At 42.3% G+C, this 218,925-nt stretch overlaps 7 protein-coding genes, 1 long non-coding RNA gene and 1 pseudogene across 10 annotated transcripts; 1 reads left to right on the forward strand and 8 right to left on the reverse strand.

The window, feature by feature from the left end:
• Positions 1-1,817: 1,817 nt before the first annotated feature.
• On the reverse strand, positions 1,818-8,845 carry LOC139435932 (PHD finger protein 11-like). The gene is made up of 6 exons (XM_071207008.1): positions 8,811-8,845; positions 8,660-8,721; positions 7,786-7,923; positions 6,574-6,888; positions 6,426-6,497; positions 1,818-1,912 (listed from the first exon to the last, which is right to left on the reverse strand). Exons 4-6 carry the CDS (start codon positions 6,875-6,877, stop codon positions 1,818-1,820), a joined length of 471 nt encoding a protein of 156 aa, XP_071063109.1. The 5' UTR covers positions 6,878-6,888; positions 7,786-7,923; positions 8,660-8,721; positions 8,811-8,845.
• Positions 8,846-15,090: 6,245 nt separating this feature from the next.
• Positions 15,091-21,905, forward strand: LOC117466433 (RCC1 and BTB domain-containing protein 1-like; annotated as a pseudogene).
• Positions 21,906-23,499: 1,594 nt separating this feature from the next.
• LOC139432867 (PHD finger protein 11-like) lies at positions 23,500-31,675 on the reverse strand. Its single transcript, XM_034109285.2, has 7 exons — positions 31,603-31,675; positions 30,729-30,763; positions 30,578-30,639; positions 29,705-29,843; positions 28,494-28,808; positions 28,344-28,415; positions 23,500-23,808 (listed from the first exon to the last, which is right to left on the reverse strand). The coding sequence occupies exons 1-7, from the start codon at positions 31,650-31,652 to the stop codon at positions 23,714-23,716; spliced, it is 768 nt and encodes a 255-aa protein (XP_033965176.2). The 5' UTR covers positions 31,653-31,675; the 3' UTR covers positions 23,500-23,713.
• On the reverse strand, positions 31,666-42,663 carry LOC117466168 (uncharacterized). The gene is made up of 12 exons (XM_034109284.2): positions 42,646-42,663; positions 41,049-41,120; positions 37,019-37,123; positions 34,771-34,904; positions 34,618-34,652; positions 34,441-34,526; positions 33,567-33,637; positions 33,404-33,453; positions 33,251-33,318; positions 33,128-33,150; positions 31,888-31,961; positions 31,666-31,805 (listed from the first exon to the last, which is right to left on the reverse strand). The coding sequence occupies exons 1-12, from the start codon at positions 42,652-42,654 to the stop codon at positions 31,666-31,668; spliced, it is 867 nt and encodes a 288-aa protein (XP_033965175.2). The 5' UTR covers positions 42,655-42,663.
• A 6,143-nt stretch (positions 42,664-48,806) lies between these two features.
• On the reverse strand, positions 48,807-64,795 carry LOC117466379 (uncharacterized). The gene is made up of 15 exons (XM_071207022.1): positions 64,603-64,795; positions 63,211-63,315; positions 61,708-61,841; positions 61,555-61,589; positions 61,378-61,463; positions 61,086-61,156; positions 60,922-60,971; positions 60,756-60,835; positions 60,633-60,655; positions 53,943-54,016; positions 53,781-53,860; positions 53,658-53,662; positions 50,934-51,079; positions 49,755-49,894; positions 48,807-48,884 (listed from the first exon to the last, which is right to left on the reverse strand). Exons 1-15 carry the CDS (start codon positions 64,711-64,713, stop codon positions 48,807-48,809), a joined length of 1,218 nt encoding a protein of 405 aa, XP_071063123.1. The 5' UTR covers positions 64,714-64,795.
• Positions 56,770-58,026, reverse strand: LOC139435989 (uncharacterized). Its single transcript, XR_011645197.1, has 3 exons — positions 57,823-58,026; positions 57,400-57,564; positions 56,770-57,038 (listed from the first exon to the last, which is right to left on the reverse strand). It is a non-coding gene; the product is annotated as an uncharacterized lncRNA (long non-coding RNA).
• A 1,963-nt stretch (positions 64,796-66,758) lies between the features above and the next one.
• LOC117466447 (guanine nucleotide exchange factor DBS-like) lies at positions 66,759-152,643 on the reverse strand. Of its 2 annotated transcripts, XM_034109671.2 has the most exons (34): positions 152,567-152,643; positions 150,810-151,399; positions 132,087-132,170; positions 130,461-130,575; positions 126,419-126,509; positions 121,322-121,441; positions 121,000-121,116; positions 120,545-120,694; positions 120,317-120,441; positions 119,633-119,747; positions 119,417-119,536; positions 118,008-118,199; positions 117,729-117,920; positions 117,004-117,163; positions 115,825-115,886; positions 115,646-115,731; positions 115,414-115,480; positions 95,338-95,453; positions 94,919-94,988; positions 94,739-94,831; positions 94,555-94,647; positions 93,636-93,761; positions 92,740-92,961; positions 92,527-92,619; positions 91,455-91,533; positions 91,179-91,245; positions 90,643-90,749; positions 90,291-90,383; positions 89,104-89,169; positions 76,521-76,598; positions 75,467-75,576; positions 67,981-68,093; positions 67,786-67,889; positions 66,759-67,701 (listed from the first exon to the last, which is right to left on the reverse strand). In XM_034109671.2, exons 2-34 carry the CDS (start codon positions 151,216-151,218, stop codon positions 67,622-67,624), a joined length of 3,915 nt encoding a protein of 1,304 aa, XP_033965562.1. In that variant the 5' UTR covers positions 151,219-151,399; positions 152,567-152,643; the 3' UTR covers positions 66,759-67,621. The 2 variants fall into 2 exon arrangements, with proteins under 2 accessions (XP_033965562.1, XP_033965563.1); XM_034109672.2 differs by lacking the exons at positions 75,467-75,576; positions 76,521-76,598; positions 150,810-151,399; positions 152,567-152,643 and adding exons at positions 87,851-87,960; positions 89,630-89,686; positions 144,147-144,457.
• Positions 82,183-83,057, reverse strand: LOC139436003 (guanine nucleotide exchange factor DBS-like). The gene is made up of 4 exons (XM_071207130.1): positions 82,942-83,057; positions 82,525-82,594; positions 82,345-82,437; positions 82,183-82,254 (listed from the first exon to the last, which is right to left on the reverse strand). Exons 1-4 carry the CDS (start codon positions 83,040-83,042, stop codon positions 82,219-82,221), a joined length of 300 nt encoding a protein of 99 aa, XP_071063231.1. The 5' UTR covers positions 83,043-83,057; the 3' UTR covers positions 82,183-82,218.
• Positions 152,644-153,229: 586 nt separating the features above from the next.
• Positions 153,230-196,843, reverse strand: LOC117467021 (phospholipid-transporting ATPase IH-like). 2 transcript variants are annotated; one of them, XM_034110574.2, is made up of 30 exons: positions 196,404-196,843; positions 182,049-182,171; positions 181,716-181,805; positions 180,317-180,397; positions 179,192-179,299; positions 174,316-174,444; positions 173,023-173,126; positions 172,673-172,723; positions 172,465-172,529; positions 172,292-172,373; positions 172,051-172,201; positions 171,458-171,655; positions 171,195-171,368; positions 169,457-169,623; positions 169,113-169,184; positions 167,580-167,653; positions 167,374-167,477; positions 166,103-166,284; positions 165,454-165,687; positions 164,895-165,072; positions 164,716-164,818; positions 163,863-164,008; positions 163,430-163,489; positions 162,398-162,525; positions 162,158-162,293; positions 161,343-161,366; positions 160,005-160,070; positions 159,652-159,755; positions 159,390-159,555; positions 153,230-156,187 (listed from the first exon to the last, which is right to left on the reverse strand). In XM_034110574.2, the coding sequence occupies exons 1-30, from the start codon at positions 196,440-196,442 to the stop codon at positions 155,915-155,917; spliced, it is 3,612 nt and encodes a 1,203-aa protein (XP_033966465.1). In that variant the 5' UTR covers positions 196,443-196,843; the 3' UTR covers positions 153,230-155,914. The 2 variants fall into 2 exon arrangements, with proteins under 2 accessions (XP_033966465.1, XP_071063166.1); XM_071207065.1 differs by lacking the exon at positions 196,404-196,843 and adding an exon at positions 182,827-182,915.
• Positions 196,844-218,925: the final 22,082 nt, after the last annotated feature.

Below are 218,925 nucleotides of genomic sequence, written 5' to 3' on the forward strand. Positions count from 1 at the left end.
TGCATCATAGCTTGTATGTGCCATCTTATGTTGTGGTTTTCAGAATGAAGTTTGAGGCTGATTGCACTTTTAGATGTCGGGACAGAGGAAGTGTTTTGAAGACTGGACACATATAAATCAATTCAAGGGAAAATGTACCACCTTTTTAACGTCTTTAATGTCCCAATTCATTGAGGCAATGAATCCCTCAGTGTGAGCTATATTGACCCAGGAAGCTGAATCCTCCAGAAAGCAGTTTATTTTCTTATACAACACACGTTTTGATTAAGAAACATTTAGTTCTCCCTTACTTCCAACAACTGCGCTGGGTTAAGAAACAGCAGACTTTTCAGATTTGTAACTTATCTTCTCTGTCAAAACAGTTCCCCATTGTTTTAATTAACCAACTTAACAATTCCTCCTTCGCGTCGAAGGGAGCCAGTTGAGGTGGTTCGGGCACCTAGTTAGGATGCCACCTGGGCGCCTCCCTAGGGAGGTGTTCCAGGCACGTCCAGCTGGGAAGAGACCAAGGGGTAGACCTAGGACCAGGTGGAGGGATTATATCTCTTCGCTGGCCTGGGAGCGCCTTGGGACCCCCCAGTCAGAGCTGGTTGATGTCGCCAGGGAAAAGACAGTTTGGGGCTCTCTGCTGGAACTGCTACCCCCGCGACCCGACCACGGATACGCGGGAGAAGATGGATGGATGGAACTTAATTACCAATGATGCAACATCCACAAAAAGGTGGCACATTTTCTCTTTTAGTGTGATTAGGTCAAACTCCAGAGAGATCCTTAGTGCTGCTGGTTGAGGCGTGATTTTGTTTTGGTTTTGAATTGATATTTATACTTAAACTGTTACATGTGTGAAATGACAGATACCACATCTTAGACGGTCTTATTTTGTGCAGCTACAACTTCATACCATTCAATAAAGCTTCTCTATTTGGTCCATGATTAGCACACAGAAGAACAATTCGTTTTCTCAAGAAGTATGTGAACATTTAAAATCTGTTTACACGAGGCCTTGCAGAAGCTTGAGTCGACTTGTCTTGGTGGATGAAAACGTTTCTGTATGTGAAAAGCACTATTTTACAGTGTTAACACTAAGCTAAACGACATGCTGTGCGAATGTGAAAGAAAATGTTTGCTCATTTCTATGCAGGACATTTTGTCTTCAAAATCAGAAACTATAATTTGATACTGCGTATTATGAAATACCATTAAAATGTTGTGACCTTTTTCCAAACAAATGACTACAAAAAAGTTGATTTCCTGTAAACAAGTATTTTTTAATATTAATAAATATATTGCAATAAACCAAAAGGAAACGCATGTTTTTTTATGTATCATAGTGCGTTAGAGAATTGAGATTGAGTTAGACATTTGATTTTTAAGGAACAAATCTCTTTTGTTCATTGATAAACCAGAGAGATGCAGTTTTTTTGTTTTCAATAACTGTAAGAAAAGTTGATGCAGTTTTGTAGTTCCACATCCAGCCCTTTACCATTGTCTACAGCAGTGGTTCTCAACCTTTTTACACCAAGTACCACCTGAGAAAATAGTTGGCTCTCCAAGTACCACCATATGACCAATGTTAAAAAAAACAGTCTATGCAAAGTTCATGCAGGACTCGGAGGCAAATGTATTCATAACATTATTTATGTCCGTCAGCATTATAAATGAGATTTTGTCTACATTTTTATAAATAAATTGTAAAGGAATAAATATTTTTTTAATTTCAGATTCCTCCGTGTACCACTAGCGAGAGCTGGTGTACCACCAGTGGTACCCGTACCACAGGTTGAGAACCACTGGTCTTCAGTAAACTGTGATGCGTTTTACAGCAGCTGCTCCTCATCTCTCTTCAGCGCTGAGACGGCCTCCTCCATCGCTGCCGCTGCCTCCTGAAGCTCCCTCTGCTTCCCTTGTAACTCTGGAAAAACAACATGTTATCTTTTCATATTATGCCACAGAAAAAGGTGATCTACGCCATCAGAAAGTCCTTGGGAAGTGCCTTCTTACAGACTGAAGGCACCCGCTTATCCGTGGTCGGGTTGCGGGGGTAGCAGTTCCAGCAGAGAGCCCCAAACTTCCTTTCCCTGGCCACATCAACCAGCTCTGACTGGGGGATCCCAAGGCGCTCCCAGGCCAGCGAAGAGATATAATCCCTCCACCTGGTCCTAGGTCTACCCCTTTGCTCTTCTGGAACACCTCCCTAGGGAGGCGCTCAGGTGGCATCCTTACTAGGTGCCCGAACCACCTCAACTGGCTAATTTCTACGCGAAGGAGAAGCGGTTCAACTCAGAGTCCCTCCCGGATGACTGAACTTCTCACCTTATCCGATTCTCCGGCCCATCTCACGCTTCATTGTTTCCTCAATCGAAAACAAGACCCCGAGATACTTGAACTCCTTCACTTGGGGTAAGGACTCATTCCCTACTTGGAGTGGACAGTCCATCGGTTTCCTGCTGAGAACCATGGCCTCAGATTTGGAGGTGCTGATCCTCATCCCAGCCGCTTCACACTCGGTTGCGAACCGATCCAGTGAGTGCTGAAGGTCGCAGACCGATGAAGCCATCAGAACCACATCATCTGCAAAAAGCAGTGGTGCAATCCTTAGTCCACCGAACTGCAGACCCCCCTCCCCCGACTACGCCGCGAAATCCGATCCATGTATATTACAAACAGGATTGGTGACAAAGCGCAGCCCTGGCGGAAGACAACCCTCACCGGAAAAGGGTCCGACTTACTGCAGAGGACCCGGACACAGCCAGGATCCTTGCGAGAGTAAAAAGCTGATCCGTCGTTCCACGACCAGGACAGCATCTGCCTTGTTCCTCCTCAATCTGAGGTTTGACAATCGGCCTGACCCTCCTTTTGAGTACCTTAGAGTAAACTTTCCCGGGGAGGCTGAGTAGTGTGATGCCTCTGTAATTGGCACACACCCTCTGATCCCCCTTTTTGAAAAGGGGAACCACCACCCCGGTCTGCCACTCCTTCGGTACTGTTTCCGACTTCCACGCAACGTTGATGAGACGTGTCAACCATGACAGTCCCTCAACACCCAGAGCCTTCAGCATTTCTGGGCGGATCTCATCCACCCCCGGAGCTTTGCCACTGTGGAGTTGTTTGACAACCTCAGTGACCTCCCCCCGGAGATTGGTGCTGATCCCCGTCATACTCCAGCTCTGCCTCTAACATAGAGGGCGGAGTTGTCGGGTTCAGGAGTTCCTCAAAGTGTTCCTTCCAACGCCCCAACACTCCATCAGTTGAGGTCAACAACGTCCCATCCTTACTGTACACAGCTTGGATGGTCCCCTGCTTCCCCCTCCTGAGGTGTCGGACAGTTTTCCAGAACAACTTTGGTGCCGCCCGAAAGTCCTTCTCCATGTCTTCTCCGAACTTCTCCCACACCTGCTGCTTTGCCTCGGCCACGGATGAGGCTGCTGCCCTTCGGGCCTGTCGGTACCTTGCAACTGCCTCGGGAGTCCCCCGATAACAAATCCCTGAAGGCCTCCTTCTTCAGTCGGACGGCTTCCCTGACCACCGGTGTCCACCAGGAGGTTCGAGGGTTACCGCCCCTTGAGGCACCTAGGACCTTGAGACCACAGCGCCCCGCCGCGGCTTCGGCAGTAGAGGCTTTGAACACCGACCACTCTGGTTCAATGTCCCCAACCTCCACAGGAATGCCCGAAAAGCTCCACCGGAGGTGTGAGTTGAAGGCCTCCTGAACTTGGGCCTCCTCCAGACGTTCCCAGTTCCCCCGAACTACACGTTTGGGCTTACCAGGTCTATCCAGAGGCTTCCCCCGCCACTCGACCCAACTCACCACCAGATGGTGATCAGTTGACAACTCCGCCCCTCTCTTTACCCGAGTGTCCAAAACATACGGCCTCAGGTCCGATGATACGATAACGAAATCGATCATGGACCTTCTGCCTAGGGTGCTCTGGTACCACGTACACTTATGAGCATCCTTATGTTCGAACATGGTGTTTGTTATGGCCAATCCATGACTAGCACAGACGTCCAGTAACAAACCACCACTCCGGTTCAGATCAGGGGGGCCGTTCCTCCCAATCACGCCCCTCCAAGTGTCTCCATCATTGCCCACATGTGCGTTGAAGTCTCCCAGCAAGATTAAGGAGTCCCCTTCAGGACTCTTTCCAGGGTCTCCAAGAAGGCCGTATACTCTGAACTGCTGTTGGGTGCATAAGCACACACAACAGTCAGAGTTTTCCCCCCCATAACCCGCAGGCGTAGGGAGGCGACCCTCTCGTCCACTGGGGTAAACTCCAACAACGAAGCACCCAACCGGGGATTTGTGAGTATCCCCACACCCGCCCGGCGCCTCACACCTTGAGCAACTCCGGAGAAGAATAGAGTCCAACCCCTATCCAGAAGTAAGGTTCCAGAGCCGACGCTGTGCGTAGAGGCGAGCCCAACCAGATCCAACTGGTAACGCTCCACCTCCCGCACAAGCTCCGGCTCCTTCCCCCCCAGAGAGGTGATGTTCCACATCCCCAAAGCCAGCTTATGTCACCCGGGTCTGGTCTGTCGAGACCCTCTGCTTTCACTGCCATCCTTCTGGCAGCGCACCCGACCCCATCGATGTTTCCCGTAGGTGGTGGGCCCGCGGGACAGAGAAGCGGAGGTGTTGCCCACGTTGCCTTTTCGGGCTGGGTCCGGCCGGGCTCCGTAGCAAGCCCGGCCACCAGACGCTCGCCGACGAGTCCTCCTTCTGGGCCTGGCTCCAGAAGGGGACCCCGGGCTTCCTCAGGGCCGGGTATCCTCACTTCCTGGTTTTTCTTTCATGAGGTCTTTTGAACCAATCTTAGTCTGGCCCCTTGCCTGAGACCAATTTGCCATGGGAGACCCTACCAGGAACACAAGGTTCCAGACAACACAGCCCCCAGGTTCATCAGGGCACACAAACCTCTCTACCACGGTAAGGTGCTGGTTCTTCAGAGAGGCTTAAGCGCTTCGTCCTATAATTACATTTTAAAGTTTTCGCCCTCTAGTGCTCCCGTTGAATGCAAACGTGACAGATGGTCGTTTATTCACAAATAACCCTCTCTGTAAAATCCTAAATTGTAGGATAGTTTGGCCATTAAAACGCTTTTTGATTAGATTTCTAGCGAGAAGTGTAGATTGTACTTTTAGAATCCACGTCCAGTCGATATGTAGGATCTATAGTTTGATATATATTATAGAAAAAAGTTTTACATATGTATTTTTGATCCTCACATATTTGTTTTCCGTTTAAATCCCCTGAACCTGCAAACACAAACCGCTTTCTGTGCACGGATCGCTGTGCATTCGTGTGTGGGTTTTTTGAGACTCCCCTGACGGTCACCCGATTCGTACTTGTAATTTTTTTCTATAGCCAATCAGATGTCTCCTTCATTCTAAGCCAATCACATCACATGAGCGCGCCCCCACGAGGGTATGATTTCTTGCGTTCATGACACTTCATATACTTATTTTGCGCTGTCCGGTCAGTTCGCTAAACAGAGGGCTTCAGGTGATCATGCAGAGATGCGTGTCTCCGTCAGACTCAGCAGCTGATCTAATCTCTCTCTCGCGTCCGGTTATACTTCACTCGCATTTATGTCCATATCGATCAGATCCAGCTCTTCTGATCGGCCTTTATAGAGAGCACCGATCAAACTATTAAGAGTCAATATCGGCCGATAATGGCCGGCGGGGCTCCCCCCGTTGAGAGTTCACTGTCTAGCACTGGCTTCGTAGTGCACTGATCGATTAGGCTAAGCTAACCTGTAGCTGCTCCCTCCACACTCACAACAACTTCATACAGACAGATAAAGCAGCTGTATTCGCCATACAGGAAACACACATTTAAAACGGTTTTACCTGCCGTTTTTGTGTACACAAGCAATCATCAATGGTTCGGAAAGTGGCGCTGTACCTTAATAATATAAAGGCTTGTATTTGCGTGCATTTCCTGTTCGGAAAGTGGCAATGTACTGAGAGTGGAGGTGTCCTGAGATTAGCGCCTGCAGGCAGGCTCCATGGACCTGTCAGCTCCGGACTTTTTTCTGTATCTGGATTTTATTTACATGTATATGAAACGGAACACATTTGTGTGTGCATTGAAAACACAAGTGTGGATCCGGAAATACAAGTGTGAATCCTTCTGTGTGTATTATGAGACTGTTCTGAGCCCATACAATCGGCCTATATGGTCATTTTTGTAGGAGGACAGGCTGAAAAAAACGCAAAAGTAAAGTATGTAGAAAAAAAAGTTATAGTGTAGTATTTAAAAGAATGTCATAGTATAGCATGTTAAAAACATATTAGCATAAATAAAGTTTGTCTAAAAAGTAATATGTGTATGTCTAAAATACCAGAAGAAAAGTATAGAATGTTAAAAAAAATACACATAAAAGTTATAGTATAGTATTTAAGTAAGGTTAGTACTTCACCTTCCTGCTGATTGACCACAAGCTCCAACAGTTTCCCAGAAGCCCTCATCACTGTTAACGCCAGATCATAATCTGTAGGAAGAAGAGAGATCTTAATAAAAGTGTTTGAGACATAAACAACACCTGCAGAGTGTCCCGTGTCTCTCACCCTCCTGGCTGGCCTGCTCTGCCTGAATCCTGTCGGAGACGTCGCTCATCTCCTTATAGAAACCTCTGAAGATGTTCTGCGTGCAGCCGGCAGCGTTACAGCTCCTCCAGAACCTGCTGGAGGCCCCACTGGGGGAGGGGTCTGGGGGCGGGGCCACGTGAGGGGGAGGGGCCACTGGAGAGGGAGGGGCCACGGGAGAGGAACAGGAAGTGGAGGGAGAGATGGCCCAGGGTCCAGCGCTGTGTGGATCAGATGGACTGTGGACAGGACTCCCCTCAGGACACAACTCCTGTTCTTGATTCATGTGCAGACTTCCTGCAACAACAGCACCTTTCTCCGGTCACTAGACATGTCCTATACTGTTTTACACATAGTATTAACCCAAAAAAAAAAAGTCTCATTGACTCTTTGACCTGCAAGCAGTATAACACTTGACATTAACAAACTAAATCTAGTGCGAGAGGTTAGCCTCATACATTTGGATGTCTGCTTTGTAAAGTTGAAAGCTTATAAACATGTATTCTATCACACAAGTCTGCTACATTCGGCATTCAATGCAAGTGTTAACAGCCATGTTCCGGGTAATTATAATCAATATTCTAATATTAAAGCTTTTTGCTGCAAAATATGCATTTAATTTGTAAATGGAAAAAGGATAAAATGGACAAATGCACCATTTGTTCACGATTTTTTTGGGCCAGATAGGGCTCTATTAGAGATTCTATAGTTGAAAGGGGGAGATGGAGGGGAGGACATTGCCTGAATGTTAGGCCGGCTTACTAGGCAGCAGTTTACACATAACGGGCACTAACCATTGATCTATCTGGTGGCCGCTGGCTAGTGTTTTTAATCTTGTAGGGATGTGAACAATATTTAATTTGCTTTACTGCTGCCGTGGGGAAAAAATCTATTAAATACTAGGACAAAATTCATAGCCAAATTCATATTTAAGTGCCATTAATTCAGGCCTAGGTCTCCTAACTTAGGCAGCATTAACCATAGAAGAAGAAACTTGTCTCATGTCAGCCAGTAGCAGTGCTCCCAAGCAAAGAATTAAGCGCTTTGTGTATTGTAGTTAAAAATCGCACTTTATAAACTCAATGAATATGTGAAGACTTTATTCTGGTTGTGTTTACATCCTGAATTTGAATGTATTTTCAAACGTACAACTACCTAACACTAAGTTCATCTCATCATGGTGTGAAAATGTACCTCCATCGTCTGTCTGTGTCTCCGTCTTACACCGAACTTCACTGGGAGGGAACACCGGAGACGTCTGAGTGGAGAAGTCAGCCTGAGAGGCAGGAAGTGGCTGAGCGAAGGAGGCAGCAGACTCTCTGACTCAGCCTCCTGACAGGATCAAACCCAAATCATGTCAGATGAAGAACCCTCAATATACCATTTATGGATCCAATATTTAAAAAGGATATAGGTTCTGGGATTAAATATCAGATTCTCTTTAAAGGTCACCTATTATGCAAAATCCACTTGTTCATGTCTTTTCTACATCAACATGTGTCCCCTCTGTGGAAAGAGACTCTGAAAGATTCAGGAACAAAAATGCTCTCACTTTTTGCCCTGATCCATTTCTATAAAAGCTGATCAGATTTTGGCCACTTTGTGATGTCATAACGATGTGTTGTCTTGTGTAACCATTAGCCAATCACCAACCAAGGTAACCCCCCCCCACACCTTGTCACCTGAATCTCCTCCTAGAGCACCATTGAGTTATTTTTAACCAAATGTCTCTCAGAGGGGCGTGGGGAGGGGCTCCTTATTTTCATCTAAAGTAACAGACAGAGAATCAGCACTTTGGAAACAGGGCTGAAACAGAGGGGATTATGGGTAATGATCTGTTTGGTGTTTGGAGCCAAACACTTCAGAGACATGTTTTGTATATATCTGAGACCTGTAATATATTGATGAAAAACAGTATAATAGGGGAGCTTTAAGAAACCACGAGTTAACATCACCAATTCTACTACAGGACTGAATGAGATTGAGAACACAATAAATAGAGTTTATGAAATATTGCTAAAAGCAGAAATGTATAGTTTAGACTTTGATCTAATATGTAATGACTCACTGAATTGATGGTTTCATCTCCATCTGAAGCTCCGTCTCTGCTCTCTCCCTCCAGATTATCTTCTGTAGCAGACGGCAGCAGTTTGCAAAACCATTTTTAATGATGTCTTTTTCACATATTTAATGTAATCTGAGTCTGCTGTGCCGCCTACCTGAGGTGGATCGGCGATGACTCCCGTTGTGTTTCCTGTGAACAGAGAACACAACACACTGACTGATCATGCAAAGAGAAACCACAACATCCTGTGTAATAAAAACTATTATTTACATGTTTGACACTGTGTGAGCTGATCATTATCATTGTGTTGATGCTAGAGGCGGTATGGGATGTTTTGTTGACGTCACATTAAAGACTGCATCTGTGATAAAGTGCAGCAGATTTCTTAATAAAGTCTTCACTCTATAAAATGTAAAAAAAGAAAGATAAATTAAACACCTTTCATAGCTTCTAACGGCATATTACATTTATGGATTGCTTGTTTTTTCTAAATAATATTACAAATTATACATTTTATTTATTTCACTCTATCTTTATTGTTTTACTATTATTACACTGGTTATTGTTTGGCTAATATTACAGTTCATGTAGACAATACATTAATTCAAATGGTCTGATGTCTATTATTATTACCAGTGAAGATGTTATATCTTAATAATGTCCACAAGAAACATAAATCCCAAAGACACCCAATTTACAACAACATTATCAAAAAGAAATGGAATTTAACAATTAATTTGACTATTAATGTAATAATGATTGTATCACTTGTGAGGTGTCTAGTGATATTGTTGTTCCTTCTTGCATGTACAATAAATGAGTTTAACAAATTATATAATGCAATTCAACACTAAATGACTACAAACTACAAGACAGATATGAGTCTCCCTAATAATACAAATAAAACAGTAGCTTCAACAAGTTCCCACAATGCACAGCACGATGCAAAAATGGTTGTACATTTCACATTGTAAGTATCATAAAATGAAATAAAGTTATTTTCAGTGAATCACAGAGACTTGAGCCTACCTCGTCTGATGAACAGCCAACAGGGTGAATACATGAAAGAGAAGGAACATAAATATGAGATTATTAATCTTCTTCAACCACTATTGATGATGTTTCTGTTACTGAATCAAATAAGAGACTTACGAGAGGCTCACGAACCAGGTGTTCACTATCATCTATATCAGTATCTAAAGGGGCCGTTATTGAATCCGGTTCATTATCGCCTGTAAGAGAAGGGGAAACACATTAAACCTTTGTTCAGTGTTCAAGAGGTTATTTTCTCTCATGCGTTGTAAGTGTGTTAACCTGAATTTGAAGAATCATCCATCAGTGAAGCCCATGAGACTTTGGATCTACGTTTAGAAGGGGTCCCGTTCTGTCTGTGAGGAGAGAGTCAGTTATTATACACACTGTCACTGTAAAGTGTACGGATAAACAAGTAGCTTGATTTGAAGTCAAAATAAAAGCAAGTGACTTTAAACATGAACATATTTCACACTGTGTCCCTCAGACCTTCATCAGGCAAAGGTAGACAAAACCCATTTTGTTTAATATTAAAAATTGAACTCCTATTTAAGTTATTTGTGTTTTTTTTTTTTAATACATATTATAGGTAAATTACTAAGAGTCTATAAATATGCTTTTTTGTAGTTTATGTTACTTGTCTGGATTCGTTTTTTAAGAATAGAGCAGATTTAACTGGTGAACATCTGATATTAAGTTTGGTAGTTTGTTTGGTTGGTAGCACGGTGATTTTGTCCACCCTCAATCGGTAACCATCATGCCAGCTACCTTGACAAAAACCTGAAACCTAAACACCCCAGTATTCTGGTCTTAAGTAAGTTCACATCTCATATCAACTTAAGCTTCATAAATACACAATAGATACAGAACAAGTCGCTGATGTTAGTCTTGGTGTTGATGGCTCGGTGCATTAAAGGTGATCTTTTTCCTTTTTTTATATAAAGTGCATTCAAAGTATGCTTTTTGCACTGATATGCATTGTCAGCTACTTGAGTCTTGATTTTCCCACAGGTCCCCTTTAACACCGCATATACAGCATTTCATTAATTTGGTGTATTGTGATTATTAGACCTGTTTGATTTTAAATAACTGTACAGTGGGTTTCTATATTTTGTCTAATATGACGCTGTTTGTAACATAAATAAGTTCTTACTTAATGCTTAACCTTAAATTGAATGTATGTTGCTGTCATACTCTGATTGGTGGATTTCCCCCTGGGGAGTCTTTTAGCCTTTATATGCATGGTCATGGTTATATATATTTACTTTGCCTGATAAAAGTCTTTGAACCCACCGTGAGGACGAGTGGGCAGGATCATTGTTTGATGAAGTCAGAGTTTTTGACCCTACACATCTCATAAAGCTTTATTGTGCAAGAAGTGTTTTGAAATTGTTAACAGAAGGAGCTATAATAGATTTTTAAATACAAATAATAAGGGTTGATATGCTACAAACTTTCCAAATTTTTTTCAAGACTTTTAGGGAACAACTTTAAACATGAAAATAATTACACACTTACTTGTCTCCGAAACTCAACCGTCTCTGTTTCAAAAGCAAAATCAGAACAATTAAAATCACCATAACGTGGTGGGATTAAAGTATTGAAAAGCTGTATGTATGTGATCATGAACAGTATGTGTACCTTGATAGATGAAGTGGATGAGTTTGAGTCACTGCTGTACACAGTCGGCCGCTGGTCAGGAGAGTCACCTGTCGAGAAGAATAATCACTTTATCTGTAACATTAAGAATAAAACGATTTAAAACACAAGACAGAGTTGCTGTGATCGACATACCACTGGCATTCTTCTTGTGTGAACCAGGAGCATGTTTGTCACAAAATGACCTAAAAACACACGAGTGGATGTTAGAAAGGGATCAGATATCAATGTTCAGACATAAAAAGGTTTAGTTTTAGCCTTATAAAGAAAGAGCTTTGCCAAATGTGAACATACTTACATAACAACGCTATAAGACAAACTTTCCAAGCTGATGTTTCCTTCTGACTTCTCACAGGTAAGGCAATAAACCTCATGAAATAAAAACAAATGTGTGTCGATAAATATGATTGCACTTATAGACATTAATACAGACATTTGAACTGCATTTATTTTATTTTAAGTCATCTTGCAGCTGCAAAATAAATGGTATTACTCAGCCCCTGAAACTAGTCCCCAAATGATGCACACATTTCTCCTGCTCGAGTGGCTTTTGTTTAAATCTACAGAGCCCAACTCTTTAAAGTGGACCTATCATGCTATATTTGAATAATATATTGCAGGGCCATACCTATATAAAACATGTCTGTGAAGTTTTTTTTTAAAATACCAAACAGATCATGCATTTTAGCCATGCCTCATTTCGCTCTATTTGCTCTATTCCAGCCCTGTCTTCACAAGGGCTGATTCTGTGGCAAATGAGCTGCAGCTGACCACGCCCCCCTGCAAAGGAGGGGGGTGAGGCACGAGCGTCATGTTACCATGCTGCTACCATGCTGCTACCATGCCACGCAACCTCTCATTCCCCTGATAGGTGGAGAGTTGCCCATATAGGCGGAGCACCCCTTTTCAAACATCAGAAAATTCAAATCTGTATCAGCTCCGTTGCAGCCCCGTTTTTAGAGATGTGGGTATGGAGGAAAAGAGAGAGGGTTGTGTTTTCTAACACTTGGTGAGTTCCCTGACACACCGGGGACACATATTCATGTATAAAAGACGTACAAAAGTGCATTTTGCATGATAGGTCCCCTTTAAGGTAATTATTTATTAAAGACATGCACAGTTTTAAGTGGTTTGCTAGACATTTAGGTAGAAGACAGTTTCATAAATCAAACCTTAGATGTTCCAGCTTCTTCAGGATTTCTGTAAGCTCTGGACTTTGAGGATGAAGAGAGACGTCCATTTTCGGAGGGGTTCTTTTCTGATCTAATATTGCGCACCCCAATATCACGTGCGGGCTGGCTTGACTGTGTTTTCCCAAGTGGAGGCTGGCTTGACCGCAGTCAGAGACAGTGGGTGAAACTGGTAGGTTTTCGCCTGTTTGGGGAGTTTATATATATATATATATATATTGCTCCCATAAAATCCCCGGGGTTTTTGGCTTTGTATGTCGGGGGCGGGAGATTCATGTGATTGGTTGTTGGTTGTGTTGCTTGAATAAAATCCCCAAGCTCCGGACACTCCCAGCTCCAAGCTTTTTTTGAAGCTGTAGTGTGAACGCTCCGTTATGGTACGTCCACACAGCAGCTTTGAAAAAATCTTGAAAATCTTGGAGCTGGGCGTGTCTGAAAGCTTGGGGATTTTTTGCGACCAACAACCAATCACATGAATCTCCCGCCCCCGACATACAAAGCAAAAACCCCCGGGGATTTTATGCGAAAAACCCCAAACAGGCGAAAACCTACCAGTTTCACCCACCTCTGCCACCTCCCTCCATGCCTGGTTCCTCCGGTTTGTATCCCGTTAATAGTTCTGGTCGTAAAGAACCGGGTGATTTGCTACCGTAATTTCTCGTTTGGAATATGAGGAAATGAACTGCGTTCTGGTTCTCCCTGCTTACACGCGGTTTGATTGGCTAGCGCTTCTACTGTCAGATTTGCATAAACGCGGTTTGATTGGCTTGCGCTTCTACTGTCAGATTTGCATAAACGTGATTTGATTGGCTGACGCTTCCAGCTCAGATTCAAAAGTTGAACATTGCTCAACTTTTGAATCCTGGAAATCTTCGCTTCGCTCCCCCACAATGCAGTTCGGCGAAAAGCGAGGCAAGTGACGTCATCCCCATTCAAAGTCAATGGGCAGAGAAGCGGTGGAAGATTCGTCAAAAGCTGCTGTGTGGACGTACCGTTATCGATCAGGAAACGACAGCGAAGCATCTGAGTGTGTTTTCTGGCATTTATTCTGAGAACTAACACAACATTTCCTTTACATCCGCGTTGCACATCCTCAGCAGTGATCACTTCAGTGTCTCTAGTATTTATTTATTTATACATACTATTATACAATTTGAGAAATTATGAAATGAAGAAGAAAATCTTATTTTTAAGTAATCACATAACATTCAAACATACCTCTGAAAAACACAGCATTTCCTTTACATCCGCGCTGCACATCTTTACAAAAGGAAGAAAAGTCAGAAAGTGTTGACATATAAACAAAGAAAATGACGCAGATCGCGTCTATTTCCCGCCAAAACCACACCGTAAAATCACTCAATATACAATTTCTTACGGTGGAAACTTAACAAAAAACGGGTTAATAATGTACCCAAATTGACACTTAACAACATACATCACTTTCATCAACTTAAATAGCCGGTTTACCACACAACATTGTAATAAACTGTAACACAATTCCTAGCACGGCCTGCCCTCAGCAGTGCTGCTCACTTCAGTGTGAGGGGAAAGCGGAAATGACATACATGAAGTAGAAAACAATGTGCAACGGGAATGTGTTCCCACTAGAAACATTACTCAAAGATATTAAAAGGAAACAATGTCATAAAGATAAAATTCACAACCTATTGTAAATCGTAATTTATAAACTAATAATTATGTATACACATTTTTAACTAAGTTACGCATGCACGATTGGGATATTATTTTGTTGCAGCAGCAACATCTTTAAACGTGGAACAAAATATAAATACAATACAATTAACTAAAATAACAATTACAGCAGCAAGTCTATGTACATATCTACAGTATAAAGGACATGAACCACAAGAGTACTCAATACAAAAAGTGTCGAAAGTAACACAAGAGTAACCAGAAAACTTTCAAAACAAAATGTGGCCATTCTTGTCAATACCAATATAGTAAATAGTCAAAAGAAAAAACACAAATAAGAAGGTAAAGTGGTAAAAGGCAAACATAATCAGTAGACACGGTGCAGCAAGAGGCAGCCACCTAACATCTAGCTAGTTAATGATCTAAGGATCCTCTCATTGTACTATGATTTAAAAGGAAAATGGGTTTGCAAAAATATGTATTATTATCTCCAAGTCTGTTTCCTTTATCTCTGTACATGTCACTGTAACTGAGCCATCTGCTGGTGAGGCCTGTCAGGATTAGGACATTTCTAGATCACTGAAATGATTTGTGAGCTGATACCAAAAGTCGGACAGTGCGTTGGATTTTGGGGCATGTACATGTTTCACGATATCACTCTTAGAACATTTACACACTTAATACAAACATATTACTACATTTTGTTGAACATCTCTGTATCTTTCACGCCTATCTGTCCCAAAGTATTCAAACCTTGAAGATAGAATTCATGACTTTTGTTTAAATGAAAAATGCTTATACTGTAAAGTTTGTCAGATGTCCTTGATGCTCCCTGACTTTGCATTTTATTTTAACACCAGCTCACTGCATCGCTGGCAGCTCTGCCCCCCCCACACCTCCTCCTGCTGATGCCCGCCCCCCCCAGCCCTTGCACTGAGGTTCACCCCGAGTCCACAGAGATAGCATCATGGTGGATGTTACCAAATGGCCCATTTTCAGCATGATGGGGCCCCAGGAGCTCTCCTCGATACGGAAAGCCTGCGTGTTTGGGACGTCTGCTAATGAGGCCGTCTTCATCACCAAAGATGATGAGGTGAGGCGTCGGGGGGGAACAGGGCTGTGGAGTTAATCAGCCATCGTTACTGGTGCGTAATAGTTGGAGGATCTTGGACTACAAGTTTCACATTACTTTAATTTTACCCAGCATATTGGGTTTTTTAGATTTATATTTTCATTTGTATAGCAAATAGTTTTCCCTCTTTAAGATTCTTTTTTTTAAGCCTTTACTGTGAACAAAGAATCCAAATGTGATGCAAAACATGATTTGTTTAACTTGAATGGGGGTTCGTCAAAACTAGTGTTTTTGCAAAAGACCCAATTATTACTACTACTATACAAACCTTCATAGGCCTGGACTTCCTGATTCCAAATACGTTTTATTCAGTGTGTTTGTTGTATTCTTCACGATAAAGACTTTATAAGAATACATACATATATGAATACATATGTCATAATATAGTGTTGCCTGCAGAGAAACATGCTCTTTAATTGGTAAGTTACCCAGACATACGGGTTTCGTCTTTAAAGTGAAGCTTTCCCTAAAGAAAGATCAAAATCAGCAGCAAAATGTTGCTAGTTATCTTAGAGAATGTTATGGATCTTTCAATGATTATTCTTAAAGTAAATATCAAAACAAGCTGGAGGCCTGTGCTCATGACCTTGTGTTGTCCTCTCTGTGTCGTGCTGTTTTGAGTTTGCTCTTATCAGCACCGCCTGATGTTTGTGTTTCTGGAATGTGACCTGGTACCTACTCGGCTCACAATAACTTCCTCTGCTCAGCCCCGCTGATCACTGTTACTCGCTCTCTCTTTTGTCCCTCCTCTCCCCTCTCTCAGGTGTATGTGATTGGGTTTTTAAACTGCAGCAGCTGCCTGGGGACAGGAGACAGTCAGAAGCTCCATTATTCCCAAGAAGCTGGACTCCTAGCGGGAAGAAAGGTGTGGTCAGCGTGAGCTACGGCAGCGGACCCCACATCTGATGGCCACAGAGGGTTAGCTGCACAGGACGTCCAATCCTCCTCTTGGATTAGAGAGTGCTGCAGAATGACTCAGCGTTTTGTGGTTTCAGATGGAGAGCGTTCGCCTGGGGTCACAACGGCTACAGCCAGCTGGGGAACGGGACGACCAACCAAGGAGCCGCTCCGCTGCTCGTGTCGGCTAACCTGCTGAATAAGAAGGTCGCAGAGGGTGGCCTGTGGCTCGCACCACTCCATGGCCCTCACTGACTCAGGAGAAGTGAGTGTGTTGCAGCAGAAACCTGTGTGAAACCTTCTGATGATGCATGTGATTCAGATTTGGCCACCTGAGCACGAGCTGATCCCTCAGAGCTGAGAACGTAGAAAACTAAGCCCAAAGTACAATATTGTGCAACAAAATATTTCAAATATTGTCGGATTCATATTGTAGCGTGCTGTAAACATGTTGGTTCCCAGATACAACAACAATGTTTTATATACTGTGCTTCATATTTGTAAAGGATGAGATTAAAAAGTTTAGTTGAGAGTGATCAAAAGTTTGATATTCTAGGACACTCGTTTGTTTTGGGGCCAATAGTGAAGTAGTGACTGGTATACATTTTCTCTTCTCTAAGCAAAAAGGAAAACAATATCAACAAAGTGTTGAAGTCGCTTTAGAACCTTTTCAACGTTTTCTGCGGACACAAAAGCGATCAGATCTTCTTTCTGTTTTTTGGAGCTTAGCAAGATTTAGGATTTATTCAGGCCATCAGGGAAAAAGCAAGAAATGTATATAACACGTTTACTGTAGTTAACTCCCAATCTTCAGCCCATCATTACTCTGGGAGTATATATTTAAAAAATCTTCATAATAAAGTACATTCATTACAGTCACATCGTTTAAATACTCTGTTTGTTGCAAGTCCCTCTTAAGGGATATCAAGTGTGCATTTACAGCATAGGATTGTGTGGATGGATAATATTTTGTGTCATGTCATAATAACTGTCTACCTTCTTCTTCTCCAGGTGTATGCGTGGGGCTACAACAACTGTGGTCAGGTGGGTTCGGGCTCCACAGCGAAACCAGCCGACCCCCCGCAGAGTGTCCAGCTGTCTGCAGAACAAAGTGGCCGTCAGCATCGTGTGCGGGCAGACCTCGTCTCTGGCAGTGTTGGACAACGGAGAGGTGACTGTTTGATTTAAACGTTAATGTAACACAGTGTTGCCATCTCCTCCGCAGCACTGATGCTCTCTGTGTGTCTGCAGGTCTACGGCTGGGGCTACAACGGGAACGGACAGCTGGGACTCGGGAAACAGCGGGGGAACCAGCTTGACCCCCTGCCGCCTCGCCGCGCTGCAGGGCTTATGTGTGCAGCAGGTATGGGGTCGGGAACTCACAAAACCGTATATTTGGGTGTCTCACCCAGTGCCACTCTTGATTTGTTCAGATGAGTATTAGGGCACTATAGATTTATAGTGGAGTGGGGTAATATTCAGAGAAAAAACGTTTGTGTTAAAAGTCATAACTAAGAGAAACATTTTTATAAAAATCACAAATGTATGTCAATTGAATTTGGTCATCCACTGAATAAATACTATACTACTTATTATATCTTCTCTCTGTGATTAACGACCTGCTCATTAAGAGTTGCTAAATCAATTTACTCTTATCTTAAAGGACCTGAAAACGAATTCCTAAACACTTCTTAAACTTTCAATAACACTCAAAAACAAGTATGAACTGTCACCTTTTCTGAATGCATTTAAAACAAGTGAGACGATAGCAGAAGAAAACAGCACGTTTGCAAGTACACTTTGTTTGTTCTTCAGTAAAATAATAAATAAATGCTCCTATGTTAGGATTCTTCAAGACCTCAAAACAGGCTTTCAAATCCCACCTCCTTAACCCTATCAGTAGGCTACAGGTAATAGACTATTATTTTAAATGTAACCAGAGCCGAAAGTGATACCTTCCTTTCTCTTACCAAGAACACAAGAAGGTATACAATTCATAATATATGAAACAGAGCAAGTCTTCATATTTAAAAAGTTGCACAAGCAAAGAGAATGGAGACCCTTTTGAAGTAAGCAACAGGACAACTTTATTGTTCACCATGAAGCTTGTTTTGCTTTCAAATCTGTACACTTCTTTTCTGTAATGGACATGTTTACATTCTTACGCTGTTCACAGTCTTACACTTGGAGTGTCTGTCTCTCTCCAGATTGTCTCGGGCTACGCCCACTCTCTGGCCCTCACAGACGAGGGGCTGCTGTTCGCCTGGGGGGCCAACACCTACGGACAGCTGGGCACCGGAAACAAGAGCAACCAGCTGAGCCCGCTGCTCATCATGACGGAGAAGGAGAGGTGAGCGTCACCACAGATACTACAGACTGCTCTCCCCCCTGCCTTTCCCTCCCTCACTCTCTCCTCTCCCCCTGCCTTTCCCTCCCTCACTCCCCCCTCTCCCCCCTGCAGGATAGTGGAGGTCGCCGCCTGCCACTCCACACACACCTCAGCCTGTAAGACCCAGAGCGGCCAGGTGTACATGTGGGGTCAGTGCAGGGGCCAGTCCATCATGCTGCCCCTCCTCACACACTTCACCTGCACCGACGATGTGTTCGCCTGCTTCGCCACGCCCTCAGTCATGTGGAAGCTTCTCTCTATGGGTGAGGCAAAGGGTTAATGTGCACAGGTTCAGCTAATCTGAAATGTTTTAGCATTTCATGTTTGAATTATTTCCACCATTATCTTTATTGGTTTTGTAACATAACAGGCACAGGCCTTAATAGAAACACAAGCTATAAGAAAGCTACCAATAGATGCCAGATCAAAGAGAAATTACAAAAGTACAGTAAATAGGGAAATATTTTTGTACCCAATAAATAGTTCCAATTTAAAAGGGAACTCATAAAATCGCATTGTACTGCTTGGGCAGACTTTGTCATGTAATTAGTACCAAAGTACATAATTATTTGCAGGAAACTGACTTAAAAAACATTATAAACAAATAAAAAAAATCATCATGAAAATTACAGAACAAATCTATGATCCTTGAGTCTCAGTTAGTTTAATATATAAGAGATATGCTGTTGTTTTATCTTCCTAAAGCTGTGTGTGTGTGCGTGTGTGTGTGTTTCCTCCCTGCAGAGCACGATGACTTCTTGACCGTGGCTCAATCTCTGAAGAAAGAGTTTGACAACCCGGAGACAGCCGACCTCAAGTTCTGCGTTGACGGCAAACATATCTGCGTCCACAAAGCCATCCTCAAAATCAGGTCAGGGACTCCATCTCGGAGCTGTCAGTCAAAGTCCTGAAACTTTACTGGACTATTAGAAATAACTTGAGTTTCTCTCCTGCTACACGCTGCTGTGCAGGTGTGAACACTTCAGGACCATGTTCCAGTCGCACTGGAACGAAGACATGAAGGAGGTGATAGAGATCGATCAGTTCTCCTATCCGGTGTACCGCTCCTTCCTGGAGTTCCTCTACACCGACGCTGTGGAGCTGCCTCCGGAGGACGCTATCGGTCAGAACCACACACACACTGACTGACTGACTGACTTCAGTTTGAATGTTGGTTGTTTGAAAGGGGACATATTATGATTGTTGGGGTTTCCCATTCATGTAGTGTGTTATACAGGTTAATGTATTCACACCCACATCCCGCCTGAAACGCCTCCATTGGACTCCTTTGTTTACTTCCGGATCATAGTGACAATATGTTACACTCACGCTTCTATTAGCTAGCACATATGTACCTGATAGGCTAAGGGGCGGGACTTCTCTAAGCAGTTGACCAATCACAACAGAGCCGTCCAGTTAACCAATCAGAGCAGACTGGGCTCTGGTTTCAGACAGAGGGTGAAAAGAGGTGCTGCAGCACAGGCAGTGAGAAAAATAAAGCGCTTTTTGAACATTAAAGCGTGGAGACAAGTCACAGGAGAGGCACAAGATACTAATATGAATCTGAACATGAACACAACAGGCCCCTTTAACTCACCATGTTATTATCTCTGATCTCTTAGGGCTGCTGGATTTGGCCACGTCGTACTGTGAGAACCGTCTGAAGCGCCTCTGTCAACACATCATAAAGAGAGGCATCACCGTGGAGAACGCCTTCTCACTGCTGGCGGCTGCCGTGCGCTACGATGCAGAGGTCAGAGGTCACGACAGTCTACCAACAATCACCTGTTTGTATCAGTTCCCCTGCCATCCCATAGTTATAGGGAGAACATCTACTTAGTTTTGAGTATCAGAAATCCTTTATTCATGCATTTACAGCATTACTGCATTAAAGGTCCATGCAGATAAAAAGCACGAATAATATAGGGAGGCTAACATATTGCAGAAAGTCTGTTACATAAGGAAATGTATGAGAAGAAATTCAGTGGTGAGTAGGAGATGCTGTGACATGTTGCCACTCAAGCAGTGCCTCAGACGTGTTACGTTGCCAATCTGGCTAGGGGGACCAAAAGGACACGGCACGACCAGATTGGAATTGGTATACGTTACCGGTGGTTTATTTGTTACTGTAAGTAAGTAAAATGATGTACACAAACAGCTTGGCCCAACAACGGGTCAAGCTGTCACCATCCAACAAAAGGGGTCTCCAAAAGAGAGTTGCCCAGATATACAAACGGAAAGAAATCTCACTTCTAAAGTGGAAACAAAACAATAAACAAAACGGACTGTGGAAGAACACAGCTGGTGCGGGTCTACAGGCGCTACTCACCTGGGTCTACGCAATACACACAAGAATGCTACAACACACTGCTAAGCAGTCTAACGAGCCACAGAAAACACACTGCTAAATGAAGGCTTTGTCACAAGGAGGGGGTTGAGGCGTCTGTCATCTGTGATAGCAGGGGAACTGCACAGCTCATTTACATCTACACACACGACCAGAGTTAAGGGCACAAGGTAGCAGCGGCTGTAACACTTGGTTATAATAATTACATGTTTTTAGTCAAATAAAACCTGTGAACCATTGAGAAACTGCATTGTTTTTAGGATGCTTGAGACTTTGCTTTGGTATTTTGCTGAGCTGAAGATGTGAACAAACGAGAAGGATATTGTGCTAGGGCCCTAACTCTCCAAATAAGTGGTTAATTTGAAAGAACATGGACCAACATGAAGAGGCCTTTGCTAATCCGTGCTCTTATCTTTGTTTTTCAGGACCTGGAGGAGTTCTGCTTTAAGTTCTGTGTGAACCACCTGACGGAGGTGACCCAGACCGCCGCCTTCTGGCAGATTAACGGCGACCTGCTCAAAAATTTCATTTGTCGAGCCAGCCGCTGTGGAGCCTTTAAAAACTGACCAATCATAGCTCATTATAGCCTCTGAGGCGGAGGCCCTGGGAGTGACTTCTAATGGACTCTGTCTCTCCTCTGACGGGTGTTACACAAACTTTACATAGGTTATCATCACTGTCAGATTATTCCTTTCATTCCAGACATGACCGGACATCACACAGTGAAGTTACAGCAGTATATTGTGTCTGACTTCTTCTTACTTTACACACATTGTGTAAACACAGGGTTTATTTGCATTGCGAGACTTACTATCGCTTGATCGAGTTGTTTCAACTTGAAATATTCTTGCCAGTTGCCTGATATCACTTTACCTTATTATTGACCAAGTTACTTCTTTAGTGTTTGCACTTGTTTGAATATGATTTTGTTTCTTTTATTAGAAGACTGCATCATAGCTTGTATGTGCCATCTTATGTTGTGGTTTTCAGAATGAAGTTGAGGGCTGATTGCACTTTTAGATGTCGGGACAGAGGAAGTGTTTTGAAGACTGGACACATATAAATCAATTCAAGGGAAAATGTACCACCTTTTTAACGTCTTTAATGTCCCAATTCATTGAGGCAATGAATCCCTCAGTGTGAGCTATATTGACCCAGGAAGCTGAATCCTCCAGAAAGCAGTTTATTTTCTTATACAACACACGTTTGATTAAGAAACATTTAGTTCTCCCTTACTTCCAACAACTGCGCTGGGTTAAGAAACAGCAGACTTTTCAGATTGTAACTTATCTTCTCTGTCAAACAGTTCCCCATTGTTTTAATTAACCAACTTAACAATTCCTCCTTCGCGTCGAAGGGAGCCAGTTGAGGTGGTTCGGGCACCTAGTTAGGATCCACCTGGGCGCCTCCCTAGGGAGGTGTTCCAGGCACGTCCAGCTGGGAAGAGACCAGGGGTAGACCTAGGACAGGTGGAGGGATTATATCTCTTCGCTGGCCTGGGAGCGCCTTGGGACCCCCCAGTCAGAGCTGGTTGATGTCGCCAGGGAAAAGACAGTTTGGGGCTCTCTGCTGGAACTGCTACCCCCGCGACCCGACCACGGATACGCGGGAGAAGAAGATGGATGGATGGAACTTAATTACCAATGATGCAACATCCACAAAAAGGTGGCACATTTTCTCTTTAGTGTGATTAGGTCAAACTCCAGAGAGATCCTTAGTGCTGCTGGTTGAGGCGTGATTTTGTTTTGGTTTGAATTGATATTTATACTTAAACTGTTACATGTGTGAAATGACAGATACCACATCTTAGACGGTCTTATTTTGTGCAGCTACAACTTCATACCATTCAATAAAGCTTCTCTATTTGGTCCATGATTAGCACACAGAAGAACAATTCGTTTCTCAAGAAGTATGTGAACATTTAAAATCTGTTTACACGAGGCCTTGCAGAAGCTTGAGTCGACTTGTCTTGGTGGATGAAAACGTTTCTGTATGTGAAAAGCACTATTTTACAGTGTTAACACTAAGCTAAACGACATGCTGTGCGAATGTGAAAGAAAATGTTTGCTCATTTCTATGCAGGACATTTTGTCTTCAAATCAGAAACTATAATTTGATACTGCGTATTATGAAATACCATTAAAATGTTGTGACCTTTTTCCAAAACAAATGACTACAAAAAAGTTGATTTCCTGTAAACAAGTATTTTTTTAATATTAATAAATATATTGCAATAAACCAAAAGGAAACGCATGTTTTTTTATGTATCATAGTGCGTTAGAGAATTGAGATTGAGTTAGACATTTGATTTTTAAGGAACAAATCTCTTTTGTTCATTGATAAACCAGAGAGATGCAGTTTTTTGTTTTCAATACTGTAAGAAAAGTTGATGCCAGTTTGTAGTTCCACATCCAGCCCTTTACATTGTCTACAAGCAGTGGTTCTCAACCTTTTACACCAAGTACCACCTGAGAAAATAGTTGGCTCTCCAAGTACCACCATATGACCAATGTTAAAAAAACAGTCTATGCAAGTTCATGCAGGACTCGGAGGCAAATGTATTCATAACATTATTTATGTCCGTCAGCATTATAAATGAGATTTTGTCTACATTTTTATAAATAAATTGTAAAGGAATAAATATTTTTTTAATTTCAGATTCCTCCGTGTACCACTAGCGAGAGCTGGTGTACCACCAGTGGTACCCGTACCACAGGTTGAGAACCACTGGTTCTTCAGTAAACTGTGATGCGTTTTACAGCAGCTGCTCCTCATCTCTCTTCAGCGCTGAGACGGCCTCCTCCATCGCTGCCGCTGCCTCCTGAAGCTCCCTCTGCTTCCCTTGTAACTCTGGAAAAAAACAACATGTTATCTTTTCATATTATGCCACAGAAAAAGGTGATCTACGCCATCAGAAAGTCCTTGGGAAGTGCCTTCTTACAGACTGAAGGCACCCGCTTATCCGTGGTCGGGTTTGCGGGGGGTAGCAGTTCCAGCAGAGAGCCCCAAACTTTCCTTTCCCTGGCCACATCAACCAGCTCTGACTGGGGGATCCCAAGGCGCTCCCAGGCCAGCGAAGAGATATAATCCCTCCACCTGGTCCTAGGTCTACCCCTTTGCTCTTTCTGGAACACCTCCCTAGGGAGGCGCTCAGGTGGCATCCTTACTAGGTGCCCGAACCACCTCCAACTGGCTAATTTCTACGCGAAGGAGAAGCGGTTCAACTCAGAGTCCCTCCCGGATGACTGAACTTCTCACCTTATCCGATTTCTCCGGCCCATCTCACGCTTCATTGTTTCCTCAATCGAAAACAAGACCCCGAGATACTTGAACTCCTTCACTTGGGGTAAGGACTCATTCCCTACTTGGAGTGGACAGTCCATCGGTTTCCTGCTGAGAAACCATGGCCTCAGATTTGGAGGTGCTGATCCTCATCCCAGCCGCTTCACACTCGGTTGCGAAACCGATCCAGTGAGTGCTGAAGGTCGCAGGACCGATGAAGCCATCAGAACCACATCATCTGCAAAAAGCAGTGGTGCAATCCTTAGTCCACCGAACTGCAGACCCCCCTCCCCACGACTACGCCGCGAAATCCGATCCATGTATATTACAAACAGGATTGGTGACAAAGCGCAGCCCTGGCGGAAGACAACCCTCACCGGAAAAGGGTCCGACTTACTGCAGAGGACCCGGACACAGCCAGGATCCTTGCGAGAGTAAAAAGCTGATCCGTCGTTCCACGACCAGGACAGCATCTGCCTTGTTCTCCTCAATCTGAGGTTTGACAATCGGCCTGACCCTCCTTTTGAGTACCTTAGAGTAAACTTTCCCGGGGAGGCTGAGTAGTGTGATGCCTCTGTAATTGGCACACACCCTCTGATCCCCCTTTTTGAAAAGGGGAACCACCACCCCGGTCTGCCCACTCCTTCGGTACTGTTTCCGACTTCCACGCAACGTTGATGAGACGTGTCAACCATGACAGTCCCTCAACACCCAGAGCCTTCAGCATTTCTGGGCGGATCTCATCCACCCCCGGAGCTTTGCCACTGTGGAGTTGTTTGACAACCTCAGTGACCTCCCCCCGGGAGATTGGTGCTGATCCCCCGTCATACTCCAGCTCTGCCTCTAACATAGAGGGCGGAGTTGTCGGGTTCAGGAGTTCCTCAAAGTGTTCCTTCCAACGCCCCAACACTCCATCAGTTGAGGTCAACAACGTCCCATCCTTACTGTACACAGCTTGGATGGTCCCCTGCTTCCCCCTCCTGAGGTGTCGGACAGTTTTCCAGAACAACTTTGGTGCCGCCCGAAAGTCCTTCTCCATGTCTTCTCCGAACTTCTCCCACACCTGCTGCTTTGCCTCGGCCACGGATGAGGCTGCTGCCCTTCGGGCCTGTCGGTACCTTGCAACTGCCTCGGGAGTCCCCCGGGATAACAAATCCCTGAAGGCCTCCTTCTTCAGTCGGACGGCTTCCCTGACCACCGGTGTCCACCAGGAGGTTCGAGGGTTACCGCCCCTTGAGGCACCTAGGACCTTGAGACCACAGCGCCCCGCCGCGGCTTCGGCAGTAGAGGCTTTGAACACCGACCACTCTGGTTCAATGTCCCCAACCTCCACAGGAATGCCCGAAAAGCTCCACCGGAGGTGTGAGTTGAAGGCCTCCTGAACTTGGGCCTCCTCCAGACGTTCCCCAGTTCCCCCGAACTACACGTTTGGGCTTACCAGGTCTATCCAGAGGCTTCCCCCGCCACTCGACCCAACTCACCACCAGATGGTGATCAGTTGACAACTCCGCCCCTCTCTTTACCCGAGTGTCCAAAACATACGGCCTCAGGTCCGATGATACGATAACGAAATCGATCATGGACCTTCTGCCTAGGGTGCTCTGGTACCACGTACACTTATGAGCATCCTTATGTTCGAACATGGTGTTTGTTATGGCCAATCCATGACTAGCACAGACGTCCAGTAACAAACCACCACTCCGGTTCAGATCAGGGGGGCCGTTCCTCCCAATCACGCCCCTCAAGTGTCTCCATCATTGCCCACATGTGCGTTGAAGTCTCCCAGCAAGATTAAGGAGTCCCCTTCAGGACTCTTTCCAGGGTCTCCAAGAAGGCCGTATACTCTGAACTGCTGTTGGGTGCATAAGCACACACAACAGTCAGAGTTTTCCCCCCCATAACCCGCAGGCATAGGGAGGCGACCCTCTCATCCACTGGGGTAAACTCCAACAACGAAGCACCCAACCGTGGATTTGTGAGTATTCCCACACCCGCCCGGCGCCTCACAACTTGAGCAACTCCGGAGAAGAATAGAGTCCAACCCCTATCCAGAAGTAAGGTTCCAGAGCCGACGCTGTGCGTAGAGGCGAGCCCAACCAGATCCAACTGGTAACGCTCCACCTCCCGCACAAGCTCCGGCTCCTTCCCCCCCAGAGAGGTGATGTTCCACATCCCCAAAGCCAGCTTATGTCACCCGGGTCTGGTCTGTCGAGACCCTCTGCTTTCACTGCCATCCTTCTGGCAGCGCACCCGACCCCATCGATGTTTCCCGTAGGTGGTGGGCCCGCGGGACAGAGAAGCGGAGGTGTTGCCCACGTTGCCTTTCGGGCTGGGTCCGGCCGGGCTCCGTAGCAAGCCCGGCCACCAGACGCTCGCCGACGAGTCCTCCTTCTGGGCCTGGCTCCAGAAGGGGACCCCGGGCTTCCTCAGGGCCGGGTATCCTCACTTCCTGGTTTTTTCTTTCATGAGGTCTTTTGAACCAATCTTAGTCTGGCCCCTTGCCTGAGACCAATTTGCCATGGGAGACCCTACCAGGAACACAAGGTTCCAGACAACACAGCCCCCAGGTTCATCAGGGCACACAAACCTCTCTACCACGGTAAGGTGCTGGTTCTTCAGAGAGGCTTAAGCGCTTCGTCCTATAATTACATTTTAAAGTTTTCGCCCTCTAGTGCTCCCGTTGAATGCAAACGTGACAGATGGTCGTTTATTCACAAATAACCCTCTCTGTAAAATCCTAAATTGTAGGATAGTTTGGCCATTAAAACGCTTTTTGATTAGATTTCTAGCGAGAAGTGTAGATTGTACTTTTAGAATCCACGTCCAGTCGATATGTAGGATCTATAGTTTGATATATATTATAGAAAAAAGTTTTACATATGTATTTTTGATCCTCACATATTTGTTTTCCGTTTAAATCCCCTGAACCTGCAAACACAAACCGCTTTCTGTGCACGGATCGCTGTGCATTCGTGTGTGGGTTTTTTGAGACTCCCCTGACGGTCACCCGATTCGTACTTGTAATTTTTTCTATCTATAGCCAATCAGATGTCTCCTTCATTCTAAGCCAATCACATCACATGAGCGCGCCCCCACGAGGGTATGATTTCTTGCGTTCATGACACTTCATATACTTATTTTGCGCTGTCCGGTCAGTTCGCTAAACAGAGGGCTTCAGGTGATCATGCAGAGATGCGTGTCTCCGTCAGACTCAGCAGCTGATCTAATCTCTCTCTCGCGTTCCGGTTATACTTCACTCGCATTTATGTCCATATCGATCAGATCCAGCTCTTCTGATCGGCCTTTATAGAGAGCACCGATCAAACTATTAAGAGTCAATATCGGCCGATAATGGCCGGCGGGGCTCCCCCCGTTGAGAGTTCACTGTCTAGCACTGGCTTCGTAGTGCACTGATCGATTAGGCTAAGCTAACCTGTAGCTGCTCCCTCCACACTCACAACAACTTCATACAGACAGATAAAGCAGCTGTATTCGCCATACAGGAAACACACATTTTAAAACGGTTTTACCTGCCGTTTTTGTGTACACAAGCAATCATCAATGGTTCGGAAAGTGGCGCTGTACCTTAATAATATAAAGGCTTGTATTTGCGTGCATTTCCTGTTCGGAAAGTGGCAATGTACTGAGAGTGGAGGTGTCCTGAGATTAGCGCCTGCAGGCAGGCTCCATGGACCTGTCAGCTCCGGACTTTTTTCTGTATCTGGATTTTATTTACATGTATATGAAACGGAACACATTTGTGTGTGCATTGAAAACACAAGTGTGGATCCGGAAATACAAGTGTGAATCCTTCTGTGTGTATTATGAGACTGTTCTGAGCCCATACAATCGGCCTATATGGTCATTTTTTGTAGGAGGACAGGCTGAAAAAAACGCAAAAGTAAAGTATGTAGAAAAAAAAGTTATAGTGTAGTATTTAAAAGAATGTCATAGTATAGCATGTTAAAAACATATTAGCATAAATAAAGTTTGTCTAAAAAGTAATATGTGTATGTCTAAAATACCAGAAGAAAAGTATAGAATGTTAAAAAAAATACACATAAAAGTTATAGTATAGTATTTAAGTAAGGTTAGTACTTCACCTTCCTGCTGATTGACCACAAGCTCCAACAGTTTCCCAGAAGCCCTCATCACTGTTAACGCCAGATCATAATCTGTAGGAAGAAGAGAGAGATCTTAATAAAAGTGTTTGAGACATAAACAACACCTGCAGAGTGTCCCGTGTCTCTCACCCTCCTGGCTGGCCTGCTCTGCCTGAATCCTGTCGGAGACGTTGCTCATCTCCTTATAGAAACCTCTGAAGATGTTCTGCGTGCAGCCGGCAGCGTTACAGCTCCTCCAGAACCTGCTGGAGGCCCCACTGGGGGAGGGGTCTGGGGGCGGGGCCACGTGAGGGGGAGGGGCCACTGGAGAGGGAGGGGCCACGGGAGAGGAACAGGAAGTGGAGGGAGAGATGGCCCAGGGTCCAGCGCTGTGTGGATCAGATGGACTGTGGACAGGACTCCCCTCAGGACACAACTCCTGTTCTTGATTCATGTGCAGACTTCCTGCAACAACAGCACCTTTCTCCGGTCACTAGACATGTCCTATACTGTTTTACACATAGTATTAACCCAAAAAAAAAAGTCTCATTGACTCTTTGACCTGCAAGCAGTATAACACTTGACATTAACAAACTAAATCTAGTGCGAGAGGTTAGCCTCATACATTTGGATGTCTGCTTTGTAAAGTTGAAAGCTTATAAACATGTATTCTATCACACAAGTCTGCTACATTCGGCATTCAATGCAAGTGTTAACAGCCATGTTCCGGGTAATTATAATCAATATTCTAATATTAAAGCTTTTTGCTGCAAAATATGCATTTAATTTGTAAATGGAAAAAGGATAAAATGGACAAATGCACCATTTGTTCACGATTTTTTTGGGCCAGATAGGGCTCTATTAGAGATTCTATAGTTGAAAGGGGGAGATGGAGGGGAGGACATTGCCTGAATGTTAGGCCGGCTTACTAGGCAGCAGTTTACACATAACGGGCACTAACCATTGATCTATCTGGTGGCCGCTGGCTAGTGTTTTTAATCTTGTAGGGATGTGAACAATATTTAATTTGCTTTACTGCTGCCGTGGGGAAAAAATCTATTAAATACTAGGACAAAATTCATAGCCAAATTCATATTTAAGTGCCATTAATTCAGGCCTAGGTCTCCTAACTTAGGCAGCATTAACCATAGAAGAAGAAACTTGTCTCATGTCAGCCAGTAGCAGTGCTCCCAAGCAAAGAATTAAGCGCTTTGTGTATTGTAGTTAAAAATCGCACTTTATAAACTCAATGAATATGTGAAGACTTTATTCTGGTTGTGTTTACATCCTGAATTTGAATGTATTTTCAAACGTACAACTACCTAACACTAAGTTCATCTCATCATGGTGTGAAAATGTACCTCCATCGTCTGTCTGTGTCTCCGTCTTACACCGAACTTCACTGGGAGGGAACACCGGAGACGTCTGAGTGGAGAAGTCAGCCTGAGAGGCAGGAAGTGGCTGAGCGAAAGGAGGCAGCAGACTCTCTGACTCAGCCTCCTGACAGGATCAAACCCAAATCATGTCAGATGAAGAACCCTCAATATACCATTTATGGATCCAATATTTAAAAAGGATATAGGTTCTGGGATTAAATATCAGATTCTCTTTAAAGGTCACCTATTATGCAAAATCCACTTGTTCATGTCTTTTCTACATCAACATGTGTCCCCTCTGTGGAAAGAGACTCTGAAAGATTCAGGAACAAAAATGCTCTCACTTTTTGCCCTGATCCATTTCTATAAAGCTGATCAGATTTTGGCCACTTTGTGATGTCATAACGATGTGTTGTCTTGTGTAACCATTAGCCAATCACCAACCAAGGTAACCCCCCCCCCACACCTTGTCACCTGAATCTCCTCCTAGAGCACCATTGAGTTATTTTTAACCAAATGTCTCTCAGAGGGGCGTGGGGAGGGGCTCCTTATTTTCATCTAAGTAACAGACAGAGAATCAGCACTTTGGAAACAGGGCTGAAACAGAGGGGATTATGGGTAATGATCTGTTTGGTGTTTGGAGCCAAACACTTCAGAGACATGTTTTGTATATATCTGAGACCTGTAATATATTGATGAAAAACAGTATAATAGGGGAGCTTTAAGAAACCACGAGTTAACATCACCAATTCTACTACAGGACTGAATGAGATTGAGAACACAATAAATAGAGTTATGAAATATTGCTAAAAGCAGAAATGTATAGTTTAGACTTTGATCTAATATGTAATGACTCACTGAATTGATGGTTTCATCTCCATCTGAAGCTCCGTCTCTGCTCTCTCCCTCCAGATTATCTTCTGTAGCAGACGGCAGCAGTTTGCAAAACCATTTTTAATGATGTCTTTTTCACATATTTAATGTAATCTGAGTCTGCTGTGCCGCCTACCTGAGGTGGATCGGCGATGACTCCCGTTGTGTTTCCTGTGAACAGAGAACACAACACACTGACTGATCATGCAAAGAGAAACCACAACATCCTGTGTAATAAAAACTATTATTTACATGTTTGACACTGTGTGAGCTGATCATTATCATTGTGTTGATGCTAGAGGCGGTATGGGATGTTTTGTTGACGTCACATTAAAGACTGCATCTGTGATAAAGTGCAGCAGATTTCTTAATAAAGTCTTCACTCTATAAAATGTAAAAAAAGAAAGATAAATTAAACACCTTTCATAGCTTCTAACGGCATATTACATTTATGGATTGCTTGTTTTTTCTAAATAATATTACAAATTATACATTTGATTTATTTCACTCTATCTTTATTGTTTTACTATTATTACACTGGTTATTGTTTGGCTAATATTACAGTTCATGTAGACAATACATTAATTCAAATGGTCTGATGTCTATTATTATTACCAGTGAAGATGTTATATCTTAATAATGTCCACAAGAAACATAAATCCCAAAGACATCCAATTTACAACAACATTATCAAAAAGAAATGGAATTTAACAATTAATTGACTATTAATGTAATAATGATTGTATCACTTGTGAGGTGTCTAGTGATATTGTTGTTCCTTCTTGCATGTACAATAAATGAGTTTAACAAATTATATAATGCAATTCAACACTAAATGACTACAAACTACAAGACAGATATGAGTCTCCCTAATAATACAAATAAAACAGTAGCTTCAACAAGTTCCCACAATGCACAGCACGATGCAAAAATGGTTGTACATTTCACATTGTAAGTATCATAAAATGAAATAAAGTTATTTTCAGTGAATCACAGAGACTTGAGCCTACCTCGTCTGATGAACAGCCAACAGGGTGAATACATGAAAGAGAAGGAACATAAATATGAGATTATTAATCTTCTTCAACCACTATTGATGATGTTTCTGTTACTGAATCAAATAAGAGACTTACGAGAGGCTCACGAACCAGGTGTTCACTATCATCTATATCAGTATCTAAAGGGGCCGTTATTGAATCCGGTTCATTATCGCCTGTAAGAGAAGGGGAAACACATTAAACCTTTGTTCAGTGTTCAAGAGGTTATTTTCTCTCATGCGTTGTAAGTGTGTTAACCTGAATTTGAAGAATCATCCTTCAGTGAAGCCCATGAGACTTTGGATCTACGTTTAGAAGGGGTCCCGTTCTGTCTGTGAGGAGAGAGTCAGTTATTATACACACTGTCACTGTAAAGTGTACGGATAAACAAGTAGCTTGATTTGAAGTCAAAATAAAAGCAAGTGACTTTAAACATGAACATATTTCACACTGTGTCCCTCAGACCTTCATCAGGCAAAGGTAGACAAAACCCATTTTGTTTAATATTAAAAATTGAACTCCTATTTAAGTTATTTGTGTTTTTTTTTTTTAATACATATTATAGGTAAATTACTAAGAGTCTATAAATATGCTTTTTTGTAGTTTATGTTACTTGTCTGGATTCGTTTTTTAAGAATAGAGCAGATTTAACTGGTGAACATCTGATATTAAGTTTGGTAGTTTGTGTTTGGTTGGTAGCACGGTGATTTTGTCCACCCTCAATCGGTAACCATCATGCCAGCTACCTTGACAAAAACCTGAAACCTAAACACCCCAGTATTCTGGTCTTAAGTAAGTTCACATCTCATATCAACTTAAGCTTCATAAATACACAATAGATACAGAACAAGTCGCTGATGTTAGTCTTGGTGTTGATGGCTCGGTGCATTAAAGGTGATCTTTTTCCTTTTTTTATATAAAGTGCATTCAAAGTATGCTTTTTGCACTGATATGCATTGTCAGCTACTTGAGTCTTGATTTTCCCACAGGTCCCCTTTAACACCGCATATACAGCATTTCATTAATTTGGTGTATTGTGATTATTAGACCTGTTTGATTTTAAATAACTGTACAGTGGGTTTCTATATTTTGTCTAATATGACGCTGTTTGTAACATAAATAAGTTCTTACTTAATGCTTAACCTTAAATTGAATGTATGTTGCTGTCATACTCTGATTGGTGGATTTCCCCCTGGGGAGTCTTTTAGCCTTTATATGCATGGTCATGGTTATATATATTTACTTTGCCTGATAAAAGTCTTTGAACCCACCGTGAGGACGAGTGGGCAGGATCATTGTTTGATGAAGTCAGAGTTTTTGACCCTACACATCTCTCATAAAGCTTTATTGTGCAAGAAGTGTTTTGAAATTGTTAACAGAAGGAGCTATAATAGATTTTTAAATACAAATAATAAGGGTTGATATGCTACAAACTTTCCAAATTTTTTTCAAGACTTTTAGGGAACAACTTTAAACATGAAAATAATTACACACTTACTTGTCTCCGAAACTCAACCGTCTCTGTTTCAAAAGCAAAATCAGAACAATTAAAATCACCATAACGTGGTGGGATTAAAGTATTGAAAAGCTGTATGTATGTGATCATGAACAGTATGTGTACCTTGATAGATGAAGTGGATGAGTTTGAGTCACTGCTGTACACAGTCGGCCGCTGGTCAGGAGAGTCACCTGTCGAGAAGAATAATCACTTTATCTGTAACATTAAGAATAAAACGATTTAAAACACAAGACAGAGTTGCTGTGATCGACATACCACTGGCATTCTTCTTGTGTGAACCAGGAGCATGTTTGTCACAAAATGACCTAAAAACACACGAGTGGATGTTAGAAAGGGATCAGATATCAATGTTCAGACATAAAAAGGTTTAGTTTTAGCCTTATAAAGAAAGAGCTTTGCCAAATGTGAACATACTTACATAACAACGCTATAAGACAAACTTTCCAAGCTGATGTTTCCTTCTGACTTCTCACAGGTAAGGCAATAAACCTCATGAAATAAAAACAAATGTGTGTCGATAAATATGATTGCACTTATAGACATTAATACAGACATTTGAACTGCATTTATTTTATTTTAAGTCATCTTGCAGCTGCAAAATAAATGGTATTACTCAGCCCCTGAAACTAGTCCCCAAATGATGCACACATTTCTCCTGCTCGAGTGGCTTTTGTTTAAATCTACAGAGCCCAACTCTTTAAAGTGGACCTATCATGCTATATTTGAATAATATATTGCAGGGCCATACCTATATAAAACATGTCTGTGAAGTTTTTTTTTAAAATACCAAACAGATCATGCATTTTAGCCATGCCTCATTTCGCTCTATTTGCTCTATTCCAGCCCTGTCTTCACAAGGGCTGATTCTGTGGCAAATGAGCTGCAGCTGACCACGCCCCCCTGCAAAGGAGGGGGGTGAGGCACGAGCGTCATGTTACCATGCTGCTACCATGCTGCTACCATGCCACGCAACCTCTCATTCCCCTGATAGGTGGAGAGTTGCCCATATAGGCGGAGCACCCCTTTTCAAACATCAGAAAATTCAAATCTGTATCAGCTCCGTTGCAGCCCCGTTTTTAGAGATGTGGGTATGGAGGAAAAGAGAGAGGGTTGTGTTTTCTAACACTTGGTGAGTTCCCTGACACACCGGGGACACATATTCATGTATAAAAGACGTACAAAAGTGCATTTTGCATGATAGGTCCCCTTTAAGGTAATTATTTATTAAAGACATGCACAGTTTTAAGTGGTTTGCTAGACATTTAGGTAGAAGACAGTTTCATAAATCAAACCTTAGATGTTCCAGCTTCTTCAGGATTTCTGTAAGCTCTGGACTTTGAGGATGAAGAGAGACGTCCATTTTCGGAGGGGTTCTTTTCTGGAAACGGGAAATACATTTTTAACACATAATATGTCATAAACTGAAAATATGTTTTGACAGGAAGAAGGTAAAAAAAAGCCACACCTACCTTGTGTTTTTGGATAGTGTTTGTAGCAGTACAGCCTGAAGCAGAACACAACGTTGTTTGACATCAAAACCAATTTACACTTCACTTTGTTCATACTGCAGGACAGGGTCATTTATAACCCAGACACACAGAAAACGTTGATATTGGACTTACACATATTCCTCCTTGGTTACATCCTCAACGATCTTGGCTCTTTCTTCCACAGCACACGGGTAGTGGTAGGACTTCTTGCAGCGTCCGACTTCACACCCAACCGTGGCTCCCCTCGTCTTACATTTGTTACAGATCTTACACAAACAAATGAGTTAAAGGTCACCTATTATGCAAAATCCACTTTTTCATGTATTTTATACATTAAAATATAGTTAATTTAAGACGTTGACATACACATTAAAATATAGCATGTGTCCCCTCTGCGTAAAGAGATTCTGAAAGTTTCAGGAAGAAAGATTAGCTCACTTTTTGTCCTGATCCATTTATATAAAAACCTGTCTGGAAATCAGCTGATCAGATTTTGGCCACTTTGTGATGTCATAACGATTTTTTGGTTTGTGTAACTATTAGCAACCAACCAAGGTGACCCCCCCACCTTATCACCTGAATCTCCTCCTAGAGCACCATTGTGTTCAGGGGTGCGGGAAGGGGGGTGCTGAGGGCACTGCAGCACATAGCGGCAGGCAGGCGGAGTTCCTCTGCCTGCACATTTTATTTTTTTATATAATATTTTTATTTCATTTCATTGTGCCTGAGATATATTTTATATAATATATTATTATTCAAATGATCATTTTAAACTATATAATACATTATTTAGCTCCCATCAGCAACAACAATGGAGCTAAAGGTGAGCGGGGCACTGACCCCTGGAGCAGACACCAACTACGCAGTGTGGAAATGTCTAAACAGAATAAGATCTGGTGTGGGACGTGCAAAAGCCACTCTCGCCAAATGGGGATATTGTTGTTATGCACTGTGTGTGTGTGGTTTGCTCGGTGTATGTCAACGTCTGAAAGCAGAAGTCTGGGGCAAATAATTGCAAGTCTTTTCAGTGAGAATGTCACAATGATTTAAAAAGAAAAGCCAAATTCTGGATAAAAAGTATAAATTAAAAAAAAAGTGACATTTAAAAAAAAGTAACATTTTGAAAAGAAAGTAACATTTTAAAAAAGAGTCAAATTATGAGAAAAGGGCACATTCTAAGAAAAAAGACATTTAGAAGAAAAAAAGTCAAATTCTGAGAAAAAATGCATATTTCGAAGAAAAAAAAGTCAAATTTGAGATGCATTGTGGGACATGTAGTTTTTGGGCAACGTGCTTCTGTAAATCATCATGTAACCGTATAATAAACATATAATATTCTTTGCAAGCTCTTGTGGGGCTACAGAAAATGAACGTTTCTTTTACAGAAATAAGTCCTGTTTCTCGCTTGAGGCCAGGAAAAGGCTCTGTGACCTTTTGACCTGTGCTGGACTATGGTGATTTGTTATATACGAATGCACCTGCCAATTACCTGAGCAAGTTAGATGCTACGTATCACAGTGGACTGAGATTTTTGACAAATTGTAAAGCACTTACGCATCACTGTACCGGGTACCCTGTATACCAAGGTGGTTTTGCCATCACTTACTGTACGGAGGCTCAGTCATTGGTACTTTTTCATTTACAAAGCCATGTTGGATAAGCTACCATCTTATATCTGCTCCCTGATCTCTCGGCGAATTGAAAGTACTTATTGCCTGAGATCGCATGCTGTGGTTTTATTAAATGTGCCAAGTGCTAGGACTGTCTTAGGGAAGAAAGCTTGTAGATGTGCAGCTCCACTAACATGGAACGGTCTGCAAAAAGAATGGAAAATTACCAAGCTAGTACCACTACATGTTTTTAAAGCTCGGTTGGATGCTACAAAATCAGATGCTGTTGGTACCTGTACATGTGGTTAGATATGTACATTGTAATCCCTGTACATTTTGCTGTATGATGTCCTTTTGTTGTTCTGTTGTTTATATTTTTATGTCTTCTTGTGGAACCTGCTGCTGCAGGTGTCCCTTGAAAAAGAGATCATTGATCTCAATGGGATTTTACCTGGATAAATAAAGGTTTTGAATTGAATTGAAGTCACGGGCCGGATTTGGCCCCCGGGCCTTGAGTTTGACACCCCTGATCTAAAGTAACAGACAGAGAATCAGCACTTTTGAAACAGGGCTGAAACAGAGGGGATTATGGGTAATGCTGCAATGATCTGTTTGGTATTTCGAGCCAAACACTTCAGAGACATGTTTGTATATATCTGAGACCTATAATATATTGATGAAAAACAGTATGATAGGGGACCGTTAAACAACTAAACACACAAACATTGGATTAGGCCAATTCATGACAGAAAACAATCAAGAATCTTTACCAGTTGTCGTCCTCGTTTCACCTCGCTCAACACATCATCCACAGAGAAACCAAACAGATCGTCGAACTGCGGAGTGTTGCGACAAAAGAGTGCAGAGGAAAACAACTGGAGAAAAACAAAGAAACAGCACGAGTGAGAACACATGTTTAATAGAGAGGCGAAGTCACGCCCACCTACTTCCGGTCCATGGGACCTTATTTCGTAAAAATAATGTATTGAAGTCAATGGAGAGAGAAAACGTATCTTTCGATCCCGTTCGAATTGTGCCACGAATTACACATATGATGTTCCTCAATCTTAAAAAATAATTTCCATGTCAAAAAAGTCACAGTTTGTTGTAAAACTGTTATGCTATCTGCACAAATGGTTGACATTAAACATTAAAGGAAGGCTTCAGTCATTAGATAGTTAATAAAAACTTCAGTATTTAGTGAAACATTATGTTTAAACCATACCCTGAAGAAATCAGCGATATTCCAAGGTAAATAATGATTTTATAGCTCTTTTTTATCAAAACCTGTATATTCCGTCAGGCAGCTGCCATTTTGGCCATTTTCAGTAGTCACATGATCCGAAAAACTAGGTTGTGACGTCATCTATGCGTTCACTTTGTAAACACACGAACAGCTCATTCGACAAAAACATGGCGGAGTATTTGAGTTCGGACTCGTCAGCCGAGGAAGAAGTTTTGAGCAATGTGGAGAGATTGGATGGGGGAATTCAGCCATACAGCAAGCAATATGCTGCGCCTCTCCCCATGTAGGGATGGGTACCGACTACCGAGCCCCGGTATTAAACGGGCCCCTGGCCGGAATTATTAAAGACCGTGGTAACGTTAATCTCTAACGTTATCGGACTTTTTATCGGTACTGGAGACATTTAAAAAAGATATGTCATATGTATTATTGCTACATAGACATTATATCGCAGTTTAAGTTTCGCATTAAGACTACAACATGCGTCTATGATGTATTTTCGAGCTTTCCAATCCAGGCGAAATCTCTCTCTCCCATCTGTGTGCGAGGGGGCGGGGCAGTTTGTAAAGGTCTCCTGACTGTGTTACAGACTGTCATCCTGGTTAGTGGTTACTCTGGGTTCTGTCTTCAGGACAGTGTTGGATTTTTTTGTTAATTGGATGGGACTTGATTGGATTCAATATTAGAGCAATCTTCTGGTTTGTGTGTTTGTTTAAATATATTTGGCCTTTGTTTATGTGATTGTTGTGTTGTTTATTGATTTACTCAAATAAAAAGGTTGATGAATTATCATCTAATGATTTGTATGATGTTTTATTTATGTTAAAGGTCACTTTGAATGATTTTAACTAATGATAATGTAGAAAAACTAACATTTTAAATTTGGGACGGTCCACATTAATTTCGGGACGGCTTAGATTGTATTTCGGGACGATTCCGGGAGGATGGTGAAAAAAGTTAGTCGAGAGCCCTGGGATGAACAGCACGGTGATCTTGCTGGAGACGATCCCTTTACTTGTGCAATTGATTTTCGGGGGGCGAGTAGGGAGATCTGTACATGAATGGTGTACTTGCGATCGGTGTGTAGCCATGGACAATCCTCTTATGAACATATGTTCATACTTGCCAACCCTCCCGATTTTCGCGGGAGACTCCCGATTTCATTGGGATTTCATTCCGGTAGTCCACCAGCAGATGAAAAACACCCACCTCTCTGCCTCTTCCAAGGGACGAGGGGACCGTGCAGCAGAGTTTCAGTTAGATTTTTTTTCGCCGGTCAACATGCCCATTAAAGTTTAAATCTTCCAGACAAAATTAGACAAGTGCCGGTCAAAGGTCTTCTTTGTTATTTATTGAGCTTTAAAACAAATGAATAACGACTCTATATAAGAATAAAAAAAGGAGCCTCTCTTTTCCTCCCCCTCTTCTGACAGCCCAGCAGCTGATCTCTGAGCAGGAGAGGTGGGGAGAGGCGGGGCTATTGCGTCATCGTTATCATCGTTGGGGCGGTGGTGGCGAAGTCAGATAGGGACTTGGCTTGCCAACTGGAAGGTCACCAGTTCAAGTCCCAGCAAGACCAAGTGCTACCGAGGTGTCCCTGAGCAAGGCACCGTTCCCTACACTGCTCGCCGGGCGCCGTTCAAAACGGCAGCACACTGCTCCTAACACAGGATGGATCCAATGCAGAGAAACAATTTCCCCACAGGGATTAATAAAGTATATCAAAATCCCCCAAAAAAATCAAACATGATCGTATAGGCGTAAACACGGAGCCGTTTGCCCCCCCCCCCCCCCCCCGTTTTGTTTGCAGATCTACCCACCTAGAGACCCGTTATCGTTATCTGCGTTTCCATGTCGGCCTCGTGTGGCCGAACCGTCTATCTGATAGTGAACTGTAGCAGATACGACCGTTATCGTCCTCGTGTGGTCGGGGCTAAAGGGAGGGAGGAGAGGAGCGGGTCAAATTTCACTGATCTGTCAGAGGTCTCAGAGAACAGAGGAGAAAGCTCAGAATATGTTGAGGAGTCCAGATGAGAAGAGGACATTAATAATGTTAACAGGATGACATTTTGATTACTAGGTGCAGCAAGTAAAGTCATGGGCGTAATTTCCACTGGGGACAGGGGGGATATGTCCCCCCCACTTGTCAAAATCCCATTTGTGTTTATTATTATTTTACTCAAGCGGTCATCGTCACGGAGGAGCGTCTGTGTGTGTGTGTGGCACGAGCGCGTCTTGTAAGAGAGAGATAGAAAGAGAGAGAGACAGAGAGAGACAGAGAGAGTGAGACATAGAGCTGTTGTTAGCCTTTGGTGCTAGCTCGGAGCTAACAGAGATTAGTAACCGTTTCAACCATAGATATATAAACACTAGATGACTCACCCGTGCTGCTGACCAATGGAGACCGACGTTGCCACATGGCGGCCATCTTGCCACAGGCAGCTCGCTCATTCATAACATTATGTCTATGGTGCACTATTGAAATAACCATAGCTTGCTCAATTTTCAACCAATTTTCAAACGGTTTGGTTTGTTATAAACATCAAAAAATAAATATTTCCATCTATTAGTTGTATATAAAATAAGTTAAGAAATCGGTCCAATGTGTACTATAGGTCAGTACAAAATAAAAAACACAGATTGAAAGGGGAGTGATTAGTCCAATATGCATAAATAAAAAGAAAGAATGCAGACTATGATAAAGATAGGAGAGAGGAGTTGATCAAATATTTGTTATTGGTGATGAGCATATTCTAATGGTTTTTGATTATTTAAATACAGTTCTGTTTTATATGAGTGTTGAGAACTGTATTCATAAATCTCTTAATGTTGCCCTCAAAGTGCACCAGATTGATGCATTTCGCTTCAATTTAAAGAAAAAAAAATCTTCTCGGGGTGCATGCCCCCGGACCCCCCTACAGGGTGTGAGGTCATCACAGATAAAACAGGTTCACATGGATAGGATACTCGATAAGTGTGCACACTCATTATACACTACACATTTTTCTTGGATTTGTTAACACTATAGTCCCTGATATATTTGTAGAAAGGCAGGAAATGGAATTAAATTCAGAAAAAGTTTCATTGCGGAGGCCCCCGCCCCCCCCCCCCCCACTTCTCAAACCAAAGTTACACCCTTGAGTAAAGCTATAAGACGTGACTCCTGGACTAAATTCACAAGCTACCCTGCAGCATACAAAGCCAATATACTAGCTGTACATTTGCCAGCTTTGAGAACACTTTAATGCTTCAATAATTAAAATCAAAACATATAATATATCTAATTCAGAAATGGACCAAGTTGCAGAATGACTAGTTTTGTACGTTTACTTGAGTAACATTTTGATTGCAGGACATTTACTTGTAACAGAGAATTCCTACACTTTGGTACTTGTACTTTTACTCAAATACAAGATCTGAGTACTTCTCCCACCTCTGCTTCCTGCCTGTTTCTCCTGTTAGCATCTCCATAAAGGCCATTTATTAAACCCATAACATAGATTACTACTTTTACCTCTCTAGCTACCATTTACAATTAAAGCATAAATATTTACCAAACAGTTCTGGTGGGCCGTGACGTCCTCTTTGGTGGATAACGGTCCTGTGATCTTCGTCTGTTCGGACCGCTGGCAAAGTACACAGAGCAGCCTGTCATCCTCGTGCATGTCTCCAGACTCACTTCTAATAAAGTCGTTGTTTGTTTAAAGTAAATGTTTATTAATGTTTAGGCAGGTTTTAAGGTTTTAACCATAGACTGTATATATAAAGGTTTTAAACACACGTTAGTTCACAACCGTTGCTCAAAGCTACTTCCTCTCCTCTGTCGCCCGCCCGTCTCTGTAGTAGTGGGTTGCCAGGTTTTGTTCGAAATATCCCCCTCATCGATGTGCCTATAGTTCGCAGTTCAGTTCAATCTCTTAAAATATTAGTTAGAAATAATGAGATAGTACGTCTAAATAGTGATATAGAAAGTATAATAAATGAGATAGAAAGCCTAATTAATTAAATAGTAAATCTATACAATGAGATGGTAAGTCTAAATAATGATATAGTCAGTCATAATAAGGAAATAGTAAGTCATAATAATGAAATTAAGTCTAAATGTTATAGTAAGTCCAAATAATGATATAGACTTCATGATAATGAAATACTAAGTCATAATAATTAGATATAAGTTAGTCTAATTAATGAGATAGCAAGGCAAGGCTATTTATATAGCACCTTTCAACACAAGGCAATTCAAAGTGCTTTACAAAAAATGAAAGACATTAAGAAAATGGCATTTAAAATCAGTCATTAAAAAGAAAATATAATAAAATAAACATTAAAAGAAAAAATACATGGATAAAAGTTACAGTGCAGAGAAGAAAAGTCTTTAGTCTGCATTTAAAAGTAGTCAGAGTTGCAGCGGACCTGCAGGTTTCTGGGAGTTTGTTCCAGATATTTGGAGCATGATAACTAAACGCTGCTTCTCCATGTTTAGTTCTGACTCTGTGGACAGAAAGCTGACCAGTCCCTGAAGACCTGAGAGATATGGATGGTTCATAATTTAGCAGTAGGTCAGAAATGTATTTTGGGCCTAAACCATTCAAAGCTTTATAAACCAGCAGCAGTATTTTGAAATCTATTCTTTGACACACAGGAAGCCAGTGTAAAGACTTCAGAACAGGAGTGATGTGATCCACTTTCTTAGTGTTAGTGAGGACTGGAGCAGCAGCGTTCTGAATTAGCTGCAGCTTTCTAATAGATTTTTTTAGTGAGACCTGTAAAGACACCATTACAGTAGTCCAGTCTACTGAAGATAAAAGCATGGACAAGTTTTTTCCAAATCCTGCTGTGACATTAGTCTTTTTCCTAGATATATTCTTTAGGTGATAGTAGGCTGATTTAGTAACTGTGTTAATGTGACTGTTGAAACTCAAGTCAGAGTCTGTGATGGCCACAGCCACACAGGGTAAACCAACTACACTGCATCCTCATCTTCAGTAGTTTTGCTTCAGTGCAGCTACAATAAAACATGCCAATTAACACCACACATTTGCTCTAGATGGTAAACTCTTTATTTGATTGTAATCTGACTTCAAACATTTTAGCACAGCTAATACACAAGTATTTGTTTGTATTAATTACATTCTTTGTCTCTTGAGTTACCATGTCCATTGGGGGAGGTTACTTCTTGGTTCAGAAAAGGGCGTGGCCGAGCGCTGAGGGCTCATAAATACTGCAAGGAGCCAATTGGGACAGATTGGGACAAACCACCTGCTTCCATGTCAAAGGGGAGATTTGGGTTTTGTCAGTGTCCTTTGTGTATGATGTGACTATTAATTATCCTTTGGGTTCAACTGGGTTTGGCCAAGCCCCTATATAGGTTCCTTGGTTTTTCATTGTAGGGGGGTCAGTTTTGTTGAGTTAACACCTGTTATATGCCTTTGAGGTATTTTCTGTTGACCTCTTTTATAGGCCTAGTTATTATATGATGTTCTTGTGGACTTTTGGGGTAAATAAAAACCCTAGTTTATTTAAACCACTCCTGTGTCCTGTTGCCTTACTGCTTGGTCCCTGACAGAGTCCATGACTACACCTAGATGTCTGGCTTTATCTGTTGTTTTAAACATTGCAGACTGAAGCTCAGCGCTAACTTTTATACGTTCTGCCTTGGCTCCAAAAACCATTACCTCAGTTTTATCTTTGTTTAATTGGAGAAAATTCTGACACATCCAGTCATTGATTTGTTCAATGCACTTACTCAGTGTTTGAATTGGAGCATAGTCTCCTGGTGAAATTGTTACGTAAATGTGTGTGTCATCCGCATAGCTATGGTAACTTATTTTGTTGTTTTTCATTATCTGAGCCAGTGGTAGCATGTAGATGTCAAAGAGAAGAGGCCCCAAGATGGAGCCTTGAGGTACCCCACATGTCATATTTCAAGAAAGTCTAATGGACAGTCCCCACAGGAGCAATTTGGGGTGAAGTGTCTTGCCCAGGGACACAACGACATGCTGACTGCAGTCGGACTCGAATCTGCTACCCCCTGATTTGATGTCCAGCACACTATCCACTGAGCCAGAGCCACAATCTCCCAATGAGATAGTAAGTCTAAATAATGATATAGTAATTCTAAATAATGATATGTTATGACATCATAACTGCAATAGATGTATGTATTAAAATTATGTCTATTGTAAATGAAGACTATTGTTATAGATACATAGATAGATAAATAGATGGGCTTATTAAGCCTACATTATTTTGTGTGACTCCAGTTCCTCCCTGACTTCCCTCTCTCTCTCTCTCTCTCTCTCTCTCTCTCTCTCTCTCTCTCTCTTACCAAAGCTGAGCATCGACTGACGTAGTCTTTTCATTATATCTGAGTCAATGTAAAAAGAAAACAATACAATGTTATATCTTCAATGTTTTACTCAAATTGAAATTAAAGAAAAGCATTACAACGTTTGTTAAAAGGTAATCCTTCTGACATTGGATGAACGTAATTAACTTTAGCTCTCTAGCTAGTTTATTCACCCAATTTAAACCAAAGTATAGCCTATAGCTGCAATATAAGTTAGTGTGCATGTTGTCGGACGTCCACTGACTAACGTAGTGCGTTCACACAGGATCTGCTGGTCATATGATGTCCTGATTAACAGAAACACAAGCAGCCCGCTGGACTCAGATCTCGAGATACTTCATCACTCCTCCGCTGCTCCGATACAGGGCTAGGGAGGTTTGTTGATACATGTCGTCTTCTTCTTTGCTTTAATCGAGGCTACGTAGTTATGCAGCGCCCCCATGGTCAGTAAATGGAAGTACTACAAAGAACCCCGTTTAGTGCAATTATTTCACGTTTTGTTATGCACACCTCAATGGTAGATACGGCCATGCTTGAGTGGACTCGAGAGGTGACTGGAAAGGAGGCTTGAGAGGGAACTCGAGAGGAGACTTGAGAGGGAACTCGAGAGGTGACTTGAGAGGGGACTCGAGGGGGGACTTGAGAGGGGACTCGAGGGGGGACTCGAGAGGGAGCTGGAGATGTGGCTTGAGAGAGAGGGGACCTGAGAAGGGACTTGAGAGGAGACTTGAGACGATCGGTTCGCCAACGGAACATAGGGGGCTGGAGTCGGCCCGAATGCCGACAGGGCACGGGGAGCTGGCGTCGGCCGGTACGCCGACAGGACACGGGGAGCTGGCGTCGGCCGGAGACGAGGGGCTGGAGTCAAAACCATGGCTGCTGGGGCCAGAACTGGGGCCGGAACCATGGCTGCTGGGGCCAGAACTGGGGCCGGAACCAATGGCTGCTGGGGCCAGAACTGGGGCCGGAAACCATGGCTTCTGTGGCTAGGGCTGCTAGCCTGGACCTGCGACTCCTTCTGGAGGCTCCGTGGACCTCCAAAAACCAGACGAGTTCCAGAGAACGGCTCTTGGACAGGAGCAGGAACTGGAGCAGAAGCAAGGGTTGACTCCAGACGGAACACACCGAGGCGTATGGTGTCAGGTTGGGAATTGGGAGGCAGGGAGCTAGCATGCCTGGGGTTAGTAGGCCGGGAATCACACACCGAGAGGAAGTCCAAAATCCAGCCAGGTAAGAATTGAACTAAACCTGGTTTCTCCTCAGCCAGAGCAGCCTCTCGCTGCTGAACTCCGGACGCTAGTGATGTTACGTAATGCGCCGAGGCTTCGGAGCGTGTGTCGAGTAATCCCCGAAGCTTTTTGTGAAGCATGTATCGTCGATGACAAACGAAGCCTCGCTGTCTGTCGATACCACGTGACTGCTTTAGGAAGCGATTCAGATCGGTTGAACCCCGGTTGAACCACAATGCTCATATTACCCATGGGTGTATAATAAGAACCATATTACCCCTCCTGTACCCGGGCCCGGTGACACGATGGAGTTAAGAGAGCTCAGACCCTCACTTATATAGAGGTCAGAACATGTCATAAGTATAAATGAATAAAAGCATAAATAAAAGTAGGAACAAAAAGATGAATAAATAAATGAATAAATACAGGAATAAATATGGTCCAGTGTTTTCAGTCAGAATCAGTGTGTGTGCTGTGGCTCAGCTGGAAAGCAGTTGACTGGTTCAACGACTGACCAATACTTTTTTTATTGTTTATAAAAGCTACAGCTAAATGAGATAATGTAGTTAATAAATGTAATATTTGATATGGTTTAGCCTTTCTCAGGCTACAACATGGTTAAGTTTATGAATATTATTAAAGAATACAAATCCCTCTTTGCAATGTGTACCAGCCTCCTTAGGCTTTTCAATCACAATCATTAAACTGGAATAAATACAATATTGTTGACATGAAAATATGATTTAATGTTCGTTGTTTAGAGTTATTCTAAGGCTTTACTCAATGGGAACTCGGTATGAGAGACACACTGTTGAGATGTCCAATCTGCCTGTTTTACACACTTTGACCAACAGGGGGGTTTGTGTTCAAATGAAGCCCATGATGAAGCCTCATGAGATGAACCCTTTTGCGAACAAATTGGCTGGAAAGCTTCATAAGGCTTCATCTCGCCATCACCGGACGCTCCCCTCCATCGATCAGAGCAGTAAGCCAGACAAAGGGAAACATCCAATCATTCCTGCTCAAATGAATCTGCTGGGCCCATCCTTGGTTGGTTCGTACTGTTACGGTGAGTGAAGCAAGCAGGACCCAAATGCAGATAACGCTGAAAAATGCCTTTATATCAAGGATAAATAAAAATAACTTGGAAAAAACAGAACTCTCACCGGTGAACTCATTCACAAACAAAAGACGAACCAACACTGAACACAGGACGAGACAAGACTAAATACAGGGAGGGGTAATTACAAGACGAGAAACAGCCGGCCAGGGGAGGAGACACACATGGGTGACAGGTGAACACAATCAGACACACCAGGGAAACTAACGACAGGGGGAAAACACAGGAAATACCCATAACCAGACATACAAAACTACAAACGTGACAAACAGGAGAATCCTGACAAAAATACTACATTTTATTAATGTAGGGTATTTCATTACATGGAACCACAGATTACAGCTTTAATACTCAGGTTACAAACAAGTAAAACGATCAAACTTGGCAACCCTGTTGAACAGTTTCAGTTTCATTTCTGGTCCTAAAGACATCCTTCCTTTGTGAGTCATAATTAACTTGAGCCAGAGAACAGGATAACTGTTCTGCTATGAGGAGCAATAATGAGACATGGTGGTGGAATTTAGATTTTCTCCTCCCATTTCAGTAAAAGTAAGTGCTACCAGATGAAGATAGAAGTGAAAGTCCTGCATTTAGGTTCTAAGTATAATCAGGAAAATATGCTTAACGTTTTAAAAGTAATCAATGGGGGAAATGGCCTTTGTGATACTTAATGTACAATATAGCATCCAGTGCCGTAACAAGGTTATGATTGGCCCCGGTGCAAATATTGTTTTGGGCACACCCCCCCCAACCCATCGCCCCAAAAATAAGCGCACACTGATGCGCTCACACACGCACGGATATACACAACCACCCAGAAGCGATTACACCTGTTTCCTTGATGTTTGTCTCTGGGGAATGGGCCGGCCTACATGGACCGGTTGCTATAATATAGCTTTTGATCTTGGCGTCGGGGGTCTCAATAGCGCCATAGAGTCCCCTATCGGTTGGGGCCCTTGGGGGAACTGTTGGACCACCGCTGGGCACAGCCAAATGCAGCCTCTCCTCCTGGCTGGCTGGAGAAGAAGGTTGCACGGCCACGGATACAGCTTCACTTGTGGAGCTAGATGGCAATGATGGTGGTGAGGCAGGTGAGCTATCGTTAGCCTCTGGCTGCCGCTGCATGTCAACATTGCTAACGTTATTGCTCGATTTCGAGGATGATGTATGACAAAAAAAAACGGTCTAATTTCTTAGCTTTGAGCACCTGTAAAAGCGCTTACAAAATAAATCTATTATTATTATATTATTGACAAACCAGAGATGCAACTATCTTCACAGAAAGATCCAGTACAGTGAGTTTTTTGTTTTAAACTAAAGGGCCATATTTAATCAATAACTGTAAGAAAAGTTAACAATGGAACAATTTACTTAATGTTGAAAATATCATAAAAACATGTTGAAAAGTTATCAATATGTTGTATTTGTTTTACATGTAATTAAGTGTGCACCATAGCCTGTGTGTGTATATATATATATATATATATATATATATATATATATATGTGCACTCAAGGTAGCAACCATCACTTCCCTCCCTGAGCCACACAAGAGTTTACATCCTGCTGCCCGGCCTCAAGTTTCCCAGAAGCCCTCATTTACTGCCATCACTTTCAGTCATAGGTAGTATAAAAGCTCATAATATAGGATGTCAAAAGAAATTCATAGTATAGTATGTAGAAAATACGTCAAAAATATATTTTTCTTAAACATGATAGTGTTAGTATGTTGAATGATATGATCAGAAAAAGTCTTGGTGTAGTATGTCGATTAATAGCAGAAAGAAACGTCTCTACTCGGGTCATGAGTTATTTAACTATAATGTTGACTTGAGCAAACTTTCTCAAAAGGGTTTATAAAAAAGAAATACTCAACACGTGTCATGAAGACGATCAGCTTTACTCTGCAAAACAGTTGATGAATGTAACCCTGAACAAGACGACTGGATTGAAACATCAATAATGTAAACATGTCTGACTCCACAAGTACTCAACCTCTAACTGTAGAACTATTTCAGCTCTTCTGTGTTTGAGTACCAGTTTGAACAATATCTAATCTAAAATAAATGCATCCATCCTTTTCACAGCAATGACATTATTAGAGGTAAAAACTCCAAAACTTACACATAGAGTTATATAAAAAACATCTTTGGACTACTTCTCTTCTTCTTGTACCTTTTGAGAAGCAACTTCTTATTAACATTCAACAACCTCGGACATTCACATAAGGTATAATATACATTTTAAACATTGGACACATGTGTATAATATCGTATGTCTAATATATGTCGGCTTCACGTCATAAAAAGGATGAAACTTAAATGCACATTTCTTTGCAAAATAGTTATTTTTACAATTTCAAAACTCTTGCAAACTTGGGTCAGTTGCTCGTGTTGGATGTGGAACTTCAAGATAATTTTTCTTTCCATTTTAATAAAAGGTTTTAAAATGAAACCCATTATTTGGTTCAATAAAAATGTATTTGGGTCGAATTTGTTACTATTTTGTGAATTTATCGATGCTTATATTGATGCAGTTTTGTAGTTCCACATCCAGCCCTTACCATTGTCTACGGTTTTAACTGTGATGTGTGTGTGACTACGACAGCTGCCTCCTCATCTCTCCTCAGCGCTGAGACGGCTTCCTCCATCGCTGCCGCTGCCTCTGAAGCTCCCTTTGCTTCCCTTGTAACTCTGGAAAAATGTAAAAATGTAATCTTTTCATATTATGCCACAGAAAAAGGTGATCTACGCCATCAGAAAGTCCTTGGGAAGTGCCTTCTTACAGACTGAATGACTGACAGACAGCTCATGGTCCGTCTCATGGTGAGGTATAACTGTGATTATTGTCCCTCTGCTTTACGGGATGTCCTAAGGGTCTAAACAGTATATTTTCAATTAAGTTATTTCTAAATAAGCAGTGTGCGTTTATTCTCTCTTCATTTCCTCCCACACACCGGTCTACAAGAAATTAGAGGTCAGTATGTTGGAAAAAAGCCCAGTGTAGTATAATGTCAAAAGAAATCATAGCATGGTATGACGAAAATATAATTATTATAATTATATATATAAAAAAAATTGTTATAGTATGGTATGTTGAAGGAAATGTTATAATATACTATGTGGGAAATATCAGGAAAAAAGGCACAAAAAGTCATAGTACACTATTTCCAAAAAATGTCATAGTATGAAAAAAAACGCCAAAGTAAAGTATGTAGAAAAAAAAGTTATAGTGTAGTATTTAAAAGAATGTCATAGTATAGCATGTTAAAAATGTATGAAAACACGTAGCATAAATAAAGTTTGTCTAAAAAGTAATATGTGTATGTCTAAAATACCGGAAGAAAAGTATAGAATGTTAAAAAAATACACATAAAAGTTCTGGAATAGTATTTTCAAGTAAGGTTAGTACTTCACCTTCCTGCTGATTGACCACAAGCTCTAACAGTTTCCCAGAAGCCCTCATCACTGTTAACGCCAGATCATAATCTGTAGGAAGAAGAGAGAGATCTTAATAAAAGTGTTTGAGATAACAACACCTGCAGAGTGTCCCGTGTCTCTCACCCTCCTGCTGGCCTGCTCTGCCTGAATCCTGGTCGGAGACGCGCTCATCTCCTTATAGAAACCTCTGAAGATGTTCTGCGTGCAGCCGGCAGCGTTACAGCTCCTCCAGAACCGACTGGAGGCCGCGCTGGGGGAGCGTTCTGGGGGTGGGGCCACGTGAGGGGTGAGGGGCATCCAGAGGGGGAGGGGCCACAGGAGGGGAACAGGAAGTGGGGGAGGGTCACACAGGCTGAGCTGCCAGCATCAGTGAGAGCAGAGGGAGAGGGGTCCAGCGGTGTGTGGGATCAGATGGACTGTCGACAGGATTCCCTCAGGACTGACAGCACACATTACACAGCAACACAGCTCCAGTTCCTTATTCATGTGCAGGCTTCCTGCGAAAACATCACCTTCCTCCGGTCACTAGACATGTCCTATACTGTTTTACACATAGCATTAACCAAAAAAAAAGTCTCATTGACTCTTTCTGCACTTTGACATTAACAAACTAAATCTAGTGCGAGAGGTTAATCTCATTCATTTGGATGTCTGCTTTGTAAAGTTGAAAGCTTATCAAGCATGTATTATATCACACAAGAAATAATAATAATAATTCGACATTCAATGCAAGTGTTAACAAAAGTGTGAACTGCCATATTCTGGGATGCCATTCTGGCCAACTTTCTTTGCAAATATTTTATGCAAGTAATTATACACAATATTCTAATATTAAAGATTTTTGCTGCAAATATGCATTTCATTTGTAAGTGGAAAAAGGTCTAAATGGACAATGCACCACTTGGTTCACGATGAGTTCTTTTGCTCATTAACTGACTGGTTAGTGTTTTTTTAAAAGGTTTTTTTTGGGGCCATAGAGGGCTCTATTAGAGATTCTATAGAGTTGAAAGGGGGAGATGGAGGGGAGGACATGTTAGGCCGGCCTTACTAGGCAGCAGTTTACGCATAACGGGCACCAGCACTAACCACTGATCTATATGGCGGCCCCTGGCTAGTGTTTTTAATCTTGTAGGGATGTGAACAATATTTAAAAAAAACTTCGCCCCATTACTTGCTCACTTTATAAACTCAATGAATGTTAAGACTTTATTCTGGTATTATGTTAATATGGGGAATTTGACTGTATTTTCAAGGTAAAATTACCTAACACTAAGTTCATCTCATCATGGTGTGAAAATGTACCTCCATCGTCTGCTGTTTTCTGTGTCTCCGTCTTACACCGAACTTCACTGGGGAGGGAACACCGGAGGCGTCTGAGTGGAGAAGTCAGCCTGAGAGGCAGGAAGTGGCTGAGCGATAGGAGGCAGCCCGACCTCTGACTCAGCCTCCTGACAGGATCAAACCCAAATCATGTCAGATGAAGAACCCTCAATATACCATTTATGGATCCAATATTTAAAAAGGATATAGGTTTCTGGATTAAATATCAGATTCTCTTTAAAGGTCACCTATTATGCAAAATCCACTTGTTCATGTCTTCTACATCAACATGTGTCTCCTCGTGGAAAGAGGACTCTGAAAGATTCAGGAACAAAAATGCTCTCACTTTTGTCCTGATCCATTTCTATAAAAGCTGATCAGATTTTTGGCCACTTTGTGATGTCATAACGATTTTTGGCTTGTGTGACCATTAGCCAATCAGCAACCAAGGTAACCCCCCCCCCCCCCCCCCACACCTATCACCTGAATCTCCTCCTAGAGCACCATGTGTTCTTTTTAACCAAATATCTCTCAGAGGGGCATGGGGAGGGGCTCCTTATTTTCATCTAAAGCAGTGCTTCTCAAAGTGTGGAACCACTGGTGGTCCGTGATTGCCCCCTAGTGGTCGGTGAGTATATTGGTAAACATTTCACATTTGAATTTAAAAAAAAAAAAGTTTTCCACACTCGCGGAATATCTCCGCAATGGAGCGAGCTTAAGTTTCACTTTCGATTGCATGATATAGCCCAGATAAACACCTTCATCACACATGTTGCCACTTGTTTGTACCATTTTCAGGCGATTTGTAGAAAACGATTGTGTTTTTGGATATTTGTGGAGTTAGGTGGTCCGCGAGTGTTTTTTTATTGGTTAAGTGGTCCTTGGTATGAAAAAGTTTGAGAAACACTGATCTAAAGTAACAGACACAGAATCAGCACTTTTGAACAGGGCTGAAACAGAGGGGATTATGGGTAATGCTGCAATGATCTGTTTGGTGTTTGGAGCACTTCAGAGACATGTTTTGTATCTATAATATATTGATGGGAAAAACAGTATAATAGGGGACCTTTAAGAAAAGTTAACATCACCAATTCTACTACAGGACTGAATGAGATTGAGAACATATAAATAGAGTTTATGAAATGTTGCTAAAAGGAGAAATGTAGCTTAGACTTTGATCTAATATGTAATGACTCACTGAATCGATTGTTATATCTCACACAGGCTCCGCCCTCTACTGAACTCTATGGGTACTACCTCTCAACCATACAATGCGAGCATTCATCAACTGAAATATCTATAACCGTAGCTGCCCCCCTGGGACGGGCTTACCTGTTATCCTCCACATTGTACGCATACAATTCCATATGTTAACTGTAAAACAGTTGTTGGGACTGGTGCAGCCAGGCGATAGGTTGACAACCATCGACCTGAAGGACACTTACTTTCATGTCAAAATTGCTCCAAAGCACAGAGAGTATTTGCGTTTTGCCTTCCAGGGTGTAGCCTACGAGTACCACAGACTACCGTTCGGCTACTCCCTATCCCCACGTACGTTCAGCAAATGTGTGGCCACAGCGCTTCAGCCGCTGCGCGACCGTGGCATGAGGGTGTTCTTTTATCTAGACGACCTCATAGTCATGGCCAGGTCCCAGTTGAATGGGGAATGTTTCACACAGCCCAATTGATCCTACACCTAACCAAGTTGGGTTTTGCGTTCAATTGGAAGAAGAGCTCCCCCATACCTCACCAGCAGGTGCAGTATCATGGGATGTTGCTCGATGCAGGCAGACTACGTGCCACCCTGTCAGAGAGCAGACAGGCATCCTTGCTTCATTCTCATTCTCCCCCTCCTGGAGAGGGTGAGACGAGAGCATCTGTCAGTCATCCTAGTGGCCCCAGATCGCCGCTTGGCGCCGTGGTTCGCAGAGGTGACACAGATGATGGTGGGTCAGCCCTGGGCGATTCCTCAGTTCTGGGGGGCGATCTCTCAGGAAGCAGGTGCAATAGGGGCGTTACCCACTCTGGGCCAACCTCTCCAGGCTTGGCTCCTGAGAGGGACAGGCTGAGACAGGGGGGACTGTCTGACAAGGTTATTCAGACTATCCAGGCAGCGAGAGCAGAATCCACCACAGCCTGTTACAGGCCAAAGTGGTTGGCATTCCAGCGATGGTGTGAAGAGGGGAGTCTAGAGCCCCCATCGTGTACGTGGAGCCTGTGTGAGATATAACGTGGTTACGTATTGTAACCCTAGTAATATGAGCACAGGCGGAGCCCTCTACTCGGGGCCCTGTCTGTACTATGCTGCTCGCTGAAGAGAAGTGTAGGATGACAGCCAGGAGGCGAGGCCGCCTTATATACGGTGGGCTTGCTCGCGCATTCAGGTAGGCCCGCCCCAGGGGGGCGGCTACGGTTATAGATATTTCAGTTGATGAATGCTCGCATAGTATGGTTGAGAGGTAGTACCCATAGAGTCCAGTAGAGTCCTAGGGTTACAATACGTAACCCACCGTTTCATCTTCATCTGGAGCTCTGCTCTCTTCCTCCAGACAGATATGAGTCTCCCTAATAATACAAATAAAACAGTAGCTTCAACAAGTTCCCACAATGCACAGCACGATGCAAAAATGGTTGTACATTTCACATTGTAAATATCATAAAATGAAATAAAGTTATTTTCAGTGAATCACAGAGACTTGAGCCTACCTCGTCTGACGAACAGCCAACAGGGTGAATAAATGAAAGAGAAGGAACATAAATATGAGATTATTAATCTTCTTCAACCACTATTGATGATGTTTCTGTTACTGAATCAAATAAGAGACTTACGAGAGGCTCACGAACCAGGTGTTCACTATCATCTATATCAGTATCTAAAGGGGCCGTTATTGAATCCGGTTCATTATCGCCTGAAAGAGAAGGGGAAACACATTAAACCTTTGTTCAGTGTTCAAGAGGTTATTTTCTCTCATGCGTTGTAAGTGTGTTAACCTGAATTTGAAGAATCATCCTTCAGTGAAGCCCATGAGACTTTGGATCTACGTTTAGAAGGGGTCCCGTTCTGTCTGCGAGGAGAGAGTCATATTTCACACTGTGTCCCTCATACCTTCATCAGGAAAAGGTAGACAAAACCCCATGTTGTCTAATATTATTTTGAAGATCATTTTTCTTTATTTTAAAAGAGTTGAATTAGTTTTTTTTTCACAGAGTAATACATATTATAGGTAAATTGAGTCTATACATTTTTTTTGCAGTTTAAAGTACTTAGAGAATAGAGCAGAATTAACTAGTGAACATCTGATATTAAGTTTGGTAGTTTATGTTTGTTTGGTAGCACGGTGATTTTGTCCACCCTCAATCAGTAATCGACAAAAACCTGAAACCTAAACACCCCAGTATTCTGGTCTTAAGTAAGTTCACATCTCATATCAACTTAAGCTTCATAAATACACAATAGATACAGAACAAGTCGCTGATGTTAGTCTTGGTGTTGATGGCTCGGTGCATTAAAGGTGATCTTTTTCCTTTTTTTATATAAAGTGCATTCAAAGTATGCTTTTTGCACTGATATCATTGTCAGCTATGAGCCTTCATGTAGACAGGAACGGGATTTGAGTCTTGAATTTCCCACAGGTCCCCTTTAACACCGCATATACAGTATTTCATTAATTTGGTTTATTGTGATTATTAGACCTGTTTGATTTTATATAACCGTTAGTGGATGTTTCTATATTTTGTCAAATATGATGCTGTTTGTAACATAAATAAGTTCTTCCTTAATGTTAAACCTTAAATCAGGGATTCAAACTCATCAGGTATGAAAAAGGTGACAAGGATCCGAGCCCCCAACCCCACGGAATATCGGCTTTAAAATGAGGAATAACAGAGGATTTTAGCAGTCAGAACAACTAAAGCAGCAGTGTCAATAATAACAGAAACGCTAAAGAGTCACATCTAATAGAAATATATAAAAGCATTTATTTTAATTGTGTAGCAGTCAGTTTATAATTTTGGCAGCACTGTTGAGCATTTTGAAAATGTATTTTCATGCCTCTGTGCAAGGCTTATGGCGCATTTCCACTGCAGCGGGTAGCCCCGTTTAAGCGTCCTTAATCGTCCTCAAGCGGCCAGGCCAGTTTTTGGTGGCCTTTAAATATAGCGTAGCACCGGCTAGCGGGTACTTTTTCCGGCCCCATAAAATTGTGGTTCTATCAGGCCAGGGCCAGGGCTGAACTAGTGACGTCAACACTCTCGACTGCTGATTGGTCAGAGAGAATCGTCACAAGATCACGCGCGAGATCATCCCTAGCGTCTCATATATATCTAGAAGCAAGCTTGCAGCATTTTTATACACAGCATTTTTTGACGTTCTCATTGGGGATGATCAAATCCAGCGGGAGCTTGACGGAACAACTCGAAATGTGAAAGCGTTCCAGGATGTCTCTGCACAGATGCCCTGCCTACACTGCGTTGCTACCCCAGGTCCTAAACTGTAATGGAAATGCGCCACGGCCCCGGACGGCCAGCGAGGCAGCCCGAGGCCTGAGCGAGGACGCTTATGGTGCATTTCCACTGCAGCGGGGTAGCCCTGTTTAAGCGCCCCTAAGTGTCCTCGCTCAGGCCTCGGGCTGCCTCGCTCAGGCCTCGGGCTGCCTCGCTGGCCGGCCGAGGCCGTGGCGCATTTCCATTACAGTTTAGGACCTGGGGGTAGCAACGCAGTGTAGGCGGGACGATCGGCTTTTTGGGCGGAGCGACGCTGGGTAAAACTGCAGTGGCGTCATTTTCAATGCGACACAACTCACAAAACACACACAACAATGGAGGATGTGGAAGCGATCGTTTTCTTGTTTATTGTGAAATCCATGGTGCTGACATGCTGTGCTCTGCATAACGTCTGCGAGAGTCATGAGAGGACTATGATGATGGGTGGAATGCACCAGCAGCAGAGCCTGGGGTGGCAGTGGCTCAAGGTGCAGAGGAGGAGGGCACTGACATCAGAGAGGGTTTGATGCGCTACCTGAATACCTACATATGCATTGTATTGCATTCATTGTATTGAACATAAATAAATCCTTTTTTTTTCATATACATGTGTTTGTCAAATTTTTTAAACAAATGTTATCTGAATTGAATATTTAGTAAATATTTGAATTTCAAGCACCAGTAAGTACTGCCCCATAATAAGAACATTTGAGGAAATATCAGATCATGAAAAGAAAATCTTTCTAATAAATTAAGCGAATATCAAAGCTAACTATAAACATAAATACTAAAGTGTAAAACACAGCAAAACTATATTCATAAATGCAAGTGTAAAATAGTGTGGACAATTGTAAACATGGATGGAGACTAAAGTATCCACAACATAAAATAATATATTAAATATAACCTCAATCTTTCTTCTAGACATGTTAAAAGCTTGCTTGAATGGGTTATAGGTTTATTTTGTTCTCTCGTCTTTGAAATATATAAGGAATGTGTTGTTTGAGTCTAGTAGAACGAGGGTATTACAATTGAGCAATTTCTACATGTATTATGTATTTATCATGTATTCTTAATACCATTACAAAATAAACATGTAATAATGTTTTAGAGGAGGACCTCAAGCTAGCAAACTCAATTTCTTGCTTTAAATCTCTTAAAAGTAAGGGGCTTTTTCCTAACTGTTGGTGTTTGTTATTGCTTTATAAATTCATGTATGTTTATGATTTTTTTATGTTGGGTGCCATTGATTATCAACAAGAGATAAGATAAGTCAAAGAAGTACTTTATTGATGGCAGTATAAAAATACAAATGTTGTATCAAAAAGGCATGCCATTAAACAATACAAATAAAAAATGTAAAACTGTATTGCAGCCAGCATAAATATACATGGCATTGTAAATATAAAATGAACATTTTAAAGAAAATAAATAAACAAGGAAGTATAAATGTTGCATTTAAAAATTAACTAGATAAAAAATATATAATATGTACAATAACTATTAAGGTTTTTTGAAGTATCAGGGAGGAGACGGGCCAGTCGGCTGCCCAGTCATGGTGCCGTTCCTGCTGGGCCCGATCCTCTCCTCCTCGTTTCCTCTTGCCTGGGTGACAATAAGATAATAATTAGCAATAAGGAAAAAACACAGGACAGGTACAGGTCACACAAGGATATAAGAATAACATGTATAAACAGAACAACAGTAAGGTGAACTAAAGAAAGTTCTGGCCCTAGATGTTTACAATGATTGTGAAAGTGCATTACATTATGTCCAGCCTGTTGATAATGAATATAAATATATGTATATGATAGGATGTCACACACAACTGTACTAGCTAAGACTTTACTTGTAACAGAGCATTTCCATACAGTGGTATAGCTTATTTTAATTACTGACGATGGATGATCCAAGGTTTAAAAAAACAAAACACAATTCCAGTCGTTTTGCCATTTCTATTTCTTACCTAGAACCACACGCTGCGGTGTCGTGATGGCACTCGGTGTTGGTGGTTGAGTCGGGTTAGGGTCTTCGGCTGGGGTCCGTTCTGGATTCAATGACGATGTGGACGGAACACTGCCATCAACCGTTGTTCGGGAATGTTCCTCCTCACGAGTCCCAATGTAATCATCTAGAACAGCAACATGACTTGTTAATTCCACAAACTACTGCAGCACAATACTAAATAGCAACAACAACTATAGTAAAGAAAAACTGAACGTAAACAATGGCACATATGGTGTTAGCAAACAATAGCTCTAGCTAAGGCTATCTGCCTAGGCGATCTGCCTTAGCTAGCTATGTAGCTCTTCGGGGCTCCATAAAAGCATGGGGTTGTCGAACATTAATGTAAGAATAAAATAGACTTCTTTGTTAGAAGTGAGCGTACCTTGCAGGGACTCCAGTAAAGCCGTTGCCGTTTTCCCTACATCGCAGGAAAGTCCTCGATAATCCGCGTTCGGACATCTGTGCAGAGACATCCTGGAACACTTTCACATTTCGCGTTGTTCCGTCGAGCTCCCGCTGGATTTTATCATCCCCAATGAGATGTAGGAACGTCGTCACCTCCTCGGTCGACCACGGTGTGCTTTTCTTCGACATTGCCATTTTTGTAGCTCCTCCGTTTACAAAATGCTGCAAGCTTGCTTCTTGATATATATGTGACGCGAGGGATGATCTCGCGCGCGATCTTGTGACGATTCTCTCTGACCAATCAGCAGTCGAGTGTTGACGTCACAGCCCTGGCCTGGTCTGATAGAACCACGATTTTATGGGGCCGGAAAAAGAGGGAAAAAGTACCCGCTAGCCGGTACTAGGCTATATGGAAATGCCACCAAAAACTAGCCTGGCCGCTTGAGGACGGTTCAGGACGCTTAAACGGGGCTACCCGCTGCAGTGGAAATGCGCCAGGGACGCTTAAACGGGGCTACCCCGCTGCAGTGGAAATGTGCCATTAGTCTTTCTATCTGTATAGCCAGTGGGGTTAAGTAACTAAGTTCATAAACTCAACAAGTACTATACGTGGGTACAATTTTGAAATACTTGTACTTTATTTAAGTATTTCAATGTTTTGATACTTTGTTCTTCTACTCCTCTACAGTTCAGGGGTAAATGGTGTACTTTTATGCCACTACATGTATTTAATACCTTTAGTTACTTTACAGATGTGGATGAATGATGTGAAATATAATCAAGTGTTAAATCAGACTTTAGTTCCACCTGGAGTAAATCCACAAGCTACCCTGCAGTATACAAAGTCATTCAAACTAGCTGCACCTTCACCAGCTTTGAGAACACTTTCATGATCAATCATTATAAAACATATCATATATATTATTCTGAATTGGACCAATCTGCACAACGACTACTTTTACTGTCGCTACTTTCACTATATTTTGATGATAATACTTTTATACTTTTACTTGAGGAACATTTTGAATGCAGGACTTTTACAGTAACAGAGTATTCCTACACTCTGGTACTTCTACTTTTACTCAAGTACAAGATCTGAGTACTTCTACTTTTACTGTCGCTACTTTAACTATATTTTGATGATAATACTTTTGTACTTTTATTTGAGGAACATTTTGATTGCAGGATTGTTCCTACACTCTGGTACTTCTACTTTGACTCAAACCTGAGTACTTCTACTTTTACTCAAGTACAAGATTTGAGTATTTATACTTTTACTAAAGTACAAGATCTGAGTACTTCTACTTTTACTCAAGAACAAGATCTGAGTACTTCTACTTGTACTCAAGTACAAGATCTGAGTACTTCTACTTTTACTCTAGTACAATGTCTGAGTACTTCTACTTTTAATCAAGTACAAGATCTGAGTACTTCTACTTTTACTCTAGTACAAGATCTGAGTGCTTCTACTTTTACTAAAGTACAAGATCTGAGTACTTCTACTTTTACTCTAGTACAATGTCTGAGTACTTCTACTTGTAATCAAGTACAAGATCTGAGTACTTCTACTTTTACTCAAGCACAAGATCTATACTTATACCACCTCTGTTTATCGCCTATGAAAAAAACTATTAGAAAACGAAGGCTAAAGCTAATGTTAGCAGATAGTGATGCTAGTTTGCTAGCTAGCCAGCTCAACGATAATATTGCGACAGAAACACTTTTCAGTGCACATCACGCTCTGCCGCTCCGACAGGGAGCTCTGCTCTGAACACCCCGTTCTAACAGCTGTTCACCAGCGGTCCAGTCTGTGCCACAGTGACTCCGGACCACACAGTTAATATTAATGAACGCACCCGTAGCTAATGTAGCTGCTGAAGCTAGACCATCATCGCGGCCGCAGATTACTCCGGGTCCCAGACCACCCCCCCCAAAAAATATTTGTATTGCAGATCTACATGAATCACACACACACGACCTATTTTGGATTCAAAACAGCGAATTTCGCCGAAAGGTGACAAGTTTGCATCTCTGTTAAATGTAATGCATGTTACTGTCATGCCCCTGGGAAGTCTGTTAGCCTTTATACGCATTGTAGGAGCCATGACACGAATAAAGTAATGCCTTTTGTTTGAATACAAATTAGTTTTGTACTGGGTTGGTTGGTTTGGGTCACATGGATATGGGCGGCACTCATGGGAATTATAATCCTGTTCAACTGCGTGAGGGGTGTGTGTGTGTGTGTGTGTGTGTGTGTGTGTGTGTGTGTGGTGTGTGTGGAAGAGAGGGTGACACAGGGTCGTTGTATTTTTTGTTGGTCGCAAGCTTTAGGATTGCTTTGATCATTATTACAATGTCTAAGTCTATGTAAAATAAGTTGATCATCTCATTTTTAATTAAACTACATTCACTTCAATCTTGTTCGCAGCAAGTACTTTTTTGATAGTGTGTCATACAATAGCAAACTGGCCCGGCCTCAGCCTCTCAGCAACTTTGTTCTTCCTGCTGTCGCTATACGCATGGTCATGGTTATATATATATTTACTTTGCCTGATAAAAGTATTTGAACCCACAGTGAGGACGAGTGGGCAGGATCGAGTTTTTGATCCTACACATCTCTCATAAAGCTTTATTTTGCAAGAAGTGTTTCGTAATTGTGACCGGAAGGAGCTATATAATACATTTTAAAATACAAATCTTAAGTGTTGATATGCAACCAACTTTACAAGATTTTTTCAAGACTTTTAAGGAAAAACAGCAAAGCATGAAAAATAATCACACACTTACTTGTCTCTGAAACTCAACTGTCTCTGTTTCAAAAGCAAAATCAGAATGATTAAAATCACCATAACATGGTGGGATTAAAGTATTAAAAAGCTGTATGTATGTGATCATGAACAGTATGTGTACCTTGATATATGAAGGCTTCCTACTGCTGGATGAGTTTGAGTCACTGCTGTACACAGTCGGCCGCTGGTCAGGAGAGTCACCTGTCGAGAAGAATAATCACTTTATCTGTAACATTAAGAATAAAAACGATTTAAAACACAAGACAGAGTTGCTGTGATCGACATACCACTGGCATTCTTCTCCTGTGAACCAAGAGCATGTTTGTCACAATATGACCTAAAAACACACGAGTGGATGTTAGAAAGGGATCAGATATCAATGTTCAGAGCATACAAAGGTTTAGTTTTAGCCTTATAAAGAAAGAGCTTTGCCAAATGTGAACATACTTACATAACAACGCTATAAGACAAACTTTCCAAGCTGATGTTCCCTTCTGACTTCTCACAGGTAAGGCAATAAACCTCATGAAATAAAAACAAATGTGTGTCGATAAATATGATTGCACTTATAGCCATTAATACAGACATTTGAACAAAATAACTGCATCAGTTTATTTTATTTTAAGTGGCATTTGTTTAATTCTACAGATCCCAACTCTTTAAGGTAATTATTTATTAAAGACATGCACAGTTTTAAGTGGTTTGCTATACATTTAGGTAGAAGAAAGTTTCATAAATAAAACCTTAGATATTCCAGCTTCTTCAGGATTTCTGTAAGCTCTGGACTTTGAGGATGAAGAGAGACGTCCATTTTCGGAGGGGTTCTTTTCTGGAAACGGGAAATACATTTTTAACACATAATATGTCATAAACTGAAAATATGTTTTGACAGGAAGAAGGTAAAAAAAAGCCACACCTACCTTGTGTTTTTGGATAGTGTTTGTAGCAGTACAGCCTGAAGCAGGACACAACGTTGTTTGACATCAAAACCAATTTACACTTCACTTTGTTCATACTGCAGGACAGGGTCATTTATAACCCAGACACACAGAAAACGTTGATATTGGACTTACACATATTCCTCCTTGGTTACATCCTCAACGATCTTGGCTCTTTCTTCCACAGCACACGGGTAGTGGTAGGACTTCTTGCAGCGTCCGACTTCACACCCAACCGTGGCTCCCCTCGTCTTACATTTGTTACAGATCTTACACAAACAAATGAGTTAAAGGTCACCTATTATGCAAAATCCACTTTGTCATGTCTCTTCTACATCAACATGTGTCCCCTCTTCTTCATGTCTCTTCTACATCAACATGTGTCCCCTCTTCTTCATGTCTCTTCTACATCAACATGTGTCCCCTCTTCTTCATGTCTCTTCTACATCAACATGTGTCCTCTCTTCTTCATGTCTCTTCTACATCAACATGTGTCCCCTCTTCCTCATGTCTCTTCTACATCAACATGTGTCCCCTCTTCTTCATGTCTCTTCTACATCAACATGTGTCCCCTCTTCTTCATGTTTCTTCTACATCAACATGTGTCCCCTCTTCTTCATGTCTCTTCTACATCAACATGTGTCCTCTCTTCTTCATGTCTCTTCTACATCAACATGTGTCCTCTCTTCTTCATGTCTCTTCTACATCAACATGTGTCCTCTCTTCTTCATGTCTCTTCTACATCAACATGTGTCCCCTCTTCTTCATGTCTCTTCTACATCAACATGTGTCCCCTCTTCTTCATCTCTCTTCTACATCAACATGTGTCCCCTCTTCTTCATGTCTCTTCTACATCAACATGTGTCCCCTCTTCTTCATGTTTCTTCTACATCAACATGTGTCCCCTCTTCTTCATGTCTCTTCTACATCAACATGTGTCCTCTCTTCTTCATGTCTCTTCTACATCAACATGTGTCCTCTCTTCTTCATGTCTCTTCTACATCAACATGTGTCCTCTCTTCTTCATGTCTCTTCTACATCAACATGTGTCCCCTCTTCTTCATGTCTCTTCTACATCAACATGTGTCCCCTCTTCTTCATCTCTCTTCTACATCAACATGTGTCCCCTCTGCGTAAAGAGACTCTGAAAGTTTTAGGAAAAAGATTCTCTCTCTTTTTGTCCTGATCCATTTCTATAACAACCTGTCTGAAAATGAGCTGATCAGATTTTGGCCACTTTATGATGTCATAACGATGTTTTGTCTTGTGTGACCATTAGCCAATCACCAACCAAGGTAACCCCCCCCCCTTCCCCCTTATCACCTGAATCTCCTCCTAGAGCACCTTTGTGTTCTTTTTAACCAAATCTCTCTCAGAGGGGCGTGGGGAGGGGCTCCTTATTTTCATCTAAAGTAACAGACAGAGAATCAGCACTTTGGAAACAGGGCTGAAACAGAGGGGATTATGGGTAATGATCTGTTTGGTGTTTGGAGCCAAACACTTCAGAGACATGTTTGTATATATCTGAGACGTGTAATATATTGATGAAAAACAGTATGATAGGGGACCTTTAAACAACTAAACACACAAACATTGGATTAGGCCAATTCATGACAGAAAACAATCAAGAATCTTTACCAGTTGTCGTCCTCGTTTCACCTCGCTCAACACATCATCCACAGAGAAACCAAACAGATCGTCGAACTGCGGAGTGTTGCGACAAAAGAGTGCAGAGGAAAACAACTGGAGAAAAACAAAGAAACAGCACGAGTGAGAACACATGTTTAATAGAGAGGCGAAGTCACGCCCACCTACTTCCGGTCCATGGGACCTTATTTCGTAAAAATAATGTATTGAAGTCAATGGAGAGAGAAAACGTATCTTTCGATCCCGTTCGAATTGTGCCACGAATTACACATATGATGTTCCTCAATCTTAAAAAATAATTTCCATGTCAAAAAAGTCACAGTTTGTTGTAAAACTGTTATGCTATCTGCACAAATGGTTGACATTAAACATTAAAGGAAGGCTTCAGTCATTAGATAGTTAATAAAAACTTCAGTATTTAGTGAAACATTATGTTTAAACCATACCCTGAAGAACAGAAACAGCACGAGTGAGAACACATGTTTAATACAGTGAAACTGTAAATCATGGAAACATAAGGGTTTCACTGGAGGAGCAGAATTAAACATCAGCTGTACGCAAAGGCCTTACTGGAGAATTATACATTTAAAGCATGCATGCAAACTGAATACTGGATGGACAAAGTTCAACACATATACTGTACAAGAGACTATCATGTGCATCACTTCAATTGTTTTTTTTTTATTGTACTATATTTATTACATTTTATACATTTGTAATTAATTCCATAATTGTAATATTAGTAGATTAAAATGTTTACGTTTGTGTTTTTTTATTCATATTGTTAGGAGCTTTGTTGCAGGGAGTCTGAGAACAAACAACTAATTCATTGTGCAAATAAAAAACATGAGACTTTGAAGAGTAATCTTGACTTTCAAAATTAAACTGAACAAATATAATCAACACTTAAATAAGACTTAAGTGACTCCTGGACAAAATGTACAAGCTACCCTGCAGTATACAAAGTCATTAAAACTAGCTGCACCTTTACCAGCTTTGTTAACACTTTAATGATCAATCATTCAAATCAAAACATATAATATATCTAATTCAGAAATGAACCAAATTGCAGAATGAGTATTTTTACTTTTGGTACTTAAAGTATATTATGATGCTAATACTTTTGTACTTGTACTTGAGTAACATTTTGAATGCATGACTTGTACTTGTAACAGAGTATTCCTACACTCTGGTACTTGTACTTTTACAAGATCTGAGTACTTTTCCCACCTCTGCTTCCTGCCTGTTTATCCTTTTAGCATCTCCATAATGGCCGTATATTAAACCTATAACATAGCTTACCACTTTTACCTCTCTAGCTAACATAAATCTCTTTAGAAGTAGTAAAAGACAATTAAAGCATACATATTTTTGAATATTTACCAAACAGTTCTGGTGGGCCGTTACATCCTCTTTGGTGGATAACGCTCCTGTGAACTTCGTCTGTTCGGACCGCTGACAAAGTACACAGAGCAGCCTGTCATCCTCGTGCATGTCTCCAGATTCACTGATAATAAACTCGTTGATTGTTTAAAGTAAGTGTTTATTAATGTTTAGGCAGGTGTTAACACACGTTAGTTCACAACCGTTGCTCAAAGCTACTTCTTCTCCTCTGCCCGTCGCCCGCCAGTCAAATCAAATGTAGTAGAGGGTTGCCAGGTATTGTTCGAAATATCCCTCTCAACGATGTGCCTAAAGCCCCCAAGTTCAATCTCTTTATATGTCAGTTAGAAATAACGAGATAGTAGGTCTAATGAATGAGATAGAACGTCTAATTAAAGTCTAAATAGTAAGCCTATACAATGAGATGGTAAGTCTAAATAAGTCAAAATCAAAGTCAACATTGTGGTGATTGATAGTGATGGCAAAATGAAGCTTTGAATGAAGCATCGAACCACTTGGACAATTGTGTCGGAAATAGGTTCATTTCTCGAAGCTTCAGTTACAGCGACCTCTCCTGGCGAAGTGCAAGGCTGCAGTGGGTTTGAAAAATATTCGATGCACACACACACTACAGCGTAACCTGAGACCAGGGCCGGCCCGTCGCACTGGCGTAATAGATGTTCGCCTCGGGCACCAGATCTGTGGAGGCGCTGCGCTGACAGCTCTGGGAGGAAAACAATTTTTTTTGACCGTTGGGGCTCATCCTAATGTTCCGCCTTGATGTAACAACATTCATAATTAAGTAAATGTAACACCCTTTTCATCCCGGTTACACTTTTCATTTGCCCTGTACGATGGGCGCTGTAAGTGATGAAAATGGGGATGTTGGTTTATCTGGCACCCGCAGCTCACAGCCAAAGTGCGAGTGAGCGTGGGAGCGAGCGAGGGAGAGAGGGAGGGTGCACCGGTACGCGCTGTTGTTATTAGCATCTGGTGCTAGCTGCTCTAACGGAAGAAGAAGATGTTTCTACAATAATGTGGAGGGAGAGTCCTCTCCAGTCAGACTGAGAGGCTGATAACTACAGCTCAGTGAGGTAAAGGACTCTGTGTTTAGATAGTTCACTTTAGTCTAAGTTATCTCAGTGGGTCTCAAACGTTTTGATCACAATTTATGTAAACATATTGCCAAGGCACTCCTTTATAATTATTGGGATAAAACAGGTTTGAAATAATTTCAATGTATACTATAGGACAGCAAACCAGACATATCGTTTTAAACTGGAGAGATAAAAAAATATGCATAAATAAAATAGTAAAATAAGATATGAATGAACAACAAAAATAAAACATGTTACTTGTTATTGGCTATGGTAGGTTATTGGTTATGTTCACATACTTATTTAATTATTAAAATGTAAACCGATCTTTTTCATATGTGTGTTTAGAGTTGTACCCCCTAGATATAGTCTCTAGTAATTCTGCTTAAAGTGCACCAGATTGAAGCATTTTACTTTAAAATGTTCAAACATTTCTTCCCGGTATGCCTGAGAAGGCAGATATGCTTGTTTTTCTCAACAAGAACTGTTCTTTAAAAGTTGGACTGTTGCACTGTTGTAGCTTCAGTGGTTCTCAGGTTACAGTTACAAAGCAGTGAATATAAACAGACTGATTAATGTTGTGACGAAAGTAACTTCGTCACTGTGAAGTGTGAACTGACGCCTTCGGGCCTCGTAACTCAGCACTTTAGTGAACAGTTTTGCAGGAGGATTAGGATTAGTATTATTATTATTATTGAGGCTGTGTGTGTAATGTGTTCATGTTTTAATAAATGCCCACACCGGGTTGTATTTTTGGACGTTCTGCCTCTGCCTCCTTGGTCGGGCCGCTCAATTGTCAGCTTCACAAATGTGAATATTACTGTAAACTAACCTGTGTAAAAGTTTCTCGAATACATTTAATTTTTTTGGTGGAAGAAGCATGTATCATTTTTTTACCCTGCCCCTCAAAGAACCGGAATCGAAAAGTAGAATCAGGATTGTGGAAATTCAAACGATACCCAACCCTACTGTTGGGTAGTTTAATTTATAAGAAAACGTGACATTCAACATGCTCTTTGTATGAAAATAAAAGACTGAAAGGAAGTCCAAGAGACAGTGACTGATTCATCATAAGTCGTTTATGTAAAAAAAAAAATGGACAAGTCACAAAGTAGTGACGCACCATACTTAATGTACAATATAGCATCTCAAATAACAAACATTTCATGACAGACGGAAAGTAATGAACAATATCTACATTCAGAACGTGATCCCTCCACAGGGAATAAGTTAGCGCTTTACAGTGACCTCTGATTATCCACATGGAGAAGCTTTTTTAAACTGTAGCGTACATGAAAACTCACAGAGTTAGACCATGAGGCCGTAAGAGACCCCAAAAACACAAAGTCTGGGCAGCTGGTGGCAGAACAGGTTTCTAATGACAACAGAGTAAAAAGACAGTAAGAGAAGCAGGAAAATTATAAAGTGACTAAATACAAGTGGGCTTTGTTGTTTCGTAAAAATAAATAAACATATATTAAAGGGCAAAGCAGAGGAGAGGGTGAGTAGACACTGAGAAAACATCCATTCAAGCTAAACCAGCTGCATTTATCTCTCTCCTGTTTTATTTATAAACTCCTGCCTGGGTCAATCGTCTTCAAGCGGCCAGGCCAGTTTTTGGTGGCCTTTCCATATAGCGTAGGACGCTTAGGGATGCTTAAACGGGGCTACCCCGCTGCAGTGGAAATGTGCCATTACTATGTCTGTGATGTTTTGATATATTCAGTTTCTTCACCACACAATTCACGTCCCTAACATGTGCACATGTATAACATTATCTTAAGAATTGGTGTGTGCATGCTGTTTAAAAAAAATATACAGCTTTCTGTGGAACAAAATTACAAGAATTCTTCTGATGTTGGCAACACAGCACAGATGCAAGCATTCACGAGGGCAGTCTGGTGAGGAGGAAGTGCAGGAGTTCAGGGTTTGATGTCTGGGAAGTTTGTGTAGGTTTCACTGCAGCTGGACGACGTGCTGAGGTTTCCAGAGCCACTGCCTTCTGGGAGAAACACATATTGAGGTACTGTTGCTTAAAATCTGTTCATGTGCCTTAATCTCTATTTGGGATTGTTTGTATGAATACCTGAGCTGGTGAGAGACTGGCAGGACTTGGACTTTCCAATGAGTGTGATGAGACTAGCAGCAGCGATCCAGCCCTCTGTGGAGCTGCTCAGGTTACGCACCAACCTGAATGACCACACAAACACTAAAATAATCATTTCCGATATAAATATATTTTTAAAGTTTCTGATGGGCAGCAGTAAGGCTGTGTTCTCACCACTGTCCGTCTTCCCCCTCCTTGACCAGCTCCACCATGTCTCCGCTCTTCAAGGAGAGCTCTTCAGCGCCGCCCTGCTCATAGTCAGCAGTCACTGTATATTTGCCGGCAGTCTGTTTGCAGTGGAGAAAAGGAAAAAGAAAAAAGATATTCAAATCACAGTCAAATTCATTAAGAATAACTTTATAATAAACGACATGTCAATTTGACAAATAAATCAACATGTTTTCAGCTGCACTAATCAATATGTGTATGTCCAAAATCAACCCACAGAGAAAAATCATCTGTGATGCCCACAGCACTACGGGGCATTTTGGTGTTTTTAAGCTACAGATGCATTGATCATTACATTACATGACATGTTACTTGTTAGACGCTTTTACCCAAAGCGACTTAATACTGTGGACAATCCCCACAGGAGCAATTTGGGGTGAAGTGTCTCAGGGACACAACGACATCCTGACTGCAGTGGGGTTTGAACCTGTGACCCCCTAATCCGAAAATCTACGGACCCTCTTATCTTTTACGACTTGTTTGTTTATAGCCCCTGATAAGGATATTGCACAATAGAGGAGTGATAAGACTTTATCACCCCTTTGATGTGAAACCTGTTAGAGTGTCTTCGTAGGTCATTATTTGTCAATGATAAAACCAGATAGTATGACTTGTTTTGGTCACCTGTGGTGGTTGTATGGCCCTCTATAAGATAGTGTTCTTAAATATATTACTTAGTGCCTCTTTTATAGTAATATAAGGTTATATGACACTTTATTGTTTAATTACTTTATTAACTATAAGGAAGCCCCTTTGAAGTTGTGTTTCCCTGGATGATGGAAACAGTCTAAGTGCCATGTTAGGGGGACATTACGGAGCTCAGGAGTCCGCCCTTTGAGGCTCTTGGAGCGGGCAAAGAGAGGTGTATTTACTGGTGTTGATCTCTGGATGATGGAAATAGTCTAATGCGGCTTTCACACCAGCCCTTTCCCCATTCTAGCTCCGTGCTAGAGCTTTTCTGGTTCAGCTCCGGTTTCCCTTTTCTGCTCCCGCTTTGTTCACACCACACAGAGCCGGGGCGGTGCTGCGTCATTGCCTCATCGTTTGCGTCATGACGTAACCGTTTACGTGCCTGCTTCATAAAAGCCAAACCGCGCAGAAATCCCTCACATCAACAACAACAATGGCCGATTGTATTGAAGCGCTGTTCGCTTTGGTTATGCTCTTACGAAACGAAATGGAAGGCATGGGACGACTTTACAAGGGACGACTTTACAAGGGACGACTTTACAAGGGACGACTTTACAAGGGACGACTTTACAAGGGACTTTACAAACATCATATGCGAAATTCAAGACTTCTTTGCGGTCTTCAGGAGGTTGATCCCGCCCATGCCCCTGCCCCTGCCCCTGCCTCGACGTAAGAGAGACGTAAGTGGCGCCGCCTCTTAGAAAGCTAGACCGACAATTTTTTGGAGCTGGAAACGAACCGGATTCCGGAGCTTAGAGGCGCCGCCGCTGCGGTGTGAAGAGGAAAAACCGGTACTTTTCAGGCTCTAGCTCCGAGCCGACCCTGAAAACGCGTTGGTGTGAAAGGGGCATGAGTGCCATGTTAGGGGGACATTACGGAGCTCATGAGGCCGCCCTTTGAGGCTTGAAGATCGGACAAAGAGAGCTGTATTCACTGGTGTGTTTCTTTGGATGATGTACATAGTCTAAGTGTCATGTTAGGGGGACATTAAGGAGTTCAGGAGTCAGCCATTTGAGGCTTTGTTAACATTAATGCTTTTTTTGCTTTTGATTGTGTTACTAAGATACTTTTAGATAAACTTTGAAGTGTGCAACACTTTACAACTGGTAGAAGATGAAGTACTTTGTAAGGAATTGGGTTTCTTGGTAGAAGATGAAGTACTTTGTAAGGAATTGGGTTTCTTGGTAGAAGATGAAGTACTTTGTAAGGAATTGGGTTTCTTGGTAGAAGATGAAGTACTTTGTAAGGAATTGGGTTTCTTGGTAGAAGATGAAGTACTTTGTAAGGAATTGGGTTTCTTTAAAGGCAGTTTGTGATTTTTAGAGCAATTTGGGGTGAAGTGTCTTGCCGAGGGACACAACGACATGCTGACTGCAGTGGGGTTTGAACCTGTGACCCCCTGATCCCAACACCAAGGCTCTATCCACTGGCCACACGCATCCCGTTTACTTTACTGATTTTTCTGCTACCAAGATACTTTTAGATAAAGTTTGTAAAACTTTACAACTGGTAGAATGTCAATCACATTTACTTTCTTAAAGACTGTGAATGTAAAAGGCAAGTTTGTGATTTTAACACTTATTTCCTGACACTAGGCAGATTTAGGCTTTTTTCTCTCACCAAGATACTTTTAGATACACTTTGAGGTATGCAAAACCTTAAAAACTAGAAAATAAAATACTTTGTAAGATTTTTTGTAAGATTTTCTTTAAAGGCACTTTGATTGTAACGCTATTTCAGTGGAACAATCCAGTGTTAACATCAATGCTTTTTTCTCTTTTCTTGTGTTACTAAAATACTTTTAGATACACTTTGATGTATGCAACACTTAACAACTGGTATAATATGAAGTACTTTGTAAGGAATTGGGTTTCTTTTAATGGCTGTTTTTTTTTTTCAACACTTGTTCAGTTAAACAATGTAGGTTTTTTTTCTGATAACCTTACATATTATTCTTTCTGCTACCAAGATACTTTTTTTGATACACTTTTATAACATTTTACAACTGGTAGATTGTCAATTACTAATAACAAATGTATTTTCTTAAAGACTGTGACTCTAAAAAGCAAGTTTGGGATTTATAACTGCACTATTAAATAGCCCTGCTATATACTATGACCATTCTTTTCTTATTTATAATATGGTTCAAATGGAGTAATTGGAGTTGTCTGATGCACTTGATACAAATTGACGTGATGTGTTTATTCAAAACCATTTCAACACAATGTCATGACTTTTTTCAAGATCTTTTAGACAAACTATACTTTCTTTAATTTGTTTTTAAATCCTATACTGACATTGCAGACAAACTACATACTATAATTCTTAACTACATACTATACTTGGAATTTTTTTCAAGATAATTTTGACATACTATACTAGTACTTTTTAAATAAATGTACGGACATTCTACACCAGGGGTCACCAACCTTTTTTAGGATGAGGGCTACTTTCAAAAAATAAAACAAGTCGGGGGGCTACTTTTACTCCTCTTTTGTTTTTTGCAATGTATATATTTAGCACATTTTAACATTATTATATGCTTACCTTTAACCTTTTTGTGCTATTTGGGTCTGTGGGACCCGTTTTCAGTGTTTACTAAAATAAAATGTATTCCATTTAATTATTTTAACCTGCTTTATTTGGGGGTGGGCCTCACATCATCTAGGGGGGACCTCACATCCTCTAGGGGGGTCCGGGGGCATGCACCCCCGGGAAGATGTTTTTTAAAATGTTGAAGTGAAATGCATCAATCTGGTGCACTTTGAGCACAAAATGAATTGATGGATACAGCTCTCAACACTCATATGAAAGGGAGCTGTATACTTTTCAATACTCCAATCATCTTTAGAATATGATCACAACCAATACCAAATCATTTAAATTTGTTTATTCTTATCTTATGTTAGCATTCTTTCTTTTTATTTATGCATATTTTACTAATCATTCCCCTTTTAAACAGTTTTTTGTACTGTCCTATAGTACACATTGGAATGATTTCTTACTTTATCTATTATAGATAAAAGTGTGCTTGCTCTCTCTCTCTCTCTCTCTCTCTCTCTCTCTCTCTCTCTCTCTCTCTCTCTCTCTCTCTCTCTCTCTCTCTCTCTCTCTCTCTCTCTCTCTCTCTCTCTCTCTCTCTCTCTCTCTCACAGAGATTGTATGCTCCTCCGTGGCGATGACGGCTTGCATATTTGTAAAGTGGGGGGACACAAACGGGATTTCGAAAAGTGCGGGGGACATGTCCCCCGTCCCCCCCGTCCCCAGTGGAGATTACGCCATGCGTGTGTGTGCGTCAAGTGCAATAAATATATATGCAAGTTACAACACACAGAGTAAAACTCTGCCCCTCATGTGCAGTATAGGCTGGCATGACTAGGCTGTGTTGAATGGGGCTGATTTGTTGTGTAGATTCGACCAGAAGGAAAATCAGCGGGGAGGTGCCACATTGCTTTTCTTCCCGACTGCAACGGATGGTCCCACAAATCAAGCAAGAACGTGATTGGTCGATATTCATTGTGGGGGTGGGGGAGGAGGGGTGTTAGATAGATATAGAGTTGTAGTAAGTAGATAGAGTTCGCTATGATTTAGGTTTCGTTTATGCATAGGGTAGATTCTTTTAATTACATTTCCATTTTTGTTTGGTGTATTTTATACATTTTGGATTTGCTTGGCGAGCTATTTTTAGAACATGCCCCGCGGGCGACTGAGTGCCCGCGGCCACCGTGTTGGCTACCCCTGTTCTACATTGTGACTATACTAAGACTATGAACAGATTTATGCTTTTTTTCTCCTACAAAGATACTTATAGTTACACTTTAATGGTTGCAAAACTGCTTAAAGAATCAAACTCTAAATGGAAAGTTTGTGATTTTTACACTGTTTCGGTGAAACAATACAGTTTTGATAACTTTAATAACCTGACTTTTTTAAAAGTTTTTTTTTTAGATGTTTTACTGTGAAATATTTCATGTTATTCTAACATAACATTACTTTTTTCAACGTGCCGTTTTCATATTTTCCACATACTGTGCTATTTTTTCTCTATGACTTCGTTCATTATATTTTGAAAAACTACACAGAGATTTGTATCAACATACAACTTTTTGTGACATATTTCAACATACTTTACCTTCTTTTCTTTTTTGAAGGGTTCCAGGATATTTTGCACGTCATGCATAAAACCTCTCATCTTTCTTGAAACTGACATACATTTGAGAAAAAAGACGTGCTGTCCTTTTTAGAAACAAGTTATTTTTCTGCTTCTTCCTCGCCCGTGTCTCTTCCTTCAACCAACACAACAATCAAGTAAGATCTATCAAATTAATCATCTACCTCTTCTTTCCCCCACCCTAGGGACCAGAGTCAAAACACCTCCCCCTCCCCTTATATCCCTTTCCTGTTTTATGGTCAGTCCCTGTGACTCTGTATCTGGCAGGTGTCCCCACACTGTTGGTTTAACACACACACACACACACACACACACACACACACACACACACACACACACACACACACACACACACACACACACACACACACACACACACACACACACACACACACACACACACACACACACACACACACACACACACACGATATTCTGTTTCTGATATACCATACTATTATTAGAGCCAAATTGAACTTAAATCACCAATCTCCATAAGAGTTAGCCTCTATTATTAACTCAACCTCATTTAAAGCTATTGCTTTCAAGCTTTTAACTTAAAGGGGACCTATCATGCAAAATGTACTTTTGTACGTCTTTTATACATGAATGTGTCAGGGAACTCACCAAGTGTCAGAAAACACAACCCTCTCTCTTTTCCTCCATACCCAAATCTCTAAAAACGGGGCTGCAACGGCGCTGATACAGATTTGAAATTCTTCTGACGTCAGAAACAGGGAGCTTCGCTTATATGGGCAACCCTCCACCTATCAGGGGAATGGGGGGTTGGGCCACGGCCATTGCCGCTCGAAAGCACTGGATACGCTGTAGTACATATGCCAGGCCTGTAAGTGGCGCTGTAGTCTGCCACAAAAGCAGCGAAGAAGACTTCTCACAGATTCAGCCCTTGCAAAAACAGGGCTGGAAAAGAGCAAATAGAGTGAAATGAGGCATAGCTAAAATGCATGATCTGTTTGGTATTTTGAAAAAAAAAACTTCACAGACATGTTTTATATAGGTATGGCCCTACAATATATTATTCAAATATAGCATCATAGGTCCACTTTAAATAATGACCTACTAAGACACTAACAGGTTTCACATCAAAAGGGTGATAAAGTCTTATCACTAGGGCCGGGATTTTAACGCGTTAATTAAGATTAATTAATTACACAAAAATTAACGCGTTAAAAAAATTAACGCATTTTAATCGCACTTTAATCGCACTTATTTTTGCACAGCGGAACGTTTCTCACTGGATGAGTTTCAGGCGTACCGATTATACTGGAGCACCAACTACCGTTCATGACTTCAGCATGGGACTTCAAACAACAACAAACCACGGTGAACAAACCGTGAACAAACATGAACGAACAAGCTGATGAGACCGCTTTGGTCGGCCCCGTGGATGGGACATTTTGTTTTAAAAAACGGACGGATGGAAGCGTCGACAAGAGCACGGTTGTGTGCAAATTATGCAAAAAAGAATGTGCATATCACCGCAGCACATCAAGCCTAAAGTATCACCTAAATGCAAAGCATGTAGCAGCTAGCGTGGACGTTAGCCCGACTCCGAGTGCAAGGAACCACACCCTGACCCAACCCACACTCAACCAGATGACTGGTTTCAGGGCCAGGATAAGTAAGTCCACGTCTGAGAAAATAACCAACTCCCTGGCTCACTGGATTGCACTCCACTTGGAGTAAAATCCATGTGAAAATTGCTTCTCACTGTTCTCAGGTCAAATATGTATATTTGATTAAAAATGCGATTCATTTCGATTAATTAATTACAAAGCCTCTAATTAATTAGATTAATTTTTATTAATCGAGTCCCGGCTCTACTTATCACTCCTCTATTGTGCAATATCCTTATCAGGGGCTATAAACAAACAAATCGTAAAAGATAAGAGGGTCGTAGGTCAGATGTCAAAGGTCAGATGTCAGAGTGACAGGTGCCACTTCAAAGGAATTTGGAGGCGGGACTAAGGTTTATGAGGGTCATAAATCACTCTCTTATCAGGTACTTAATCTAATTTTGACACATACGGTTGTCTTAATACTACTCGCTTCAATCCGAATTAGGTCAGGTCAACTACAAAAAAAATAGGGTGCATCTCTCATTGCTATGGTCACTATTGGTTCAGTTTCTCTTATATAACTTATTTCGAGTGAATGAGCTCTGATAAACCCACTACATGCTACGGGCCTCGCACCAAATGAAACACATGTTAGCATTTAGAGCCAGATATTTCCATTTGGAGTGGCGGAGGCAAATCAAATGTCAAATGAAACACTCATCTGACTCCTAATGATAGCTAATGTTGCTCTGTGTCTGCTCGGAGAGTCAATATGTGACTTATGTTCCTGACATGTTTGATAAGGTGATTACTTTATTACTGTTGTGTTGTTGTTTTTTCTTCCTAAAACCCAACAAAAAAGCAAAACATTAATTTGTTTACTCTGAGGGGGTCAGCTTCCTATTTTGGGACAATTGGAGGCAAGACCCCATCATTTAAATGTGTAAACGGTCCCCACAATGTGACACGACTGTGACACAGAGACACTGACCAGCTTATTGCCGGTGTCGTCCTCATGGTCAGAGTTCAGAGGCTCCTCGGCGCTGGAATATCCGTCACGCTCCTCTGAGGCGTCCAGCGACAGGGAGGTTTTGTTCCAGCCTGAAGAGAGGATGAAGACAAGTGTTTAGTTCACAGCAACACTCATCTTCTGCTGCCGTCTAAAACGTGCGTGAAGTGGAGTGAGGAGTCTACGAAGTGTGAAGAAGTGAGAGGAGGAACTTTAAAAAGCTCCATTGAGAAGAGTAAGAACATGCAGGTAATCCCAGGAGGAAGCTCTCAGTGCCACAGCTACAAAAAGAAAAAGGCGTGACTTATTTTTTTCAGGCCGACTGGGAAGTCAGCAGCACCCTGAAACCCTGTATAAAAAGCCAATGGTATTTTTCATTTTTGTTGTTGCTGAAAATAAACTCTGTGGTAAAACAAAAGTTTAAATCACATGTTTAGTTCAGCAATATCATTTTCATAAAGGAACCCTACTTTGATGATTTTATAAGTGTAATTGCATATCCTAACAGTCAGATAAGTCAAATTAGGCAATAAAAACAAACTACAAAGTCGTTGCATGATTTTAATGTCCCCATTACTAAGTGTTCAGCATAATGACATTCGGTAGTCATGGCAACCACTTTTTTAAAAGACATGAAACCGAGGAGACTGGGGTATAGGTTGAAGTATTTTATAATAATCTCATATATGCTTGTGTTCGCCACAGACCTTATTTCCGGCATCTCACCAAAAAACCCATTCAAATGACCCATCAAGGGAGTGAACCAGAAGTGTAAAATTCCTTACTCATTCTCAGGTTTAAGAACTAATTCATGCAGCATTTTATTTCTAAAAAACATCAAGATTAGGAGGACAGGCATGCATCTTCAAATATTAAACTCTGTGACACAAACTAAGGAAAAGTGTTCTCTATATTAGTGTGTAATTCTATGACTTGAAGCCTGAGGAGCGTGGTGACGTGTTACAGAAAAGCATTACAGTGAGAGAGGGTGTCTATAGGGTTATAGTGGTGAGACAGTGGGCCCAACACTGTGTACCTCTCAACTTTGTCTGTAAGAGACTAGAGGAGCTGCTCCACCTGACCCTGTTCAGGTGGAGCGGGGGAGGACCTGCATCTGAGGGACAGGAGGCGACAGAAACACAGCTAGTCATTCCCCAGCAGCAGCTACAGCCAATGAGATGTTAGAGACTCTGAGACAGGAAGCAGACAGGAGGAGTGTGCAGGTGTTGATGAACAACCTTTGAAGCCGAATGGCGTCGGGTCGCTCTGCCGTTTCGTCTTGTGATCGGGGCTCGTAGGAGAACCTGCTGTAAAGAAAGAAAGACAGATTTTAAGATGTGGGTTGAGTCAAGAAATACAGCACAACTAAGGTATAGACATTAGGAAGGCACATCTTGATGAGAAAGGCACAGACATGATCATAATGGCATAACAGCTGGATTAGAGAAGGAGAGGAGAGCTAACACAAAAGGCTGAACACTATTTCTAAGATGGGAAGCACAAAGCAAAACACAGAGTCCAGCAACATAGACTTTTTCCAGAGAGGCCATTTGTCACAGGAGCACAGGTGTCACTAATAAAATAAATGGTGACTAAACTCCATTTCGTAGCGTCCGTTTCATGGTCCTGGTATTGCTCAGAATGCACTGTCACGGTTTAATGCTACAAGCAACACCTGTGCTTTTTCTACTAGGAAAAGCCGGGGCTGTGAAAAGACATTGAGCTGGACTGAATCAAACTGGGGGTTAGTAGAGCTGAGTGATACCTGGAGACAGGAAGATCATCATGGATGGTAACGTAAAGCTTTTATCATCAGAAGGCTCTGAGGAGGGAAGCATGCAGTTTTTGACCTTCTGACCAATCGTCTTTGCAGTATAATACATTGTTATTTAAAAAAAAAAAAGAGTTCATCCAACACTAAACATAGCTGGACCCTCTGCATTTGATGATTTGTTGTATTCACTCTTGCACCTTTCTAACATTTAAAACACATAAAACAACTCTAATTGTGAATAAACATATTCTTATTGTAAAGTAAATAAAAGGAGTGGAGGCAACCCTGCGGCATAATTTGACTATCACTGGCATTTTGATTGGAAACAAAGCAAACATCTAGTCTGTTTCTTCAAAACATACCATAACGGCTATAGCTCTCCAGCTAAGTGTTCAAACATAAACGCATTTATTTTTTATAGGGAGGTATTATACTATTTCTGTCTAATTCTTGGCAGGGATCAGAGATGTCTCTCTGATTTACTGACTTTCATTAACTTGTTGTTACTTTACAGACATCTAAAGAAAGCCAATATCTGCCAAACAGAACTCTTTGCCTTTGACTAACTGCACATACATGTTCTTATTGCACAGATACATACGACGAGGTGGTATGCTGGATATGCGTTTGTCTGAATTGGCCTGCAGTTACCTTTCTGAGCTTTGAGGTTACTGAAGCCCTGTAAAGTAAAGCGCTTTTTAGCCACAGCAGCTCTGTCTGAGGTCGGGCTTGTCACCGCCTCTTCTGATCCAGAGAGTAAGACAGGACAGACAAACAGAAGCAAGCAAGAGGGTCAGTTTAGCGAGTACGGAGGAAGTAAAGAGAATACAGATGTAAAGGAGATATGATGTGATTATATGATTCAGTGGAAAAGACAGGAAACAGCAAAGACATTTACATGTAGCAGTTTGGACAAGACAAGCTCTACAAATGCTAGTACATGTGTTAAGAAATACAGATGAATAAGAGTTTTCTCTGTGTAGGTGGCTGTCTTTCTATTCACCTTTTCCTGTAGGCTTTGGTGAGGAGGAACAGTTTGTCTCCAGGCTGCAGGGCTCAGCTTTCTTCTCCTCTCCTCTCTTTAAGCTCTTCTGACCGGATTTGAATGGACTGTGTCGGGAAAGAATTTATATTTTTGTTGTATTAATTTTTTTTAACCTTTATTTAACCAGATAAAAAGCATTGAGATACAATTTCATTTACAATGCTGACCTGGCCAAGAAGGCAGCAACGTTACACATAACACGGACATATAAAATACAGAGAACATAACTAAGTAAACAAAAAAACGAAAAGCAGTCACGACATTGTGCACATTTGGGACAGTAAGAAAGGTACTACTTATTACTGCAAGAGCAGCTGGTGGTAAGGACCTCAGACAACTTCGATTTAAAACAGGCTATAGGGACAAGTGCCATCAGTTTAAGGCGTGATTGAAGGTCATTCAAGTGGAGAATAAGAAGCCGGATCGTTCCTGATCAGCTGAAGATTCATTTTAAAAAGTCCTTTATAATAAGATGTTGGGAAAAACCGACTTACCTGAGATTCACTGATCCACTGAGAGCAGGAGACTGCACAACCTGATCTGGCGCCCTCTGCTGGCTCGCTTTGATACACAAGTAGAGCGGACAACGACTGAATAAACATCCATTATGCACCGTTTTCTTTCATAGTCATTACTGCAAGAAATGAAGCGTGTCAGCTTCTGGTTGAACAGGGATATCAGTGTGAACATTTCATTTAGAAAATACTTTTATGATAACATCCTCTCTCTCGTATGTGTAAACCTACTTGGTAATAAAACCGATTGTGTACCTCTGCATGCTTCCAGCTGGGTGGTCAGCACCTTCCTGATCTCATTCACCCAGGTGGTTTTGACTTCTGCCGTCGGAGCCTGAAACAGGACGGTAAATTATTTAAATAAAACCTATATAGAAAAGCTTGGTGCATTCTCGAGGAAGATATCCATTTGCATGCGTATTGGTCAAAGACAGAACATTGTACATTAACCCTTGTGTTGTGTTCAAAAGCTGTTACCGTTCATGGTGTTCGCGGGTCAATTTTGACCCATGATTTATCTCTGTCCAAAACACTCCAAGTAAAACATGTGATTCAATTCCCTCATTGTATTTCCTATATGTGAAGACAGTGGATCATTACGTTATCCGACTACAATAGACTAATATTATAATACAATTTCCCAAAGAAAAGTTTTAAATTATTGTTACAGTGGGTGAAGGGGGTGGGGTGTCTAAAGTCAAGGATGAATCTTGATTGGGTAACATTTTACCCCGAGTGACCCAAAACAATTCTGCTGGGTCTTCCCAGACCCGAACACCAAATGATACACTTTTTTTTTTAGAGACCTTCAGACTCGGCTAAAATGGTCAAAATCAGTTTTGTAGTGTTTATATAGCTGTTGTGGAGGATATCATGAAGCCTTGTTCCGATACAAAAAACTAGAGCTTAGTAATTATATAATTTTAACTTGAAACGGGTCACGGGAGACCCGGACACAACATAAGGGTTAAGGATAAATCCTGTCAATTTAAATGTATAATTCTCAACAAATTCCATAAAATAAAACACAGAAATGTTCTTCCTTCCTAAGGCTAAGCGATTTCCTAAACAGCGAGGCACTGAAAACGTTCTGTTGTTTTAGAAATAATTTTTAAAACAACAGAACGTTTGGCTTCAATATTAGCATCACATTATTAAGAGCAAGTGAGAATTCGCAGCACCAGGATGTAGATGAGGGATTGAATAAGCTCTATAGCAGAGAGGCTTTATCAGGCTCGGGCTCCACTTCTACGACTTCATGGGTTTTGTTTACAATTAGAATAAAACATAGCATATCAACACGGTTAACCTTTATACGTCACCGTACCTGAACAATATACACCTCTTCTCTGGAGTTGCACCAGATTTCAACTTCTTGTTGTCTCCCTTTGCATTCTCAGTAATGCCGACCACACTCATCTGTAATCAAAGATATCAACCAATCAATACAAATGTGTGTTATTAATATCTAAATATAATGTAAATGTCAGCATAGGAGACAAACACAGCAACACCCAATGCAGCCGAACAGGTGCTCACATTGAGGGACTGTTTGAAGCTGTATGAGGGGGCCTTCTCGTAGCCCTCCCCGTTCTCCTCCCTCCTCTTGCAGAAGAGCAGCGTCTTCTGGTGGAGGAAGAGGTGCCTCTGCATGGGCTTGAAACGGGCCAGATCCTTGACCTTGGCGTGACCTTTCTTGTGCTCCGTCCACACGCTGAATGATCCCTGCATCAGCAGCTTCCCCAGCTCACTCTTGTTCCCCTGAGAAAAGAAAGGTGCTGTAAGACAGAGCCAATGGCCGCCTACTGCTTTGGACTGAAATACTGAAAAGAGGCCATCATTTTTAAAACAACTCAATCTCTGTTCCATTTAATGCATCTGTTTTTCTGTCCAGTCTCTGTTCTGTGATGTGACCAGTGCGACCTGCAGGGAGGCACTTATGTGTGTTAACTGGCACTTTACCACTAAACGCCAAGGGCACTGTGTATCGTTTTTATAAATGAATTGTGTATTGTTGACTTAGCATGTTGATATATTATTTGTACTAAACTTGAACAGTTAATTTTGTATTTTTTATGCATTTCAGTTGCATTAAACAATTGTTGTTGTTTTTTTAAATGAATGTTTCTCCTTCCCTTTTTACTGTACAAATTGTGTATCATTTCATAATTTGTGTTTTCGCCTTCTCCTTTTCTTTATGTAATATTTTTCATTTCTCACTTTTTGTATCCCCCCCTTCTTATATGGGTTTTATGAAATCACGCAGGCAACCATGCAAGAAACCCAATGTGCTTGGTGCAGTCCCAGAACATCACACTTCACCCCAGATCAGTGTGGCTTTTCACTACTTCATATTCAAACGTTACACTCAGCAGTCTTCCAGTTTGTTCCAGAGATCTATTCAAAGCTTTTGCTCTGCGTGTTTAATGTCTCACCTCATATCCTGTGATGGCGATGAGGTGCATGGAGTCATTGACGGCCTTGAGGATGCCGAGGATGGAGGTGAGCGCCGCCTGCAGGTCATCAGCCCCCTCACAGCGCTTACTGTACTTCAGCATTTCCTGTAGTCAGACACAGTACACATTAAACATGTTTCAATAACTGAAGAGCAGAAAATACGACTGTAAAGACATCAGCGAATATTAACTGCTACCATCTAATCGGAGATACAGGGACCCGCGATTCAATAAAGTCAGACTACTTTGTGCATCAGTCAATCCTCACAGTAAACACAGAGCTACATCCCAGATCGAATGCACGCTAAAGGGTCTTTGAGCATGTTTTCTCTCAGTGATGTTATGTTAAAGGTCTGTTGTTTGTTTTTCATGTATTGTGTCTTGACATTTGTCCATGTTGATGTTACACATGGAGCGGCTGTGATGCAAGTCAAATGTCAGACTTGATCTGACCACCAGGCGGAGTTTGACATTTGCGCTTGGGGGGGCAAAACCTTTTTACTGACGTCAGCACACAGTCCCAACTATTGCGTGGGGCGCTACGGCTTACAGTAGCAATAAAGCCAGCGCTCACCGCACTGAGTATGACTTTTCCACATACGAACACAACTCGTCCCGTCATGCACGCCTCATGCCCGCCGTACACACACACTCATATGGTCTCTCCTCCCAACAACATGCATTACATAACTGTACAACTTATCATAACTGCACACGTCTTACTTATTTGATAACTACTATATCCCTTGGTTACTTGAAACACGCTACAATATTATGAACCAGTGTCCTACCTTACTAAAATATTGATATACGAAATATTTGTATTGGAACCCCCCCGCAAAATCCGCCTATGCATTAAAGGATCATCGTATCGTAGACGGATCTTACCTTCAGGAGCAGCTGATATTTGGTAATCCTCTGAACAGGCTTCAGCAGGTAGGAATCTAGCCGAGTTTATGCTCCAGCTTCTTCTGACACTCCTGAGGGAAATACATAAAGAAAAGGATTGTATTAAATAAAACAAACAAGCAAATATTTACTTTAAAATCCCGACAGAGGTGACTGCTCACCTGGAAGAAGGCACAGTCTGAGCACTGCCTCCACAGGCTCTCAGAGCGAGGCTTGTTGTGACAGTACTTCTCATAGATCTGCAGGTCTGTCATCTAGAGGAAGGCGGTGAGAACATTCAGGAAACCTCTTCAGCACAGTTGGATTTACATTTATATGCTGACATGTCATCATTCACTTACCCTTTCTAGAAAACATCTTCCAACCAACTCTGGGCAGTCGGTGTACTGCTCCAACTCCCTCAGAAACGTCCTGGAAACAACAACAAATCATTGTGTTGATGAAAAGGGAAGAAAGAGTTGGCAATTTTATAGAATGAGCTTGATGGCTGGCACATGTAAGTATTTGAAAGAACATCCATAACATTCATCTGGTTGTAGCTTATATATATATATATATATATCAATATTCCAATTACTTGTATTTAGACTATTCTGCACAATTTCTATTATATTCTATTTTATTTACTTGCACTATTATCTGTTTTATTGTGTTGCACTGTTGGAGGAGCCTGTGACCTTCGAATGTCATTGTCATAACTACACTGCAGCTTTGTACATCCTTGAATCATTAATGACAGGCAGATGGCGCTCCTTCACCTCTTGTGGAAGTGGTAGATTTCTGGCATGTTGCCAAACAGAACATCCTTCTTGTTCTGCAAAGGAGCGGGGATGAGGGGAGCCATGGCTGCATTATCCATCTCTGAGGCATATCCCTGAAACACACGACACAAAGTCTTAATCCGAGCAAAAAGCTGAGAAGAAGAAACATTTTTGGAGAGAATAATAATACGTTTATTTCGTATAGCACCTTTAACCTTTCACGGAAATTCAAAAAATGCTCCACAAGAAAGAACACAAGTTCAAATTAAGCCCTGAGGTTACGTACTGTAACCCAGCTTCTATGAGTATAGGCGCAGCCCTCTAAGGCTATCGCTATTGGGTAATCCCACTGCACGTGTGCAGCACTGACAGACTTAAACCACGCCCACCTATGACGTGGGCCCCACCTCCGGCCTCACTTCCGTATAAATAGGAAGATGGCCCGTCCAACTGCTCCCACACAAACAGCTTTTCTTCAGCTATTCGCGGAGCCAGTGGGGCCCGAACCTTAGAGGGCTGCGCCTATACTCATAGAAGCTGGGTTACAGTACGTAACCTCAGTTCTATTTCGTATGAGGCTTCGCCCTCTAAGGCTATCGCTATTGGGTTAAGGGCGAAGCAGGATGTAGTCCACGCCCCACTGGTCCGTCCGTAACCAGAAGCACAAAAACCCATCTACTCAATTAATAACCCATGCGAAAAAGAAGGAGCATCACAGTCCCTGGAAATATAGCATTATTCCAAATGAATATTCTCTTTAAGGGAATGAAGGTGAATACCCGTCGTTTTAAAAAAGTAGAGATAAACAAATCCCACTTGTTAAACCTATAAAAGAGGGGCAAAAGGGGCAGCTCTCTGAATGCCGATAGGCAGGAGAGGGCACGCCGTTTAGTCCCTGACATTACTCAATCTGACAGAACAGCAGTACTGAATGTGTAAGAGAGGAATGGGAGACATCCCTCAAATAAAAACGAATAAAAGAACAGGGGGAAGACCAAGATGCAGCAGTGCAAATGTCTCCCACTGTCATTCCTCCATGCAACGCCATAGAGGTTGAAATTCCTCTGGTGCTGTGCGCTTTGATGTTTTCTGGGGGATCCACCCCAGAGGAGACATATGTAACCGATGTATAACTTCACTTGTTTATATTTCAGTAAAATCATTGTCCATACTTTATTTGTAAAACTTGTCACTGTCACTTTATATTTTAGATGCTTTTATTTTGAAAAGAACGTTTTATTTTGGTACTCTTGGCACCGGCACATTTCTGCAGACTCGCGCTGCTTTCCTCAGTTAGCTTCAGGCTGCACTGAGGAGAAGTAAGTGGAACGAGTGGTGTCATAAATGTTGTATTTTATATGTTAACAGATTGTTTAATGTTACACTTCACACAAGCCAAACCTATTTGCAGTTAGTATCTATATTTTGCCGTGTGACTAGTTTATATAATGTGCAGCGCTTCAAACTGTTTGGGAGCTTTCTAAAGTGTAGCTATATGCTAATCTAACATGTGGGTGTTTTCTTCCACTGAAGGTGTGAAGCTAGAAAGCCGATGAAGCGATTTCCTGCTCTAATTATTATATTCTGTTTTGCACAGGTATGTGGGTATTCTTTTTGTGTTTGTAACTGTAAATTGTATTGTTTGTTATGTATACTTTCCTGAGTTAGCTTCAGGCTGCACTGAGGAGAAGTGTGAAGCTAGAAAGCCGATGAAGCGATTTCCTGCTCTAATTATTATATTCTGTTTTGCACAGAGAATAAATCCCGTTTGGCAAGAAGGAAGTCGTTCTCATTTACACAACGCATACACAACGCAGAGACCACATGTGGCGTCAAACCAGACCGGTTACAGTGGTGCCGTGACCCGGATTCACAGTGCTTCAGACTGTTCCATCGTCGTTCCTGAGGCTGTGGATCAACACCAGCTTGGTCACCAGAGGTTGCACACTTACTTTCATGTATTGAAGAAAAGGAATTACATAGAGGAAACTGTTGTTTGTTTTGTTTTTTTCTCTCTGTAATTGTTTTACATTCATTGTTTAGAGAGTACATTTGTCATTTCTGTATTTGATTGTATACTGAAGACCTTGAAGTTTGGTATACAGGGTTAAAAATGACATATGTTACTGGTAAAATGGATGGGGACAATGTTCTAACTGACAGTTTTAGTTTCGGTTTTGGAAGAGGGAAACCCATCAGCGGGTACCCTTTTATCCCAGTCAGAGGTACAGCTAATGTAGATTCGCCAGCTTTTTGTACTCGCATGCTAGGTCATGTAGCATCTCCTCAGAGTGAGGAGGATTCACATTCAAGCCTTCCAGATACAAATGATCCAGCTTTAAATAACCTGATAACACACATTGCTCAGCAGGTAGGACAGACTATAAGAGATCAGTTAAGGGGGGAATGTGAAGCAAGGGGTGTTGGAGCCACACCAGCTCAGAGCGGTGTTGGCCAGTTACCCAGTGACCACACTTACCTCAACTTGACTGGTGCAAAGTTAGTGTTGCAGTCAGATGTGAGAGAGCCTCCAGTCTTCAGAGGAGATGGATCTGACAAGAACACAGTCTGTGAGTGGGAAGAGTTAATGGGAGTGTGTTTCAGGAAACGAGCCACACCTCTGAGAGAACAGCACATTGAGATAATGTCTAAGTTAATGGGCAAGGCTAAATCACACACACACACACACACACACACACACCACACACACACACACACACACACACACACACACACACCACACACACACACACACACACACACACGATATTCTGTTTCTGATATACCATACTATTATTAGAGCCAAATTGAACTTAAATCACCAATCTCCATAAGAGTTAGCCTCTATTATTAACTCAACCTCATTTAAAGCTATTGCTTTCAAGCTTTTAACTTAAAGGGGACCTATCATGCAAAATGTACTTTTGTACGTCTTTTATACATGAATGTGTCAGGGAACTCACCAAGTGTCAGAAAACACAACCCTCTCTCTTTTCCTCCATACCCAAATCTCTAAAAACCGGGGCTGCAACGGCGCTGATACAGATTTGAAATTCTTCTGACGTCAGAAACAGGGAGCTTCGCTTATATGGGCAACCCTCCACCTATCAGGGGAATGGGGGGTTGGGCCACGGCCATTGCCGCTCGAAAGCACTGGATACGCTGTAGTACATATGCCAGGCCTGTAAGTGGCGCTGTAGTCTGCCACAAAAGCAGCGAAGAAGACTTCTCACAGATTCAGCCCTTGCAAAAACAGGGCTGGAAAAGAGCAAATAGAGTGAAATGAGGCATAGCTAAAATGCATGATCTGTTTGGTATTTTGAAAAAAAAAACTTCACAGACATGTTTTATATAGGTATGGCCCTACAATATATTATTCAAATATAGCATCATAGGTCCACTTTAAATAATGACCTACTAAGACACTAACAGGTTTCACATCAAAAGGGTGATAAAGTCTTATCACTAGGGCCGGGATTTTAACGCGTTAATTAAGATTAATTAATTACACAAAATTAACGCGTTAAAAAAATTAACGCATTTTAATCGCACTTTAATCGCACTTATTTTTGCACAGCGGAACGTTTCTCACTGGATGAGTTTCAGGCGTACCGATTATACTGGAGCACCAACTACCGTTCATGACTTCAGCATGGGACTTCAAACAACAACAAACCACGGTGAACAAACCGTGAACAAACATGAACGAACAAGCTGATGAGACCGCTTTGGTCGGCCCCGTGGATGGGACATTTTGTTTTAAAAAACGGACGGATGGAAGCGTCGACAAGAGCACGGTTGTGTGCAAATATGCAAAAAAGAATGTGCATATCACCGCAGCACATCAAGCCTAAAGTATCACCTAAATGCAAAGCATGTAGCAGCTAGCGTGGACGTTAGCCCGACTCCGAGTGCAAGGAACCACACCCTGACCCAACCCACACTCAACCAGATGACTGGTTTCAGGGCCAGGATAAGTAAGTCCACGTCTGAGAAAATAACCAACTCCCTGGCTCACTGGATTGCACTCCACTTGGAGTAAAATCCATGTGAAAATTGCTTCTCACTGTTCTCAGGTCAAATATGTATATTTGATTAAAAATGCGATTCATTTCGATTAATTAATTACAAAGCCTCTAATTAATTAGATTAATTTTTATTAATCGAGTCCCGGCTCTACTTATCACTCCTCTATTGTGCAATATCCTTATCAGGGGCTATAAACAAACAAATCGTAAAAGATAAGAGGGTCGTAGGTCAGATGTCAAAGGTCAGATGTCAGAGTGACAGGTGCCACTTCAAAGGAATTTGGAGGCGGGACTAAGGTTTATGAGGGTCATAAATCACTCTCTTATCAGGTACTTAATCTAATTTTGACACATACGGTTGTCTTAATACTACTCGCTTCAATCCGAATTAGGTCAGGTCAACTACAAAAAAAATAGGGTGCATCTCTCATTGCTATGGTCACTATTGGTTCAGTTTCTCTTATATAACTTATTTCGAGTGAATGAGCTCTGATAAACCCACTACATGCTACGGGCCTCGCACCAAATGAAACACATGTTAGCATTTAGAGCCAGATATTTCCATTTGGAGTGGCGGAGGCAAATCAAATGTCAAATGAAACACTCATCTGACTCCTAATGATAGCTAATGTTGCTCTGTGTCTGCTCGGAGAGTCAATATGTGACTTATGTTCCTGACATGTTTGATAAGGTGATTACTTTATTACTGTTGTGTTGTTGTTTTTTCTTCCTAAAACCCAACAAAAAAGCAAAACATTAATTTGTTTACTCTGAGGGGGTCAGCTTCCTATTTTGGGACAATTGGAGGCAAGACCCCATCATTTAAATGTGTAAACGGTCCCCACAATGTGACACGACTGTGACACAGAGACACTGACCAGCTTATTGCCGGTGTCGTCCTCATGGTCAGAGTTCAGAGGCTCCTCGGCGCTGGAATATCCGTCACGCTCCTCTGAGGCGTCCAGCGACAGGGAGGTTTTGTTCCAGCCTGAAGAGAGGATGAAGACAAGTGTTTAGTTCACAGCAACACTCATCTTCTGCTGCCGTCTAAAACGTGCGTGAAGTGGAGTGAGGAGTCTACGAAGTGTGAAGAAGTGAGAGGAGGAACTTTAACAAGCTCCATTGAGAAGAGTAAGAACATGCAGGTAATCCCAGGAGGAAGCTCTCAGTGCCACAGGCTACAAAAGAAAAAGGCGTGACTTATTTTTTCAGGCCGACTGGGAGTCAGCAGCACCCTGAAACCCTGTATAAAAAGCCATGGTATTTTTCATTTTTGTTGTTGCTGAAAATAAACTCTGTGGTAAAACAAAAGGTTTAAATCACATGTTTAGTTCAGCAATATCATTTCAGTAAAGGAACCCTACTTTGATGATTTATAAGTGTAATTGCATATCCTAACAGTCAGATAAGTCAAATTAGGCAATAAAACAAACTACAAAGTCGTTGCATGATTTTAATGTCCCCATTACTAAGTGTTCAGCATAATGACATTCGGTAGTCATGGCAACCACTTTTTTAAAAAGACATGAAACCGAGGAGACTGGGGTATAGGTTGAAGTATTTTATAATAATCTCATATGCTTGTGTTCGCCACAGACCTTATTTCCGGCATCTCACCAAAAAACCCATTCAAATGACCCATCAAGGGAGTGAACCAGAAGTGTAAAATTCCTTACTCATTCTCAGGTTTAAGAACTAATCATGCAGCATTTTATTTCTAAAAAACATCAAGATTAGGAGGACAGGCATGCATCTTCAAATATTAAACTCTGTGACACAAACTAAGGAAAGTGTTCTCTATATTAGTGTGTAATTCTATGACTTGAAGCCTGAGGAGCGTGGTGACGTGGTTACAGAAAAGCATTACAGTGAGAGAGGGTTGTCTATAGGGTTATAGTGGTGAGACAGTGGGCCCAACACTGTGTACCTCTCAACTTTGTCTGTAAGAGACTAGAGGAGCTGCTCCCACCTGACCCTGTTCAGGTGGGAGCGGGGGAGGACCTTCATCTGAGGGACAGGAGGCGACAGAACACAGCTAGTCATTCCCCAGCAGCAGCTACAAGCCAATGAGATGTTAGAGACTCTGAGACAGGAAGCAGACAGGAGGAGTGTGCAGGTGTTGATGAACAACCTTTGAAGCCGAATGGCGTCGGGTCGCTCTGCCGTTTCGTCTTGTGATCGGGGCTCGTAGGAGAACCTGCTGTAAAGAAAGAAAGACAGATTTTAAGATGTGGGTTGAGTCAAGAAATACAGCACAACTAAGGTATAGACATTAGGAAGGCACATCTTGATGAGAAAGGCACAGACATGATCATAATGGCATAACAGCTGGATTAGAGAAGGAGAGGAGAGCTAACACAAAAGGCTGAACACTATTTCTAAGATGGGAAGCACAAAGCAAAACACAGAGTCCAGCAACATAGACTTTTTCCAGAGAGGCCATTTGTCACAGGAGCACAGGTGTCACTAATAAAATAAATGGTGACTAAACTCCATTCGTAGCGTCCGTTTCATGGTCCTGGTATTGCTCAGAATGCACTGTCACGGTTTAATGCTACAAGCAACACCTGTGCTTTTTCTACTAGGAAAAGCCGGGGCTGTGAAAAGACATTGAGCTGGACTGAATCAAACTGGGGGTTAGTAGAGCTGAGTGATACCTGGAGACAGGAAGATCATCATGGATGGTAACGTAAAGCTTTTATCATCAGAAGGCTCTGAGGAGGGAAGCATGCAGTTTTTGACCTTCTGACCAATCGTCTTTGCAGTATAATACATTGTTATTTAAAAAAAAAAAAGAGTTCATCCAACACTAAACATAGCTGGACCCTCTGCATTTGATGATTTGTTGTATTCACTCTTGCACCTTTCTAACATTTAAAACACATAAAACAACTCTAATTGTGAATAAACATATTCTTATTGTAAAGTAAATAAAAGGAGTAGAGGCAACCCTGCGGCATAATTTGACTATCACTGGCATTTTGATTGGAAACAAAGCAAACATCTAGTCTGTTTCTTCAAAACATACCATAACGGCTATAGCTCTCCAGCTAAGTGTTCAAACATAAACGCATTTATTTTTTATAGGGAGGTATTATACTATTTCTGTCTAATTCTTGGCAGGGATCAGAGATGTCTCTCTGATTTACTGACTTTCATTAACTTGTTGTTACTTTACAGACATCTAAAGAAAGCCAATATCTGCCAAACAGAACTCTTTGCCTTTGACTAACTGCACATACATGTTCTTATTGCACAGATTACATACGACGAGGTGGTATGCTGGATATGCGTTTGTCTGAATTGGCCTGCAGTTACCTTTCTGAGCTTTGAGGTTACTGAAGCCCTGTAAAGTAAAGCGCTTTTTAGCCACAGCAGCTCTGTCTGAGGTCGGGCTTGTCACCGCCTCTTCTGATCCAGAGAGTAAGACAGGACAGACAAACAGAAGCAAGCAAGAGGGTCAGTTTAGCGAGTACGGAGGAAGTAAAGAGAATACAGATGTAAAGGAGATATGATGTGATTATATGATTCAGTGGAAAAGACAGGAAACAGCAAAGACATTTACATGTAGCAGTTTGGACAAGACAAGCTCTACAAATGCTAGTACATGTGTTAAGAAATACAGATGAATAAGAGTTTTCTCTGTGTAGGTGGCTGTCTTTCTATTCACCTTTTCCTGTAGGCTTTGGTGAGGAGGAACAGTTTGCCTCCAGGCTGCAGGGCTCAGCTTTCTTCTCCTCTCCTCTCTTTAAGCTCTTCTGACCGGATTTGAATGGACTGTGTCGGGAAAGAATTTATATTTTTGTTGTATTAATTTTTTTTAACCTTTATTTAACCAGATAAAAAGCATTGAGATACAATTTCATTTACAATGCTGACCTGGCCAAGAAGGCAGCAACGTTACACATAACACGGACATATAAAATACAGAGAACATAACTAAGTAAACAAAAAAACGAAAAGCAGTCACGACATTGTGCACATTTGGGACAGTAAGAAAGGTACTACTTATTACTGCAAGAGCAGCTGGTGGTAAGGACCTCAGACAACTTCGATTTAAAACAGGCTATAGGGACAAGTGCCATCAGTTTAAGGCGTGATTGAAGGTCATTCAAGTGGAGAATAAGAAGCCGGATCGTTCCTGATCAGCTGAAGATTCATTTTAAAAAGTCCTTTATAATAAGATGTTGGGAAAAACCGACTTACCTGAGATTCACTGATCCACTGAGAGCAGGAGACTGCACAACCTGATCTGGCGCCCTCTGCTGGCTCGCTTTGATACACAAGTAGAGCGGACAACGACTGAATAAACATCCATTATGCACCGTTTTCTTTCATAGTCATTACTGCAAGAAATGAAGCGTGTCAGCTTCTGGTTGAACAGGGATATCAGTGTGAACATTTCATTTAGAAAATACTTTTATGATAACATCCTCTCTCTCGTATGTGTAAACCTACTTGGTAATAAAACCGATTGTGTACCTCTGCATGCTTCCAGCTGGGTGGTCAGCACCTTCCTGATCTCATTCACCCAGGTGGTTTTGACTTCTGCCGTCGGAGCCTGAAACAGGACGGTAAATTATTTAAATAAAACCTATATAGAAAAGCTTGGTGCATTCTCGAGGAAGATATCCATTTGCATGCGTATTGGTCAAAGACAGAACATTGTACATTAACCCTTGTGTTGTGTTCAAAAGCTGTTACCGTTCATGGTGTTCGCGGGTCAATTTTGACCCATGATTTATCTCTGTCCAAAACACTCCAAGTAAAACATGTGATTCAATTCCCTCATTGTATTTCCTATATGTGAAGACAGTGGATCATTACGTTATCCGACTACAATAGACTAATATTATAATACAATTTCCCAAAGAAAAGTTTTAAATTATTGTTACAGTGGGTGAAGGGGGTGGGGTGTCTAAAGTCAAGGATGAATCTTGATTGGGTAACATTTTACCCCGAGTGACCCAAAACAATTCTGCTGGGTCTTCCCAGACCCGAACACCAAATGATACACTTTTTTTTTTAGAGACCTTCAGACTCGGCTAAAATGGTCAAAATCAGTTTTGTAGTGTTTATATAGCTGTTGTGGAGGATATCATGAAGCCTTGTTCCGATACAAAAAACTAGAGCTTAGTAATTATATAATTTTAACTTGAAACGGGTCACGGGAGACCCGGACACAACATAAGGGTTAAGGATAAATCCTGTCAATTTAAATGTATAATTCTCAACAAATTCCATAAAATAAAACACAGAAATGTTCTTCCTTCCTAAGGCTAAGCGATTTCCTAAACAGCGAGGCACTGAAAACGTTCTGTTGTTTTAGAAATAATTTTTAAAACAACAGAACGTTTGGCTTCAATATTAGCATCACATTATTAAGAGCAAGTGAGAATTCGCAGCACCAGGATGTAGATGAGGGATTGAATAAGCTCTATAGCAGAGAGGCTTTATCAGGCTCGGGCTCCACTTCTACGACTTCATGGGTTTTGTTTACAATTAGAATAAAACATAGCATATCAACACGGTTAACCTTTATACGTCACCGTACCTGAACAATATACACCTCTTCTCTGGAGTTGCACCAGATTTCAAACTTCTTGTTGTCTCCCTTTGCATTCTCAGTAATGCCGACCACACTCATCTGTAATCAAAGATATCAACCAATCAATACAAATGTGTGTTATTAATATCTAAATATAATGTAAATGTCAGCATAGGAGACAAACACAGCAACACCCAATGCAGCCGAACAGGTGCTCACATTGAGGGACTGTTTGAAGCTGTATGAGGGGGCCTTCTCGTAGCCCTCCCCGTTCTCCTCCCTCCTCTTGCAGAAGAGCAGCGTCTTCTGGTGGAGGAAGAGGTGCCTCTGCATGGGCTTGAAACGGGCCAGATCCTTGACCTTGGCGTGACCTTTCTTGTGCTCCGTCCACACGCTGAATGATCCCTGCATCAGCAGCTTCCCCAGCTCACTCTTGTTCCCCTGAGAAAAGAAAGGTGCTGTAAGACAGAGCCAATGGCCGCCTACTGCTTTGGACTGAAATACTGAAAAGAGGCCATCATTTTTAAAACAACTCAATCTCTGTTCCATTTAATGCATCTGTTTTCTGTCCAGTCTCTGTTCTGTGATGTGAACCAGTGCGACCTGCAGGGAGGCACTTTATGTGTGTTAACTGGCACTTTACCACTAAACGCCAAGGGCACTGTGTATCGTTTTTTATAAATGAATTGTGTATTGTTGACTTAGCATGTTGATATATTATTTGTACTAAACTTGAACAGTTAATTTTGTATTTTTTATGCATTTCAGTTGCATTAAACAATTGTTGTTGTTTTTTAAATGAATGTTTCTCCTTCCCTTTTTACTGTACAAATTGTGTATCATTTCATAATTTGTGTTTTCGCCTTCTCCTTTTCTTTATGTAATATTTTTCATTTCTCACTTTTTGTATCCCCCCCTTCTTATATGGGTTTTATGAAATCACGCAGGCAACCATGCAAGAAACCCAATGTGCTTGGTGCAGTCCCAGAACATCACACTTCACCCCAGATCAGTGTGGCTTTTCACTACTTCATATTCAAACGTTACACTCAGCAGTCTTCCAGTTTGTTCCAGAGATCTATTCAAAGCTTTGCTCTGCGTGTTTAATGTCTCACCTCATATCCTGTGATGGCGATGAGGTGCATGGAGTCATTGACGGCCTTGAGGATGCCGAGGATGGAGGTGAGCGCCGCCTGCAGGTCATCAGCCCCCTCACAGCGCTTACTGTACTTCAGCATTTCCTGTAGTCAGACACAGTACACATTAAACATGTTTCAATAACTGAAGAGCAGAAAATACGACTGTAAAGACATCAGCGAATATTAACTGCTACCATCTAATCGGAGATACAGGGACCCGCGATTCAATAAAGTCAGACTACTTTGTGCATCAGTCAATCCTCACAGTAAACACAGAGCTACATCCCAGATCGAATGCACGCTAAAGGGTCTTTGAGCATGTTTTCTCTCAGTGATGTTATGTTAAAGGTCTGTTGTTTGTTTTTCATGTATTGTGTCTTGACATTTGTCCATGTTGATGTTACACATGGAGCGGCTGTGATGCAAGTCAAATGTCAGACTTGATCTGACCACCAGGCGGAGTTTGACATTTGCGCTTGGGGGGGCAAAACCTTTTTACTGACGTCAGCACACAGTCCCAACTATTGCGTGGGGCGCTACGGCTACAGTAGCAATAAAGCCAGCGTTCACCGCACTGAGTATACGACTTTTCCACATACGAACACAACTCGTCCCGTCATGCACGCCTCATGCCCGCCGTACACACACACTCATATGGAAGGAGCGGTCTCTCCCCCAACAACAGTGCATTTCATAACTGTAAAACTTATCATAACTGCACATCTTATACTTATTTGATAACTACTATATCCCTTGGTTACTTGAACACGCTACAATATTATTAACTAGTGTCCTACCTTATTAAAATATTGATATACGAAATATTTGTATTGGAACCCCCCCGCAAAATCCGCCTATGCCATTAAAGGATCATCGTATCGTAGACGGATCTTACCTTCAGGAGCAGCTGATATTTGGTAATCCTCTGAACAGGCTTCAGCAGGTAGGAATCTAAGCCGAGTTTATGCTCCAGCTTCTTCTGACACTCCTGAGGGAAATACATAAAAGAAAAGGATTGTATTAAATAAAACAAACAAGCAAATATTTACTTTAAAATCCCGACAGAGGTGACTGCTCACCTGGAAGAAGGCACAGTCTGAGCACTGCCTCCACAGGCTCTCAGAGCGAGGCTTGTTGTGACAGTACTTCTCATAGATCTGCAGGTCTGTCATCTAGAGGAAGGCGGTGAGAACATTCAGGAAACCTCTTCAGCACAGTTGGATTTACATTTATATGCTGACATGTCATCATTCACTTACCCTTTCTAGAAAACATCTTCCAACCAACTCTGGGCAGTCGGTGTACTGCTCCAACTCCCTCAGAAACGTCCTGGAAACAACAACAAATCATTGTGTTGATGAAAAGGGAAGAAAGAGTTGGCAATTTTATAGAATGAGCTTGATGGCTGGCACATGTAAGTATTTGAAAGAACATCCATAACATTCATCTGGTTGTAGCTTATATATATATATATATATATATCAATATTCCAATTACTTGTATTTAGACTATTCTGCACAATTTCTATTATATTCTATTTTATTTACTTGCACTATTATCTGTTTTATTGTGTTGCACTGTTGGAGGAGCCTGTGACCTTCGAATGTCATTGTCATAACTACACTGCAGCTTTGTACATCCTTGAATCATTAATGACAGGCAGATGGCGCTCCTTCACCTCTTGTGGAAGTGGTAGATTTCTGGCATGTTGCCAAACAGAACATCCTTCTTGTTCTGCAAAGGAGCGGGGATGAGGGGAGCCATGGCTGCATTATCCATCTCTGAGGCATATCCCTGAAACACACGACACAAAGTCTTAATCCGAGCAAAAAGCTGAGAAGAAGAAACATTTTTGGAGAGAATAATAATACGTTTATTTCGTATAGCACCTTTAACCTTTCACGGAAATTCAAAAAATGCTCCACAAGAAAGAACACAAGTTCAAATTAAGCCCTGAGGTTACGTACTGTAACCCAGCTTCTATGAGTATAGGCGCAGCCCTCTAAGGCTATCGCTATTGGGTAATCCCACTGCACGTGTGCAGCACTGACAGACTTAAACCACGCCCACCTATGACGTGGGCCCCACCTCCGGCCTCACTTCCGTATAAATAGGAAGATGGCCCGTCCAACTGCTCCCACACAAACAGCTTTTCTTCAGCTATTCGCGGAGCCAGTGGGGCCCGAACCTTAGAGGGCTGCGCCTATACTCATAGAAGCTGGGTTACAGTACGTAACCTCAGTTCTATTTCGTATGAGGCTTCGCCCTCTAAGGCTATCGCTATTGGGTTAAGGGCGAAGCAGGATGTAGTCCACGCCCCACTGGTCCGTCCGTAACCAGAAGCACAAAAACCCATCTACTCAATTAATAACCCATGCGAAAAAGAAGGAGCATCACAGTCCCTGGAAATATAGCATTATTCCAAATGAATATTCTCTTTAAGGGAATGAAGGTGAATACCCGTCGTTTTAAAAAAAGTAGAGATAAACAAATCCCACTTGTTAAACCTATAAAAGAGGGGCAAAAGGGGCAGCTCTCTGAATGCCGATAGGCAGGAGAGGGCACGCCGTTTAGTCCCTGACATTACTCAATCTGACAGAACAGCAGTACTGAATGTGTAAGAGAGGAATGGGAGACATCCCTCAAATAAAAACGAATAAAAGAACAGGGGGAAGACCAAGATGCAGCAGTGCAAATGTCTCCCACTGTCATTCCTCCATGCAACGCCATAGAGGTTGAAATTCCTCTGGTGCTGTGCGCTTTGATGTTTTCTGGGGGATCCACCCCAGAGGAGACATATGTAACCGATGTATAACTTCACTTGTTTATATTTCAGTAAAATCATTGTCCATACTTTATTTGTAAAACTTGTCACTGTCACTTTATATTTTAGATGCTTTTATTTTGAAAAGAACGTTTTATTTTGGTACTCTTGGCACCGGCACATTTCTGCAGACTCGCGCTGCTTTCCTCAGTTAGCTTCAGGCTGCACTGAGGAGAAGTAAGTGGAACGAGTGGTGTCATAAATGTTGTATTTTATATGTTAACAGATTGTTTAATGTTACACTTCACACAAGCCAAACCTATTTGCAGTTAGTATCTATATTTTGCCGTGTGACTAGTTTATATAATGTGCAGCGCTTCAAACTGTTTGGGAGCTTTCTAAAGTGTAGCTATATGCTAATCTAACATGTGGGTGTTTTCTTCCACTGAAGGTGTGAAGCTAGAAAGCCGATGAAGCGATTTCCTGCTCTAATTATTATATTCTGTTTTGCACAGGTATGTGGGTATTCTTTTTGTGTTTGTAACTGTAAATTGTATTGTTTGTTATGTATACTTTCCTGAGTTAGCTTCAGGCTGCACTGAGGAGAAGTGTGAAGCTAGAAAGCCGATGAAGCGATTTCCTGCTCTAATTATTATATTCTGTTTTGCACAGAGAATAAATCCCGTTTGGCAAGAAGGAAGTCGTTCTCATTTACACAACGCATACACAACGCAGAGACCACATGTGGCGTCAAACCAGACCGGTTACAGTGGTGCCGTGACCCGGATTCACAGTGCTTCAGACTGTTCCATCGTCGTTCCTGAGGCTGTGGATCAACACCAGCTTGGTCACCAGAGGTTGCTACACTTACTTTCATGTATTGAAGAAAAGGAATTACATAGAGGAAACTGTTGTTTTTTGTTTTTGTTTTTTTTCTCTCTGTAATTGTTTTACATTCATTGTTTAGAGAGTACATTTATCATTTCTGTATTTGATTGTATACTGAAGACCTTGAAGTTTGGTATACAGGGTTAAAAATGACATATGTTACTGGTAAAATGGATGGGGACAATGTTCTAACTGACAGTTTTAGTTTCGGTTTTGGAAGAGGGAAACCCATCAGCGGGTACCCTTTTATCCCAGTCAGAGGTACAGCTAATGTAGATTCGCCAGCTTTTTGTACTACTCGCATGCTAGGTCATGTAGCATCTCCTCAGAGTGAGGAGGATTCACATTCAAGCCTTCCAGATACAAATGATCCAGCTTTAAATAACCTGATAACACACATTGCTCAGCAGGTAGGACAGACTATAAGAGATCAGTTAAGGGGGGAATGTGAAGCAAGGGGTGTTGGAGCCACACCAGCTCAGAGCGGTGTTGGCCAGTTACCCAGTGACCACACTTACCTCAACTTGACTGGTGCAAAGTTAGTGTTGCAGTCAGATGTGAGAGAGCCTCCAGTCTTCAGAGGAGATGGATCTGACAAGAACACAGTCTGTGAGTGGGAAGAGTTAATGGGAGTGTGTTTCAGGAAACGAGCCACACCTCTGAGAGAACAGCACATTGAGATAATGTCTAAGTTAATGGGCAAGGCTAAAGACATAGTGAGGATAACTCTGAGGAGCTGCCCATCCATGAAGCCTCAAGATAACCCACAATTGATCTATGACATCCTCAGACAACACTTTAGTGATGTGACCTATTCATGTATAGCCATGGCTGATTTCTACAGTACAGTTCCAGTGGCAGGAGAGTCCCCCGTAGAGTACTGGCTTCGGCTAAACAAGGCAGTTGATGCAGCGGAGGAGGGCTTGAAGAGGCTAGGGCGGAAGATGGAGGATTCTTGTCAGGAAGTAGCAATGATGTTTGTCAAATACTGCTCAGATCCCACCCTTGCTGCTGTTTTCAAGTTTAAGGCACCAAATAAGTGGACAGCTAGTGAAATCCAAGAGCATATCGATCGCTACCAAACTGAAATGAAAGAACAGGTGCTTTCCAAATCAAAGAGAGTTAAACCAGTGACAGTTCACGTCCAGGTTTCCGCACCTGACGTTTCAGAGACAATATGTCACCCACAGGAGTCATCTATGCAAGGTGAGAACAGCACAGCATCCAAGCCCTCTTGTAATGATGACTGTATGAAAATGTTAGTCAGTTTATTTGACAGAGCATTGTCACAGAACAACCAGGTTACACACAAACCACTCCCCTCTGATCCATTTCAACCAATAGCCTGCAGGGTCTGCCAGTCTCTCGATCATTCGACCCTTGCACACTGCAGGCAGAAACGCCTCTGCTTAGCATGCTTCGAGCCAAACCACATCACGAAGAACTGTCCTAACCGTCAGGCTGGCCGAGGTTCTCCGGCTTTCCCGCCACAGAATTCTCCATCTTTAAACTAACTGGCCCGCATTTAGTGAGGGAATGTGTGGGAAACAGAGAAGAAACCCTCAACAGTGGTGATATTGAAACTAATTATATAAAAGGATGCGCAGCAGCACCAGCCGATGCTAAGGTAATAGTGCAAAATACACAGAGAGTGGGCCCTTTTGATGAGTTGTTTTACACCCCTGTTAGCATTAACAACACATTTCAGGTGCAGGGGATGCTTGACTCTGGTTCCATGGCTTGTACTCTCAGCGAGCAGGCAGAGCAGAAGATGTTGAGTGAGAATATACTCTCAGAATCCATTCCTTTGACTCAAGAGATTGTGCTAATAGGTTGCGGAGGGACACTTAGCAAACCCAAGTGTATGTACGAAGTGGAAATGAAACTGTATGGGGAGAGCTGTATCGTACCTGTTCTTGTGGTGCCTGGCCAACGAGATGACTTAATCATAGGCACAAATGTCATCAGATTTATCATGCATCAACTGAAAATAACCAGTGACTATTGGCGCCTGGTTTCCAGTGGCAATCTTCTCCCAGAGTGTGAACGGTTCCTTGATCTCATGGCAAACTCATCCAGGTGGAGAGGCAAGGAGCTTCCAGACAGAATAGGGACCGTTAAACTCCAGCATGCGGTTACGCTAATGGCTAAGAAAGAACATCTTGTTTGGGGTAAGTTGCCAAATAACGCTCCCATGTCTCCAGGCAGCACAGTAATAGTTGAGCCCACCTCATCCAAGTGCATGCCTCGTAACATCATGATCGGGCGTGTTATTACACCATTGTGGGGTGACAGATGGATCCCAATGAAAGTCACAAACGTGTCAGACAAGCCTATCACCCTGAAAAGAAACAGCAAGTTGGCCGACGTGTTCCCCTGTCTAGCTGTTGAAGAGTTTGAGGTTTTTCAAGGTACCAGCCAACTCAACAACGTTAAGGAGGAGGAAAGTCTAGGCAAGGCTAAACCTACAGATTTCAAGCAGCGACTACAACAGGTTGGACTCACTGAGGTTGATATCGATCAGTGCCAGGCTGGCCAAGGAGGGAAGGAGAGGTTGGTCGCGCTGCTTGAAAAGTACAATGACATTTTCTCCAAACATTCTATGGACTGCGGTGAGGCAGAGGGCTTCAAGCACCGCATCAGGCTCACTGATGAGAGACCATTCCGTCTCCCTTACCGGCGGGTGCCACCAGCCCATTACCAGAAACTGCGACAGGTCCTTTCAGAAATGGAAGAACAAGAGATCATCAGGAAGTCAGTAAGTGATTATGCCTCTCCCCTCGTACTTGTGTGGAAAAAAGATGGCAGTTTGAGACTCTGCACAGACTTCAGGTGGCTGAATGCGAGGACGCTCAAGGATGCGCACCCATTACCACACCAGTCAGACTGCTTGGCTGCCCTGGGTGGGAACACCTACTTCAGCACAATGGATCTGACTTCTGGCTTCTATAACATCCCAATGGCAGAAGAGGACAAGAAATACACTGCATTCACTACTCCAATGGGACTGTACAAATTCAACAGGATGCCACAAGGTTTGTGCAACAGTCCTGCCTCATTCATGCGCATGATGCTCAGCATATTTGGAGACCTGAACTTCAGCAGTTTGCTGTGTTATCTTGATGATCTGCTTGTGTTTGCTGCAACTGAAGAAGAGGCGTTGGAGAGGCTGGAGGTTGTTTTTCAGCGGCTCAGGCTTCACAACCTTAAACTGAGTCCAAAGAAATGCCACCTGATGAGATCTTCAGTCAAGTTCCTAGGTCACATTATAGATGGTAATGGAGTGGCTATGGATCCAGCAAAAATTGAGGTCATATCAAAAATGTCAAAGTTGGACCTGATGGAAGACGATGGTTGCACACCATCAGTAAAGAGGATAAAGTCTTTTCTGGGGATGGTGTTCTACTATCAACATTTTATCTCTAACTGTTCTGCTATGGCCAAGCCACTGTTTGCTCTTACTGCAGGCCAAAAGAGACGAGGGAGAGTCAAGCTAAACTCCAATACCGGCTCCTTCAGGAAACTGAAACCCTCTGATTGGACAGAGGAATGTGATGCGGCTCTTTGTAATCTGAAAGACAGTCTCTTGAGCTACGTCGTCCTCTCACACCCAGATTTCTCTCGCCCTCTGATTCTATCTATTGATGCCTCTCTGGACGGGCTAGGGGCCGTGCTATCACAGATACCAGCTGGTGAAGAGAAAGCACGTCCCATTGCATTTGCAAGTAAGACTCTCAGTGGCTCTCAGAAGAGATATCCCGCCCATAGGCTTGAGTTTCTGGCCCTGAAATGGAGTGTGTGTGAAAAATTTAGCCATTGGTTAAAAGGCCATGAATTTACAGTATGGACTGATAATAACCCTCTTACCTACATCCTGACGAAACCGAAGCTTGATGCGTGCGAACAGCGCTGGGTGTCTAGGCTCGCTCCTTACACATTCGACCTGAGACATATACCTGGCACCAAGAACATAGTGGCTGATGCTCTCAGCAGAGATCCTTTCGCAAGATCAGTAAGCCACAGGCTCATCACAGAGCAGTACAGTCACCTTCTTGCTGAAGCCGAGGGTGTTAGTCACGACGGCATTCAAGACACTTTCCGACTCAAAGTCCAGTGTCAGCGGATGAAGAAGTTACCTGGTGGCAGCATTAAGTCTCAATCTGACCCCCTCATGTGTCACAGTGATTCTGGAGCTGTCAAGGCTCTTTTGGATGTTCATGCTCAGTGGGAGATTGCTGCCGAGACGAGAGCTGTGGAGTTGGCTCAGACTGTCCAGGATCTTTTGCTGCCGGGCCAAGACTCCCTTCCTGTGTTCTCGTTAGAGGAACTCAAGCACAGTCAGGAATTTGATCCCATTATTTCAAAACTCCTACCATTTGTGCTTCGCAACCGCCGTCCTTCCAGACGTGAACGATCAGGACTAGATGCCAAAGTTATGGTTCTCATCAAACAATGGGAGAGACTGAAGGTTCAGAATGGTGTCCTCTATCGGGTCACCAAGGATCATTTCAGTAAACAAAAGAGGCATCAGTATGTTCTGCCTGACAGTCTTAAAGAAAAAGCATTACATGGCATTCATGATGTTGCTGGGCATCAGGGACAGGCTAGGACCTTGCATCTAGCAAGACAGCGGTTCTTTTGGCCGAAGATGGTGTCTGATGTCAAAGAGTATGTCAAGTGCTGTCAAAGGTGCATTCTGGCGAAGACACCAGAACCCTCTGCTCGAGCCCCACTTGAAAGCATCAGGACGTCGGCCCCCATGGAGTTGGTGTGCATAGACTTCTGGAGTGCGGAGGATAGTAAGCAGCACTCAGTGGATGTTCTTGTCTTGACAGATCACTTTACAAAGCTAGCACATGCTTTTCCATGCACTAATCAGACTGCAAAACAGGTCGCCAAGAAGCTGTGGGATCATGTGTTTTGTGTGTATGGCTTTCCAGAGCGTGTTCACTCCGATCAGGGAGCTAATTTTGAGAGTGAGCTCATAGCAGAATTGCTCAAACTTTCCGGAGTCTCCAAATCACACACTACGGCATACCATCCAATGGGAAATGGAGGAACGGAAAGATTCAATCGAACACTTGGGAATATGCTGCGGTCTCTCTCTCTAAAAGAAAAACACAAGTGGCCTCAACAGATACAAGCTCTGACTTTTGCATATAATGCAACAGTACATGAAACAACAGGATATGCACCGTTCCAGCTTATGTTCGGCAGAACCCCGAGGCTCCCTGTGGATGTGATGTTCAAGCAAGTGTTGCATGATCCAGTGGTTGTTGATTACAAAAGCTATGCCAAAACGCTCATGTCACATCTTCATGAAGCAGTAAGAATTGCCCAAGAACACAGCATCAAAGAACAGGACAAACAAGCAAGTGGTTACAACAGAAAAGTGAGAGGCACTCACCTGAACTTAGGGGACAGAGTGCTCATTGCAAACAAAGGTGAGAGAGGAAAGAAGAAACTGGCTGACAAATGGAGTGCAATTGTGTACACAGTTAAAGACAGAAACCTGCAGACACACACATACAAGCTGGTGGACAGTAGTGGAAACACTAAGATAGTTCATCGAAACCTGGTCTTAGACATCAGCTTTTTGCCTGTGGTGACAACTGGAGAAGACTTGTGTGATACTGAAGCGGAGGAAAGGTCGTATACGACTGATTCCCTGGACTCTTTGGAGGATTCAAGAGGCAGGACCAGTACGTGGATAATGAGTGGATCAGAGGAAACCCGGAGTCAAATGATTATGAGTGAACGATCGTCTGAGGTGGATCAGTCAAGTCAGGGCATTCCAGAAGTGGACTGGTCTGCAGATGGTCCAATTCAGGGCTTCCCAAATTACCAGAACCGGTCCAGCAGAGACACTAATTTCGACAGCTTAGTTGCAGGGGCTGACTCAGACTCATCATTCATGTCACATGTACATTCAGGACACCTAAACACTCAGTCACATCCTGCAGACACAGGTCATGTCACAGTTACACAGGTACAATCGACAGTAGAAACTGAACCTGTAGTCAGGACCAGGGCAGGCAGGGTTAGCAAAAGAGTCAATCGATTCATTGAGTCCATGGTCCAAAAGCCTTTTGATTTAAGGGGTTTTGTGAGTTCAGTTAACCAGAGATCTCAGTCACTACTTACACTGTTTTAAAGTGACAAGCTTGTAGTTTTTTTGTTTTTGTTTGTACCTCTGATCTGGTGAATATGCTTTTTAAGGGACAATGTCTAATGTATGTGTAATATGTTACATGTTTGAGAGTAGCAGGGAGTTGTATGGTGTACAAGGCATCATATTGATCTAGGAGGGACTAAGGCTTGATCTCCCTTATGTTTTCTCTGAACCTATATAGTAGGTGGCTTTTACAGCCGATGGTAGAGCTAAGAGTTTTTCAGTTAACCCTGCACAAGTTTGATGTCAGTTGTCTTGGAGGTCAGAATAGTTTATTCAGAGGTACACTATGGTCTGAATTTTTGCGAAATATAGGAGGGGTGTATGTAACCGATGTATAACTTCACTTGTTTATATTTCAGTAAAATCATTGTCCATACTTTATTTGTAAAACTTGTCACTGTCACTTTATATTTTAGATGCTTTTATTTTGAAAAGAACGTTTTATTTTGGTACTCTTGGCACCGGCACATTTCTGCAGACTCGCGCTGCTTTCCTCAGTTAGCTTCAGGCTGCACTGAGGAGAAGTAAGTGGAACGAGTGGTGTCATAAATGTTGTATTTTATATGTTAACAGATTGTTTAATGTTACACTTCACACAAGCCAAACCTATTTGCAGTTAGTATCTATATTTTGCCGTGTGACTAGTTTATATAATGTGCAGCGCTTCAAACTGTTTGGGAGCTTTCTAAAGTGTAGCTATATGCTAATCTAACATGTGGGTGTTTTCTTCCACTGAAGGTGTGAAGCTAGAAAGCCGATGAAGCGATTTCCTGCTCTAATTATTATATTCTGTTTTGCACAGGTATGTGGGTATTCTTTTTGTGTTTGTAACTGTAAATTGTATTGTTTGTTATGTATACTTTCCTGAGTTAGCTTCAGGCTGCACTGAGGAGAAGTGTGAAGCTAGAAAGCCGATGAAGCGATTTCCTGCTCTAATTATTATATTCTGTTTTGCACAGAGAATAAATCCCGTTTGGCAAGAAGGAAGTCGTTCTCATTTACACAACGCATACACAACGCAGAGACCACATGTGGCGTCAAACCAGACCGGTTACACATACACCTGTGACACAGCCTCACACAACCAGTGTGACAGCCGCTGTGCAGACAGAGGCTGCCCTATTCAGTGCTCTCTGTAATGCACAAACAGGCGCTGAGACTTGCGCAACGTGGCTGTGTGTGCAATATAACATGACAGCGCACGTACGGGACAGAGGAGATGAGATGTGGCTTCTTCTTCTGATGTGTGAGGAGGAGAGAAGAAACCATCCAAAGTGATCCCTCTCGATTTAAAAGAGCTTGTGATCACCTTTGGCATAAAAGCCGGGTTAGGGCGCAAAACAGCTGAGCTGCCATCTCCTTGGATCTGGAGACATGACGGAGCCACAGAGAGAGCAGACACATCACTCACCCTTTAGCTGATGTCAGAGCCAGGAGCAGAGCTACTTTGGCTGACAAGAACTTCAGGGGAACCTGATCTAAAGGTTCAAATGGAGCTTTATTCAGTGCGAGTAATACTAAGCCAAAAACCCATTGAGGCGCCAAAGCGCGTGACACAGGTCTGAGTCTCTGTGCTCCCCGTAGAAAACGTTTTGTCAGAGGGTGACTAAACACCGCGCTGACACCAAACCTACGTGGCAAGATGGAATGGCAGCAGCATATGTTTTTACCGTGCTATAAGCCAATTCCTGTCCAGCAACAGCTGGAGGAACGACAGCACGAGGCAGGGGGGCCAACGGGGTCCAGGCTTCTCCCTGCACACCACACGGAACGCTGTCCATTTGGCTGTGTGGGATGTGTGTTCAGCAGCTGCGCTGATCGAACACCTCCCTGGCGATTTATGTTGGCCGCCGCTGCTTTGTTGTCTGTTTGAATCAATGTTGATTGTACAGCCACGGGACGAAGTGCTGGAGCACTTTCCATACGGAGAGTAATTCCAGCACGTTATATGGAGAGACATGTGAGCCAGCCACTGTCCCCCCACTGCCTGCGACATGCACGTTCCTCAGCCTGCGAGAGATGCGTCTGTGAACACTGTGGTGTGTGACGTCACTCTGCTCAGGGGCACCCCCACTGACGTGGAGATTTTTCCAGTAGGTCAAATCCAAAACCACGGAAGGAGGAATGTACACCATGCGTCTCCTCTGACGCACGGGGTCGATGCCTAGGCGAATAAACCACCTGGAGTCTCCTCACTGTGAAGGAGCCCCAGGGGGATCACCACGTGACCAGCTGATATCATGTCTAACAGCTGCATCACGGAGAGGGCCGTCACCGCCCCGCGGGGTGTGACGCGCCGGAGGAGAGCTGTCACTTTCTCTCCTCTCCGCTGTGAGAGTCGCGCTCTCATGCGGGCTGAGTTCAATTTCACTTCCAGTTAAAAAGATAACCTGGGAGGGACGAGGACAGCTCTTCTTCCAGTTGATAATGAAACCCAGGTTTGACAGATGAGATACGAGCTGTATCGTCTGTAAGCCGCTTCCTCCCTTCCTGGAGCGAGCCAGCCACAGCCGGTCGTCCAGGTAAAATAACACTCATCCCCATTCTGAGTAGCTGCTCCCACCGGCTCCACCCACAAAAGTGCGTGGAGCCAGGAATGAGAAACACAGGAAATTCTGTGTTTCGGGATGATGGTTACGTGGAGGACTGCATCCTTCAGGACTATGGATGTGCACCTCCCTGGTGAACACTCCAGCAGCTGTTTGATCGTCAGCATGGGAAAAGGCCATTCCCTTGTTGGACACTGACAGATCGAGCATGGGTCTCATTCCCCCCGCCCCGTCTCCTTCGGGACCAGAAAATACCGGGAGTAAAAACCCTGATTTTCTTCCCCATGAGGAACCCTGGAAAAAAGCTTCCTTTTAACCAGAGTTCCTGCCGCTCTGCACGGAGCGCGAGACACTGTTCCCGGGATGACAGGACTTCCTGTATCCCGTAGAACTGCGGGGGGGAGAGGCGAACTGCAGAGACTACTCTCTGCCCATCCGCCTGCTCATCCATCTGCCCATCAGACACACGCGCCGCCACCCTGAGTACCATCCAGTACTCTGATAGCGCCAGGTGTACATTCTCTGGATGTGCTGTGGTTGGTGGCACGCCAGAGCCCTCCACATGCTGCATTTCACACAGGCTCTCATTATGTCGCCGTTTAGGAGAAGACTCGTAAACTGCGCATTCACGCTCAACATCACTAAGGGATGAGCGGAGGTGTGTGCAGTGCTGTCCACCCGAGGTGTAATAATGGCCCTCCGTGGGCTTATTACGACCGTGGGTAGGAGGTACGTCTGAGACAGAGGAAAAATCCGTGCTGCCTAAACCCAAAAAGTTTAAAGGTAGACGGATTGAATAGTACGCCCAGCTGTTTTATTAACCGATAAGTTAAAAAACCCAGCCGGCTTAGGCAGCGAGCCATGCCGCCAAGTAACCAATAGGCTATTGGCAGCCGGCTTAACCGGGGAGCCTTGCTGCATATTATATTCCATCTGTCCATTGAACACACGCGCCACCACTCAGCGCGCCAACCTGCTCTGGATGTGCTGTGGTTGTCATGGTGACGAGCCACGCCAGAGCCCTCCAGACGCTGCACCTCACACAGGCTCTCATTATGTCCACTGTAACACATTTTCCTGTCGAACAACAGTAAAGCGCCGGCTGTCTCTTCACAGACGCCTGCACTTCACTGCCATACCACAGTACTCATACTGTGAAATGATTTTACAGCCTTTCTCATTAACAGTAAAATACCGGCAGCAGAGACGCCAGCAATACACTGAAATTATACAGTATTCATACTGTTGAACAATTTCAGTTCATTACTGTACACAATTAAATAATTCACAGAAACATTCTGGTTAGGGGGCTGCCAGTAGATTAGTGCCGAAAATCAGCTGAAAAATAACAGTAATTGCTTACAGTGTTAAACTGGACACCGAGGTGCGTTCACGCTCAACACCCCTAAGGGATGAGCGGAGCTGTGTGCAGTGCTGTCCTCACTGTAATAATGGCACTCGTGGGCTCATTACCGTGTGTAGGAGGTAGGTTTGGGACAGAGGAGAAAAACTGAGCTGCCTTAAAACCAATAGGTTTTAAAGACAGCCTATTTATGCAGCGAGCCATGCTGCCTATAACCGACAGGTTAGGGGCAGCCGGCTTACCCGGTGGGCCTTGCTGCTTATTATTATTCATCTGTCCATCGAACACACACGTCGCCATTCTGAGTAATATTCTGAGAGCGCGCGACATGCTCTGGATGTGCTGTGGTTGTCATGGTGACGAGCCACGTCAGAGCCCTCGCCGCCGTTTCCCGTGAAGCAACCCAAGAGGGGCCCGGACCGAAAAGCTGCGAGGGGCCCTCCACACGCTGCATCTCACACCAGCTCTCATCCTGTCTCTGTTTAGGAGAAGGCTCGTAAACTGGACATTGAGGCGCGTTCACGCTCAAACCCGCTGAGGGAATGAGCGGAGGTGTGTGCAGTGCTATTCACACAGTGCGTAACAACAGCCATGGGCTCATTACGACCGTGTGTAGTAGGCACATCTGGGACAGAGGAAAAAAAAAAAGTTTAAACGTCAAGCATGGTTTAAACGTCAAGCCTTGCTGTCTAATAACCGCCTAGTTAAATACAGCTGGCTTGCGCGACGAGCCCTGGTGCCTGCTGACTGACAGGTTACAGCCGGCTCTTGCACCTCCACACGCTGTATTGCACAGCGGCTCTCATCATGTCGCCGTTTAGGAGAAGGCTCGTAACTGGACATTGAGGCGCGTTCACGCTCAAACCCGCTTGAGGAATGAAAGGTGTGTGGAGGCATATCTGTGACATAGGAAAGACAGCACAAGTCCGTGCTGTCTAATCAACCGCCAGCCGGTTTGTGCCGCGAGCCCTGTTGCCTAATAACCGACAGGCTATGAGGCAACCGCTTATGTCATCCGGAGGAGAGCTCTCCTGAACCGGGGGAACGGGGAGATCTCCTTAGGCGGCTGCCTTTCCTATGATCTCCGGGAGTTCCTGGAGAATACCGCCTATACGGCAGAGCCTAGATGGCGGATAGTGTCAGCCCGGCATCCGAACCCATAGGCTCGGCTGCCGGGCTGACACCGGGCCCCGCCCTGTCTCCCCCGTCCGGAGGAGAGGGAGGATGGGGCCGGGGGAACCACATAGTGATCCGTGAAGGGAGGGGAAGGAGTCGCCTGACTGCTGCCCGCCACTCGGATCCAATAATCAAGGGCTTGGCCAATCATCCCTGGCCGCAGCCGCGAGAGCGTTCGCTCTCTGCTGTCTGTGGGCCAGAGGAAGACGGACACAATGAGTGCGCGACACCTGGGGATTGAGAGCCGCGTTTGCTTGCTCCAATCCCCGGCAGGACTCACCTGTATCGTCTGTGTAAAGCCGCTTCCTCCCTGGAGCGAGCCAGCCACAGCCGGTCGTAATTCATATGTCGGCTAACCCCGAGCCCCGCCCTGTCTCCCCCGTCCGGAGGAGAGGGAGAATGGGGCCATGGGGAAATGTTTGCTTCCTAGTAAACAGCTCTGAAAAGAGCTTGTGCCTGTACAGTGCTTCTGCAACGGAGTGCTGAAGAAAAATGGGAGCAGTTGGACGGGCCATCTTCCTATTTATACGGAAGTGAGGCCGGAGGTGGGGCCCACGTCATAGGTGGGCGTGGATTAAGTCTGTCAGTGCTGCACACGTGCAGTGGGATTACCCAATAGCGATAGCCTTAGAGGGCGAAGCCTCATACGAAATAGAACACAGAAACATGAATACAATAACTGTGGTGTTAGCTGTTATGCTTTTATTGTGATAGAGCTAACAGGATGTATGAGACCGGATGTGGACACGACGGGTCAGGCTTCTACGAGATGACATGGAAAGTACAAGCCTGAATAAGGTAACCACCATGCTCTAAAACCGTCTGTATTACTTTACGCGTACCACGACATGGTGTCAGAACGTGGGCAGCGGTAAAGAGCTAGGTTGAAGTTGGAAAGAGAGTTGTGAAAAGTTAACGTCTGCAAGCGGCGAGATGTTAGACGACGACGGAGCTGCAGCCGCACCGGCTGCACAGCCTCCACAACCTCCCCAGCTACAGGCTAATGCTAACGCTCCTCCGAGCGCTACGTTCACCATCCAACCAGGGTTTCCGCTAGGATTTTTTCTCGCCGGTCAAATGTCCGGGCAGAATTTATTTTACCGGACTAATTTGAAACTTACCGGTCATATTTCAATAATAATAATAGTTGTGTAGCAGAGTTTCCGTTAGCAGGTAATTACCGGACTATGAGCAGATATGCTTCAGTTTAAAACTCAGTTCACGGGGCTCATTTTTATATTGCTTCAGTTTATAATCGTAACAGATCGAAAAATTCAGATTCATTTTTCAATAAATGATTCCACAAACAACAAACAACATAATTATTACATTCAAACAAACTACTTGTAGTAGATAACGTACATTATTCAGAAGTTTACATCAACTTTGAATAATAACACGGGAGAAACGGATCCTCTCCCTCCCTCTCTCTCTCCTGACAGCACGTCAGTTTCTCATGCAGCTCGCTAAACAGAGGGCGGGGCTTCAGGTGATCCTGCAGAGCTGCGTGTCTCGGTCAGACTCAGCAGCTGATCTGATCTCTCTCTCGTCCGGTTACACTTCACTCGCGTTTATGTCCATATCGATCAGATCCAGCTCTCCTGATCGGCCTTTATAGAGAGCACCGATCAAACTATTAAGAGTGAATATCGGCCGATAATGACCGGCGGCCGATCGATCGGAGCCTCCCTAATTATTACCAGACATTTTGACCGTCAGGTTTTGAATTTACCGTTTTTTTATAAATGTTACCAGCTAAAAACCGGTAATTACCGGCTAACGGAAACCCTGCATCCAACCACCTGAAGCATTCGACTTTGCAAAGCCTCAGGACTGGGAGCGATGGATACGTAGGTTCGAGAGATTCAGACTGGCCAGCAACCTCCATCTTAGCACAGAAGCTAACCAGGTGAACACGCTGATCTACAGCATGGGGGATGAAGCAGACGACATCCTACAGGGTCATGATTTATCCGACGCACAGAGACAGCAGTACACTTCGGTAAAGGCCACACTTGAAACATACTTTGTACCTAGAAAGAATGTGATATATGAGAGGGCAAGATTCAATCAGAGAGTGCAGCAACCAAACGAGGCTGTAGACGCTGCATTGTATGCCCTAGCAGAAAACTGCAAATACGGAGCACTCCGCGACGAGTTAATAAGAGACCGGCTCGTAGTGGGGTTGAGAGACGCCAGTCTAGCTGAGAGGATGCAGTTAGACAAGGATTTGACGCTCGAAAAAGCAGTCAATATGGCCAGACAGTCCGAAGTGATTAAAAGGCAGCAAACAGACCTCAGAGGAGGGGGTAGAATAGACATTGATGCAGTAACAAAAGGCAGAAGACAATACCCATTCACCCCAAAGTCCCCTCATCAACCAATGCACCCATCAACAAAACCACAGCCATCATCTGATCGCCGGTCATGCTACAGATGTGGAAAGTCCCCTGGTCATGCAAATGCACAGTGCCCAGCCAGAGAGGTGGCATGTCATGCATGTGGAAAGAGAGGTCATTACAGTAAAGTATGTACATCTACCAAAGCAGTACATGGCTTGCTGTAGAAACAGAAAGTTGCTATGATGATGATGACACTCCCTTGTTCCTAGGCTCAGTAGATGCAGGTTTAGACCCATGGTATGCTGATTTGACTATAAGGGACCATAAGGTCAGGTTTAAGATAGACACAGGAGCTGATGTCTCAGTTATTCCAGCCCAGACCTACTATGCCATTGCTGAGAGCAACACACAGTTAGCTAAGCCTGACAGACCACTATTTGGCCCAGGTCGCATGCTTCTATCTGTTTTAGGCAGATACAGAGAGTCACTATGCAAAGGAGAGCAGGTGATACAGGAGGATGTTTACGTTGTCAATGACTTAAGCGTAGCCTTGTTAAGCAGACCAGCAAGTGTAAAGCTTAAACTAGTCTACAGAGCAGACAGCATAGAGAAGTCAGAGATGGAAGAGTCCTACCCAAAGTTGTGTCAGGGTTTAGGTATGATGCAGCAGCCATACACTATTAAACTCAGGCCAGACGCGATTCCCTATTCCCTGGCCACACCTAGACGGGTCCCCATGCCTCTACTCGACAAAGTGAAAGAGGAGCTCAAAAAGATGGAGGACATTGGGGTCATCTCCAGAGTTGAAGAGCCGACCGACTGGTGTTCGGGCATGGTTCCGGTGCCTACAAAGACTGGCTCAGTGCGCATCTGCGTCGACCTCACCCGCCTCAACGAAGCAGTTCGCAGAGAGAAATACATAATGCCTTCAGTTGAGCAGACAATTGGATCTCTGGCAGGAGCCCAGATCTTCAGCAAGTTAGATGCCAACAGAGGATTTTGGCAGATTCCATTATCCCCCGAGTCGGCACTGTACACAACGTTCATAACTCCCTTTGGGCGCTTTTACTTTAACAGACTGCCCTTCGGCATTGCGTCAGCCCCAGAACATTTTCAGCGGCGCATGTCAATGATTATCGACGGGCTGCAGGGGGTTGTATGTCACATGGAGGATGTCCTCATCTGGGGGAGAGATCAACAGCAGCACGACATCAGACTACACACTGTCCTCAACAAGCTCCAAGACGCCGGGGTCACACTAAACATGGAGAAGTGTGAGCTAAGCAAACGTGAAGTCAAGTTCCTAGGTCATATTCTGTCAGCTGACGGCGTGCAGCCAGACCCAGACAAGGTAAAGGCTGTCATGTCCATGAGAGAGCCGTCCAACACAGGAGAGGTTCGCAGTTTCCTGGGAATGTTAAACCAGCTGGGAAAATACATTCCAGGTCTAGCCGAAAAGGACAAGCTGCTGAGAGACCTTCTCTCAAAGAAGTATCAGTGGGTCTGGGGCTGTGCACAACAGAAAGCGTTTGACCAGCTGAAAAATGATCTCACATCACCTCCAGTGCTGACACTTTACGACCCCAACAAAGAGCTGCAACTGTCTGCGGATGCCTCTTCCTACGGACTGGGTGCGGTCCTCCTACAGAAGGAGGGAGAGCCGTGGAAACCAGTCGCGTACGCATCGCGCTCTATGACAGAGACAGAACAGAGGTACGCCCAGGTGAAGAAGGAGGCGCTAGGATTGACATGGGGGTGCGAGCGTTTTAGAGACTTCCTAATTGGGAGACATTTTGCCATGGAAACTGACCACAAGCCACTTGTCAGCCTGCTAGGTCACCAGACACTAACTGAGCTTCCTCCTAGGATCCAGCGGTTTCGACTCAGACTCATGAGGTACAGTTACACAATCTCACACACACCTGGCAAAGCCCTGTTTACAGCCAACACTCTCTCACGCTCACCTGTCAGTCAAAACTCAAGTTCAAAACTGACAGACAACGACTTAATGGAAGACACAAACATCTATGTGGATGAAATCATCAATAGCATGCCCGCCAGCTCAACATACATGGCACAACTGAGAGAGCGACTGCAGGAAGACAGTGTTTGCTCGGAGGTCATGACATACTGTCACAGAGGATGGCCTGACCGCAGCCAGCTCACAGGTCCAGTTAAAGCTTACTGGCCTGATAGAGCTGTACTTACTGTACATAATGGACTCCTGCTCATGGGCTCCAGACTAGTCTTTCCCACAGCGATGCGCAACACTGTCCTCGATGCACTACACGAGGGACATCAGGGGATGACCAGGTGCAGAGAGCGGGCCAGAGAGACGGTATGGTGGCCTGGCTTGAGCGGCCAACTAAACGAGCTGGTGAGAGATTGCAAAACATGCATCAAAGAGCGTGGCAATCCTGTGGAGCCATTAATGTCCAGTGAGCTCCCAGAGAGACCATGGCAAAAAGTAGGTTCTGATTTATTCACACTCAACCATGATAACTACCTACTAGTCAGTGTGCGAAAAAGTACACGTCCCACCGTCCGGGACGTGTTATTTACAATATCGGACAAGTAGATCTTTCAATTGACTTGTCCGGCGGACAAGTGACGTATTTCGACCTGATTTATTGACAAATTATTGATAAATTCAGTTTACAAAAGGCAGAACTCATTCGCAAATTGTCCGTGTCCGCCATTGTTCGTTTAGAAATGTTAGTTTCGGTTCTGCTTGTCGATTCCTAAGGAAATGCATCTCGCCGCTTTCTGTAGTTAGACGGGGGCGGGGCGGGAAGTGTAGCACAGTGGCAGGTTGGGAAGCAAAACTCGGTTCCGAGTAGGAACAAATAACAATTGTCCGGTCCCGGGATTAATAAGAGTTGTGAGGACAGGAGGCGAGGCCGAGCCCCGCGGACTGCAGCTCTCTCTCTATGCTCCGTATCAGCTGATCGCTGCACGGTGCAGCTCAGCGTCTCTCGTCTCTTTCTACACACAGCGCATCCGCTGCCTGTTTAACAGCCTCATCTTTGTCAAACTTTCTTATGTTCTTTCTCTAACACGTAATGAAGGTTATTAAGCGTTTTAGCTCCTGTGTTGTTAATATTGATGCCATTTCCTTTTTGAAGTGAAGCAGCCTCCCTGTCTGTGTCCTCGCGCTGTCCTCACATCCCCGGACCCCCAGACTCGGAGGAGCACAGGGATGTCAGTATTGTTTATGAAGCAGGGTATAGAAAGTACATTATTGAAATGCTATTTATACTATTTATTAACTTTTACAAACAGTGAGCAGCTGGGCAGCTGCAGCAGGTGTATTGCAGGACATGTGTAAGCGTGCAAGTGTCTTTGAGTTGAAAAAAAGCCCTAGGATAGGCTATAAATATAATAATAATAATAATAACTTTATTTGTATAGCACCTTTCATACAGGGGATTGCAGTTCAAAGTGCTTTACATCAGTAAAAAATAAGACATAAAATCAGTGTAAAACAAGCAGCAAGAGCAAAGCATAAAGTGGGATAAAATAATTAAAAATAAAACATGGAGAATAAAACATAGAGAAATAGTGCAATGTCAATCCCAGAGAATAGTGCAGTATAATAGTGTAAAATCAGTAAAATGCTTTGGTAAAGAGATTAAGCCTTTTAAAAATGCCTAATGTATTGGCTTCCCTAATATTGTTGGGTAACATGTTCCACAGTTTTGGGGCTTAGTTTACAAAGGCTGCATCACCGATCTTCTTAGGACTCTTTCTGGTGACCTCTAATGGACCTGCATCTGATGATCGCAGTGTTCTGGCAGGTGTGTAGTTCATTAGAGAGTCAGCAATGTAGCTGGGTCCTTGTCCATTTAGAGCTTTGTATGTGAGGAGAAGAACCTTCAAATCAATTCTAAAAGTTACAGGAAGCCAGTGTAGAGTAGCTAAGACAGGACTAACGTGTTCCCTCCTTTTGGTATTCATCAGTAGTCTAGTAGTAGTCTAATGCATGTGAAAGAAAAAAAGACGATGTGAAAAGGGAAGAATGTTGAATAATTTTGTGTTTTGATGTTTAGATCACTAATGCTCACAAAGATATTGCCTGACTCAGTGGTTGTTTTTTGTTGTTTTTCATGAGAAGCCTTAAGAGTGCAATGTTCTATTTTTGAGTAAATTGCTATGTGATTGTGCAGAAAGAAGGGTGATGACATGTTCTGAGGTTCTTGCAGAGTTTTCAGTTTATCACCTGATTTAGCATGTTCTGAGTCACAGTATATAAATGTGACAGTCTGTTCTGTTTTCTTAAGAAAGGGAGATGTGGTGTTAGCTGTTATGCTTTTATTGTGATAGAGCTAACAGGATGTATGAGACCGGATGTGGACACGACGGGTCAGGCTTCTACGAGATGACATGGAAAGTACAAGCCTGAATAAAGTAACCACCATGCTCTAAAACCGTCTGTATTACTTTACGCGTACCACGACAATAACAACATAAACAATAGACTTATATATAAATAAACACCTGTAAGACACAGAGCAGCTCCTCCACGTAGGCTCTCTCAGTTTCCAGCAGCTCGTTCATAACGTGCCTGCAGACATGAGGAGTAGAATAGGTAGAAAGGAAAGAGAAAGGGATCAAACGAAGGATTTGACTCATAAAAAATGGCTGCAGGGGTCTGTAGATAATGAGATAACCGCCACACAGTCCATCTGCTGTGTAATTCGATTACAGATGAAAGCGCGGCTCCCCTCACCTCCTGAGCACCGCCAGGTTCTCCTCCTCCTCCGACAGAGAGGCATGTCTGATGTTACCGTCTCCGTTCTGCAGTTGGTCGTTTTCCTGGGGGGAAAAACATTGTGTTACCGTGATAAGAGCCAGACAATACAACGTTTAGAGACAGACAGCGTGTAGACGGGACAATACCACACTCACTTTCTCACAGATGTTCTCAGAGTCTGTCTCTGAACACTTTTTCTCCTGCTGAGCTCTGTGTGCTGAGGAAGGGAAACAGGAAAGTTCATGTTTGGAAACAAATTATGTTGAGCCCTGTACAGAGGAAGTATATTATTACAACAAGTTGGTTGGTCATTCAACATAATATTTAAAGTGGACCTATCATGCTATATTTGAAAAATATATATTGTAGGGCCATACCTATATAAAGCATGTCTGTGAAGTTTCTTTTTCAAAATACCAAACGGATCATGCATTTTAGCCATGCCTCATTTCGCTCTATTTGCTCTTTTCCAGCCCTGTTTTTGCAAGGGATGAATCTGTGAGAAGTCTTCTTCGCTGCTTTTGTGGCAGACTACAGCGCCACTTACAGGCCTGGCATATGTACTACAGCGTCTCCAGCGCTTTCGAGCGCCAATGGCCGTGGCCCAACCTCTCATTCCCCTGATAGGTGGAGAGTTGCCCATATAGGCGGAGCACCCCTTGTCTGACTTCAGAACAATTCAAATCTGTATCAGATCCGTTGCAGCCCCGTTTTTAGAGATTTGGCTAAGGAGGAAAATAGAGAGGGTTGTGTTTTCTGACACTTGGTGAGTTCCCTGACACACCGGGGACACATATTCATGTATAAAAGACGTACAAAAGTGCATTTTGCATGATAGGTCCCCTTTAAGGCATAACATGATTGGTAGTATATATAGGCTTTTTTACATTTTTAATTGACACATATTGTAGACATTTTGGTTAAATCTCAAGTATTTGAATTGTATTCACACTATATTTAGAACAAGTTAAAGGTATAGTCAAATAAATAAATGATTGCATTTTTTTGTGTGTTATGGGATATTACCTGAAAGTACAATATGAGAAAATAAGCATTTGTACCAGAGAACGAGTTGTTTTCGGTTATTTACTGCTTATGTCCTGTCTATGACTGTCTTCACCTAAATAATGTTGAAATCACACCTTGAGGTTTTGCCAAAATTGTTGTGAAAAAAACATAAACAACATATTAAAAACGTGTAAATAAAATGTATTATATTACAGTTAGTATTTAAAAACTTTATAAATGAATATTCAAATATCTAAATATGACTAGTATAACCCTTAATTAAGCCATGACATATCTTGATGACTGTCAGCATGTTGGAGACTGACCGGGGGAGCTGAGGGGGGATTTGATGAAGGCTTCGGGTCTGGGGGCCACCGGCTGCACCGGCCGGGTCTGTTTGGCTGCGAGCTTCTTCAGGCTGATCCTCCTCTTGTCAAACATCTCCTGCATGGACGTCTGCTTCTGGAAAATCTTCTCCACTTGGTCCTGATGCACAGAAAGTTATGAGAGGATAGTCAATGAAGACATGTGCTACACATTGAAGTTTTTGTTCAAATAGACATTTTTTGAAATGAACATTAATGTTTTGGGTCCACTGTTTCTTATTATTTTTGAAACATACTATACAACAATTGATATCAGTGACACTGTATGTAATAGGCTTGGATTCAAGATAGTTTTATTGTATTCAATAAATCCTCTTGGTTACATGTTTTCCAGGACAAATAATACCATTGTTTAAACTTTCTCAATATGTCATCTCATCAGATATTTGAAAACAAAAAGGGAAAATTACTTCCTTGTCCGTGTAGTAAATAATAAAACAAAACAGCTTTTTAAATGATAAATAGACTTACACATTTTGATAAACTCCGGCAAAAATCATACCACACTGATGTGAGACAAAGGTTTATAATTACAACTAGAACAATAACAACAATAATAATCTGGACATTTTTAATCTATTTTCAATAGTTGACCCAAATATTCACAATCCATTTGACAGTGACAGAGGGATGTTGATTAAAGATGTTTTTTCCGGTCGTCTTACTTTAAACTGCGGGTTCAGCACCGCCTCGAACTCGGTCCAGATGTTACCGAGTTCCGTCAGTTGGTTCTGGCCTGCATCGTCAAGGTAACGCTCCAGCTCCTTCAGGGCTAACTCCGCCCCCTCGTGTGATTGACACTTGTCCACAGGCTGAGACGCCAGCATGTAAATACCATCATCGACCCATTTAGACGCCTGAGGGGGACAGCAGAAGAAAAAGAGTCAGTCAAAGCAACAACAACAAACAAGACAAAGAAACTAAACCATGTGTGTTTTTCTTACTCTCTCCAAACTGCGGTGCAGCTCCATGGCTTTGACGAGGTGCTCCTTCCTGTCCCTCAGGCTGCTGCTCACATTCTCACTGATCGCTCTGAGCTCGCTGCATTTGGGCTGAATGGAGTCCTCGGCGTAGTGTGAGTTCTGGATCAGCTCATCTCCCTCACGGGCCAACGACGAGGCTCTGTTCAACCCGTCCTGTGGACCAGAGTGGAGTCATAAACATACAATTATTATCCTTCATATCCTTAAATCCTTCATATCTGGATGAGTCTATTTTTAGACATATTTCATACAGTTGTTCAGCACTGGTTGTGATGCTTTTTCTTATAGCCATATCATATAACATATACTGCCAAAAATATTGAATCGATTTTTAATGTCAACCAAAATGCAAAGCAAACGTGCATCAAGTCAAACTGAAACAAAAATGGCGGCCCTTTTCCCCTAGATGGCAGTGTAGAGCAAAATGATTTGATAGCAAATCAGGATTGGTTATGAGACATTTTGTAAAATCTCTTTTTGTACAAAGCCATAATATTCTTGGGCAGTATTTAATTACCACTACAAAATCATGGGCATATTCAGCCAATGAAAGTGACTGAAATGTGCATTTTGAAGTGGATCTGGGTCCATATTAGATTGAAAACATGTAGAGGATTTAACAGATTTGGAAGATACCATATAGGACAGTGTTTCTCAAACCTTTTCATACCAAAAAAACACTCACGGACCACCTAACTCCACAAATATCCAAAAACACATCGTTTTTCTAGAACAAATTACAAATCGCCTGAAAATGGTACAAACAAGTGGCAACATGTGTGACGTAGGTGTTGCCCTGGGCTGAAACTTAAGCTCGCTCCGTTGCGGAGATATTCCCGCGAGAGTGCGGAAGACTTACATTTATTTATTTATTTAAAATGTGAAATGTTACCAATATACTCACGGACCACTAGGGGGCGCTCACGGACCACCAGTGGTCCGCGGACCACACTTTGAGAAGCACTGATATAGGAGTACATCATTGCATCTTATATTTGTTAGATGTGTTTCTATCCTGTATTTTAAAACCCTCTTAGTTTTTAATTTATGTATATGTCAACACTGTGGAAACAGCTTTTCAACCCTCTAAATATCCTGTACATATTGCAGATTTGACAATAAAGTTGACTTTGACTTTAACTTAAATGCTTCCTTTGTATTCGTGAAATGACGCTCAGTAAGACCTTTTTCTATAACGCACCTGTATACTTTAATTTTTGTAAGGATTTTACGATCTACGAGTACGAGATTAACAAACTATTTTGTAACACTGACTGGCTCAACAACAACAAACCCACCTTATAGAATATATCACTCATCCATTCATGGCATGGTGAGACAAAGCTTTGATTGTGAGGGGTGTCACTTACACAGACTCTCTCCTCATACGTGGTGAGTTCACAGAAGATGTGTTCAGCGTGGGCCGGGCTGATCCCCACCTCAGAGAAGGTTGAGAGTTTCTCAGACACCTGATCCAGCAGAGCCCTGACCTGAAGCAGCAGCAGAACCACAGTCAGTGTAAACAGGATCACGTGGACTCTGTTCAGGTCTTTCACGGACGATTTAACCTGAGTTAACCGGCTCACCTCTCTGTAGTTGAGCTCAAAGTGGCGCAGTTGGAGACACTGCTCCAGTTTGGTTTGATGCCTCACCCAGAACTCATCGAAAGCCCTTTCCGTCTCGTCCAGCTGGGACAACAGTCTGAAAGAGAGGGAGACAGCAAAAGATTGAGTGTTAGTAAAAAAATGGAGTTAAATGTAACAAAAAAAGTAAATGAATAGAGGAGAAATGCAATGGGAATAGTGAGTGAGGTATTTGGATATATTTTCAATTTTTAGGAATGTTATGTAAAGCTTAAGCACGTTTACATGTCAGTCGTTGCCTTCAGTGCTGCTTAACATACTGAACTGACTGACCTCAAAGCAAACTGCCTTGCCAACTGCTTGTATACATCTAAGGATGGCAGAGCTGAGACAGCAGTAAGCAAATCACATGCTTTCAAAACAACAAACCAACAAAAAAGTCTTCTGGGTTTACTCTTTGTTGCATGGATGATTCAGTGCGAAGGCAATTTAGGAACATGTGTGCTTTACTAGAACATTAAATACGACGAAAGACACTGTTAAACACTGAGGCCAGGAGACAAACGGAGAGTTTTTTATGCCAGGCTCAGCTTAGAGAAATATATTGCAACATAAGGTGGTGTTTGCAACGTAGCATCGTTTTTTAGTAGTCATCCTGCAGCGACATGTATATCTTGTGGTTCTCACCGTTGCACTGTAGCCAGGTTCTCCAGTTCGTCCTGGTTCATGTTGTGGTCGGGGTCTCGCACCACCGGCTCATTGATGCTCTCCAGCAGCCTGCGACCCTGACCCAGAGCCACCAGCAGATCCCCCTGCAGACACACACAGACACATTCGGAGATGTTATCCAAATACATAACTCTCATACGTGTCGAATATATTGTGAATAATGTATGTGTGCATTAACAGTGTTACCTTCATTTTGTCTTTCTTGTTGGTGTGTGTGCTCAGCAGGACGGTTGTGGCCTGGATTTCATTGGGGAGTTCAGTTTCAGCCAGCTCCGTCCCAAAGGACTGCAGGATCTGAGCTGTTCTCTTTACCATCAACGCAAAGCCTTCTATAGCCTGATGCAAGCAAGACACAAACAGAATTATCAGCATGCAACTCTCCTTAGATTCAGATGAGGCTGATAAATAATGCTATTTTCACATTTTAAATAGAGGGTTACATAGTAAAATAACCATGTTTTGAGGATGTAACCTTTGTCTATATAATAATAAAGACTGTTGACATACATGCAAAAAACACAGCCAGTCTAATGTAGCTCGAGCATCTCAAATGAAACACTTTTGTTATCAACTTTACCATGTTTTTATCATTTATCCCTCATTGTATTGTGCTACCCAGTAATGTTGACCAGTGTACATACAGTGCGGTGAGATATCCACTTCTCATGGCAGTAGTGCTGCGTTCCTCCGAGCTCCAGGGTCAGCTGAGAGCGGTCGATGTAGGTGTGCAGGTCAGTGATGGAGCTCAGCATGATCACCTGAACCAGAAGATTATTGCATATATCAATTGGTCAATCCTAATGACTTTTTAACGTGAATTAAAAAAGGACGTGGTTAAGCTCCACTTTATAATAATCATATGACCGGCAATGTACACTATTCACTTCTTACGAGTCTCATTTCTATATTACAGAGGGAAAGAACAAGATGCAGTTTCCTGGAGGTGAGAGTGAGTGTACGCACCGGCACCTTCATCTTGAACTCATCCTTGTTGAACTTGAAGAGGATGTCTGAGAGTGTTCGCTGCAGGAGGGCGGTGGGCCTCAGAACCAGAACCAGCTGGAGGTTCCCTGGGAAGGAGCCCTGCGACGAGAGAGAGGACAAAGACTTTCATTTACACGGCAGAGAGCATCCTGAACCCTGAGTCCATCATACATCACTTTTCACCAGGAGAGTCTCTGTGATTCTGCTTTATATTACTCCCTGCCTTTGTATCCCCCGTGAAGACCCTCACTCGCACACATTAAAGCACGTGTGTGGAGTGTGTTGAGAACAAGAGAAGGGGAAAGACGTGGGGGATGTCAGACACCCTCCTGTGGCAGGGACATTAATCTTCATGTCCTTGAGACGCTTCGGCATGAATAATGAGGCAGACACCAACTCCTACACGTGTTCAGGGTTTTCTGTTATTGTGGAGATACGGCAAACACATTTTTAAGTTTGTACTTCTATTTTGGGTTTGTGCTGGGACATGTTTACATGCATTCTCCTCTTTGTCTAAAGTGGTCCTTTTTCGTGGCTGTTTCTTTAAGCCCCCTGAAAAAGGCCCATTGTTTTGTTGATTTAAGATTGACTTGCAAGTAAAACATGGAGCACTTTCACAAAGGTAGTTCTCAAGCCGTGGGTGAAAATACTGAGAGAGAGAACATTATTTTCCAATTATGCATTTGACAAAAAGGGAGCCAAATCTGAATTGCTTGAGCCAAGTTTTCTGACTTAAGCTGCCTACAAAAAATGGATTGAGTTTTTTTATTTCACTGTTTGTGGTCGAGTAGTTTTTCCAAATATATGCCCTTGACTTTGGAATAAGTAGAGATTTCTTTGCTAACAAACATACTCAGCATAAAGCAAATATATCCTACCTAAGCAGAACAAAGGTTTATTAGATGCTGTCGGGACATCTTTTTCATTTTATCACATTATGTAGCTACCACCCATTCTGCTCAGCCATAGGACTCAATAAAAAGCCAATTAAAATGTCATGATTGACACCGACTGCCGACATAAGTACTGCTGTGGAAGCAGTCGGATGATGGTTGAGTCTGGACACTGATCTCCCCGCCTGAGGCTATGCGATTGTTAATGCTACTTTAATTAGCTAATGACCTAAACGGCTGCTTCGCCTGATTGGCTGCCCTTCCCGTGTGAGTTGGGGAATGCTGGCCTAAGCAAAAATGACAATGAATACATCATTTATAAAAACCACAAGGGATAGGCACGGCTAATGGAATTAATAAATCAATGCTGTGTTTGTCCTGTTTGACCTGCCAAAACCAGGAGGAGCACTGGGGAAAAAGTAATTCAACCATCTGGAGGAATGGAAATGATTGTGCGGATACGACTGTTTTTGTAACATGCTGGTAGCAGGTTATTCCATAAAACAAAGAGCTATACTATATTGAAGGTTAATGGGGTTAAATATGTTGTGCAGCTCGGAAACTGGCTAGCTTCCTAATAAGTCTGGCAAGGGTTTACATTTGACTTATAGTCAACAAATCCCACTAAAAGATCCAAATGTAAAACTGTGCAGCCATAGCCATTCAAAATGTTATTCCTCAGTGGCATATAGGACTGTTTGTTCAATTAACTATTACAAAACATATTCACGAGCAACATTTTTGAACTGGGTCATTTGAGCCTTAATCACATTGGACATGTTCACTAGTTTATTTTTGAGTCCATCTCACAAACATCCAGCACCATTCTGTGAATCCTCGGAAACCACCAGAGTATTTGTGGTGGAAAGAAAGTCCCGGTTTAATACCCTATTCGTATAAAAAACTACTATAGATAGTTACACATTTAGTTATTTGGTAAGTATGAATGTTTTTGGCAACTCACTGGGTAAAATAAGCCGAAGGTATTGAGAGATGCACAAAATAAACGTTTTCTTTTAATCTGGTTATGGCGTTTTTCAACAACAGAAACACTATATTAATTCTCCAGTCGTGACCTTTGAATGTTGCAGCTCCTAACTATTCAACCGTGCTGCCTGGATGTGTGCTTGCTGACGGTCATGGTCTACTTGTCCTTTGTTCTTTACACGTCTACTCTCTGACTGCCATGGACACACACACACACACACACACACACACACACACACACACACACACACACACACACACACACACACACACACACACACACACACACACACACACACACACACACACACACACACACACACACACACACACACACACACACACACACACACACACACACACACACACACACACACACACACACACACACACACACACACACACACACACACACACACACACACACACACACACACACACACACACACACACACACACACACACACACACACTTAATTAGGCTCGATCTGCAGACACACTTCCTGTCTGTCATCAGGTCAAACTCAGCCATGCACAGCAGCAGACGGCTTTTCCTTGAAACACACTGACCCACATTCACACTAGCAGATGTATACACCAAGTGTGCTCATATACAGACACCAGGAAGACAAAGGGGAATCCATTGACAGCGTAAACATTCAATATACTCCTTTATCCTGTCTCTCTCCCACAGAGCAAGCACAACATGTCAACACAGACTGAATAGTGAACACATCAGAGTGTGAGCTGAATACAATATGAACTAGTCTCCGCTAGACAGTAAAGCCTTGAATCTATGGGGCTGCAACTAACTCTTACGTTTGGTCTATAAATAGTCAGAAAACAGAAGTAAAAGTCTGTCTCAGTTCCTCCTTTCCAAGGTTATGTATTTAAATGTATAGTTCTGTCAGTTTATTACCCAAAAATACAGTTTAGTGTGAAATTATACCACGAAAAGCAGGACATTTTTGGTCTAAAATAACATTTGTTTATGAACAAAATGACTGGCAACTGTTTTTCTGGTCGTCCATTGTTTGAAGCTTGACTATGAACAGACTACACATATACGCTGCTACAGATAAAGAAGTGCCAGTTTTCATCATCACCATTTAGCAGCACGGTTGAATCACCTCAACAGGACATCATTGCAGAGATCAGTGAGCGCTGCCTATTAGCAGCTTGTCAGCCAGTGAAACTCCCCCTTGTGGGATTAATAAAGCTTGATTTAATTTGAAATGAGCGATGTGGTCTCCCATGTGGTCCCAGGAGACATGGGAGCTGATATTCATCTCTCAGACATTTCATTTTCTCGTATATCCCTCTCTGTGTTGACTTATTGCTGTGCTGCCTTCAGTGTTAATGATAGATCTGTCCAAAACAAACGCTCCCTGTATATCAACAACAATACACATGTATGTACTGCACTGACAGGAAATAAAGGTTAATGTTGATATAAGTGAAGCTGTTAAAAACTCATGTCGACTGCCCCGAGTCCCAAAAAGCAATATATATATATATGAGTGTAATTCTCCCACACACGTTTTATGGAGCGCTGCCAGTGCTTCATCACCTCGACACACAAAACATGAAACACAGATGAACAGATAAGCATTTCAGCTCCCAGAGGAGAACACGGGGACATGAGAAACGAGCGGGGGGGATGCTCCACTGCTGCATTGTATCCAGCCACAATAAGATGACATGAGTAGTATCAGTTATGTGTCTCAAAACAAGGTGTGATGATGAAGCATTAAGTAGCAAATAAGTTTATACAACAGCTTCTCTTCCTGCAGGAGCACGCAACTGATTAAGAGAACAGCAGGGAAGTCTATAACCAGGCTGAATATGAGGCATCCATAACATCAGTATCTACTCTATTGCACTAATATACCGTACTTTCCGGACTATAAAGCGCACCTGCATATAAGCCGCAGCAGCTAAATTGTCCATCTATCTTGCTCTCGTTCTGTCTCTCGGTTCCACTTTTACTTTGGCGCGCGACCTGTCTCACTCTTTTCCGGCCTCCAGCTTTTCCTGCTTAAAGGTGGCGGGCGCGGACCGGTCATAGAGCCCATAGGGTTAAAGGTGGTTAATTTTACCTGTAAAATCCATAGATTTAGGAGGTTCCCTAGTGGCCGTTAGTTATAAAAAAAAAAAATGCGGAAAAAAGCTTATAGTCCGAAAAGTACGGTACATGTATGTCATTAGTTTATAGTATGTTGCCATGTTGGATGTTTAGTGTCATCAATAACACAATAACTATTTTGCATATAACAATAAGTTAAGATTAAATCCATCTTAATTTAGTTTTGGCTTTCTTGTGAATGAACAAACAACAGAAACATTTTCTACTTCTGTTTCCTTTTTTTTGGCATGTGACTGTTTATTTGTCACTGTAACTATGGAAACACGTGGCAGGCTGTGATGGTGATGGGATGGAGTTCAAGGACGAGGTTGGCTCATAACAACCCCCCAGGGCGGGGGTGATATTAGTGTTGGAGCTGTGAGAGGGGGAGAGACACCTTCCTCTGGGCGGACAGACCCCCCCCCCCCCCTCCTCTCTGTGGGTGAGGGTGAAGGACCTGCACTCTAAAGAAATGGTTCCTCTCATTTAGATTAAAAAGGGCTGTTTCTCTTCCAACACAGACACAAAGACACTACAGATGAATAGGCTAAGGATTTGAACTAGAAATCACCAGGAAACTTACCTGGCTGGTTACATATTTTAAGATAATATGTCTTCGAATGGCAAAATAATGTAGTTTAAATGTGCAAATGAGGCATTATCTTAAGAAGTCCTTAAATACATCTTCAGAATATAGATAGGAATACAACATTAAAAGTTTGTTTAATGTTTGTGCTACTCAAGAGGAGATATTTGGATCAGAGAAGGAGCATTTCTATTTAGTTTGAAGACATGTATAGTTACAGTAAATGCTACCCTGACACTAATGACATAAGTCATTATCTAATGCCAACTTTTTGGTGAATTTGGAGATCTTTAAAAACAATCATGAACAAAGTAAAGTATAAACAGAAAAACCTAAAATTATTATTTTGATGTTTCCATTCCATTATTCTGACGACATGCCGTGGAAGCAAAATAGTTGAAACCCTCAAATTAGACCTATAGTGTTTCGGACAGACAGGAAGTAGATGCTCCTCCACATGTACACACACACAAAGAGAGACTTACTGCGATTCGAAGCAGGGTCCCCTTCACGGCTGCCCATCGGTCTTGCCGGCGATCAATAACCAGAATGAAACCCACTCCCGTCGAAGACAAACTAAAACAAACAAAGAGGCAAAACATGTTCAACACAAACCAAACGGTGGACTAATTATACACAGCTTAACGGTGAGCAGATCTTTATATAACAGCACGATGAATGGTGAGAGAAATCAACTTTTAACTCACACTTACAAAGAACAAGCAAATCCACACAGAGACAGTATGTACAGCAGAGACTTTGAAGGACTGAAAAGTAGTTAGTCCTCAGAGTTGGAAGAGGAGAGATAACACAAGGTAGTTTCCTTTGCCGTGTGCGCAGTGAGACAGTGGACAACTGAAGCGCTCGTTCACAGCTTCTCGTTTTGTTCTGCTGCTCTTTATCTTCTCCGACAGCTGGTGCAGTCTATACAAGGAGATGCGCTGAAGTACCTCCAGATTTCTTGGCCACCAGCCCCCAGTTCTCCCCCTGCACCCCCCAGTTCTCCCCCTGCACCCCCCAGTTCTCCCCCCCTTTGTTCCCCGGAGAGAGGAGGGCTGAGCTTTACACAGCGCCAACAATCAATGACAATCGCATGTGCATCACACCGGCAGACTGCCCTGTCAAAGACAAGCTGCACCTTCAGCACAGGTGCCTCACTGTCATATAACAATCCAGCAGTCCTCAAGTATCTGCTTTCAGGTCCATCACTCTGCACAGACAGAGTGGCAGCAGATAAAGAAATGCAGTCCTTGAGTTAATGGAGCCAGAATAAAAACACAGATCCAAGGATGTGTCTCAGAGGTAGATCCAGTGCTGTTTGAATAGGAGGGAGCCAAATGCTTCCAACCACCCCAGCATCCCCCCCCACCCCCCACACGCACTGCATCTATCAGCCGTCCAATCATACACCAGGAGCTGCTCAAGCACAAGCCTATTGCAGAGTGATGAGCGGATCTGGAAGCCAGTCAGCAGATCTTAACGTATGTGGGGGAGGGGACAGGCTCGAAGTGAGGCCACTGTACGCTTTACCTAGAGAATACAGACTGTTTATCCATGGCTCCTTTTCCCCTCTCCTTTACAGTATGCTATTTCATTGCAGCATTTCTTATCCTTTTTTCTGCACTTTTCTTTCCTCCGTCATCACCTTTTTCTTAGCTCTCGCTCAGTCATCCACACGGACACTCTCAGCCACTCAGAGACCAAACTGCTTTACATCTCAGACGCAGAGGAGGAAGAGGAGGAAGAGGAGGAAGAGGAGGAGGAGGACAGAGGGCGAGTGGGACAAGAGCTTTTACTGCCTTTAACACATGTACACATTGCTGAGATGAGAGGATGGTTTATGGTGATCATCGAGCACCTGAGGCTGAAATTAGTCTGCTATCATCCTAGCTGCGCATCATGTCTGTCAGAATACTTTCTATTGCTTGTGTCCTATTTGAGTTTTTTTTTAAAGTTTCCATTCCACAATAATAAAATAAAAAATATGAATCTGTTCTTGTTCTTAATTTTGTTGGGACTAAGAGTGTTTCTTCTTTTGTTATCCTTTTTATTTATTGACTTAGTTTGTTAACAGAGGCGCCTTTCTCAAAATACAAGCTCATGTTTTCTACATGTAAAGTGTTAAAGACAAAAAAGAAACGAAACATATTATTATTAATCGTTTTTTTCCAAACATTGATTAATCCTTTGGTCTTATACAAAATAAAATAGTTACAAATCACCATCCTAGACAAAGTCGAAGTCGTATAATATCATGTTTTTATCTGTTTAACATGTGTTTAGTTTATATGCACAACAATGAGTATATTGAGTATAGTTAACATATTGTGCTGGAAACAGACACTGTTTCACATATAAACGATTACATTCAAATATTCATAGAAAGCGTCTGGTGGTGTTTCTGCTGCACATGCATGAGTGTCCTAATAATAATTGGATTCCTCCGGACAAAGTGTTAAGCTGTGAGGTTTGAGAAAGGTTAATGGCGATGCAGCGATGAGGGAAATGTGCTGCATGAATGCATGTGCAGAGGTAGCAACTCACACCTTCCTGCACTCCGACTGATCAATACAAGAGCAATGGCATGTCAAATTAAAGACAGATTAAATAAATAAGCCTTGAGTGCAGAATGCGTTTCAAATCTGGGATAATATATTAGTGTCCAGTGTATATTTTCAACATAAAACCATCTGGCATTATTATATTCATGAGTGCAAACATATGCAAAACGAAGGGGGGATAAAGAGAGAAGGGAGGGATGGGAGCATGGTCGGAGGATTTAGTTATTACTACATTTCGTATATGCACAAATCCTAAATAAATTAGGATTCTGGAAGTAATTAAATACTTAACACAACTTGGCTTCAAAAATCTAAATGTTTGCAAGATGAAAACAAGCCCGATCGTCGATTTCAAATGATTTAATGTAATTGTTTGCCTGACTGACCATCGTAATCGGGCTCTTTGAAGATCCCAAAACCCACGGTTTTCTTAAATGTCTGATCGGATTGGCAAAAACTTCAGAATTTGTATTGACCGCCATTCAAATGACAGCGTTGTTTTCCCCCAAAAGTGGGCGGGGCCTTAATTTTCACCCGGAAGTGACGTAGGTGTTACTCTCATCTATACAAGAAGGTCATGATGAAACTATGTCTGCCGTTAATATTGATCTTAAGGTATTTGTTGTGTGTCCTGTCGGGGAGTCGGTCCCTCAGGTAGCTGCAGCCATCTGCCGCTGAACTCAGATCAGCTGGAGGCTCAACGCAGTCTCACTCCTGTGGACGACCTGCCGTCACATGACTGGAAACCTCAAGGCTCAGATCACGAAGAAGGTCAAGTTATGATATGCAAATTGTATCTGTCTACTAGCCTGTTACCTGTTTTTTGGCTTGGATTTGAACTAAAAACTTGAAATTATGTTCCAGATGTTAATACTGTTTGCTTAACATTTCTTAATCCTGACTAAAAACGTGTTCAAGTAAGTGACACAAAACAGGCTGTATTGATATTGATGTTTTAAAGGCCTAGAAAAGAAGCACATGTCTGCCTTCATATAGACATATTAGTCTGAACAGGTTTCATGTGAATGATCACACACACCCAAAAGAGCACACACACTCCGTGACTCAGCTCTGCTCAGCTGTCTGTATGTATTATTCAGATTCAAAACGTCAGCATCGCTGCAGTCTCTATTTTTAAGCACTTTGCCTTCATTCTGGGAATGACGAAAGAAGGGTGGGACCGCCAGAGGGAGAGCTAACACATGACAACACGGGACTCAATAGTTAGGTACAAATATGAAATTCAATAAGAAAATATAAATAAATATAAATATAAATAATATAATATAAATATAAGAAATATAATATAGAAAGAATAAGAAAGGGAGGGTTTTGTACATTGCCCCTCCCCCGATGTCTCGTCTGGTCTACCATGTGACTGTCTGCAGAGGACTGATAAAGACCAGGGATGATTAATTGGCCATCTTATTAATACAAGGAATCACTCTCCCCCTAAATACATATATGCAATACACTGACTGTCTCTTCCACTGCACAAATCCTCTGCAGCATAAACCTTTAAGCAGTTCAACTGTGAAGAGGCCCCCGCTGCCCCCTACTGGCAGACATCAGAAATAAAAGCATCTTCAGGAACAACACCTTTATCTATATATTGCCTCTCTCCAAGTAATTTCTATCTATTCCCCCATCCATCTATTCAGTTCACCTGACCTGCATGTCTTCACACCCCAAAACATCACTTCTACCTTTATTAATCGATGTCTTAGTATATATTTAATTATGGCTGTTGCTCGCAGCTTAACTATAAACCCAAGCAATTTCATCAGCATCAACTGGGCAGGTTGTGGCAGGTGAATTTAGTAGTTAAAACAAAAAAAGTACAAGGAAATATATCAATAGAAATCAGCGATGATACAAGAGGTAAGAAAAAAAGACAGGCTTGTGGATAATGCACATTCATCATCTCAGATCTGTGTGTGTGACATTCAGCAGTGTCAGACTTTACCTGGGTACGCTGGTCAGGTAGGTCAGCACGTTGTGAAACTCTCCGTTCGTGATCTCTCCAAACGCAGGGAATTCTGGGAATACAATGACGGGGCTGCCGGTATCCCCTCTTCCTCCTAGAAAACAAAAAAACAACAGAAACATTGATACCTTTTGCGTGAATATACAAAATGACATAACAATGTTTTGCGCCCTTGGGGATGTTGCATTTCAGTGCAGTGCTCAAAAGATATGACGGTATAATAACTGAGGCAACAATAAAACCATTTGAGCTGATAATAACTTTCATGCTGTCAGTCGCCGTGTCAGGGGCCAAGGAGAGGTCTCTTGATTTATTACAGGAGGAATAAAAGGGAATAATCACTGAGTGAAGGACACTGTGGCCACATGGGGGCGCTGATGCTTAAGCTGTGGGGTATGTAAGTGCTCTCGAATTTGAAAGTACACAACCTGGGAAAAAATCGGCCTCTTCCTTCAGACTTCCTTCCAGAGCCCCTCCTCCAACACGCACGAACGAGCACATGACCAATGAGGGCACGAGATTGTGCACAGGCAGGTAGGCCATCCAGTTATTTTAGTCGGGCCGGCTCAGACGATTGGTCGTTCTTTTTACAGTACTACGGCTTACTATCGGATGTTAAGAGCATTCCATGGAATATAACCAAAAGTGTTTCTGAAATAAATTACATACCCCACCTTTAAGTCTGGAAACTGAACAGAAAGGAAACGTCTATCATATAAAAAGGATTTAAACTTAAACACTTCTATATTCAAGCAAATGGAAGAAGCCTGTAGTTTGAGATACAATTATTTTCTTCCAATACAGATGCATTTCTTATTTTTAAATATTGAGGTTTTAAGAGAAACTCTCAGGTGAAATAATAAAACAAAAACTGTTCTTAAATTTGAATACAATTGTGTTTCCATTTCTGAAGCTGATGGAGGAAATGCGTTTTGAGGTTCTTTAATAAAATGATTTTAAAACGAACATGGATGGAATGATGAGTGATTTGGCGTTTTCTGAAATGCTGTTGTGTTTTCTGAAATGCTGTAGTGCTCTGTCAGCGCATGTGTCTGGAATATAAATCTGACAGCCTTTTCTTGTCTCATCGCTATAGCAACAGCAAGTGCATGGTCATGGTTTCAGCGTCTGCGTGGATGTTTTTCTGCAAAATGGTTCCCTGAGTCTGCTGCAGCCACAAGGTCACCTCAGACACACAGAGCTCTAATACTACTGTAGGACTGGATCATAACTGTGACAAATGTCTGGCTGTGAAACATGCCTCAAATATCTGGGAATAAAACACAAATACGTATTTTATCATAAGCTTGATAGATACAAAGGCAGTGAGAGAAATATGGATTAGGAAACAGCAGCAAGAAGACACACTAACGGCGAAGAGGAAAAGGAGGAAGGTTACATTTGAATAGCAAAGCATAACTGCCAGGAGAAAACGGTTCAGAGAGGTTACATATAAATGATTCCTCAGGTGGCAGAGATGACGGATGATAAGTGGTGTGTGTGGTAATTAAGAAATAAAACGACAGACAGCAGCTGAGATGGGAAACGCTAATCCCCAATTGCCCACAAAGACAGAAAGATGGAGAAGACATGAATAAGTTTCACCTGAAAGGATGGCAAACTGCTTCTTGAGGTCGGAGGTGATGTCAGCCGCTCGGAGGGGACTGCTGTCCAGCTGCATGATCTCATCTGGAGGAAACAGAGAAAGGATAATATTAGTGACATCAGATATGCTGAAAATGTACAGTATGGAAAGGGTAGATGCGGCTTACTATTATTTCCATTATCGATGAATCTGCCAGATGTTTTATAGCTTATGGGTTTGGTTGACATGTCTGAAAATAGTGAAAACAGTCCATCCCGTTCCATAAAGTCCAGGGGGATGTCTTTATATAAATGGCGTTGTTTTGTCAGCCCCAAACCTAGATATTCAGTTATTTATGAAATAAAACTGAGAAAAGCAGGAAATCTAGCTAATCTTTTCACGTAAAATTACTTTGGAAATAATTGTATTTAAATGTATTAGTAGGTTTATTATTTATTGCTAACCAAATGTATTACTAATTTAGTTAACAATTCTTGTTATGTCGACTAATTGTTGCAGCGCTAGTCTGTTTAAGTACAATGTTTTTTGTTTTTGTTTCATTTGGCACTTTCCACCCAAAACTACATTCATTCTGTAGAAAGACAGCATTCAAACTAAATAAAAAGGGGAGTTGTGATTACTGGGGACTTGCATACAGCATTGATAAATTAACAGTCTTTATGGTCCCCTCACTCCACCTTCAGCAGCTCTCCACCCCCCCTAAGTCTCCCCTTCATGAGGATTAAAATAATCAGATGTAAGGTTCACTGCCCCAGTAGGAGATGGAGATGGCATTAGAAGTCGAGCTAACAGACTGTACACCTCTATAAATCATATAAACAGCATTAAACGATGCACAGAAGTATCTTTCCAGTGTGCTTTAAGTGGTCATACAAAGCACAAAGAGAGATATTTAGTCAGACAAAATGAATGTGGAAAAGTAGGTTACACTGAAAACAGCTGTCTCTGCCAGCTGCTGAGCCTCATGAATATGCAGAAAACATAGAGAGCCTCCCTACAATATGTAGCATATGCACTGATGTAAATATGAGGAACCTTTCAGCTTTGTTTCCTGAATGAAATTGGGCAACATTTCAACTTGAAATGAGATCTGTGGAGTGAGGGGCAAAACAGATCAATACAGAAACATTGGCACGAGTACAGTTACTACTACTGCTTCGCTATGTGTTTCTGTGTAACATCTCTGGCATATATAGCCTACAGTGTAATCAAGCTTAAAATATCAAATAAACACATAAAAACACACGTCTTTCACTGGATTCACACCGCCTAACCCAAAATATATTAACAAAACACGTTTCACAAGGCTCTTTAAATCCCTAAAGACAACATTATCTGCTTCATGTCTCTTTGAACTGAACCGCTGTCCGTGAGCAGTTTAAAACAGAGACGTCACAGCGAGAGGCCTGAGGGAAATGAAAGATATCCGGCTCATTGTGGTCAGATACTGTCGTGAGAAGCTGCTGGAAGGTGAAGTCGTTTTCAGTATCAATCCTTGGGGCATTTTGTTGAGCAAACATTTGTGTGAAAATGGCGGTTATCAGGGCAACCTGAAAAACAATTCCTCAGTTACTGGCCACATCTGCCCAGCGGATGTTTAAATGTGCTACGAATGATATATGCAGCCAAAAGTAACCCTGTAATTAAAGCTAAAAGAACACATATAGTTTAGAGCCATAAAAACATGAAGCGTGGCCACTTCAGCTTTTCATTACTTTCCCATTTTCTGAATTAAAGCACTTCCACTCCACCAAAATGCCCAGGGCTGGAGAGCTTTCGTTTTTCCTGCATGCCCATTTTAGCATCTGCATAATTGAATTCGATGTAGTTCAGTTTGAAAGCGCTGAATGCATAACATACAGGTGGAAATGATGGAACAACAACAACAATGCAGGGTCATCCAGTGAGCAGAAAAGCCAGCGGATTACAGGAAGGGAGTTTCTTGCAGTGACGGCCTGCAATGGCACAGCTAAGACAGGTAAGGCAAAGTAGTAGAGGACAATATTGACTTTTCATCCCACCCTTACTTTATTTGCTCCATTTTCCTTACACACATTATACAGATAAACAACAAGATATTCCCACGCTGTGTAGAGTTGTTCTGTGTGGATTAAAGGTCTTTCTAGTTTTATTTGTAGCGCTCATAACTATTAGTGTTCAAAACGTATTATGTTTGTATGTAACTTTAGAGCAAGTGCTTACATCCCCCCTCTTTAATTCCCATTACTAAAAAGCCATTACAAATATGTTTCTGTCCTTATAACTAAATATGAAATCATTGGACTTTTTCTCTTGGCTACAGAACTTTAGTGTACGGTTTATTAATATTTTGATTTGATTTAGATTTGATATATATTATTAATCCCTCGTGGGGAAATTGTTTCTCTGCATTTGACCCATCCTAGTGTTAGGAGCAGTGGGCTGCCATTTTGAACAGCGCCCGGGGCAGTGTAGGGAACGGTGCCTTGCTCAGGGACACCTCGGTAGCACTTGGTCTTGCCGGGACTTGAACTGGTGACCTTCCAGTTGCCAAGCCAAGTCCCTATCGACTTCGCCACCACCGCCCATAATAGTGTAAAGATAACAAGTCTCGAGGAAATCACGAACTCCCCTGTCAGGCACCTAGATTAATGATAAACAAATATAATTTCTAAAATAAATAATAATTATAATAATAGGAATAAATGATATAATTAAAATAAATAACATACAATGTTTGAAGATTATATAGTTCTAAAATTGCAGCTTTGTCATATCAACAAGTCAGATATCAGCAGACTGAACCCACACTGGAGCGCTAGTGGCTAAACATTATGAATGAGCTCATTGAAAGAAGCCAGCGACTATTTTATGAAACAATAATACCGATTATGATGGAGCTAGTAGCGATAATACATAAACGTACATTTAGCTACCACTACGCTATGGAGCAAGTTTCGTCGTAAGCAACGTTGCTTTTTCTACAGAACACCGAAAGAAGGCCGTATATAGTGGGGTACACAATGCTTTAAGGTAGGGCTGCACAGTTCATCAAAGTGTAATCCAAATCTCAATAAGGCTATTGCAGGAGGCGCAGTATTTGGTTGAAGCTAAATATGGTAAATTATGTGAATGAACAGTATTGCGGTCTTTCAGATAGGTCTCGCCTTCGAATCAATACAAATCTTGTTGGTAGAGATCCTTTTAAAAAACGTAATCCCACTATTATCATATATGTCGATGTTGGATTATAACAATGATGTAATAATGCTCATTCCCATTAATATCGTGAATCATATCGCGATTGCAGATCAGAAAAAAGCAATTGCAATTTATTACTACTACTTCAAAGCTACCTCGACAGTTATCAAACACATGCTGAATTTAAGAGCATGCTTACTAGCTTCCCCACAGCTTATGACACTGTCTGAATATATCATTGTCATCTGATTGGCTGTTATATTTCATGTCATTACACTCTTTAAAAGCAAAAATTAAGATAAGAAGAATTCAGGAAATACTACTCCTTCATACGGCTTCTTAGCATAAAGTAACTCGTCGCAACTTTACATTTTATAAATACACAGTACGACTCTACCTGTTTGACACACCTGTCCTGTGACACCAGGCAAATTCGTCCCACTCAATCCGGTCTCATATTAACTGGAGCTCAATCCATCTTGTAGTTTAACATAATATCCATTACCGTTATGACTGTTGTTGTCGTCTTTATACTTTATGTTATTATGACTGACTGTTTCTTCACAGGCACAGCCCTTTTGCTCTAAACCCTCCTCTGACTCCAGTTGAAATAAACCAACGAGTCTCGCTGTTAACTCTTTGTTTGACAACGAGCCCTATCAGGTGACTTAGCCTCAGGGTGTTAGTACACTGACATTCATTGCTTGCTTTATATCTATCCCTCTCTCTCTCTCTCTCTCTTACACACAAAACCACAACACACACACACACAAACAGTTTAAGGACAGGATTCAATCAAGTGTGGCTTTCCTGCTATGGCCATTTCCAATCTCCTACTTCCTTTAAACCAGAGACCAGCTGGTGGCATGTCTGTTGTGTCAAAACAGCATCAATCAAAGGTTTTAGCTGCTCAGGGGACTTAAAGCACCACTCCAGTGTCTTAGCCAGAGTAAGCCCATTTACTACAACTTTCTGACACATGTCATTGCCGTTACACATTTCAAAGAGCATGCCACATAATGTTAGATTGATTTCCAAACTACCATTAAACGTCAAGACTGTTGCACAATACTCACATTAAGTAACATTCCATTGAATGTACAATGAGTAGGTTTTGATTTGTAAACACAACATTGAATTGGCTCCCCCCGTCTCAAAGAGGGTAATGGTGCACACCAGCAGGCGAAAGCTATACAGGATTCACTCTCAACTTGGAAGGAGCTTTATCCAGTTGGCGGTTTGCCTCTCTGTATTTGCATTTTCCCATTTTCTTATCTTCCTGTTGGGTGCGTGCTTACAATCTGGCACGTGGTCAGTACGTTTTATAGAGCTCAAACCCTAGAAACTTTAAGTATGATGATTGACAGGGATTATTTTTCTATGAATGTATCCATTTTCTTCTAGGAAAATCCTACTCCCTGTGCCTTCAGATTTGGCAGATGCTATTGTCTAAAAGCAATTTCTAAAAAGTGCATTAATAGAAACAAGAGTTCAGTATCCAGAACAGGAAGTGGAAATAAGAAACTGTGAGTAAACAACTAATGAGGAACAAGTCAGTAACTACCTGATAATGGATGAATTGTTTAGAGCAGGGGTTCTCAAAGTGCGGCCCGCGGGCCAATGGCGGCCCTCGGAAATGTTTCTGGCGGCCCGCGATAGTTAATGTGACACGCTGAAATGCATGCGTTATATTTTAATCCTCCATGGTTGTATCTAGTAAGAATTAGAATGGAATTTAAGAATGGTAAAACTGCGCCCCCTGGGTTGTCATTCCTAAATTATGAATGACAGCTTGTGGAAAGTTTGCTAGACTACTGGTTTCATGGCAACTAGGCATCTCGCGAGTTGCGGTAATTGGTTAGTACAATAAAGAAAGGATTTGTTTTGGAATTATTTTGTGTTCTGTTTTTTCTTGGGCGGCCCTCAATCCAATATTGGGTACCTCAATTGGCCCTCACTCATCAAAACTTTGAGAACCCCTGGTTTAGAGGTAGCTGCTGAGTATTTATGAGAAGAGGACTATATGCACAGCAGTAGGTAATAATGAGTTAGTGAAGAACGTCACAACAACACTGAAGCGGGTGGTTTCAAATCCCGCATGGCAGCAGGAGACCTCTCAGTTTGACGCACAGATTACACTTTTCTACCACGCCAAGGAACACAGACACACACCGACAGACACGTTATGTATCGTAAATGTTACAGATAAACAGGCCGATTCTCAAATTGGATTTAAATCTTGTTAACTAATGGTGTCCTGAAGTGCCATTCAATCAAACTCTCTTCAACTGGAATGCCTATGTTTGTATATGGCAAATGGCTCATCTATTATAAATGAATAGCCCACCAGTAGCTGCACACATGATTGATCGCGCAGCCTCATGCACTGTGCCAGTTTCTATCATCATTACTTATTTGAGAAACATTATTTGACTTTAGAAGCAAAGCAGTTTAGTTTAGAGTGACCTATAGGTAAAATGGTAACTCATTTGACTCTTTCTCTTTGTACTTTTTCCAATGTCACAGTGAACAGATATTGATCAACTGTTTGACTGATATTGGATGAGACCATTTTCTATTCTTCTTTTCTTTCAATTCAACCTCAAGCAAGGGCGTGTGCACCAGAACAAAACGAGTGTAAATGAGACTTGATAAATGACCAACGTATCTTTGATGCTGCCATTTTAATAATGACCAGCCTGAGGACACTAAACTGCAACTGTCTAGCCACCTGCAGAGCGCTCACACGATCCTCATAGACGCAAGTTCACACAGAAACCTCCATCAGTTTCCACGTTTTGACCCAGCCTCACTCACTCAGACAGCCACACCTTGCCCCAAGCAACTCCCACACGTATCAAACCCACCCCCCACCCAGGTCAGCAATAGCTGTACTTTGTTTCCAGAGTGAGGCTATTCCGTTACTGAAAATCCCCTCGTGGAAGATGCAGGAATCCAGTTTCAGTCACTTTTTGGTCACTTTTCTGTCTCTCCAGTCTTTTCTGTTCTCGCAGTAGAATACAATTGTTAACAGCCCTCAGCCAATAGAATGAGGGCAGATACTAGTTTCTCTAAGATAAGAAACCGGACAATCAGCAAGTATCAATGATGTCACCAGAATCTTATAAAGAACAGGGAGGTATAGGTTAAGAATGTTTATGTTATCAATGCAATATTGTCCAGGAAGTGGCCTATATGCAAATCAGTCTGTGTTCATTGATACACACAGGTTACTTCCTCTCAACAGGAAAACAACAAGTATGAAGCTTGTTGATGGGGTCTCACATCTCGCATTTGTTTTCGAAAATATTTGCCGTTTTAACCTTGAAATAAAGACGACGTAAAAACGTGACCTATTTTCTGGTGTACAAACTAGATAATACAACACTTACACACCATGGACAAACACATCACCAACATTTCCTAGATACACACACGTAAACATACATAAAGCCCCCGCTGGTTGAGAAGCTAATCTTCTTTATAAGGCTTATCGGTGGGGATTAGCGTGCACTCACGCTCACGTTTGTGGGCGAAGAGTCAAACGTTAGTGGGTCACAGTCACACACCTGGACTGCCTGACTCCACTGACACAGATTACACTGGACTACAGCAGAAGCCCAACACTTTGGTGCAACAGGCCAAATACTCCCAAACTTTGTCCAACGAAACAAAAAGTATAGCTTGTTTAACCAGCTGCTGTTGAGCTTGTTCCATCAAGATAACTCCGCCAGCAAAAGTGTGTTTACTGTCCTTATCTGAAGGTATTCAGATAATATCCTATACTTAGGCTACTGTATGTATTGGACAGGTCCGAGTTTCAGTGCAAAAGGACAGGGGACAGAAAGGTCTCCCATAAACAGAGAGGGGGGAGGGCAGCAAGTTGGAGTAAGGGGCTTACAGTCATGGTCATGGAGGGGGATGACAACAACAAAGCACTAAATAGGACTGAGCAGTGGCAGATGAGTGCTTATAATATCAGGGATGGGGCTTAACAGGGGCAACGGTTAAGACAGTGGGTTAACAATTGTACAGCAGGATTTGGTTTGTGATCAGGAAAAACAAAATATAAACAAGTTGTAAAACAGCAAATCAACACGTGGAAATTGAATGAAATATGTATAGCCAACAAACTAATACATCCTTCCAAAAAGATATAAAAGACAAACAAGGTTTTTTTTCAGCAAATCCTGTTCAATAACATAAATTCCTCTACCCATTGCTCTGTCTAAATATAGTGCAGTAATACATAGGGTTGTCCTCGACATACATTTAAGTCGACTAACACAATCTTAAATGCTTGATTAGTTGATTTAATCGACAGAACTGTCAAACCAAGTTTCTCAGAAATGATCATGCAATAGCACCACTTTAATTCTTGTGTTTACCGGAGATGGGCATCATTCAAATCTTCAAAGGACCAAAACGACTTATCAACTAAGAGGTGGCTGGCCGAAATGTGTTATTCTTGATTGAAATATGTGCAAGATCCCCACATACGTACAAGGGATGGGAATTTGAAAGCAAATGTATCTTCGAATATTCGACCCCCCAAAAAACGGTTAACCGGTTAACCAAAATGTACATGTCCTATATAAAAAAATAAAAAAAATTCTGACTTTTGTTACCGAATTTTTTTTCCAGTAATTTTTGGAAACAAATACATACATGTTCAAATAAGTGTAGAAACCAAGTCGAATTTTTCAAATGTATTGAACTGGTGATCACAGTTTGACAGCCATAGGCCCACCTACAGCTTTCATGTGCGGGATTCACAATCAGCCCAGCTGTAGAGAAGACCCTCTCAGCTGGTTGCGGGTATAGCAAGGTATAGCATGTATATTTAAGTTTAATTTGGCATAGTTTGACCTCTACACCGCACTCACTAACCTGGTCGAAATATTTCCACACATTACTCCTTTTTGACACCATGTCTGTTGTGTAGGACTCTTCTTAGAGTGTAAATAATTACCGGACGACTGGTAAAATATGTTGAATACCAGCAAAAATCTCTCCAGTCAAAATGTCTATGTACTTTGCCGCCACACACGGTTGCCAAGCAGCGCTTATTGTTGTTTAGGCTGGCCACTCATGTGTTGCGAGTGTTGACCAGTCTATGGTGTTGACAGGGGGCGGGTGAGCACGCTCATGAACCTCGCAATGGCTGCGGAGCGCATTTGAGCCACATTTGGGCCTAAGATGAGGTTTGAGGTTTGAATCTGCGTGATTTGCATGTAGGGAGGGGCAGCAGCCATATCATTGTCTAGAACTAGCTAGATCTGATGGATTTGGACATAAACGCGAGTGAAGTATAACCGGACGCGCGAGAGAGAGAGAGAGATCAGCACGCAAAACACACCTTTAGACGTCACCTAACACATTTAGCTATGGCACTGTCGTATATATATATATACATTGAATTATTCAATTTGCGAATATGTAATCAAATTAGGCATCCCTCCCAAAAAAGAAAAAAAAAATTAATACAAATATTCATAACTCATATTCGAATACATGAATAATTTCGAATATTCGATTAATCGTTCCCATCCCTAATACGTACAAACAGCATGACAAAGATGAAGCATCTCTCATTTACAGAATCTATTGAGCTACTTCTTCCACTTTTTGTAGCTTTAAAAAAAGTCATAACAAATGGACATCAAAGAAGAAGAAAATACCAACTTCACGTGAAACTGCACAGTAAAATAGGGTGACCATTTCAATGAGGACAAAGAAAGCAACTACTATGTTTTCCCAATCCTTACTCTTGCTGAGAACACGGGCAGAGGGCAGGTGGAAACAAACAGTAGAGTGTAGGGAGACAATGTCGGTAAAGATAACATAGTGTAACTGAAGACTGCATCAATGGCAGTGTGCCACATCAACAGAAAAGATAAGAGAAAATGATAAATAATTGGACACCTACCACACAGCCAGTGGCAGCAGCGAGAAAATCTGTAGTATCTTTCCACCTCCTCCAGAGAGATGCGTACATGACCCCCACCCTCCTCTACCGGCCACAAACACACATCCAACGACCCCTCCATCTCTTCTTCCTTCACGTCTTCATTCTGATCATCAATCTCGTCTCTTTTCTCTGCTTCAGTCTCCGTTGACCCTGAATCAGCCTCCGCCTCACCTTCCTCTGAAGTTTGACTTCCTCCATCTCCTCCTTTACTTCCCTCTTTTTGTCCAACGTTTTTAAACACACCATCCGTGTGTCCTGTAGTTCCACTCCAGTCCAGCGCCTCTATTTCAGAGTGTTCTGCTGAGCCTGCACTTACAGAAAAACTCCCATCCACTTTAAAGCCAATCCCAGAGTCTTCCTCGACATCCTCTTCCATCAAGAAGCCTGCATCTTCTCTCTTCTCTCCCCCCATCCTGATGTCCAAGTCTACGTCTTGCTCACTCCTCTTCTGGGACACTTCCATGCAGCTTTGCAAAACAAGATATCACTGTCACTCCACCGCTCTCATTCTGAGTCCACCTGTCACCAGACTGCAGATCTATCCTCCCGCTCTACCGGCTGCAGGACGTCACTCAGTAACCGCGTGGACTTCCTACGGCAACCTCAGGTTACCTTCCCTGTAGACAAAAGCGACAGTGTAGCACTCAACCCCACCTTCCTTGTTCACCCAGCGACCCTTTCCCCTCCCCTAACAAAAAGACAATTACCTGACCCCTCCCGTTTGAATAGCAACGTCTCCAACCTGCGAATGAATGACTTAGTCTGACCTACAAACAAGGGCTCCAGTTTTGACAATAAGAGAGAAACAGGACAAAGTAAAGCATGCTTGGTTCTGTCATGTTGTGTCAGTGGTAAAACTGCAGCGCTCATTTACCTAGGCCAACAAAACTCTCGCTCCTCGTCCGCCTTATCTCAGGAGATGTGGACCACGAGTACAAAGCCTCCATTCTGACCAGCCCATTCAAACACTGCCTGCGTCCCCATTTAACCATTCACAGACTGTATCCATTCACAGCCCCTATTCTTGTTTACAAAAGAGCCCATTCTTACAACTTTACTGAAAGACTTAATTCTGAGGAGAGCTCTCAAAGAACGACACTGTTTCTTCACAGAATGTGGCAATTTGAACTCAATTTAATGAGTTATGTAAAATATATATTTCAGTCAAAACAAGCCAATCGACACCATTCTGCCTCATACTTCTCCATTATCTAATACAAGTTAAGTGTGGGGATATGCTATGGAAAGAGATGTTGATTGTGTGCACATGTATATCTGGCTGCATGTGTGTGTGCTTGGGTATCATTAATTTGCGTGTGTGTGTTGGTGGGGGTTGTGTTTAACACGCGTTTGCTTTATACGCAAGGGCAAGCACGAGGTTATCAGAGTCATAAACCTTGAGAGATAAACACAAGAGCTATTAGGGTTCGGACTGCGCAGCGGGTCGAACAAAGAGACGGGTCGCAGATCAACTCGCAGTCTGAGCCTAATTTAGACACACTGACTCGTTGTGTCGTCGCATTAAGCCAGGGGGATTGCCAAGACTGAAAGCAACTAGTGTATCGAATGTGCTTTGACTCTAGCTTATTGACTCGTAACTATGCAAGTCAACAACAATATTCAGTCAGTGCAAAAGGAAAATATGTTTAACATAACAGAACACAATGATTCTCACTGCCAGATGATTGCCGTATTATAGTTTGATTGATTATGTCCGCCCGGTTAAAAGGGTGGAATCCAGTTTTTAAAGCCTGTTGTTGATCCAAGCTGCTGGGATCTGAGTTCATATCTAAAACTGGATCCCCTGGTCCTAAATTATTTTTGTTTATATAGCCCTTAAAAGCGGGTTTGTCCCTCTCTGTAGAACACTCTCTACGTTTGTATCGTTAATCAAACGTAACCCAGCATTGCAACAGAGAGAAGTCCAACCGGCTAAACAAAGCAAAATGACCACAAATTGGTACAATTGCATTTAAAACAAACACTTGAGGGACTGAAATGTTTTTCCAGACATCCTAGGTTATTTTCAAAACAACAGAGTTTCATTTGGGCTTCTTCTAAAATCACTTGTCACTAAAGAATCAGCTGTACGTAGAAGAACTGGCAGATCAATATCATTGTGTGCGTAACCTACAATGCACGCAAACACAAAACATTCTGAAAATACTTATTACATTAAAAAACGATTCCTTTTCTTACAGATGTTCTTATGGAATCACTATCGGTTCAAAAACAAAAAACGCTTAACACAAAAACATAGTTCCTCTTAAATGAATTCTCCTCATGGCTAATGACTTTAACAGAGCTGGGAGACATGGACGCAGAGCCTGAAACCAAGCAGCCAGAGGTACAGACGAGCGAAGCAGATAAGAAAAGTACACATATGTTCATATCTGCACACACACACACACACACACACACACACACACACACACACACACACACACACACACACACACACACACACACACACACACACACACACACACACACACACACACACACACACACACACACACACACACACACACACACACACACACACACACACACACACACACACACACACACACACACACACACACACACACACACACACACACACACACACACACACACACACACACACACACACACACACACACACACTCCATAATCCATAATGCCAGGCACAGCTATAGATCTGAACATGTAGCGACCTTCATCCAAAACAAACATAGGCTGCATGTACAACCCCACGGGGAGACACATATAGGAGGCTTTCACATACATTGTGTCAGCAAGCTATAGGAAAATAGCTTACACAGACGGATACAAGGTCAGATGTTCATGCACTCACAAAAATACACATGCAGTCTACCCGCACCGAGAGCCACAACAAATACCATCCATACATCTCCCGACTCACGTGGCTTAAGAGGGACCATCGGCATCCCGCTATCCCATTGAGGAGCACTCATGCTGGCCTTCCTCACCATGCTTCCCCCCTTGAATGTTAGTCAAACGTTGCAAATGTCCTTTTTTATGCAGTGGAAAAAAACCAAGGTCTCGAAGTGGCAACGATCGGGCTGACAGGAAGCCAACTTAGCAGCTGTAATCAGCAGTTCCCACTCCTTTGCACCAGCTCGTGCGCTTGGAAGCTGCCGTGTGTTGCAATTTCGGCATTTTCCGAAGAATCCGTAGCTGCTATGGAAATAAATATAACCACAGCTGCAGAGTATGTTGGAAACTGAAGTGGCAGTTTAAGCTGCTCAGTCACGCACTCTCTCACACAGACACACACTGCACAAAGACACAGGCCAGTGGGGAACAAGGGAAGCCCACAGGAAACACTGTGTGAGGCTCTGGGCGAGATGCCCTGCAGAACTCTTAACTAAGGAATACCACACACACACACACACACACACACACACACACACACACACACACACACACACACACACACACACACACACACACACACACACACACACACACACACACACACACACACACACACACACACACACACACACACACACACACACACACACACACACACACACACACACACACACACACACACACACACACACACACACACACACACACACACACACACACACACACACACACACACACACACACACACACACACACACACACATTAAGTCTTCTGAACATTACGAAGTTGCACCCAGAAACACACTCTTCCTCTCTCGACCTTACCATCCCAGTCTCTCGAGGAGTTCCTGCGGCTGGCAGGGTTGAAAGGGAAAGGAGATCCGAGTCCAGAGATGTCCAGGTTCTGGATCAGATGACTGAGGCGGTTTACGATCCGGTACGATGCCTCACCCCCCTCCCTCAGAAACTCATGCAGAGACATGAGAGCCGGCCGCTGGTCTCACACACTCAAACACACTCTGTCATCCAGAGACCCCTCGCTGCACCTGCAGAGCGCCGCTGCACACTCTAAGAGACTCCAAGTCGCAGGCATGGGAAGAACCTTGTTTTGCTGGAACGTGCCGGGTCACACAGAATCTGTGAGGAGATGTCAGCATTAACGACACACAAGGTGTTTCTGCTGCAGTGCCACATTGGGGACTCGAGCTGAGTCACTGTCTGCACGACCTCTAAAACAAACACTGTCGGTGAGAATGGGCCCCGCTCTGCTCCAACACACACTCTGATGCATACCCTGTCGCAAGTGCATCTATTGAGAGTAGCATAGGATTCCAAGGAAGGATAGGAAGGTAGGAGGGGAGGATGGTGGGGGGGAGAGGCTGGAGCAGAGGGCAGCCGGTGGAGCACAAATCCCCTTCTGCTGCTCAGGCTAATTATATTCCCCTACTCCTTAACTAATCTGTCTTTTCCCTCCCTCTTCCTCTCCATGGATTCTGTCATGCACTCACTCCCGGGGGAACGTTACAAAACGTCCAACACTTAAACTTAGTGGTGGACATAAACAGCTCGGGGTGTGTCAGAGACGGAGGTGGAGGAGCAGACATGGAGAGTGGAAGAGTTTGCTGGTAGGCGTCTGTGTGGTCAAAGCTGGCGAGCAAAAGGCTGCTTGCACTTTATTTGCTTCGAATAGAGATGAGAGGAGTGGACTCTCACACATACTGATGAGGAGACTGCAGGGGGACGAGACACACACCAGCAGCCTTCTACCCTTAACCCTTCATCTCACTGTGCCCCCCCCCCTCTCTACGGTTGCCCTGTTAATCAGGTCTGATCCCTCGTGTGTGGAATCACCCATCTCCTGTGTCTGTGAGTTACTACATTTCTGTTTGCTCACACTTCAAATGCAAGTGTACCAGCCTAGGAAGACACACATATATGCAAGTGCACAACAGTGTATTAGTTTTGCATGAAATCCACAAAGACCATGACTAAGAATCTACAGCTGAGTGAGGCTGTTCTTTGCGCTAACATCACCATCTACACAGTGACGAATATTAATAATAATAAACTGATATTTACTATCATAGCATTTTGTTAGCATGCAGACATTTGTAAATGAATAAAGCTAAGGCTGATAAAGTGTTTGCCCTCATATTGCCTACATGCTGTATTCTGTGAAATTGTGTGTTGTGCAAATGTAAATTATAATGTTATTTCTGGTATTGTGACATCCATAAACTATATACAGTATGGTCCACTATAAGAAGTGAAATAACTGGAGGCATTTAAAACGAAGCTTTGAAATGAGAACAAATCAAAAATATAAAATACATATAGCCTGTCCTCCCTAAAATGCAATCAAAAATCCTTTATGATCGCATTACTTGAGCGGGCTTCGCTACTGGGGTCTCGGACCACAGCAGACTGAATGAACCCCTGACCTCAAGTTAAAAAGAAACCTGACACTCACATTATGGTAACAAAAAAGTCTTACAAAGATCGGATTTATAAGCAGCCTTCTGCTTTCTTTCAAAAACAATGCAACAGGGAAGCTTATGATCAATGATCAATAACCAATGACTGAGATCAAATAGCAAACATAAAGTTATGAGACAGCTGGGATGCCTGAAGCTCGGACACTTTTATTACATTACATGTCACTTGTTAGACGCTTTTATCCAAAGCGACTTACCGTACTTTTCGGACTATAAAGCGCACCTGCATATAAACCGCAGCAGCTAAATTGTCCGTCTGTCTTGCTCTCGTTCTGTCTCTCGGTTCCACTTTTACTTTGGCGCGCTACCTGTCGAGACGCAGCGTCCACACTACAGCTCCAAAAATAGCTTGGAGCTGGGCGTGTCTGGAGCTTGGGGATTTTATTCAAGCAACACGACCAACAACCAATCACATGAATCTCCCGCCCCCGACATACAAAGCAAAAACCCCCGGGGATTTTATGCGAGCAATATATATATAAACTCCCCAAACAGGCGAAAACCTACCAGTTCCCCCCACTGCCTCTGCCACCTCCCTCCATGCCTGGTTCCTCCGGTTTGTGTCCCGGTAGGTGAAGAGGGTCTGGTCATACAAAACCGGGTGATTGCTACGGTGATAGTTAGTTTCTCCTCCGACTTTTTTTGAAATATAGAAATGAACGGCGGGATATCTCTCCCAGCTTAGACGCGGTTTGATTGGCTGGCGCTTCAGCTGTCAGATTTTGGGAAACGGGATTTGATTGGCTGGCGCTGGCTACTCCGGCGTCCAGGCGACCAGAAGTTGAACATTGTTCAACTTCTGGTCGCCTGGGTCGCCTGAGACGCCTCGCTCTGCTACCCACAATTCAGTTCGGCGAAAAAGCGCGGCTACGTGACGTCACCCCATTGAAAGTGAATGGGCAGCTTGGAGCTGCTTGGAGCTTTCGACGCTGTAGTGTAGACGGGCCGTCACTCTTTTCGCTTAGAGGTGGCGGGCGCGGACCGGTCATAGAGCCCATAGTGTTAAAGGTGGTTAATTGTACCTGTAAAATCCATAGATTTAGGAGGTTCCCTAGTGGCCGTTAGCTGTACAAAAAAAATGGGGGAAAAAGTCGCGGCTTATAGTCCGAAAAGTACGGTACATACATTCAGTACTGTGGGCAATCCCCACAGGAGCAATTTGGAGTGAAGTGTCTCAGGGACACAACGACATGCTGACTGCAGTGGGACTCGAACTTGCTACCCCCTGATTCAAAGTCCAGCACACTATCCACCGAGCCACAGCACCTCCATTAACCTCATCTTCTGCTAATACAGAACTATACTCTCACACACAAGCAGAGAGGTGTGAACACATACTAACCATTTGCAGCATATAAAAAAAAATACAAACTCCAACACATAATACGCTAGGTCACTATTACTGACTGATAAATAAAATAGCCGCTTCTGGCATCAGTTAAACACATTTCTTCTGGAAAAGCTGAGACCTGTGACTGCCTGAACTGGATGTGTCTGTTTAAATCAACTGGAAGTAGGTCAAAAGCCCGGTTAGAGTCGGGGAGAGGAGAAACTGCCCGTGAGAAGGGCTGCAAGTACAATAAATTAACACATAAATAGATACATTTCACTGATTCATCTGCAATCTAAGTTAAAAAGTATTTGTTTTCACTCCAGAGCTTCGCTTGCATCATATTTTGTAGCCACACATACACTGTCATACGGGTGGCAATGTTGGTCATGTGGTTAACTTTTTTGGTTCAAGCTGAAATATCTCAGAAACTATTAGAACAATTAACATGAACTTTTGTATGGATATATTTTGTTCCCAGAAGATGAAAAATACAGGTTGGTGATCCCGTCTTTTCCTGTAGCGCCACTAGCAGGTACATTTTCGCTTTTCAAGGGAAACTACAGCGACCAGGAAATTATTATTTTCCTTAGCACCACTGGGAGGTTTTTGTAAACAGCTATTTATTGAATTACATTTGGTACATTTTTATAATCCCCTAAGGATATATTGGAACCATTTTGGAGTCCCTTGACTTGTCATCTTATCAGGATAACATCGTTTTCTCCAATACTAATGTTTAATCCTTAAAACATGTTAAAAATGTAAATCCCATGAACCTTAGCTGTACTCCTTTAGTGATAATTAGCCAATGTTAGCATGCTAAGATGTAAATTAGACGGTGAAGATTGTAAATATTACATGTGCTAGTTATTTATTTATGTGAAATAAGGAAATGCACATTCTTTTTGACCGAGCAAAGATAAGCTTGGCTTCACAGTTCTGCCCACTCACTGCTGACAGATGGCCCCACTGATAGATGGATGTATCAGTGGGGTCATGATACAGTCAGCTACAGTGTGGGATAGAAATAGATCTTGCCGATTTTATATTAGATTGAGGATATTGCATGTACAGTTATGTTTATAGCACATCACTGCCAGTCTGAAACCAGGAGCTAAAGTATTCTCTGGGGAAAGGGTTTTCTGTTTCCTGCAGAAACACCTCTTTGGCAGCTCAGGAGAAGCAGTGTGTCATATTAGTCAAAGCTAAATTATGTTCATCCTCAGTTAACTTTGTTTCCCTGAATCTCTCTTTTCCTCACTCTCCCTTCCTCTTTGCTGTCTACTATGATTAAGTCTGTACTCTGAGCCGATTGCTGCTCTCGTCCTCCTGTCGCAGCACATTCCCTCTCAAACGCATAGCTGCCACTGAGTGCAATGTCTGAAAATATAAAGTATAATGCCAGGCACTTCATTCCTGTACATGTAAAGTGAAAAATATGAACTTTTTTTTAAATCATGCTTGAGATTCAGCTAAGAATTAACATTCATATCTGTATTTCTTTCAGTTGCATTCCTCTTGCTTTGGCATGGTCATAACCTTCTCCACCCACTCACTCACTGCAGCCATACTTTCACTATCTGGTGAAGGAGGAGGCAACTGGAGTCCACTGTGCTGAATGTATCATTGCAGCATGAGCCTCGCCATCATCGACATAACAAATATATGCAGAAGTTAAATGGACAGTCGTTGACAGTATAAGCGTATTAAAGACCTTTTTCCTCTTCTCTCTCCATACAGTTGCTACAAATACAGAACATAAATAATGAGATGCAAACTACAATGTCACATGGGCAGCTGTGTGTTCTCTCAATGCAACCACCATCACTGATATCCAATGAAACAAGGTCGGTGTGTGTGTGCGTGTGTGCGTGCGTGCGTGCGTGCGTGCGTGTGTGTGTGTGTGTGTGTGTGTGTGCCCATGCATGCTTGTTAAATGTAGTTGTGTGCAGGCAGTGAGTGGATTAAATGAGATTTCTATAAATGGATGAAAGGAGAAAGGAAGCAAACACCAGCGATATGACTCCTATCACTCAATTGCTAATCTAAGTGGCCTTAGTTTGGTAAAGGAGAAAAATCTGTTAAATCACGAAGCTGCAGGAGAAACGTCAGGACATCATATCTGCAGCCTGGAAATGGGTTCTAGTGTCAGGGTCAGAAAAAGATTTCTTCTTACATGACTGCGTAATGAATTTTTACTGCAGTCAGATATAAAAAAAAGCCTAAAATGTTTTCCTGAAGCCACTTTGACCGCTCGGAGAGAATATGAAAGGACAGGCTACATGCTAAGTAACAGTCTAGGGTAACAGTAGGGAAAGGACGATATGTGATGGGATAACTGATGGGTGGAGTAATGAGGAAGAGTATCCATGAGGCCCATGAGGGAGAGCATCACAACACAAATCATCCTGTCTGCAGCCTGTGTGTTGGTACATGGCTGTCATCCACATCAGATTCAATGCAATCAAACATTTTGAATCTGGCAGCATTACAAATAATTTCTGTTATTATTAATTTATATTATACGACTCAATATCACATTTTCCTTGCAGACATAAACTGTTCAATCATAACATGCGACGCACACACAGCTTAAGGCCAAACACCCCCTAGCTGGAGGCAGACACAGCATGAACAGCAGACACACAATGTTTTCCTAATTGACACGATGATACAGCATTTTCCTTTACAAACCCACGCTTCACCCTTTATTTGGCCTAAAATCAATCAAAATAGAGATACAATGTCGTCTCTTATTGTAGCTGAATCCAGATTATGATTTCAGCTGTATCTGCTTGATATCAATGTCTGCAATCAAGAATAAATGACTATAGTTGGTGTTGAGTGTGTTGTCACCCACCTATGCTCCGAGTGACAGTCCTCAGTCTCTCCAGCAGCTCCCCAACGCCCATCTCTTCTGTCTTCATCCACAGGATCATCCTCCAAAGGGACAGCGGTAACCCAGCTGCCCAGCCAAAGGACACATTTGTAGGAAAACGAGACAGCTTGCCTGCTTTTCTCACTGAATGGTGAAGAGGAGAGCGGATGATGCTGAAGAGGAAGGGAGAGGGGAGACTGTTGCGATGGCAAGCCCAGCCGAGCAGAAGGGAAGAGGGGGATGCTGCAGGGTAATCTAGCCCGGGATTTAACTGCCTGGTTGCCTTTTGCAACACACGGATGCTGGAGGAGAGAGATGTGCGAGAGAGGGGGTGTGTGCAGCTCAGAGGTGCTGGGATGCTTGTGAGAAAAGGATGCTTTCGAGGATGCATCGGAGTCGGATGAGGGGATGATGATGCTGAAGCTGCTGTCACAGCCCCGGCTGCAGTGACGAGTTCTCAGCAGAGGGATGCAGAGCTCAGGACGCCGGTGATGGAGATGGGGAGGAGGAGGAGCAGGGGGCACATGCATGCCTCAGCGTCAGCACACATGATGGTGCGAACCTGTACAGACCTGGGAGACACAGAGGGGGAGGGGAAGTGAAGGTCATCGATGCAGTTTCACACACATGGCTGATCCAATAGCGACACTCAGTGTGGAGACAAGGCATGTGTGGATGGAACATTTACTTCTGTAGAGATAGTGCTGCTAGTCATGTACAATTGCTGGTGCTGCGTTGCCACCATGTGACAACACTTGGTCATTACAGTTGGGTAACTTCCCAAAAGGCCAAATGATGCATTTTACTAAACTGCAATGACTGTTTATTTTTCACTGAATGAAGGTTCAACTCTTTTGGGTATCACTGTTAAGGTTTTTGCTAAATTACACCACTTTACACAGACTAACACATGTGTCAACCTAAAAGGGCACTGTTAAGGATATAAGGTATACAAGTACCAGATGTTAAGCTATTTGCCCGAATAAATGACAGTAGTAAATGAAACTTGATAAGATTGTATTGTTTACAAAACACATTTATTGTATTATTGCAGGTTATCTATAGCCAATGTAGATTATTGGTTTTTGGTTTGTGATCATAGCATTTATAAAAAATATCAGAATCAGTGCCAACACAACACAGCTCAACAGACAATCCACATAATTAGCCTAACCGTCTGCAATTTCCATAGGAATATATGAAAATATAATCTGTATACAAACAAATCAGCACTGTCTGTTGCTGTAACTGTCCCAGTCAGCACTCAGTCCAAACGCTAGTATTTAAAAATATTTTTAATTAATGTTTTTGCCAAAAATTCACAGCACACAACAAACTCTCACACCTACACAACACCTACAAAATACAGACACACAAAGAGAGTAAAGCACCATTTTCAACAAAGATGCAACCCCCATAAAATCTGAATTTAAATGGAAAGCTATCAAATGGTGAGGAGAGTCACTAAAGTGTACCAAAAGTGTGTTGGGATAGCATCACGTACTCCACTGCTGGCATTATTTATAGCTTATTAAAACGTTGTTTTATAAAAAGAAATGTAAATGAAATGTTATCGAAGGAAGTGTATTAACTATGAGTTAGTTAGCATTAGCTAGATCTCGCAGGCTAAGCAATTGACCGTTTGCCAATATGGCGAAAGGAATGTAACCAAATAACACACCATAAAATGTTACCAAACATTGCGTTGCGTGAGCTACATCAAAATAGTATTTTCTCACCCAGTAAATGTGTAACCTGAAAGATGTATCCCCTTTTCTGGTGGGAGCTGGTGTAAAGGTAAATTGACATTATTGTCAGGCCTTTGTCTAAAAGGCAACATTCTAGAAACTCTCATTACCGACATGTTGGAAACCGGAAGTCTGAAGAGAGGGGACTGCTGTTGTGCACACATATTGCATAATGTTACACTTTAATTAATCTCTTTATAAATATATGTGTGCATATATTTGTCAGAACAATGGTTTCTCAAATTGAACATTCTATCCTCTTGACTTTCATTTTGAAATGTTAACTTTTACTTCCGGTATACCGGTCTGCTTTGCTTACATTACATTTTAAGAAACACATATTTGTACTGCATTCCAAATAGAACATATTTTTAACATACATTTAACAACAACTAAAAAATGAATAATATAGTAATGATAAATCATAAGGTCCCTTGTGCCTACATAAATAAATAAAAATCCATAACTGTGCGAGTCTGTTCTTTCTAACAAATCACTTATGTGAAGATATTATCCAGTTACAGGAAATTCCCAACGAACAATTTATTGAGATATGTGTTGTGATCCATGATAAAATCCTCATCCCATCTGTTGTGTCTGAAAGAATACAGAATATGACAATAATTAGGCCTATAGAACATTAACAAGGAGAAGTGTTTTCAATCTTTCTTTATTACAAGCATAATGACAATACAGTGCTTTGCCGTCGTGTGCTACAGACAGGCTGGCAAAAAGTGAACTTTTAATATCTTTATCCAAAAAAATAAGTAAATTCTCAAAACCTGTTTAGTAATACAAACAGTGCTGTACTGAAGGTATGCTATGAGGCGTGCTGCTCAGAGCACATCAGTCAACATTTCAGACATTTGCCAAGCTCAGGAGTGACGAGATGAGCACCTGCTGTCCTGCTGATGGACTTAGAAAAAGCAGTTTGACATTCTGATCAGCAGTAAAAGGCTGGTGCGATAAAACCCATTTGAGACAGAGGCTACAGACAGTCCGTTCCTAGTCAAGTTATTTGGTCACTTTTTTTTCTCACCCACTACATTCTTCTTAGAAAAATAACTTGTGAGGAAGAGTGAACACTTATAAACCCCAGTCCACAGATATCTGTTGTAGAAAGTGCAGTGTGTAGACCTATAAGTAAATCTCCAATGAATCATATAACGTATATGTTGCTCTAATTTTGGTTTGAACACACATTCTAACAGAGTTGAAATATAGTCTTCTCTCTGGGATACACAAGTAACAAAATAAATATTCACAATGGACAAAACAAAAATGACAAGTAGAAGAGAAAAACTGAGCTGTGGAGGACTCAGATAAACTGTGTGTAAAGAATGACTCCAAAGAATTCCCCATTAAATAAAATAAAGTAATATAGACCTTATACTGTAGCTATAGTGGTACGATTGGTATGTGTGACATGTAGAAAATGTCTGAAACAGTATGGCAACAGCACAGTGAGGTGGGACACTGCATACCAAGCACCAAGGCCCTTCTAATAATCTACTGAGGTCAGGACGTTGAGCCCCCCCAAGTTCAAACACTTGTAGAGGCGTGTGGGCTTTAAATAAAAACTGAGACAAATCCAGACCTCCAATCAAACTGATATATTATCTGTGCCCCAGTAAAAAAATACTGAACAATTATTTTTTAAATCTATACATGTTGGCAGATGGTGATGTGTATGAAAATAAACTGTATAAACATACAAAAATGCTTCGTAATCTGACATTCAAGACTTCGCGAGTCCGTCACTTGCTGTGCAACACGACAGATATGCTTTGGACCAAGCGGACTTTAGAGGATGTTAGAAATGCAGAAAAGGGGTTCATCCATTATGAGCTACAATCGTCAGCTGGAGGACATGATGGATAAATCAGTTCGACATTCTAGTGATTTGATTGTGACATCGCCGATTCAAGTCTCCCTCCTACTCACAACAGTCTAATATAACACCCTATCTCACTATAATATCCATACATCAACAGTGACCATCAATACTTTTAGAATATAGAACAAAAACTCATGGATAATGCAACACAGAGATAAAACCCTTATAAGGGGACAACATAACATTAGCATTCTTACAGTACATTTTTCTTAACAAATAGCATGGCAGCAAACACACAAGCACAATGCAACATAGACTCGAGGAATAGATAAATAAAGTAGTGGGCTGCTGTTGTTACCCTTAACGGCCACATGAGGGCAGGAGTGGGTACAGTGTGCTCATTCTTGGGAGAAAGAAAATAATGTTGAGATATGGTTTATGATGAATGTTGTTTGGGACGAAGGACGATAAAGGAAAAACAGAGAAGAAGAAGAGCAGATCAGCATGCAGCAGGGAGATCCGACATGCTACACTGGTAGATAATAAAGTGGACACACTTGTGAGAGAAAAATAAAAACAATAACGGACACACTGTACCAGACATGTATGCCCTCTAAATCCCCCGTCCACTCACACAACAAACTGGACATATAATCCACAAGAAATGTATGAATTAAGGCAGGGCGGCGAGACTACTGCACATCCCTCTTCAGATTTCCCCAGTGTCTCTCCCTTTAGCTGATGTGTGTGTGTGTGTGTGTGTGTGTGTGTGTGTGTGTGTGTGTGTGTGTGTGTGTGTGTGTGTGTGTGTGTGTGTGTGTGTGTGTGTGTGTGTAAGGCTTTGTAATACACCACTTGTTTTTTTAAAAACCTTTCTCCTTTGGCTCCTAGCCTGCTGCTGTGTGGCTACCTGTAAGGCAAAGGTGTGTCACGTACAAACATACGGTAACAGGCAAATATCATGCGTACACTCGCGCACATGCACACTCACGCACACCTAAAGGGCTGAGCTTGACGGCTGCCCCTAACTTGGCCAGACTACTGTACATATATGTTTTTTAAACAAACATTCACAAAGAAGCAAAAAGGACACAAAAGTGGAGGAACAGGCAAGAACCGAAAATAAGAACGAGGAATATAAAAAGGCCTGTTGACACGTTAAAACAGGACAGCTCCTTGGTGCATGAAACAATGCACCTCTGCACAAGTTCCCCTTTTGTTCTTAGACTTTTTCAAGTAAGATTGTGGGTAGGAACTTTGAGGCGACTTGGGGATGACACTGAATAAAAAAATAGTTAACAAAGTATGAAGATGAGGCGTCAGGGCTGTAATATATAAAGGGTTGTTCACTCAGGTGTAGCCCAGAAAATGCACACGGTGAACTCAGCATGGAGGTTGACGTGTGTGTGAACATGTTTATGTTTTGCTCGATAAATCCTCGCTGCTTGAGACACAGACCTTGGTCGCACATCCTGCTACGTTTCAGCCCATCAGAGCCTGGTTCACACAGAGGTCTCCGGCCCTGGAGCGTAGTAGGCGAATCCCGCCCCTGATAGACGGAGCATGTAGGGGCTGAGAGGGCGCAGGTCTGCCCCTCCACCCTCTGTCAAGTGCACCAGTAGTTTCTGGGGAAGGGGATCAGACCTGCGCAGCGACAGCACCTGTGCAGCGGCCAGGTGGAGGCGGGATGAGTCTGTGCTCGCGCCTTTGCAGGACAGAGGAGAGGACAGTGGAGTCGACTCGGCCACGACAGCCACCGACAGCTTCTCGTGATCCTGCAGAGAGATAGAGGACAAGTTAGCACAAGGTAATTCAAAACACATGAATAATTGGAAAAGGAAATCAAAAGAAAGAATTGCTTCATGCAGATTATATCAGAGAAAATATGAGTAACAACAGATGTGAGACGGCTCAATCTTCTATCTAACAGCAGGCTTACATTTAGAAATGTTAAAAAGGTTTGTTTTATTCATCCAGATACAACTGCAACTTCATTACTTTAATTATTGTTTGAACTGTAGATTACTTTCCAGATACATGTCAAGGTATCTTTTAATAACTTGTTTTGTCACTCCAAATGATATGTAGTTTAAGACCCAGGAAATCTTCTTAAGTAAGAGGCTGAAAACTGCCTTTTTCTCAAAAATAATTGTTGAAATAAACTATCCATTATCAAAATAGTAGGCAATTATTTGATGCTCAATTATGTGTGCTCAATTAATCAATAAGTAGACTAATTGTTGCAGCTTAATATCCAGATGCTTAGTTAAAAAGTATTAATGACTCCCTGTTATGGACTCTTGAAACACATTTACTGAACGAACAGTAAAAAAGAAAATAAATTAAGTGTAAAAACTGGACATAATTGACTGATCCATGATGAGAAACCCTCTGAAAATGTTCATTATGATTGGTAGTTGTGTTAGATTAAACATGCATGAAATCAAGACAAAATTCAAACTTGCTATTCCATCTTTCGACACCAGATGTCATCAGTTTTCCTGACACAAGAAAATACTTGTCAGATACAAGCTGCTTGGGCAACCTTAATTAGGTTAATAGTAATGACTTAAACATCACCTCAGGAACTACCTAAATACTAATCACATCACCTGAAACATCACAACTAAACCTCCTCTGACCAAGGACCGTCAGTACGAGCTTTAGCTTACTTTCTCATCACTGAAGCTACAGTCCAGGACCAAAGGGGAGTCACAACAGCCACACTTGTTGCTGTCCACACATGACAGGTGGCGATGCGTCTTTAAGTAGCCTGGGACTAATAAAGGATCAAGCCAGGATCAAATTCTCATTCGGCTGCGACCCAGATCAAGTTAATTCCCATCCCACATGCAGTGAGCAGCACAGAGCACACTTTGCATCCAGCGCTGCAGAGTGAATTGGAGATTGTGATTCCTGAAAGTAGGTTTGACGGAGAGAAAATAATTCTCATGTTGATGCAGTTATGCAGGAAGCCCCCCCTCCAACAGCCACAGTCGTACAGCAGGCCCCATGCAGAGCGGAGCAGCAGGAAGCATCACGGCAGCAGCATTAACACCCGGCTCCCTCTGTGTGCTGTTACCATGGTGACCCTAGCCCACCTAAAGGGGTGTACTGTAGGGTTTGCTGAGAGGGGTGCCGTGGCTGCGTGACATCATGGAGTCATAGGTCCTAGCAGCTTTAACTCCACTGTCTCCCTCACTGGTCCTATCAGGGCGGAGTGGGCTCCTCTCATCACTCCCCCCCCCACCAGCACAGACCTCCAGGGCCCCTGCTGTCCTAACCTTCTGTGGGTGACGTTAAAGCAGCGTTAATTTCATGACTAACGGTGCTCGACAACATTTTCCATGACTAAGACGAGACAGCCACAATATCAAACTACTATATCGAAACATACTCTTGAAGAAAACAGACTTAAAAAAGGTACATGCAACTATTAAAGTGACCACAATCATTATTTTGTTGACCAGCAATACAATATTATAGACTGGAAATAATTCATATCACAATGAGCAAAGCCAGAAAGACTCAAGTTTGAGTTCAAAGTAACTTCAAAGTGCTCAGGAGAAAGAAACCAGGTACAGTAATACCTTCGATTGGATGGATTGACTGAAATGTTCAATATAATCTGATTCCTCAAAAAAGACTAAATTCTCATTAGTTTTCATGTACTTAAACTGTATGAAAATAAGATTGGTAGGTTGCTTAAATATTAATTTAAAGGCCAGTGTTTTTTGGTTATCTCATCCACGCAGCTAGAGAAAAAGATTGGTGTTGCTTTTAGTATCATAATATCGATATGTTGCGGTCGCTTAGCTTAAACCGATAAACTGAAGCTACATGTGTCAGTGTATCCACACTAAATGTCAATCGACATTGATCAACAACAACACTTCTAAAGAAAGAAAGTAAAACCTGTGAAATGATGTCAGCAGATCCAACAGTAAGTCTAACTTACTCTGTTTCTGACAAGAAATCTTAATAATCTTAATGTCAAAATAATAATACAAAAACACAATAAGGTACCAATAAGAAAGTCACAATAACATGGCAGGAAATCTAAATATATTAAACACAAAATATATCACAAAAAGCTAACTTGATAATAATGGAAAATGTAACTTCATAAAGGTCAGGAGACATTCTAACCGTACAAACCAAACCCTCGGTATTTAGTTAGTGTCATATTAAGCAGGTGTTGAGACAGTGATAAGTGGTTTGAACTGGGACATGCCAGCATGCATACAGAGGGCTTAAAAGAGAGTCACCTCCTCTTCCTGCTCCTCTCTCGTCTCTCTGGGCCAATCAGAAACTCATTCTGCTGGAGGACTGAGAAAGCATGAAGATGGTGGATGGCTCCACGGTAAGGCACGGGCGAGAGGACTGCAGGGTGAGTGCAGAGGCACAGGCACACAGGAGCAGTGGGGGAAACAAGAGAGGAAACGTAATGAAGGGGGAGGAAAAAGAAGCAGGTGAGGGAGAGGGAGAGGGGAGCGATGCAGGATGGTGTGATGTGTGGTCCATCAGGTTGCAGTGAGAAGGGGAGAAAAGAGAAGAAAAAGCACAGCAGGGAGAAATCTGTCAGACCTCTCATTCATTTCTCCGTGAAGCTTTCTTCACAGGAAGGTGAGGCTAAGCCATGGGGAACAGGAAGTCATTCTAAATCACGCTGTTGCTCGAAGCTATTAGGGATCCTAATGGTCTTTCTGGATGATCAATTGAGTGTGAAAGGTTTGCAGCTTACTCATACGGTCTCCTAAAGTCCACATATTATGCATCAGCTAGCATAGGAGACTATTCTACCTACTATATCAGGTCACTTTGTACACTGTAATTACGCTAAAAGGCACACTTTAACGTTCCTAAAAATGTATTAATTGGTTAATGATTTTAGCGAAGCGGAAGCCTCGAAAGGGAAACCTAACGGGAACAATTGAAAGCGTCCCTTTCACTGTGGTGTTGGTGCAACGATCTTACCTGTGCGCGCTCGATGGCTGTGGGACACAAGGCCCTGCAGAGGACTTTCTTTATGACATCTGGCAGCAGGCTGACCGTGATGAGCAGGATGATGCTGAGCCAGGCCGGGCCGCTGGACAGCATCTGCATGAACACGTAGTACATCCTCTGGTAGTTCAGGAAGGGCCTGCGCAGCAACCGGAAGGACACAAATGGCTTTCAGAAATGTCCTAATTACAATTAAGATGATGTATGCTTGGGAAAAAAACCAAGATTGTTATACCAAATGATTCCTCCCCACAGAAGAGAGAAAATAACGTAGAAAAGTAGCGACCCCCAGACGACAAAGTGATTGATCCAGGTCCAGTGGTGTGTGTCCAAGGCAAGCTGAAACAGAATACACACATAATAAACACTCGACACGTCAATGGAGTCAATAGCTCTGCCTTCGGGGTTTACTGCCGTGCAAACTGGAGTCCATCATTGACGTAACATGCTAGTTAACATGTGTGCCGCAAGCTTTTTCTCACATACGATGACGCACATATGCCATGGTGAATAACTCTATTAAATGGAGGGATTATGCAATTTAATGGAGTTCCTCTTTCCATAAAAATGTATTTCCTAGAAACCCACCTTGAGCGTTACGGTGAACACCAGCACAGTAAAGACCAGAGTCCCGAAGGTCCAGTTCCCAAACATCTGCGAGGGAAAAGAGGAAGAAGCTGGTTAGCGGCCACGTCAATACAACATCCCAATCACCCTGCATCCATGGATTAGTGAACCTCCTATATTTTTTGTTTACAGTGCATATATGAGCACAAACCAGCGAGAGGTGATGTTTTAGAAAGGGTACTCTTTTAAAGGTGGGGTAGGTAAGTTTGAGAAACCGGCTTGAGATACACTTTTTGTTATATTCCATGGAATGCTCTTAACATCCCGATAGCAAAGAATATCTGAAGTGCTTTGACAAAAAATCCATTAAAAAAATTCATCAGTGGAAGCCGTAGTACTGTAAAAAGCACGACCAATCATCTGAGCCGGCCCGGCTAAAGTAACTGGATGGCCTGCCTGCCTGTCAGCCTTCCATCTGTGCACAAACTTATCTCGTGCCCTCATTGGTCATTCCTGTGTGTTGGAGGAGGGGCTCTGTGAGGAAGTGGCAGATTTGTTCCGGTTGTGTATTTTCAAATTCTAGCGCACTCGAGCCGGTTTCTCCAAAACTACCTCCCCCACCTTTAAGCTTCTGTGCCAAAATACTGAGAGTATTTTCACTTCACATCTTTGCATCTACATCTACCTGCTGAAATCCTAGAAAAGGTTTAAGCAGCCATCCGGAGTGAGCAGATGGGATGAGCATTGAGAGGGAGGAAATGAAAGGCGGGGGAGAGAGATCAAGACGGAGAAAGCTGGTAATTTATGTAATAACCACAGCTGTTTGTCGGTACCTATATTCGCTAGAAAACTCCTTCATTCAGTCATCCATTTCTGAGAATTTCCGTTTTTAAAGCTGCTTTATTATGGTTTGTTTGTCACCCGTAGACACAAATAGCACCGAATGAAAAGTGCAGCCAAGCCCTGGATGATTGAGCAGTAATTTAAATAAACCCCAAATCACAAATACATGGACATACAAACAAACAGATGTAGGCTCTTGATCTACAGCACATACTAGCATTACTCTATTTGCTATCACAAGGAAACACAAGGGAAACGTGGGGGAGCATCTAAGGTCTCTACTATGTCAGTGGAGGTTGCTAAGATCAGGTACTGTGTAGGATTCAGGGCTTTACAGAGGTTAGGGGAATAATGGAGCACTAGAAAACTACACATTCAAATGAAAGTGCATGGATGATGCGAAGAGAGAAGGGATGACATTGGATGAAACGGTCAAACTGAAAGCTTAAACAGTGTGACAGGAACTAGAAAAGCGTGAAAGACAGAGAGAGCTGACAGGGAGGGAGACAGGCTTACCATCTGTGTGTTGGTGGTCATAAGCTGAGGAGGAAGAAGAACAGGTAGAAGAAGAAGAGTAAAGAGAAGAAGCAAAATAAAGAGAGAGGAAGCAGAGAGAAGGGGGGGGGGGGGAAAAGAGAATCAACTTAAGAAACAGGACCAAAGGCAATCGAAAAACAGTTGACATGATACAAATTAACAATACAGAGACAGATGCTATTGCGTAGTCGATATGAATGGAGATCCAATGTTGCTGACCTACAGACGGGACAGAAACCTTACTGTTACACATCCACAAGTAGGGCTGCTTGATTATGGCAAAAATCATAATCTCGATTATTTGGGTCAATAATTGATATCACGATTATTAAAAACGATTATCCATTTACTTTGAAAACATAAATGTATTGAAAAAAACAATGCGTAGTATGTTTTTAATAGTTGATTACCCTGAACTTTAAAGTATAATTCAATTGAAAAACCAATAAAAAAAAATGTCTTTTTAAAAATAAAATAATAATAATAAAAAAAAAAAAAAATCGTTTTATTTCGATTATGCTGTTTTCATAATCGTTGCAAGCCAAAATCGTAATTGCATTTAAAATACGATTAATTGAGCAGCCCTATCCACAATAAACACGAGTCATCTTGCAACACTTAACTCCTCTGTCATGACAATCCAATGGAGATGGATGAAGCACTGACTTTGTGTCCATTATTCTCTTTTCATTTCGCTGGAACACCCCACGAAGTGCCAAAATAACTCACGACTGTGTTTTCGACTCGTTTCCACTAAATGATATATCTCTGTTGACATGGAGAGAGAGGCTCACCTGGCCGTTGCTAGTAAAGGTGGTGTTGTCAAACAGGAAGTAGGCACCAAAGAAGAAGATAACGGCGTCAAACAGACCCAGGCACGTCCAGTAGAGGAAGACGGGCCATCGGAGGAGCGAGTTCTTCGCTATGTCCCTAAAGAAAACACAGGCAGGAAAAAGAACGGATGAGCAAAAGCAAAAAACCTCAGAAAAGTTACAGAAAAAGTATACAGTACATAGTGGCTTTTTTATGCCGACCTGTACAAGGAGGGGTCCCTCTTTAGCGTATCCATGGTGACGTGTTGCTCCACCAGGCTGTAGAGGAGGATGGGGAGCGAGGTGAAGCTGATGTTGTACAACGTCAAATACGCCGTGTCGTACAGAGGCTGCGGAGGAGGAAGACCGTATAATCATTCAAATAAATACAGGAATACAGGCGGTATCAGACATCTGGAACTAAAGGAGGGTTTCAGAATACGCTTTTTTTAATTGTTGAAATGTAATCGATCTATCGGATCCTCTTATCAATGCCATTCTACATTGATTCCTGGGCCCATTTACTTGTGGTCTCTGGTTGGTCTTAGGTTGTAACGGCCCGTCCACACAGCGGCGTGCGTTGAAAGCTTCACCATTCACTTTGAATGGGGTGACGTCACTTTTCGCCGAACTGCATTGTGGGAAGTGACGCGGAGCGTTGCTGGCGTGGCTCGCTGCAAAAGTTGAGCAATGTTCAACTTTTGAAGCCTCGGCAGAAGCGTCAGCCAGTTGAACCATATGCCAGTACAAGCTCTAGCCAATCAAACCGCTGCTTGTGTGTCAGGGGCGGGAGATTCATGTGATTGGTTGTTGGTCGAGTTTCAGACACGCAAGCTTCAACGCACGCCGCCGTGTGGACGGGCCGTAATTGTTACTGTAAATGCACTAAAATCTACGCAATGTCTTATTAAACATAACTTTTTAAATACTAACTTTTTGATTTCTGGGCTCAAATGCTCACATTTTAGAAAGCTTATTAGGGGGCACAATGTCTCGATTATGTCGGTTTGGTGAATAAACTGAACTGAGCTGATGAGAATGGAGTTTGTGGGCCGTAAAATCAAAAGAAAGAAGGGGGAAATATTCAGTAAAGCCGTCAGGGAACTGCAGAGCAGGGTGATAATTCTCTGTAGGCTTTTCAACAAGCGACACTAATTATTGCAGCTTTAAAAGTTCACATTTAAAAAGCATTCATTTCCGTGTGAAACTAGTTTAAATCATGACACTGAGTGTAGCCCTAACTAAAGTACTTACCTGCTGGGAGAACCCGCAGAAGAACTGGTACAGGAACTGAGGGAAGATGAAGCATACATTCTGGAAAGATTTAAGAAGAGGGAAAAACAACAACACACAGAGAGAGTGGTAAGCTTGTGACAAGTACACGTGAGGAGATTTAAAGAATCTAAAAATGCTAGTATCTACACATTTCTGTTTCTGCAGAGATTGTGTGCTATAAGCTGACTGAGTGGGCTGCGGAGAGCCGGCCTGCCAAAGAAAAAATGAATCAGTTGGCAGGGCGCTGCTCGCTGTGAAGCCGCCGCCCACACGATCATCACGGCCATGGATCCAGGAGAGAACGTCACACCGGGGATTCATGAATCCAGTAATCCGGCTCTTTGTGACTCAGTGTCTCACCGGGAATTACGATAAGGTGATTAAAGTGTGAGAGCCGGTGTGGAGCGCCTACCTTGTAGAAGAAGTACTGAACGAGCTCTGCAATCCGGATGTAGTAGTAGTGGCCGTGAACAAGCAGCATCTTCTTCAGGTGTTTGAACTTCGGGATGGCGTAGTCACTGTTCCTCGCCGCCTGCCGGCCTTCTTTACCCATGATGCCTTGAGGGAAAAAGGAGGGTGGTTACATAAAAAACGACATAGAATATGAGCAGGAATCTAACTTAGGCATGAGAAGGTGGTTTTCTAAAAATAGAGAAGAGATAGGCCAACATATTTGATTGTTTTCAGTACACAAGCAGAACATCCAACCAAATATCAGGGGTGTCAAACTCAAATTCATGGCGGGCCACATTAGCATTATGGTTGCACTCAAAGGGCCGGTTGTAACCATATAAATATACATGTATAGATATAATATATACAAAATAATGTATTATAATTACATTATTGCCTCTGCATTGGATTATTATCGGATAGGGTAATAACTTAGTAATTAACTACGTCTGAAAGCAGAAGTCCAGGGCAAATAATTCTCTCTTCATGTAACCGTATAAGAACGTATTATATTCTTTGCAAGCTCTTGCGGGCCACATCAAATGAAGTCGCGGGCCGGATTTGGCCCCCGGGCCTTGAGTTTGACACCCCTGATCTATTGTATACATGTTTTATTAACTGAATTATGTTTAAGTATACTAATTATATAATTATTAAAGTTTTACTGTTCCAATGAAACGAGTAAAAACAAATCTTTAATGAGAAAAGATGCATAATGTTTGTGTGTGTCAAGAAACATAAATAGAAAATAGAAATCATCTTGCTCTCTAATAGAAGCAGCACTCCTTACAACAGTGTTAAAATGAGCTCACCGATGCCCACATGTGCTTCCAGGATCATGCTGACATCGTTGGCACCGTCTCCAACAGCGAGGGTGATGGGATGCTCCTTGGAAGCTTTAATTAGCTTCACGATCTGCGGCAAAAACTTCAGTCATTACCACTGTTTTTCATTCAGGTGATATTTGTACACTGAAGCGCAGCGCTCTCACCTGGGCTTTCTGCAGCGGCGCCATGCGGCAGCAGAGCACGGCGCTACAGTGGCGAGAGATCTCCAGAAAGATCTCTCTGTAGTTTCCACAGCCGGCGCCCTCCTGGTTGGCCTTCAGGATGGCAGACAGCGTGGCCCCGTCGATGATCAGACCGAAGTCCAGGCAGTCCATTGACAACCTGGGAGAGAATATCACAGGCTGAGCAACGGGGAGATTTTTCACACGACACATCAAAGATCCATCTGCTGATACTCCCCTGTTTTGTCCAGGTGTTAAAGGAAATATAATGTGTGATTATGTGATAAGTGTATGCACATCATTCATTTCTTACGGTTGTGGTGAGAAAGTTGTTTCCAGTTTCTTAAATGTTTTTTTTCTTGTTTTTTGTAAATTGAATACCTTTGGGTTTAAGACTGTTGTTTGGATGAACCCAAGTCATTTAAGCATTGTCAAAGCCTTACCTTTGTGATGGATATGTTTTACAACATTCCAATGTTTTTAAATGTTTAAAAAGAAGAAAAACAGCTCTGTAGATATATAAACATGCTTTGTCACGTACCCAGAAATAGAGCGTTGTCTGAGTACAGTCCTGTTGAGCTCGAACAGGACGTCGTGCAGACCCTGCTCCTCCGTGCGTTTCTTGGTCAGCTCCAGGATCTGGGTGCTGCGGCGGAACAGCTTGCTGGCGTAGCATGTAGCCGCCGCCGTCTCCATCTTGTCGCCTGTCAGGACCCACACCTTCATCCCAGCCTTGTGCAGTGACTCGATGGTGTCCGCTGCTTTCTCCTGGAGCCTGCGCGTCAATAAGTCAATAAGTGTTCCAGCAGCCTCCAGTGGGGAAGGTCATCAGGACCTCAATCAATTCATTACAAACTGGTGATAACTCATCGACGCACGACCACCCCTGTTCCTGCCCATCAACAGTGTATCTACGGGGGAGTCAAACTGTCAGGCAGCTGATCGATCAGCTAGGGAACACTGCCCTGAAGTCTACCTTGTAAGAGCCGAAACGCGTCTACATTCAACACTGCCTTGATCTTTGTTTGCCCTCATGAGTCATTACTATACTTTGAAGACGGCTTCATGACTCATTAATCTTCCCCTTCTGTTCCCCTGCTGCTGCTGCACTGTTTTTCAATCTTCCCCCTCCTCCCCCTCCATTTCCATCTCTCTCCCCCCTCCCTCTCCTTTTCTCTCTGGCGACCAACCTGTCCTCCACTGCTGTAGCGCCCAGAAGCACAAAGTCCCTCTCGATGATGTCATAGGCCTGCGCCAGCCTCTGCTCCCTGTCCTGCAGGGCCAGCTTGGCTTCGTTCAGGTGAAGACACGCCTCCTGGAAGTCGGACTCTGAGAGCCTTCGATAGGCGACACACAGAGTCCGCAGACCCTCCTGCGTTACAGAGAAGAAGAACAAGATGCAGGGTCTTTATATAAGGATGCATTCATGACCTTTAACTACTTTATTTTGTCATTTATGTCACTTAGTTTTACTTAAATTGATGCTACTAATTGTTTAGCCATGGTTGTGTTTACTTATTTGTCTTTATTTGGACTTTATTAATAATAATCATATTTTATTCCTTTTTTCCTTCCATTCCATTGCAATGTAAATACTGTTATGTTACTATATTTTATATTATTTTTAACATTTGTTTCTAGTTCCCCACCTGTGTTTTTAATTCATGTTTTATGTATGCACCATGACGTCAAGTCAAATTCCTCGTGTGTGTAAATCTACCTGGTAATAAAACTGATTCTGATTCTGATAATAAAATGTGCTTTTCTTTTTTAATATTGCATGTTTTTTACCTGCTATGCCACTTTGCTGTAACACTGTAAATGTCCCCGCTGTGGGACTAATAAAGGTTGATTCTGATTCTAATAGCAGGGTATATGCAGGAACCCTGAAGTCAAATGTAAAACCTTTCAAGAGCTTTTTTAAGACCCTTTCCATACATTTTAAGACCTCATCGCCACTTCGACTTCTAACCGGTTACCTTGGCGACGCACTTTACCTCACATTTACCATATACGGTATTGATTGTCCTTCCTCCTTCACTTCCAACCATTTGGACGCAAACTTGCATTTCCCCATAACGATGTTAACAACCGGCGTAAACGGACTTTCGCGCGCTATCAGTCAGTGAGCGCGCGACGTCCTGTTCAGATGACGTCAAACCCAACGGGATGCCATAAATAAACTACACAGAATCACACTACACACCTACGCAATGATTACATTCAGGCAGACTGTAGAATACAACCTCTTTGGACAATTTAGATACTTATTGAAAACAAGCTACAAAATGTAATACCTTGGAAAATGCCGTTTAATATTTGTAATAGTCTTAATTTTCGCTAAATTGATTTATCAACTTTTAATACTTTTTAAGACCCCGCGGACACCCTGAATAACTAGGCCTGAAACAATGTGTCATAAATCCCATTATATACTGTATTGGTTAAACTGCGCACTTACGACAGCATTCAGCTCCACCCGGGCTTTCACCTGTTCCACCTTCCCAGACACGATTCGGGGGAAAATGGACGAGTCTGCCCCCTTACAAAACAGCAGGTATTCTCCTGAGATCCAACAAACACAAAACACAGGTTCAAATAACTGCAACAGAAATCAAGTGTCCAATCATGGATTTATAAAATGTAAGTAGAAAGAGTGTATTTTACCTGCGCTGGACTTGACTATGACGCTCATTCTCCTCCTGACAGAGTCAAAGTTCAGCACATGGAGCAGCTCGAACCTGAAGGAGAGACAGTGTACTCTTTGTTACCTTTGTAATATCTTTTCAGATTTGTATTCATCTTCTTTTTTGGGTTTCTTCAAGGCCTTGTGAATAGAATTGGATAAATCCACTTCAGGGCAGCTTGATGTCCTCGCACACTATCCTTTTTGTGTGAATTGGACCAGGGCCTTTTTAACAGGTTGTACATTTTTGGTAAGTTCCTACTCTCTATGATTTGTCATTTAGGTAACTTTTTTGGACACCACAATCGTATTTATTCAATCTTATTTAATTGTGGTTCTAAATGTAGGAGGATTTTCTGTGGTCTTTTTTTTATGATTCCTATTTTAACTCCAATTGTTTACTTTGAAATCTTGTTTCACTTGCCTGTACTTTTATCAGGGTTCATACACTTTTTCACCAATGATTTTCAATGACTTCTCCATGACTTCTCCATGACCTTTAGCTAATTTTCCATGACCAAAGAAATGACTCTTTCTCAGCGGTACCACTGAAAATGGTTTAACATGGAACAGGAAAATAAGGTCTGCAACATGTTGTGCCTCTAAAACAAATCAAACAGTAGGCTGACTAGCTTCTACACGCAAAGCAACTAAAATCTCTCACCAGCAAAATACCTCGACAGTTAAATGCCATTTTATGTTTCATTACTATACGATACAGTATTTATTATCATGATAGTATTACTATTTCGGCGATTAGATAAAATATACATTATATTTGATGCAACTTTAGTTACATTTCCATGACTTTTCCAAAACCTTGAGAAAAATATTGTTTTCCAGAACTTTTCCAGGGCCTGGAATTAGCATTTAGAATTTCCATGACTTTTCCAGGTTTTTAATGACCGTAAGAACCCTGTTTTATACTTTTAATTATAACTCTTTTACCTTTGCTGTACCTTTATCTCCCTTTAAAGCACATCACATGACCCTGCTGTTTAAAACATGTCTAGCCCAGTTTGTATAAAAGGTCCAACAAATGTACATTTCCTTTTAATTGCTTAAAAACAGCACATGTGAGAATGTAACCTTTTGCCAAAGTCTGCTGGGTGCCCCCCCCCCGGCCCTCTCCCCTCTCAGCTCCCCTGCTTCCTTAAAATAGCTCAGTATTGACAGGCCACTGCAGAGAGTGATGGAGAGAGAGCTGCTTACATGAGCACTCCCTATGGATCAAAACACACTTTCCACAAAACCACTCTCTAATGGGATCTCGCTGCCTTTCATTCTTCAACATCAGTCGGAGCATTTTGATCCGATTGAGCAGTTCCTAAAAACAACCGTCCGCTCACTCTTTTATGGTCGTAGTTTCTTTTCTGTGAGCTCCGTTGAACATGTAACACCATCCGAGAGCCCTTTCTCTCCAGGCGGCTGATGTATGACCACAACTCCGTCAAATGAATTACTCCCACTTCATCTCCTGCGGGGTAACCACAGCAGACCTTTAAAGGACCAACCTTTCAATCTCATCGTCTTTGTTCAGGATCTCCATGTAGTTGTCTTTCAGTCTCAGATATGTGTAACCCAGCCTGGCAGCGAGAGTGAGGGGAAAGGGAGAAATTATTCATTTAGATCTGAGTATCAATATACACTTTACTCACATTCAAAGGTGTTGTGACGCATTGAGTGTAACCTGATCACAGCTCAGACACTTATTACTACATCTGTGAAAGCAATAGGGCAGATCAACAAACTGTGATCTGACACGTGGCACCGCGTGTCTTACTGTACATGTGCCTCGGTCACATCCTGACCAGAAATAGCTTTGAAAACGTGTGAAGCAGATTGTTTTAGTGTTTACCTTTTCATTCCCTCCACCAACGCCACCTCATCCGGAGAGGAGGAGATGTAGAAGGAGGTGGGCCGGCCCTGGTGGATGCCCCTCTTGATGCTCTCCACCGTCTCCTCCTCCTTCACCTGCACCGTGTGACACAGACACAGCGCCCGGAAAAACAGATCCTCGTGTTCCTGCAGACACAAAGCCGTACATTACACAGTAATCCTCTGCAGCTTTTTTACTTTTAGGAATCCAAGGCTTCAGTCCAAGATACATCATTAAAAAGAAATATAAAATTGCAAATCAGAAAGAGAATACTTGATACCAGAGGGGAAAGTTACATTGTTACAGCAGAAAAGAGCCAAAGACAGCTTAATGTTACCTAAGTAGCATGCATACAAAATAAATAATATATACAGTATATTTATATATTAAAGGTGGGGTGGGTAATTTTGGAGAAACCAGCTAGAATGCGCTAGAATTTGAAAATACACAGCCGGAAAAAATCTGCCACTTCCTCACAGAGCCCCTCCTCCAACACACACGAACGCGCACATGACCAATCAGGGCACGAGATAAGTTTGTGCCCCGATGGAAGGCTGACAGGCAGGTAGGCCATCCAGTTACTTTAGCCGGGCCGGCTCAGGTGATTGGTCGTGCTTTTTACAGTATTACGGCTTCCACAGATGATGTTTTTTTTATGGATTTTTTGTCAAAGCACTTCAGATATTCATTGCTATCAGGATGTTAAGAGCATTCCATGGAATATAACAAAAAGTGTATCTCGAGCCGGTTTCTCAAACGTACCCACCCCACCTTTAAGTAGCATGCATAAAAAAATAATAATAAAAAAAATAAAATATATATATATTAAAAATACACATCCTGTAACAGTTCCGAGGATTTAGCAGCCAGGTATATATTGCACAGTTATTAACGGCATATATATCTGTTGCACATATTGCACATAGTTGGTGGTTAACAACAAGGAGTGTTATAAGTTATTATTAGTCTTTGGTTTCCCCAATTTTGTATGAACTAATTCTGCAGGGTCTTGCAATTAAATATAAATTGTTGGTGCTATAAAGTCACCTCTGTCAACATTAGCCAGAATCGCAGAGCAATAAAGCAGCATATCCATTTTCTTTCAAGTTTTCGGCACATTCTCTTTTCTCTCTCTCTGGTCATCTGTGGTGGCTTCTGCTGCTCGTGCCGACTACACAATTCTCCTCCTATTAAATCTAAACAAATCACTGTTGCTACGGGCAGCAACGCAAGGCTCATCACTTTTCTGTGCACCAGAGGACTTCTTCTCCGTGGAAGACACAGCAACCGCTTACGGTTTACAAAGAGGTGGTAAAATGTTTATCAGCAAAACAGACATTTGTTTGTATGAAAATGTCAGATATAATTACTTTAATGTTTCTCCTGCCTGAAAATGTGACATGTTAGTTAATCTACAAGCGTCTTACTCACTTTAAACTCAAATATGTGAAGCTTTTTCTTTACTCTCCATCTCTATTTGAGTTAGCTCAGCCAAGAGTCTATTCAGGCTGGATTAAGAATACAATAACACACACACGCACACACACACACACACACACACACACACACACACACACACACACACACACACACACACACACACACACACACACACACACACACACACACACACACACACACACACACACACACACACACACACACACACACACACACACACACACACACACACACACACACACACACACACACTTACTCTCCTGTATCCTCCGGGTGAGGAGTCAATCATGTCGATACTGGAGGCAGCGCTGAGGATTTGGCCGTTGCAGATGGCATGTGGGATGTAGACGTTCCCATCGACGCAGCACTCAATAAACTCCATGTTGTTCTCCGTGAGAGTGCCTGTCTTATCAGTGAACACATACTCCACCTGGGAGGGAAGGCAGAGGGTGGGATAAGAGTGTGTCTTTAAATAGTTTACAAGCAGATACTGGTTGCTAACGTCTGCGTCTCAGGTACCTGTCCCAGCTCCTCGTTCAGGTCCGAGGTGTTGACCTGAGCCCCCTCTCCCAGCTCCTCGTCGAACATTTCCTCATCCCAGGTGATGAAATAGGAGCCCAGGAATTTTTGCATCTCCACCGTCACGTACATAGACACTGGGATGATGTAGTTAAATAAGACCATGAAGGCCAGGAAGTCTGTGAAGGCTCGGATCACCTGGAGGAAGGAGGGAAAGGGGGAAATTTCTTGGTTATAATTCATGGTAGAGACCATTTTTTTTTTATAAATGGCTTCAGACTATTAAAAGGTGACAACACAACATGAAATGGTACACAATTAGCTTTAAGAGAGAGTGTGATAATGTTGAAGAATAAATATGTTCTGCATGTCATGAGTTTTTGATTCTTGGGTGTATTGTACTGTCGACCGAGTCATTTGAAATGTTGAAGATATCCTGTTAACTTTGTTTTGTCTCTTTCATTTATTTATTTACTTGTATTTTGTGTGAGCAGGTATTGTCCTCTCATCATACTGTTGTGTAATTACAATATATGTTTATTTCTTGCCTGTACAACAAATAAATCAAAAACATGTGATGTTGGTGTACGGACCACATGTCGCTGGCGCTCGTTCTCCGTCCTGTGGTTGTACCAGGGCTCGTCTCTGTCTGGAGACCACTGCCAGGCGTATTTCAGAACCGTGTTGATGACCGCCTTACTGATCAAGATGAACAGGTACACTATGAGGAAGGCATTCATCGACCTGCAGAGCGAGAGGGCACAGATCAGGAGGAGGGAACAGGACATGTATAAACCATACTATTAAATTGAAGAGTGTGGACGTGGATCATACTTTTCTACAGCGGAGCGCTTCTGAGATTTAGACTGATAATTAAGCGCCATCTTAGTCTCCATGCCCGTGTAGACTGCAACAGCTGAGGGGAGATAACAGAGAGGTTATGAAGAAAAGATTGATATCAGCCTCATAGCTCACGCATTAAAGAGATATTAAACAGTGCTTGTTACCATAAATATGCTGCGTGTTCTTCAGTGTGGCTCCTCTGAGGAGCAGATTCTCTGCCCCAAGTGGTCTGCAGGAAAGAAACAGAATGTTTTCATTGATAAGAAACAATACATGCATTTGATGAATTGAGAAAGACAGTTGGCCTTGTCAATAAGCGTTACACCAACAAATACACATAAATAACCTCTCTAGGACAACAGGTACACTCACCTAGCCACTGGCTCTTCTTTGTCCTTGTAAATATTAATGCGTCCCACAAATCTGCAAGAGGAACAAGAATCACAGTACAATGAAAGTAAGACAAGAAACAGTTGTGCATTATACAAAAATAATATAAAATAAATAAATACTACTACTTTAATACGACTAAGGATAAGAATAATCCTTATTTATATAGCACCTTTCAAACATAATAACCAAGTGCTTTCCATTAAAACAGAACACATTCAATACACACAGAAAATAAAGAAACACACAATAAAACCCAGAGAGTAACGCAAACAAAAAGTAATACAAGATAAAGTAACGTGTGATGCATCAGTGATCGGTGTCACACTCACTTGTAGAGGTCAGGCTGTGGTTGTTCACATTCGATGGTGGCGTGTAGCGAGTCCACCTCCTGCTCCGTTCTAAAGGCCAGGGTATCTTGTACAGCATAATAGGTCTGAGATAGGAGGGTGGAGGAAGGGGGAGGAAGAAGACAACAGAGGGAAATGTCACCCACAGCCACTAATGAGAGCAGGGTTCATCTGGCGACCGCAGTACGGCTTCTGGCAGATTCTCTCGACGACTGAGCGAGGTGGGGAGGTGAGCAGAGAACAGCGTGGGGGGGGAGAGGGGGGCGCTCATCAGGGGGTCGACCCGAGGGTGAGTGTGAGGAGAGAGGCTGTAGTACTCCACCATACGCTCTGGGATACGAATATATATGTGTGTGTGTGTGTGTGTGTGTGTGTGTGTGTGTGTGTGTGTGTGTGTGTGTGTGTGTGTGTGCTAAGCCATGCGTGTGAGTGACAGCGATGAACATCAGAGTAGAAGCGTAAATATGAAATGCCACATGTGTCACTTATGTCATTGTGCAGTTCTGTGTCTGTGTTCATGTGTTGATTCTTTTTCAAATCAATAAATCTGCGCATGATCGTCTTGAATGATTGTTCTCAAAAAGTTGTCGAAATGAGTGAAAGAAAATCAAGCAATGGCTTCAAATTGTCTGAGACAGTTGAAAAAACAAAGATAGTTATTTTTTCAATCAATCACCAAATTCTTAGATTTTGAGAAACGGGAAGTGTTTGATATTTATTTCACTTGCTCAATTTGGCTTACATACTGTATCACCTAGAGACCTACTGAATCCCAATGATCCTGTTTTGGGATCAAAGATACTCTGTTTCAAATCCAGTAAAATATTACAAAATTACTACTTTACACTTTGTGACGAGATTCTGACTGAAATCAGAGATATTCAGTTTATGCAATATACTGACTGCAGTGCTACATCAGTTGTTTAAATCATCAAACACATCAAATAAATGTAATCAGTCAATAATGTACGGCAAAGAATATCATTGAATTCTCAGATGTGACAACCTGGAAAGGCAAATGGACATTTTTATTTGAGGTTCATTTTTGGGCCAGAGTTAAAGGGGGGGGGAAAGACTGGATAACGTGTGGATTGGTTACTGGGTTGGATTCGAACCATGGTCCTCTGCAGCGAGACTAATCCCAGTACATGGGCCACCAAATGGCTTTTAAATGAGCAAATGTTTTAAAGACCTGCTAAATCCCAATGCTTTCCTGTTTTGAGATAAAGTTTTGAATCAAGTAGCATCATATTAAATCCCCCCTGATGGGAGCACCTTGTGACTGGACTCCCCGTCCAGACTGGCGGTGGTGACGTAGCAGGTCCCGTCATGGCGGCTGGAGGAGAGCAGGATGAGGTCGCAGGGGAAAGTCTCGTCCTCCCTCACCACCACGATGTCCCCCACCTGACAGCAGGACACACACAGGAGGACACACATGAATGGCTTTCACATAAATAATAAATGAGTATTATGACGAGAGCCTCAGATTAACACAGTGAAAGACAGACAGACAGGCCTGAGGGGAAACGTCTGCTCTACCATTCCTTTTTTTTTTCCCCCCAAAGGATTGAGAAGTTGCATAACGGATTATGCGAGTGGAGCAGCTTAAGCTCTGATAAATCCCATCTCCACGCTGACCATACACATGACACGCGCGCTCTGATTTTGCATGATTAATATATTCATCATTATTCCTGCTCCAGATTCACACTCTAATCCTCTCCGTCTGATCTACAGGAGAGGAGCCTCGGTACGGAGAGCGCTGCAAGACACACAAAGGGAGACAGAGCCAGTTTCTGTTTTCTGATGACAAAGTGAACACTGCTCTTAAGCACAGGACACTTACTCAAGTACCTAATTACTGTACAAATGTGAGGTACTTTTTCTTGTATATTTCTATGTAATTCTCCACTCTGCTTCAATTTGGAAGCACATATTGTACTTTTGGCTCCTGGACATTAATTTGTCAAAAAAAGCTACTTTGCAGGTAAGTTTTATTCACACAAAAATATAAACCAATAATGAATTACGATGTGCTTGTATGGGTTAAGATGCCTGGCGACTAACTAACTCATTGAAGTTATCTCCAGCTGCTGCAAAATAAAATAATGTACACAAAGGATTCCCTACTGGCCATTCTTCATAATGAGTATGTTTTGTTTTGCTACTCAAATGATAAAATAATGCTAATAACTTTGTACTTAAATATATAAATGAATAAATACATAAATTAATAAACAAGTAAATAAATAAATGAATGCAGGACTTCAACTTAAACAGGACGAAATAGATGTTTGTATATCTATTTGTAAGATCAAGGACTTTGCCATGAGTCATTCTTTTTTTGTTCTGGATTGTTAATGATGTGTTTGGCTTAATAATGGTTGATAGTATGATCATTTGTGTTTCACTCCCGTACTTGATTGTTGATAACATGAGATGATTTGCTTTGTTTATGGTTGTTGTATGTATGTGGCTATAGTGTGCAGCTGCACATACCACTTCTGACCCGCACCTGTTTTTTCCATCTCAGGAACATTGCCAAGCTCGGGGGGGGGTGGGGTTCTATCCAACGCAGAAATGGAGATGGCTATCCGTGCCTTTATTTCATCCCGGCTTGATTATTGTAATGCTCTGTTCTCCTGCCTCAACAAAACGTCAATACACCGGTTACAACAGGTCCAAAATGCTGCAGCCAGATGACTGACTCGGTCCAAAAAAACATGCCACATCACTCCGATCCTTTCTGCCCTGCACTGGCTCCCTGTCCATCTCAGAACCCAATTCAAAGTACTGGTCTTCACATATAGAGCTGTCCATGGCCAAGCCCCAGCCTACATCAATGACCTTATCCACCCGCACATCACAACCCGGGCCCTGAGGTCCTCTGAGCAAGGCCTCCTAAGCGTGCCCCGAACCAGGCTAAAGACTAAGGGTGCCCGTGCCTTTGAGGCGGTGGCCCCAAGGCTTTAATAATAATAATAATATATTTAATTTATATAGCGCTTCTCATCTGCCAAGACAAATCTCAAAGTGCTTCACAACAAGGGATACTGATACACTTTTGAGAGATTAAACAAATAATTGTAATAATAATAAGAAATCAAAAAATAAAAAATAAAATATAAAATAGAGTACACAAATAAAAGTCGGAGATAGCGATACAAATGGCAGTACTCCAGGTGTACCGTGCTCAAAATTTATTGGAAGGCCTGCCGAAAGAAGAGGGTCTTAAGGCCGGTTTCGAAGACCTCGGTGGAAGGGGCAGATCTCAGCTGATCTGGGAGGGAGTTCCAGAGGCGCGGGGCGAATGAGCAGAAGGCTCGGTCTCCCATTGTTCGGAGACGTGTGCGGGGGATGTAAAGAAGAGGAGCGTGGCTGGAGCGGAGAGAGCGGGTAGATGTCTGGGTATGAATGAGGTCACAGAGGTATTTTGGGCTTTGTCCATTCAGGGCTCTGTACGTGAGGAGCAGAACCTTAAACTGGATCCTGTAGTGGACTGGGAGCAAGTGTAGTTTTGCAAGTATGGGGGTTATGTGTGCGGACCTTTTTGTACCGGTGAGAACTCTGGCTGTGCTGTTCTGGACAACTTGCAAGCGGTTGATGGATTTGGCTGGGAAACCGGAGAGGAGTGCATTGCAATAGTCTAGTCTTGAGAAGACGAGTGCATGAACCAGTTTTTTGATGTCATCAGTTGAGAGTGAGGGCTTCAGTCGGGAAATGTTTTTCAGGTGAAAGAAGGAGGTCTTGGTGATATGTTTGATGTGGGCTTGGAAAGACAGAGTGGGGTCAAACCTTACACCGAGGTTGGTGACAACGGAGGAGAGAGGAATGAGCTGACCATCAAGGGAGGGGCTGATGCTTTGGAACAAACTCCCCCAGATAATAAAAACCTTGGCCTCAATAGAGATTTTTAAGGGGCAGTTAAAGACACACCTGTTCCGACAGGCCTTTGGGTCGTCGGAGGAGGTGAGTTAGTGGCTGTCTTTTTTTGTATTGGTGTTTTGTCATATGTTTTATCCTATGTATTACCTGCTGCTGTTTTATGCCTTTTATTCTACATTTTATAGTTGTACTGTGAATTGTGTCCTGTGTACTGTACTGTAAAGCACTTTGTACATCCGTGTTGAGAAGGGTGCTATATAAATAAAGTTTTACTTACTTACGTACTTACTGTGTGTTTGACTGTATGTGTGTGGACCCCAGAAATAATAGCCCATGCTTATGCTAGTGCTAAAAGGGATCCTAACAAAGACAGAGAGACATAGAGACCTACACTACTGTATTACTAATGTGTCCACCTCTGCTGCTACGGCAACACATACCATAAGACTCTGTAACCTTTAAAGCAGGGCGCTTTATTCTACTCTGACCCTCAACATCCCACACACTCTGTGCACGCTCGACAGGAGGAGCAGACGCAGCAGAATGACATGTACCTGCACTCATTAAATACCCTCCACACAATGCTGAAGGCAGACTGAGATACAGCGTACAATCTACACATCTACATAGGAGCAGCTGAGCTCGACACTCCCGCCATGTTCTCTGACACCTCCGCTTTATTCACGCTGCGCTGACATGAGACACATATCTGCAGATTAATATGCAGCTCAGTGAAGCTGCTTCCTGTTTTTCCTCAAGAAATATGAATCTGCTTCCATAAATACTGTCGGAGTACTGAATTAAGAAAATAGTCTGAATGGGCGCCTTACTCTGTTAGAGCACACTGTTCATGCTGCTGTGTTGTGCTGAGAACTCAGATATTTTCCTTAAAGTAGCAACACCAAATTGAGAGAATAACAACATTGAAAATCTTTCTTAAGTAAAAGTACACAAGTATTACAAGTATTGACATCAAATAAACTACAAAGTACCAAAAGCAACAGTATTCGGTAAGCATATAGGCCCAATTTAGAATCATACGAGTTACTGGACTATGATTATAAATCCATTCATGTGTTTAATGCAGCTGGTAAAAGTGGTGCTCATTTTAATCATGTTTTATTGCTGTTGGATATTTTGTATACCTATGTTAGCAGCTGTTTGCGCAAAGCATCGTGTAGCAGTCATAGCAATTGAATTATGTGACTTGGGACTGTTTTGGCGCAGTGGTTAGAGCGTTGGTCATCAGATCAAGGGGCGTTGGTGAACTCCAGTTCGAATCCCGCCTCGGCCGCCACTGCGTCAGGCCGTAGTGTCCTTGGGCAAGACACTTTACGCGCATCTGCTCCTGTGAGTAATGTCCGCAGTAATGACTCTTACATGTCTAATATGTGTAATGTGTACTTGTAAAGCGCTTTGAGCACCTGTAAAAGCGCTCTAATAAAAAAAATGTAATGCATTATTATTATTATTATTTATGTGTAAAGATAGAAACACAAGTTGTATCCAATGTCATCAATGAACGTGGCAAGAGTGTTGTCTTACGAGGCGCTACGAAAACACTACTCTCAGTGTATTTTAGGAATTGGATCATAAGTTGGAGCGTTGAGATCGATTTCCATGTCAGCAGCAGGAGAAGTAAAAAGATGTGGAGGCGGAGGGGTCGTTTGTGTGAATAAAGGAGACTTAACAGTGTCCCCTGAAACAGTAATACTGAACTCAGGATCAAATATCTGTATCACATCAAATCTGTCATGCGTGGGGATGCAATTAAACATCGGAAACCATTTAAACGTACTATTTTAAAGCAAAATACGGCAAGGTATAGTCGATGCTATTGCAAAAAATGCGGATCCTAAATAGAATCGAACATGGGTTTTGATATTATATAAGTCTGATGGATTATAAGCCACTTTCTAGAATGAGACTGATACCAAAGAGTTGCATCAGACTGACATAAGAGAGCGTCACAGGATGATGACAGGAATATCCTCTCTCATGAAATACATCAGTCCTGGGAACCGGCCAAAGGGGCTTCCCGCACGGTGCACAAGGGGACACTATAATTGTTCCTCTACTACAGTTTCATGGCAATTAATTGGTGGGAAAGACAAGCGAGAGGCCAGAGAGGAAGGAAACAAAGTTAGAGAGGGCTAGAAAGAGAAAGGGGGGAGTTGAGAGTTTTGAAAAAGCGGGCTATGCAGCAGCACTGTAGCGTTGTTTTTTAGCCTCAGGTGCTACACTGCTCTAATGAGGCCATTCTTACCCGTAGCTTGTGACTTTGAGTCCTCACCACCTTCCCCTGCTGCACCACGTCCACCGGACACTCGTTTATAGAGCAGTCAGCCTTGTGTCGGAGCCAGTCCTCGTAGCCCTGAGAGAGAGAGGGAGAAAGAGGGAGAAAGAGGGGAGAAAGAGGGAGAAAGAGGGAGATCAGAATCAGAATCAAGTTTATTGCCAGGTACGCTTACACATACAAATAATTGTCTTTGGTTTATGACGGTACAAACATGAACCACATAAGAAAATAGGTTGTAACAGAAGGTCAAAAATATAACGATAATAAAAATCAAGTATTGAAACTAAAGAAACTTAGTACAATGACAATATATGACAAACTGCAATGTGTTGTATTTTAAAGTGGAGGGCTGTGCAGAAACGTGTGCAGAGAAGTGCAACATGTTCAGGGAGATGAATATGGCTCACAGTATTAAAAGATCACGGTGACATGATGTGCATCAATGTAATCGTAATGTAGATCGTAAGGAAGAAGGAAGAGAAAGCCAAAGTGTTTGTGGGCAATGGGGGAAGCAGAGAGTATATATTATTGCGTGTAGTATGAGATCAAGAGACGGAGCGGAAGAGGTGAAAGTCATGCGCTGTAATTAATTAGCATCGTGCTCCCTGAGCTTGACCCGTTTCTGGATTTCTCGCCAAATGTCAGGTTTTTTTAGATTTATGTCCAAGTGAAGCTCAGGCTTCCTCAGCCAGAACAGCTCAATCTATCACTGATACCTCCCCATCAGAAGCGGAGCTCGGGAGAGAGGATGCTTCTCCTGGGGGTGCGAGTGATTAACAGAGGAGACCATTCATTGTCATATTTCTCACATCACCAGACACATTCAACGGCATGTCCTTTCACTGAGTGAGGAATGTGTATATACAGATAATAGAGCAGCCGGTTCGTAGAGTGTGTGTGTGTGTGTGTGTGCAAGTTGGTGTGTGTGTGTGTGTGTGTGTGCAAGTTGGTGTGTGTGTGTGTGTGTGTGTGTGTGTGTGTGTGTGTGTGTGTGTGTGTGTGTGTGTGTGTGTGTGTGTGTGTGTGTGTGTGAGCGGGGTTCTGTGCGGGAAATATTTCTTGGAAATGTGAGCGTGTTGGTGTGTGTCCTACCTGTTTTATTGCGGTGACGGTGATAACGAAGAAGAGGGGCAGGCCGCTGGTGACTGGGCTGGTGGGGGTGTCGATGATGAGCTGCAAAGAGAGAGGAAGAGTGTGAGGAAGGTGCAGGGGATGAAGATGAAGGGGGGACAACATAGAGGACGCCAAGTAATGCAACATTGAGTAAGAAAGTACAGCAGGACTTATAAACGCTTCTGTAATAAGGAATCAAGCACCAATCTGGCAACATTTATGTAATCAAATCTGGCTTGATATGCTCCATCTGTTCTAACAGGAAATATCCATTCTGGGATAGTTAACTTGTCATTTGTTCCCACTACTTTTTAGAGACATTTGTAGAAAGTAATAAAAGCAAAGTAGCAGCTTTCAGGCGACTAAAACACAGAGGAGAAACATCGCTGCTATGTGCCATGCCCAGTTTGACCCACTTGGAAAGTGCAGTATTTCACATGTTACTGATAAAACACACAGCAATGAAGACTCAGGCTCTGGCTGTGTTGCAGTGTGGTTTATGAAGGTGATGCTGGTAAATACATTGTTCTATCCTTCTCCTCTGTGGTGAGTGTGTCCTTGTATTCAGCATTTGGTGCAATATAGTGGCTCAAGGAAATAAGCTGCTTCTCTTTGATTGTAATTTAGAAAGACACACACTGGGTAGTACAGCACTCATTTTCAGCATAATATGAAGTTATAATAAGTTATTCTTGTAATCATTTGTAACCTTAAACACTGGTGCAGGATTTAACTGGTCATCAAAAAGCAATGAAAACATGGTTTGAACTGATGTCATGTGATTAGTTAATGCATGTGATTGTAACCGTATGTGAGGAAAATGTCTTTCTTTGAGAAACTATGATAAAGTTTCACAAATGACGGTGTAGTATTATTGGATGAACTGCTATGCATGTTGGTACAGAGATTGATGTTCCAAGTAAATTCAAGCAAACTTCACCAAATAATCTGCAGTGTAAAAATGTTTTACCAGGTTTTTTGTTTTCCCAGACCCAATAATAAGTAAGTCACTGTGCACCAGCTAGAGAGTTTGCAGGTTTGTGCCAAATACATTTAAACCTGCTTCTCAATTATGAGAAGAGTCTTTCAAAAACACCAGCAACCTAATGTACATTTGAACATTAACGTATTAAAAATGGGGCTATGTTCAGCTGTCAAATGCCTCCAGCTGCCATTAATATATCCTGATGCTAAGCCATGCACTTTCATTTTTAAGCAGGCCATTAAAAAGGGTAGGTATTCAGAAAATGAATGCATAAAATAGAACTAGTAATACATTGTTGGATAGTTTGTCTTTAACTAATGGACAGCTGGGAGAGTATTTCCTTTGTGTTCTAAGGTTGAATAAAATGATCACTGGTTTTAATGAAAATCTCACCTGGACCAGAAATATAACCAAGAAGTAGAAGTTAGCGATTCTTCTGAACTGCTCGAATAAATTCTTGGGGATGAAGTTCCAGAAGGTGTACTGTGGGACAGAGCGACAGAGTTATTCTCACGCACATAATATAAAAAAACAGAAAAAGGAAAAACAACAGCACGAGAGAAACGGTGACGCATAGCTTGACGAAAAACTAGCGAAGTGAAATGTGTCATCCTTAAAAACATGGCCACAAAAGAGATTACATGGTTGTCTCAATATAAGAGGAAGGAGCGGCATGATGATGAACAATGCTTCGGCTGTGACTCGGGGGGGCTGAGGCTCGCTCACCTTGGAGGAGAGGATGCGGTTGTCGGGGTAACGCTGAGGGATGTAGGCCTCAGCTCCCGGAGGAGGCTCTTTATGGCCGATGTACACCGTCCGACTGTCCACCCAGATCTCCTCCCCCACACACTGACGGAGAGAGAGATATATGTAGAGTTATAAATAGCAATACAGGTGGAGAGAGAAAAAAACGGGGTTAAATCACACTGTGTAGCCTTGGTGATGAGTTTCCTTACAACTCCTATTATTATTATTATTATTATTATTATTATGGAATATAACACCACTTATAGTTATTACACGTTGTCATCCATCATTTCAGACCTTACAATAAATCAAAACCATGCTTTTGTTCAATGGAGACTAGGGATGGGAATTTGAAAGCAAATGTATATTCGAATATTCGACCCCCCAAAAAACGGTTAACCGGTTAACCGAAATGTACATATCCTATATACAAAAACAAAAATTGGGTAAAAAACTTTTTCCCGAATTTTTTTTTTTCCATTTTTTTTTTTACCCAATTTTTTTTCAAGAATTTTTTAGAAATACATACATGTTCAAATAAGTGTAGAAACCAAGTCGAATTTGTCAAATGTATTGAACTGGTGATCACAGTTTGACAGCTATAGGCCTACAGCTTTCATGTGTGGAGGCCATTCACAATCAGGCTAGCTGTAGAGAAGACCCTCTCAGCTGGAACGGAGGTTGCGGGTATAGCAAAGTATAGCATGTATATAAGTTTAATTTGGCATAGTTTGACCTCTACACCACACTCACTAACCTGGTCGAAGTATTTCCACACATTACTCCTTTTTGACGCCATGTCTGTTGTATAGGACTCTTCTTAGAGTGTAAATAATTACCGGACTATGACTGGTAAAATGTTGAATACCGGCAAAACTAAATCTCTCCAGTCAAAATGTCTATGCACTTTGCCGCCACACACGGTTGCCAAGCAGCGCTTATTGTTGTTTAGGCTGGCCACTCATGTGTCGCGAGTGTTGACAGGGGGCGGGGGAGCACGCTCAACTGTTAGCGCCGGAACCTCGCAACGGCTGCGGAGCTCATTTGCGCCACATTTGTGCCTAAAATGAGGTTTGAGTCTGCGTGATCTGCGTGTAGGGAGGGGCAGCAGTCATATCATTGTCTAGAACTAGCTAGATCTGATGGATTTGGACATAAACGCGAGTGAAGTATAACCGGACACGAGAGAGAGAGAGATCAGCACCTGCAGCTCTGCCCGCTGTGAGGGGCCGGTGAGCAGAGCAAAACACACCTTTAGACGTCACCCAACACATTTAGCTATGGCATAGTCGTATATAAATACATTGAATTATTCAATTTGATAATATGTAATCAACTTAGGCATCACTCCCAAAAAAAAAATTAATAAAAATATTCATAACTCATATTCGAATACATGAATAATTATTCGAATACCTGAATCATTTCGAATATTCGATTAATCGTTCCCATCCCTAATGGAGACTTGCTTTTAATTGAGCTGCCCATACTCACACTACAGTATGCCTTTTTAGTCATGTATTCTGTACCTGCTGCTGTGTTTATTATTTCATTTATTTCATTACCTTTGCTTATTATGCCTGTTTTTAAATGCCTTTTTAATAATGTATTTATGCTGTATTTGTTCTTAAATGTCTTAATCTGTAAAGCACTTTGAATCGCCACGTGCTGAAAAGTGCTATATAAATAAAATTGCCTTGCCTTACAAGTACTGTGAAAATATATACATTTATAGTTTTTAATTATCTGATCTCTTGTTGATGTTGTTTTTTAAAAGATTACATATTATGATAATTTTCAGGTTTCATATGTGTATGTTGTGCGTCTACTCTGACATGTCTCCATGCTTTAATGTCCAAAAGCTCTTTATTTTCTCATACTGCCTGTGCTGCAGCACCTCTTTTCACCCTCTGTCTGAAACCAGAGCCCAGTCTGCTCTGATTGGTTAGCTTGCCAGCTCTGTTGTGATTGGTCAACCGCTTAGAGATGTCCCGCCTCTTAGCCTATCATGCACAATGTGTTGGAGTGCTAGCCAATAGAAACGTGAGTGTTACATAGTGATGTCACTGTTCTCAGCATTAACAACACTAATGCTGGAATAATTGATTAGATAATGAATTAGGTCATTTATCAAGCAAAGCCAAAAGTCCCTAGTTTCAGTTCTCAGCCCCTTTAAATATTGTATTATGATTATATAAGTACAGTGCAGTGTCTGCATGGCCAACTGTTTGGCTTGTGGTATTTCTATTTGCAGCTTTATCTTAAACCACTCATCCAAACAATTTCACACCCTACACTGAACTTCCTTGGGTCCTCAGCAAAGCCCACCAAGAGAGTAGAGTAACATGTACAGTTGTTGATACATATGAAGGAAAGACATACAGAAACTTAGATTTTAAACATTATCTTTTTCTTTAGGTTTTGGGCTATTGGTCAAACAAACCAACCACAATCAAAACTGAGATGGAAATACATCATATCTGTGGTTACAAATACGAAAACAAATCATAGTGATTTAGTTTTATAAGAAGTTGAGCCCAAAACAACATCTCATCAAATTCCTTACATATGTAATTTTTATTTTATTTTGTATGAATTAAGAATTAAGTCTATTAGGAAGTAGCCTAACTGTCATGGATGAGAAGTGCAGTCAAGAAACAAAACGTTACAACACGACTTTTAACTTCGACTTTTGCCGACAGCAGCCGACAGAAGGAAGAGTGTGTGTTTGTTGATGTGTGTACGTTGGATCGGCTCCGAGTCACACAAGCGTGGATTTGTCATTGATCTCTTTACTCCTTCCTGCAGGACTCTTCGTTCTGCATTACTCTCACCCACAGACACAAAACAACACGGTTGCTTTTACTATGATTCCTTGACAAAAATGTATGAAAGCACATTGGCTGGTGCATGCAAGCCTCCATCTCAGTCCATGTCTCATCTATACATCTAAGAAGCTCCCCGGGGAATAACAGTGTGCATTCTGGGAGTTTACCCCAAGGTGTCCTTCATTTAACAATATTGTGGAAATGGAGCTCTCAAAAGAAAAAACAAGAGTCAAGAGAGCACGGCGTTCGGCTGTTTGTTTCCATCTGGCTTCCTACATGGCTCTAATGCTTTTGCCAGAGCGGGCAGTGTGAGCCTTTGGCAGAGCAGCCGGCCTGACACAGCTCGAAGCTGAAGCGTTGACCATCAGAAAAAAGTTCTGGAACAAGCATTTCATGGGGAGCAGCGCTTCACTGCTTAAAATGTCCTCAACATTTTGGCGGAGGTGTCGTTAATCCCTGCCAAAGACCACATCTTTCATTGTTCACAAGTCTCCTCAGCAACCTTGTAGATTCAAACATGTTTTTTTAAAGCCGGAATAAACTTTGCTTTGAATCAAAACAAACATTATGTACTTACTAATGCAACTTGACGTGGTGAAATCAGCAATAAGAGAGTATTTGATGTTGAACCACAAGAGTGAAAAGCTCTGAGTCACGCATCTAAACTTATCCACAATGATCAACAGGCTTTGGCAGTAGGATATAAATAGAGTAACAGGACTTGAGACCCCTCCAACACATTAGGGGGAGAAACATGACCCGGAGAGATGCAGTGAAATGGAAAGAGAGCAAGATAATAAGACAGATAGAAAAAGAGCAGCTGATTGAAGAGGAGCGAGAAACAAGAGAAAACTTGTGACTGAAATGAAGACGATGCGAAATGAAAGTTTGTTGAGATAAAAAAGAAAGTGTTACAAAGTAAGATTTGGTTTTAGAATTCAAGTAAAAAAGGCTGTAATTTCAGAGATGTAAACTAGATGATTTAGCACTAGTTATTTTGGTAAAGCCCCTGTCACACTGTCCCGAAGTTGACACCCGATGGACACACGAATATGGAATTGTGAATTTCGCACGAAGATGGCCCCGAACCACACACGAAGGCAACATTTACATTACATTTAAGACATACAACTGCAACGAAAGTACCAAAAACAATTATGTTAAAGTACTATGATACTGTACTGATATCTTCAGACTTTGTTCTTTACTTTATCCGTCTTTATATGTAGAAAATATTACGTTTTCTCCGTAATGTTGTTTCCATAACAACAACAACTTCCTGTCAACTCTCCTTCAAAATAATATATATTATACTTTTTAGTTTCACAGAACACAAATTGGGTTATTTACATAATATGTTTACATGATTTTGTTGTGCAATAAAACAACCCATTCGTGAGGGCATCTTAAGCCATCGTATGACCGCCGGTGGAGTTTCTCAGGCTCCGGCAGCAACTTCGTGAGCGGTGGCAAAATCTTTGGCATGCCAAAAAATTGCAGAAGGACCTTGCGAAGGTTCATCTTCGTGTTGAATTCGTGTGTCCATTTTTTCCTTCGTAAACCATCGTGAGGGCATCTTGTTATCATCGGTGCCATCGGGCATTCGCCCCGATCAGAGTGAGGGCGAATGCACCGATGATAACACGAAGATGACACGACTTGACAAGATGCCCTCACGAGTGCCTTACGAAGTTGCCGCTCACGAAGTTGCTGCCGGAGCCTGAGAAACTCCACCGGTGGTCATACGATGGCTTAGATGCCCTCACAAATGGCCCGATGTTGCTACGATCACAGCCGAATTTGAACATTTCCTTTATCGTGTGTCCATCAGGTGTCAATTTCGGGACAGTGTGACAGGGGCTTTAAGGGTAACTAAATGTCATGCTCATAGGTCTCACAACTGTGTCAAAAATAACTTCCTCGGCTCTGTTCCCAATACATAAATTACCCTGCTTAACAATATGTTAGCCAGATATCCTATCCATACTTGTCTAGTTTAGAGGTTGTTGTGGACATTGTGATCTTTATACCAACACACCTTTATCATTTGTCAATCATTTGTATTTTTAATTGTTAATCCAATAATAAAAAGGGTTAAAAAAATACAGTTGAATAAAGTGCAGATTCAAATTAAACATATGCCAAAAGTTAAGAGTTTTTCGCATTTATTTTCCTGATGAATAACTGAGATGATTAATTGATTAACTGAATTCAGAGTAATTTTCTGTCCTTGTTATTATCATGATAACAATACATCATATCTACTCTGTTACACAACGACTTCTATTTCAAACATGTCTTCATCCTCTAGTCCCCGATCCGTCCTGTCATATTTCTATCTGCACTGTTTTCCCTCTTTTGTTCCCTCCATCTCCGGCAGTGTGTGTCACACTCTGACAGTGTGACAGTGGGAGAAAGACTCAGAGAGATTGCATTGTGGTTTGTAGTTATCTGATCATTAATCCTCACTGATCCGTATCAACCCCTGGTCCACTGTTCTCTCCTCACTCCGCCGCTCCATCAGACAAAGTGGCTGGCTGGTTGGTTGCGGGACATGGAAGCTTTGTCTTTATTAACACTGAAAAAGCCTCCGAGCTGCGAGGCTGGTCTTACATCACCATCCATCATCAAGTATCCCACCGCTGCAACTTCTCCTTTCATGTTTCTGGTTGTGCGCCGGATCTACGTTTTGAACTGTTTGAACTCTGGAATTGGGCCTTCATAAAGCTCAGTTGGTAGAACTTGAGGCCCATGAACTGGGGATGGTTCCCCAAGTGGATGACCTGGGTTCGGATCCGGCCTGGGATCATTTGTCACATGTAATCCTTTCTGTCTCCCCCCTTTAACAGTGTCACTTGAATAAAGGCATTGGTGGCCAGAAAATATCTTTTAAAAAAACACTCTGGATTCAACTAGGGCGGGGACATTTTTTACTATATCAAATATGTTTGACCAAATACCCCGATATCGATATTGCAACAATATTGTAGGCTTGACTATTGGTGCTTTCCTAACATATGTACAGAATGAGATGTTTGATGAATAATCATCAGTATACTATATATATATTTATATATATATAATGTCTAAAATATGAAACTTTGATCATATTATTATTTATTTTTCAATGATATTGAGAATAATGATGCACAAAGGATTGTTCCCTCCAATAAAATCCTATTGCAATTGCAATATTAGTCAAAAATAATTGCAATTAGTTATTTTCGTCCCAATCATGCAGCCCTAGTAAAGACAAATATGTAATATACAACAAAATTGCATCACTTTACGATATTACCACCTGTAAAACCAGGAAAAGACTACACAGTATCTACTGACATGTCAACAAAAAAATCAATATATTACCGAGCCTCACAGAAAAGAAACAGGTCTGCTAGTTTTAAGGTTTAGAGACACACACAACCTCTGTAGTTGTGACCTTTTCCCTGTGTTTCTACTAGGGATGGGAATTTGAAAGCAAATGTATATTCGAATATTCGACCCCCCAAAAAACGGTTAACCGGTTAACCGAAATGTTATCCTATATAAAAAAAAAAAAATCCGAATTTTTTTAGAAATACATACATGTTCAAATAAGTGTAGAAACCAAGTCAAATTTGTCAAATGTATTGAACTGGTGATCACAGTTTGACAGCTATAGGCCTACAGCTTTCATGTGTGGAGGCGATTCACAATCAGCCCAGCTGTAGAGAAGACCCGCTCAGCTGGAACGGAGGTTGCGGGTATAGCAAAGTATAGCATGTATATAAGTTTAATTTGGCATAGTTTGACCTCTACACCGCACTCACTAACCTGGTCGAAGTATTTCCACACATTACTCCTTTTTGACGCCATGTCTGTTGTGTAGGACTCTTCTTAGAGTGTAAATAATTACCGGACTAGGACTGGTAAAATGTTGAATAACGGCAAAACTAAATCTCTCCTGTCAAAATGTCCATGTACTTTGCCGCCACACACGGTTGCCAAGCAGCGCTTATTGTTGTTTAGGCTGGCCACTCATGTGTCGCGAGTGTTGACAGGGGGCGGGGGAGCACGCTCAACTGTTAGCCCGGAACCTCGCGACGGCTGCGGAGCTCATTTGTGCCACATTTGTGCCTAAAATGAGGTTTGAGTCTGCGTGATCTGCGTGTAGGCAGGGGCAGCAGCCATATCATTGTCTAGAACTAGCTAGATCTGATGGATTTGGACATAAACGCGAGTGAAGTATAACCGAACGAGAGAGAGAGATCAGCAGACGGCCAAAATCTGACAGCTGAAGCGCTAGCCAATCAAACCGCGTCTAAGCTGGGAGAGATATCCCGCCGTTCATTTCTATATTTCAAAAAAAGTCGGAGGAGAAACTAACTATCGCCGTAGCGAATCACCCGGTTTTGTATGACCAGACCCTCTTCACCTACCGGGATACAAACCGGAGGAACCAGGCATGGAGGGAGGTGGCAGAGACAGTGGGGGAAACTGGTAGGTTTTCGCCTGTTTGGGGAGTTTATATATATATTGCTCGCATAAAATCCCCGGGGGTTTTTGCTTTGTATGTCGGGGGCGGGAGATTCATGTGATTGGTTGTTGGCCGTGTTGCTTGAATAAAATCCCCAAGCTCCAGACACGCCCAGCTCCAAGCTATTTTTGGAGCTGTAGTGTGGACGCTCCGGAGCAAAACACACCTTTAGACGTCACCTAACACATTTAGCTATGGCATAGTCGTATATAAATACATTGAATTATTCAATTTGATAATATGTAATCAACTTAGGCATCACTCCCAAAAAAAAAATAAAAAAAAAAAAAATAATAATAATAAAAATATTCATAACTCATATTCGAATACCTGAATCATTTCGAATATTCGATTAATCGTTCCCATCCCTAGTTTCTACCGTAGCACTTTACAGAATTATGGATGTGAATATCTTCATCGTGGGAAAGCGACCCTTGACACTGACGATGCCATGATCTATCCCTATGGTGCAGCTCCTTTATGCCGCCGAGGTGTAATAAAAGGTATACACCATTAACTGGTCTGATTGAATGGTCATGTCTCATCCCTGCTCTACTGTACTGCCATGCTGTGCTGCCGGAGCACAGCGCATGTTGAGTAGCATCGCTCATTAACTCCCTGATCAAATGTCTCTGACTGAGCTCTTCCTTAATGAACTACTCATGTTAACTAGAGGAAGTGAAAACATACAAACCATTATATCACAACAACAGGATGTGGTATAATTAAGTCAATAGAGTACCATTCTGTTATGGGAGAAGATTAAATAACATTGGGAACAAATATCTCTGCTTTGCGAGCGTTTAAAAAGTGAATGCATGAAAGTTAGGGAAATTAAGCTCGTTGCTAAAGCTCTTTGCAAATTCACCCTTAACTGATATGTTAGTGTTCACTAAGTGGTTGATTTTTAGAGAACACTTCACTAAAAATTTGTTACAGTACACAAACTACTATTTATGAAAAATGAGTAGTGATAAATAATATTTACAACTATCATGTAAGGTGTAGCTGTGCCGTAGCTAACTGGGCTAGCTTACAAAGCTTATGTTAGCTCGCTAATATAAAGCTAGCAGGGTGGAGGTTAAAATCTGAAAACATCCTCAATATAGTGTATATATCTCACCTGACACGATATAAAATTCTGTTTAATTATGGGGTAAACGGAAAGGTTTTGAAGTCACATTTGATCAATATAACTCAAATGACAACACATGCTAATAACGATGGCAAACCGCCTAGCTGATTAGCGTTGGTAAAGTTAGCATAATCAGGTATTTCCCACTCATTCTAAATCAACTCTGAGACAAATAGTTCTCCATGTATTTACAAAAAAATTATATAATAACTACTTTTACAAATAATTGAACAGTTACATTTAAAATGCAATATCATTAGCAAGCCTTAACACTGTTATTTTTGGCAGTTGTTAGGACCAATTAAAAAATATTTCTATATATCTATTAATAGAAGCTGTGGAGTGTGTCGTAGCATTGAGCAAAGATAAAAGGAGCCGTGAGACCTTGATCAGCTGAAAGCAGGTCGGTTACCTGTTCAACATGCACTCACTGCTTCTCATTGCCATTAATCACCATAGCAACACAGTGCGAAGCAACAGACAGCTAAGCTAAAGCTGCACGTTCATAATGCATCATTAAGTGAAGACTGGAGATGAAACGTATGGGATTTACTCATACATTTAAAGCTGAAAAACTGGATTTGACAAGAGATTATAAAGCTTTAAGAGAAATGTATTATTAATGTATTAAGTATTTCTGTTCCAGACAATATCCTCGTGATCTTCCTTGAGCTTTTATTTGGTTCAACTTAGACTTTTTTAGACTGTATTCTCTGTGGACGATCCTTTTTTTGGAACAGGATGAAAGAGTAAACATCAAAAGCAGCAGTGAGGATGAAACTAATGATGATGCTATATGGGGGAAAGTGCCACAAAGGTGCAGACAAGAATCACATTATGTTGATTGGAAATAGAGATGTAGTGACCTTCAGACGGCAGATACCGCCTCAAACGCTTAATGACAAAACCCACAAGACCCCAGTGACGCAAATAATGAAGTACCTGCAGCAAAATCCAAGGATAAAAAACATGAAAAGATAACTATAAAATGACGACATTTGTATTCTGTTGTTGTCCCAGCTTCCGCTCCCACTTGACTTGCTGTGATCCAACTGTTACATAAGTCTTTAATCCAGCTGTGCTACTTCTCCTCTCCCCCTGCCTCTCTTCTCTCTCCTTTTCTCCCGCCACCGTAATCTGAATCCTAAAAAAAAAAACCTCTTCCTCATTTTATCTGTTTTCACACCGACAACATCCTAACACAGGCTTGAAACGGTGTCTTATAATTAAACCTCTTTGTCTGGGGTTGCGCTGCAGGAGAAAAATAAGTATTTTGATGCAGATGCTTTGCTGTCTCTCTGAAATCAGCAGGGAAAAGCTTTTCCCCAAACACAAAATCCTGTGTGTTTTTGTCACCTACAGCCCCTGTCTTTCTCCTGGTCTCTAAGGGGGGGCTGCAGCCAAGAATAGACTGCCCTTAACCGTTGGTAGCCGCTAATGTGGCAAACAGAGATCCAGCAGGTTGTGTTCTGCCTTTCAACACCAGCCGGGGGACTCAAAGAGCTGTAAAGTTGCTAGAAACCTTTCCAAAGCCCTTCAGCACGCCGGGACTTTGCTGGCAGCCATTTGATCAAAGAGAGACACGGCTGGCTTTTCCCTTTTATCTGCTGAGGTTGTGAGAGGTCTACGCAAGAATAGCAGTCATACATTCAAAGATAAGACGCAAAGCAGGGTGAGGACTGAGGGGGGGGGGGGGGGGGGGGGGGGGTAAGGTGAATCAAGCTGCAGACAAGAGAAGCAGTGGAAGATATTCATATTGTTTTGTGAAAGTGATAAGGTAAACTTTATAAATAAGAGAACATGTTGAAGCCCCTATAAGATAATGTGTATCTTTAATAAGACCAACGGCATCTTCCTTATCCAGATCCTGACCTCATGCATTTCTTACGCTTTGTGCCCGTCTGAGGCATCACACCGTGGCTATTATTATTATTATCAGGCGACAAATAGGCACCAGAGACAAGGGGGTGGACCCATATAACACACACACACACACACACACACACACACACACACACACACACGCACGCACGCACGCACGCACGCACGCACGCACGCACGCACGCACGCACACACACACACACACACAGGCACATACAGGATCTGTTCAAACCACATGAGATAATTTTTCAATTAAATCTAGTTAGGAAATAAAGTCGTCCTGTTATGTCCTGTTCCAGGTATCTGCTGAGATAGCAGAACAAAAGTACACACACATACACACACCTATTATACTGTATATCTTATTGCATGAAAGCTTAGCCATTATGTTATACCAAAAGACAAAACAAACAACATTTAAACTTCATGCGTTGAAAAACTCCATGACTTCGTATTTCTCTTCACAAAAACGATGTACTGAACTGTGCAGGCTCAATTCACTGGTAACTTTTCTTGGAACCGAAAAACAGGCTTATACGTTTTCCTTCTCATTATGAAGTCCTGGACTGAATGGAACTGAATAATTACAATTTATAAAAAAAGGTTACGCTCACTTCACAGTGACAGCTGAAGCACCAGATGGTCAAGATGAGGCTTTGACTATCAGACAACTCATAAAATTATCTCAAATAAAAAACAGAAATCTTGTTTGAACAGATGCCCTAGCAAACCATCTTCAAGTATCATACCGCCAATATTTTTTGGATGTCTAAAATGTATAGTTTACTTCCAGACTTATGCTTAACTAGATTTTCTCTTTTATTGCATTTCATTTTTGATAAACAGTGTTCCTTTACAAACATGTAGACACCTATTTTTTCACAAACCTGTGTATATTAAAGCCCTTTTTATTTGTAAAATTGTCCAGCTTGTTGTCCTTGTTCCTAGCTGTTTTGTCAATTTTTGTGCAACTTTATTTAGAGGAAAGCAATACACTCGAGTAAAACTCCTTGTATACACTTGGCTAATAAAGATTATTTTAAATAGTTTTTTTTATTTTGAATGTTTCCTTATTTTAGTGTCAAACATTGAATGCCTGTTTCCATCTTCATAATATTTGTAGGACACAAATGGCAACACTGGTAATAACTTTATGACAGTATCCTATCCCCCAAAAAGTATAATATCAAGAAATATACAAATGTACTCAATAAACAAAACCAATTACAAGCAAAGCAGAGTTTGCCTAGCTTGTGCAACACACGTGAAAAAGCCTTATTTCCTTCACACAAAAATAGTCCAAAACAGTTATAATAAAATAACAAAATAAGAAGAGAAAGGCTCATAAACTTGTCTGCTGGAGTAAAGTTATCAGAAGTACATCCTTTCGTGCCTGAGGAAGCTTTACTTTTTGAAATAGCAAAATAATTAAAGTATGTGAGGGTGGCTTCTTTTGGGCAGTGACCTTGAAGGGAGTTTATTGCTCTCTCTGTCCGGAGAAAAGGCCTCTTGCTGATCACATGTTAATCACCCTGCATGATGTAATGTGTGTTCTTCTATGTAGCCTCATTAAGGGAGCAGCTGTTCAGAATATGGCGGGGTTAATGGAGGGCAATACAAGCAATAAGACGTCCAGATATACATCAAACATCCCTCCAATTCTGAATCAATAACGGGATAATTGAATTAATGATTAATCCCTTGTCTACTTAACAGTGTTGCAGAGGGATGAGGAATAAGGGGCGTGTTCATTGACCCTCGCCTCCTTGTCCTCCTCCCCTCTTCTTCACCCGTGGATCTGATTTCCCCTGACATTAGTCCTGCGCACGCACGCACGCACCACAAACTCTCTCACTCACACCCACACACACACACACACACACACACACACACACACACACACACACACACACACACACACACACACACACACACACACACACACACACACACACACACACACACACACACACACACACACACACACACACACACACACACACACACAGATAGTTATCTCCCAGCACCTGAGGCAGGTGAGGTGAAGGGTCTCAGACTTGTAGCAGATGTGAGGACCCTCGGAGGTGCCCACTCTGATGATCATCACCAGACCTGTCACCTTGTCTCCCTGCAGACACTTCCTTCTCTAATTCAGCCGCCCCGCCAGCAGCTGCTTCCTGCTCCGGCTGACGAGCGGAGACTGCTGATGGCAGCGATGTGTGTGTGACACCAGAACAACCAGTAATGTAGTTACAGCTCACCGTCATCTGCTCTGTTAATATGTGGACATTTCCTGCCATTAGACAGATCTCTGATAACAAATAGTGATGAGGACGCTCGTGTTTTCTCTTGTGTTTTCTGCAGCTAGTTCAAAGCAAAGCGGCACACCCTGCTAACTTATATCTGTGGTGGACAGTAACTAAGTACATTTACTGAGGTACAATTTAAAGGTTCATGAGTTTGTCAATTTCTTGCAACTTTATGATTCTACTCCAATACATTGCTACTACACTGTATTATTGTTTTCACTTCATTTTCCTGATGTCTTGAGGTACTTTGAAGTTTGTGTTCCCAATGTCCCTTAATCAGTGGTAAAAAAAAAGTACATTTAATCAAGTAATGTACATAAATACAACTTTGAGGTACTTTACTTAAGTATGTATTTATCTGAAAGTTTCAGTTACTTTGAAGATTCAGATTAAAATTAATATTATAAAATATAGACAACAAATAATTGAACATGAATAGGTATAGGCTAAGATAAATAAAATGTTAAAACCTTGGGGAAATACAAGCTACCCAAAAGTGTATATAGTAAATAATAAGCCTTTTTTTTTTTTTTAAACGTTCAAATCTGAAAGCAGCACAAAGCATTTCTACTGTATTAAAACTTATTTTACTTTAATTAACTATTTGAGTACTTTATACTCCCCTGATTATTATCAATAGTATGCACTGGTCGAGACTCTTAACTGGTTAAAAGTTGATGACAGGATGATTGCTGCACTTGTACTTTGAAGATGGATAGTTCAATCATAAATAGTCCAATTAAAAATAAAAACAGGATTTAGAGTCACATGCCACCAAACAGGCAACAAAGAAACAAAAAGCTGGTTTTAACTCCCCAAGGCAAACATTATTTTCTTAAAACACAAAGTTGTATAGCGATGCAAATATGGAATTATTTACCTCTACTACATAACATCAACAAATAAATCAGTGTTTCAAATGAAAACATCTTTAAGGGATGCTATAAATATAAGGATTTGTATTTTTGCTTGGAACTATGTTGAGAAAGTCATTAGTGTAGGTTTTTACATACATTAAAGGCTTTTCTCTTATGCATGTCTTATGTTGGCCATCTCCACTGTTTATTACATGTTTTTAAATGTTGACCCCAGGACACCCTTGGTGCTTTATAATAAACCAAATAGTGAGAGTAACAACAACTTTAAAACCCTTCTAGTTTAACTTAGCAACTTATCTCTCTATCAGGCTGCACGGGAGTAAAAGCAAGTGTAAAACTGAGTACCAGCCAGGCCTCTGAGCTCTGTGAGTCCTGAGTGGGATTTATTTCCTCTGCAGAACCAGGGGAAGCCATGTGATTGTTGATAGTGTGTATTGCATATTGTAGCTCTCACGAAAGCAATTTAACTGGGCCAGCCAAGTTAATTTCTATTCTGCACATTCACCGGCCATCCCTGCATCTGTAGCCACTGGCACATTCCCCATTCAGCTCCACAAAAACACTGTAAAGCTCACAGCCAATGGCCTGCCAAAGCTTCTCAGTGAAATGTTTATCATTGCAGATGAGTGTCCATCACCCTGTGCGTGCACTCTCTGCCCTGTGAAGTCAGTGTGGTGCAAGTTAATGCACCGAAACAAATGTAATATGTATCATGCACTACAATACATCCATGCACCTGCAGACACACAGCTACAGTTGTGACAGTGTTGACAGAAGGGGCCCTTACGTATCTGCTGATGATGTTCCGGAGCTGGGTGAAGTCCATCCTTAAGACGGCTCCGGCGGCGACTAAACTGCAAAACGGAGACGCTCTCCTCTCCTCGGTTCTCTTCGTAAACGCTACCTAATTTGGATCTTTCCACCAGGATCCATCGCTCTCCACCTCTGCCGCCGCCACCGTGTCTGAGATAGCGAAGAGCAGCGGGCTCTCAGTCGGCTCTTCTGATTTGCATGGCATCCCCGGGAAGAGCCATGCAGAGATCGAGCGAACACACCGACCCAACGCCGCGCTGCTGGCTACATCTCCGGGGGAATTTCACCGACCTCCAAACGTCTGGGCGGTGATCCCGGTTACTCCTCAGTTGTTTAACTGTGTTATTCTGGCAGGAGACGGTCCCTCATGGAGGCTGTGTGTGTCCTGTGTTACAGCGGTGGCCCTGTCGGTGTAGCGGCAACACTCACCCGTCAGATGACTACGCTGCGCATGCGCACTGGGGTTGTCCCTCACCTCGATTGGAGTACATCTGAATACTGCACTGGATGATCACACACACACATGCTTCAATCAAGTCATGTCAAAAGATCTGAGAAAAACTACAGAAGTCATAATATGACTTTAATGTTGTTTATTTATATTCTTATTTTAAATACTGTAAGCTAATATTCATTCAGTGGGTGGGAACAGTACTCAAATCGTGTAGGCTAACTCTAACCCTTCTCTTGCGTTTGGGGTCAAAAGTGACCGAGTGACTTTGTTTTTTATCATAAATATTGTGTTTTTCATCCAATTGCCTCAACACCTTATATTATCCTCCACACTAGGCCTCTGAACATTATACAATTGATGATCACCATTTGCATTGATTTTGTTGTGATTTATTCAACAGTGAAACACCCATGATGTCTTTGGTCAGAATTGACCGCCATAGAATGAATGGGTATGAGTGTATTATGTTCAACCTGCAGATGGAAAACATCTCCTCACACACACACACACACACACACACACACACACACACACACACACACACACACACACACACACACACACACACACACACACACACACACACACACACACACACACGCACGCACGCACGCACACACACACACACACACACACACAAATACACTTACACGTGTAAGTAAAAGTACAAATTGAAATACTCAAGTAAAGTACAAGTCCCTCAGATTTGTACTTGCAGTAGTCGAGTAAATGTACTAAGTTACTTTACACCACAGGCCTCAGTATAGTAAACCAAACGATTCTATCACAAGGCGAATACCTGCATTAAAATTGCAGTGACATATAACTAAAAGTACAGATATAATATCTGCCAAATATATTTAATAAGTAAAGGTAAAGTCCCCACAATGCAGGCAAAAGTACTACAACAAATATTTGATTTTTAATACTGATGCATCAACATGAAAGCAGCAATTTAATACTGTATCTGGCAAAGGTTGAAGTGATTCTGCATGTTTTATGTACTGCTGGTGGTTTGATTTACTGCATAACAATGCAACATATTCTATATGCTGAATCTCAATCTAATGCTGTATCTTTAGTTGTCAGATAAATACAGGGGAGGGGTAGAAAGTACACTGTTTACCTCTCAAATTAAGTGGAGATCAGGGGGGTATACTGCGAAGCAGGATTTTCGCTTAGCCGGCTAAATTCAGGGAAAACTCCGGCTTTCCGGTCATCCGAAGCTGGTTCTCTTTTTAGCAGGCTAGATCTCCATGGTAATATATGCTAAGCAGCTAACCTGGTCGGGACCAGGTTAGGTTGCAGGCTAAGAGCTCAACTCAGTGAAAGCACCGCCTCCTGACCAATCAGAGCTCAGTGTGCGGAGTTTAAAGCGATCAAGTCATATTACAGGAGAAAGGAAATACAGAAAAACTGCCGTCGCAGGAAAGACGGCCGGCAAATATCACCGACTGTGTGAACGTGAACATGAATAGAATATCACCTCCATCTTCAGAGCAATCTGACTATTATAACATTAGCGTTAAGAAAGCTTACTGAAATATCGGCCACAACATAAGTAACCGGATCAGAGTACATTAAGTACAGTCCGCGGCATATCACTTCATAATGTATCATATATCTCCTGATCTGAGTCAGCTGAGCCGTATCTGGCCGTGCAACACTCACAGTGTCACATACTGTATGCAGAAGTATTATTTTAAGCAACACATAAGTTGACGAAACACTCGAGACAAATGTAATTGAAGTCAGATCGTGTTTTAGACGGGCAGTGATATCATAAACCTGTTAATGTACGCATTCAAACACTTTTTCTTTTGCCAGCTGTATTCACCTTGCAGGTGCAGCTCTGTGGCTTTGATCCTGGATAAAGTGTTTAAGTCATGGATGTTTAAAGTTTAACTTCTTCATTTTTGACTAGTATTAAAGTCCACTTTTCATTCAGGAAGTATGACGCTGCGCTGTCAGTACGCTTCTCCATGTTTGTGATTGGTCGAATGCTCCAGATACCACCCCTTTCATGTGAACGCGCACCAAGCTAGATAGGACACGGCTGGCTTGAGCGATCCACTTGATAACCAGCGTCGTAGTACAGTTTAGCGAGAGCGCGTATGTTTTGGATTAGGCCAACCGGCTAACTCAAACATATCCAGGTTAGGTTGAACCAGCTTCGTAGTATAGGCCCCAGGTGGAATAAAATGATACTCAAGTAAAGTGCACGCACCTCAGTTATGTACTAAAGTGCAGAACTGAAATGTTCAGATGTGCCCAATGTCTTTCAGGTATAACTCTTTGACATTATATTGTGCTGTCACACTTCTATAAATATGATATACATCGACCAATCAACATGACAGTATATTTAGGCAGAGACATTTCACATGCTCTAAATGCCAGCAGCATGTTTCCATAACATACTCTGACACACACACACACACACACACACACACACACACACACACACACACACACACACACACACACACACACACACACACACACACACACACACACACACACACACACACACACACACACACACACACACACACACACACAAATACACACTTACACGATGACATCAACTCAAAGTAATAGCTTGCAGTAAACAAACACACTGTGTTCGGATGCTCTTTGGTATCACTTTATATTATGGCTTTCTTAAATTACATTACGAACATCATTTTTCGAAGAAATATTAAAAATTATCATAGCATTACTAAAGTAAACATGGTAAAGGACCGAAAAACAACAAGTCTTCAGACAGAACAGATGAGTTAACAAAATAAGCAAAGATCAAGTCAAAGCTTACAGTCTTTGTTATGTGACAGCAACTGTAATCCTGCCATTGTTCAATCAGAATCAGAATACCTTTTTATTATGTGAAACCTTACAAAACCCAACAGGAAAAAAAACTGAAAATCTAAATGTGTCTCCATCTAAGAGGATCCTCAGTCCGCAGGTGGACAGGTTGTAATGTCGGCCCCAGACAATTCATTTAAGGCGTTATGACTTTCAATTAGCACAGACTTTATTAATAATGCATAGAGCACTTTAAGCTGTGACCTACTAAGGCTCTACGCTGCTGTTTACCTCCCTGAAGACGGGGCACTTAGAGTCTAAGGAGGAGTCCGCCTCAGTGGACACATTACACCACGCTCTTTGTTTATGTGCTGTCACAATTACATGCATGTTGTGTTTTATGTCATGTTGTGGAGATAGGAGGGCCTCTTATTCCCTTCCCACTTATTGGTCACACCTACAGAAAGCACAATGGTGGGCAAACGTTTTAAATAGCTCATGCAGTGCCAACACAGCAGATATGAGAATAACATAATGTGCTATAATAAGGCAGAAAATGCTGACTTATTGGAATAAAATCATCTCAAATCCCTGGCTTATAAAATAACTCATTATATTCAGAGACAGAGACATATATTTATTCGTATTCCTAATTATTTTCATTCATACTGTATGTGTTTATCTCCAGATGCGCTGTGTTTATATTATCATACAGTTTTTTTATTGATATCTTATATAACTTTTGTTATTCTGTGAACTCTTACCTGTCCTATCCTGTGTAACTCCTATTGCTGTTGCTGAATTTCCCTACGAGGATTAAAGGGGCCCTCCCAGCTAGAAATGTTTGGTTCTAAAAACATTCTGAGAATGTCACCATTCATAGTTCTAGGAATGTTTTCAGCGGGAAGTTTTAGTTTGGTTCCCAGAATGTTCTTCTGAAAGGTGGGATAACTTTCTCTAAAAACATTCTTAAAATGCTTGGTAATAACCAAGCCAACCAATAATAACACATGTAAAAGGATGACTCGGAGTCAGCTGTGAAAGTAACATTTGTTTATTAGAAAAGGGGAGCTGGGAGTGGAGGTTGGTTATGGAGGCAGTGGGAAACAGTTGTTCCAGGGTGGGTAGAGAGGCCTAGCTGGTCTTGGGAGTGTGGAAGGCCTTGGATTCCTCCTGGGAGAGACACACAAATCAGTGTCAGGCAAAAGCAGACAAAGTTGTCAAAATATCTGCTGGCAAAAAGCTAGAGCGGCATGCAACAATCCGTTCACGGCAACAATCCTGCAGGGCTTTAATAGTGTGGCTGATGGGCAGGTTGCTCCCAGCCATTTAGAGCAGACCAGCAGGCAGGGGGAGAGAGAGACACACACAGTAGAAACAAACACATACAAACACTAACAGGGGTTTCAGGGACGGGCAGTGACAGTCGGTCCGTTCTTCTATGTCTGTCGGTCTCAAATCTAAAGGGTGCAATAACGTTTTTTATCCACTATGCATAAACAGCGGACAGTGTTTGCTGACTATTTGAAATCTCTCAATAGACACATCTCAAAATGTATCTGGTGTAATAAAAAACCAAGAATCAAGTTAATTACTCTTATGAAACCAGAAACTATGGGGGGTCTTGGTCTTTCCAACTTTCAACACTACTTCTGGTCAGTTCAATTAAGAAATTGTCACGATTCTTGTGTTGTGTCACGTTTTTAGTTTTGTGTGTCTGGTAGTGGGTGTTTTGCTTTTCTCCTTGTCATGTTTTCCTCCCTGTGTATTGTCTGGTCTTTTTCCCTGTGTTTTCATGTCTGTCGTTAGTTTCCCTGGTGTGTCTAATTTCCTGATTGTTTTCACCTGTCACTCCTTGTGTCTCTCCTGTGCTCATCAGTGTCAGCCCCGCCCCTGATTGTTCCCACCTGTGTCTTGTTACCCTGTGTTTAAATTCCCCTGTCTGCCAGTATTCAGTGTCAGTTCGTTTTTGTCAATGCTCCTTGTCGTTTGCCTTGGTCAGGTCTATGCTCTTTTGTAAATCGTGAAAAGTTTTGTTCCTCACCACGTGAGCGATTTTCTTTTTCTTTTTTGTCATCTCAACCTGAGATTAAATAGTGACTCTTTTTGTTCATCTTGCCTGCTTTTGGAAAAATAAAGTATCTTACCAATACTTTACCTCTGTCTCCCGGGTCGTGCAATTGGGTCCTACCTCCTAAGTGCCTGAGTTCTTAACGGAACGAACTGACCATTATGGACCCAGCCGACCCAAGAACACTTCACGCCGCTTTCTCAGCACACAGCGTGAACGTTTTTCACCACGAGGAACAGCTGGGTATGGCCACCCAGAGAATACAAGAGCAGAGAAGACGCCAGGCAGAGATTCAGGAAGACATCTCTACACAGCTGCAACAGCTGGCTGAAAAGATGAATCGTTTGATCCCTCACCTGCGGACTGCTCCAGTGCCGGCCCCAGCAGCCATGGTTCCGGCTTCACTACCGAATGCCGTCTCTCTTAATCAGACCAGGTTTTCCCCAGAAGGCTGTCCAATTATTTACGAAGCCGACATTGTTTGCTGGGCACCACCAAGACAACCAGCGCTGAAATGATGACATGCGGCTATACATGTCATCATTGATCAGATTGGGCAGGGGACCAGAGAAGATTACGGTGTCCGACATTGTTTTAGCATAACTACACACCGACTCCACATTACGTTTGGTGCATTCTGATTGGCGTAAACGATCATTACCACCGACGTGAATAACAATCCTACTGTATTTACGTTTATTTTTAGCCAGCAGTTTAAGATGCGCCTCAACGTCGCCCGCTCTGGCCCCCGGAATGCATGTGACTCTGGAGGCTTCGGTCTCTACAACAATGTCACTGCTGTCACGTGCAAAAGCTGCAGACTCCTCATACAGCATATCTTCAACCATCCGTTGCTGTTCCTCAGTGAGGTGACTGAGGTCAACAGGTGGTCGCCATGGCGCAGTTGTGGTTGTTGTAGGAGTGGTGACATTGTTTACTTCAGCTCTCACTGTTGTCATCTGTGGTATTTCAACCTCTGGTGTCTCTGTCTTTCCCAACTCAATGACTTTGGCTATGTGTTGAATGGAGCCCAATGTGGTTCTTTTAGGGAGAACGATTTCATGCTTTGTATGATTGGAAATTGGCACTTCGATAAGTGGCCATTTGCTTTTACTGATCTCTAAGAGGCCTTCTTCAACACTCAGCTGTTCTAGAGTTGTGTTCTCTTCTGAAGGTTCATATAGGACAACTGGGTCAGATGTGTCAAAGCTAGGCGGTACTCTGCACCTTACATGCATTGTCTTTCCTGCTGGAATACATATGTCATCTCTACCTACTCTGATTGTGGCCATGCTGTGGCTTGGTGTCTCTTGGACCTGAATATAATTAACCATAGCCATTGCCTGTTCTTCTTCCACGCCGAGTGCTCTGCGTAAGCGGCTGATAACCATGTCAAGCTCATTAGTAGAGGACACCTGTCCATTTATCATCTCTCTGAGAACATTTGAGCCTAGTAGAGGTTGAGGGAGGGGAAGTTGACTGATTAGGAAGGGGACCTGTATTGTGAGGTTTGGATTTTCATTTCCTGCGAGGTTGACTGCCATCCCCACCCAGCCATCATATGGGATTTATTGTCCATTTGCAGCAAACAGATCAAGGGTTTCATCTGGTTAAAGGAGTTCGGCCAGTGGTCGTACTGGTTGATCTGGGATAAATGTCTTCTTCCAGGACCTATCAATGAGACTGGAGCTGTGAAACGGTCTCTGGCTGTCCCTCAACAGATACCGACTCTCGTTTCCCGGCTGCCTTGATCTTTTTGAACAGCCAACTGCACGATGTCCAAGCTCTCCACACACAAAACAATGGCTACAGGCCTCTAAGCCTTGTTGTGAACAGTTAACACAGAGGGGGATTTTACCTTTCCTTGTGAGAGGAAGCTGACCTGATGTGGGAGGAGGTAAAACCCTTGAGTGGGTCGCTTGTATCACTGCTTTTTGCTGGTCCATCAAAACTGCCATCATATTTGATAAGTTCTCCACTTGAGCACTGAGCTGTTGTATTGTTTGAAGTTCCTTCTTGTTGTTGATCTGTTCTCCACCATCAACCTGAACACTATGTGTATGTGTTGCCTTTGGTCTTGAAGCAAAACCTAACCTGCGATGGTGTTCGTTTACGTCACTGATTATCTTCATTACTTGACTGAAAATGTCCTCATCAGTAACTTGGCTGTTTGAGAGGAGTGGTTTCAGTTGCTGTCTCATGTCTGTATGTTTGTACCCTAGACCCTGGTAAATAGTATGAAGGGAAACCTCCTGAATGGATTTTAGGGTCGTAGCGAATGTCCGCATTAGCTTGTCTTGACTGGAAGATGATTTTCTGTTTGAGTCCAATCATGCGATACAGGATCTGCTGGGGTGGTTCTTGGTCATGTTGTTTTGCACACATGAGTTCCTGGAACAGTTCTGTACTGGCCTTATCACCCAGATGAGACCTGAGGAACCCCCTGAGTTCACTGATTGTTATCTCTTCTTTTTTGGTGAGCATATCTTTGAAAGCACCTGGCTTAACAATCCTCAGCACACCTCGGATAACCTCTGTCTCTGTGAAGCCATCTTTGATTCCCTCGTCTATCTGTTTGGAGATGTTGTTATATGTTACTTCAGAGTTTTGGTCTCCAATCTGTCCGCTATGTACCTTGAATTCTCTACGCTGGAGATAAGGTAAGTCCTTTAAGGAAACCATCTCTCAGTGTCAGCCTTCTGTGTGTTGTGATTTGATGTGTTGTGGTGTTGGCTCACCTATGCTCTGGTACTTACTGCGTGCTGGGCTTGCCATATATTTGTGATGTTGTAGCTTCTTGCCTAGCTCTTCGTGCATTAGCTGGAGCTGCTCTACACTTTGGGTAGTTATGTCTGTGTTAATGTCAGTGTGTGGTTGTGTACAATTGACTGTTGTGTGTGTGTGTGCAGTACTATGTCTGGCAGTTAACGTGTCACTGTTAGCATGTGGAGATGTAGTGGCATTACTTTCCCTAACAGGTGAAGCTGTGAATGTGTTCTGTTTGTGTGCTACCCCATTTGTGACAAAATCTGCATCAACATTATGGATGATATTATACACATATATAAGGTCATTTAACATTAGCAATTGACTCATACCTTCATCTTTAGAACTCAGTAGTTCCTCAGACTGCATATAAGTTAAGATATAGTCCACACAATATCATCAGTAGACTATGTCGTGTGTACCTGAACTGTCTTTTGCGATCTCTCGGGCAAGCAGGTAGATCTCGATGCCTGAGAGATTGAACAGTTTCTTTTTGATGCTCCAAGCGAGTTGCGTGATGATAATATGTTACATTTGTCTCAGTGGACTTCACAGTTTGTACAGAATATCAGTATGACAATACGACACCCTCTGTCCTTAGACCCTCACATCGTACAAGGAAAAACTTCCGGAGAAAACCCACAGTTTAAAGGGGAACGTGGGAGAAACCTCAGGGAGAGCAACAGAGGAGGGATCCCTCTCCCAGGACGGACATACGTGCAATAGATGCCGTGTGTAAATTGAAAAGATAATACATTTGCAACATAGGTAGTCCAAACATAGTGATGTCCTTTATGTTACGTAAGTAAATAAAGGAGAGAATAGAGGCATTTGTGATTTTAGCCTTTGCAGAACATTTACATGCACAAAAACATATAACACACAAAAACATATAACACACAACATGAAGGGAAACTCCAAAAAGCATAATAGGGCCTCTTTTAATAAAGGTTTATCCTATCTTTTGTAATCTAAAGTCTTGTTGTGATTGCATGATAGAGAGACTGTATGATAAGCTCACAGCAATGACTCCTTCATCCTGGAAATTAGGCATCAGTAACTTTTTTTTTCACTTTGTTTTATGTTATATTTAATATTGTTGCATCGACTCAGTTGTCTTGTGTCGAGAAACCATTATTTATTTTATTCGATTTGTATTATCATACATTTTACCTCCTTGTGTCTATTAACCTGATAACATGTTATATTTTGCTGCATGTACCTTTTAAAGTTCTTAACAAATAATCTGAGGGGAATTTGTTGTTTCTTTTTAACTTGTGATGTCATTTTGTAAAGCACTTTGAGCTGCATATGTTGTATGAAAAGTGCTATATAAATAAAGCTTTATTATTTGTATTATTATTTCTCACTGTCTGACTCTAAATTAGAAACATATCCGATCATTTACTGATCAGCATACATGATTGTATCGCATAAAATGTTCATCCAAGAGAAGCTGTTGTTGATTTAAACAGATGAACTGCATCTAAATTGCTTCTCAGTTTTCATCATAAATTGATGTTTACACTGCTGTGATAATCACACAGCTGACTGAATATTCCTGTTCCATCTGAGTGGATGAACGGGGTCATTGTTCGTGCCGCTCTGTGTCCTGAGTGTGGGCGAGGCAGAGCTGCATATGGGGCCGTGGGTTACTCCCCTCATGGTGCCATATGTCCTGCGTGGGAAGAATCTGCAATCTGCATATCTGGAAAAACTGTTTTGCATGTTAAAAACACATCATGAATGTAGTGGTGCTAATCAAGTGATGTCAAAATACTTTACACATATATTTGGGTGCTAATATTCTTTCAAAACATGTGGGTACGCTCATGGCCACAGACACTAGGAATATGGCAAAATGAGGCATGTTTACATCCTACTATAATCTTTAAGTCAAAGTCAACTTTATTGTCATTCTTTCAGTTTGTGTGTACAGACAGAGAGATCGAAATACCGTTTCCCACAATCCTGAATCCCAAAATATATATGTATAAAAATATGTATATCCTATATTCAATCAACAGACACATTTATACATATGCACACATTAAGACACAAACACAGCAATCAATATATACAAAAGAACAGTCACTTCAATATCTTTGGGTGACTGTTATTTTGTATATATTGATTGTTGTGCTTTTATTTTTTATTAATTTTTGGTGCAGTAAAGTGTAAACTTTTACTAAGGTTGTCACCATATCAGTTTTTCACTACACCATTATCATGGCTAAAAGCATTCACTATACAAAATATAATCACAATATTTTTTAAATTGTTTTTAAATAATATAAACTCTATTAGTCCTCAACTGTATAAAATGGGTGTTTTGTCTCATTTTTGGTAAACTCTCAAAATACAAGTGTAGGCAAACCTCTTTAGTGAGTTTTACAATCTCTAAACAATTCAAGTCAAACCAACTCATAAAAAGTTATTGGAAACAGTTGCCTCATTGTAGAGAAGTATAGAGAGCATCGGTTTTCATGACTGTACTAAAGTATATCATTGAGGGCTAATTATCTTCAACATCGTTATATCGGGACACACATTTTTTATATATGGATATTCCCAGGAAAGTCCTTAAAATCACTATCAGTTTATTTAGCTAATTTGATTAAGAGTAAAGTATTAAGTAGTAAGTAAGTCAAACTTTATTTATATAGCACCCTTCTCAACACGAATGTACAAAGTGCTTTACAGTACAGTACACAGGACACAATTCAAAGTACAACTATAAAATGTAGAATAAAAGGCATTAAACAACAGCAGGTGACTCATCTTGTGGCTTTTTCTTGGAAGCGCAGAGTCTAGTTTGAAACCTTTACTGTCTAAGTTTATAAAGGCTGTTTCTCATATTGTGCATATTTTTGTTAAATCAAAGACCTCAAACTATGTGACGCAAAGATAAGCTAGGGCAAGTTGTCTTTGTTAAACAAAATCCTCCTCTAAAACAAAAAAAAGTTGCTCTATTCTCTTTGCGATGAACTGCCTTTAGACAGTCAGTCTGGTCTGTCTTTGTGAGATTTTAGAGTGTAATATTATTAAAATCAAAATTAGAAAACTGCTTTTAGAGACCTGTCAGTAAGCCATTAAAACTCTGGATGATGAATGCACATTCAGCACTGAACTCACTTATTGCTGCTGCTTTAATGTCCTGCTTGTTTGCAATATCCATCCATATATATTTACTTCTGCTTCTACATGGGCGGTGGTGGCGAAGTCCATAGGGGCTTGGCTTGGCAACTGGAAGGTCACGTGCTAGACCAAGTGCTACCGAGGTGTCCGTGAGCAAGGCACCGTTCCCTACACTGCTCCCCGGGCGCCGTTCATAATTGCAGCACACTACTCCTAAGACAAGGATGCGTCAAATGCAGAGAAACCATTTCATTACATGTACCCGTACTGTGTAATGATAATAAAAGTGCCACAAAAAAAACATACTGTGTGTCCTCTTTAAACCGCACGCCTTGTTTTTGTTTTGATATATTTAAGGAATCCTTTTGGACTTCATTTCCTGTTTTGTTTTTGTTTTGGTATATTTAAGGAATCCTTTTAGACTTCATTTCCTGTTTTGTTTTGGTATATTTTGGGAAGCCTTGTGCACTGCCTTGGGCGGTGAGACGACAGATGAAAAATTGTCTTTTGGCTGATTCTGCCATTTTTCAAACCATGTGTATTTATTATTTTTGAACTGTTTATTCTCTAAAATAAACTACACTAATGAATCCCACATTACAAAGTTGTATTCTCGGAGTTGGGGCATATAATAACAATTATTTGCACAGTCTAATGAGTACACTGTTTATTCTGGGAACTTAGAAACATAAGGTGGTTTAATTTGGGGATAATAGGGGCCCCAACAAACCACTTTTACCAGGGGACAAATATATCATCTACAGTACACATAGTTAATATACAATATGTAAGCAGTGCAAATAGTATTCTAAACTCCAAAACATGTTTTAATAAGACTTTCAATTGTATTAAACACACACACAGTAAGTTACCTTAAAATACTGGATACGTGAAGATCATTATTTCTTGTAATATTGTAATAATAAAACTACAGTAAAAAAATAGTTAATGCTGTTTTTTAAAGATTAATCAGGCACTCTCTGCAGTATATGCTGAAATATTGTTTCCTGGCAGAAACCTAAATGCTTTGCGTGAATGTTTTCCAGTGCAGGTTTTTGGTATCATGTTGTTCATGTGTAGTTTAATCATTGCTCTGGTTGCAGCGGAGCAGCTGACTCTGCAGGATTGTCAGCACAAACACCGGGTCCTATTATGCTGTAGATTTGAATGTATCCCCGTATCAACTCACGCGATGCGGAAAATAAAGAATATGGGGCGTGGGATGAGGTATGTGAGGACAACCCAGTCTCACGGCATTTCGTGTTCACCAACACGATTTTTAATCTATTGATTCGTGTTCACCATCACGATTTGCCCCTTTTTTTCGTGTTGCACAGCACGATTTTAAAAGCAATGTATTTCTACTGGTAACGTGTTTCGTGCCTGCAGGCTGCAGCACGTCTTTTTCTCCGGTCGGGTCGTGGAAGACCGGAAGCTGTGTGGTTCATAAAAACGTGTTCTTACTCAATATCAAGCCACAATTATTGCTTTTATTTTAAATCGTATAATTTCGGACTTTTGTTGCCGTCTGTGAGGAAAATAAATGGGGCTCAGAGCCTCAGGATACTGAAATCTGTATTTTTAAATATTTTTTTCCTTCTAATTTGTTATTCTTTTCAAAATAACACACTGTTATTTACTCACCAATAACACACAATTATCCTTGCTTTTATTTATTGGTTTAATTCCATAATCTCGGGCTTTTTTGGTGTCCGTCAGGAACTGAATTTCAAAATAAAAATAACCGGAAACAGACGTAGGCCTGTAAGGGCCATTTCGAGCATCATTGCGATTGTCAACATTTCTGAGTTTAGGATGGCCGAAGTTTGTGTGCCCTGATGAACCTGGGGGCTGTGTTGTCTGGAACCTTGTGTTCCTGGTAGGGTCTCCCATGGCAAATTGGTCTCAGGCAAGGGGCCAGACTAAGATTGGTTCAAAAGACCTCATGAAAGGAAAAACAAGAAGTGAGGATACCCGGCCCGGAGGAAGCCCGGGGTCCCCTTCTGGAGCCAGGCCCAGAAGGAGGACTCGTCGGCGAGCGTCTGGTGGCCGGGCTTGCCACGGAGCCCGGCCGGGCCCAGCCCGAAAAGGCAACGTGGGCAACACCTCCGCTTCTCTGTCCCGCGGGCCCACCACCTACGGGAAACATCGATGGGGTCGGGTGCGCTGCCAGACGGGTGGCAGTGAAAGCGGAGGGTCTCGACGGACCAGACCCGGGCGGCAGAAGCTGGCTTTGGGGACGTGGAACGTCACCTCTCTGGGGGGGAAGGAGCCGGAGCTTGTGCGGGAGGTGGAGCGGTACCAGTTGGATCTGGTTGGGCTCACCTCTACGCACAGCGTCGGCTCTGGAACCTTACTTCTGGATAGGGGTTGGACTCTATTCTTCTCCGGAGTTGCTCAAGGTGTGAGGCGCCGGGCGGGTGTGGGGATACTCACAAGTCCCCGGTTGGGTGCTTCGTTGTTGGAGTTTACCCCAGTGGACGAGAGGGTCGCCTCCCTACGCCTGCGGGTTATGGGGGGGAAAACTCTGACTGTTGTGTGTGCTTATGCACCCAACAGCAGTTCAGAGTATTCGGCCTTCTTGGAGACCCTGGAAAGAGTCCTGTATGGGGCTCCTGAAGGGGACTCCTTAGTCTTGCTGGGAGACTTCAACGCACATGTGGGCAATGATGGAGACACTTGGAGGGGCGTGATTGGGAGGAACGGCCCCCCTGATCTGAACCGGAGTGGTGGTTTGTTACTGGATTTCTGTGCTAGTCATGGATTGGCCATAACAAACACCATGTTCGAACATAAGGATGCTCATAAGTGTACGTGGTACCAGAGCACCCTAGGCAGAAGGTCCATGATCGATTTCGTTATCGTATCATCGGACCTGAGGCCGTATGTTTTGGACACTCGGGTAAAGAGAGGGGCGGAGTTGTCAACTGATCACCATCTGGTGGTGAGTTGGGTCGAGTGGCGGGGGAAGCCTCTGGATAGACCTGGTAAGCCCCAAACGTGTAGTTCGGGTGAACTGGGAACGTCTGGAGGAGGCCCAAGTTCAGGAGGCCTTCAACTCACACCTCCGGCGGAGCTTTTCGGGCATTCCTGTGGAGGTTGGGGACATTGAACCAGAGTGGTCGGTGTTCAAAGCCTCTATTGCCGAAGCCGCGGTGGGGAGCTGTGGTCTCAAGGTCTTAGGTGCCTCAAGGGGCGGTAACCCTCGAACCTCCTGGTGGACACCGGTGGTCAGGGAAGCCGTCCGACTGAAGAAGGAGGCCTTCAGGGATTTGTTATGTCGGGGGACTCCCGAAGCAGTTGCAAGGTACCGACAGGCCCGAAGGGCAGCAGCCTCATCCGTGGCCGAGGCAAAGCAGCGGGTGTGGGAGAAGTTCGGAGAAGACATGGAGAAGGACTTTCGGGCGGCACCAAAGTTGTTCTGGAAAACTGTCCGACACCTCAGGAGGGGGAAGCAGGGAACCATCCAAGCTGTGTACAGTAAGGATGGGACGTTGTTGACCTCAACTGATGGAGTGTTGGGACGTTGGAAGGAACACTTTGAGGAACTCCTGAACCCGACAACTCCGCCCTCTATGTTAGAGGCAGAGCTGGAGTATGACGGGGGATCAACGCCAATCTCCCGGGGGGAGGTCACTGAGGTCGTCAAACAACTCCACAGTGGCAAAGCCCGGGGGTGGATGAGATCCGCCCGGAAATGCTGAAGGCTCTGGGTGTTGAGGGACTGTCATGGTTGACACGTCTCATCAACGTTGCGTGGAAGTCGGAAACGGTACCGAAGGAGTGGCAGACCGGGGTGGTGGTCCCCCTTTTCAAAAAGGGGGATCAGAGGGTGTGTGCCAATTACAGAGGCATCACACTACTCAGCCTCCCCGGGAAAGTTTACTCCAAGGTACTCGAAAGGAGGGTCAGGCCGATTGTCGAACCTCAGATTGAGGAGGAACAATGCGGATTCCGTCCTGGTCATGGAACGACGGATCAGCTTTTTACTCTCGCAAGGATCCTGGAGGGGGCCTGGGAGTACGCTTATCCGGTCTACATGTGTTTTGTAGACTTGGAGAAGGCGTATGACCGGGTTCCCAGGGAGTTACTGTGGGAGGTGCTGCGGGAGTATGGGGTGAGGGGGTCTCTACTCAGGGCCATCCAATCTCTGTACTCCCAAAGCGAGAGCTGTGTCCGGGTCCTCGGCAGTAAGTCGGACCCATTTCCGGTGAGGGTTGGCCTCCGCCAGGGCTGCGCTTTGTCACCAATCCTGTTTGTAATATACATGGATCGGATTTCGAGGCGTAGTCGTGGGGGGGGGGGTCTGCAGTTCGGTGGACTAAGGATTGCACCACTGCTTTTTGCAGATGATGTGGTTCTGATGGCTTCATCGGTCTGCGACCTTCAGCACTCACTGGATCGGTTCGCAACCGAGTGTGAAGCGGCTGGGATGAGGATCAGCACCTCCAAATCTGAGGCCATGGTTCTCAGCAGGAAACCGATGGACTGTCCACTCCAAGTAGGGAATGAGTCCTTACCCCAAGTGAAGGAGTTCAAGTATCTCGGGGTCTTGTTCTCGAGTGAGGGATCAATGGAGCGTGAGATGGGCCGGAGAATCGGAGCAGCGGGAGCGGTATTGCAGTCGCTTTACCGCACCGTTGTGACGAAAAGGGAGCTGAGCCGGAAGGCAAAGCTCTCTGTCTACCGGGCCATTTTCGTTCCTACCCTCACCTATGGTCATGAAGGATGGGTCATGACCGAAAGAACGAGATCGCGGATACAAGCGGCCGAGATGGGTTTCCTCCGCCGGGTGGCTGGTGTCTCCCTTAGAGATAAGGTGAGAAGTTCGGTCATCAGGGAGGGACTCGGAGTTGAGCCGCTCCTCCTTCGCGTCGAAAGAAGCCAGTTGAGGTGGTTCGGGCACCTAGTTAGGATGCCACCTGGGCGCCTCCCTAGGGAGGTGTTCCAGGCACGTCCAGCTGGGAAGAGACCAAGGGGTAGACCTAGGACCAGGTGGAGGGATTATATCTCTTCGCTGGCCTGGAGCGCCTTGGGATCCCCCAGTCAGAGCTGGTTGATGTCGCCAGGGAAAAGAAAGTTTGGGGCTCTCTGCTGGAACTGCTACCCCCGCGACCCGACCACGGATAAGCGGGAGAAGATGGATGGATGGATGGATGGATGGATGGCCGAAGACACTACACTACCCATAATCCCCAGCTATCATTTAGGACTACAGTTCCCGTAAGGTTACGCAGAGCGTCAAACAGCTGTGTGAAATGGAACGAAACCACAAACTGGAATCGAACATCCCCCCAGAACTACACATGCTGGCTATTGTGTTTCGCAAAATGTTCTATGGGACGTCAACTGAACGTTTTCATTTTTCCCACAATTAGAAGTTGCCAGTATTAAACACATTGGTGTTATCAAATGTAAAACATATAATTAATAAATGGGTGAAAATCGCTGTCCATAATGCGCAGCATTATTATATAGCATTAATATATACCCACATGACAGCTCATTGCTACTTTGTAATTCTACTCCACTACAATTCAGAGGTTAAGCTGGTATTTTTACTCCACTGCATTTATTTGAGTTACTTTGCAGATTCTGATTAATTATGTGAAATATAAACAACCCTTAAATCAGACTTTAGTTACACCTGAGTAAAATTCAGGTAAGGTGATTGTCAAGTGGCAACAATCAGGAGAGATATTTGATAGTTGGTGCTTGAGAAGACTAAACATGTATCTGCAATTGACATGAATGGAAACAAGTAATAAAGTATATTCATTACTCGTTATTCTCTACTAATAGTTAATTAAAGACTGTATATTATGGCTATTTTGCACATCCCCTTCAAGATTTTAAAGGTTTATTGATTTATCATATACGGTGTAGTTATGCAATGAATGAAAAACTTGGGTCACAGGTTCCTCAACAGTGCATTACAAGACATCTATCAATATGTGTGTACCTCCACTATTAAACTGTCATATTCTGCACATTTCTTATTCTATCTACATACATAAGAGTATAATTAATGTGTATAATATCAGTTAAAATAAGTGCTTCAACATAGTTAACATTGCAGGAAAGCAATATATTAGACGTTAATTACTTTGTCAGGCTTAATATTTAATATTTAATGTTTAAATAAAGGTTAATCCGTTTTTCTGTTTTGCACCTCCTCCTATTAATATCTGTGCACCCTGCACTAAACTGTTTTATTGTAGAGATCACTTATAGTATCTTCTTGATTTTTTATATTCTATATTTCTATATTTATACTTTCCCCCTATGAAAGTATGTACTCTGTACAATAATTTCAATAACGTGCTTTAACCACTAGGAGGTGCACACAAGGTGCACACAGCCATAATAACTTTGTATTATTAGTGTGTATGTACAACATCTGTAGATGTATAGTTTTATGCATGCTTTCACATCATTTTACAGCATATTGCTATACTATTTCAGACTCAGTATAGTATTTACATTCTTACATTCAAAGAAAATCAGTAATATCTTTAAAAACTACAGTCCTTTTCTATCAGCTGTGCACCGTTATGGTGTAAATATAACCTATCTGTGAATTAGATCAAATGTAAAAGTCAGCCGAATTAGTGTTGATACTGCAAGGAGACGTATTGTGTGAAGAGAAATTGAAGATGTTGTTTAATTGTTGATATATTTATGATCCACGTCAAGTATTCAGTTTCGGCGGCATTTCTTCCAGTTTTTCCAAAGGTCTTCTCATCAGGGCTCTATAAATAAAGAACTAAGGCAGATCTGTAATATGTAATGCAGCCGAACCGTGTATTACAATGCCGTTATGTGATGACTTTCAAAGAGAAAAGCAAGAGCACTCGGAATTAAGTATTATTTTATACTTTTAAAATGTTTTCCGGATTTCATATAATATAAACACCAAATCCCAGCATGCATTGCGGCTAACACATCCAATCAGCGAGCTTAAAACCATAGCTGAGGATCTTGGGTAAATGCCTACGTCTGTTTCCGGTTATATTTATTTTGAAATTCAGTTCCTGACGGACGCCGAAAAAAGCCCGAGATATGGAATTAAACCCATAAATAAAAGCAAGGATAATTGTGTGTTATTGGTGATAAATAACAGTGTGTTATTTTGAAAAGAATAACAAATTAGAAGGAAAAAAATATTTTAAAATACAGATTTCAGTATCCTGAGGCTCTGAGCCCCATTTATTTTCCTCACAGACGGCAACAAAAGTCCGAAATTATACGATTTAAAATAAAAGCAATAACTGTGGCTTGATATTGAGTATGAACATGTTTTTATGAACCACACAGCTTCCGGTCTTCCACGACCCGACCGGAGAAAAAGACGTGCTGCAGCTTGCAGGCACGAAACACATTACCAGTAGAAATACATTGCTTTTAAAATCGTGCTGTGCAACACGAAAAAAAGGGGCAAATCGTGATGGTGAACACGAATCAATAGATTAAAATACGTGTTGGTGAACACGAAATGCCGTGAGACTGGGTTGGTGAGGAACAACTGCAGTTAGTTTGGATAAACAGATTAAAGCATTAAAGGTGGGGTAGGTAAGTTTGAGAAACCGGCTCGAGATCGCTAGAATTTGAAAATACACAACCGGAGAAAATCTGCCACTTCCTTATAGAGCCCTCCTCCAACACACACGAACGCGCACATGACGCAATGAGGGCACGAGATAGTTTGCGCCCCGATGGAAGGCTGACAGGCAGGTAGGCCTGTACTTTTTACAATATTACGGCTTCTACAGATGACATGTTTTTATGGATTTTTTGTCAAAGCACTTAAGATATTCATTGCTATCGGGATGTTAAGAGCATTCCATGGAATATAACAAAAAGCGTATCTCGAGCCGGTTTCTGAAATGTACCTACCCCACCTTTAATACAGTGGATTTGAGAAATGTAATTCTGTTTGTGGTGCCTGGCTTATAAACATAATAGAGGTCTGTTAATGCATTGGAAATGTGCTTAATTGTTGTTCATGTTAAATAAGTGCAAACAGACCATAACCTTAGTTTCTGGTTTCAAAAAGGGGTAGGAATATTGTATTTAACCAAATTATATTAACTTATGTAATATTCATTAAAAAAGAAATATGAATGAATGAATCCTGACCAAATTAATGTGTTTGTGATTAGTAATTGTATTATTATTAAAATGTAATTTTGATTAATAATAAGGTCATCATGTATTATTTGGTCAAAGTAAGACCTGACCTGAAGGCAGTTCATAAACTCAGGTATTTGGTTCCATCTAGTGGCCATTACACAAAATCACATGAGTGTCCTCAAACACCAGACGCTCACACACCAGACTGTGTGGCTGTGTTGGTGAAGACTCAGGTAATTTGGCCGCTAATTCATTAATTGTTTGATTAGTTGTAATTGGAGTACCGTTAAAGGAGTTTACTCATGGGAGAACAAATTAACAGAAGGTGACAATTAGACCTAACGGGTTCAGTCTACTGTTTATTAATTTGTGAAACAGATTTGTTGTTACTCCACTGAATGAATTTTTGAGTATGTATAATGATTGCTTGACTGATTTAGTTGATGTGCATGTGAGTGAAGCAGCTTTACAGGTTCATGTGTGACCTCTCCTCTCATGTCGGAGGTGCAGCTAACACCGCTTGTGAGCCTCAGATTGTGTGAGTAAGCACTGCAAACTCTGCAGGACGCCAGAGCTAAGATAATAGGTGTGTTTTTGTCTCTGGCGGGGTCTGTGTGCGCCACATGGCTCCCTCTCTCCATGCCCCAGTCCGGGTGCCAAGAGAGGGGCTTAAACCTGCGTCTGGGAGATGGGAGCTGTGGAGATCCCAGGGAGCGGAGGCTTGGCACCGTGAAATAGGATTTTAGGGAGGACCGAAGCAATGAAGCGAGAGGGAGAAGAGCAACTGCCAAGTCCTCTCTACGGATTTGATGGCCCCCTCCTCACCCTTAAACACATTCAGCTTCTACACACTCACACATGTGCAGAAAGAGAAAGAAGAGAGGGGAAGTGTGGCTGGAGAGGAAGAGAAAAGCAAAGAGGGGAGTTTACTAAGAACAACAGTGTTTGGAGCAATAACAAGGTGCAGTCAGAGAGACGGTGACCTGAACATGTGTTCCTCACCAACTCATACAACTCACTAATCCTGCCAGGGCTTTCACCAGGTGTGTGTATGGGCTTATAAGTGTGCTTATGTTGTAGATCATCCTCTCTAAGTGACAGACAGGGGTTGACAAGAAACAGAAACAGGAGGGAGGAGGTGGGAAACAGAGGGGCGGGACTACTCACATGGCTGTCAAAGAGGGTGATTGATTTTCCGCCCCCCTGTTATCGAGGCCAGCAGCCACCAGGACCCCTAATACCCCCCTGTCTGACACACACACACACACACACACACACACACACACAACACACACACACACACACACACACACACACACACACACACACACACACACACACACACACACACACACACACACACACACACACAACACACACACACACCACACACACACACACACACACACACACACACACACACACCACACACACACACACACCACACACACACACACACAACAACACACAACACACACACACACACACACACACACTATCAGCAGCTCAATACTCAGAGACAGTCCTATCAAGTATCATCTGTCTCTCATTGCTCTCTCTCACGTGGTCATAACAAATATGTAATCAGCATATTGGCTCTGTCTACACGCAGAGAGTAGAAGAAAGGGAAAGAATAGTTGGCTCGGTTCGCCCGTAGCTGAGTGAGCAAAAAGGGAAACAAATCAGTTAGGAGCCCGAGCGCAGAGGAGCTGAGATGCTTCAGAAAATCAAGATGGATGTATTTTGTTCTGGGCAATTTTCTCAGATCCCATCTCTATTATCTCCGGGCTGAAGTCTGATCTGAGGGAGGCAGGCTAATCATAAAGTTGATATCCTCTGAGCTGTAGATGTTGTTCAAATATGGACATAGGAGTGTGGTGACAAACATTTCAAGGATACATCTAAACCCCTGCATTGCTGTCTTTCTCACACTTCCTCTTCCTCTCCTTCCCATGTTCTTGCCTCTTGTTCCATGCCCTCGACAAAACCCTTCTTGAATGATTGCTTCTTATTTTTTTTTCAATTTTCCACAAAGGACATATTATTACTGGTGGCTACAAACCGAGTTTTGGCACCATTCCTCAGGGGTAATTGGAAACTGCAGGTGTGAGAGAGCACATTAGCATACACGAGCCTCGCATAGCACACTGCTTCAGCCCTAATGGCAGCGTGGAAAATACATCTATCACGCTAATGCATAAGAGATGGATGTGTGCTGTAGTTACACCACTGAGTCCGCTCGTAAAAATGTGATATCCTGTGGTGTTAGGGAGGTTGTGCACTATTTCCCTCAAAGTGTAGTCTCTGTATATTTGTGTGCGTTTACTGAGCTTGAGAAAGAAGAGAGAGAGAGAGAGAGATAGAGAGGAGAGAGAGAGAGAGAGAAGAAGAGAGAGAGAGAGAGAGAAAGAGAGAGAGAGAGAGGATCACATACTGTGTGTTAATGTAAAGAAAATAGATCATATCCAAGTGGACAGTAGATTTGATCATTTCATATTTTTCAGTTGTTCTATTCTGGTTTAACAGATGTCACATTCTGACACTTTGATTGCAGACTCCGCAAAGTGCTCTGCCCATTACAGCACGCTGGGGACTGTTTTTGCAACTGTGATCAAATTCATTCAAATGCAAAAAGTATATTCAATCAACAGCAACAGGTTTCAGGGAATTCAGTTTGGCAAACCTCCTAACATTTGATCAGGAGGGGTTATTGACTTTACATACAGGAGGTCGGACGCTTTCATTCATTCAGGTTAGGCTATTTAAAGTTAATCAAAGTTTTACTTCACAAAAAGGTCATATTACATTAAGTTTTAAAGGGCAACTATTATTAGAATTCAGTAAAAAGGTTATGTGGTATGTTATTTATTTGTTTAACCATTTGGGAAGAAAAACATACTGAATCTAATTTATAGATTTCATTTCAACCTTTATTTATACAGATAATCCCATTGAGATCATTGATCTCTTTTTCAAGGGAGACCTGCTCAAGTAGTTCCACATGAAACATAAGAACATAAACAGAACAAAAAAGGACATCATACAGCATCATTTACAAAATAATCGACATAACAGGTACCAATAGCTTCCGATTGAGTAGCATCCAACCGAGCTTTAAAAACATTTAGT

Source organism: Pseudochaenichthys georgianus, chromosome 21 (assembly GCF_902827115.2).
Source record: "Pseudochaenichthys georgianus chromosome 21, fPseGeo1.2, whole genome shotgun sequence".
NCBI lineage: Eukaryota > Metazoa > Chordata > Actinopteri > Perciformes > Channichthyidae > Pseudochaenichthys > Pseudochaenichthys georgianus.

Bases quoted from the DNA above. Each gene is read 5' to 3' on its own strand.
- LOC139432867 (XM_034109285.2), bottom strand. From the start codon at position 31,652: ATGTTCCTTCTCTTTCATGTATTCACCCTGTTGGCTGTTCATCAGACG. The intron at 29,844-30,577 runs GTGAGTCATTAC...TGATCCTGTCAG, and splicing joins GAGATGAAACCATCAATTCA to GAGGCTGAGTCAGAGAGTCT. The intron at 28,809-29,704 runs GTACATTTTCAC...CTGTTGTTGCAG, and splicing joins GACACAGACAGACGATGGAG to GAAGTCTGCACATGAATCAA.
- LOC139435932 (XM_071207008.1), bottom strand. From the start codon at position 6,877: ATGAATCAAGAACAGGAGTTGTGTCCTGAGGGGAGTCCTGTCCACAGT. The intron at 6,498-6,573 runs GTGAGAGACACG...TTCTTCCTACAG, and splicing joins AGAGCAGGCCAGCCAGGAGG to ATTATGATCTGGCGTTAACA. The intron at 1,913-6,425 runs GTGAAGTACTAA...TTGTTTTTCCAG, and splicing joins TGTGGTCAATCAGCAGGAAG to AGTTACAAGGGAAGCAGAGG.
- LOC117466379 (XM_071207022.1), bottom strand. From the start codon at position 64,713: ATGCACGAGGATGACAGGCTGCTCTGTGTACTTTGTCAGCGGTCCGAA. The intron at 60,836-60,921 runs GTATGTCGATCA...TCTTCTCGACAG, and splicing joins ACAGGAGAAGAATGCCAGTG to GTGACTCTCCTGACCAGCGG. The intron at 49,895-50,933 runs GTACATTTTCAC...CCCCACCCCCAG, and splicing joins GAAAACAGCAGACGATGGAG to AACGCTCCCCCAGCGCGGCC.
- LOC139436003 (XM_071207130.1), bottom strand. From the start codon at position 83,042: ATGGATAATGCAGCCATGGCTCCCCTCATCCCCGCTCCTTTGCAGAAC. The intron at 82,595-82,941 runs GTGAAGGAGCGC...TGTTGTTTCCAG, and splicing joins ATCTACCACTTCCACAAGAG to GACGTTTCTGAGGGAGTTGG. The intron at 82,438-82,524 runs GTAAGTGAATGA...GCCTTCCTCTAG, and splicing joins GAAGATGTTTTCTAGAAAGG to ATGACAGACCTGCAGATCTA.
- LOC117466447 (XM_034109671.2), bottom strand. From the start codon at position 151,218: ATGCATCCTCGAAAGCATCCTTTTCTCACAAGCATCCCAGCACCTCTG. The intron at 95,454-115,413 runs GTGTTTATTTAT...CGTGTGTTTCAG, and splicing joins AGCTGCTCTGTGTCTTACAG to GGATATGCCTCAGAGATGGA. The intron at 94,989-95,337 runs GTGAAGGAGCGC...TGTTGTTTCCAG, and splicing joins ATCTACCACTTCCACAAGAG to GACGTTTCTGAGGGAGTTGG.
- LOC117467021 (XM_071207065.1), bottom strand. From the start codon at position 182,868: ATGGCGTCAAAAAGGAGTAATGTGTGGAAATACTTCGACCAG. The intron at 171,656-172,050 runs GTCCGTACACCA...TCCTTCCTCCAG, and splicing joins ACGAGCGCCAGCGACATGTG to GTGATCCGAGCCTTCACAGA. The intron at 165,073-165,453 runs GTACGTGACAAA...ATTCTCTCCCAG, and splicing joins AGACAACGCTCTATTTCTGG to GTTGTCAATGGACTGCCTGG.
- LOC117466168 (XM_034109284.2), bottom strand. The intron at 37,124-41,048 runs GTAAATATTTAT...GTTTTTCTCCAG, and splicing joins CGGCCCACCAGAACTGTTTG to TTGTTTTCCTCTGCACTCTT. The intron at 34,653-34,770 runs GTAAGTCCAATA...GTTCTGCTTCAG, and splicing joins GTAACCAAGGAGGAATATGT to GCTGTACTGCTACAAACACT.